At 39.2% G+C, this 288,358-nt stretch overlaps 1 protein-coding gene, 1 non-coding gene and 1 pseudogene across 4 annotated transcripts; 2 read left to right on the top strand and 1 right to left on the bottom strand.

The window, feature by feature from the left end:
* Nucleotides 1-5,289: 5,289 nt before the first annotated feature.
* LOC112429384 (U6 spliceosomal RNA) lies at nucleotides 5,290-5,394 on the top strand. The gene has a single exon (XR_003021579.1). It is a non-coding gene; the product is annotated as a U6 spliceosomal RNA (small nuclear RNA).
* A 30,477-nt stretch (nucleotides 5,395-35,871) lies between these two features.
* LOC105496937 (mRNA turnover protein 4 homolog pseudogene) lies at nucleotides 35,872-36,602 on the top strand (annotated as a pseudogene).
* A 10,340-nt stretch (nucleotides 36,603-46,942) lies between these two features.
* NEXMIF (neurite extension and migration factor) lies at nucleotides 46,943-245,885 on the bottom strand. 3 transcript variants are annotated; one of them, XM_011767574.2, is made up of 4 exons: nucleotides 245,283-245,885; nucleotides 59,696-59,821; nucleotides 54,160-58,534; nucleotides 46,943-53,558 (listed from the first exon to the last, which is right to left on the bottom strand). In XM_011767574.2, exons 2-4 carry the CDS (start codon nucleotides 59,772-59,774, stop codon nucleotides 53,465-53,467), a joined length of 4,548 nt encoding a protein of 1,515 aa, XP_011765876.2. In that variant the 5' UTR covers nucleotides 59,775-59,821; nucleotides 245,283-245,885; the 3' UTR covers nucleotides 46,943-53,464. The 3 variants fall into 3 exon arrangements, with proteins under 3 accessions (XP_011765876.2, XP_011765879.2, XP_011765877.2); XM_011767577.2 differs by having other exon boundaries at nucleotides 54,641-58,534; XM_011767575.3 differs by lacking the exon at nucleotides 245,283-245,885 and adding an exon at nucleotides 240,687-240,776.
* Nucleotides 245,886-288,358: the final 42,473 nt, after the last annotated feature.

The following is a 288,358-nucleotide window of genomic DNA, read 5'->3' as shown; positions in this document are numbered from 1 at the left end:
AGCAATCCCACTGACTGAAATCGGTATGTCAAAGAGATATCTGCACTCCCACGAGCATTGCAGCACTATTCACAATAGCCATGATATAGAATCAACCTAAGTGTTCGTCAATGGATAGATGGATAAAGAAAATGTGGTATGTGCATATAATGGAATAATATTCAGCCTTTAAAAAGAAGAAAATCCTGTCATTTGTGTCAACACAGATGAACATGGAGGACATTATGCAAAGTGAAATAAGCCAGACACAGAAAGACAAATACCATGTGATCTCACTCATATTTGTGGAATATTAAAAACCATGGGTTTTGTTCTGGGTGCAGTGGTTTATGCCTGTAATTCCAGTGCTTTGGGAGGCCAAGGCAGGAGGATCACTTGAGATCAGGATTTCGAGACCAGCCTTGGCAACATAGTGAGACCCCGTCTCTTATTTATTTATTTATTTTTCAAATTAGCTAGGAGTGATGGTACACACCTGTACTCCTAGCTATTTGGGAGGCTGAGTCAAAATGATTGCTTGAGCCCAAGAATTTGAGATTACAGTGAGCTATTATCATGCCACTGCATTCCAGCCTGACTGACAGAGCAAGATTCTATCTGCAAAAGCAGAAAAAGAGGCTTTTATGAAATCAAATTCATCAATCTTTTTCTATTGTAGCTTCATTATTTTACATATTTCATAAATTTTGGTTGAAACATAATGTACAGAAAATTGCACATTATTATACATACTGTAAGTACGATGTAATGAATTTTCACTAACTGTATACTTCCATTAACCAGCACCCAGATCAATGAACAGAACAGGACCAATACCCTGGGTGTCCATTTTGTGCTCCCATGCAGTCACTGTCTGCTCCTTTCCACACATAAGATTCTGTTCATTTTGTATGGCTCCATTTGTTAATATAACATTTTAAAAATTCATTTTACCACATTTTCTTTGTGCAGTCTATTATTGATGGGCATTTATGTTGATTCCATATCTTTGTTATTGTGAATAGTGTTGCAATAAACATACATGTGCATGTGTCTTTACAATAGAATGATTTACATTCCTTTGGGTGTATACTCAGTAATGGGATTGTTGGGTCAATGGTATTTCTGTCTTTAGGTCTTTGAGGAATCGCCACACTGTCTTTCACAATGTCCAAAATAATTTACACTCCCACCAACAGTGTATAAGGAATACTATGCAACTATAAAAAAGAACTAGATCATGTTCTTTGCAGGGACATGGATGGAGCTGGAGGCCATTATTCTTAGAAAACTAGCAAAGGAACAGAAAATCATATGCTGGCATGTTCTCACTTACAGGTGGGAGCTAAATGATGAGAACACATGGACACACAGAGGGGAACAACACTCACTGGGTCCTTTTGGAGGGTGAAAGGTGGGAGGAGGGAGAGGATCAGGAAAAATAACTAATGGGTACTAGGCTTAATACCTGTGTGATGAAATAATCTGTACAACAAACCCCCACAACACAAGTTTACCGATGTAACAAACCTGCACTTCCACCCCTGAACGTAAAATGAAAGTTTTAAAAAATTCATTTTAAGGCAAAGAGTAAGTGCAGGATCCAATATTTTTTTCAGGTAACTATCTAGTTGTCCCAACACTATCTTTTCTCTACTGATATGGCATTCCAACTTTATCATATACCAGTTTCTTTTAGATATTTGAACCTATTTCTGAACTCAGTTTTGTTTCATTGATGTGTCTATTTATTTATTAATGGTTTTAAGATGGGGAATGACATAGTCTATATTTCTAAAAGATCACTCTAGTTACTGTGTGGAGAATGGACTGTGAAGAGGAGGAGTGGCAGAGAGCAAGTATGGAGACCATTTACGAGGATGCTGTAGTAATTTAGGTGAGATAAAATAGTGACTTTGACTAGGGAGGTACAGCATGATAAACAGAAGTGGTCAGATGTCAGGTATGGTTTGGGCATTTAATTCATGTATTAGTACCACACAGCTCTTTTAATTTCTGTGTCTTTATAGTATATTTTAATATCTCATAAGGTCAATCCCTCCTCATTACTCTTTTTTTTAAATAGAACTTTCGGGCTTTTCTTGAATGTCCCTTTTTGCTATATGGACTTTAGAATTAGTTTGTCTCATTTCAAAAATTCTACTGGTGTTTTGATTAGTATCAAATTAAACTTATAGACTAATATAAAGAGAAGAATTAACATATGTATAATATGAGTCATCCTATCCAATAATAGGGTATGTATCAAAGGCTTTGTATCCCTTAAAAGTGTATAGAAGATTTTTTCATACAGATCTTTTATGATTCGCAGGTTTTAATTCTGAGTTTTTTTGTAGTTGATATTTGAAATATTTTCTATTATATTTTGATTTTTGTTTTTAATATCTCAAGCACACAAATGCATTAAAAAATCAAGCATTCATGCTTCTACCATCTAGACTTAATGAATATTAAAATGTTTCATATTTAAAAAATTTTTAAAGAATACAACATTTATGGGTAAAATTAAAGTCCCCGACCCATCTCATCAATCTCTTTCCCTCCCTACAGATAACCTGATATTGGCAAGTATCCCCTCCTACATTAATATGCATCCATAAGCATTATATGGTATTTTCTTGTATACTGCTAAATTTTACAGTATCATACTGTACATGTCATTTTGCAACTTTTTCTATTTACTATTTTGGTTTTGGGCCAGGCATGGTGGCTCACACCTGTAATCCCAGCACTTTGAGAGGCCAAGGTGGGTGGATCACTTGAGGTCAGGAGTTCTAGACCAGCCTGGTCAACACAGTGAAATCCTGTCTCTACTAAAAATACAAAAATTAGCTGGTTATGGTGATGCATGCCTGTTATCCCAGCTAGTCAGGAGGCTGGAGGCTGAGGCACAAGAATTGCTTGAACCTGGGAGGTGGAGGTTGCAGTGGACCAACAACTGCACTCCAGCCTGGGCGACAGAGCGAGACCCTTATCTAAAAATAAAAAAAAAATTTTGTCCTTGAAATTTACCTGTGTTTCTACATGTAGTTTTATCTAACTCACTTTAACTGAACAAGAGAATTACTTTGTATGAATATAACACAATTTTTAAAAACCCATTCCACTATCAAGGGACATTTGGCTAGTTTTCAACTTTTTGGTATTGTAAACTATGTTGTAATGAATATCCTTAAATGCACATCTTCAATATTACCAGATGTTGCCAAATTGCTTTCTGAATAACTTCAACAAACTTACTAATTTATTCCACAGATATTTATTTACTCCAAAATATGTGCCAGCCACTATTCTAGGGGCTATGTATGCAACAGTGTCTCAGTCTGTTTGTACTGCTATAAAAGAATACCTGAGACTGGGTAATTTATAAATAACAGAAATTTATCTTCTCACAGTTCTGGAGTCTGGTAACTCTAAGATCAGGGCACTGGAAATGTTCAATTTTCTGGTGAGGGCTGCTTCCAAGATGGAACTTTGTTGCTGCATTCTCCTTGTTAAGGGAACATGACGTTCTCACATGATGGAAGGCAGAAGGGCAGGTGAGCCAAATGATAAATGAAGAATCTTTTCTAAGGACCTTAACCTAATTTACCTAATTACCTCTCAAGGGTCCCACCTCTTAATACCATCACATTGGCCATTAAGTTTCAGCACCTGGATTTTGGAGGGGACACATTCAAACCAGAGCAAACTGAACAAAGTAGACAAAAATCCCTTCCCTCTGGAGATTGCATTGAAGTTGTGAGGAAACAGATAAAACCCCAAATGCCTAAATAAAATATAGAATATGTTATATGGAGATAAGTTAGAAGAAAAATAAGGCAATGAAACGGAATATAGAGTGTTGTGATTGTTAATTTTTTTTTTTTTTTTTTTGAGACGGAGTTTTACTCTTGTTGCCCAGGCTGGAGTGCAATGGTGCGATCTCGGTTCACTGCAATCTCTGCCTCCCAGGTTCAAGCGATTCTCCTGCCTCAGCCTCCAGAGTAGCTGGGGTTACAGGCATATGCCACCACACCTGGCTAATTTTGTATTTTTTAGTAGAGAGGAGGTTTCTCCATGTTGGTCAGGCTGGTCTCAAACTCCCAACCTCAGGTGATCCGCCCGCCTTGGCCTCCCAAAGTGTTGGGATTACAGGCGTGAGCCACCGCGTTTGGCCCGTGATTGTTATTTTTTTAAGTGTCAACTTGGCTATGCTATACTACCCAGTTATTAAATCAAATACTAATCTAGATGTTGCTGGGAAGGTAATTTATAGATGTGGTTAACATGTACAAATCAGTTGACTTGAAGTAAAGGAGATTACCCTCAATAATGTGGGTGGGCCTCATCCAATCACTTGAAGGCCTTAAGAGCAAAAATGATGTTTCCTGTAAGGGAAGGAATTCTGCCTCAAGACTGTAGCATCATCTCCTGCAGAGTTTCTAGTCTGACGGCCTGCCCTGTGGATTTCAGATTTGCCAGCCCCCACAATTGCATGAGCCAATTTTTAAAGACAACTCACTTATAAGTTTTATAAAGACGAAATTAAAAAGATAAATATAATAAAGATAAAATATAAATCATAAATCTTATTTATGAGAGTTATCTTTAAAATAAGATTCTATTTGTACTATTTTTTCTATTTTTCTGAAGAATGCTGACTGACATAGATTTTGTTACCAAGAGTGGTTCTAGAGGAACAGAATCTTAAGGATGGGTTTTCCGAATTGGTTCTGAAGTTTCCGAAATTGCTTCTCTGATCTGATTAGGTTTAAATGCACTAATGACTACTTACAATAGTAAAGAGGACACTGGGGGAAATGAAATAATCAGACTTTTCAGAAATTACTGAACACCAGCTCTGAACTGACATGAATTCCAGGAGACTCAAAATGGCACTGTGGTCCACCAGTCAGATTAGGGGCTTATGGGGGTCAGTTATTTAATGGAGTTTTAACTCACATCTACCTCATAGTGAACCCAGTAGTTTCCTGAACCCATCCTCTGGTAATTTCCCCAGTTCTGGGATATATAATTGGAATAGACACAATCAGCAACTGGTAGAATCCCCACATTGATTCCCTGGCTTGTGGATTGAGGATTATTATGGTAGAAAAGGTGAAGTGGAAGTCACTAGAACTGCCTCTGCTTAGAAAAATATTAAACCAAAAGCAATACTACATTCTTGGAGGGATTGTAGAGATCAGTGCCACCACCGAGGGCTTGAAAAATGCAAGGGTGATGATTCCCACCATATCCCCATTCAACTTACCTATTTGGCCTCTACAGAAAACACAGGGATTTTTTGCTTGCTTCAGCAACACATATACTATAATTGGAACAATACAGAGAAGATCATCATGACCCCTGTGCAAAGATGACATGCAAATTTGTGAAGTATTTCATATTTTTGAGAAATGATAAATGCTTAAGGTGATGGATATGGTGATTACCATGATTCGATCACTATACAATTTATACATTTATGGAAACATCCATCATGTTGTACCCTATAAATATGTATAATTATTATGTGTCAATTTTTTAAAAAGGTGAATCTTGGAGAATGACAGTGGATTTTCAAAAGCTTAACCAGGTAGTGACTCCAGTTGCAGCTGCTGCACCAGATGTGGTTTCATTGCTTGAACAAATTAATATATCTTCTGGTATCTGCTATGTAGCTATTGATTTGGCAAATGCCTTTTTTCTCTATGTCTGTTAGTAAAGACCACCAGAAGAAATTTGCTTAATCTGGCAAAGCTAGCAATACTTTTCTTATCTCTATCAGTTCTCTACCCTATTTCATAATTTAGTTCACAGGGACATTGCTTGACTTCCCCTTCCACAAGACATCGCACTGATTCATTGCATGGATGACATTATGTTGATTGGACCTAGTGAGCAAGCAATAATAACTACTCTAGACTTATTGGTAATACATTTACACATCAGAGGGTGAGAAATACAATTTTTAAAATAAGATAACTTTCACCTCAGTGAAATTTCTATGGCTCCAGTGATGCGGGTAGAAAGATATCCTTTCTATGGTAAAGATTAAGTTCTTGCATTTGGCCTTTTCTACAACCAGAAAAAAATGCATAACACCTGATGGGCCTCTTTAAACTTTTGAGGCAACATATTTCTCATTTGGCTCATTTACTGAGTGACCTAAAAAGTTACTAGTTTTGAGTGGGGCCCAGAACAAGTGAAGTCTCTGCAACTGGTCCAGGCTGCCATGCAAGCTGCTCTGCCACTTGGGCCATATGTTCCAGAAGATTCAATGGTGCTTGAAGTGTCAGTGGCAGATAGAAATGCTTCTTGGAGCCTTTGGCAGGCCGCTGTAGGTGAATTGCAACACATATTCATAGGAATTTGGATCAAAGCTCTGCCATCTTCTGCAGATAACTACTATCCTTTTGAGAAACAGCTTTTGGCTTGCTACTGGGCCTTAGTAGAGACTGAACAATTAACCTTTGGTCACTATGCTACAATGTGACCTGAGCTGTCCTTCATGAACTGAGTATTATCTGAACCACCAAGCCATAAAGTTGGGCATGCACACCAGCACTCAATCACCAAATGGAAATTGTATATAAAGTTGGGCTTGAGCAGGCCCAGAAGGCACATGTAAGCTACATCAAGAAGTGGCCCAAATGCCTATGGCCCCACTCTTAGTATATTACCTCCTCTCTCCCAACCTGCGCCTATTGCCTCATAGGAGTTCTCTGTGATAAGGTGAATGAAGAAGAGGAAAATGAGCCTGGTTTGCAGATGGTTGTGCATGATATGAAGGCACCACCTGCAAGTGGGCAGCTCTGCCACTAGTAACCCTTTTCTGGGATATCCCAGAAAGACAGTGATGAAGGGAAATCCTCACAGTGGGCAGAACATAGAGCACTGCACATTGTACCTTGTTGTTCATTTTTACTTAGAAGGAGAAATGGCCAGAAGTTTGAGTGTATGTTGATTCATGGATGGTGTCCAGTGTTTTAGATGGATGGTCAAGGACTTGGTAGGAACATGATTGGAAAATTGGTGATGAGGAGGTAAGAGAAAAAGATATGTGGGTAGACCTCTATGAATGGGTTAAAAAAAACAAACCCTGAAGATATTTGTGTCCCATGTGAATGCTAACCAAAGAGCGACCTCAGCAGAGCAAGATTTTTTATAATCAAGTGGATAGGATGACCTGTTCTGTGGATAACAGTCAGTCACCTTCCTCAGCTACTTCTGTCATTGCCCAATGGGCTCATTTACAAAGTGGCCATGGTGGTAGGGATATAAATTATTCATGGGATTAGCAACATGGACTTCATTTCACTAAGGTTGACCTGGCTATACCCACTGCTCAGAGTACTCAACCTGCCAGCAGCAAAGACCATCACTGAGTCATTCCCCAGGGTGATCAGCCAGTTATTGATGTCTGGTTGATTATATTCAACCACTTCTATCATAGAAGGGGCAGCATTTTTTCTTACTGGAATAGAAACTTACTCTAAGTATGGATTTACCTTCCTTGCACACAATGATTTTGCCAAAACTACCATCTGTAGACTTACAGAATGCCTTATCCACTGCCATGTTATTCCACATAACATTGCTTCTGATTAAGGAACTCACTTTATACATGAAGTTGCAGCAGTGGGCCCAAGTTCATTGAATTCACTGGCCTTACCATGTTCCCAGCCATCCTGAAGCAACTGGTTTGGTAGAATAATGTAATGGCCTTTTAAAGACTTGGTTATAGCACTAACTACATGGCACCACCTTGCAGGACTGGGGCATGCTCTGTAGGAGGCTATATATGCTCTAAAGAAGTGTCAAATATAAGGTGCTGTTTCCCCTGTAGACAGGATTCACAGGTCCAGGAATCAAGGGCTGAAAACTGGAGTGGGTATTACTTACTATACCATAGTTATCCACTAGCAAAATTTTTGCTTCCTGTCCCCATGAACTTACGCTATGCTGGTCTTGAGGTCTTAGTTCCAGAGGGTGGAATGCTACCACCAGGAGATATAATAATTCAATTGAACTGTAATTTAAGATTGTTATCCTACTACTTTGGGCTTCTTGTGCCTCTAAGTTAACAGGCAACAAAGGGAGTTACTATACTGCTGGCATGATTGATCTTGATTACCAAGGAAAAAGTTTGCAACTTGTTGGGCTCTTACTTCACAATAGAGGTAAGTAAGTATGAGTATGTCTGGAATACAGTAGACCCATTAGAAGATCTCTTAGTGCTACCAGGCCCTGTGATTAAAGTCAGTGGAAAACTACAGCTGGGCATGGTGGCACACATCTGTAGTCCCAGTTACTCAAGAGGCTGAAGCAGGAGGATTGCTTGAGCCAAGGAATTCAAGGCCAGTCTCGGCTACATAGTGAGACTCCCATCTCTAAAAAGCACTACAATAATTCAACTCAACAGGACTACTAATTGCTCAGAACTCTCCGGAATGAAGGTTTGGGTCACCCTACCCCATTCCACCAGGGAAGGAACCATAAGAAGCTGAAATATTTGCTGAGGGCTAAGGGAATATGGAATGGGTAATGGAAGAAGGTTGTTTTAAATACCAGCTACGAGTTGCAGATGACCAGCTGCAGAAACGAGAATTGTAATTATTATTATTATTAGTAGTAGTACTAGTATTTGAGGTGGAGTTTTTGCTCTTGTTGCCCAGGCTGGAGTGCAATAGCACAGTCTTGGCTCACTGCAACCTCTGCCCCCCGGGTTCAAGGGATTCTCCTGCCTCAGCCTCCTGAGTAGCTGAGATTACAGGCATGCACCTCCACGCTCTGCTAATTTTGTATTTTTAGCAGAGATGGAGTTTCTCCATGTTGGTCAGGCTGGCCTCAAACTCCCGACCTCAGGTGATCTGCCCGCCTTGGCCTCCCAAAGTGCTAGGATTACAGGTGTGGGCCACCGCACCCGGCCAAGAATTGTAATTATTATGAGTAGTTCTTCCTTATAATAAGGAGGAAATATAGTATTTTTCTTTGTCATAAATATGCTTGTTTGTGTGTATATTTATGTCAATTTTCATTTCTTCTCTCTCTTGTCTTATCATATAAAATAAAATGTATTAGTAATAGTTAACCTTACATCACAGTATTTAAGTCGCAGGATATCAAGGAGAAGAATGAACATAACCCAAGGACTTTGCATCCTCTCACGGGGAAAGGGTTAGTGCATTTTCAGTTGTACAGAGTTGTAACAGGAGTTGTATCTTGTTAGGTGGAAGTATGACTTTGTAATTATCTTTATTTGGAGATATGTGTATGGGTGCCTAGCTGGTGAGGGGTGGATTGTTACTGTTCATTTTATATGTCATCTTGGGCCAGGCACGGTGGCTTGTGCCTGTAATCCCAGCACTTTGAGAGGCTGAGGTGAGTGGATCATTTGAGGTCAGGAGTTTGAGACCAGCCTGACCAACATGGTGAACCCCCGTCTCTACTAAAATACAAAAATAAGCCGGGCATGGTGGCAGGTGCCTGTAATCTCAGCTACTCGGGAGGCTGAGACAGGAGAATCCCTTGAACCCAGGAGGCGGAGGTTGCAGTGAGTTGAGACTGCACCACTGCGCTCCAGCCTGGGCAACAGAGCGAGACTCCCTCTTGAAAAAAACAATAAAAACAATAAAAAATATGTCAACTTAGCTAGTTTATAGCACTGTTATTTAATCAAACATTGATTTAGGTGTTTCTATGAAGGCATTTTGTGGTTTACATGTACAATAATTTGATTTGAAGTAGAGCCTATGATGGGCTTCATCCAATGAGTCTCAGGCTGTAAGAGCAAATCCTGAAGTTTTTCTGGCAAAAAAATATGTCAAGACTAAAGTGTCACATTCTGCCAAGTTTCTAGCCTGCTGGTTTGCCCTACAGATTTCCAAGTCAAGATTGCTGCATCAACTCCTGCTGGAGTTTTCAGCCTGCCAGCCTGTCCTACAGAATTCAGACTTGCCAGCCCCCACAACTATGTGAGCCAATTCCTTAAAATATATCTTATATATGTCTTTATATATACTTATAAATATATGTATATTTACATATTTATCTCCTATTGGTCTCTTTCGAGAACGCTGACTGATACAAATGTGGAGGGATAATTTTAAATAGGATGGAGAGGAGAGGTAACTTATGAGTACCATTTATATTCCCACCAATAGTTAATGCTTTTTATTTTTACTGTTTTCAAAAAAGTACTTTATTTTTCAAATTATTTTAAAATAAACTTTTCGTTTTGAGATAATGTAGGTTCACATGCAGTTTATTGATCTTTTCAAAGAGCTAGATTTTGGTTTTGGTTTTTAATTTTTTTGATTTCTCATATTATCTTTATTATTTTCTTCCTTCTGCTTGCTTTGGGTTTGTTTTGCTCTTTTTCTGTTTTATAAATTTCTTTTTTAAAGCTTTAAAAAAACTCAGCAGTAAGAATTTTCAAGTTTCTTCAGGGACAATCTTAGATTATTGTTTTGAGATGTTTCCTGTTTCTTTTTTTTTTTTTTAATTTTTATGGGTACATACTAGGTGTGTATATTTATGGGTTACATGAAATATTTTGATACAAGCATGCAACATGTAATGATTACATCAGGGTAAATGGAGTACCCATCCTCTCAAACATTTATCCTTTGTGTTACAAAAAATCTAATTATAACATCATAGTTATTTATAAATGTACAATTAAATTATTTTCTCTATAGTCACCCTGTTATGCTAGCAAAAACTGGGTTTTATTCATTCTTTGTAACTATTTTTTTGTACACATTAACCACCTCCACTTCCTACCCCATGCCCACTACCCTTCTTAGCCTCTGGTAACCATCCTTCTATTCTCTATCTTCATAAGTTCAATTATTTTAATTTTTAGCTCCCACAAATGAGTGAGAACATGTGATCTTTGTCTTTCTGTGCCTGGCTTATTTTACTTAACATAATAATCTTCATTTCCATCCGTGTTGTTGCAGATGACAGGATCTCATTTTTTTTTATGGGTGAATAGTACTCCATTGTGTATATGTACCACATTTTCTTTATCCATTCATCTGTTGATGAAAACTTAGGTTGCTTACAAATCTTGGCTATTGTAAATAGTGCTGCAATAAATATGGGAGTGCAGATTTTTCCTTGATAAACTGATTTTCTTTCTTTTGGGTATATACCTAGAAGTGGGATTGCCAGATCATATGGTAGCTCTATATTTAGTTTTTTGAGTTCTCCATTAGTAGTTGTACTAATTTACATCCCCACCAATAGTGTGTGAGGGTTCCCTTTTCTCCATCTCCTCATCAGCATATATTATTGCCTGCCTTTTAAATAAAAGTCATTTTACCTAGGGTGAGACAGTATCTCACTGTAGTTTTGATTATCATTTCTCTGATAATCAGTAATGTTCAGCACATTTTCATATACCTGCTTGTCATTTGTAATGTATTCTTTTGAGAAATGTCTATTCAAATCTTTTGCTCAGTTAAAAATTGAATTATTAGACTTTTTTCCTATAGAGTTGTTTAAGCTCCTTATATATTCTGGTTATTAATTCCTTGTCAGATGAGTAGTTTGCAAATATTTTCTCCCTTTCTGTGGGTTGTCTCTTCATTTTGTTGATTGTTTCCTTTGCCATGCAGAAGCTTTTTGACTTGATGTAATCCCATTTGTCCATTTTTGCTTTGGTTGCCTGTGCTTGTGGGGTATTACTCAACAAATTTTTGCCCAGGCCAATGTCCTGGAGATTTTCCCCAATGTTTTCTTGTAGCAGTTTCATAGTTTGAGGTCTTAGATTTAAGTCTTTAATCCATTTTCATTTGATTTTTGTATACAGCAAAAGACAGGGTTCTAGTTTCATTCTTCTGTATGTGGATATCCAGATTTCTCAGCACCATTTATAGTCTTTTCCCTAGTGTGTGTTTTTTGCACCTTTGTTGAAAATGAGTTCACTGCAGGTGTGTGAATTTGTTTCTGGTTTCTGAATTCTGTTGCATTGGTTTATGTGTCTGTTTTTATTCCAGTACCATGCTGTTTTGGCTACTGTAGCTCTGTAGTATAATTTGTAGTCAGGTAATGTAATTCTTCCAGTTTCGTTCTTTTTGTTTAGGATAGCTTTGTCTATTCTGGGTCTTTTGTGGTTTTAAATACATTTTAGTATTGTTTTTTCTATTTCTGTAAAGCAATAGAAAATAGATAAGAATTGCATTAAATCTGTAGATTGCTTTGGGTAGTATGGACATTTTAACAACATTGATTCTTCCAATCTATGAACATGGAATGTCTTTCCATTTTCTTCTATCTTCTTCAATTTTTTACATCAGTGTTTTATAGTTTTCATTGCAGAGATCTTTCACATCTTTGATTAGGTTAATTCCTAAGTACTTAATTTTATTTGTAGCTATTGTAAGTGGGATTACTTTCTTGATTTCCTTTTCAGATTGCTGGCTGTTGGCATATAGAAATGCTACTGATTTTTGTAAGTTGATCTTATGTCCTGCAACTTTACTGAATTTTTAAATTAGTTCCAATAGTTTTTTGTGAAGACTTTAGGTTTTTCCAAATATAAGATTATATCATCAGCAAACAAGGATACTTTGACTTCCTCCTTTCCAACTTGGATGCCCTTTATATCTTATTCTTGTCTGATAACTCTAGCTAGAATTTCCAGTACTATGCTGAATAACAGAGGTAAAAGTGGACATCCTTGTCATGTTCCACATCTTAGAGGAAAGACTTTCAATTTTTCGTGATTCAGTCTGATACTAGCTGTTGGTCTGTAATATACAGCTTTTACTATGTTGAGATATGTTCCTTCTATACACAGTTTTTGAGGGATTTTATCATGAAGGAATATTGAATTTTATCAAATGCTTTTTCAGCATCAATTCAAATGATCATATGGATTTGTTCTTCATTCTGTTGACATGAAGTATCACAGTGATTGATTTACATATGTTGAACCACTCTTGCATCCCTGGGATAAATCTCATTGATCACGATGAATTATCTTTTTAATTTCTTGTTGTATTTGGTTTGCTAGTATTGTGTTGAGAACTTTTGCATCACTGTTCAGCAGAGATATTGGCCTATAGTGTTTTTTTTTTTTTTTTTTTTTTTTTTTTTTTTTTTTTTTGAGACAGGGTCTTGCTCCATCTCTCAGGCTGGAGTGCAGTGGTATGATCTTGGCTCACTGCAACCTCCACCTCCTAAGTTTAAGTGATTCTCATTCCTCAGCCTCCCAAGTAGCTGGGATTACAGACACCTGCCACCACACCCAGCTAATTTTTGTATTATTAATAGAGATAGGATTTCACTGTGTTAGCCAGGTTGGTCTTGAACTCCTAACCTCAAGTAATCTACCTGCTTCAGCTGCCCAAAGTGCTGAAATTACAGGCATGAGCCACCACGTCTGGCCAGATATTGGCCCACAGTTTTCTGCTTTTGATGTGTCTTTGTCAGTTTTGGTATCAGGGTAATACTGTCCTCAGAGAATGAGTGTGAAAGTTTTCCTTCCTCCTCTATTTTCTAGAGTAATTTGAGTAGAATTGGTATTAGTTCTTCTCTAAACATTTGGTAGAATTCAGCAGTGAAGCCATTAGGTCCTGAACTTTTTTTTTTTTTTTTTCTGGGAGAATTTTTATTATGGCTTCAATCTTGTTACTTGTTATTGGTCAGCTCATGTTTTGAATTTTTTCCTGGTTCAATCTTGTTAGGCTGTATGTGTCGAGGAATATATCCATTTCTTTTAGATTTTATAATTTATTGGCATATAGTTGCTTGTAGTAGCCTCTAATGATCCTTTGAATTTCTGTGGTATTGGATGTAATGTCTCCTTTTTCATCTCTGATTTTATTTGCATATTCTCTCTTTTTTTCTTAGTCTGGCTAAAGGTTTGTCTATTTTGTTGAATTTTTTTTAAAAACCAACTTTTTCTATCATTGATCTTTTATTTTTTGTTTCAATTTCATTTATTTCTGCTGTAGTCTTCATTATTATTTTTTTCTGGTAATTTTGGGTTTGGTTTTCTCTTGCTTTTCTAGTTTTTTAAAGATGCATCATTAGATTGCTTATCTGAAGTTTTTGTCTTTTTTTGATTTAGGTACTTATAGGTATAAATTTCCTTCTCAGCACTGCTTTTGCTGTATCCTATCAGTTTTGTATATAGTGTTTCCATTACCATTTGTTTCACAAATTTTTTCAAATTTCTTCTTAATTTCTTCATTGGCCCACTGGTCACTCAGGAGCATATTGTTTAATTTCTACATGTTTGTATAGTTTTCAAAATGTCTGTATTGATTTCTAGTTGTATTACATTGTGGTCAGAAAAGATGCTTAATGTTATTTTATTTTCTGAATTTTTTGAATGCATTAGGAGTTGTTTTGTGCCCTAACATATGGTCTATTCTTGAGAATGATCCATGAGCTGAGGAGAAAAATGTGTATTCTGCAGCTGTTGGATAAAATGTTCTGTAAATATCTGCTAGAACCATTTGGTCTGTAGAGCAGATTAAGTCCAATGTTTCTTTGTTGATTTTCTGTCTGGCAGGTCTGTCCAATGCTGAGGGTAGAGTGTTGAAGCCTCCAGCTATTGTTGTATTTGTGTCTACCTTTCTCTGTAGCTCTAACAATGTTTGCTTCATATTTCTGGGTGCTCCATTGTTGGGTGCATATATATTTACAATAGGTATATCCTCTTTAACAGAAAGATTGAAATAATTAAGAAGAATCAAGCAGAAATTCTGGGCTTGAAAAATGCAATTGATGAAGATTCCAACATGGCCGAACAGGAACAGCTCCAGTCTGCAGCTCCCAGTATGATCGACCCAGAAGACAGGTGATTTCTGCATTTCCAACTGAGGTACCTGGTTCCTCTCACTGGGACTGGTTGGACAGTGGGTGCAGCCCATGGAGGATGAGCTGAAGCGGGGCAGGACGTTGCCTCACCCAGGAAGCACAAGGGGTCAGGGGATTTCCCTTTCCTAGCCAAGGGAAGCCATGACACATTGTACCTGGAAAAACGGGACACTCCCACCCAAATACTGTGTTTTTCCCAAGGTCTTAGCAACCAGCAGACAAGGAGATTCTCTCCCGTGCCCAGCTCAGCAGGTCCCACGCCCATGGAGCCTTGCTCACTGCTAGCACAGCAGTCTGAGATCGAATTGCGAGGTGGCAGCCTGGCTGGAGGAGGCGCATCTGCCATTGCTGAGGCTTCAGTAAGTAAACAAAGCAGACAGGAAGCTCAAACTGGGCAGAAGCCACCACAGCTCAGCAAGGCCTACTGCCTCTAGATTCCACCTCTGTGGGCAGGGCTTAGCTGAACAAAAGGCAGCAGACAACTTCTGCAGACTTAAATGTCCCTATTTGACAGCTTTGAAGAGAGCAGTGGTTCTCCCAACATGGCATTTGAGCTCTAAGAGACAGACTGCCTCCTCAGGAGGGTCCCTGACCCTCGTGTTACATCTCCCAGTAGTGGCCTACAGACACCTCATATAGATGGGTGCCCCTCTGGGACAAAGCTTCCAGAGGAAGGATCAGGTAGCAATATTTGCCCTTCTGAAATATTTGCTGTTCTGCAGCCTCCACTGGTGATACCCAGGCAAACAATATCTGGAGTGCACCTTCAGCAAACTCCAACAGATCTGCAGCTGAGGGACCTGACTGTTAGAAGGAAAACTAACAAGCAGAAAGGAATAGTATCAACATCAACAAAAGGGAGGGACATCTACACCAAAACTCCATCTGTAGGTCACCATCATCAAATACTAAAGATAGATAAAACCACAAAGATAGGGAGAAACCAGAGTGGAAAAGCTGAAAATTCTAAAAACCAGGGCCCCTCTTCTCCTCCAAAGGATTGTAGCTCCTCGCCAGCAACAGAACAAAGCTAGATGGAGAATGACTTTGACAAGTTGACAGAAGTAGGCTTCAGACGGTCAGTAATAACAAACTTCTCCGAACTAAAGGAGCATGTTCAAACCCATCACGAGGAAGCTAAGAACCTGAAAAAAGGTTAGACGAATGGCTAACTAGAGTAAACAGTGTAGAGAGGACCTTAAATGACCTGATGGAGCTGAAAACCATGGCATGAGAAATTCGTGACGCATGCACAAGCTCCAATAACCAATTCGATCGATTGGAAGAAAGGATATCAGGGATTGAAGATCAAATTAATGAAATAAAGTGAGAAGACAAGGTTAGAGAAGGAAGAGTAAAAAGCAACGAACAAAGCCTCCAAGAAATATGGGACTATGTGAAAAGACCAAAACTACGTTTGATTGGTGTACCTGAAAGTGATGGGGAGAATGGAACCAAGCTGGAAAACACTCTACAGGATATTATTCAGGAGAACTTCCCCAACATAGCAAGACAAGTCAACATTCAAATTCAGGAAATACGGAGAACACCACAAAGATACTCCTCGAAAAGAACAACCCCAAGACACATAATAGTCAGATTCACCAAGGTTGAAATGAAGGAAAAAATGTTAAGGGCAACCAGAGAGAAAGGTTGGGTTACCCACAAAGGGAGGCCCATCAGAATAACAGCAGATCTCTCTGCAGAAACCCTACAAGCCAGAAGAGAGTGGGTGCCAATATTCAACATTCTTAAAGAAAAGAATTTTCAACCCAGAATTTCATAGCCAGCCAAACTAAGCTTCATAAGTGAAGGAGAAATAAAATCCTTCACAAACAAGCAAATGCTGAGAGATTTTGTCACCACCAGGCCTGCCTTACAAGAGCTCCTGAAGGAAGCACTAAACATGGAAAGGAACAACCAGTACCAGCCACTGCAAAAACATGCCAAATTGTAAAGACCATCAATGCTAGGAAGAAACTGCATCAATTAATGGGCAAAATAACAAACTAACATTATAATGACAGGATCAAATTCACACACAAAAATATTAACCTTAAATATAAGTGGGCTAAATGCTCCAGTTAAAAGACACAGACTGGCAAATTGGATAGAGTCAAGACGCATCAGTGTGCTATATTCAGGAGACCTATCTCATGTGCAAAGACACACATAGGCTCAAAATAAAGGGATGGAGGAAGATCTACCAAGCAAATGGAAATCAAAAAAAGCAGGGGTTGCAATCCTATTCTCTGATAAAAGAGACTTTAAACCAACAAAGATAAAAAGAGACAAAGAAGGCCATTACATAATGGTAAAGGGATCAATTCAACAAGAAGAGCTAACTATCCTAAATATATATGCACCCAATAAAAGAGCACCCAGATTGATAAAGCAGGTCCTTAGAGACCTACAAAGAGACTTAGACTCCCACACAACAATAATGGGACACTTTAACACCACATTGTCAATATTAGATCAATGAGACAGAAGGTTAACAAGGATATCCAGGACTTGAACTCAGCTCTGGTAACCTAATTCTGCCAGAGGTACAAAGAGGAGCTGGTACCAATCCTTCTGAAACTATTCCAATCAATAGAAAAAGAGGGAATCCTCCCAAACTCATTTTATGAGGCCAATATCATCCTGATACCAAAGCCTGGCAGAGAGACACCCACAAAAAAGAGAATTTTAGACTAATATCCCTGATGAACTTCGATGCGAAAATCCTCAATAAAATACTGGCAAACCGAATCCAGCAGTACATCAAAAAGCTTACCCACCATGGTCAGGTGGGCTTCATCGCTGGGATGCAAGGCTGGTTCAGCATACGCAAATGAATAAACATAATCCATCACATAAACAGAACCAACGACAAAAACCACATGATTATCTCAATAGATGTAGAAAAGGCCTTCGACAAAATTCAACAGCCCTTCATGCTAAAAACTCTCAATAAACTAGGTATTGATGGAATGTATCTCAAAATGATAAGAGCTATTTATGACAAACCCACAGCCAATATCATATTGAATGAGGAAAAACTGGAAGCATTCCCTTTGAAAACTGGCACAAGACAAGGACTCCCTCTCTCACCACTCCTGTTCAACATAGCATTGGAAGTTCTGGCCAGGGCAATCAGGCAAGAGAAAGAAATAAAGGGTATTCAATTAGGAGAAGGGGAATTCAAATTTTCACTGTTTGCAGATGACATTATTGTATATTTAGAAAACCCCATCGTCTCAGCCCCAAATCTCCTTAAGCTGGTAAGCAACTTCAGCAAATTCTCAGGATACAAAATCAATGTGCAAAAATCACAAGCATTGCTATACACCAGTAACAGACAAACAGAGAGTCAAATCATCAGTGAGCTCCCATTAATAATTGCTACAAAGGGAATAAAATATCTAGGAATCCAACTTACAAGGGATGTGAAGGACCTCTTCAAGGAGAACTACAAACCACTGCTCAACAAAATAAAAGAGGACACAAACAAATGGAAGAACATTCCATGCTCATGGATAGGAAGAATCAATATCATGAAAATGGCTGTACTACCCAAGGTAATTTATAGATTCAATGCCATCCCTGTCAAACTACCAATGACTTTCTTGACAGAATTGGAAAAAACTACTTTAAAGTTCATATGGAACCAAAAAAGAGCCCACATTGCCAAGACAATCCCAAGCCAAAAGAACAAAGCTAGAGGCATCATGCTACCTGACTTCAAACTATACTACAAGGCTGCAGTAACCAAAACAGCATGGTACTGGTACCAAAACAGAGATATAGACCAATGCAACAGAATAGAGGCCTCAGAAATAACACCACACATCTACAGCCATCTGATCTTTGACAAACCTGACAAAAACAAGAACTGGGGAAAGGATTCCCTATTTAATAAACGGTGTTGGGAAAACTGGCTAGCCATATGCAGAAAGCTGAAACCGGATCCCTTCCTTACACCTTAGACAAAAATTAATTGAAGATGAATTAAAGACTTAAATGTTAGACCTAAAACCATAAAAACCCTAGAAGAAAACCTAGGCAATACCATTCAGGACGAAGGCATGGGCAAGTACTTCACGTCTAAAACACCAAAAGCAATGGCAACAAAAGCCAAAATAGACAAATGGGATCTAATTAAACGAAAGAGCTTCTGCATGGCAAAAAAAAACTACCATCAGAGTGAACAGGCAACCTACAGAACGGGAGAAAATTTTTGCAATCTACCCATCTGACAAAGGGCTAATACCTAGAATCTACAAAGAACTCAAACAAATTTACAAGAAAAGAAACAAACCCATCAGAAAGTGGGCAAAGGATACGAAGAGACACTTCTCTAAAGAAGACATCTATGCAGCCAACAGACACATGAAAAAATGCTCATCATCACTGGCCATCAGAGAAATGCACATCAAAACCACAATGAGATACCATCTCATGCCAGTTAGAATGGCGATCATTAAAAAGTCAGGAAACAACAGGTGCTGCAGAGGGTGTGGAGAAATAGAAACACTTTTACACTGTTCATGGGAGTGTAAATTAGTTCAACCATTCTGTAATGGTGTGGTGATCCCTCCAGGATCTAGAACTAGAAATACCATTTGACCCAGCAATCCCATTACTGAGTATATACCCAAAGGATTATAAATCATGCTACTATAAAGACACATGATACATATGTTTATTGCGGCACTGCTCGCAATAGCAAAGACTTGGAATCAACCCAAATGTCCATCAATGATAGACTGGATTAAGAAAATGTGGTGCATATACACCATGGAATACTATGTAGCCATGAAAAAAGATGAGTTCATGTCCTTTGCAGGACATGGATGAAGCTGGAAACCATCATTCTCAGCAAACTATCACAAGGACAGAAAACTAAACACCACATGTTCTCACTCATAGGTGGGAACTGAACAATGAGATCACTTGGACACAGGGCGGGGAACATCACATACCGGGGCCTGTCGGGGGTGGAGGACTGGGGAAGGGATAGCATTAGGAGAAATACCTAATGTAAATGACGAGTTGATGGGTGCAGCAAACCAACATGGCACATGTATACCTATTTATCAAACCTGCACATTGTGCACATGTACCCTAGAACTTAAAGTATAATAAAACAAAAGGAAAATGCAATTGACACACAGAAGAATGCATCAGAGTCTTTCTTAATCTTTCTTTATTTTTTCTGTATTTCTTCTAAAAAAGGGACTGTGTCTTTTAATAGCAGAATGGATCAAGCAGAATAAAGAATTAGGGAGCCCGAAGACAGGCTATTTGAAAATACATTGTTAAATTGTTAAAATTAACTTTGTTAATTGTTAAATTGACTTCTTTATCATTGTATGGTGACCTTCTTTGTCTCTTCTTATAGTTTTTGTCTTAACATCTATTTTTTTCTGATGTAAGTATAGTTATTCCTGCTCTTTTTGGTTTCCATTAGCATAAAATGTATTTTTCCACTCCTTTATTTTCAGTCTATGTGTATCTCTGTAGGTGAAGTGTATTTCTTTTTGGTTACAGATAATTGGGTCTTGTTGTTTTATCTATTCAGCCAGTCTAGATCTTTTGATTGGTGCATTTAGTTCATTTATTCAATGCTATTGTTGATAAGTAAGAACTTACTTCTGCCATTTTGTTAATTTTTTTTCTGGTTGTTTTGTGGTCTCTTCCTTCTTTCCTTTCTGCCTGTCTTCCTTTTAGTGAAGCTGATTTTTCTCTGCTGGTGTGTTTTAATTTTTTGCTTTTTATTTTTTGTGTATCTGTTGTACATTTTTTGTTTGAGGTTACCATGAGGCTTCAAATACTATCTTATAACCCAGTATTTTAAGCTGATAACAACTTAACACTGTTTGCATAAACAAACAAAGGAAAAGAAAAACTAATAAAAACTCTACACGTTTTAACTTTGTCCCTCTACCTTTTAACTTTTTGTTGTTTCTATTTATATTTTATTGTACTTTTATGTCTTCAAAAGTTGTAGTTATTATTTTTGATTGGTTCATTGTTTAGTCTTTCTATTTAAGATACAAGCACCACAGTTAGAGTGTTAATCCATTTTTCTGTAGTTATTATTACCAATGAATTTCGTATGTTAGATGACCGTTTATTGGTCATTAAAATTCTTTTATTCCTGATTGAAGTATTCCCTTTAGCATTTCTTGTAGAACAGGTCTGGTGTTGATAAAATCCCTCAGCTTTGTGTGTGTGTGTGTGTGTGTCTGGGAAAGCCTTTATTTCTCCTTCATGGTTAAAGGATATTGTTGCCAGATACACATTCTAGGATAAATGTTTATCCTTTGACACTTTTAATATTTCATGCCACTCTCTCCCGGCCTGTAAGGTTTCCACAGAGAAGTCTGCTAACAGACATATTGGAGCTTCATTGTATGTTATTCTTTTCTTTTCTCTTACTGCTTTTAGGGTCTGTTATTTATCCTTGACCTGTAGGAGTCTGATTATTAAACGTCTTGAAATAGCCTTCTTTGGGTTGAATCTGCTTGGTGTTCTATAATGTTCTTGTACATGGATATTGATATCTTTCTCTAGGTTTGCAACATTGTAATTTTGCCTTTGAATAAATTTTCTACCCCTATCTCTTTCTTACCTTCTCTTTAAGGCCAATATGTCTTAAATTGTTCCTTTTGAGGGTATCTACTAGATGCTGTAGGCATGCTTTATTGTCTTTTATTCTTTTTTTATTTTGTCTCCTCTATGTAATTTCAAATAGCCTGTCTTCAGGCTCACTAATTCTTTTTCCTGCTTGATCCACTCTGCTATTAAAAGACTCTGATGCATTCTTCTGTATGTCAACTGCATTTTTTCAAACCCAGAATTACTGCTTGATTCTTTTTAATTATTTCAATAGTTTTGTTAAATTTATCTGATAGAATTCTGAATTAGTTCTCAGTGTTATCTTGAACTTTGAATTTTCTCAAAACAGGTATTTTGAATTGTCTAGCTGAAAGCTCACATAATTCTATTGCTCCAAACTTGGCCCCTGGTGCCTTAGTTATTTCATTTGGGGAGATCATGTTTTCCTGGATGTCATGATGCTTGTGGATGTTTGTCTGTGTCTAGGCATCAAAGAGTTAGATATTTATTGTATTATTTGCAGTCTGGGTTTGTAAAAGTCTTTCCATGGATTTGAAAGGACTTGGGTATAGTGATGTAAGCCATATCTGCATTAGGGGGCACCTAAGTCTGGTAATGCTGTGGTTCTTGCAGACTTTTAGAGGAATCTCCTTAATGGTCTTGAATAAGATCCAGAAGATCTCTTTGGATTATGAGGCAAAGACTCTTGCTCTCTTCCCTTACTTTCTACCAAACAAACAGCCTCTTTCTCTCTCTTTTCTGAACCACCTGAAGTTGGGAGTGGCATGACACTGGCACCCCTGTGGCCACCACCACTATGACTCTCCTGGGTCACACCTGAAGTCAGCACGGCACTGGGTCTTGCCAAACACCTGCTGTAACAACTACCTAGCTACTGCTTATGTTCATCTATGGCCCTAGGGCTCTACAATCAGCAGGTGGCAAAGCCAGCTAGGGTTGTGTCCTTCCCTTCAAGGTGGTGAGTTCTCCCAGGCCCTGGATATGTCCAGAGGTGCCTTCAGGGAGCCAGGGACTAGAGTCAAAAGCCTTAGAAGTTTACCTGTTGTTCTACTGTACTGCAGCTGAGCTGACACTTAAACCAGGAGTTACAATTTTTCCCACTCTTTTCTTCTTTTTCCACAGGCAAAGATGTCTCTCCCCATGGCCTTTTCCCCCACAAACACACAGGGAGTATTGCAAGGCTACTGCTAATGTTCCCTTAAGGCTCAAGGGCTCTTCAGTCAGTTGTAGTGAATGCTGCCTGGCCTAGGACTCACCCTTCAAGGAAGTGGGCTCCCCTCTGTCCCAGATCAGGTCCAGAAGTGCTGTTCAAGAGCCAAGTCCTAGTACTAGGAATGCCAAGAGCCAGCTTGGTGGTCTATCCCCCTGTGGCCAAGTTGGTACCTAAGGTATAAGACAAAGTTCCCTTTACCTTTCTCTCCACTTTTCTCATGCAGAAGGAGTCTCTACCTGTAGCTACTACAGCTGGGAATGTGTTGAGTCTCACTTGAAGCCATGAAGTCTCAGAGTCTTATCCAAGTCCCATGGCATACTAGTTGGGTATTGCTACTAGTTATTCAGGACCCAATGGCTCTTTAGTCAGTAGGTGATAGGTCCTAATAGGACTGGGTTCTTCCCTTCAAGGAAGTGGGTTCCCTTCTGGCCGAGGGTGTGTCTAGAAATATCGTCTGGGAGTTAGGATCTGTGAAGGAGGCCTCAGGACTCTGACCAGTGCCCTATCCTACTGTGGTTGAGCTGGTATCCAAGATGCATGAAAAAGTTCTATTTACTAGTCTGTCTCCTCTCCTTAAGCAGAAGGAAGGGTGTCTCCTTTGGAGCCCCGAACTATGAAGCCTGGGGTTGAAGGAAGGGTGGCTCAAGTGCTCCCTTAGCTGCCTCGGCTGGCATCTCATTAGGTCATGTGTTCCCTAGTTCACTGACTCTGAGCCCAGTTCTTCACTAGGATTCACCTAGCAGTTGCAGTCCTTGTGGCCTAGACTGACTTTCAAGTTTATTTAGAGCCTCAAAGCATTTTAGCCTGTGGTGGCAAGGCTTGCCAGAACTCAAGTTCCCACCACTGGGTTGGGTGATTCCCTTCTGGCTAAGGCTGCTTTAAATAATCCCTCTGTGGGCGAGTGTCAGCTGGGTTCTGCCCAGTTTTGCCTTCTGCTATGACAGAGCACCACTGAGGTAAATGCAATATTTGGCAATTGCTGCACTCTCCCAAGCACACAGATTCTCTTTTTCCACTGCATGGCTGCTGCCAGGGCATAGGAGATGGGTGGTAGCAGTGATTAAAGACTGTCTCCTACCCTCCTCAGTGCCTCTTTGAGCCATTTGAAGTTAAACCCAAGTACTTTGATTGTCATCTGATTTTTTGGTTGTTATGAAGGTAGTTTTCTTGTGTATAGATAGTTGTTAAATTTGTGTCCTTGAAGGGGGACAATTGGTGTATGCTTCTATTTGACTATCTTGTTCTCTTCCTGTCTATTTTCTAATGTAAGCATTTACTGCTATAAATTTCTCCTCTTATCACTGCTTTAGCTGCATTCCACTTATTTTGATACTTTGTATTTTCATTTTGCACTGAGTTTTATGGATTTTATTTTCCTTCAAGACTTTCTCTTTGACTTGTGAATTATTTAGAAGTGTGTTTAATTTCCTTACATTAAAATATTTTCCTGTTGTCTTTCTATTATTGATTTCTCATTTGATTCCATTAAGGTTAGAGAATATACTCTATGATTTCAATTCTTTAAAATTTGTTGAAATTTGTTTTATGGACCAAAATATAGTCTATCTTGGTGAATGATTCATGAGCACTTAAAAAATATGTATTGTTCTGTTGTCAGGTAAAGTTTCCTATATATGCTAATTAGATTTTGTTGCTAGTTCTACATCCCTGCCGATTTTCTGTGTAGTAGTTCTGTCAATTTCTACAAGTTGAATTGTTGAAATCCCTAATTATAATTGTAGATTTGTCTATTTCCCCTTTTAGCTCTATAAATTTTTGCCTAATACATTTTGAGGCTTGGTTTTGATGTGTATACTTTTGGGATCATTGAGTCTTGTTGGTGAATTGATCTTATTATCATATATAAAGGTTTTCTTTGTCTCTGAAGTCTACTTCATCATTTTTGTATTTACTCCTATTTTTAAAATTAATGCTTGCATGGTATATTTCTTTCCGTCATTTTCTTTTAACATATCTATGCAATTGAATTTGAAATGAGTTACTTGTAACCAGCACATGGTTAGGTTGTGTATGGTTTGTTTGTTTTTGCTTTTTCAGATTTATTTGGACAATATTTGCTTTTTGAGTAGTGTATGTTTAGACTATTTACATTAAAGGTGATTATTGATTTGTTAATGCTTAAGTCTTCCATTTTATTATTTGTTTTCTGTTTGTTTCCACTGTTTCTTGTTCCTCTTAGTCGCTCTTCTTGCTCTACTGGAGGTTACTTGACCAATTTCCAAAATTTTATCTTAATTTATTTACAACATTTTTGGGCATATTAATTTGCATAGCCCTCTTAGTGGTTGCTCTGGGCATTGCAATATACTTATGTGATTTATTACAGCTGTCTGGTAGCAAAGTTTTACCACCTTGAGTAAAATCTGGAAACTTTACTTCCATTTAGGTCTCTGTATTGTACTTGCTTTAAAATATTGTCTGGAGTATCAGATGGATCATTTTTTAATAATCATCATACAAGTTATGGGTTGAATTGTTTCCCCTCTCCAAATGTTGAAATACTAACTTCCAGTACCTCAGAATGTGATCTTATTTGGAAATAGGGTCATTGTAGATGAGGTTATATTGGAGTACGCTGGACCCTTAATTTAATATAATTAGTGTCCTTAGAAGAACGGAAGGGAGACACAGAGACAGAGACACACACAGGGAGAATGACATGTGATATGAAGACAGGGATTTAAGTGCTGTAGTTACAAGCCAAGGAACACCAGAGTCCAGAAAATCATTGGTAGCCAGGAAGAGACATGGAAGGATTCTCCCCTATCCATTTCAAAGGGAATATGACCCTACCAACACCTTGATTTTGAACTTCCAGCATCCAAAACTGTGACATAATAAATTTCTGTTGTTTCAAGATACACAGTCTGTGGTACTTTTGTTATGTCAGTCCTAGGAAGCTAATACAGGTTTTGGCTGCTGGGAAGTGAAGTACCCCACTCTCTATTTCTCTCCTCTGAGACTGTAATGATATGCATATTGTATATTTTATTACTGTCCTTCAGTTCTCTGAAAGTCTGTTTATGAGTTGAGAGTGATTAGGGAAGGGGAAGAGGAAGTTTGAGAAGAGAAGACAAAGTGAGATAATTATTTTGGAGTATGGGAGAAAAAAATTAGTGGAATATAGTGGATTGCTAGGAATGGAGTAGGGCAATATTAATTATGAATTTGGTATTGTGGTCATGAAATTAATGACAGACCATATGCTATACCATGCCTTTTGTACATTATGTCATGTATTATGTATGGGGTGTTTGTGTGTATGTGTGTGTATGTGTGTAACACTTCAGACCCATGTATAACTAAATACTTCAGGACTTAGAGTAATCTATGTTGTTTTTCTTTTAAATAACTCATTTCAATCCAAGTCAACCATAATTTATTAAGATCTGTACTGTTTCTTACATGGCTATTTTATTTCATTTTCCAGGTGAAAGGTAGTAAGAAAATAATTTTTGTAATACCACACTATAATAAATGTTACCAGAGCCTCTTAAAATATGTGTTTCTTGATTCCCCAGACCTAGCTTTTGATTCAGCCTCACAGACCATCTTGGTTAAAGTCAGATCATCTGGTCAAAATGAGTCTTTGCAAAGCTCTTAATTGCTCATTGGTGACACACATGGCTATCATCATAGAAGGTGGGCAGGATGGCTAGATAGTTAGGTGCTATGCTATGTAATTTGACCGCCTTAGCTCAAATTCTGTCTCTGTCATTTATTATCTTTGTGACCCTAGACAGGTTACTTGACCTCTCTATACCTCAGTTTCAACATCTGTAAAATAGAGATAATAACAGGCCCGAACTCATAAGGCATGAGAATTAACTTATATATGTAAAGAACTTAGTATGAAGCTTGTAAAACAGTTTGCTGGTCATATTTATCTCTCAAGGGCCACTTTTTGTGTTTTATTTTATTTTATATATATATATATATTTTGAGACAGAGTCTCACTCTGTTGTCCAGGCTGGAGTTCAGTGGCGTGATCTCGGCTCGCTGCAACCTCTGCTTCCTAGGTTCAAGCAATTCTCCTGCCTCAACCTTCTGAGTAGCTGGGATTACAGGCGTGTGCCACCACGTCCAGTTAATTTTTGTATTTTCAGTAGCGACGGGGTTTCATCATGTTGGCCAGGCTGGTCTCGACCTCCTGACCTCGTGATTCACCTTCCTCGGCCTCCCAAAGTGCTGGGATTACAGGCGTGAGCCACTGCACCCGGCCTTGTGTGTTTCTTGGAGAGCCTCCCACTAAGAATCTCTGACCAGCATCCCTGATGGCAGTGACTATTCTCAGGCTGCCCACTTTTTACTCCCTCCCTCAGCCTCAGTCCATTCCACATAAATGCTCTTTTGGGCTTATTTCACCTATCTTGGGCATTATTACTTTTAAAAGTGATTCCCGTCTAGCTCCCTAACTCCTGGACAACGTCTGTTTCCTGGAAAATCATGCCTTTTAGCTCTGCTGTGGAACAGGCAGTGCAACCATGGCCCTGCACCTCTAGTCCTCCCATGTGCGAATTTTAAATATGAGTCCTCATGTTTTCTGCACCGCAGGGGATAATTGTTTTTGAAATGCTCCACCCTTTGAGTCCCCTCTCACTTGGCTGAGGTGAGAAAAAATATCCCATCTGATCCCCCATGAGAGACAGAGATGGGAAACACTCAGTACACCAACAATTCTCCAAAGAAATCCTCCAACTTTGGCTCTCCAACCTCAACTCCTTAAATACATGGGAGTTGAGTGATGGTCTAATTCTGTTTCATCGTTCTCTTAGCATGTCTTTTTGGGTGACCTGGCACTTCACTTAAGGATATTTGTGGTGGTGGTAATAGTCATTCATGTTCTTCACCACATCTTTCCTCCTTCTTGGCACAGAATGGGATTACACATCTTTGCCTACAATGAAGTCAGATAAAGCCAAGTGACTTGTTTTGTCCAACGAAATGTGAGTGAAAAGATTTTGGCCAGAAACTTTATTTTATTATGTATTTATTTTAGAGCCAAGGTCTTTCTCTGTCACCCAGGCTGGAGTGCAGTGGCATGATCATAGCTCACTGTAACCTAGAACTCCTTAGCCAGAAGCTTTACAAGTCACTGTTGTAGTGGTCATAAAAGTGTTGAAATATATCCTCAGTAAGCCTGGGACTCTAAATGACCAGGATGAGCAGGATGTCCTTGGTGACATGCATTGGTAATGTTGTGTAAATAAGAAATATATTTTTGTGTGCCAACCACTCATATTTTGGGGTTGTTTTTATAGCAGAATCTAGTCCACCCTCACAGGAATATATTTGACATTTATTTGTACTGGTCTTTAGGTTCTCTGTGAAGTTCAAGAAAACTTAAGTGATAACATTTTATGTTATTGTTAAATTATTATTAGTAGTATTTGTTATGATTATAATATTTACATTGGAACTTGTGTGATTGTCATGTGTATGGGATAGTGACTAATCAGAGAGACAAGGAGATAAAAAACCTGATTTCACACTCTAGTTCTAACGCTAATTTTATATAGCTAAGCCTTCTAAATTTTCCTCAAATATAAAACAGAGATATATACCTCCCCTACCTTTTTCACTGAGTTGTCTCAAGGATCAGTGAGATCACGGATAAGAAAGTGCATTGCGTGGAATACTATGTGGCCATAAAAAAGGATGAGTTCATGTTCTTTGTAGGGACATGGATGCAGCTGGAAACCATCATTCTCAGCAAACTATCACAAGCACAGAAAACCAAACACCGCATGTTCTCACTCATAGGTGGGAATTGAACAATGAGAACACTTGGACACAGGAAGGGGAACATCTCACACCGGGGCCTGTCATGGGGTGGGAGGAGTGGGGAGGGATAGCATTAGGAGATATACCTAATGTAAATGACGAGTTAATGGATGCAGCACACCAACACGGCACATGTATACATATGTAACAAACCTGCACGTTGTGCACATGTACCCTAGAACTTAAAGTATAATAAAAAATTTTAAAAAAGAAAGTGCATTGAAAACTCTAAAGCAGACCACAAACATAACATACAAAATTGTGGTTCATATCCCAGCTGTGCATCAGAACATTTAGTCAGACATTATTTCTGCATTTATTTGCAATTATTTGTGTGGTGAAATATATCAATTCCTCATTGGACAGAATAATCTATGGTAGCTTTCTAGTGATCAAAAAGCCTTCCAGGCATATCTGTTCTATGTTCAGCACTATATCACGCCATTGGAGAAATGCTAGAGAAGTCTAAGATGTGGCTCATAGCATCAATAGTGTATTCTTGAAAAATGCTTAGAGTGTGAATGTTAAGCGTTTTTACTACAAAATGATAATCAAATGAGGTAATGCATATGTAAATTATTAGATTTAGCCACTCCATAACACATATATACTTCAAAACATCATGTTGTACACAATAAATGCATACAATTTTATCTGTCAATTAAAAAATAAATGTTTTGACCAAGAGGAATAACAAGATTTTAAAAACTGCAAATGAAACAAAGTCTATAATTCAGGCAGAGTGAGGACCTTGGCAAATTAACCCCCCGCAAAAACAATGATAGGCTGGGCATGGTGGCTCATGCCTGTAATCCCAGTGCTTTGTGAGGCTGAGGAAAAAGGATTTCTTGAGGCCAGGAGGTCGAGGTTATAGTGAGCTATGACTGTGCCACTGCACCCCAGCCTGGGTGACAGAGTGAGATCCCACCTCAAAAAAAGCAGTGATAAACTGGTAAAATTATTAAAACAAGCATTTCAGAACTCTGAACATTAAGCAGAGGGACACAATAAACTGAAAAGCATTTGTTCAAGAAAAACTACTGAATCTCCATAAAAACAGTGGGATCTTTTTAACTTGAGGTTGCTCCCATCCTTCCTCCCCCAACCCCACCTGCCTAATTCTGTGCTGCAGTATTTATGAAGACAATTAGCTTGGCTCCTGTCTGGGGGTGGCGATCTGACTTGGAGCTCTGCTGAAGTCCAAAGGCCCAGGGATATTATTGAAAACAATAGTGACCAGTGTCAAAAAATGAAAGGCTAATGCCATAACTGTCTGAGGCTATGATACTGGTTGAGCAAACTAGAGACCAACCAAAAATGTTAAGTGGAGATCTGGGGAATGAGATAACTTTAGAAGGTTTTTGAAAAGGCTGTCATATTCTTGAGAAATCTGGAAGTCTGTGTGCATGTGCAGGGCTAAGAACACACTAAGCAAAGACCAGAGAGGGCCCTAGTTATCTACTCACACCCAGATGATGGGGAGGCTCCGCATAAGCAGAAAGTAAAAGCCAAAGAAGCTCAATTAACTGGATTAACTTTGAATGCATGCCCCAACCCCAAAATCATCTCAGCAAAAAGTGGAAGCTTTATTCGCTCAAGGTCTTCAAGTACAACCCGTTTAACATTGACCAATATTTGTTGGCCACTAAGCAATGCTGATCTAGGGATGACTCCTAGGAAGCTGTCTTAGTCCATTTGGGCAACTGTGACAAAAATGCCGTAAAACAAAATGCATAACAAAAATGCCACAGACTGAGTAATTTACCAACAACAGAAGTTTATTGTTCACAGTTTCAGAGGCTGGGAAATCCAAGATCAAGTGACTAGCGGATTTGAAGTCTGGTAAGGGCTCACTCTCTGCTTCAAAAATGGCACCTTCTCACTGTGTCCTTTCACAGTGTCCTCACATGGCAGGAAGGCAAAAGGGCTCCTGTAAGCCTCTTTTATAAAAGCACCAATCTCACTCATGAGGATGAAGCCCTCATGACCTAATTAACTCAATGTCCTCATCTCTTAATACTATCATCTTGGGGGTTAGATTTCAGCATATAAATTTTGGGGGCACACAAATATGCAGACCATAGCAGAAGCCAAACTTAAAAATAAAAACAATTAAGAAAAACAACAGATTAGACAATTCAGTGGTTCCACATTGGAGGGAAGACAGGTACTGTATATTTCGTCCAGGCAAATCACTAAATATACAAACAAAAAATAACATTAACAACAAAATCCCCCAGAAGCAACAGCAATCACTGGGAGGGGTGGGGAGAAGAACATAATCGATAGTTGCTACAATATTTTATCTAAAATATATTCAGTTGTCAACAAAAATTTATGAGACATGCAAAGAAATAAGAAAGTGTGGCCCATACATAGAAATAAAAATCTACGAACAGAAACTGTCTCTAAAGGAGACCGTAAGTTGAACTTAGTTAAAAAAGACTTCAAGCATGTTTTTATAAATATGTTCAGAGAAGTAAAGGAAGCCATGCTTTAAAAGTTAAGGGAATTGCACCACTGCACTCCAGTCTGGTGACAGAGTGAGACTCCGTAAAAAAAAAAAAAAAAGTTAAGGGGAAGTATTACTACAATGACTCATAAAACAGAGACTATCAATAAAGAGATGGAAATTGGAAAAAAGAGCCGAATAGAAATTCTGGAATTGAAAAGTCAAATAACTGAATAAAGAAATTCACTAGAGTGGCACAGCAGCAGGTTTGAGCTGAAAGAGGAAATAATCAGTGAACTTGGAGACAGATTAATAGGGATATGCAACCTAAAGAACACAGAGAAAAAAGAACAAAGAAGAATGAACAGAGACTTAGAGAAATTTAGTACACTTTTGTGATGGTTAATATTAGGTGTCAACTTTATTGGACTGAAGGATGCCTAAACAGCTGGTAAAGTATTGTTTCTGGATGTGTCTGTGGGTGTGCTGCCAGAGGAGATTGATATTTGAGTCAGTGGACTGGGAGAGGAAGACCCACTCTCAGTGTGGGTGGGCACCATCCACTCAGCTAGCCAGCATGGCTAGAACAAAGCAGGCAGAAGAAGGTGGGATAAGCTGAGTCTTCTGGCTTATCTTTCTTCCATGCTGGATGCTTCCTTCTGTTCCTCCTGTCCTTAGTCATGAGACTTTAGGTTCTTCAGCCTTTGGACTATTGGTTTGCTGGGGCCTCTTGGGCCTTTGGCCATAGACTGAAGGCTGCATTGTTGGCTTCCCTACTTTTGAGGCTTTTGGACTTGGACTGAGCCACTAGTGGCTTCTTTTTTCCTCAGCTTGCAGACAACCTATCATGGGAATTTGCCTTGTGATCATGTGAGCTAATTCTCTCCATTAAACTTCTTTTCATATATACATATATCCTATTAGTTCTGTCCCTCTGGAGAACCCTAATACACCCGTTAAGCACACTAACATATGCATAATGGGAGCAATGGAAAGAGAGGAGAGAAAAAAAGGAACAGAAAAAAATATTCAAAGGAATAATGGATGAAAACTCCCAAAATATGGCAAAAACATTAATTTACACTTTCAAGAAGCTCAACAAACTCCAAGTAGTGAAACTAAAAGAAGTCCACACCTAGATTCACCACAAAAAAACTGTTGAAAAACAGACAATCTTGAAAGCAACAATACAAAATGACTCACAAAAATATCCTAATAAGAATAGCAGCTGACCTCCCATTAGACACCATGGAGCCAGAAGGCAGTGGGATGATGTTCAAAGTGTTGAAAGAAAAAAAACTAGGCCGGGCGCGGTGGCTCAAGCCTGTAATCCCAGCACTTTGGGAGGCCGAGACGGGCGGATCACAAGGTCAGGAGATCGAGACCATCCTGGCTAACACGGCGAAACCCCGTCTCTACTAAAAACACAAAAAATTAGCTGGGCGAGGTGGCGGCGCCTGTGGTCCCAGCTACTCGGGAGGCTGAGGCAGGAGAATGGCGGGAACCCGGGAGGCGGAGCTTGCAGTGAGCTGAGATCTGGCCACTGCACTCCAGCCTGGGTGACAGAGCGAGACTCCGTCTCAAAAAAAAAAAAAAAAAAAAAAAAAAAAAAAAAAAAAACAAAAAAAAAAAACAGAAAAAAACTGTCCACCAAGAATTATATCTTTCAAAAAGGAAAATGAAATAAAAACTTTCCTAGTTAAACAAAGACTGAGAAAATTCATTGCCATCAGACCTGCCTTACAAGAAATTCCAAAAGAAGTTTTCGGGCTGAAAATACATAAAACCAGATGGTAATTTGAATATGTTATGAAGAAACAAAGAACACAGGTAAAGTAATTCCATAAGTAAATATAATAGACAGAATAAATATATATTTAAATCTTCTCTTAGTTTTTAAAACATTGAATAAAATAATTAAATTGTGTAAAAGAATTTAAAACTGTATTGTTGGGCATATAACATATAAAGATGGCCAGGTGGGGTGACTCATGCCTGTAATCCCAGCACTTTGGGAGGCCAAGGCAGGTGGACCACTTGAGGTCAGGAGCTCGAGACCAGACTGGCCAACATGGTGAAACCTTGTCTCTACTAAAAATACAAAAAATTAGCTGGGCTTGGTGACGGGCACCTGTAATCCCAGCTACTTGGGAGGCTGAGGCACGGGAATTGTTTGAACCCTGGAGGTGGAGGTTGCAGTGAGCCGAGATTGTGCCATTACACTCCAGCCTGGGTAGCAAGAGTGAACTCTGTGTAAAAAAACAAACAACATATAAAGATATAATTTGCATAAAAGCAGTAGTATTGAGAAGAGATGGAAGGGAGCTATTGTGGAGCAGTTTGTATATACTACCAGAGTGAAATTAGGATTAATTCAAAGTAGATTATTTTAAGATGCAAATTATAATCCCAACAACAACCCTAAGAAAACAACTCAAAATATATTAAAAAACAACTACAAAGGAATTAAAATGGTATATTAGAAAATATCTATTCAACAAAAATAGGTAGTGAAGAAAAAGGATAAGATTAATGAAGGCATGAGACATGTATGGAAAAAATAGCCAGATAGCAGACATAAATCCAACTACATAAAGTTACATTAAATAAGTAAATTAAGGAACCCAATGTAAACATAGATTGTCAGATTGAATAAGTGAAATACAGGATGCAACTATTTCCTGCCTACAAGAGATACACTTTAGATTTAAAGCCACAAACAGGTTGAAAGTAAGTGGATGGAAAAATATACACCATGCAAACAGTAACCATAAGAGAGCTGAAATTGCTATTTTAATACCACACAGAATAGGCTTTAAAACAAAAATTGTTACGAGACAGAGACATATTTTGTCTTGATAAAATTGACAATTTGTTTTGAGACAGAATCTCACTCTTTGCTCAGGCTGGAGTGCAGTGGTGTAATCTCAGCTCACTGCAACCTCCACCTCCTGGGTTCAAGCGATCCTCCTGACTCAGCCTCTTGAGTAGTTTGGGACTACAGGCACGTGCCACCACACCCAGCTAATTTTTCTATGTTGTCCAGGCTGATCTCAAATGCCTGACCTCAGGTGATCCGCCCGCCTTGGCCTCCCAAAGGGCTGGGATTACAGACGTAAGCCACCACACCAGGCAAAAATTGACAATTTATAGAAAGATGTAAATATTATAAACATGTTTTTATCTAACAACAAAGCCCTAAAAATACTTAAAACAAAGGTGACAGAATTGAATAAAACAGACAATTTTACAATAATAGTTAGAAACTAAAAAATTAATAGAACTGCTAGATGGTTAATCTGTAAGTATTAAAACAACTTGAAGAACACTATTAATCAATTTGAGTAACTGATATCTACAGAAGACTGCATCCAACCACAGTAAAATTCACATCCTTTCAAAGGTGCACATGAACTATTCCCCAGGGTAGACTATATGCTATACCTATATAAGTCTCAACAACTTAAAAGGATTGAAATCATGCTGAGTATATTCTCTGACCACAAGGAAATTAAATTATAAATCAATAGAAAGGCATTTGCAAAATCCGATATACTTGGAAATTAAACTACATATAGCCAAATAGTCCATGGATCAAAGAAGAAATCACAAAGAAGATTAGAAAGTATTTTGAACTGAATGAAAATGAAAACACAACATATAAAATTTATGGGATGTAGCTAACTTAGTGCTTAGGATAAAATACATAGCTTTAAATATCTGTATTACAAAAGAAGCTCTTAAATCAGTAATCTAATATTTCACCTTCAGAATCCAGAAAAAGAAGAGCAAAATAAACCCATGACAAAGATATGGAGCAGACATAAATAAAATTAGAGCAGGCATAAATAAAATATAAAACAGAAAAACAACTGGGAAAATCAATGAAACAAAAAAAATTGTTCTTTGAAAAGATCAACAAAACTTGAGAAATCTTTGGCTAAACTGACCAAAACAAAAGAGAGAAGATACACATCACCAAAATCAGGAATACAAGAGGGGACATCAGCAATGAACGTACAGACATTAAGAGGATTATAAAGAAATATTGTAAACAAATAATCCAATAAATTAGAAGACTTAGATGAAATGGACAAATTCCCAGAAAGACAGAAATTACCAACACAGACTTTAAAAGAAACAGAAAATCTGAATAGATCTATAACAACTAAAGAAATTGAATATATAATTAAAAATTTCTCATAAAGAAAACCCAGATGTGGGTGGTTTCCCTGGTAATTCAATCAGACATTTAAAGAAGAAATAGTGCCAATATTCCAAAATTGTTCATTATTAAACGTCCCCTGCTATTATTGTATTGCAATCTATCTGCCCCTTTAGATCTATTAAAGTTTGCTTTATATATTTGGGTGCTCCAGTGTTGAATGCATGTAAATTTACAATTGTTATGTCTTCTTGCTGAATTGACCCCCTTATCATTATAAATTGACCTACTTTGTCTCTTTTTATATTCTATGACTTGAAGTCTATTTTATCTGATATAAGTATAGATAATCCTGCTCTTTTTGGTTTCGATTTGCATGGAATATCTTTTTCCATCTCTTTACTTTACGTCCACGTATGTCTTTATAGATGAAGTGAGTTTCTTATATGCAGTATATAGTTGAGTCTTGTTTTTTATCCAACTGCTTCAAAACATTGTTCTGGGCAAATACATTTTAAGTAAGACCTCAAAAGCATAGGCAAAAATGCAAAAATAAACAAATGAGATTATGTCAAGATAAAATAATAGGTTGGTGCCAAAGTAATTGTGGTTTTTGCCATTAATGGCAAACAACTCAATAGCAAAATAACAAATAATCAAATTTAAATATGACTAAAAGATATGAGTAGACAGTTCTCAAAATATACAAATGGCCATTGGGTATATTAAGAATACTCAACATCACTAATCATCAGGGAAATGCAAGTCAAAACTACAATAACATGGATTCAGCGCGATGCCCAAATCCAAGCGCGACAAGAAAGTCTCCTTAACCAAAACTGCCAATAAAGGCTTGGAATTGAAACAAAACCTGATGGAAGAGCTTCGGAAATGTGTGGACACCTACAAGTACCTTTTCATCTTCTCTGTGGCCAACATGAGGAACAGCAAGCTGAAGGACATCCAGAACGCCTGGAAGCACAGCCGGATGTTCTTCGGCAAAAACAAGGCGATGATGGTGGCCTTCGGTCGGAGCTCATCTGGTGAGTACAAAGACAACCTGTACCAGGTCAGCAAAAGGTTGAGGGGTGAGATGGGTTTCCTGTTCACCAACCGCACAAAGGAGGAGGTGAATGAGTGGTTCACAAAATACACAGAAATGGACAACACCCGAGCTGGTAACAAAGCAGCTTTCACTGTGAGCCTGGACCCAGGGCCTCTGGAGCAGTTCCCCCACTCCATGCAGTCACAGCTCAGGCAGCTGGGCCTGCCCACCACCCTCAAGAGAGGTGTGGTGACTCTGCTATCTGACTACGAGGTATGCAAGGAGGGCGACGTGCTGACCCCAGAGCAGGCTCGCGTCCTGAAGCTTTTTGGGTACGAGATGGCTGAATTCAAGGTGACCATCAAACACATGTGGGATTCACAGTTGGGAAGGTTCCAGCACATGGGAGACGACTTGCCAGAGAGCGCATCCGAGTCCGCAGAAAAGTCAGACTCAGAAGACGATGACTGAAAGGGACTCAGGACTGAAGGTCTCCTGAAACCTTCTGGGTCTCACTGGACCATGCAGGACTGCTGCCGCCCCTCTGGAGAGAGCAGCTTTTTATTTGTCTGTAGACAGGGAAAGTGATGGGCACTGACTTCCTCTAAAGAATAAAACTCTGGGCCTGGTGCGGTGGCTCACACCAGTAAAAAAAAAAAAAAAAAAAAAGAAAGAAAGAAAAAAACCCTACAATAATGTAATATCTCACCCCAATTAAAATGGCTTTTATTAAAAAAACGAAAAATGGGTGCAGCACACCAACATGGCACAAGTATACATATGTAACAAACCTGCACGTTATGCACATGTACCCTAGAACTTAAAGTATAATAAAAAAAAACAAAAACAAAAAACAAAAACGAAAAATAACAGATACTGGTGAGGACGTAGAGAAAAGGAACCCTCATAACCCGTTGGTGGGAACATAAATTAGTACAGCCACTATGGAATGCATACCCCCCCCCCCAAAAAAGGAAATCAGTATATTGAAGAGATATCTGTACTCCCATGTTTATTGCAGCACTGCTTACGAAAGCCAAGATATGGAATCAACCTAAGTGTCCATCAACAGAAGAATGAAAAAAGAAAATGTGGTATATATACACAATGGGATATTATTCAGCCATAAAAAAGTGAAATCCTGTCATTTGCAGCAACATTGATGGAACTGTAGTTCATTATGTTAAGCAAAATAAGCCAAGCACAGAAAGACAAATATCACATGTTCTCACTTATCAATGGAAGCTAAAATTAGATCTCATGGAGGTAGAGAGTTGATTGGCAATTACCAGAGGCTGGGAATAGTAGAGGGGAGGGGAAATGAAGTGAGGTGTGTTAATGTGTACAAAAATACAGTTTGATAGAAGGAGTAAGATCTAATGTTCTATAGTACAATTGGGTGTCTATAGTTAACAATAATATATTGTATATTTCAAAAAAGCTAGACAAGAAGAATTGGAATGTTGTCAACATAAAGAAAAGATAAAAGTTCAAGGTGATAGATATTCCAATTACTCTGATTTGATCATGATCATTACAAATTGTATGCATGTATCAAAATATCATGTATACCCCCAAAATATGTATAAGTTATATATCGATACAAAAAGGAAAGAAGACAGTCACTGTGCAGGGAAAAGTTTTGCATATCATATTTCTGAAAAAGAAGTTGCATTTAGAATATAAAAGAACTCTAAAAATTAAATAATGAGACAAATAATCCAATTAAAAATGGGCAAAAAATATTGGAATAGACATGTTTCCAAGGAAGATAAAGGAATGGCTAAGAAGTACATGAAAAGATACTAAATACCAGTATGAGATACCACTCTACAATTACTGGAATGACTGTAATCAGTACAACAGACAAATGTTGATTACAATGTGGAGAAACTGGAACCCTTAATCATTGTTTGTGGGAATGTAAAATATCACAACCACTTTAGAAAACAATGTGGCCGTTTCTTCAAATATTCAACATAGAGGTCCCAATGACCAAGCAGTTCCACTCTTGGTAATCTACCCAAAAGAACTGAAAACATAAGTCCACACAAAAGCTTGTACACAAATGTTCACAGCAGCACTATTTACAATACTCAGAAAGTGGAAACGACCCAATTGTCTCAATTGATGACTGGATAGACAAAATGTGCTATAGCCATACAATGGAATACTATTCAGCCATAAAAAGGAATGGAATACTGATACATGCTATCACATGGATGAAACTCAAAAACATTATGCTAATTGAAGCCAGACACAAAAGACTACATATTATATGATTCCATTTAAATGAAATGTGATGTAAAGGCAAATCTATAGAGACAGAAAGATTAGTGGTTGCTCTTATATGGAGCTGGAAACGGATTCAATGTAAACAGGAATAAGGTATCTTTCTTTTAAAAAAAACTTTTATGTTATGTTCAGGGGTCCATATGCAGGTTTGTTGCATAGGTAAACTTGTGTCATGGGAGTTCGTTGTACAGATTATTTCATCACCCGGGTATTAGTTTTTTTCATGATTCTCTCCCTCCTCCCACCCCCACCCTTCGATAGGCCCCAGTGTGTATTGTTCCCCTCTACATGTCCATGTGTCCTCATCATTTAGTGCCCCCTTATAAGTAAGAACATGCAGTATTTGGTTTCCTGTTCCTGCATTAGTTTGCTAAGGATAATGGCCTCCAGCTCCATCCATGTCCCTGCAAAGGACACGATGTTGTTCTTTTTTATGTCTGCATAGTATCTCATGGTGTATATGTAGCACATTTTCTCTATCTGGTCTACCATTGATAGATATTTAGGTTGATTCTATGTCTTCGCTACTGGAAACAGTGTGGCAATGAATATATGTCTGCATGTGTCTTTATAATGGAATGATTTATATTCCTTTGGGTATATACCTGGTAATAGGATTGTTGGGTCGATAGTATTTCTGTCTTTAGGTCTTCAAGGACTTGCCACACTGTCTTCCATAATGGTTGAATTAATTTACACTCCCACCAACATTATATAGGTGTTTCTTTTTCTCCACAACCTCACCAGGATGTTATTTTTTGGCTTTTTAATAATAGCCATTCTGACTGGTGTGAAATGGTATCTCATTGTGGTTTTAATTTGCATTTCTCTAATGATTAGTGATGTTGAGCTTTTTTTCATATGCATGTAGGCCACATATATATCTTCTTTTGAAAATGAAGAAGATTTTCAAAAATGAAAATGTGAAATGTCTGTTCACGTCCTTTGCTCACTTTTAAATGTTTTTTTTTTTGTAATTTTAAGTTCCTTATAGATGTCAGATAGTAGACCTTTGTCAGATGCATAGTTTGCAAATATTTTCTCGCATTCTGTAGGTTGTCTGTTTACGCTATTGATAGTTTCTTTTGCTGTGCAGAAGCTCTTTAGTTTAATTAGATCCCATTTATCAATTTTTGCTTTTATTGCAATTTCTTCTGGAGTCTTCCTCATGAAATCTTTGCCAGGGTATATGTTCTGAATGGTATTGCTTATGTTGTCTTCTAGGGTTTTTATAGTTTTGGATTTTACGTTTAAGTCTTTAATCCATCTTGAATTAATTCTTGTACACGGTGTAAGGAAGGGGTCCAGTGTCAATCTTCTGCATATAGCTAGCCAGTTTTTCCAGCAGCATTTATTGAATAGGGATTCCTTTCCCCATTGCTCTTTTTTTTTGTCCGGTTTTTTGAAGATCAGACAGTTGTAGGTGTGTAGTCTTATTTCTAGATTCTTTATTCTGTTCTATTGGTCTATGTGTCTGTTTTTGTACCAGTATCATACTGTTTTGGTTTCTGTAGTCCTGTAGTGTAGTTTGAAATCAGGTAGCATGATGCTTCCAGCTTTGCTCTTTTTGCTTAGGATTGCCTTGGCTATTTGGGCTCTGTTTTGGTTCCATATGAATTTTAAAATAGTTTTTTTTTCTCAGTTCTGTGAAGAATCTCAATGTTAGTTTAATAAGAATAGCACTGAATTTATAAACTGTTTTGGGCACAATTGCCATTTTATTTTTTTCAGTTTCTAAAAGCCGAGAAAGTATGGCCTTTTAAAAGATATTGATTCTTCCTCTCCACGAGCATGGAATGCTCTCCATTTGTTTGTGTCATCTCTGATTTCTTTGAGCAGTGGTTTGTAGTTCTCCTTGTGGAGCTCTTTCACCTCCCTAGTTAGCTGTGTTCCTATGTATTTTATTCTTTTTGTGGCAATTGTGAATGGGATTTTGTTCCTGATTTGGCTCTCGGCTTGACTGTTGTTGTACAGAAATGTATAGGAATCTTAGCAATTTTTTCACATTGATTTTGTGTCCTGAAACTTTGCTGAAGTCATGAGCTGAAGAAGCTTTTGGGTTGAGACTGTGGGGTTTTCTAGATGTAGGATCATGTCGTCTGCAAACAGGGATAGTTTGACTTTCTCTTTTTCTATTTGGATGCCCTTATTTCTTTCTCTTGCCTGATTGCCCTGGCCAAGACTTCCAATATCATGTTGAATAGGAGTGATAAGAGGGTGTTCTTGTCTTGTGCCTGTTTTCAAGGGGAATGCTTCCAGCTTTTGCCCATTAAGTATAATCTTGACTGTGGGTTTGTCGTATATGGCTTTGGAATAAGGTATCTTATGGGGGTAATGGAAATGTTGTAAAACTGGATTATGGCAATTGTTAAATAATTTAGTAAATTTTTCAAAAATTATTGAATTTTACACTTAGGTGGCTGAATTTTATGGTATGTAAATTATATCTCAAGGCACGTTCTAAGAATCTATCATTCAGACCTCCATTTTTCAACCATCTAGTCGACAGGACAGAGTATACCATGACTATGAGGTTATGAACAATTTATTCTCCCAATTTTTTATTTTATCCATTATAGAATCATGGGGGAATAACTCACTTCTCAAATAATTCTTTCCAAATAATCAATGCAAAAGAATTTATTTTAAGAAAGGCAAACTCAGGAGGTTGAGGCTGCAGTGAGCCATGATCATGCCACTGTGCTCCATCTTGGGCACCAGAGTGAGACCCTGTCTCTAAAAACAACAACCAAAAAGGCTGGGAGTGGTGGCTCATGCCTGTGATCCCAACACTTTGGGCAGATCACCTGAGGTCAGGAGTTTGAGACCAACCTGACCAACATGGTGAAACCCTGTCTGTACTAAAAATACAAAAATTAGCCAGGTGTGGTGGTGGGCACCTGTAATCCTCGCTACTTGGGAGGTTGAGGCAGGACAATCGCTTGAACCTGGGAGGCGGAGGTTGCAGTGAGCTGAAATCGTGCCACCGCACTCCAGCCTGGGCGACAGCGTGAGACTCTGTCTCAAATAAAAAGAGAAAAAAAAAAGTAAAAGAGGGAAAAAATTTAAAAGTTATTTTTATTATACCATCAATAGGAAAGGCTAAATAGTCACGTCTTCTCCTGATCAACAGGACATATCGGGGAAGAGTTGGTAAGTCAATGCAAAGTTACTGATTTGCAGAAGAGTGGATGCTGCCTGATTTAGTTGATCTATTGTAATTCAACTTTCTCACTTTGGTAGTTTCAATACTTTAAAAATATTTATAAGCCGTTTTAATTTAAACATGTGATAAAAGCTTTTGAGATTTGCAAATCTGTACCTGCTTAACATGAGCTTGTGTGGTGAGAATATAAATTTTCTTTGTTTAATTTTAAGCTCAAAACAGTCAAAAGGAAAGTGTATTTGTTTTTTAAGAACCTGAGGCAAATTTAATTCCCAATGCTCACTTTCCTGTGGGGATCCAGTGATTGAGTTGTTAATTGAGTAACTCTCTTGTAAAATGCAAAATGATGGGTTTATTTCCCTTCTAGAACTTACTAAGGAAATATACAGAAACAGGTGCATATTTCTAAAATTTTAAGCTTCAGAATAGTTTGACATATTCAGTTAGACTGATATAAGTTACTGTGCATTAATGGTTATGTATTTTATGGTTTGAAACAATGCCTGAGCTGGGGAGAGTCTTAAAGTTCTAACTATCAGGGGGTTAAAACTAGGGCCATCGAGATTAAGTCAAAGTCAAAGACAAGTGAGGCTTGTCTGCATTTTATTTAAGGAGTGTGTCCATCAATAGTTCAAATAATCCAAAGTTAGTATAATTCTGACAAAAGACAGAAGGTATTTCTATTTAATGACTAAAGTGATACCAAAATGTGGCAATAGCATAACACAGCTTATCTTTCACATACTTGCCCACTTTGAAATTGATTATGTTCTTCCTGATAATTTTTTTACTTGAACTATTTCAAAAGTTGCATGCATATCAAACTCTCAATATTTTGTATTGTACTATCTTAAATTTGCATAGTTAAAATCCCATAAACTGTGACCAAATTGGAACATGTAAAGCAGTACTCTCTGGTATCATCTCTCTACTCCTTTCCAGCCACACTGGCTGTCTTCTAGTTCCTTGAGTACTAAGTACAGCATGCTTTTCCTACCAAAGGACCTTCACATGTGCTCTTTCTGGGATGTTACCCACTCTCATCCCCAACTTCTTCTTCACCTAGGTAAACCCTACTCATGCTTAGGGTGCCACCCTCAATATCAGGTCAGGTTTCTTCATCAGTGGTTCTCATGAAAGTATATTCCTTCAGAGTTCTTATTTCAGTTTTAAATTATATACTCATAATTGAAGTGCGTTTTTGATTAAGTTTTACAAGGAAAGAGTCAAATTTCCATTTTGCTCTCAGTAGCTAGCATGGTTGCTGACACACAAATGGTGCTTAACAATAATTTGTTGAATGAATTAATTGAATTAATGAACAAATATCCATAGTTGCTTCATTAAAGTATAATTTGGCTACAGCAGCCCAGATAATAAAATGAATCATGGGTTTTATTTATTTTTATTTTTATTTTTTGAGATGGAGTTTCACTCTTGTCTCCCATGCTGGAGTGCAACGGTGTGATCTCGGCTTACTGCAACTTCCACCTCCCAGGTTCAAGCGATTCTCGTGCCTCAGCCTCCTGAGTAGCTGGGATTACAGCCGCACACTGCCACGCCTGGCTAATTTTTGTATTTTTAGTAGAGACAGGGTTTCACCATGTTGGCCAGGCTGATCTCGAACTCCTGACCTCAAGTGATCCACCTGCCTGGGCCTCACAAAGTGCTAGGATTACAAGCGTGAGCCACTGCACCTGGCCCATGGGTTTTAAAAGGGAAGGACCCTTTGATATTATAATAATAAGTAATGTTTATTGAACCTTTTATACATGTACCAGTCACTATTTTAAATGCTTTTTGTGCATTATCTCGTTTAATTCTCCCTCAAATCCTGTGAGATAGGCATCATAATTATTCTCACTTTACTGGTGAGGAAGTTGAGATAGGTCTTATTGTTATCAAGAGGAAAGCTTGGATTCAATCTGGGCAGTCTGACTTCACACTTTATGCTCTTAAATGTTATCTAGCCCAAACCCACCATTTTCCAGATGAGGAAATTGAGGCCCAGAAGGGAAGTGACTTGTTCAAATTCTTAAACCAATTTAATGGCAAAGCCAGGAGTAGAACCCAGGTAATCTGGATTAATAATGTGTAGCTTTAACTAGCTTATTTGGCTACTGATAATAAATTAACTCTAATAATAAATGTTTAATATAATGACTCTTCTAATTTTATCTTTAAAATGTTATCTTTCTCCAAATGAAGATCAGAGGCTCTTTGAGCCAGGAGTTTACTAATTTTCTTAGATGAACACCTAATAAAAGGAGAAGTATTTGGTGAAGAGAGATGGAGTTATTTCTAAGGATGGAGTTATTTCTAAGTGTTTTACTAATAGTAACGTTTGCTAAAAAGTAGCAAATGTTAAGTATGACCTGACTGCTGAACTGGTGCCAAGGCTTTACAAGAAGGTCTTTGATCTTCCCAACAAGCCTATGGGAACAATAGTATTGTTATACCAGGTGGGTTTTTTTTTTTTTTTTTGTGGGGGCTGGTGATTAGAGGCTCTGGGATATAGAGAGATTAAAGTAATTGGTCCCGGCCGGGCGCGGTGGCTCACGCCTGTAATCCCAGCACTTTGGGAGGCCGAGGCGGGTGGATAACGAGGTCAGGAGATTGAGACCATCCTGGCTAGCACGGTGAAACCCCGTCTCTGCTAAAAATACAAAAAATTAACCAGGCGTGGTAACGGGCACCTGTAGTCCCAGCTACTCGGTGAGGCTGAGGCAGGAGAATGGCGTGAACCCGGGAGGCGGAGTTTGCAGTGAGCAGATATAGCGCCACAGCACTCCAGCCTGGGTGACAAAAAAAAAAAAAAAAGTGATTGGTCCCAAATCACATAGCTAGTACGTGATGGATCTAAGCTCACTCTCTACTCTGATTCCAAAATAGGGAGAAGGATGGAAGGTGAGATATAGGCTACTGGCATTTTGTGACATTGTTCCCTCCATAACGATGGATGGAGGTTCTTTTGTTCCAAGGTACTTAAGGACAGCAAATCATTAGTTATTTTATATGTGATTTTTTATCTTAAATTGGCCACTGGGTGTTTTTTAATTTAAACTATTAAATTATACCTGTCTGTTTTGTCTGTGAGCGCCTAGAGGGAAACACATGTGCTTTATATTTCAATTCTTTGTTTTCCTAGCATCTAGCACAATATCTGACACAGAGTGAACTATTTATTGAATAATGGCTATTAATATGAATATTTATCATATTTTTGACATGGTATAGTTAATACAGTTATGCTGGTAAATGAATTTTGAGTTACAGACATGGGATTGTGATAAGACAAACATAAAGGGCTTTGCCAGCTCTGGTGAAACTCTTTGAAGATTATCTGTTGTGCAATCTTGAGGAAGTTTACTGCACCAATCTTTGTCCCAATTTTCTTATATGTAAAATAGGGAAGAAGCTTCCTTTGCAGGGTTGTTGTGAGAAATTATAATTCACGTAAAGTAACCGACACATAGCAGACAATAAATAAATGAGCTATCATCTTGGGTCAGTGAAGGGGAGATAGACTGAGATTCCATTATGAGGTGGGGAAGATGTTTTAGGGAATTCATGCCCCTAATATAGCAGTTTTTAATTTGTGACTTCCACGAAATTCTATGTAAAATTCTGAATATGTTTGTTTTTCTGGGGAGAAGGCCCATTGATTTAATTCATTTCTTAAAGTGGTATGTGGCCTAAAATGTTTAATAACTATAGCTCCAATTACTTTTAAATAGAAACCTGTATTAAAACAGTGCCATAATCACCCCACCCCAAAATTAGGTCCATCAAAACTCAGTTCCAAGACAGATCAAATGCCTTTAGACAAAGGACCTACCATCTTCCCCCTGAGCTCTAGTATGATCTCAACTTTTATCAGGGAAGAACAAAAATGATGTGAAACCACAGGGAAAAGAATGGGACCACTCGCTTACCCCAACTCTGCCACTAATTTTGTGCAAGAAGAATCTTTATCTAAGGCCATATTCACCAGAGTACACCTCTGAATCCTGCAAGGCGTGAAGAATATGCATTTGGAATCTCTATCACATGTGAAACTTCTAGAACCTGAGAGAAATGAAGCTTAGAGCATTAAATAGATCTGATCATAGGGTCTTTAACTGCTCTGCCCCTCATTCCCCATCCTTTCCCATCCCCTTAGCCCTGAAATTCAAAATCTCCTTCACTCTTTAAATTAATGAGTTGGGGGTTTGGTTTCAATGTCTCACGGTCCATGAAGAGAAAAAGACAATACAGTGCATATTAAACAAAGGACTATCTGATTGTCTTTTGGTGTTAAATGATCTTCTGTGATTTGATAACAAATAATTTTTTAAAATACTCCCTACTGAGCACAATAAAAAGTTGGCTACTATAAAGACTCTCATTTCCATTTCCTTTTTCTTGTTAAAAAAAATTTCCAGGTACAGCATGGGCAACATAGTGAAACACCGTCTCTACAAAAAATAGAAAAATTAGCCAGGCGTGGTGGTGCACATCTGTAGTCCCAGCTCCTTGGGAGGCTGAGATGAGAGGATCACTTGACCTGGGAAGTGTAGGTTGCAGTGAGCCAAGATTGTGCCACTGCACTCTAGTCTAGGTGGCAGAGCGAGACACTGTCTTAAAAAAAAAAAAAATTCCAGGTGTGAAATCTAAGTCCAAAAATCACTGAATTAGGAAAATGTTGCAATAATCCAGGTGAAATACCATGAAAGCTTGAATTAAGGCAGTGGTAATGGTGATAAAAAGGCAGGAGAATTGAGAGTGACCAGTTGGATGTGAGGTTGGAAGAGGCATGAGTTGCTGGCTTGGATGGTTGACAGCATCATTCACTGAGCTAGGGCACACTCAGAGGGTAAAGAGCTAGAGCACACTCAGACTTGAATAAATGTCTGAGGATATTGCTGAATGTCCAAGTAGAAACAGCCAGCCTACAACTGAAAATATAAGCCAGGAACATGGGGGAGATTTGTGGACATCTAGGTGGTAGCTGAAGTGGTAGAAGTGGATGAGGTTATCCAGTGAGAAGAGAGACATTTCCTCATGCACATTTTTTAATTTCTTTGAGCAGTGGTGTTCAAAACCAAGGAAGTGACTGTTGGCTCATGTGTGCCTCAATGATGTGGCTACGGTTAGCCAGGACTCTAGGCTCTGATGGGTGACTCAAATGGTTTGGGCAATTGAAAACAAAGTTCAATTTTTCTAGACATAGCAAATACTTTGAAATACTGGGTACTGTAGGGACTGAGTTCAGAAAAGTCCTGAATAAAGGAAACGAGGTCCATGAGTGAGTGGTAAGTAACATGACGTAGGAACTGTAGGGAATTATGGAAAATCTGACATCTTTTGGGTACCAGGCAAATCAGCATTTATTACTTTCAATAAACAGCTTTAACACTTTGAGAGGACTGCATCTCTGCAGATTCCATCTGAATCACAAAACAAAGACACAATTTGTTTTAAGGTCTCTGAAGACTGGACACACTAGAAGATGATTCCTCAATTTGAGGGGCAAAAGAATCCCCTACACAAAACTCTAGCCCAGTGCTTCTCAAACTTTAACATGCACACAAAACACCCAGGGATCTTGTTAAAATTCAGATTCTCATTAAGCAGAATTGGTGTAGGGCTTGGAATTTGGCATTCCTAACAAGTTCCCAGATGATGGTAATGCTGCTGGTCTAGTCAAAGTGTTACTCAAAGTATGATTAGAACCTTCTATGGTAATTTGACATTGATGAGTGGACTTATCTCAAACAGGGTACCAACTTTTTGCAATTCGTTTCTTTCCCCTTATGTTTATCTCAAAATGTAATCTTACATGTTAAACCTAATACTTTTGGGCTTTTATTTTGCATATCTTTTTTCCATTTAACTTTCTTAGAAATTCATTTTTGTTGTGTTTTATAATAGTATTAGTCTGTGATGGATTGCAAAAACTATTGGTCCCTCACCACAGACAGTTTGAGAAACACTGCTCTAGATGATAAAGAACGTTTTATTTGGGACATAGATTTAATTAGAAATGGTTTGATTTCTAATACATATGATTCTAAAGCAGTATTTTAAATTTTTCTTTTTATTTATTTCATAAACAATAACAAAACTCAGCTAGGTAACATTATGACAGTTTCACCGTACATTCAGTCACAAATATTTGAAACCTTCGCAACAAGAACAACAAAACCAGAAGTGTTACAAGAATAATTTACAAGAAAATCTATAAAACAGCAAGAAGCTCACAAATGTTCATTTTCTTTTGCACAAGATCACTACACTCTTTCACAACATGTTTTGTGTTACAAAATTTCCAACAAAAGTGTATTTTTTTTCTTTGTATTGTGGTTTCTAAAACCAGAAACTTTGAAGTAAATATCCTTTTATTAGCACCTAGTGGTGCAGAAAAAGGAAAACTCTCACATACAGACACTTCACAGCACTTTTCTAAGAAAAATATACACTTACAAAATATGTTACAAATTGGCACACTTAAAAATATACAAGATTTTGTAGACGTCTTAAGAGTGATCCTTAAGCTTTATACTTCAATTGATTCTACAGGTTATTTATAAAGCTTAACTCTAAAAGAAAAAAAAAGGCAAATAATTTCCTAACATTTTTAAGTTGCAGTGTCATATGTCAAACAGAAACTTAGATTACATTCATAAAAAGGGCCTCTAACGCTTTTATTTTAAATTTTCTTAAATGCTTAAGGGGCTTGGGGAAGAAGAAAAAAAATGGGAATAATCATTTTCTTTAGCACCATAAATCAGCAACTTACTAAAGAGGTGCATTCAGTTCTATGGAAACTAAGGACTAGTACATTCAAAACTCTGTAGGCAGCAAACTCCAGTCAGTGCTACAGGTATCCCAGTAGAGCATCTTAAGATTTCCACTCTCCTCATGGGGAGTGAAAAACAAAAGGCCTCCTCTAGTTTTCATTCTAAGCCATTTTTTTTGTGCTGTAAATAACCAGTCATCTCTCAAACAGGCAGAATGATTTCAGTATCTCTTTTCTTCTTTTTGAAATGGGATGTCATTCTGAGACTCAGAAACCCCTGAGCTTGTTAGATGGACAGACATCCTTTCCATCTTATGTGGATGAGTGTTTCTTCAGTGTCTTTAGTATCAATTTACCCAGACACTGATTTTGAAAGCCTCATTCACACCGTAAACTTTGTACTAAACCTCTATCTTTTACATTGTCCTTCTCCAATGTCTTACCCCTTAGTTACGATTCTGAAACCAAGAGTACATCTCAAGTATGTAGCTGCAATGGGAGCTCTGCTTCACGACTGTAGCTAATGTTTAATGCTGAGTAAAAAATGTGCCTTAAAGGGTAGCCTGAGTCCTGTCATCAAAATAATCACAAGCTGGTTGAGGACCCTCAAGCTGATGATGGTGTTTCCCAAGTTAAACAGAAAATTTTTTTCTCCCTTATTTGGGTCTTTGAGAAACCTTTACAAAATCCCTGGCCTACATTTTGTTGACGAGATTCCTGTTTGTTACTAAAAGTTTGATTTTGGTACTAAATCTTCTAAATGTAACTATAGGCTTAGTGAATTTTATGATTAGAAAACAAACCAACCTCACATTAGTTTTATTTTATAAAAAGAACATATTTCTGTAGTGATGGGCAGTCATTAAAAAAATCCCTAAATGAAAATGGTAACTCCTTAAATTAGATAATTTCTCAATAATAAAGGAGAAAATAAACATTTCTATTTCTAGCAATAGTTAGGACTAGCTAGTGCTCCATTCTCCTCTTCAGCATAGAAACTTAGCTTTCTTCAATTCTTGGAACTGTTCTGAGAGCATCTGTAAGCTGAAGACATGTTTGATCTACATCACACTGGTCCAGCTTGGTAATAGCAAACATGGCTAAAAGGTCCTTGGATACGGTTTTTCTCCTTTAGGCAGTAAATGCTAATTCAAACCTACTAAAACAGAAATTCACTAGAACTGCAAAACCTCACATAGGACTTAGGATGCTTGCTAGAGTTGTTTATAGCTTTTGAAGCATCCTTTTGCCTCTTTCTTACACACATATACACATACTCCCCTCCCTCGCCCCCTCACACACGCAGATGCTTCCCAGCAAGGAAAAAGTTCAGAGAAGGTGAAAGTTATCACAAAAGCCCAGCTAGCACCAAGGACTTCAGTGAGATGGCTGAAGAAGTGATGATCAAAGTAATGCAGGAGGTTTGAAAACATTAGGAAAAGGTAAGGCCTTGACACATAGTTGCACAGAGTAACAAGAAGTCAGAAGGGAAAGCTGGGAGGAAGCAGCATATGTGAAGAAGCTGGTATAAGAGACCTTGGAGAGGCAGAAAGGATGGTCACTGGTTGAAGCCAATTATCAAAGCCCAAACATGACCCCCAAAGTCTCAATACCCTTCTCCATATAGTATAGCACCTAACCAGGGCAGGAGATGAGACCTATTCTTAACAGATCTTCAGGGAAAAGGAATTTCTAAGTTTCCTCAGTCATGTGATATAATTTGTCCATGTGGGCATGAGTGTGTGTTTAAAATTATATTTGAGGGATGAAGTACCACCTATTAGGTACAATGTACACTATTTGGGTGATGGGTACACTAAAAGCCCAGATTTCACTAAGCAATATATCCATGTAACACAACTGTCCTGTACCTCTAATCCATAAAAATAAAAAAAATTTAATTAAAAATGAGATTTGAAAATAGCCAAAGCAATTAAAGGCAATTAAGAATGGGAAGGTTTCCCTCTGAACTTCCAGAACAAAGCAGCCTGACTAAGATTGTTGAGCCCTGACAATTTGGGCAGGTGGGATATAAGAGCATAAAAGAAAAATTCTAAGACCAAGGTCTGAGATTAAGTAAGAAGAATAAGGCAGGTTACCATTTCCAGGAAAGTAAAGATTAAATGGGACTCTGTTAGGGAGGCATTAATAGGAAACAGCTTCTCAGAGGGGAGAGGTTAGAAGGGAGTGGTAATCAGGAGTTTCAGACCAAGGATAATATATATTTCTGACTTGAGATACCAGTGATAGGGCAAAATACTATTTTTATACTCTACTAAGGCAGCTGGTTATGACAGGAAGAAAAAGAACTGTGAGAGCAGAGACAGGACCAACAAAATGCGAAATGATGAACATCTCAGAACACAATGTACTGAGAGGAATATTAAATGCAAATAAGAGAATAAACATCTTCTGCCTTGGCCTATTGCTCATTTCTCAAACTCTGTTTCTTTTTATGTTTCAGTACAAAGTGACTGGTTATGCGTCACTAATTTATATGTTAAAAGCATATAATACACTGCAGGCCAATTAAAAAGGTGCTTTAAAATAACAATTCTCTTTGGAGAAAGGGATGAACTATGCCCTAGAATTGGCCCTTAATGGGCTCCATAGGAGCAACTGAAAGAATATCCATTCCAAAGGACTTATGATAGCAAGTTCTCACAAGGAAATTATTTCCAACAGTTTCAGGCTGTCCTACCCCACTCACACCCCATTCTCCAAAGCTGAACTGATACCAAAAAAAAAAAAAAAAAAAAAAAAAAAAACCTGGGACAGCTGCTCCTGTATTTACTTTTATAAAAACACATTGTATTAATGGAACATTTTCTTTATTTTTTCATTAACTGCCACCTTTTCATTACATAGAAAGCACTCCACTCCTCTAAGCCAGCAGGTGACTCTGAGGTCTGGAGTCTTGGAGATCACAATACAGGCAGAGTTGGTGATTCCAAGCCAAAATTCAGCTGCAAAACAGAAAAAACAAAAACAAAAACAAAAAAACAAAGACCAGTTTCTAGGGACTGGCCATAGCATTTAGTACAGCTAGCTATCAGAAAAGAGAAACAGAAGAAGATTTTCCAGTTTGGTTATTTTCCCTTTTGGATGGTAGCTATAGGGCAGGAGACATATTTCATCTGGTGCCTTTCCACTAAGTAATTTTCCAGGGCTCACTGCACACAGAACATCAAAGCCTAGGAATGGGCCTGTACCAGCCTCACAGAATGCTCCTCACCCACGCATCCCCACAGACACAAGAGACTGACGCTGGGAACACACAAGATCAAGAACACAGGCTTGTTCATTTTACGACCCAGCTGTAAGGAATAGAGTAGGCTGGTGAAAGGAATCATGGACCGGGAAGTATATATACTTATATACATGACAGGGTTTCCTTCCATTTCTCTCTGACTACTTTCAAATGTTGCTTCTCTGTTTGTGAATACATTTAGGTGGCATTGACTAGGTAGGTTCATATTTTGCTTAAAATTTTCCTTTTGAAACATCTTCCCTTTTTTTGTTAAATCCCCTTTTTCCCTTCCCACTTACTCTCCACCCTCCCACCCCAGCCTATATATTCACAAGTTAATAGGTTAGTAACAATATTAGTAAGAATAGTAACAACGACAACAACTAACAATATTAATAATATTAATCCCCTATATCTGTATAGCACTTTATGATCTACAAAGCGCTCTCACATCCATTATCTCATCTGTGCCATAACGCATCAGTCATCAGATGCACAGGCCTTCAATTGTGCAAATAAAAGAGATCAAATGTTAGAAGTCAAGTGGTGAATTAAGGGGAAGAAAAATTAGTAGTGAGGAATGTTGGAGCTGTGAAATTTTTTTAAAAAGTAGGGGGAGTACTGAATAAAAAATGTGATTTTAAAATTTGTACTTAAAATTGAGATTTAAGTTTAACGTGTGGCATCAAATATTGGTTATCCTCAGACTAAGTATATATGGCCCAAATCAGTTGTTGCCACAAATTGTTCATCTTATCTGATAGTAAATGTAAAAATTTGGTTGAACTGGGATGCCTTAACATTTTCTTTAAATGACATTGGCATTGCAAGATTAAACACTGAAAGAACACTAAAGCCATGATATGAGTGCACTTTTGACAAAACTGGAATAAAACATTTAGGAAACTATTTAAATAAAAGCATTCTATAGACTTCATTTATCATTAGTGTTGATTTTATAGCTATTTTTATAATTTATCCCAGACTATTATAAAATATATAAAACTGAGATATAAAGTATCAGCAATATAACTTTCACTTTAAATAATTTTCAGCTACAGATTTTGCTTTTAGAAAACAAACTTTCAAAGCAGCTGTTTTGTTTCCTTGTAAAACGTTCTGTAAATGCATATACTTGGGTCCCTGATGGACTTAGCTGTTGTGGTCTTCAGATTTTTCCAAAATTTTAACCCTTAGACAATGGAACAAGCAAATCTTTATTTTGCCTTGTTTAGCCTTGTTTCCATACAAGACAGTAGAGTTTAAAATTTTAAAAGAACGTGTGTTTGTGTATACATATATATACACACACACATATATATACATATATATGTTTGGGTGTGTATATATCCATTTAAAAATAATTAATGAGGTTTAAACTGTGGGTGAATCTGTGAGATGAGGTAAGAAAATTTGGCACATTTCAAACACTATCCTTTAATTTTGGTAAATTGTGTAACACAACATATTTTTCCACCATGATCTACAGGTGCTATCCACATAAGTGGGGGTGGTTAACAGCAAGAATCACTGGAATGTTTCTAGTAAATTAACAGGGACAAGTTCCCCAAATACAACCAAATGTTGATATAGAAGTAAAAATATATACAGTACAGTCACTTGTTTGTAGTTTTGGCACAATGTTTTCAATTTTTTCCTTGTGGGTAAATAGTGCATAAACTACTTGTGCAACTGTATGACTTTTTAAGTCTTTTACATAGAACATGAGATTAAAGTTTGCTCCAAAGACGTATTCCCACAATTTAAAATTCTTTTCTTTAAGCACTTACATGTCAACATACATACCACAAGGCATATTTTGAAAGAAATAAAACACAAACATCAAATGTCTTTCTGGAAAATGCGAGTCTCTTCTTCAAACACAGGTAAAACCCAAAAGGTTGTTTCTGCTTTTAGGAGATTGTAGTCGGAATCCCTGCAGAAAAATCAAACAATTTATGCCATCTTAGTTAGTTTTGGTGTATGTCCCACAAAGGGATCATACAAGTTAAATTTGTTAACATCATACTAGATGCCGTATGATGTAGAAAAAGATACAAATAGCACAGGGCACTAGAAAGCCCTCCTAATTGCCGCATGTTCAGATTTTGTTTTCCAAATAATGCTCTCTTGTTTAAATGATCTTGGCTTTTTGTCTACATGACTTTTAAATTCTATTTTTCAAAATCTGTCTTACTGCAAAGACTTTCGCTTCCAAAAATCATTCAAGAGCATATTTTAGTTCTATTTTCTTAATATGTAGTAACTAGTGATGAATAGCAGAAGAAAAAATAGCTTTGTTAGAGCTTATCCCTAGCCAAGCCACAACAAAATTGCCCAATCTTTTGGGTGGCTTAAAGGTATAGGGATTTTCATGCACTTTAAAATTTTCTTTTTAATTTGAAAAAGAAGGGAATGGGACAGTTTCTTTCATGCAAATTTTTGCTTTCAAGAGGGAAAAAATGAGGGACTGCGGGCTTAGTAGGTAGTAGGAGAGCTAAGGGTGCATCATCTCAGCCATATTGGTGCAGTATTACCTCAGTTTTTCAAAAGAAGCTGTCCCAGACTCATCCTTGTGGACCTGTTCTCGCTCCATGTGCTTTCCCTTACATTTCTCATCTCTCAGGGCCTTGGAGCTGGATTTGTGACGATACAGCTTTTTGTGTGTCGGTCCGTTATTGCCTAAAGTGCTCATGTTACTATACTTTTTATCAAAGAAGGTAGAGCGAGAGTCCTCGTTATAACCAGGCATGTTTGCACGACCAGGATCACCTATTGTTGTTTTCCCATTGCTTTTGCTCACACCCTTGATTGACCTGTGATTCTTAGTGGCTCCTGGGGACCCACTGTTGATCTTTTTCTTAGACTCCTGTGGTGTCCCAGCCAATATTTTGAGGGTTTTTAATTTTAGACTATTGGACTCAGAGGAGTAGAATATTTTGGGATCCCCATGGTGCTCCATGGGTTCCCACAGGGGCTCTATGGAGGCCATCATGAATCTCTGCACATCTGCCATACCAGAGGCAATGTTGGACAAGATATAGGAAGGCTCCTGAAACTCCCGTTGGTCATCATCCAGAAGGCTGTTGGTGTTGGTGCCCATGCTCATATCACTCCAGCCTGGGCTGCTCTCCTTCCCCAAGGCCCAATCTCCAGAAAGTCCCTTTTGACTTGGCATCTTCATAGAGGCCATAGGGCCACCATGTTGGATACATTCAGCCAATGTCTTCCCAGTGGAGGATATGGTGTTGGTTTGGCTTCCCCCACGGCCAATGCCAATTTGCATTTTCTCTCCATTGATGGCAGCCATGTATTTCCCTTTCTTTGTGGACTTAGGGACCTGGCGGGAGTTTTTGCTAGGTGGCTTTTCAATCCCCTTGTTGTTGCCTTTGAGGGATTTTTTCCTGGTGTTTTTCTGAGAAGAGCTTTGGTTCATAGCCCCACTCTTGTTGGGAGAACTTTTCTTTCTTGATTTTGACACTTTGTTGTTGGTACTATTTTGACCAGATGGATCATTAAATGTTGACAGGCAAGGGTTTTTTTGGAGCAGGCTGAGAGAATCCTCATCATTGAACATATGAAACTGAAACTGGTGGTTATTTAAAGTAAATCCATCCTCCATTTGGACCTGCCGTGAAAGGGTACTGCAGTCCCACTTGATTTTTTCCACACTGTCCAATGGTCCTGGGACACCCTCTTGGAACCCCTTCAGTGTTCCTAGTGTCTTCATACTCTCACATCTGGTAATTTGAGGGGAAAGACTAGGGGTGTCCGGTGGGGACATCTCTGAAAGGGAAGAGTGACGGAATTTGTCAGGGGTGAAGTTGGATATATCCAGGAGATCAGTGGACTCCTTCAGTGGTGCTATCTCATCAATGCTTTGCTGGATCACCAGCTTAGGGCTGCAATGGGCCAGGAAGTCATCAGTGATATCATCATCGCCATCCTTTTCACAGGACTTCAAGCTTAAGGAGCAATAATTACTTGAGCTGACAGAGAGTGGGGCCATTGAATCAAAGCTAAAGAGCCGACCATCATCCATATTGACTGGCCCCTGTTGGAAAGGAAAGCAGATTTCTCCATTATTAAAGTGACATAATTGGTAAGAGTCATCAGATGGGAGTTGGGTATCTTGCACGGAGTCATACAGGACCTTGTTGCAATTACTGCCACCACTACTGAGGCAGATTGGATTGTATGTTGTAGGTGTGAGGTTATTTTCCATGGAGACTACTTGGGAGGCTCCAAATTCACTGGATTGGGTTGGGGCTATCTCCCTTGAGACTTCAGCCATGAATTCCTGGGTGCCAGGCGTAGCCTTGTTGGGCCACACATTTCCATAGTTGCTTGATTCCATTTTGAAGTTATGAGATGACTGCTGCAGCTCAGAGTCAGAGGATGAGGTGAGCACACAGTCCTGGGTAGGCTGGAGGGGTACAAATGATTTTTCAGTTTGAGTGAGGCTGCCTTCATTTTGCTCTGGAGAATGGTGGGTGAAGTATGAGATACTAGTGTTATTTGACAAGTCAGAAGCATCTAACAATGTCTGCAGATACCCTCCAGGGATAACAGGTATATTAGTGGTAACATTAGCTGATGATAAAGGCATTTCAGAAGAGCAGGTCGTTGGTAGAAAAGTGGAATTCTTAGCAGCCTTTGCCTCATGAAATTCAGATAGATGGCAACTGTTTGAGGTCCCAGGAATAACTTCATTCTTCAAATTAGCCTTGGAGGATTGGTCTTCCAAGAGAGGGCTCATTTGAACAATTGGTTTGCTTTCTTGCCCAGCAGCTTTGACTTTCTTAGATTTTAACCTAGCTTCACTTTTAAATTTGATTTTGTTGAGCACTTTCCTCTCTGGCCCCTTAAACTCTGTGTCTTGGGCTTTGACTTTCACAGAGTCAGGGCCTGTGATGTCATTTAAATGTGATCCATTTGCACAGCTAGGGGCACCCAGAGGTGCTGACTTCAGTGTACCTTTTAGGCCTCCATCTTCTTTACGATTACTAGCTTGCCTCTGATCATTGCATAATGAAATCTGTTTACTACTTGCTGAAATTTCAATGGATGGGATTCTTTGAATCCTGTGCCTGTTGCCAAGTTTAGATTTTCGTTTGCGAGCAGGTGGCAGAAATGACACCTCAAAGCTACCTGGTTCAAAGCTTTGCTTTTGGGAAAAAAGTGTCTTGATGGAGTCCGTGTTGGTGTTTCTCTGCTTCTTCTTTTGCCAGAAGCCTTTCAAGGGTGCCAGTTTGGCGTATTTGTTGAGCTGATTCTCACTCAAATTCACTGTTGTCTCACTGGCATCCACCTTACCCAACTTCACCAGCATGTTCTTCTCACCTTTAAAGCGATTAATGATGATATATTTGATAATAACAGGTGGCTCCTTACGGGTTACTTTTCTTCTCTTTTTGGGACACCATTCATCATCATCTTCCTCTTTGGAACCAACTGGCAGCCATTCCTTCCTCTCATTTACTTTTTCACCCTCTAGTGAGTCAACATCATATAGATAATCTTCACTGTATCTGACTTTTCTCTTGGCTCGCAGCCCATAGTTCTGTTGGGAGGAGGAGCTGCCAGAATTAGTGTCCCGAGCCATATAGCGACTACAGTCCCTGATCTCACCCATAGAATCATATGAGATCTCAATGAAGGAACTATCATCACTGAAATTCCCTGATGTATCCAAGCAATTAGCAAGATGGCCCTGCTTTGGATTCTTAAGTTGCTCTACTTCAGTCCCACTGCATGGTTTATTTAAGGCAGACTTTTCTCCATTATCCTTTCCATCTTTCTTCTCTACACCTTTGTCTTCCTGTCCTTCCTCTTTGCCTTTCTTCTTGTCCAAGTTTTTATCTTCCTCCCCCCAGATGATGCTCACATCAGGGACCTTGAATTGGGAAAAATCACTGCTCTGCTTCAGGGCCCCACTCTTAGACTCTCGCTTGGGGCAGGTAGTAAAGACGCTGGGGAAAAAGTTGAATTGGGCATCTTCCTGCATCAAAAGAGTAGTCTTGTCTCGAACGTTGTCCTGAAAGGACTCATACCGAATTTTCAGGGAGCAGACATCACTGCCTAGTGTTGATTCATCGTCATCAAACATGTAGTTATCCACATCTTCTTCAGAGAATAGGTTGACAGACAGCTCATTCTTGGAACAGAGGTCAAGAAGTTCAATCTTACTTTCACTAATGAAAGTCTCAAAGTAACCCCAATCCTGATTGGAATTTGCAAGCAAAGCTTCTTCTGTATTGCACTTGTCTAACAGTAATGCCTCATAATAGCTTTTCTGAGCTGGATCCTCCAAGTCAATGTCAGGTTTCTCAGTTTCTCGTCTGTCTCCTGCCCTTGATTTATGCAGGGGGAAGCCTAGGAGCTGGTCTGAGAGCAGCTGCTCTCCATATTTCATATTTTCTCCAGCATTAATACACTGAATCCCTATATCAGAGACTGCACACGTTTCATAATCCCTATTTAGATCACCAACTTTCAGACTGATCCCTGGCTCAGGATCTACTGCATCCTTGGATTCCATGAAGCAGCCTAAGCAAGTCCGACTTGGCTGCATGAGGCAGTCCCCATTCAGAGCTGACATGCCTGCAGGCTCCACTATGGCAAATGGAGCTTTCTCACATTCATTGGGAAGTGACCATGTGTTCAGGCCTTTTGCAATGCCAGATGTGAGGGAGATGGCATTCACAGAAGCACTATTGGCAGCATGTTCGGGTGCTTCAATCAGGCCCAACGGAGAGGGTGGGCTCTGCATACAGGACTTCTTAGAGGGTAGAGGCAGGAGACCCCTGGGATACATCAGGGTCTCCTTTTGCGCCACCGGTATAGGCTGGATAGGTGCAGCAGCTTCTAGAGCTGCAAATGACTTCATTGCCACATCCTGGTCCTCTGAGTCTAAGAAAAAGGGAAAGAAATGACAGGAATAAAATTAAGGGTCTTAGACCAGACTCATTAACTTTCTTTCCCTTGATCAGTTTCTGGTACTTGATCTTATTATATAAGCTAAGCCTTCACATCTCTATCTTTACAAATAAAAACTATGACATTAAAGAACAACCCTGATTTTATATTGAACATTCATGCAAGTGAAAAATAATTATTATTTAGGCCAAGTTTCTTCCTCAGAGAAAGGCAAAGCTCTCCTCAGAAATGAGAAAAGAATTGGACTGCTTGATCAATTGGAAAGTCAAGGCTTTTAAGGGGAAAATGCTTAGATGGAACATTAATACTTTTGAGCTACGAGGCTCAGGCCTGTCCCCTAGATCCATGTTCTGGAAGTTCCTAGTGACTCTACAAGTTCCCCTTCCTTCCTTCCTTTTTCCTTTCCTTTCCTTTCCTTTCCTTTCCTTTCCTTTCCTTTCCTTTCCTTTCCTTTCCTTCCTTCTTCCCTTCCCTTCCTTTCCTTTCCTTCTTTCTTCCCTTCCCTTCCTTTCCCTTCCCTTCCCTCCTTCCATCCTTCTTCTCTCTCTCTCTTGTTCTTTTTTTTTGACTGAATCTTGCTCTATTGCCCAGGCTGGAATGCAGCAGTGTGATCTCGGCTCACTGCAATCTCCATCTCCTGGGTTCAAGTGATTCTCATGCCTCAGCCTCCCGAGTAGCTGGGATTACAGGCGCCTGCCACCATACGGGCTAATTTTTTATATTTTTGGTAGATACGGGGTTTTACCATGTTGCCCAGGCTGGTCTCAAACTCCTGACCTCAAATGATCTGCCCACCTCGGCCTCCCAAAGTACTGGGGTTACAGTTATAAGCCACTGCGCCCAGCTACTCTAGAAGTTCTAAGCCTCACATCAGAGCATATTTCTAATTCACTAGGAATTCTGAGGAACTTCATCTGACAGATATGATTTGGGAGGGCAAAGGGGTCAGATTCAATGCCTCTTAGGGACTCTTATAGCCCAGTTAGATATTTGGTGGAATAAAGTTTACAATTAACATTCATTTCAGAGGCATCCTGAGCTCAACCTGTCTCAACTTTATGGGTATTGAAAATCTATAGTAATAACAGAGGACTACCAGGAGAGATATTATATACTATAATTAAATTCCCTTACCATTTTCTTTGACCCCATTAATCAGAGTGTTTTCTCCGCTGGCTGAGGCAACAATAGCCTTATCTTGTTGGTTATCCATGAATGTAACCTCTTATTGTTTCATTCCAAGTCCAAATGCTGTCCAACCTGCACATTTCAAATATATAATATCGGTCATTAAATTTGTTTTATTTTGTGTTTTATAGGTTATTTCAGCTAGAGGGGTCTTAAAAGGCTCACTGGGATTTACCTGTTTCCAGACTGACTTCATCACTGCTATTGTTTTTGTTTCACAATGTTTTTGTTTCACAATTTATACCTACCACATAAAGTCAATTTGGAAACTCACACTCATTCATACATCCTAGATCCTTCTATCACCTCTGGGCCATGATATTATTCATAACTGAAATCCGAGGAAGCAGACAACTTATCCCTTCCTCCAAATAGTAATACATTTAACCTAATCATGGTTGCCTGATTAAGAAGGACACAAAGCAAAGACAAGACTAACCTGAGATAAGGTGTGTTTGTATGTGTGTTTGTGTGTGGCAATTAACTTTATTTTTGTTTGCCTCATTTCTATTTCAAATGATCAGATGCTCTTCAAAAACAAGGCAATTCATACACATACACACATATATATCATATTCAGATTTTCCCTTTCTGTGCCTTAAAATTTGACTGCTAAGGATGAAGGAGGTAGAGAATTCCTTGGTTTCTCAACTTCCAGGACTTTAACTTGGACTTTGACAAGTATTCCTCCACAGCAAGATTTTTAAAAATGTGACTACAAAGAAGATTAGGTTTTCTGAAAAGGCCCCAGCATCGTCTGATATTTTTAGGGCATAGGACATACATCTATCTGTAGCCTTTCATCTCCTGCCCACCTACCTGAGTGGTATCTATATGCAAAATGATAGGAGATGAGATGGGGGTATCTGCCACATGCCACTACAACATCTTGCCCTCCCCCTGTCCCTAGACCTTCTCCCCAGCTGAGTATCTATCCCTTTATTAAAAAGCACATGGTATTGATAGTCAAGCAGCTATTATAAGAATCTCAATTGTATAGTCATTTATCCTAATGCATGCAAAATACTATAAAAAGTAGGTCCAATATTGAGAAACAAGAAGCAGTAACAGTTTCACATGATTCAATCTATAAGATATTTTACCCATCTGGGCCTATTCCCTTATCTATAAGTTTTTTTTTTTTTTTTTTTTTTGAGACGGAGTCTTGCTCTGTCGCCCAGGCTGGAGTGCAGTGGCCGGATCTCAGCTCACTGCAAGCTCTGCCTCCTGGGTTCACACCATTCTCCTGCCTCAGCCTCCTGAGTAGCTGGGACTACAGGCGCCTGCCACCTCGCCCGGCTAGTTTTTTGTATTTTTTAGTAGAGACGGGGTTTCACCGTGTTAGCCAAGATGGTCTCGATCTCCTGACCTCGTGATCCGCCCGTCTCGGCCTCCCAAAGTGCTGGGATTACAGGCTTGAGCCACCGCGCCCGGCCCCCTTATCTATAAAATATAAAGATTGTATTAGGCAGTCTCTCAGTTTTAAAAATGTTAGATGACTCTGGGCTTCCCCTAACACTTATATATTAGAATTGCCACATTTTCTTCTCATTTTATATGAGATCTGATTTGATGCATAGGCAGTAAACAATGGGTGCCAGAGAAAAGAGAAAAAATATGCTTACTTGTATTTACACAGAAAAGGGCTGGAGAGTTTTAAAACATGGAGAGGAGTGGAGAGCAATGTCCAAGTCCCCACCCTTTGTCAAGGAGGGCTCATTTGTAGTAGAATTGAATGAACAGATTGGATATCTGCCTCTGCTTCAAAGAGGACCCTATGAATCAGATGGAATCATACTGCCATCATGGATTACTCTGTACATTTTTGTTTTGGAGTTCAGTAGAGCTTCAGCTATCATTTACTCCTCTTTTGCCCCTCCACTAAGTCCATGTTGGCAGGAACTTGATAAAGTGCAAATTACTTTTAGATTTCAATAATTTAATGTCTTCTTATCCCTTATGTCTATAGTTAACTACAAGCAAGTCCATTTTTATCACCAGGAAGACCAAGGTATGGAAAGACAGACTATGATAGCCAAGGTTGTAAAACAACACAATGACAGATCTATGAAAAAACCCCCAAGTTTCCTGACCAAGAGACTAGGTGTTTTTTCTTAAAACACAAAATACCATCTCCATGATTCTTACCAGTTCCAACCCCTGACTAAAACAGGGCTAGAGAAATACAAGTTTCCACATGTTACTGATCTGTACTTCTATACCCTTTCAGGTAGGAAAATAAAGAACAGCTGCCACAGATAAGCATCGATTATCAGTAAAAATTAATGTACCATGAAATATATATAGGAACAATATATTTAAGTATCAACAATTATCCAATCTTTTTTTTTTTTTTTTTTTTTTTGAGACAGAGTCTCATTCCATCACCCAGGTGGAAGGCAGCGGCCCCTCTAGAGTTCAAGCGATTCTCGTGTATCAGCCTCCTAAGTAACTGGAATTAACAGGCATGCACCAGCATGCCCAGCTAATTTTTGTATTTTTAGTAGAAATGGGATTTCGTCATGTTGGCCAGGCTGGTCTTGAACTCCTGACCTCAAGCGATCCACCTGCCTCGGCCTCCTGAAGTGCTGGATTACAGTCATGAGCAACTGTGTCTAGCCAATTATCCAATCTTTTCAGACAGGACAAGAACACTATGTCAGGGGACATATTAGTGCTGCTGTAACTTTACTCTGGGATGTTATTTCCCTAAGAACACAAATTGCTTCTAATAGAAAAATCTGGCCAAGCACCCAGGATTTATGACTCTGAAGTAAAGGGAATCTTATAGGGTTGAGAATAGAGAGGAGATACACTTTGGCAAGAGATAAAGAAGAGGTAGAGGGGGGACATGGGAGCTTGGATGTATAATTAATTACCTCATAAGTTGGGTTCTATTAGGGTCTAATTTTTTTGAAAAGAGAAAACTGAGTATCACGGATATTAACTCAGTGATTATCAATAATTTGGGCCTTTGTTCTCCAGAATTAGTAGGCTAGACCTTGAGCAGACAATCCTTTAGTCCTTTCCTATGACTTTTCAAATCTCAGCTATAAACAGGACAACTAAAGGTATATATTTTCCTACATACCTATTTACTTATACCTTGGCTGCTTATAAAAATAATTTTGGAGAGGAATTATAATTTCTTACAGTTACAATACAAACAACTCTGGGCTTGCTTTAGTGTTCCCCCACTGATCAGCATTTTAGGACAGTAAATTAGGTGGGGTTTTAAAATCTATTTTGAGCTAAAATTGATTAACACTTTTGGAAGAATGTACAACAAATTGCTCTGCTGATCACAGTAAATTACACAGTGTAATGGCATTAAAATAACATTAGCATGGAGATGGTATTTTGAAGCAAGGAAATGTTCCATTAGACTGGAAAAGCAATCCCTCCTATCTGCCCTTCCCCTCAGTCAGGCTTGAGAAAGGCTCATAGATCCTGTAGGGTGCTATCCTTGTCCCCAGTGGCCTTGAAGTCTAAGGTCTCAGAGTCTAGATGACCCACACCAGCATTTGTGTTGAGGCTGTCCCTGGCTTTTCCCAACTGGGGGAAAAAAAATCAAGGTGAGAAAGTAAGTCATGTTTTTGCCTATGGGCCTGGGGCAATATAGCCTTTGGAGTTTGAGTAGTGCCAATCTCTGGGACACCAATTTAAATCAATTCATCAAAATTATTAGTACTACCGGTGATCACGGTATTGTATCAGGTACAGCATAGAAAAGACAGATAAATGAGGCTAGATCTCTGTTTTCAAGATGCTCCGAGTCTAGAGGGGGAAAGCAAGCTACAGACAAATCGTAAGTATAATCCACTGAAAGAGAGGCAGAAAGTTGCTATGGGAATCCCAAATGGAGGGAAATTACTCCAATTCTAGAATTCTAGAGAGGAGGGAGGTTTGGGAAGGCTTCACTAAAAGCAGCAACATTAAGGTAGACCTTGAAGGATGACCTTTCTGGAGGTGAGGATGGGGAAGTTCAGTGGAGAGAAAAGTATTCCAGGCAGAAGGACCTTCATGAAATGCTACAAGTCTCCCTCCCACTTCAGTCTATCTTCTAAACAACTGCTATAGAATCATAGCAAGTAGACAAGGTACCTTAAAACTGTTTTGCTTTGCAAAACACTTTCCTCAATCAATCCTCACCTTCTCCAGTTGTATCTTCTTTTCATTCTGTTCACTTCCCACTATGTTCCTAAATATTCTAACCCTCTCTGCTCCCTTAATATTAAACCATTTGTTTTTGCTTCTGGGTGCCTTGCACTTGATATTCTCTCTGTTTGGAATCTCTGTCCCCTTTTCCCATTCCTTCCCTTCCTCCCTTTCCCAACTTCCCTTTCACCTCTCTGTCCTCTTCCCTACTCAGTTTTTCCTTGACACATTCCTTGATTACCTACTCCAAACAAAATTAGTCTCTGTCATTCTCTGTATTCTCAAAGAATTTTTATCTCCTCTGTGTTCATCATCTCATACAAGCTTTACTACTTTATATCTGATACCCCCAAAAGACTAAGCACCAACACCCCCAACTCCACAGGGCCTAGCTCACATAGTGCTTATAACATGGTATGTACTTTGTAAAAACTGGTTAAACAATGATGTTGAATGGTAGGAAAAAAGGGGAGAGAATTTAGGGAATAGTGTTTGGCTGAAATAGGTACAAACAAGAAAATATAGTGGAAAGATAAACTGAAGTATACTGTGGAGGCCAACTAAATTGTAATTCAGGAAGATGCTGAAGGGTTTTGAGTAGTGAAGAATATTAGGACCAGTGAAAGTGGGAGAGACAGAGCGTAGGAAGATAGGAAAAAATGTTCAGGTGTGAGATGTCAAAAAGATTAGAATTCAGGAGAAGGAAACAGGAATGGAAAGGAGATGTTAGATGTAAGTATAACTACATAGCTGTGCTGTATAGACCTGGAAGATGATTTAGATGTGACAGGTAAGGGAGTAGTAGTCAGAATATAGAGAGGAGAGAGATCAAAGAGTTAATAGATGATTGTAAAAGGAGAATCATGGATGGTTGGATTCCAGACCAGAGTAGCCTCAGAAATATTGGTGCCAGAATATTCTTGGGAACAAAGCAAGGCCAGTATGAAGACCAGTTATCAGGTACAACATGTCTAATGAAGCTGACCAGGACCTTAGCTGTCACACTGGAAAGAAAGCAACTGACCAGCAAGCTGTTACAGATGGGGAATCTACAGGTTGGCTTAGGGACTGTAATGAAGCAAGGAGATGGCACTACTATAGCAAATAGGCCCACGGACAGTTTTCCAAGCTAGCCCAGCTAGCTCTGTCTAGTCTGATTCTTCCCAGTCTAGCTTTAGTCAGTATAATGGATGACAGAATCAGCAACAGTACAGGGAGCACATTCTAATCCAAAATTCTACTTGGCTAATTCTATTTTCTGATATCTATCAGGATTTTAACACCCTAAGCTAGAAATACAGAGGTATGATGATGTTAAGTACAGGAAACATGCTTAAATGAGCAACCATACAAGTTTTAACAATATTAAGGGTGAGAAAGACATCAAAAAGAGATTACCACAGCTACACTCTATATATCTCAAAAGTATAGTATGGCTCTATTAAATATTTCCACTCTCATGATAAAGATTCCAAAATTCTGGTCGGGAGTAGTGGTTCACACCTGTAATCCTAGCACTTTGGGAGGCCGAGGTGGGCGGATTGCTTGAGCTCAGGAGTTTGAGACCAGCCTGGGCAACATGGGGAAATCCCGTCTCTACAAAAAATACAAAAAAATTAGCCGGGCATGGTGGCATGTGACTGTAGTCTCAGCCATTTGGTGGGCTGAGGCAGGAGGATTGCTTGAACCTGGGAGGTTGAAGCCGCAGCCGCAGTGAGCCAAGATCGTGCCACTGCACTTAAGCCTGGGGGACAAAGTGAGACTCTGTCTTAAAAAAAAAAAAAAAAAAATCCAAAAATTCAACAGATATGCAAAAAAAATTCATATAGAAGAGGGGATACTGTATAATGGACAGAGTACAATCATTAGCTAGGTGTCCTCAGACAAGCTCCCTCCCCTCTCTGCTACTTAGTTTTACTAGCTATACAATAAAGGAGAAAAACTAGATTATATCTAAGGGTTCTTTTAGTTCCTAACACTCTAGAATTCATTTAATTTTTGTCTTTCTTTCCTTCTTTCTTCCTTTTCCTTTCCTTTCTTTCTTTCTTTTTCTTTTCTTTCTTTCTTTTCTTTTCTTTCTTTCCTTCCTTTCTTTCTCTTTCTTTCTTTTCTTTTCTTTTCTCGCTCTTTCTTTTCTTCCCTTCGCTCTCTCTCTCTTTCTCTCTCTCTCTTTTTTTTGAAACAGAGTCTCACTTTGCCACCCAGGCTGGAGTGCAGTGGCATGATCTCAGCTCACTGCAACCTCCGCCTGCCAGGTTCAAGCGATTCTCCTGCCTCAGCCTCTCGAGTAGCTGTAATTACAGGCTACCATATGCCCAGCTATTCCCTCCCTCCCTCCCTTCCCTTCCTCCCTCCCTCCTCCCTCTGTTCTCCCTTCCTTCCCTTCCATCCTTCCTTCCTTTCCAGAGTCTCGCTCAATCCCCCAGGCTGGAGTGCAATGGTGCGATCTTGCTTCACTACAACCTCTGCCTCCCGGGTTCAAGGGGTTCTCCTGCCTCATCCTCCCAAGCTAATTTTTGTATTTTTAGTAGAGGCAGGGTTTCGCCATGTTGGCCAGGCTGGTCTGGAACTCGTGACCTTAGGTGATCCGACTGTGTTGGCCTCCCAAAGTACTAGGATTACAGGCGTGAGCCACCAGGCCCAGTCTATTTTTTCATCTTTAAAAACTGAAATTAATTACATGTACCATAAAAAATTGACATGCAAGAAGAAATTCTGATTTAAGTTTTGTGTGATACTGGGATGAGCCTGAGGGAACTCTTTACTCCCTTCCATCTCATGTCTCTTCCTGTATGCCTCTGATTTTTATACATACATACCCCAGTCTTGTCAGGGATAGCAAGTAGGGTGCTGCTGGTGGTGACAGGGCTCTGTATGTATCATCTGCCTTCATTTTTGGCAGCCACCAATCTAAAAAGGACCCTCTTTGCCATCATGTTCCTAGGCAGAAGTGATAGTGGCTGCATTTTTGTCGTAGCTTGGTGTCTCAACATTTGGGTCTCCCTTCTGCTTCTTTTCTCTCTCTCCCTACCAGTTTTATCTGTACTATTTTTGTGACATCACTCCAAAGAAATTTTCAAGAAGAGTAGGTGCATAAGACCATGAATCAATGAGAAAGCATATACAAATGCATTGTATATATTAAAGCACTATACAAATGCTAGGAAACAATATTCATTAAGACTGGAATTAGGGGTAGAAAGAACAAGCAGAGGCACTAATAGGTTCAAGTCAGGAATAGCCAGCCTCCTCACTAGTCTTAACTTTTAAACCTTGTAACTATAGGTAGCTCAACTTCACTGACACATCTGAGTCCCTTTGCCTTTGTAAAATAATTTTATTTTCAGGACTTTTGCCTGCTTTCTTTCTCAAATCTGAGGAAAGAGTGATAGAAGAGTATAATCACTGTTTGTCAGGTGGAGTATTTCTTTCTAAAGAAAGTCACTTTCTCCTTGACTCTAGACCCATATGGGCAGTATAATGGCATATTAGGAACAGAGCGATCAACCTGGAAGACCCAATTGTGTGTGGAAGATGGCAAGTCTTCTGAAGAACCACGCCACTGTAGCCTGGCCCTTTCTGAGAATGCATTTATATAAGGACTGTATCCTAATCAAAGAGTGCTTTTGTTGCCAGGCAGCACTGAGTTACATTTAATGCTTGAGTGCAATAACTTTAGGCTCAATTATCTTTTGACTTTCTCCATATGATTTCTAATCTCTTTTCTTATTACTAATTTATCCTGTTAACTGCATTTTGAAAAAATGTTATAACATTCTTTTCAGAAATATAATCACTAAACCACAGGGCTGGAAGGATCTTGGAAGATAGTCTCATCCCAAACTCCCCATTTTACAAGTGGGGTAACCAAGTCCCAGAAAGGGGAAACTACTTGTCAGTGTTACATAGTGATTTGGTAACACGGACACATCCTTAGATGTGGGATGTGTATTGCCTTCCGGTCCAGAAATATCCCCATAGCACCGAGTTCCTTACCAAGTGGAATGTAAATTATCAATAAAAATAACCACTAATAAGAGGGCTACTAACTTTTTGTTTGTCTTTATTGGAGGAAATGCTGTCAGAAATAAGAAAGCTGTTCTTACTTATCCCAAGAGGAGAAGTGAAAAGTGGTAGAGATAAAGCCAAAATCCATCTGAGAAGTAGGCACTGCTCTTCCAGCCTCTGGATTCTAGAGCTCTGTATTGTCATCCCAAGGCATACCCGCCCAAGCAACACATTTCTTCCTTACACACACACACACACGCACACACACACACCTGACATTCACGTACACTCAAAAAAATTATGGTGACTTTCTTCTTCCATTGTGGAAGCAAGATGCAATATAAAGGACTGGAAGTTGTAAGATGAACAAAGCTGGGAATTCTTTGGAAGAGCTAAAATAAATTCAGCTATTTAATAATGCCCAGTTAAGACACCATTTGAAATTTTGAGGGGAGAGTAGAGGGACTAGGGATACCATGACAAGTACAAAAGTTTCTTTCTTTCTTTCTTTCTTTTTTTTTGAGATGGAGTCTCGTTCTGTCACCTAGGCTGGAGTGCAGTGGCATGATGTCAGCTCACTGCAACCTCTGCCTCCAGGGTTCAAGTGATTCTCCTGCCTCAGCCTCCTGAGTAGCTGGGACTACAGGCAATCACCACCATGCCCAGCTCATTTTTGTATTTTTAGTAGAGATGGGGTTTCACCATGTTGGCCAGGCTGGTCTCGAACTCCTGACCTCAGATGATCTGCCCACCTCAGCTTCTCAAAGTGTTGGCATTACAGGCGTGAGCCACTGTGCCTGGCCCAACTTTCTTTCTTTTTCTTTTCTTTCTCTTTCTTGAGATGGAGTCTCACTCCATTGCCCAGGCTGGAGTGTAGTGGCACGATCTCAGCTCACTGCAACCTCTGCCACCTGAGTTCAAGCGATTCTCCTGCCTCAGCCTCCCGAGTAATTGAGATTACAGGCGACTGCCACTGCGCCCCACTAATTTTTGTATTTTTAGTAGAGATGGGGTTTCATCATCTTGGCCAGGCTGGTCTTGAACTCCTGACCTTGTGATCCACCCGCCTTGGCCTCCCAAAGTGCTGGGATTACAGGCGTGAGTCACGACACCCAGCCTTCTTTTTCTTCTTCTTTTTATTTTTTTTAATATATAAAAAGTCCCATGATCATAGTTTTCTTTTACTCGTTTCTGACTTCATTCTAACTTCCAAAGCAGAAAACAAGACCATAAAGAGATAAACATCAAATTAATTACTATATTTTAGATCCCCTAAGAATTACAGACATATCTATTCATTTCCCTATAGATCAGCTAATTTTAGGTAAGTACACAAGAACAATGCATAAGTGGTTCCAAGTAAATTGAAGACAATGCATACTCAAATACAAAACATCCCGTTAACAAAAGTGATACTACTGTCCTGGTCCAGGAAACAATCTTGGTCCCACTGTAGTTTTCCCATGAGATACTGAGGTAACTGTTACAGGTAACTGGGAGCCTCAGTTTTACCATCCATAAAATCTCTGGCCTTCCTTCTTAATATCAGGGTAGTTCCCAGGCCATCCTAACATGTGTACTTCAAACAGCGATACCTTTTCTATATTCTAAGCAGTGAAGAATAGCATAGTTCAACACTGAAGAAGGTCTGTGAATCCGGGGCTTAGTTGAGTACTCCACTTCCTTAACTTTCTTGGCTATATGGACAAAATACAAACAACTTGCTGGAAGGCTGGGACTGTCACATGGGTGTGGTTGTACGTTAAGTGTTTTCACATTTATTAAATACCTGTTTTACATGTTAGACTATGCCATGAGGAAAACAGAAGTGAGAAACACAAGCTCTACCCTCAAAGCACTTATAATCTTAGAGAGGTAGGCATGTACTTGGCAAAGCAGGTATCTCTCAGTGGGACAAGTCTTAGATTGGCTCAAATGTTTATTTCTGTATTTTGATTTTATTTTCAAAATATTCTCCTGGCCTTGTTGATCCCCAGATAGGTCTTCTAGATATTGGTTCAAGGTGAATTTCTTTCACCAAGAAAAAAAAAAATCCCTTTGGTTCACAGACTTGGGCCCTACGGGGGGGAAAAAATCCATCTCTGATCACTCCATGAAGTGCAACTTCCCATTTAACTCTGGACTTGCTTTCACTAAGTACACAACTGCTAGGCAATCCATGCCAAGTGGTAAAACTACTGTTTCAGATCCCACCCTCATCACACTCCTTTTGCAGGTATGCTTATAGTGGAGCCCAGTAGTCATGCTCAAACTGATAGATGTCTAGACCTTTTCACAGCTAGAAGACCCATCACTGCCAAAGGTCAAAGGACTCAGGCATCCTCCATCAGTAAGTGAACTCCACTGGGGTAAATTTTAAATTTAAAAAAAATGTATTTATTTATTTTTATTCTTTTTGAGATGGAGTCTCACTCTGTCACCCAGGCTGGAGTGCAGTCATGAGATCTCGGCTCACTGCAACCTCCGCCTCCTGGGTTCCAGCGATTCTCCTGCCTCAGCCTCCTGAGTAGCTGGGATTATAGGCACGCGCCATCACACCCGGATAATTTTTGTATTTTTGTAGAGACGGGGTTTCACCATGTTGGTCAGGCTGGTCTCCAGCTCCTGATCTCGTGATCCGCCTGCCTCGGCCTCCCAAAATGCTGGGATTACAGGCGTGAGCCACCACACCTGGCCTAAATTTTTAATTTTTGTGGGTACATGGTAGTTATTGGCTATTTATATATGGGGAAAATACTTTAAGGTGAGCTTGACCATCTGCACAATACTTTTACAACTGCTGTTGAATAATTTTTATTACTGAAAGGAAAATTTCAATAATTCCACAAAAGCACCCAGGAATCCAAACACACGTGTTAATAAGGCCATGTCCCCCCCGCCCCATTAGAAGCATTTTCTCATATTCATTTTATTTGCTACATGGGACAAGGAATGGGCTATCCAGGAGCAAGGGAAAGGATAGAGGGCTAAGAAGAAGGGTGGAATATCAGAAAAGAAGAGGGGTTGGGCCTAAGAATAAGTATGTTGCCATTCTAGTTAGAATTCTGTAATAGCCTAGCAATCATTTATCACTATTAGCTCTCTATTCTGACCCCTCACAACTCATTACTGTTACCCATACCCAAGGCAGCAAAAAAGTCCTCAGAGCACCATAGTTTGAAATAGTTCACTAGGTAGCACCCAACTCAAGCCAATCCTGGCTGATGCCCAAAGCCATATGCATGGCATTCTGGGGGCGCTGTGCTCATTAAAGTCTGCATAGGAAACACCCTTTTAAAATTTATTTCCATAGTCTTTCTTAGGTAATCATTCTAATGTGGTAAATTGCAGGTATCTCATCTCCATGGAATACAGACTCTTGTCCTGTCCTTCAATATTCTAACTTACCAGAATTACTCTGCCAATTGTAGACCACTGTTCATTTTTTGCTTGGCTCTGATCCTGTATGAGGTTTCTTCCTTACTCTTAATGTCAAATAATGGGTTTCCCACGGTCTTTGGTCTTGATTACCTAGACTCAGGTTATTAGCTCACAGAGTCCCTAATCTCTTTTGTTTATTTCTGACTCTTCCTACATCTTCTTTTCTTTGCCTTTCTGCCACTCAGGATTCACTGTGAAGGGTAGTTTCTTGACTAAAGTGTTCTCTGAGCGGTGGAGGTTAGGAACTTAATGGAGACAATGTTGCTACACTGACAGCCAGAGATGCCCAGTGTCTGATGGGAAGTTTCATGTTCTCTGTTATCTTGACACACTAGGGAAATAACCTTTTAATCCAGTGCAGCATGTTTCATTTATTGTCGTGTTAGCCAGTTCAAAGATGTTATGAAAAACATCCCCAGAGAGACTTAACATTTGAAAAACATCCTGAGTTTGAACTTAATTCAACTATTCCAGAAAGCTAAAACAATGGAAGATGACCTTTTAGGCACTTCATATGCCAGACACTGTTAGGCCAGATAATGTCATGCCAAATTAGAATGTCTGTCTCTTGGGGAAGAGGAGAGTGGGGGGGAAGAAGGGGTTGTGGGTATTATTTTAATTAAAATCATCTTTTAGTGCTAATGATCTAACATAAAAAATTAATCTACAGAGACACAAAGACAGGATTGAGCAGGGGAAACATGATGTCATTAAGATGGCAGGAACAGAATGAATGTTCTAATGAACTTTGATAAGTGATATAGACAAATTGGAACTCATTTAGATGAAAAGTCTAGAACAAGAGAACTCAAAACTGATTTAAAAAAAACTTTTAGATTCAGGGGTACATATGTATATTTGTTACATAGGTAAACTCATACCATGGGGGTTTGTTGTACAGTTTATTTTGTCACCCAGGGACAAAGATTAGTACTTAATCGTTACTTTTTCTGATTCTCTCCCTCCTCCCTCCCTCCACCCTCAAGTAAGCCCCAGTGTCTGTTGTTCCCCTATTTGCATCCATGTATTTGCATCATTTAGCTCCCACTTCTAAGTGAGAACAAGTGGTATTTGGTGTCCTGTTCCTGCATTCGATTGCTAAGGATAATGGCCTCCAGCTCTGTCCGTGTTCCTGCAAAAGACATGACCTCGTTCTTTTTTATGGCTACATAGTATTCCATGGTGTATGTGTACCACATTTTTTTTATCCTATCTGCTACTGATGAGCACTTAGGTTGATCCCATGTCTTTGCTATTGTGAATAGTGTTGCAATGAACATATGTATGCATGTGTCTTTATAACAGAATGATATATATTCCTTTGCATACATATCCAGTAATGGTGATAGGTGACAAAGTGCTAGCAGCCCTCACTCTCAGTGCCTCCTTGGCCTCAGCGTCCACTCTGGCGGCACTTGAGGGGCCCTTCAGCCTGCCGCGGCACCGTGGGGCTCCTCTCTGGGCTGGCTGCGGCCGGAGTCCCCTCCCTCTGCTTGCCCTGAGGTGTGGAGGGAGAGGCGCGGGCGGGAACCGGGGTTGCACGGGCGGGAACCGGGGCTGCATGCTGTGCTCCCAGGCCAGTGTGAGTTCCGGCGGGCGCGGGTGCGGCGGGCCCAGCACATGGAGCGGCCGGCGGGCACCGCTGGCCCAGGGCAGTGAGGGGCTTAGCACCGGGGCCAGCAGCTGCCGCGGTTGTGCCGGTCCCCCAGCAGTGCCGGCTTACCGGCGCTGCACTGAAATTCTCACAGGGTTTGGCTGCCTCCGGGAGGGGCAGGGCTTGGGACCTGCAGCCCGCCCTGTCTGAGCTCCTCCCCCTGCTGTGGGCTACCGGCCTGGCCTGAGCGTCCCGGAGGGGTGCCACCCCCTGCTCTGTGGTGCCATGTCCCATCCACAGCCCAAGTGCTGAAGAGTGCAGGGGCGGATCGGGATGGCGGGCAGCTCCGCCTGCAGCCCTGGTGCAGGATCCACTGGGTGAAGCCAGCTGGGCTACTGAACTGGATGGGGATTTGGAGAACTTTTATATCTAGCCGGAAGATAGTATGTGCACCAATCAGCACTCTGTCTAGCTCAAGGTTTGTAAATACACCAATCAGTACTCTGTGTCTAACTCAAGGTTTGTAAACGCACCAATTGGTACTCTGTATCTAGCTAAGTCTGTATCTAGCTAACTAGCACTCTGACTCTGTGTCTAGCTCAAGGATTGTAAATGCACCAATCAGCACTCTGTGTCTAGCTCAAGGTTTGTGAATACACCAATTGGTACTCTGTATCTAGCTAACCTAGTGGAGACTTCGAGGACTAACACTCTGTGACTCTGTGTCTAGCTCAAGGATTGTAAATGCACCAATCAGCACTCTGTGTCTAGTTCAAGGTTTGTAAATACACCAATTGGTACTCTGTATCTAGCTGTCTCTGTATCTAGCTAATTAGCACTCTGTGACTCTGTATCTAGCTCAAGGATTGTAAATGACCAATCACCACTCTGTCAAATCCGACCAATCAGCTCTCTGTAAAGTGGATCAATCAGCTCTCTGTAAAATGGACCAATCAGCAGGATGTGGGTGGGGCCAGATAAGGGAATAAAAGCAGGCTGCCCGAGCCAGCAGTGGCAACACGCTGGGGTTCCCTTCCACACTGAGGAAGCTTTGTTCTTTCGCTCTTTGCCATAAATCTTGCTGCTGCTCACTTTTTGGGTCCATGCTGCCAGTTATGAGCCGTAACACTCACCTGAAGGTCTGCAGCTTCACTCCTGAAGCCAGCGAGACCATGAGCCCACTGGGAAGAGCAAGTAACTCCAGACGTGCTGCCTTTAAGAGCTGTAACACTCACCACGAAGGTCTGCAACTTCACTCCTGACAGCGAGACCATGAACCCACCAGGAGGAGGAAGCTCCAAACACACATCTGAACGTCTGAAGGAACAAACTCCAGACACACCATCTTTAAGAACTGTAACACTCACTGCGAGGGTCCACGGCTTCATTCTTGAAGTCAGTGAGACCAAGAACCCACCAATTCCAGACGCAATGGGATTATTGACTTGAATGGTAGGTCTGTTTTTAACTCTTTGAGGAATTACCATACTACTTTTCACATTGGTTGAGTTAATTTACCCTCCCACCAACAGTGTATAAGCATTCATTTTTCTCTACAATCTCGCCAATATCTGTTATTTTTTGACTTCTTAATAATAGCTATTCTGACTGGCATGAAATGGCATCTCATTGTGGTCTTAATTTGCACTTCTCTAATGATCAGTGATACTGAGCTTTTTTTCATACGATTGTCTTCTTTTCAAAAGTGTCTGTTCATGTCCTTTTCCCACTTTTTAATGGGGTTGTTTGTTTTTTCTTGTAAATGTGTTGAAGTTCCTTAAAGGATATTAGACCTTTGTTGGATGCATAGTTTGTAAAAATTTTCTCCCATTCTGTAGCTTGTCTGTTTACTCTGTTGATAGTTTCTTTTGCTGTGCAGAAGCTCTTTAGTTTAACTAGGTCCCATATATCAAATTTTGCTTTGTCGTAGTTGCTTTTGGTGTCTTTGTCATGAAATCTTTTCCTGTTCCTATGTTCAAAATGGCACTGCCTAGGTTGTCTTCCAGGGATTTTATAGTTTTGGGTTTTACATTCAAGTCTTTAATTCATCTTTAGTTGATTTTTTTATATGGAGTAAAGAAGGTGTCCAGTTTCAATCTTCTGCCTATAACTAGACAGTTATCCCAGCAACATTTATAGAATAGGGAGTCCTTTACCCATTGCTTGTTTTTACCCACTGTGTTGAAGATTAGATGGCTATAGGTGAGAGGCCTTACTTCTGGACTCCCTTTTCTGTCCCATTGGTCTATGTGTCTGTTTTTGTACCAGTATCATCCTGTTTTGGTTACTATATCCCCGTAGTATAGTTTGAAGTCGGGTAACCTTGGTGTCTCCAGCTTTGCTCCTTTTGCTTAGGATCCCCTGGGCTACTTGGGCTCTTTTTTTGGTTCCATATGAATTTTAAAATAGTTTTTTTCTAGTTCTATGAAGAATGTCCTCGGTAATTTGATATCATTGAATCTATAAATTGCTTTGGGCAATATGGCCATTTTAATGATATTGATTCTTCCTATCCATGAGCATGGACTATTTTTCCATTTGTTTGTGTCATCTCTGATTTCTTTGAGCAGTGTTTTGTAATTCTCAGTGTAGAGATCTTTCACCTCCCTTGTTAGCTGTATTCTTAGGTATTTTATTCTTTTTGTGGCAATTATGAATGGGTTTGTGTTCCTAATTTGGCTCTCAGCTTGGATGTTGTTAGCATATAGGAATGCTAGTGATTTTTGTACATTGATTTTGTATCCTGAGACTTTGCTGAAGTTGTTTATCAGCTGAAGGAGTTTTTGGGCTGAGACTCTGAGGTTTTCTAGATACAGAATCATGTCACTTGCAAATAGGGATAGTTTGACTTCCTCTCTTCCTATTTGGATGCCCTTTATTTCTTTCTCTTGTCTGATTACTCTGGTCAGAACTTCTAATAATATGTTGAATAGAAACAGTGAGGGAGGACATCCTTGTCTTGTGTCAGTTTTCAATGGAAATGCTTCCAGCTTTTGCCCATTCAGTATGATGTTGGCTGTGGGTTTGTAATAGATGGCTCTTATTATTTTGAAGTATGTTCCTTTAATACCAAGTTTATTGAGAATTTTTAACATGAAGGGATGCTGAATTTTAACAAAAGCCTTTTCTGCATCTATTGAGATAATCATGTGGTTTTTGTCTTTAGTTGTGTTTATGTGATGAATCACATTTATTGATTTGCATATGTTGAACCTACCTTGCATCCCAGGGAAAAGTCTAGTTGATCATGGTGTGTTAGCTTTTTGATTGCTCCTGGATTCAGTTTGCAAGTATTGTATTGACAATTTTTATACATCAAGTTCATCAAGGTTATTGGTCCTAAGATTTATTTATTTATTTATTTATTTATTTATTTATTTAAGATGGAGTCTCACTCTGTTGCCCAGGCTGGAGTGCAGTGGCACAATCTTGGCTCACTGCAACCTCCACCTGCCTGGTTCAAGCAATTGTCTTGCCTCAGCCTCCCAAGTAGCTAGGACTACAGGCATGTACCACCACACCCAGCTAATTTTTTATTTTTTTTTTGTATTTTTACTAGAGATGGGGTTTCACTATGTTGGTCAGGCTGGTCGTGAACTCCTGACCTCAAGTGATCCGCCCACCTTGGCCTCCCAAAGTGCTGAGATTACAGGCATGAACCACCATGCCTGGTCCAAAGTTTTATTTTTTGTTGTGTCTCTGCCAGGCTTTTGAATCAGGATGATGCTGGCTTCATAGAATGAGTTAGGGAGGCGTCTCTCCCCCTCAATTTTTTGGAATAGTTTTGGTAGGAATATTACCAGCTCTTCTTTGTACATCTTGAAGAACTTGGCTGTGAATCCGTCTGGTCCTGGGCAATTTTTCAGTTGGTAGGCTATTTATTACTGATTCAGTTTTGGAGCTTGTTACTAATTCCCTGTTCAGAAAATAAATTTCTTCCTGGTTCAGTCTTGGGAGAATGTATGTGTCCAGGAATTTATCCATCTCTTCTAGGTTTTCCAGTTTGTGTCCATAGAGGTATTTGTAGTGGTCTCTCATGGTTGTTTGTATTTCTGTGGTGTCAGTGGTAACATCCTCTTTGTCATTTCTCATTGTGTTTATTTGTATCTTCTCTGTTTTATTATTTATTAGTCTAGCTAGTGGCTTCACTATCTTAATAATTTTTTTCAAAAAACCAACCCCTGTATACATTTCTCTTTTGAATGGTTTTTTGTGTCTTGACCTCCTTCAGCTCTGATTTTGGTTATTTCTTGTCTTCTCCTAGCTTTGTGGTTGGTTTGCTCTTGCTTCTATAGTTCTTTTGGTTGTGATGTAAGGTTGTTAATTTGAGATCTTTCTAACTTTCTGATATGGGTTCTCTGTGGTAGGGGTCCATACCAGTCTTTAGTCCTCGTGGACTCTCCAAAGCCTGGAGACAGCGAGAGTGAGGGCTGCAAGAGAGCAAAGATGGAAACCCACCCCTCCCACTGGGAGCTCTGTCCCAGGGAGCTGCAGAGCTGCTACTGGTTTGACAGGCCCAGCAGAGGGTGGCTGGAGGCCCAGGCTGGGAGGACTCACCCAGTGAGGAAATATAGGATTGAGGACCCACATTAACAGTCTGGCCACTTTTCAATAGGGCTGATGCAGTATGCTGGGGGTCTGCTCCAGTCCCTTGTCACTTCAGATTTTCCAGCACCTGAAGGTATCGACTGTGAAGGCTATGAAACAGCAAAGATGGCGGCCTGTCCCTCTCTCTGGGAGCTCCATCCCAGGTAGGTATGGAATTGTTGCTGGCTTGAACACAGCAGTAGGGGTGGTTGTAGACTTCGGTTGGGAGATTCTGCTGGGAGAAATGGGATCCAGCACCCATGTGAAAAGGCAGTCTGGCTGATTCTTTGTAGAGCTGCTGTACTGTGCCAGTTCACTGTGCTAGTCAGTCAACTGGAACAGCAAAGATGGCTACCTATCCCTCCTTTGAGAGCTCCATCCCAGGGACGCTCAGAACCACTGACAGCTAGAAAACACCAGCAAGCATGGCTGGTGACCCCAGTCAGGAGGTCCCTCCCAGTGAGGAGAAGTGGGGTGAGGGACCCATGTAAAAAAAGCAGTCTGACTGGTTTACCATAGGGTGGCTGCACTGAAGGTAACAACACCAAAGATGGCAGCGTTCCCTCCCCCTGGGAGCTCTGTCTTAAGGAGGTGTAACACTGCTATTGGTGGCTGGTTAAAGTTCCAAGCCAGTGGGTCTTATCCTGCAAGGTTCCATGGAAGTGGGGTCTGCAGACCATCACTGCTCAGCCTCCTGGATTCAGCCCCTTCTCTAGGGGTATGTCTGGGGGTGTCTAACCTCCAGGTTTGCTGGACTTTCAGCCTCTTTTGCTGGGAAGCCCAGATAGCGAAAGCTCCCAGGGCTCCGCATGTGCCTGAGCAGCTGCTCTGCCAAGACTCCACATAGTTCTGTGTGTCACACTGCAGGCCCTGGTGGAGTGGGTTCACTAAGGGATCTCCTGACCCAAGGGTTGCAAAGATCCATGAAAATAGCATGGGTCTTCAGTGTTGCTCACTCACTCACCACTTCCCTGGGTGAGGGAGGTTCCCCTGGCTCCATGTCACTCCTGGCTGGATGGTCATCCTGCCTTGCTTTTCTCCATTCTATGTGGGTTGGATTGTTTCCCTGATAAATCCCAATGCATGTACCTGGATGTTTCAGTTAAAGGTGCTATATCTACTTGCCAGTTCTTCTCTCCATGAAAACAGCACCATTAGCTGCTTCTAGTTGGCCATCTTGGCCAGCCTCCCCGAAACTGATGTTTTGAGAAAATTTAAGAAATGTGCCTTCTGTCTTCAAATACCTAAAGGGCTATCACAAAAGAGTGAAATGAAATGTGTTTAGTTAGACTACAATGGAAAGTAACGTGAGGGAGGAAGACTTCTAGCTCAACATATAGATTGACAGATTTGTCCAAACATGAAATGAGTGCTATGAAAAAGGCATAAGGAAAATAGTAAGTTCCCATCACTAGAAGTACTAAAGCAGTGGCTGGACAAAACTTCAGCAACGTTAAAGAACAGGTTTAAACACTGGATGGAGAAGCTGGACTAGATAATTTTAACTCTATGTGGCAGTAATAAAATCACCTGTACAAATCTTAAACCAATTCAATGAGCTTTAAAAAAGACAAAAGAAGGGGGCAGAGCAAGATGGCCAAATAGGAACAGCTCCAGTCTCCAACTCCCAGCGCCAGCGACACAGAAGTCAGGTGATTTATGCATTTTCAACTGGGTTCATCTCACGAGGGAGTGCGGGACAATCGGTGCTGGTCAGCTGCTGCAGCCCGACCAGGAGAGCTGAAGCAGGGCGAGGCATTGCCTCACCTGGGAAGCGCAAGGGGGAAGGGAATCCCTTTTCCTAGCCAGGGGAACTGAGACACACAACACCTGGAAAATCAGGTAACTCCCACCCCAATACTGCGCTCTACCAAGGATCTTAGCAAACAGGCACACCAGGAGATTATATCCCACACCTGGCCAGGAGGGTCCCATGCCCGCGGAGCCTCCCTCATTGCTAGCACAGCAGTCTGTGATCTCGCGGCAAGACAGCAGCAAGGCTGTGGGAGGGGTGCCCCCCATTGCTGGGGCTTAAGTAGATAAAGCCGCTGGGAAGCTCGAATTGGGTGGAGCTCACAGCAGGGGACAGGGCACAGCTAAACAACAACAACAACAACAACAAAAGCAGCTGAAACCTCTTCAGATGCAAATGACTCGGACAGCTTTGAAGAGAGCAGTGGATCTCCCACCACAGAGGTTGAGATCTGAGAACGGACAGACTGCCTGCTCAAGTGGGACCCTGACCCCTGAGTAGCCTAACTGGGAGACATCCCCCACTAGGGGCAGACCGACACCCCACACCTCACACAGTAGAGTACACCCCTGAGAGGAAGCTTCCAAAGCAAGAATCAGACAGGTGCACTCGCTGTTCAGCAATATTCTATCTTCTGCAGCCTCTGCTGCTGACACCCAGGCAAACAGGGTCTGGAGTGGACCTCAAGCAATCTCCAACAGACCTACAGCTGAGGCTCCTGATGGTTAGAAGGAAAACTAACAAACAGGAAGGACACCCACACCAAAACCCCATCAGTACGTCACCATAATCAAAGACCAGAGGCAGATAAAACCACAAAGATGGGGAAAAAGCAGGGCAGAAAAGCTGGAAATTCAAAAAATGAGAGTGCATTGCCCCCTGCAAAGGAATGCAGCTCATCGCCAGCAATGGATCAAAGCTGGACGGAGAATGACTTTGACAAAATGAGAGAAGAAGGCTCCTGTCCATCAAACTTCTCAGAGCTAAAGGAGGAATTACGTACCCAGCGCAAAGAAACTAAAAATCTTGAAAAAAGAGTGGAAGAATTGATAACTAGAATAATTAATGCAGAGAAGGCCATAAACGAATTGACAGAGATGAAAACCATGACACGAGAAATACATGACAAATGCACAAGCTTCAGTAACCGACTCGATCAACTGGAAGAAAGAGTATCAGCAATTGAGGATCAAATGAATGAAATGAAGCAAGAAGAGAAACCTAAAGAAAAAAGAAGAAATGAGCAAAGTCTGCAAGAAGTATGGGATTATGTAAAAAGACCAAATCTACGACTGATTGGGGTGCCTGAAAGTGAGGGGGAAAATGGAACCAAGTTGGAAAACACTCTTCAGGATATCATCCAGGAGAACTTCCCCAACCTAGTAGGGCAGGCCAACATTCAAATCCAGGAAATACAGAGAACACCACAAAGATACTCCTCGAAAAGAGCAACTCCAAGACACATAATTGCCAGATTCACCAAAGTTGAAATGAAGGAAAAAATCTTAAGGGCAACCAGAGAGAAAGGTCGGGTTACCCACAAAGGGAAGCCCATCAGACTAACAGCAGATCTCTTGGCAGAAACTCTACAAGCCAGAAGAGAGTGGGGGCCAATATTCAACATTCTTAAAGAAAATTATCAACCCAGAATTTCATATCCAGTCAAACTAAGTTTCATAGGAGAAATAAAATCCTTTACAGATAAGCAAATGCTTAGAGATTTTGTCACCACCAGGCCTGCCTTACAAGAGACCCCGAAGGAAGCACTAAACATGGAAAGGAACAACCGGTACCAGCCATTGCAAAAACATGCCAAAATGTAAAGACCATCGAGGCTAGGAAGAAACTGCATCAACTAACGAGCAAAATAACCAGTTAATATCATAATAGCAGGATCAAGTTCACACATAACAATATTAACCTTAAATGTAAATGGACTAAATGCTCCAATTAAAAGACACAGACTGGCACACTGGATAAAGAGTCAAGACCCATCAGTTTGCTGTATTCAGGAGACCCATCTCACATGCAGAGACATACATAGACTCAAAATAAAGGGATGGAGGAAGATCTACCAAGCAAATGGAGAACAAAAAAAAGCAGGGGTTGCAATACTAGTCTCTGATAAAACAGACTTCAAACCATCAAAGATCAAAAGAGACAAAGAAGGCCATTACATAATGGTGAAGGGATCAATTCAACAGGAAGAGCTAACTATCCTAAATATATATGCACCCAATACAGGAGCACCCAGATTCATAAAGCAAGTCCTTAGAGACTTACAAAGAGACTTAGACTCCCATACAATAATAATGGGAGACTTCAACACTCCACTGTCAACATTAGACAGATCAACGAGACAGAAAGTTAACAAGGATATCCAGGAATTGAACTCAGCTCTGCACCAAGCAGACCTAATAGACTCTCCACCCCAAATCAACAGAATATACATTTTTCTCAGCACCACATCACACTTACTCCAAAACTGACCACATAGTTGGAAGTAAAGCACTCTTCAGCAAGTGTAAAATAACAGAAATTATAACAAACTGTCTCTCAGAACACAATGCAATCAAACTAGAACTCAGGACTAAGAAACTCAATCAAAACCACTCAACTACATGGAAACTGAATAACCTGCTCCTGAATGACTACTGGGTACCTAACGAAATGAAGGCAGAAATAAAGATGTTCTTTGAAACCAATGAGAACAAAGATACAACATACCAGAATCTCTGGGACACATTTAAAGCAGTGTGTAGAGGGAAATTTATAGCACTAAATGCCCACAAGAGAAAGCTGGAAAGATCTAAAATTGACACTAACATCACAATTAAAAGAACTAGAGAAGCTAGAGCAAACACATTCAAAAGCTAGCAGAAGGCAAGAAATAACTAAGATCAGAGCAGAACTGAAGGAGACAGAGACACTAAAAACCCTCCAAAAAATCAATGAATCCAGGAGTTGGTTTTTTGAAAAGATCAACAAAATTGATAGACCGCTAGCAAGACTAATAAAGAAGAAAAGAGAGAAGAATCAAATAGATGCAATAAAAAATGATAAAGTGGATATCACCACCGACCCCACAGAAATACAAACTACCATCAGAGAATACTATAAACATCTCTACGCAAATAAACTGGAAAATCTAGAAGAAAAGGATAATTTCCTGGACACTTACACTCTCCCGACTAAACCAGGAAGAAGCTGAATCCCTGAATAGACCAATAACAGGCTCTGAAATTGAGGCAATAATTAATAGCCTACCAACCAAAAAAAGTCCAGGACCAGATGGATTCACAGCTGAATTCTACCAGAGGTACAAGGAGGAGCTGGTACCATTCCTTCTGAAACTATTCCAATCAATAGAAAAAGAGGGAATCCTCCCTAACTCATTTTATGAGGCCAACATCATCCTGATACCAAAGCCTAGCAGAGACACAACAAAAAAAGAGAATTTTAGACCAATATCCCTGATGAACATTGATGCAAAAATCCTCAATAAAATACTGGCAAACCGGATCCAGCAGCACATCAAAAAGCTTATCCACCATGATCAAGTGGGCTTCATCCCTGGGATGCAAGGCTGGTTCAACATTCGCAAATCAATAAACGTAATCCAGCATATAAACAGAACCAAAGACAAAAACCACAGGATTATCTCAATAGATGCAGAAAAGGCCTTTGACAAAATTCAACAGCCCTTCATGCTAAAAACGCTCAATGGATAGGAAGAATCAATATCGTGAAAATGGCCATAGTGCCCAAGGTAATTCATAGATTCAATGCCATCCCCATCAAGCTACCAATGAGTTTCTTCACAGAATTGGAAAAAACTGCTTTAAAGTTCATATGGAACCAAAAAAGAGCCCGCATTGCCAAGACAATCCTAAGTCAAAAGAACAAAGCTGGAGGCATCACACTACCTGACTTCAAACTATACTACAAGGCTACAGTAACCAAAACAGCATAGTACTGGTACCAAAACAGAGATATAGACCAATGGAACAGAACAGAGTCCTCAGAAATAATACCACACATCTACGGCCATCTGATCTTTGACAAACCTGAGAGAAACAAGAAATGGGGAAAGGATTCCCTATTTAATAAATGGTGCTGGGAAAATTGGCTAGCCATAAGTAGAAAGCTGAAACTGGATCCTTTCCTTACTCCTTATACGAAAATTAATTCAAGATGGATTAGAGACTTAAATGTTAGACCTAGTACCATAAAAACCCTAGAAGAAAACCTAGGTAATACCATATAGGACATAGGCATGGTCAAGGACTTCATGTCTAAAATACCAAAAGCAACGGCAACAAAGGCCAAAATTGACAAATGGGATCTAATTAAACTAAAGAGTTTCTGCACAGCAAAAGAAACTACCATCAGAGTGAACAGGCAACCTACAGAATGGGAGAAAATTTTTGCAATCTACTCATCTGACAAAGGGCTAATATCCAGAACCTAGAAAGAACTCAAACAAATTTACAAGAAAAAAACAAATAACCCCATCAAAAAGTGAGCAAAGGATATGAACAGACATTTCTCAAAAGAAGACATTCATACAGCCAACAGACACATGAAAAAATGCTCATCATCACTGGCCATCAGAGAAATGCAAATCAAAACCACAATGAGATACCATCTCACACCAGTTAGAATGGCAATCATTAAAAAGTCAGGAAACAACAGGTGCTGGAGAGGATGTGGAGAAATAGGAACACTTTTACACTGTTGGTGGGACTGTAAACCAGTTCAACCATTATGGAAAACAGTATGGCGATTCCTCAAGGATCTAGAACTAGAAGTACCATATGACCCAGTCATCCCATTACTGGGTATATACCCAAAGGATTATAAATCATGCTTCTATAAAGACACATGCACACGTATGTTTATTGCAGCACTATTCACAATAGCAAAGACTTGGAATCTACCCAAATGTCCATCAGTGAGAGACTGGATTAAGAAAATGTGGCACATATACACCATGGAATACTATGCAGCCATAAAAAAGGATGAGTTTGTGCCCTTTGTAGGGACATGGATGCAGCTGGAAACCATCATTCTCAGCAAACTATCACAAGAACAGAGAACTAAACACTGCATGTTCTCACTCATAGGTGGGAACTGAACAATGAGATCACTTGGACTCGGGAAGGGGAACATCATACACTGGGGCCTATCATGGGGAGGGGGGAGGGGGGAGGGATTGCATTGGGAGTTATACCTGATGTAAATGACGAGTTGATGCTTGCTGAGGAGTTGATGGGTGCAGCACGCCAACATGGCAGAAGTATACATATGTAACAAACCTGCATGTTATGCACATGTACCCCAGAACTTAAAGAATAAAAAAAAAAAAAAAAGACAAAAGAAAACACAGCAAAGCTAATATAACTGCGTCCCACTCAGGCTACCCAGCCATGTGCATGAGAAAAACAGAAGACATTCCTACACTCTGATACAAAGTACAGCATTTAATATGGCCCACAGCAACAAGTAGCATGGCCTTTGTATGGACTCAAGTCATGTTGGGCATGTTTTTATAAAGCACAGAGAGATTTGGCAGGAACAAGAGGCTTAGGACACTGGAGGAATGCTGTAGGTTTTTGAAAATCTTAACTCATCTATAGTTTGTTTTTTTTTTCTCAGCAAAAATCATGATAGTGTCTCCAAAGCAATTAAGATACATGCAAACTGGCCTAGGTAGATGAGGGTTCATGCTCTTAGCACCTTGGCACCACCTCTTTCCCATCAAAACAAAAACAAAACCAAAACACAAGTGTTTCCTTTCAGAAGGCTCTGCCACATATTTCCCGGACTCTGTACAGAATTTGAAAGCTGGATAAAATGACATTCTACTTGTCTGGATTTTATTGCCTGCTGTACTCTTCAATTTCCCTTCTAGCCCAGGTTCGATTACAATCAAGGTATGCAGAAGGCACACAACATGCAATGAACCTGCCACAGTGCCAATTAAGTGCAAACATACCCTGAAAATTAAAAGGAAAATCAAGTGCCAATACTAAGAAAAGAAACTATAAAGAAATAAAGACAAAGAGGCCTTCCAGCGCCACTTAAGCTCCAGAGCAGTGGCTCTGCCGGCGCTGAGAAACGGACCAATTTTGACAAGATGTAGTGCTGCAATGTGTCTGATGGGATATATTCAGTCACGGCATCCGAACTTTGTAAGACGATCTCTGTGGCAAGGCTGGAAGAGCATAAGAATTTGTTCTTAAATTATAGGAATCCACCATTTTCCATTGGAGTTACTGAAAGATGAGGGACTGCAGTACTTCGAGAGATTGTATATGAAAAGGAACTCCCTGACAACCTTGGTACAGTATTATACTATAAAAAATCATTTATAAATGTGGTCCTGATCAATATACACTTTACATACCACCCTAAGATATTCAAACCAGGACTTATATCCCCTGTTGTTATACACAGGTAATATAAATACACACACAGGGGTTTCTCATTGGCTATGAATTTGTTATCCAAATCCCTGCCGCTATGAGGTTGCAGGAGAAATTGTGTAGGGAAGCAAAATATTCACTCTTGTACCACTTATAAAATTAGTACCCGTTCATAAACCCCTCTTCATTTAGTGTGTGCATCTGTCATTACTTGTAATTTGTTTGTATGTTAAGCTTCTGAGGTGATATTTGGATATTATAGTATTCACCAGACCAGTTAAAAAGTAAATGACCAATAATGCCTTTGAGTTATAGGCATTAAAAAGAAAATGATTTGAAAATTAAAGCATTAAGAGAGGAATTTGGGAAGCTTAATGTAAACTTTGAGAGTTTTGAAAACAAAATCTTTAAGATTGCCCTGTGAAAATCAAATGATTTTGAATTGGGCTAGCATACAATGTGTTGGAAAAAGTTTTGCCAGAAGAGCAACATTTAATTTGCTCTATGTTCTAAGAAAAAGCACATAGTTTTCATTATAACCTGAATTGTATTACATATAAGATAAACTATTTAAGTTTTTCAAGGGAATGTCCGAATCAAACTTTTACTTTTTTTGCTTTTTGTGTTTGTTTGAAACGTAGTCTTACTCTGTCTCCAGGCTAGAGTGCAGTGGCACAATCTCGGCTCACTGCAACCTGTGCCTACCAGGTTCAAGCAATTCTTCTGCCTCAGCCTCCTGAGTAGCTGGGACTACAGGCGCGCACCACCACACCCAGCTAATTGTACTTTTAGTAGAGACGGGGTTTCACCATGTTGGCCAGGATGGTCTAGATCTCTTGACCTCATGGTTCGCCTGCCTCAGCCTCCCAAAGTGTTGGAATTACAGGTGTGAGCCACCGCACCCAACCGCAAATCAAGCTTTTTATTCCCATTATTTATTATAAAATTTGGTCTCTGTATTAAATGGATTTACTTTGTATGACCTTTTCTGGTTAACAATTAACCTTATTTGAATTTTGTAGTTGAATTCTAGTTCTTACTCATTTTAGATGATTTATGATATCTTATTACTTTGTGAATTCACCCATTCTTCGTTCCCTTCTCTATATTGGATTTTCCTAAATATCTGGGAAGTATATCTGATTGGCTTCATGTATATGGCATATTTTCCTGGAAAAGTTTTATTTAATATGTGAACAATACCTACAGTGGGCAGAAAGCATAACAAAATTAGTTTATCTTTGCTGTGTCTGGAGATAGAAAGTAAATAGATACGTATGTTTCTTTTTTGTCATTGGCATATTGATAAATATGTTGAGTGCCTACTTACATTTTTGAAATTAGGTTTTTCAGTTTTCCAGCTTGGAGAATCTATACACAGTTATACGAATCCTTTTTGCAAAGTCAGTATTGTGTGATGTGCAACCATACTAGTACTTTTTAACCCTTTAGGCAAGAAGTGGTGTAAGAAATATCTTGTCAAGGATTATAGCCCAGATTTTCCCATGTTTGTTCTTTATGTATAAAGAAAAATTTGTAAGATTACTTATTAACTATCAGTCGTAGCACAATGGGGTAGACTTTGTTCAAAGAATTGACCTTTGCTTATAAAAATTAAGCTTTTGGTCTTGTGGTAGTTTCTCAGCTTCAGTTTTTTATTTATGAAAATAAGAACCTACTATACAGTAAACTGATATTTACAATAGCTTATAGCAATACATTTTAATTCTCTGCAACCCTTTTAATCATCAAAGATTAAATTGTTGCATATGTTAAAAAAATAAAGGCAAAGAGAATAAAAGAACCTGTTTTTAGCCTAGCAATGCAGCTCCAGTCCTGTTATGTAACATTCTATCGTCCCACACATCTGCATACTCTATACTTTTATCAAATCGGTTATGTTTTAGTATATTTATAATCAATATGTCTTATAAAGTTGATTTCATAAATTTATTTAGTGGCATATGGCTGCTCTGGGTTTCTAAGACAACAAATGAACTTTGCCTCAACCACCCAGTATCTCATGACTGGTCGTGATCTTCAAGTCTTGAACTTGGGGACTGACAGTATCAAGGTAGTTTTGGCCTAGGGCATGGCTCCAGCATGAAGGTGGTGGTGGTGGCTAACATCAGAATCGGTTAGTTTGAAATCCCTGATTTCAGCTGTATAAATCTGGGCTGTGGAATAAAAAGTCTTAAATCAATCTTAGGGATATTGTCCAAAAGTAGCTACCTGTTACTGCTAAACATTCTCTCAGTGTCTAGTACAGGGCTTAGTAGTTTAGTTTCTTTCTCTCTACACCTATTTTGGTTCCAAAGGCACATGGTACATAATATAATAATAATAGTGAAAATGATAATAATAGCTAATATTTAACTAGTGCTATCTTCTTTTGGAGCTGGGTAGGGGTGAGGGTGGGGAGAAAAAGAAATTAATCAGTATTGAATGAAATCACTAGGCTGCTTTCTGGTCTCTGTCTTCCACTTAGTAGCTATGTGATGCTGGATAAATCACTGAAACTCTCCAAGCTCCAGTTTCCTTATCTGCCTAATAAAAATAATAGTTACCTCATAGACTTACATGGTTATACAATTTTTACATACAAATAAAATTTAACTCTCACTTTGTGTGTGTGTGTGTGTGTGTGTGTATGTAAAGAAGTACAGTACCTGACTCATAGTGTGTCCACAAAAATGGTAGTTCTTATCTTCTTCTCCCTCCTCACCCTCAGAGTACCCTTTAAAGAATTCCTGATAGGACACACTTAAATTGTGAAGTGGAATCCCCAGGATCTTGTGGTAATTCAAGGAGGGGGACACAGAAACCAGTGCTCAAAGCAACTAAACAGAACTACCTGAATAGGGAGAACATACTTGAATGGGGCAATCTGGTCCTTCCTTCATCTTTTCTGTTGATCTCTAAGACATTTTGTGGTGCCAAAAGCAAGGGGAATGGTAAAGTTCCTACAGCCTATATAGTGTCTGTAAATGTTTACTGAATGGTGACAGAGCTGTGGAACATTGTGGGACATGGTTTAGGATAAATTGAAAAACCGTGCCTTCTGCCATGCAGTCAAGCTCCTCCAGGGCTACAGTGTGGATGGTTTTACATGGCCCTAGTATAATCCTACTTTTTAATCCCACCATCTTCTAGCCTCTCCCACCAGGGCTATCCTGGAAGACCATACTTTGCCTTTCCCCAACATCCTAATAAATTTATTCTATCAAAACTCAAAACAGCCTGAAGTAGAATCCAGAATCCATTCAGGTTTTTAGGTGGACAGGGAGGTCAGAGAAGAGAGGAACCAATATTTTCTGCCCCTGAAAGTTGATGACAAAAGTCTCTGCTACTTTTTCTCTCCAGCCCCTCCTTGGGGAAAGAAAGAAACACCTCAATTTCCATGACCTGCTCCATCTAGTCTCCTTTAACCAATGACAGTTTCAATCTTGGTTATTACTCCATCCAGTTATGCAACAAGGAGAAAGCAGACCTTGATGTGATATCTTTAGAGTCATCTGTTCCTTGCAGAAATGGTGGAAGCAGGACCTTCTGAAAAAAGATATTAGTCATTAAAGCTTTTACTTTAAAGTCCTCAACTTCTTACCTCTTCAGGTATCCACTGTCCTCATGTCTTTCAAATGCTTATCCAGCTTCTTATTCAAATTTTTCAAAAGGCCCCTATTTCTTGGGAAAATAACTGGGGGGTGGGGGGAATCAAGCTACAATTATACTTTTTAGCAAGAAAAAAAGAAATCAGATGGTGATGAAATCTCAGGAGAAAACATAGATTAAAGTCTGCACTTTCTAAATCTGTTACTTAACTAAACACAGCTGTTAAAAATGATGTCTGTGCTACACATGTATATCTATTATTGTGCTAGCATTAGTATTCAGATAGGATGTAGGTAACCTGCCCCATTTTAAAGACATGCTCCCAGGAAAACTTTCTCCCAGAGTTGGGGAGTGGGGGATTCTACAAGGATCCATCCACAAGCTCACCTGGTTACACTATATGTCCACAATATGGGAAGGAAAGATTAACGTTTATTGAGTGATCCTCTACTTAGCACTTTAAATATATTTATTACTTTAACTCAAACAATGGTCTTACAAGATAGTTATTATTATCTCCTTCAATATATAAAGAAACTGAGACTCAGTAAAAGTTAAGTGACTCTTTCAGGCCCACCTGCCTAGCAGGAGGGGAATCAGGATTCAAACCTAACATTGAGTTACTACAAAGCTCATGGTCCTGCTATTCAATCACAGGCTTCTGAGATGCCTGGGCTGAGAGCTAGGGTTCAGTCTTTGGTGGGGCCATCAAGGTGGACTGACTCACCCCAAGACCGGTAGGGCAACCTTCAACTCATTATGAGCTGCTCTATACAATCAAGTTGAACTCTTTTTTATTTATTTTTTATTTTTTATTATTATTATACTTTAAGTTCTAGGGTACATGTATATAACGTGCAGGTTTGTTACATATGTATACTTGTGCCATGTTGCTGTGCTGCACCCATCAACTTGTCAGCACCCATCAACTCATCATTTACATCAGGTATAACTCCCAATGCAATCCCTCCCCCCTCCCCCCTCCCCATGATAGGCCCCGGTGTGTGATGTTCCCCTTCCCGAGTCCAAGTGATCTCATTGTTCAGTTCCCACCTATGAGTGAGAACATGCGGTGTTTGGTTTTCTGTTCTTGTGATAGTTTGCTAAGAATGATGGTTTCCAGCTGCATCCATGTCCCTACAAAGGACACAAACTCATCCTTTTTTTTTTTTTTTTTTTTTTTTTTTTTTTTTTTTGAGACGGAGTCTCGCTCTGTCGCCCAGGCTGGAGTGCAGTGGCCGGATCTCAGCTCACTGCAAGCTCCGCCTCCCGGGTTCGGGCCATTCTCCTGTCTCAGCCTCCTGAGTAGCTGGGACTACAGGCGCCCGCCACCTCGCCCGGCTAGTTTTTTGTATTTTTTAGTAGAGACGGGGTTTCACCGTGTTAGCCAGGATGGTCTCGATCTCCTGACCTAGTGATCCGCCCGTCTCGGCCTCCCAAAGTGCTGGGATTACAGGCTTGAGCCACCGCGCCCGGCCAAACTCATCCTTTTTTATGGCTGCATAGTATTCCATGGTGTATATGTGCCACATTTTCTTAATCCAGTCTGTCACTGATGGACATTTGGGTTGATTCCAAGTCTTTGCTATTGTAAATAGTGCTGCAATAAACATACTTGTGCATGTGTCTTTATAGCAGCATGATTTATAATCCTTACTGTCGGTGGGATTGTAAACTAGTTCAACCATTATGGAAAACAGTATGGCGATTCCTCAAGGATCTAGAACTAGATGTACCATATGACCCAGCCATCCCATTACTGGGTATATACCCAAAGGATTATAAGTTGAACTCTTTACATATAAAACATCCTTTAAAACAAAAGTAATAGCTGGGTGCAGTGGCTCACGCTTGTAATCGCAGCACTTTGGGAGGCCGAGGTGGGTGGATCACCTGAGGTCAGGAGTTTGAGACCAGTCTGGCCATTATGGCAAAACCCCGTCTCTACTAAAAATACAAAAATTATCTGGGCATAGTGGTGGGCACCTGTAATTCCAGCTACTCGGGAGGCTGAGCCAGGAGACTCACTTGATCCCGGGAGGCAGAGGTTGCAGTGAACTGAGATTGTGCCACTGCACTCCAGCCTGGGAGACAGAGTAAGACTCTGTCTCAAAAAAAAAAAAAAAAAAAAAAAAAAAAAAAAAAGAGAGAGAGAGAAGAGGTTGCAGTAGGTTCTGAACTTGACGAACATCTGTAATTGAGAGTTGGCATTTATTTGAGGTACTTTTGTTGGTTCAAACTTACCAAGAGAACATAATAGTGTCTTATCTATGAACAGCTTTTTGCACATCTTAGAAAGTCATACATTTTATTTTTTCCAATGCTACTTCTAACTAAAGTTAAGGAATTTATAAGTGAATATGGTAACAGGACTATAGAGGGCATTAGAGTTTAATAAAACTATCATATCCATCCTACCACTTGAAAATCATTACACTGTGAGAGGAAAATAAATATCATCTCAATTTACAGATGAGAAAACTAAGGACAAGGGAAGTAATAATATAATATTACTTTCCTGGGCTCTGATAGGCTCTAAAGGCCTTGAGTAGTATCCTTTCTTCAATATATTTTAAAGTAAGGGAGTGACATGATCATAGTGGCACTTTAGGAAGATCAGTCAACTCAGGATAAGTCACAAGAGTCAACACTGTAGTGAGAGGAATGTTGGACTAGGAATCAGGGGCTCTGGGTTCAAGTTATGGCTTTATCACCTTAGTATGTGGCCTTGTGAAATAAAGATGAAGATCCCTGTCATTTCTACTTAACAGGGCTGTCGGGGGCTCAGATGAGAGAAATAATGAATGTAAGAGTGCTTAATGTCATCAGCTACTTTGAAAGAAATCAGACCTTTGGAGCCTAGAAGAGTTATAGTCAGTTTTACATAAATATTCTGTGGATCATGCATTCTGTTGTCACTTACGATACATTGTCATATCAACTCAAAACATTCTTTGTGAAGAAATAACACAACAGCTCACCTTAAAATGTGCTTTGTAGCTTTTTGATACTTTAGGTAAGTTACTTTTTAAAATTAGTTGAGAATGAGATGAATGTGATATTGCTGACTATATTACATAGCCTGTTTCCTCTGAACTCTAAGGATCACTAGGGTCCAAAGGAAACAGCTTCATGTAAAGGCCAAGATACCACCAGTAAGAAAGCAGGAATAGTGAGTAGGATGATGAGTCAAAGAATAGAGAGGTGCAGCAAAATATCTCCTAACATCTGCCATTATGGGGTGAGGAATGAAGAAAAAAATATGCACACTCACATTTTGATCTTTTCCCAGTGCCAGTGACAGCTTAATTATCGCTCATTATATACTAAGACAAAAATGTCATTATATGCCTAGATCAAATGAGTCCACTATTATGCTGCCTATGGACTAAGCAGTGTCATTCTGGCCCCTGTTAAAATATTTTTTTAGGGGAGAAAGGAGACTGTTACCCTGACCCACGTTGTTTTTTTCCCCACATCAGCTAGTGGCTAAGCAGACCCAAGTTGTTTTTATTCCTTGCTTCCTGCCTTATTCCTTTCTAGCTCCTTTTCACTTTTGGCTCCAACCATTTTCCAATTTTCTTGTCTCAACCAGTTCTGTACTGTCATTTACCTCTTCTCACAAAATGTTCCAGCATATTTACAACAATTCTGAAATAATTGTACCACACTCAGATATGGCATTCTCATCTCGACCCTATTCCATAATATGTCCAAATTGATGTTTTTGCCAGGATACTGGGCCTTGAAAAAGTATTATTATAAAGACAGAGTTGTAAATAGGATCAAGTAATTAAAGATCCAGAACCCCTATGGAGACTATCTAATGAAAGGCATCTTGCCATTTGCAAAAACAGCACAGAATCAGTTTAGAGCCTGCCATTTTGTTGATGCCTTGAACACTACCAAGATTGCTCTACCAGAGAGGCAGTCTTAGGTTCTTGGAATATGAAGAACTGAGATTAAGGAGTTGGAGATTTCCAGCCAATGGGTATGAAGGGCTGAATATTTTTTAGGTGGGTTAACATCACAAAGTTTGCTGCTACTTCTTACCCCTAATCTCACCCAAGCGGACTAGGGTTCAATCCTGTTGCTTCAGAGTGACAGCTCTACCTACTGACACTAATTAAAACCTGTGCATGATAGGAGACCCATCTCAAGTGCAGAGACACACATAGGCTCAAAATAAAGGGATGAAGGAAGATCTACCAAGCAAATGGAAAACAAAAAAAAGGCAGGGGTTGCAATCCTAGTCTCTGGTAAAACAGACTTTTTTTTCTTAAAAAGAAAAAGGTGTTGTCAATGATGTGGAGAAATTGCAATCCTGGTATTCAGCAGCATATCAAAAAGCTTATCCACCATGATCAAGTGGGCTTCATCCCTGGGATGCAAGGTTGGTTCAACATACACGAATCAATAAACATAATCCATCATATAAACCGATCCAAAGACAAAAACCACATGATTATCTCAATAGATGCAGAAAAGGCCTTTGACAAAATTCAACAGCCCTTCATGCTAAAATCTCTCAATAAATTCGGTATTGATGGGACGTATCTCAAAATAATAGGAGCTATTTATGACAAACCCACAGCCAATATCACACTGAATGAGCAAAACCTGGAAACATTCCCTTTGGAAACTGGCACAAGACAGGGATACACTCTCTCACCACTCCTATTCAACATAGTGTTGGAAGTTCTGGCCAGGGCAATCAGGCAGGAGAAAGAAATAAAGGGTATTCAATTAGGAAAAGAGGAATTCGAATTGTCCCTGTTTGCAGATGACATGATTGTATATTTAGAAAACCCCATTGTCTCAGCCCAAAATCTCCTTAAGCTGATAAGCAACTTCAGCAGTCTCAGGATAGAAAATCAGTGTGCAAAAATCACAAGCTTTCCTATACACCAATAACAGACAAACAGAGAGCCAAATCATGAGTGAACTCCCATTCACGACTGCTTCAAAGAGAATAAAATACCTAGGAATCCAACTTACAAGGGATGTGAAGGACCTCTTCAAGGAGAATTACAAACCACTGCTCAGTGAAATCAAAGAGGACACAAACAAATGGAAGAACATTCCATGCTCATGGATAGGAAGAGTCAATATCGTGAAAATGGCCATACTGTCCAAGGTAATTTATAGATTCAACGCCATCCCCATCAAGCTACCAATGACTTTCTTCACAGAATTGGAAAAAACTACTTTAAAGTTCATATGGGAGGAGGGGAGAGAGGGGAGGGATTGCATTGGGAGTTATACCTGATGTAAATGACGAGTTGATGGGTGCTGACAAGTTGATGGGTGCAGCACGCCAACATGGTACAAGTATACATATGTAACAAACCTGCATGTTATCCACATGTACCCTAGAACTTAAAGTATAATAATAAAAAAAATAAATAAATAAAGTTCATATGGAATAAAAAGCCCACATGCCAAGACAATCATAAGCCAAAAGAACAAAGCTGGAGGCATCATGCTGACTTCAAACTCTACTACAAGGCACAGTAACCAAAACAGCATGGTACTGGTATCAAAACAGAGATATAGACCAATGGAACAGAACAGAGCCCTCAGAAATAATACCATACATCTACAACCATCTGATCTTTGACAAACCTGACAAAAACAAGAAATGGGGAAAGGATTCCCTATTTAATAAATGGTGCTGGGAAAACTGGCTAGCCATATGTAGAAAGCTGAAACTGGATCCCTTCCTTACACCTTACACAAAAATTAATTCAAGATGGATTAAAGACTTAAATGTCAGACCTAAAACCATACAAACCCTAGAGGAAAACCTAGGCAATACCATTCAGGACATAGGCATGGTCAAGGACTTCATGTCTAAAATACCAAAAGCAATGGCAACAAAAGCCAAAATTGACAAATGGGATCTCATTAAACTAAAGAGCTTCTGCACGGCAAAAGAAACTACCATCACAGTGAACAGGCAACCTACAGAATGGGAGAAAATTTTTGCAATATACCCATCTGACAAAGGGCTAATATCCAGAATCTACAAAGAACTTAAACAAATTTACAGGACAAAAATCAAACAACCCCATCAAAAAGTGGGCAAAGGATATGAACAGATCCTTCTCAAAAGAATACATTTATGCAGCCAACAGACACATGAAAATGCTCATAATCACTGGCTATCATAGAAATGCAAATCAAACCCAAAATGAGATAGCATCTCATGCCAGTTAGAATGAAAATCATTAAAAAGTCAGGAAACAATAGATGCTGGAGAGGATGTGGAGAAATAGGAAAGCTTTTACACTGTTAGTGGGAGTGTAAACAAGTTCAACCATTGTGGAAGACAGTGTGGCAATTCCTCAAGGATCTAGAACTAGAAATACCATTTGACCCAGCCATCCCATTACTGGGTATATACCCAAAGGATTATAAATCATGCTGCTATAAAGACACATGTATATGTATGTTTATTGCGGTACTATTCACAATAGCAAAGACTTGGAACCAACCCAAACGTTCATCAATGACTCACTGGATTAAGAAAATGTGGCACATATATACCATGGAATACTATGCAGCCATAAAAAAGGATGAGTTCATGTCCTTTGTAGGGATTGGATGAAGCTAGAAACCATCATTCTGAGCAAACTATCATAAGGGCAGAAAACGAAACACCACATGTTCTCACCCATAGGTGGGAATTGAACAATGAGAACACTTGGACACAGGCTGGGGAACATCACACACCAGGGCCTGTTGTGGGGTTGTGGGAGCAGGGAGGGATAGCATTAGGAGATATACCTAATGTAAATGACGAGTTAATGGGTGTAGCACACCAACATGGCACATGCATACATATGTAACAAACCTGCACGTTGTGCACATGTATTCTAGAACTTAAAGTATATATATAAAAAAAATTAAAGGTTGAAGGTAACTGAAAAAAAAGTAGAATGTTTGTGTGTCTGATACTCATGAACAGGCAGCACAGTGTTTGCAGGTGAATGGCAATAAACAGCTCTCATTGTCAATGCCTCCCATGTGGTATCTTTCATTCATTCTTGGGCTTTTCCAAGTGAAGCTACACCATAATCAAGGTCCATGGGGAAATACAGAGATGAAGATGAATGCGTTAAACTGGAGTCACATCACCCTTAGGAGTGGGCTCACTTTATTCCTAGAAAGTAGGATTATCTTGGCTGGGCGCAGTGGCTCACACCTGTAATCCCAGCACTTTGGGAGGCCCAGGTGGATGGATCACCTGAGGTCAGGAGTTCAAGACCAGCTTGGCCAACATGGTGAAACCCAGTCTCTACTAAAAATACAAAAAATAAGCTGTGCGTGGTGGCAGGCGCCTGTAATCTCAGCTACTTGGGAGGCTGAGGCAGGAGAATTGGTTGAACCTGGGAGGTGGAGGTTGCAGTGAGCCGAGATCGCACCATTGCACTCAAGCCTGGGGAACAAGAGTGAAACTCGGTCTCAAAAAAACAAACAAACAAAAAAAAGTGGGATTATCTTATATAACAATGAATGAGTCGACTTTTCAAGGTTAAAAATATGGCATTTCCCCAGGACCAGTTATACGTTATACTAGTTACTGACCATTTCTCCAACATAACCTTAGCCCAGTTGTATGTAGTCAAGTAAACTGAAACCCAGGCTGCTATTTTAGCAGCTGCTGATGTGGTTGGGTTAAATTCTACACATTAGCAACTACTTAAACAAGCTGGGAAAAATGTTTGCTGCCTTTAAATAAGTGCAAGTTTAAGTTCCAACACTAAGTTGACCTATCCCCTCTAATGATATTAACATTTATCAGTTACCTGCTGTGTGCTAGAAACTTTATGTTGATATACATTTAACCCTTACAAAAACCCTGTGAAGTAGGTAGGAATTAGCATTACTATATTATAAATGAGAAGCTCTAAAGCTTCTCAAGAGAGTTTAAGTAACTTGCTCAGAGTCACACAGCTTTACTATCATTATAGGCCAATATGTTCAGGTCACAATAGACATTTTTGACCCTGTTTAAATTTTTAAAAATTGATATATCATAGTTGTACATACTTTTGGGGTACACGTGATATTTTGATACATGTATACAATGTGTAATGATCAAGTCAGGGTAATTGAGATATCCATCACCTCAAACATTTATATTTTCTTTGTGTTGGGAACATTACAATTTTTCTCTTCTAGATATTTAAAAATAGACAATAAATTACTGTTAAATATAATTTCCCTACTGTACTATCGAATCACACATAGGCAGTTTAAGGAGGGAAGAGATGCATGTGTGCGTCAAAGTGAATAGCAGTTTCCTGAGTAACTAAGAACACACTGCTACTTCAATATTTTTCTCTTGTCTTCCAAGTAATTTCCCCTCAGTTTACAGTCTTTTTTGTGCTGGTGTTTTGCTCAGTTTGTCTTGTGTACTGTTAAAATATGCCCCAACAGACAAATAAAATGGACTCCCTGTGGCTAAAATGAGACACACCAAAAACAGAATCTCATGGCCAGCAGGATTAGGGCTTAGTTAAGTATTTCTGTGTTATTAAGTGCCACAAGCTTTTCCCCCTGTAATTAAAAAGAAACCAGCTCCCAAAAAGCATTACTGAAACAACTACAGCTGGAAAATTTCCCAGCTGACCAAGATAGACTGTCTGATGCCAACCTATTGAATCCACTGACCTCCACCCTCTATCCCAAGCCCCTGCCTTGCAGTCCTGCCACAGCTCTGATTTGACAGAGGACCTGACTTATAAACATTTTTTACTGATAAATAGCTGCAGACCTCGAGCCAGTTTCAACCAGCTTACAAAGACTGTGCACGAACTTTGTGTCCTACAGTTCACCTTTAGATGTAAACAGCCAAATTCTACCTTATTTTAATACTAAAACCTCACCCCAAAGTGAACATGAAATGCATGTTACATACATGTTTATCCACTGTGCATAGTGCCTGATTCCTCTTATAAATATTCACAGAATTTTCCCAACCTAACTCAATTATGTATGTGTGGCTGACCCCAGCTCCCTGTCCCTTCTGTGGGGCTTGTACTTCTGACTTTCCCTGAAGCTGCGCTCCCCAATCTACAGATTGTATTTTCCTCTGAAAAGAAAGTCTCCTTTCCTTCCTCCATGGATCTCACCTTCCTTCCTTCCTTCCTTCTTTCCTTCCTTCCTTCCTTCCTTCCTTCCTTCCTTCCTTCCTTCCTTCCTTCCTTCCTTCCTTCCTTCTTTCCTTCCTTCTTTCCTTCCTCCCTCCCTTCTTTCCTTCCTCCCTCCCTTCTTTCCTTCCTTCTGTTTTTTCTGTCTTTTTTCTTTCTTTCATCTCGCTCTCTTGCCCAGGCTGGTGTGCAGTGGTGCGATTACCTGCTGTGTGCTAGAAACTTTATGTTGATATACATTTAACCCTTACAAAAACCCTATGAAGTAGGTAGGAATTAGCATTACTATATTATAAATGAGAAGTTCTAAAGTTTCTCAGAGAGTTTAAGTAACTTGCTCAGAATCACATAGCTTTACCATCATTATAGGCCAATATGTTCAAATCACAATAGACATTTTTGTCTCACTTTTACATTACATTACATTTTGTCTCACAATAGACATCTTGTCTCACTGCAACCTCCACCTCCCGGGTTCAAGCGATTCTCCTTCCTCAATCTCTGGAGTAGCTAGGATTACAGTTACATGCCACCACACCTGGCTGGGGTTTCACCATGTTGGCCAGGTTGGTTTTTTTTTTTTTTTTTTTGAGACGGAGTCTCACTCTGTCACCCAGGCTGGAGTGCAGTGGCCGGATCTCTGCTCACTGCAAGCTCCGCCTCCCGGGTTTACGGCATTCTCCTGGCTCAGCCTCCCGAGTAGCTGGGACTACAGGCGCTCGCCACCTCGCCTGGCTAGTTTTTTGTATTTTTTTAGTAGAGACGGGGTTTCACTGTGTTAGCCAGGATGGTCTCGATCACCTGACCTCGTGATCCGCCCGTCTCGGCCTCCCAAAGTGCTGGGATTACAGGCTTGAGCCACCGCGCCCGGCCGGCCAGGCTGGTTTTGAACCCTTGACCTCAAGTGATCTGCCCACCTCAGCCTGCCAAAGTGCTGGGATTACAGGCGTGAGCCACCATGCCTGGCTGATCTCATCATCTTTTAACAGTACTTCCTCAATTTCTTTTCAGAGACAACAGAGGCTTTCATTTTAACCCAGTCACATTAATACAAATGCTGGGTACTGCAGCTCTGAGAAAGCCTGGAGAAGATTCTTGCACATTCTTGCTGCTGCAAACAGGTCAAGTTCAGAAGCCATTCACCAATTCATCTCTGGGAACTTTTATTTTAAGCCTATAAGCTAACCATTTAAAGTTAAAAATTTGTTTCCAACAAATAGACATGTTTTTCACTAAAATCACCTATGATGCCAGAGTTCTGACTGACTGAATAAGAAGTAATCTGACCTTCTGGGCCCCAGTGTTCTTATTGTTCTCTTTTCTTTGGCTATATCTTGTTTTCAATCATCCTCTTCCATGACTACCACCACGTCTTACAGTGAAACCTAACAAATGAGTTTCTGGTAGTAGGTGTCTGTCTCTGTTCTAATTCACCCTGCATGCTACTTTTTTTTTTTTTAATATTAATATACTTTAAGTTCTAGGGTACATGTGCATAACGTGCAGGTTTGTTACATATGTATACTTGTGCCATGTTGCTGTGCTGCACCCATCAACTTGTCAGCACCCATCAACTCATCATTTACATCAGGTATAACTCCCAATGCAATCCCTCCCCCCTCCCCCCTCCGGTGTGTGATGTTCCCCTTCCCGAGTCCAAGTGATCTCATTGTTCAGTTCCCACCTATGAGTGAGAACACGCGGTGTTTGGTTTTCTGTTCTTGTGATAGTTTGCTGAGAATGATGGTTTCCAGCTGCATCCAGTCCCTACAAAGGACACAAACTCATCCTTTTTTATGGCTGCATAGTATTCCATGGTGTACATGTGCCACATTTTCTTAATCCAGTCTGTCACTGATGGACATTTGGGTTGATTCCAAGTCTTTGCTATTGTGAATACTGCTGCAATAAACATACGTGTGCATGTGTCTTTATAGCAGCATGATTTATAATCCTTTGGGTGTATAACCAGTAATGGGATGGCTGGGTCATATGGTACATCTAGTTCTAGATCCTTGAGGAATCGCCATACTGTTTTCCATAATAGTTGAACTAGTTTACAATCTCACCAACAGTGTAAAAGTGTTCCTATTTCTCCACATCCTCTCCAGCACCTGCTGTTTCCTGACTTTTTAATGATCGCCATTCTAACTGGTGTGAGATGGTATCTCATTGTGGTTTTGATTTGCATTTCTCTGATGGCCAGTGATGATGAGCATTTTTTCATGTGTCTGTTGGCTGTATGAATGTCTTCTTTTGAGAAATGTCTGTTCATATCCTTTGCCCACTTTTTGATGGGATTGTTTGTTTTTTTCTCGTAAATTTGTTTGAGTTCTTTCTAGGTTCTGGATATTAGCCCTTTGTCAGATGAGTAGATTGCAAAAATGTTCTCCCATTCTGTAGGTTGCCTGTTCACTCTCATGGTAGTTTCTTTTGCTGTGCAGAAGCTCTTTAGTTTAATGAGATCGCATTTGTCAATTTTGGCTTTTGCTGCCATTGCTTTTGGTGTTTGAGACATGAAGTCTTTGCCCATGCCTATGTCCTGAATGGTATTACCTAGGTTTTCCTCTAGGGTTTTTATGGTACTAGGTCTAACATTTACGTCTCTAATCCATCTTGAATTAATTTTCGTATAAGGAGTAAGGAAAGGATCCAGTTTCAGCTTTCTACTTATGGCTAGCCAATTTTCCCAGCACCATTTATTAAATAGGGAATCCTTTCCCCATTTCTTGTTTCTCTCAGGTTTGTCAAAGATCAGATGGCTGTAGATGTGTGGTAATATTTCTGAGGACTCTGTTCTGTTCCATTGGTCTATATCTCTGTTTTGGTACCAGTACCATGCTGTTTTGGTTACTGTAGCCTTGTAGTATAGTTTGAAGTCAGGTAGACAGATGCCTCCAGCTTTGTTCTTTTGACTTAGGATTGTCTTGGCAATGCGGGCTCTTTTTTGGTTCCATATAAACTTTAAAGCAGTTTTTTCCAATTCTGTGAAGAAACTCATTGGTAGCTTGATGGGGATGGCATTGAATCTATAAATAACCTTGGGCAGTATGGCCATTTTCACGATATTGATTCTTCCTATCCATGAGCACGGTATGTTCTTCCATTTGTTTCTGTCCTCTTTTATTTCACTGAGCAGTGGTTTGTAGTTCTCCCTGAAGAGGTCCTTTACATCCCTTGTCAGTTGGATTCCTAGGTATTTTATTCTCTTTGAAGCAATTATGAATGGAAGTTCATTCATGATTTGGCTCGCTGTTTGTCTATTACTGGTGTATAACAATGCTTGTGATTTTTGCACATTGATTTTGTATCCTGAGACTTTGCTGAAGTTGCTTATCAGCTTAAGGAGATTTTGGGCTGAGACAATGGGGTTTTCTAAATATACAATCATGTCATCTGCAAACAGGGACAATTTGACTTCTTCTTTTCCTAACTGAATACCCTTGATTTCTTTCTCTTGCCTGATTGCCCTAGCCAGAACTTCCAACACTATGTTGAATAGGAGTGGTGAGAGAGGGCATCCCTGTCTTGTGCCAGTTTTCAAAGGGAATTTTTCCAGTTTTTGCCCATGCAGTATATTGGCTGTGGGTTTGTCATAAATAGCTCTTATTATTTTGAGGTACGTTCCATCAATACTGAATTTACTGAGAGTTTTTAGCATGAAGGGCTGTTGAATTTTGTCAAAAGCCTTTTCTGCATCAATTGAGATAATCATGTGGTTCTTGTCTTTGGTTCTGTTTATATGCTGGATTATGTTTATTGATTTGCAAATGTTGAACCAGCCTTGCATCCCAGGGATGAAGCCCACTTGATCATGGTGGATAAGCTTTTTGATATGCTGCTGAATCCGGTTTGCCAGTATTTTATTGAGGATTTATGCATCGATGTTCATCAGGGATATTGGTCTGAAATTCTCTTTTTTTGTAGTGTCTCTGCCAGGCTTTGGTATCAGGATGATGTTGGCCTCATAAAATGAGTTAGGGAGGATTCCCTCTTTTTCTATTGATTGGAATAGTTTCAGAAGGAATGGTACCAGCTCCTCCTTGTACCTCTGGTAGAATTCAGCTGTGAATCCATCTGGTCCTGGACTTTTTTTGGTTGGTAGGCTATTAATTATTGCCTCAATTTCAGAGCCTGCTATTGGTCTATTCGGGGATTCAACTTCTTCCTGGTTCAGTCTTGGAAGAGTGTAAGTGTCCAGGAAATTATCCATTTCTTCTAGATTTTCCAGTTTATTTGCGTAGAGGTGTTTATAGTATTCTCTGATGGTAGTTTGTATTTCTGTGGGGTCGGTGGTGATATCCCCTTTATCATTTTTTATTGTGTCTATTTGATTCTTCTCTATTTTCTTCTTTATTAATCTTGCTAGCAGTCTGTCAATTTTGTTGATCTTTTCAAAAAACCAACTCCTGGATTCATTGAATTTTTGGAGGTTTTTTTGTGTCTCGATCTCCTTCAGTTCTGCTCTGATCTTAGTTATTTCTTGCCTTCTGCTAGCTTTTGAATGTGTTTGCTCTTGCTTCTCTAGTTCTTTTAATTGTGACGTTAGAGTGTCAATTTTAGATCTTTCCTGCTTTCTCTTGTGGGCATTTAGTGCTATAAATTTCCCTCTACACACTGCTTTAAATGTGTCCCAGAGATTCTGGTATGTTGTATCTTTGTTCTCATTGGTTTCAAAGAACATCTTTATTTCTGCCTTCATTTCGTTAGGTACCCAGTAGCATTCAGGAGCAGGTTGTTCAGTTTCCATGTAGTTGAGCGGTTTTGATTGAGTTTCTTAGTCCTGAGTTCTAGTTTGATTGCACTGTGTTCTGAGAGACAGTTTGTTATAATTTCTGTTCTTGTACATTTGCTGAGGAGTGCTTTACTTCCAATTATGTGGTCAATTTTGGAGTAAGTGCGATGTGGTGCTGAGAAGAATGTATATTCTGTTGATTTGGGGTGGAGAGTTCTATAGATGTCTATTAGGTCTGCTTGCTGCAGAGATGAGTTCAATTCCTGGATATCCTTGTTAACTTTCTGTCTCGTTGATCTGTCTAATGTTGACAGTGGAGTGTTGAAGTCTCCCATTATTATTGTATGGGAGTCTAAGTCTCTTTGTAAGTCTCTAAGGACTTGCTTTATGAATCTGGGTGCTCCTGTATTGGGTGCATATATATTTAGGATAGTTAGCTCTTCCTGTTGAATTGATCCCTTTACCATTATGTAATGGCCTTCTTTGTCTCTTTTGATCTTTGATGGTTTAAAGTCTGTTTTATCAGAGACTAGTATTGCAACCCCTGCTTTTTTTTGTTCTCCATTTGCTTGGTAAATCTTCCTCCATCCCTTTATTTTGAGCCTATGTATGTCTCTGCATGTGAGATGGGTCTTCTGAATACAGCAGACTGATGGGTCTTGACTCTTTATCCAGTTTGCCAGTCTGTGTCTTTTAATTGGAGCATTTAGTCCATTTACATTTAAGGTTAATATTGTTATGTGTGAACTTGATCCTGCTATTATGATATTAACTGGTTATTTTGCTCGTTAGTTGATGCAGTTTCTTCCTAGCCTCGATGGTCTTTACATTTTGGCATGTTTTTGCAATGGCTGGTACCGGTTGTTCCTTTCCATGTTTAGTGCTTCCTTCAGGGTCTCTTGTAAGGCAGGTCTAGTGGTGACAAAATCTCTAAGCATTTGCTTATCTGTAAAGGATTTTATTTCTCCTTCACTTATGAAGCTTAGTTTGGCTGGATATGAAATTCTGGGTTGAAAATTCTTTTCTTTAAGAATGTTGAATACTGGCCCCCACTCTCTTCTGGCTTGGAGAGTTTCTGCCGAGAGATCTGCTGTTAGCCTGATGGGCTTCCCTTTGTAGGTAACCCGACTTTTCTCTCTGGCTGCCCTTAAGATTTTTTCCTTCATTTCAACTTTGGTGAATCTGGCAATTATGTGTCTTGGAGTTGCTCTTCTCGAGGAGTATCTTTGTGGCGTTCCCTGTATTTCCTGGATTTGAATGTTGGCCTGCCCTACTAGGTTGGGGAAGTTCTCCTGGATGATATCCTGAAGAGTGTTTTCCAACTTGGTTCCATTATCCCCCTCACTTTCAGGCACCCCAATCAGACGTAGATTTGGTCTTTTTACATAATCCCATACTTCTTGCAGGCTTTGTTCATTTCTTTTTCTTCTTTTTTCTTTTGGTTTCTCTTCTCGCTTCATTTCGTTCATTTGATCCTCAATTGCTGATACTCTTTCTTCCAGTTGATCGAGTCGGTTACTGAAGCTTGTGCATTTGTCACGTATTTCTCGTGTCATGGTTTTCATCTCTTTCATTTCGTTTATGACCTTCTCTGCATTAATTACTCTAGCCATCAATTCTTCCACTTTTTTTTTCAAGATTTTTAGTTTCTTTGCGCTGGGTACGCAATTCCTCCTTTAGCTCTGAGAAGTTTGATGGACTGAAGCCTTCTTCTCTCATCTCGTCAAAGTCGTTCTCCTTCCAGCTTTGATCCGTTGCTGGCGATGAGCTGCGCTCCTTTGCCGGGGGAGATGTGCTCTTATTTTTGGAATTTCCAGGTTTTCTGCCCTGCTTTTTCCCCATCTTTGTGGTTTTATCTGCCTCTGGTCTTTGATGATGGTGACGTACTGATGGGGTTTTGGTGTAGGTGTCCTTCCTGTTTGATAGTTTTCCTTCTAACAGTCAGGACCCCCAGCTGTAGGTCTGTTGGAGATTGCCTGAGGTCCACTCCAGACCCTGTTTGCCTGGGTATCAGCAGCAGAGGCTGCAGAAGATAGAATATTGCTGAACAGCGAGTGTATCTGTCTGATTCTTGCTTTGGAAGCTTCCTCTCAGGGGGTACTCCACCCTGTGAGGTGTGGGGTGTCAGACTGCCCCTAGTGGGAGATGTCTTCCAGTTAGGCTACTCAGGGGTCAGGGACCCACTTGAGCAGGCAGTCTTTCCCTTCTCAGATCTCAACCTCTGTGTTGGGAGATCCACTGCTCTCTTCAAAGAGGTCAGACAGAGTTGTTTGCATCTGCAGAGGTTTCTGCTGCTTTAGTTGTTGTTTCACTGTGCCCTGTCCCCAGAGGTGGAGTCTACAGAGACAGGCAGGTTTCCTTGAGCTGCTGTGAGCTCCACCCAGTTCGAGCTTCCCAGCGGCTTTGTTTACCTACTTAAGCCTCAGCAATGGTGGGCGCCTCTCCCCCAGCCTTGCTGCTGCCTTGCGGTTAGATCACAGACTGCTGTGCTAGCAATGAGGGAGGCTCGGTGGGCGTGGGACCCTCCCGGCCAGGTGTGGGATATAATCTGCAGGTGTGCCCGTTTGCTTAAAGCGCAGTATTGGGGTGGGAGTTACCCGATTTTCCAGGTGTTGTGTGTCTCAGTTCCCCTGGTAGGAAAAGGGATTCCCTTCCCCTTTGCGCTTCCCAGGTGAGGCGATGCGTCGCCCTGCTTCAGCTCTCGCTGGTCGGGCTGCAGCAGCTGACCAGCACCGATTGTCCGGCACTCCCTAGTGAGATGAACCCAGTACCTCAGTTGAAAATGCAGAAATCACCGGTCTTCTGTGTCGCTCGCGCTGGGAGTTGGAGACTGGAGCTGTTCCTATTCGGCCATCTTGCTCCGCCCCCCCCGCATGCTGCTTTTTAACACACTACTTTCTCAGCAGTCTCCTGGCTCAAGAACTCAAAATGAGTCACTACTGCTTACCATATACAATCCAGTCTCCTTTGCCAGGCCTTCAGGGACATCTATAATCTGGCTCTATCATATCTCAGCAGTCTTATGTGGCACCATGCACAACACCTGACATGTTCTTTCTAACTCAGAGGCTCCTGACCTTACTTTCCCAACATAGGCAAGATCTCCCTGCCTTCTTCCTCTGTCTTTCTTAAGCTGACCCTTCAAGGTCCAGCCCGTGTTGATCTCCACTTTTCTGGAATGCCTTTTGCTCCACACTATTTGACGCCTGATGCTATTTTGTCTTAGATTGTTTCATTTCTTCTAACAAAAAACTTAATTTTTCTGTTTTGTAGACCCAACCAGAATATGAGTTCCTGGAAAGCAGGCTTTTAGGATTTTATATTTACCACCATATCCTGCCCCTAAGCACATAGCTGGGCTACCATAAGGGATCACTAGATCCTTGCTGCTGGATTCCCTCAAAAATATTTCCTTTGGTGAATATGGGACACAGATTTATATAGCTTATACTTGGAAATGGCTGGGGGGGATGTAGATTCAGTTATCATTTAAGTTTGTTACATTTTACTAATTGCCTTTTATACTTCCTCCGCCAAAGCCAGTCTGCTGTAATTATTCCTGGGCATTCATTTGGGAACGTCACCAAAATACCAAAGGAAAACAAAATCTAACTACATTCAAGTGATGTAATTGCTAGTGGTCTTTGTATCAAACACAGATAAAGGTTAGGTTTTTATCTTTCCTAATGTTAACTTTAATCAGTGTTCAGATGACCTGAACCTAAGCAAACGTGGGTCTTTAAATAGGCCTGGAACTATATATACCACATGATCTAGTGGGAGGCATGGTTCATGGATGTAATAAAAATTGTGTGCCTTTTGACATTTCTTGACTAATCTGATAAAACCACCTTACTGTTGTTGTTGTTTTTTTTTTTTCTTAGAGATGGGGTCTGGCTCTGTCACTCAGGCTGGAGTGCAGTGGCATGAACATGGCTCACTGGGCTTTACCTCCTGGGCTCAAGCAATCTTTCTGCCTCAGTCCCCCCTGGGACTACAGGCATGTGCCACTATGCCTGGCTAATTTTATTTATTTTTTGTTATTTTTGTGGAGATGGGGTTTCGCTATGTTGCCCAGACTAGTCTCTAACTCCTGAGCTCAGGCGATCGGCCCGCCTTGGCCTCCCAAAGTGCTGTGATTACAGGCATGAGCCACTGCGCCTGGCCCCATCTCAACATTTTCACAGCACCTTATAGGCTATAAAATATTTCATATCTGTTATTTTATTTGATCTGTACAACAAAGCTATGAAGCATGTATTATCTCTTTTAGGGAAGATGAAACAAACTCAGTCAGAGGAGTTAAGAAACCTACCAAAGCCTCAAGGCTAGGAAGTGGTAGAAACAAGACTTGAATCCAAGGTGTAGAGAAGTTGGGCAGGGAAAGGAGAGTACAGCACAGTGGGGGCCGTGGGGACTCACCTGAACATGAGCTGTGTGATAGGTACTATCAGATGAGACAAATATGAGTGATTATCCTTACCCTAAAGGTACATAAATGTGTGAGAATATAGGTAAAGTTTGGGCAACTGTTAAGTCCAAAATGAAGTCTTCAGACCTATGGTCCTTCCATTATTCCACACTGCCTCCCACAGTCCTGTTGCTAGGGCCCAGCTCCCACTTACCACATTCTAGCTCTTCTCCTTTTAGCTTTCAGAGGCCAGCTTTTGGCATCGTTACAAAGTAGACTTTGATAAAGTTTCACTGCTCTCCTGAGAAATAGTAAGAGAATGCTGGTTGGAAATGAACATTGAGAGAGGTTGCTACGATCTCCTTTAGAGAGAATTGAATCAGGTTAGTGGCATAAATCGATGAGGGCAGGAGTTTTTTTATTTTTGTCTATTGCCAAATGTACAGTTGGTATGGAACACCAAACCATAAGAAGAATGTTTGAAAGAGAGAGATCAGAGGAAGAGTGGAGGGAGAGGTGAAGGAGGAGAAGAGGGAGAAAGAACAAGAGGGAAGCCTTAGGTGTATGTGAAAGCCTTAGGTGTATGTGAAATTTATACTAAGATTTTCCCTCTTACCAGGGTATGGTGTAGCTTAGTTTAGTGGAGGTCAGTGGTTTTTCAATACTTGATATTCTGGAGGGCAAGACAGGAACTGACTGACTGAATGGCTGACTGAAAATTTGTTAAGTCCTCACAATATAGGGAACCAACCAGATGACACAGACATTTGAAGGGCTGCATGGTAGACAAGAACCTGAGACCTGAACCAAATGGTAGATGAATGACAGTGTTTCCCAGAGGATAAACCCAGAGATTTAAAAGGATGAGGGGAGGGTGGTTTAAGGACTCATACTCTCTCTCTCTCAGGAGCTACATTTACTTTAAACTCCTCGGATTTAGAGTGCCAGAGAGACCGCTAGGAGTTGGCAACTTCTTCTCGGCTAGGCAAAATCCTTATTACCATAAAAGAGAGTTCTGAAACGCTTTCAAACTTGCAAGAGAATTCCCTCTGAGCTCAGGTTTGAAAATTTGGCAACTAACATTAAATGCTAGTGAGCAAGTTAGATTATCTTAATAAAATGTACTTCATATTCAGAGTTGACCAAATCAAGAGGCAGGAGGTTCAGGGTCTTAGGTCCCTGCCATGATTTCAAACTTCCAAAAGAGCCAGCAGACCAGAAAGCCCTAAGTCCTCCCTACTACAGACCCTTCCCTCATATAAGGCCTTCTGTATGGGGCCCTTACTTCCTACTACATCACATTCCAGCATTTCTGTATGGTTACTCACTGCCCCGGTTCTTAGGCTTGGCCTCATTACTCTACAGACCATGTTCTTCCTCCCACCCTCTTTATGTGCTTTCACTGCTAACTCTGGAATACCCTTCCCTCTGCGTTTCACCTAGTGACATTATACTCATTTGTCAAGGTCTACCTTCTCCTTAAAGCCTTTCCTGATTATTAGAGACTTAGCTAATTTCCTTCCTTCTGGAGAGTAAATGCTATCTGGCCAGGGTAAGGGAGGCAGTGTGGTGGAGAATTTAAGACAGCAGTACAGGACTAGAAGAAGATTCAAGTTCTAGGTCTTCTAGTAATCAGAGTAAATGACAGGCAAAGTTATCTAAGCTTCAAGCATTTGTTTTCTATTTTATTTCATCTTCATTATTCATTGCTTGTCTGCTATATGTAAGTTGTTGATGAATCCTATCTAGATCTTGCCATTGAGGATCTTAGAGTCTAATAAATGAGATGTGTATACAAATAATTAGAATAAAAATAGGAAAAATGGTTAAACACCATGAGAGTATCATGGAAAGTTCCTTAAGAGGTCAGAGGAAGTTAAAATTAATCTCTCTGTAGAAAACAGCACCTGAGCTTGGTCTTGGAGCACGAATGAAAATATGTAAGAATAAAATAATAAATAAGAAAGTGTTAGAAAAGTATAGAATGTGATATAAATGCAAGGGCTAGTATTTTAAATGGGGTGAAGTGTAGGAGCTGTTTTTAAAAAAGATAAGGTAGGGAAAGGAGTGATTCAATCCCTCAATTCTAGGCAAAACCTGCCACATACTTTATTTCAAAAGAAGCAATGAGTTGCCTTGATGGCACGGCCACCATTTAATCTCTATCATTTTCTGCTAGCACATTAAAGAGCCTACATTACATTGTACATGAAGTTTTTAGGGCCACCTGGAGCAGAGGGCTTAGAAAAAGTCCCAGATAGGGCTCAATAAAGTCTGGCAACAGAGGGTCAATTTGAGGAGAACCATTGACATGTCTCCAAGATAAAGGGTAGAAGAACATACCAGGAAGACAAATGAGCCAGCACTAGCTTACATGCAGAATAAAGGCAGCTGTCTTAAGCCCCATTCATGAGTTGGGGGAGAGCTATAGCAGCTCTGAGGGTATAAAGCAGACGAAGAGGCTTACAGCAGCTAAAATGCTATTAACATATACTCCATTACCAAAATTCCATCAGGAGGTTTGTTGTCCATCTGTAAGATATGCCCACTTTCTCAAGTTGTTCTCCAGTCTACTTGGTGCCATTACCACCTGAGTTCAGAGAGTACAGGCTACCCTTGGCAAATGCTTTCAGCAGTTTTAGGTATAAGTATGTGCACCTCCTCAGGATGTTCCCCTCCACATCCTAGCATACAATGCCTGAGCTTCCTTTCTATAGTCATTTCCTTCATTCTTAGAGGGCAAATTTTTATAAAATGATCAGGCTGGGCCGGGCATCTAGTGCAGTATTTAGCTCAAAATTATATTTCAATAGTATTTAGGTTCACATACATTCACTTAAATTCAATTCTGACTAAAATTCACTGTTGGTATTAGTTACCACAATTACAGTATAATTAACCATAGTCTTTCACTGGGACTTGCTCAGGGTTTTCTAGGAAGCACCTGTCTATGCCTTCTCCAAAGGCTCAATTCTGCACTTTCCTTGAGAGGATCACATCCTTGCCAAAACTCCACTGTGGGTAGTGAAACAATTTGGCTTATGCAAAAACCCCAAGAAATATATAGCTATAAGAAAGTACAATGTGAAACTGACGAGGGACAGAATGGTAGTGGTGACGAAATTATCTCTAAATCATAGAGAAAAATAAAATCCTAGTGGGATTGTTTACAGCTTCCCCATTCATTGCCCTGGAGAGTTGTCTTAGATATTTCCATTCTTACTGCACTTAATCACACCCCAGAATAGCTCTAGCTCTCTTTACTCATATGTATAATAATCCCTCACATTTGATGTACTGCTTTATACTGTATGTATATGCAATTTTTATATATATACACACATACAATAATTTAATACCTATCTGTGAAAGAAAGAGTTAACCCAGCAGTCTTGAGTTGCTCAAATCGTATACATTTTTAGAAGGGCCCACTTGTGTGACTGGTCCTTGGCCAGCTCCCGGGAACTGAGGTCTTAGAATGTTCTCTATTCTAGTAACTGATAAGGGCATTGTGTATGCCCTGTCAATCATGCTGTAACAGCCTGTCTAGGTATCTTGTGCAAAAAATATGATTTATGGTGAATGCATGCTTTCTTTCCAAGGGATATGAAGTTTCAGTCACTAGTTACCCCTATAAAAATCCTGGAGTTTCAGGCTCAAGTAAGCTTCCCTGGCAGAAAACACTTTGCATATGTTTCTGAACTTCGTTGTTGGAGGATTAAGCACAACTTATGTGACTCTATTGGGAGAAGACTCTTGGAACCTTGCACCTGATATCCTCCAGTCTCTGACTGATGTACCTTTTCCCATTATTGATCCTGCTTTCTATCCTTTTGATATAATAAATTGTAGCCTGATTGTAACAATTTCTGAGTCCTGTGAGTCCTTCTAGCAAATCAGTGAACCTGAGGATGGTATTGGGGGCCACCAGTTCACTGCTTTACAATGTCATTATGAGGATTAGCACCTCCATTTTACATATAAAGAAACTGAGCTTCAGAGAGATCAAATGGCTTGAACTGGAAGTAGAATTCAGTTCTTCTTTCCAAATCCCATGCTTTTTCTACTATACTAAACTGCTCCCTATATAATATTTTTGTGGTTAAGGGGTAGATAAAATGGTATCAGAGGTATCTTTTTAGCTCTGACAGACATTAACTGTATATCTAAAGTCCATATAAAAAAAAGGAGGATGTAAAACTTAAAAAAAAATACAAAATTTATTCACGTTATCTCCACTTATTCCCAATTGCATAGTTCACTTCTATCTTAGGGTGTCCAGGGCTCTACTGACACTCTACAAGAATGCATAGGCAAGGAAAATTACACTTTAAAGAATGATTAGTTCTATTATGCATGCCTTCCCCCAGGCATTCTGCTTAGTCTCTGACAAATAAAAACTGTACACATGGATTTGAGAAAGATTCTGGTTGGGTTTGTTTAGCGGCATTATTAGGGTAAAGATGAAAGGCAAAGTTTATGGCCTTCTCTGACCTGACCTTGCCAACATAGCCTTGCCGTACTCCAAACGCCTAAAGGGCTGGCTTTGTCACTCAACACTCTGCATTCATGTGCGTAGTCTGTCCGACTAAGCCATATGTCCTGGGAATGGTGGAGGAAGACACTGTGCTTAGACAAGGTAATAGACAAAACTTATGAAATAAATCTCCTTTCATGAAATTTGGTGTTTATGAAATATATGTTTTATATATTATAGAGAACACTAAAGCAAATGAATGAGTTAGTCTACAGCCTTGCTTTTATCCCCAACACTAAAATCTCATTCGGTGGGTTTCAAGGCCCTGGGATGAGCTATATTTTTTGTCATGGTGGGCCAGATTTTCCACCGAGCGAGGGAAATGGGCAGACATCTGCCAGTGTAGCAATCAATCTTATCATTGGCAATGGCTTCCTAGAGGGTCTTTCTGCTCAGAGTTTGGAATCAGCAAGTCCAGTTGTACTATAACATGTGGGAGTTTTCATAGATTTATATCACACAGAAAAGAAGATTGTCTGTCTACGCAGAGAATGTTGGGTTGGTTGTACAGTGTAGTGTGGAGGGTGGGTATAGAAGTTGTCTTTTTAAGAGCCAGAAAAATCCCTTGATAAAATGCTTAAAAAAGAGATAAACACACCAAGATTGGTTTTTATCATACATGGAAGGGAATATCTAAAGAGAAAGGAAGAAGAGGCAGATCAATTACTTATAAAGATACTTTCTGGCACAGACTAGCACACAGCATGTCACATCCAGTTAATAAAGCTGGGCTCTGCAAGAAAAAAGGTAGAGCATTCTCCCTCATTAAAAAGCTCCAGTTTTGAGGAACTATTACTATTCTGAATCCAGCACATTCCCCCACACACAATCACACACACCTAGCCAAATAAGCACACGACATTCCTAAACGAAGGATACTCTTTAACTCAGCCTCCACTTACAAACTCAAAAAGGCACATATTTACTAAATGATTCTGACAGGAGAAGGGGAAAACATGTAGAATTTAGAGGCCAAAGAGAAGCAGGTAACTGAAAACAAGGTTGTACACACACACACACACACCCCTATCACTAGTCCCTCCCACGCCCTACATTACATCAACTGTTTTCAGTTAGGCTAAGCCCCTTCCACTGGAGAAAGATAAAGATTGAAGCTATGGGCCGGGCACAGTGGCTCACGCCTGTAATCCAGCACTTTGGGAGGTCGAGGCAGGCGGATCACGAGGTCAGGAGATTGAGAACATCCTGGTTAACACGGTGAAACCCCATCTCTACTAAAAATACAAAAAAAAAAATTAGCCAGGCGTGGTGGCGGGCACCTGTAGTGCCAGCTACTTGGGAGGCTGAGGCAGGAGAATGGCATGAACCCGGGAGACGGAGGTTGTGGTGAGCCAAGATCGCACTGCTGTACTCCAGCCTGGGTGACGGAGCAAGACTCCGTCTCAAAAGAAAAAAGAAAAAAAAAAAAAAAGATTGAAGCTATGGGAATGACAGTGTCCTTTCTCTACTTGATCAATACCTTCTTTGGCTACTGTTAAGATGCACTCTCCATGACCAGTAATAATAAAGCAAGACCTACATAACTAATTAGTTATTACTTTTTGGTCTGGGTTTCAGTTTCCCCAATTGTAAAATGAAGGTAGAAACTGGACCTCCCACCTCAGGTCATATCCTATAATTCCCTGACTCTATTACAAGCCATTGCATGTGTCACATTCCACATGACAGATGCCAAGGATGCCTTCAAGCCTTGCTTCTTACATACAGGCCCACACATACACATGAGGCCTTTTTGACTCTGACAGGCAGGTGAGCCCGGAGGGTTGAGACTTTCTAAATGCAGATAAATAAGCTGAAAATATCACAATGAGTAGATTCTGTTTTCCCCAGCTTACCTCTTTTGGCCAGAGAGCTGTGCTGAGCTGCAAGGGCAAGGTTGAAAAAAACCTGACAATGGTTATGGTGACAATGTTTTGATGATTATTGGTTTCTGCACTGCTGGGAAGACAGAGTACACTCCTCAAACCTTCTTTTAAGCTTTGAACCAGAGCAACTACAGATGATTTCTAAGATAAAGATAAAGCCACCTTTATAATTGAGGTTTGCTGTCCCCTGGTACATACCAAAGGATCTGGATCCGGAGCACCAGAGTCAATCAGGAGTACCAATTGGAACCCAAAATAGTAGTATCTACTGAATGTGCCAGTATTTACTTGGTAAACTGAAATAATGTGGATTTTATGAGGGTGAGAAATTACCCTATAAAATCAGTTCAAACTGGAATCAAGTATTTTCTGTAACTGCTACACCAACAATTAAACAAGTAGATAATAATAAATTACCCACCCACTAAGTTCTGAGGAAAATACTGCATCACTTCAGAGACTAAATATCTTCCTCTCCTGATCAAGGTAAACAGATTGTATTTTTAAGTCAGATTTATTAATGTATGATGCCACCTAATATGAATAGTATTTCATATTCCATTTGGTTTGGTTTGATCATTAATAATTAATCATTCACATTTGTATGATGTTAAACTTATAAAGTCCTTCAATATATTTCATATTATGTATCTTAGGTTGATCTCTGACAACAGCCCTGTGAGCATGAATGGGCAGGTATTATCCTTATTTTATAGATGATGAATATGAGGCCAAGAGAGTAAGGACAATAGATGGCTGGCATTAGAATCCAGAAATCAAGGTCCTATGCTTCTTTTACTTTGCAATGAGGTCAGCAAGGGGGCATAAACATGACATGATGTTGCTTACCCCATTTCAGGTCAAAACCTAAAGTTTACCATTACACAAATTTAGCTGTTAGGATGCTTGCCAACATGAAACCCAAGCCTAACTTCCTGAAGCAGTAGAAAGGTACATGCTAGGAGTCAGAAATCATGTATTTTATTTCCTGAGTGTGGCTAGAATATCCCTTTGCCAAGAAAAGGGAAGGGGGTAGAGTAATATGATTTTCACAGTCTCCCACAATCTCCCAGACTTCTAGCTCTCAGAGTGCCAGCAAGTAACCCGCCATCTAATGGTCATTTGCAGAAACTTCATCTTCCAGGTAGGAGAAGAAGACATCCCACTGATATTCTATTTTCCATCCACATGGAATGTGGTGTGAGAATGATCACGATTTCAGTCCAGCTCAGGAACAGATATCCCACTGCACCATACATACATACTCAACCCAGACTTCTTGGAAAGGAATTGTGTTAAAAGTTAGACCTACCATATGATACAGCAAATGTACTTCTAGGTATTTACCCAAGTGAATTGAAAACTTAACATCCACACAAAAACCTGCTAGTGGATGTTTCTAGCAACTTCATTCATAATTTCTCAAAGCTAAACACAATCAAGATGTCCTTCAACAAGAGAATGGATAAACAAGTATTCTTACAATGGAATACTATTCAGTGATTAAAAGGAACTACTTATATAAAAGGAGCTATTGATTCACACAACATGAATGAGTCTTAAATGCATTTTGCTAGGAGACAGAAGCCATATCCAAAGACTACATATTATATTATTCCATTCATATGACACTCTAGAAAATATAAAACTATAGGGATGGGATACTTATCAGTAGTTTCTGAGTGTTAGGGGTCAGGAAACTGGTTGATAACAAAGGGGATTTACAGAGGAATTTTGAGAGTGATGGAACTCTTCTGTATGGTATTGGGGTGGTGAGCACATGACATTATGCATTTGTCAAAACCTATAGACCTGTAATTTACAAAGAATCAGCCTTAACATATGCAAATTCAAACATCAACCAGATGTCAGAGGATCTCATGATGGAATGCAGACTGTGACAAATTAATCTAACTGTATTACAAATGTGTGACATAAGTGCACTGAGGAAGGGGGTACGAAGCTGATTTAACTTTGAAAAATTGTGTTTTAGCTAGAAACTATAAAAATAAAGACAAATAACCATACATAAACACTGTACTGTAGTTGATAAAGCTGTTGTCATGGTGGTATAGATGAACAATTGTGAGACTGGTTGGGTTTGAACAATTAAGTAAATGGATGGTGGGTAGTGGGAGCTAGGTTTGTCATTGTTATAGGGGGAAGTTACAGATAAAAAGAAAGGAACGCTAGAATGAACCCTGTAGTATTGGATTAGAGTTAGAGACATCAATATAAACTCATGCTTAGCTTAATATATATACATATATATACACACACATACATATATACACACACACACATAACAGATAGACACACAAATGATTATAGATATATATGTATACAAAGGTTAGTACATAAACAAACATATATTACCCAGTTATGTCCACTGAGAAAGTCTGGAAGCAATGATAGCTTTGTAACAATGACCACTCCTAGATCTTGGTTTCTAAATACCATTTTCCAATAAAAGGAACCAGAGTTCTTTGGATTAATGGTTCATTATAGGGCTATGTCAGGGAAAATACAAGATAAGCCTGGACTATCTTGTAGTACCAGAAAATTAGCAAGTGCTAAAAAGATAAAAGGAAGAGGGCATGTGTTTAAAGGGACACAGGAAGCAACCTGAAATAATTCCTAATGGCTACAGCAGGAGCACTTGAGCAACAAAATACATAAGGTAGTATCAGATTAAAACCCAAAGTATAAAATAAATAAATATTAGCCCACATATACAATATAAATAAATGATCAAATAAATGCATAAATGGTGGAGAAAAGACAGATTGTCCTAACAGAAGAATTCTAAATAACGTATGTAGAGATTCCCCTTTCAAGGAGGTAGAGCTTGGGTGTGAGCTGGACTTACTTCCAAAGAATACAGAATGAAAAAGGAAAAAGTAGTTGCTTTACATTGCAAAAACATGGCAAACACAACCTTAACCAAATGACCAAAGTTAAATAGTGATAATTACTAGTGATGTCTTGTTAAAGACTATATATGTGCGCCTTGAAATAACGTGAGGAAAATGGAACGTTACCTCTGTGGGATTCTTCTCCAAAATCTATAACCCCAGTGCAATCATAAGAAAAACATTGAACTACCACAAATTGAGGGACATTCTGCAAAATACCTGACCAATGCTCTTAAAAATCTTACAGTTATGGAAAAGCAGAGAAACTGCCACAGACCAGAGAAGACTAAGGACACATGATTATTAAATGCAATTATTATCTTGGATTGGATTCTGGTATTTTAGAAAAATGATCATTAATGGAAAAACTGGTGAAATATGAATGAAGTCTGGAGTTTAGTTAATAGTAATATACCAGTGTTGGTTTCTTAGTTTTTGTAAATGTACCATAGTAATGTACAGATGATAACATTAGGGGAAACTGGGCAAACGGTATATTGGAACTCTTTGTACTAGCTTTGCAACTTTTCTGTAAGTACAAAAGTCATCCCAAATAAAGTTTAAAAATTAAACCATGTTCACACACACACACATACACACACACACACACATACACACACACACACACAGTTAATAGTTTAAACAGATGTCTGTTAGATTCCTCCTTAATACAACTAGGAAGGAAGAACAGTCTTCTGAAGTCAGAAGGTAACCATTATCTAACTGTGTGACCTTAAACAAGTTCCTTTTTTCAACTTTGGGCTTGAATTTTCCATCTGTACCATGAGGAGTGGAACTAGATGGTGTTCAAATGCCCTTTCAGCTCTACCTAGACTGGGCTTCTTTTTGGCTCTGTGGGAGGTGGGAACAGAGGCCAAAGCTTTTCTTGGGTTTTCTTAACAAAACCAGCTGCTTTACCAAGCTCAAAGTAGAATGTTCCATGTGAATTCCAATCACCAGCAATCCCAGAGAGATGGGTTTAGTAAGAAGCAGGATGGAACTGTGCATGGCATAAGCCTTTTTTCCTGGGAAGTATTCTGTGTTCTCTGGGAAATGAGGGCAAAGTGAAAACCAATCTAAAGGTGGGATTTAAGAAGAAGAGAAAGTGAACCAAAACTTGAATTTCTATGGTCAAGATATGTTACTTCTTGTCAAGCCCTGGCCATCCAGTCACACTGGCTAAGCAAGGGCACATTGCCAGTAAACCCAAGTGCCTTCAAAATGTCACTCTTGGGGGAGTGAGTGCATCAGGAAGAATAGTTAATGGATGCTGGGTTTAATTTCTAGGTAATAGGTTGATCTGTGCAGCAAACCATCATGGCATATGTTTAAATATGTAACAAACCTGCACATCCTGCACATGTACACCAGAACTTGAAATAAAAGGTGATGAAAAAAAAATGCCACTCTTTCTCTTTACCAGATACAGGGAGGTGATAGTCAGGAGTAATGCCTACTTCCCAGAGGATAACTGGGGCCACTCAGGACAATTACATTATTATTACTCCCTACTTTCGAAAGTCTTTAGTTAGGCCAAATCCTTCAAGGAAATAACCTTTGACTTCCTGGAACCAGAATGTGCTTTCTTCAGACCTTGGCATTACTTCAATGGCTTTACAAGAAAGAGATGGCTGAGAAAGATATGCACCCTCACTTTCAAAGACAGTGACTGTGTGTGATAAATATGTATACTCACACACAGTGCACTAACATCCAAAGGGCTAGATCACCATCTTGTAAAAGATTTAAACCACCAAAAGTCTTCCAGCCCATTCCAGCTGTCTACAGCCTAAGGTAAGATTAAAATAACAGAGGTGGAAATAAACCTAAAATTCAATGGAGATTTCCAAACCTTATCAGCCTGCAAGAGTTAATTAAGGAGTGTCTGGCCGGGCGCAGTGGCTCACGCCAGTAATTCCAACACTCTGGGAGGCCAAGGCAGGAGAATCACTTGAGCCCAGTAGTTCGGGACCAGCCTGGGCAACACAAGAAAACCCCATCTCTACAAAAATTGTAAATAAATTAGCTGGGAGTGGTGGCATGCACCTGTAGTCCCAGCTACTTGGGGAGGCTGAGGCAGGAGGATCACTTGAGCCAGAGAGGTTGAGGCTGCAGTAAGCTATGGTCACAGCACCGCACTACAGCTGGGGTGATAGAGTGAAATCCTGTCTCAAAAATTCCAAAAACCAAACCAAACCAAACCAAACCAAACCAAACCAAACCAAACCAAACAAAACAAAACAAAAAAAAAACCAAAAAAAAAAAACACCAAAAACCAAAAAACAAAAAACTAAAACAAAATAATAAAAGTGTGCCTAACTCAGAAAGGCACTCAAGACTATCACTGCAACACCACACCACACTGTGCTTAAACCCAATAGCTGCTTTTATATTGCATTCTTCTCTCAATCAGAACTCATAATAGGTCAAACTATCCATATGGCACACAATCTGAGAAACTCTGGCTTTCCGTAAAGTTCATAGCTTTGATGCCAAAGGGGCTTTTTGCAGAGATTGTTTCTTGGAGAAAAGTATTGTTTTCATCTTTGTATTTAGATAATTCTAATAAAGAGTAAGGTGGACATTTGGGCCTAGCTACTATGCTTTTCTTATCAAGGAGTTTTGGTTTATTTTTTTTCCAGTGCATTTTCTGCCAGCACAGAAGCTCCAATTAGATGGCAATAGAGTATAGGCCTTTTATTTTAATGTGTATATTTCTCCCACAAAGAAACAAAATTATAGTTATGTCTTCTATTAAGATATCCCTATTGACGTTAACTTAAAATATTTATTCTCACTGCCAGTGTCCAGTAATGCAACAGTCACAGGGTAAAGAGAATAATACAGAAAAGGAGAAATCAGAGAGAAAGATACATGGGAGCAAAGGGTAAAGAGAAGTGGAAGTAGAGAAGAAAAAAGGAAAGATGTAAAGAAAACGGAAAATAAAACAGTTGGAGAAAAACCAGAGAAAGAAAAAGGAATAAAGTAAAAAAAAAAAAAAAATGACAGTGAAACAAGGGAGCAATGAAGAAAATTCTCAAATTGGTACTGCTTTATTTTTTATTTTTGTAGAGATGGGGTCTTGCCATGTTGCCTAGGCTGGTCTTGAACCCCTGGCCTCAAGTGATCCTCCCACCTCAGCCTCCCAAAACGCTAGAATTACAGGCATGAGCCATCACACCTGGCCACTAATGCTTTTTAATTTTATTGACTAGTTGTTAAGTCAATAAAACTAAGACTTCCTTTTGAGTGTGAAGTAAATTGGATTTCAGTTGTTATCTGTGTGTAGCAAAGATTTTCACAAAGGCCTCAATAAAGACCTGGTCTCCTTCACAGTGAGTCCCCTGACTCATTCTCAACTATAAGATCTCATTAGAATAGGGAGCGTATGATCCCAATTTGTGCTGGTTTTAGAGCTGCCGGCAAAATAAATAAATATATAAATAAATAAAATTAAAAATTAAAAAAAAGTTTTTCATTTTCCATGGCATTAAAGACCAAGTAGAGTAGCCCTGCGCTATTTACCACACTGGTCAGCAGCACATGCATGTGTGCACATATATACAAACAAATACACACTTCCTCAAATTAAGGGATTTAGCTCAAATAATGAACAATAATGAACTCTCAAAACCAAGTAACAGAACATTTTTCTTTTTGGAGACAGGGTCTTGCTCTGTTGCCCAGACTGGAGTGAACTGGCACGATCATGGCTCACTGCAACCTCAACCTCCTGGGCTCAAGGGATACTCCTGCCTCAGCCTCCCAAAGTGCTGGGATTACAGGCATGAGCCACTGTGCCCATCCAGGAACATTATACATTGATAAAAGAGTTAATTCATCAAGAAGACATAATAATTATGAACACCTCTCTTGTTAAGTACCTAACAAGACAGGCCCAAAATATATGAAGCAAAAACTCATAGAACTGAAGGGAGAAATAGGCATTTCTATGATAATAGCTGGAGACTTCAATACCCCACTTTTAATGATAGACAGAACCACTAAATACAAGATCAATGAGAAAATAGAGAACCTAAACACCAATAAGACCTAACAGACATACAAAGAACACCAAACCCAACAGCAGCAGAATACACATTCTCCGAGACAAGCCATATATGTTAGGCCACAAAATAATTCTCAATAAACGTCAAAAGACTGAAACTATACAAAGTATCCACTAATTTGCATGTAACCTTGGGAAACTCCCTTCTTTCTGGGCTTGTTTCTCCCTCTGTAAAATGAGGGTGCATGTGGGGGGTTTAGTGATCTTGAAGGACCCTTCTATCCTGGTAATCTGAGTCTAAGTGAAACATTTGTTAACTGAAAACAATGCCCTTGTGTGCTGTGAGAACTTTCACAACTGGAAGGCTACTACGAGCTATTTTTTTTTTTTTAATAAAAAGCTTTCTAAAATTCCCCTTCCTATTTTCATTTACTTTAAAAAATTATGCACAGTAAAAATAATTTTTCATTGTACAGTTCTATTAATTTTTACAGACACATGCAATGGGATAATCACTACCACAATCACAATTCAGAACAGTTCCATGATCCCAAAAATTCCCTCAAGCTACCCCTTTGTAGTCAATCCTCCCCTAGTTCTTAAGTAACAACTAACCTGTTTTCTGTCCCTATAGTTTTGTCTTTCCATAATGTATCATCCTTTAATAGCTGTAAAATATACTATTTGTAAAAAATTAAAATTAAAAATATATTCTATCGTATAGATAGGCCATACAATATAATTTATTTAGTGAAGTTATTACTAAATTTTATTTATTTAGTATTGTTTTCTTTTCCCCCACCCCAAACTAATGTTGATAGACTGTTAACTAAAGTCTATAGTTTATATTAAGGCTCACTCTTTGTGTTGAACATTCTATGGGTTTTGAGGAATGTATAATGATATGTATCCACTATTACAGCATCATACAGAATAGTTACACTGCCCTAAAAATGCTCTGTGCTTCACCTACTCATCCCTCTCTCTCTTCCCCCAAACACCTGGTAACCACTGAATTTTTTATTGTCACCATAGTTTTGCCTTTTCCAGAATGTGGTATAGTTGGAATCAGACAGTACGTAGCCTTTCAGATTGGCTTCTTTCATGTAGCAATACGCATTTAAAGTTTCTCCACGTCTTTTTGTGGCTTGATAGCTCATTTCTTTTTAGTGCTGAGTAATATTTTATTGTATGGATGTAACAGTGCATTTATCAATTCACCTATTGGAAGACATCATGGTTGCTTAGAAGTTTGAGCAATTATGAATAATGCTGCTATAAACACTTGTGCAGGTTTTTTGTGGATGCAAGTTTTCAACTCATTTGGATAAATACAAGTAGCATGATTACTGGATCATATGAGAGTATGATAAGCTTTCTAAGAAACTGCCAAACTGCCTTCCAAAATGGCCACACCGAGGAGAGGGCAGAGCAAGATGGTGGATGACATTTCTAGACATAACCTGGGCCAGAAGGGAAAATGCTACCTTGAAAGGAAGAACCCAGTCCTGGTGGCATTCATCAGCTGCTAACCAAAGAGCCCTTGAATTACCCCGGTACTACATCGAAGGTCTTGATGAGTCTCTGAGACTTGCTGGCTTCAGGAGAGACTCAGCACATTCCCAGCTTTGGTGGCTGCAGGGCGAGACTCCTGCCTAAGAAAAGCAAAGGGAAAAGTAAAGGGGACTTTGTCTTGCACCTCAGATACCATCTTGCCCACAGGGGCACAGAGCACCAAGCCAACTATCAGGGTCCCCAATTATAGGCTCTGGCTCTTGGATGACATTTCTGGACCTGCCCTGGGCCAGAGCAGAGCCCACTGCCCCGAAAGGAGAATCAATTCAGGCAGCATTCACCACAAGCTGACTGAAGAGCCCTTGGGCCTTAAGGGAACATTGGCGCTAGTCTGGCAGTACTCCCTGTGGGCCTGTAGTTGTGGCCATGGGGTGAGGCTCCTCTGCCTTTGGAAACGGGAGGGAAGAGTGGGAAGAACTGCATCTTGTGATTTGAGTGCCAGCTCAGCCGCAGTACAATAGAACACCAGGTAGACTTCTAAGGTTTTTGACTCTAGTCCCTGGCACCTGTACAGCACCTTTGGACCTGCCTGGGGCCTGGGGGGAGCTTGCCACCCTGAAGGGAAGGACACAGGCCTGGCTGCTTTTGCCACCTATTGATTGTGGAGTCCTAGGTACTGTGAACATAGGTGGTAGCCAGGGAGTGGTTACAGCAAGCCTTGCGTAAGACCCAGTGTTGTGCTGGCTTCAGATCTGACCCAGCACAGTCCTAGTGGTGGTGGTCACAGAGGGTGCTTGTGTCAGTCCACCCCCAGCTCCAGGTAGCTCAGAACAGAGAGAGAGTCTCTGCTTCGGAGAAAGTAAGGGAAGAGAACAAGAGTTTCTGCTTGGTAATCCAGAGAATTCTTTCAGATTCTTATTCAAGATCACCGAGGCGGTACCTCTATGAGTCTGCAAAAGTCACAGAATTATTGGGCTTGGGGTGTCTCCTAAAGCAGATAGAGCTTAGGAGACAACACCTAAGTCCTTTTGAATATCTCGAAAGCCTTTCCAAGAAGGACAGGTACAAACAAACCCAGACTGCGAAGACTACAATAAATACACAACTCTTCAACATTCACAGATGAACATCTACAAATTTCAAGACCATCCAGGAAAACATAACCACACCAAATGAACTAAATAAGCCACCAGGGACCAATGCTGGAGCAAGAGAGATATGTGACCTTTCACACAGAGAATTCAAAATGGCTGTTTTGAGGAAATGCAAATAAATTCAAGCTAACAGAGAAGAAATTTAGAATTCTATCAGATACATTTAACAGAGATATTAAAATAATTAAAAAGAATAAAGTAGAAATTCTGGAGCTGAAAAATGCAACTGGCATACTGAAGAAGGCATCAGACTCTTTCACAGCAGAATTGATCAAGCAGAAGAAAGAATTAGTGAGCTTGAAGACAGGCTATTTGAAAATACACAGTCAGAGGACACAAAAGAAAAAAGAATGAAAAACAATTAAGCACACTTACAAGATCTAGAAAATAGCCTTAAAAGGAAAAATGTAAGAGTTATTGGCCTTAAAGAGGAGGAAGAGACAGAGATAGAGGTAGAAAGCTTATTCAAAGGGAAAATAATGAGAACTTCCCAAACCTAGAGAAAGATATCAACATTTAAGTGCAAAAAGGTTATGGAAGACCAAGCAGATTTGACCCAAAGAAGACTACCTCAAGGCATTTAATAATCAAAACTGTGGGCCTGGCGTGGTGGCTCACGCCTGTAATCCCAGCACTTTGGGAGACTGAGGTGGGAGGATCACGAGGTCAGGAGACCGAGACCATCCTGGCTAACACGGTGAAACCCGTCTCTACTAAAAACACATACACACACAAAATTAGCCAGGCGTGGTGGCAGGCGTCTGTAGTCCCAGCTACTCAGGAGGCTGTGGCAGGAGAACCGCGTGAACTCGGGAGACGGAGCTTGCAGTGAGCCGAGATTGCGCCACTGCCTTCCAGCCTGGGCGACACAGCGAGACTCCGTCTCAAAAATAAATAAATAAATAAATAAATAAATAAATAAATAAATAAATAAACTGTGAAAGGTCAATGATAAAGAAAGAATCCTAAAAGCAGAAACAGAAAAGAAACAAATAACATACAATGGAGCTCAAATAGTGTGGCAGCAGACTTTTCAATGGAAACCTTACAGGTCAGGAGAGAGTGGCATGACATATTTAAAGTGCTGAAGGAAAAAAACAAAATACAAAAAACACTTTTACCCTAGAATAGTATATCTGGTGAAAATATCCTTCAAACACGAAGGAGAAATAAAGACTTTCCAGACAAACAAAAGCTGAGGAATTTCATCAACACTAGATCTCTCCTACAAGAAATGCTAAAGGGAGTACTTCAATCAGAAAGAAAAGGGTGTTAATGAGCAAGAATAAATCATCTGAAGGTATAAAACTCACTGATAATGGTAAGTACACAGAAAAAGACAGGATATTATAGAACTGTAATCATGGTGTGTAAATTACTCTTAAGTAGAAAGACTAAAAATGAGCAAATAAAAAAAACTACAACAACTTTTGAAGACATGGATAGTACAATAAGATATAAAAGAACAAAAAGTTAAAAACTCGGGAGATGAAGTTAAGGAATAGAGTTTTTATTGGTTTTCTTTTTGATCATTTGTTGGTTTATGCAGTGTTAACTTGTTATCAGCTTAAAATAATGGGTTATAAGATAGTATTTGCAAGCCTCACCGAAGGTGCAAGACAAAGTCTGCATTACTTTTCTTTCCACTTTTCTCAAGTAAAAGGAGTCTCTTCCCATAGCCATCACAGCTGGGAATGTACTGAGTCTTACCTGAAGCCAGCTAGTCTGAGTCTCATCCAAGCCCAGCGGCATAGTACCTGGGTATAACTGCTGGTTATTCAAGGTCCAAGGGCTCTTTGCTGAGCAGGTGATGGGTCATGCCAGCACTGTGTCCTTCCCTTGAAGGCAGCAGGTTTCCTTTTGCCCCAGGTTGTGTTTCAAAATATCATCCAGGTGCCTCATCAATCTGCCTGGTGCCTTATCCTGCTGTCGCTGAGGTGGTATCCAAGATGCTAGACAAAGTCCTTCCCACCCTTCCCTTTCCTCTCTTCAAGTGGACAGAATGGGTCTCTTTTGTAGCCACAAGCTGTGAAATCTGGGGTTGACGGTGGGGTGTTGCAATCAGTTCCTTAACCTCCCAGCTGGTGTCTCAGTAGGTCTTGGGCCCCGGCCCAGTCCACTGGCTCTGAGCCCAGTTCTGCACAACAATTCGCTTAGGTGTTGCAGTCCTTGTGACCTAGACTGCCTTTCAAGTTTATTTAGAGCCCCAGAGCATTTTAGCCTGTGTTGCAGAGGCTTGAGGGAACTCAAGTTCCAACCACTAGGATGTGCGATTCCCCTCTCACTAGGATTAATTTAAATACTCCGTATAATTAAAAAAAAAAAAAAAAGAAAGAAAAAAAGAAAATACTTAAAACTAGAGCAGATAAATTTGTTTTAGCAACATTTTAAATCTTCAGATAGGAGAGTTTTATAGATGGACATACATCATTTTTGACAATAAACTCTTACAACTATGGAAATATTTCCAATTATCTTGTGTCAAAATGCATTTTGTTTTGGAGTTTTTTTCAAAATGTGGATATATATTTTCTCACTTATTGTAAAGTGTTCCCTTTTCCTGGAAGTGAAACATTAAACATGTTTTGGTATTAAAATAAATAAATAAATAAATAAATACTCCCTCTGTGGGTGGGAATCAGCTGAATTCAGCCTGGTTTTGCTTTCTGCTGTGATAGGGCAGCACTGAGTTCAATGGAATGTCTCACGAGCGCTGCGGTCTCCCTCTTTCAAAACCCCATATTCTTCATGCCCCATGGCTGCTGCCAGGGCATACAGGAGGGGTCATATCTGCAATTCAAGACTGTCTTTCTTACCTTTTGCAGTGCCTCTTTCATCAATACGAAGTTAAAACCATGTACTGTGAGTGCTCGCCTGATTTTTGGTCCTTATGAAGGTGCTTTCTGTGTGTGTGTACGTAATTGTTAAATTGGTGTCCTTGTTGCGGGGGATAATTGGTAAAGTCTTTTATTTGGCCATCTCGCTCCACCCCTCCCTTGCCCATTTTTTAATGGGTTATTTGCTTTTTGCATGTTGATTTAAGTTCCTTATAGATTCTGGATTAGACCTTTGTCAGATGCACAGTATGCAAATATTTTCTCCCATTCTGTAGGCTGTCCATTTATTCTGTTGATAGTTTCTTTTGCTGTGCAGAAGTTCTTTAGTTTAATGAGGTCCCACTTGCAAATTTTTTTTTTGTTACAATTGCTTTTGAGGTCTTAGCCATAAATTCTTTGCCAGTGCTGATGCTGATAAAGGTTTTTCCTAGGTTTTCTTCTATGATTTTTGTAGTTTGAGATCTTGAGTTAATTTTTGTATGTGGTAATAGGTAGGGGTCCAGTTTCATTCTTCTGCATATGGCCAGCCAGTTTTCTGAGCATCATTTATTGAATAGGGAGTCTTTTCTCCAAGGGTTATTTTTGTCAGCTTTGTCAAAGATCAGATGGTTATAGGTGTTTGGCTTCATTTCTGGGCTCTCTATTCTGGTCCATTGGTCAATGTGTCTGGTTTTTTTTTTTTTCCTTTATTAGTACCATGCTATTTTGGTTACTGTAGCCTTGTAGCATAGTTTGAAGTTGGGTAAGGTGATGCCTCTGGCTTTGTTCTTTTTGCTTAGGATTGCTTTGGCTGTTCAGTTTTTTTGCCCATTTTTCATTGGGCTGTTTGTTTTCTTATTGTTGAGCTTTAACAGTTCTATATATTTTTTGGATACCAGTCCTTTATAGATATGTGATTTGCAAATTTTTTTCCCACTCTGTGATTTGTTATTTTATTCTCTTAACAGTGTTTTTCTCAGAGCAGGAGTTTTAAATTCAAATGAAGTTCAACTTATCTTTTTTTTCTTTCATGGATCATGCCTTTGATGTTTTATCTAAAAAGTTATTACCTGGCAACAATAGACACTGGGGACTATAAGAGGTGGGATAGAGGGAGTAGGGCAAGGATTGAAAAACTAACTATTGGGTACTATGCTCAGTACCTGGGTGATGGGACAATTGTATCCCAAACCTCAGCATCATGCAACATACCCATGTAACAAACTTGCACATGTACCCTCTGAATCCGAAATAAAAGTTGAAATTATAAAAAATTCAGGAAATCTGACTACTCTATAGCTATTAATTAATAATAATGTTTCAATATTGGTTCCTTAATTGTAACAAACATACCATACTATAAGGGAAACCAGGTGCAGGGTATATAGAAACTCTGTGCTGCCTGCTTATTTTTTTTTTTTTTGTAAATCAAAAACTAATCCAAAAAATAAAATCTCTTTTAAAAAACAAAAGTCATCACCAAGCCCAAGATCACCTAGATTTTCTCCTATGTTTTCTTCTAGTAGGTTAATAGTTTTAATTTTATATTCATAAAAAATAAAATATATTTATAATATTATAATATAATATTATAATATAAAAATATATAATATTTATATATTTTATATTAATAGTTTTAATTTTATATTCTATGATACTTTTTATGTTAGTTTTTGTTAAAGGTGTAAGGTCTGTGTCTCGATTCATTTATTTGTATATGGTTGTCCAATTGTCTCAGTACTATTTGTTGAAAAGTCTATCTTTTTCTTATTGCATTGCCTTTGCAGCTTTGTGGAAGATCAGTTGACTATATTTGTGTATCTATTCTGTTCCATTATCTATTTGTCTATTGCCAGTTCCACAGTGTTTTGATTACTGTAGCTTTATAGTAAGTCTTACAATTGCATAGTGTCAGCCTTCCAATTTTTTTTTCCCCTTCAACATTATGTTGGATATTCTGTATCTTTTACCTGCCCATATAAGCTTTAGAATTACTTTGTTGATATCCACAAAGTAACTTATTGGGATTTTTATTTGGATTGTGTTGAATCTAAAGACTAAGTTGGGAAGAACTGAGTTCTTGACAACATCGAGTCTTTTTATCCATGTACATGAACTATCTCCATTTATTTAGATCTCCTTTGATTTTTTTCATCAGAGTTTTGTGGTTTCCTCATACAGATTTTGTACATATTTTGTTAGATTTATATGTAAGTATTTCCTTTTTTGGATGAGAATGTAAATGGTATTGTTTTTCTTTTCTTTTGTTTTGGTTTTGAGGGTTTCACTCTGTCATCCAAGTTGAAGTGCAGTAGTGCGATCATACCAAAAACTCTTGGACTGAAGCAATCAATACTCCTGCCTCAGCCTCCTGAGTAGCTGGGACTATAGGCATATGCTACAGTGCTCAGCATTTTTTTTTTTTTTTTTTTTGAGACAGAGTCTTGTTTTGTTACCTGGGCTGGAGTGCAGTGGCACCATCTTGGCTCACTGCAACCTCTGTCTCCCAGGTTCAAACGATTCTCCTGCCTCAGCCTCCCAAGTAGCTGGGATTACAGACATGTGCCACCACACCTAGCTAATTTTTGTTTTTTTAGTAGAGACAGGGTTTCATCATGTTGGTCAGGCTGGTCTTGAACTCCTGGCCTCAAGTGATTCTTCCGCCTTGGCTTCACAACGTGCTGGGAATACAGGCGTGAGCCACCATGCCGGCATTCTTTTCCTTGTCTTACTGAATTAGCTAGAACTTTCAGTACAATGCTGAATAGGAGCGGTAGGAGTGGATAGCCTTGTCTCGTTCTCAGTCTTAGTAGGAAAGCATCTAGTTTCTCACCATTCAGTATAATTTTAGCTGTAGGTTTTTTTGTAAATGTCCTTTATCAAATTGAAGAAGTTCCCCTCCATTCTTAAGATTGTTAGGAGTTTTTATTATGAATAGGTGTTGAATTTTGACAAATGCTTTTTCTGCATCTATTGATATGATCGTATGATTTTTTTTTCTGTTAATATGATGGATTACATTAATTGTATTTCAAATGTTGAACCAGCCTTGTAAACCTAGGATAAATTCTACTTGGGGCTGGGTGCAGTGGCTCATACCTGTAATCCCAGCACCTTGGGAGGTCAAGGTGGGCAGATCACTTGAGGTCAGGAGTTTGAGACGAGCCTGGTCAAAATGGTACAACCCTGTCTCTACTAAAACTTCAAAAATTAGCCAGGTGTGGTGGCACAAGACTGTAATCCCAGTTACTTGGGAGGTTGAGGCAAGGGGATCCCTTGAACCCAGGAGTCAGAGGTTGCAGTGAGCCAAGATCGCACCACTGCACTCCAGCCTGGGTGACAAAGTGAGTGAGACTCTGTCTCAAAAAAAATCTACTTGGTGTGATATATAATTGTTTTTGTACATTGTTAGACTTGATTTGATAATATTTTATTGAGGCTTTTTATATCTGTATTAATGAGAGATATTGGTATGTAGTTTCCCTTTCTTGTAATGTCATTGTCTGGCTTTATTAGGGTAATGTTGGTCTTATAAAATAAGTTAGGAAGTATTCTATCTACCTCAATTTTCTGAAAGCGATTACAGAGAATTGGTATAACTTCTTCCTTAAATGTTTGGTAGAATTCACTGGTGATCCAATCTGGGCCTGGTGCTTTCTGTTTTGCAAGGTTAATTGTTGATTCAATTTATTTAACCTACATAGGCTCTATCAGCTTTTACTGATAACATTCCAAAGCTATCTCACCTCTAAACAAAGATGATCCCTTCAACTTAAAATGGAATGGAAAGGAGCTTTTATGGCTAGGGGAGGGAAGTGGTTTTTGCCTGCTATGATTTCAATGTTTTTGTTCCTTCCAAAATGCATGTGTTGGAAACTGAATCTCCAATGTAACAGTGTTGGGAAGTGGGGCCTAATGGAAGGTGTTTTGGTCACTAGGGCTCTAGGCTCTACTCTTATGAATGGATTAGCACTGTTATAAAAACAGCTTGCAGGAGTGGGTCTGCTCTTTTCTGATCTTCTGCCATGTGAAGTCAGTAAGAAGGGCCTCACCAGATAGCAACACCTTGATCTTGGACTTCCCAGCCTCCAGAAGTGTGAAAAATGAATTTCTTTTCCTTCTCAATTACCCAGTCTGGTATTCTGTTATAGCAGCACAGACTAAAACACTGCTTAAAAAAAAAAAAAATAAAAGTCTTAACATTCCCTTGTCACACCCAGACCATTATTTCCATTAGGAATAAAAATAAAAAATAAAAGTCATAGAGCAATTAAAATTGTAGGACCATGTCTTGTGCCCAGATGAAGGCAAAGGCAACTGTCTACTTTAGGGAATATGAGCTGCAATCTGTCAAGCATGGGGCCTGGCTGATCCTGCACTCATAGGAAATCTGAACATGAAATCCCCAGAAAAATTAGAGAACTGTCTTTGCATTGTGTTTCTTTATTCATTTACAAAATCTGCAGAGGAACTGGTCACCTTCAGAACTACAATGTTTAGCTTAAAAGTTTTGATGCACCCAACCAAGAATTTTTTGGCCCAAAAATTGCTAAGCAGAGACTTTAGTTTAGTAGCCTCACTAATAGATGAAGAAACTGAGTCATATGACATGCTAGAGGTTGAATTCATATATCCTGATGCCAAATCCATTGTTCTTTTTAGTTTACTATGATACATACTGCTTCTGCAGCCCCTGCCAACACCCATATCCAGAGTACTTGGGTTTCAAGACAGTCCAGTATCAATCATACTTGCCTCTTATGTGATGTTTAGCACACAGTAGATATTCATTATTTTGCTGAATAATGAGGGTGTTTGGTTTACTGCATGCAAAGGAGCAGATATAAAAGAGCTGAGTAATAAACAGTGGAACCCGGGAAACTCAAAGGACCGTTATTAGTAGAACTGGCTTTTAAATAAGATTACAAAATAGTTCTATGAGAGTAAGATCTACCAAGAGGAAGAAACAAAATATATTAATATGGCTTTGGTATTCTTGAAAAAAGGAAATTTCCACGTGTTTTCTTCTCTAGACAGAGTAAGGTAATGATTGCAAATTATAAGTGGAATCATCCTTGTACTACTGGAAAGTTGCAATCCTTTGTAATTAGAATTTTTTTTTTTTTTTTTTAGAAAATTACAACTGCAGAAAGCTTATCTCAGGGGTAAGAAGCCTTTTTATTTATATTTATTTTAAGTTTTAATAAATGCTAGACTTCAAGGATAAAACATAGGGAGATGCAGGGGTGGGGGCTTTCTAGTGGATTTACCATAAGTAACATTCAACATTGGTATGTAAATTACTGTCTAGCCTAATCTTTTGTCATTCAAGTAGCTCTAACTTTAAAAGCTACACAATGTGGTCTACCATAGGTTTCGCAGAAAAAAGTAAAAGTCGAAGTTATCTAACCTCCAGTTAAGAGTAAGAGCACTGAATTGGGAGTAAGAGCATTAAGAAACCTGGGTTCTGGGCCGGGTGAGGTGGCTCACGCTTGTAATCCCAGCTCTTTGGGAGGCTGAGGCGGGTGGATTGCTTGGGGCTAGGAGTCAGAGACCAGCCTGAGCAACATGGCAAAAACCCTGCCTCTACCAAAAAAAAAAAAAAAAAAAAAAAAAAAAAAAAAAAAAAAAAAAGAAAAGAAATCTGTCTGGGTCCTAGTCCTAGCTCTGACATTGTTATGTCACCTTAAGCAATCCATTTCCCATATGGGCCTCAGTTTTTTCTTGTGTAAAATAATCTTAACAACTTCCAAGAATCATTCTAAATGGAATAATACAAATGAAGGTTACCAACTGCTGTATAAATTGAAAGTGACTTAATGACTAAACAGAGAGCAACCTCATTTGTTTGTTCTAAAGCTCAATTACCAAACTGGAATCAAAGGGCTGTAATGAGGTCCAAGGATTACTCATAATAGCTAGTATTCACTGAGTACCTACAATGCTAGGCACTGAACTTTATATACATTATCTCACTTAATATTTACAATATTTAGTATTAACAGCTATGCAAGGGAAATTACTACTATCCATATTCTACAAGAGAGAAAAATGAGGCATTTGAAAGAATGGGCAACATAGCTAAGAGCCCATAGTAAGTATCAGAAAGAGGACTTCAAAGTCAGATTTGTTTAAACCCTAAAGCTGCATTATTCTACACCTTTTCAGTCCAGATCACAAGGCTTTCTCCAATTGTTTGTATATACAATGAAGTTTAGATCACCTCAGACTGGCAATAAAGGTCTTCTAAGATAAGGCTTACATTGTCTACCTTTCCAATCTCATCTCCAAATCTGACTTCCCCTTCTATTTTCCCTTTCCTTCCAAATACCATCTGTAGGCTATGTGACGTGGAACTGGCTCCTTCCCATAAGAACATAAGAAAACATCCCACTTGAAGTAAAGTTGAAGTCTGCATTTCAAGGTCTCATTGTTGATGGTATTCTCTTATGTCTAACATTAAAACTACAATTCACATATTTAGCATAATCTTACAGACAAACCCAAATCCTCTATCAGCTTAAAATATTCACTTGTAGCTCTATTCCTTAGCTAGTAGCAATTGTCACACAGTCTAGACTGAAGAGACTAGCAGTCAGGAATGAGACTGAGTTTACCTGCTGTGGGCAAAAGTCGATCATTCTGCTAAACAAGCTGGATTTACCTAGCCATCTTTCTAAGCCTGTAGGCTAGTTACATCCTTTGAACCTACATTCCCTAAACTTGGGGAGGAAACCAGTTGCATCATAAAACTAGGTTCCCTCTTTCTGGGCCCCCCACAGCACAGTAACAAGATTCCCTTGTTCCTCACAGTGTCCCAGGATGCTAAACTCCTAAGACACTGTAGACAGGAAATCTCTGTGTTCTTTGCCCTTGCCTTCCAGGCATGGAGAAAACTCTCTAAGTAAGGGGGAGGTGGGTGGATATGATTTATTCCCATCTGAACATAAGAGGAGGAAAAGTCTAGCTTCAAAGAGAATATTTATGTGATTCAATTAATCTTTTCCCCTCTAACCAGGTTACCTGAGTTTCACAATTTGCTGAAAAATATGCTGCTGTGATTTAGTGAAGATTAGACAGAAAGCAGAATTGGACACTGAGAATAATTAGGAAATAGAGTTTCATGCTATCAGTATTTCTAGCATTCAGCTCAGTAAATAGTAACTAACACATCTTGGAAGTTATTTTATTCATTGTTAATCACTAGCAATAACTCATTTGGTACACACAATTTATATATCATATACAAACACCATCCAAACTTAATTGAAACTATACACACATACACATGTATCTCTCCCAACACCAAATTAACATATAGTTTCCCTAGTTTAATGGCCTCTTCTATAAAAAATTTTATTTAAATAAACTTCTTTGTTAGTTCCTTAAAGTAAAATAGATTTTTACCAACTTGTTTGGAATCTTTAATCTTAATCGTGTTTAATATTTTATATTCTTTTTGACAAGTAATCAATTAAGGTACTGTATCCTTTATAAAGATGCCAAATGAGGCTTACTTTCTCTTCATCCAAAGATAATGCAAGAAACTGATCAGATAAATATTACATAGGATAACATGATACCAACAGGAGGAGGGGCAAGCCAGAAAAGATAGTCAGGGCTGCAACAGAGAAAGTCTCAAGAAGAAAAATAGAAGAAAGAAAAGCTAAGTACAAGAAAATCAGAGGAAAGAAGATGATATTAGAGAAGGATATCTGAACAGTAGAAAAGTCTGAGAGAGTTTCAAGAAAAGCTGGCATTTACCCAATTTTACAGGAGTGCAGAGACCTAATATGCTTGTTCAAGGTCATAAGAGAGGCAGAACCAGGGGCATAGACCAAGTCTTTTGATTCAAAACCTCAGTGAAACTGCAGCTTTTTCTCCTAATGTGATTGGTGCTGAACTTGGAAAACCTGCTGTAGTGGAAAAAAGCACAAGTCTAAGAGTAAAATTGACTGCTTTTTATCCCAGAGAATATTGGCCTAGCTATTTACTTTCTTTATACCTTAGTTTCTCCTGTTGTCAAACAGAAATCATAATAATGGGCACAAAATTCCTAAGGAGGATGTGAGGTTAAAGAAAAGAGGTGAGAAAACACTTGAAAAAGAAATATTTTAGTTAATTGAGATTCTTTAAGGAGCTGGAATAAGTAGATGGCATAGCCTTAATTAAACAAAAAGATAGAAAGCAAACAATTTAGAGCCTCCACATTATTCTGCATTAAGTCCAACATTTAAATAAAACAAAAACAAAACATAAGGCAGATATATAAAATAACATGCTACACACAAAAAAGATATACCTATATCCAATATTCAATAAAAGAAAAGGAAATTAAGAAAAAAAAATGCTACAAAAAGGTTAAATAATTGTCCACAGGTCCTTCCTTTAGAGAAGAAGCTTTTTCAAGATTTACCACAGTTGCCACCAAACAGAGACCAGAACAATTCTATGCATTTTAAAATTGTGTTTTGTAAACTTTGACAATGGGTAAAGTTGAAACCAGTGTTCTATTCAAGACAATAAGTATCCTGTGAAAGCATCTAGGTAAGAGCATGTGCATACATGAATACACATACACATTTTCTCTCACAACTAGTGAGCTGGTAGCTACAACAGAACTAGAATCCAGGTTTCTTCACTCAGATTTCAATCCACCAGTATGTGAATTCCATGAAAGCAGAAATTTTCATCTGTATGTATCAATGATGTATTACCAGTATCACCAGTACTCAGTGGTTTTATTGAACACATGCACTCACGTAGCATATATTAAGGACTCAATGAATAAGTTAAAGCTTTTCATGCATTTCTTTCAGTTGTGAGGGTTAAATGAGATAAGGGGTTGGGAAAACATTTTGTTTACTCTAAATGGCAATATATAATATACATGAAAAGGGATAATGAAAATTATAATCACAGAATTTTAGAGCTTGACAGAACTTTAGTATTATAATATCAGTCATGGATACTACTACTTAGAACCAGAATTTCTGAATAGATTTGCAGAAAGATCCACTCATCCCTGTAGCACATTCCAAGAAAATGGACAACAGGTTACCTGTTCTCACTCCAAGGAACTGGTGCTGCCAGGATATTGACATGATATTGTAGTTAATCATCACAACAAGTTGCCAAAGAGGAATTACTATCCCATTTTTTGCACATCTTGAGTCCAGAGAGTTTAATTGGTAGACGCAAGTGGCAAAGCCAAGAATCAGTTAGATCCTCTCATTTTAAAGACAAGTATATGTTTCTACTTTCTAGTTTGTATCCTGAATGATTGTACATTAACAGTGTCTCTGGAAATCATGCTACTGCTTTAAGTCAACAATCACAGTGCTACCGTGGAATCTAAAGTGTTTTAGGGGATCCACAATAGTACTACGGACCTAGACTTAAGTATTCTGAAATACCTTATTGTAGTTCAACACTCAAGACATGTGCCAGATCTCTTGCTATTTCTTGGGGGAAACAAAAGAGAATCATGGTCCCTGTCCCTGGGGAATTTCCAGTTTACATAGGAATGCTATGACTGATGCACATGAAACAATTTGACAACAATATAAGGAAGTATATGTAATTGACACAAGCGAATTAGCTAAAAATATACAACTAAATATATAATTAATGGAAACAATTACAGAATAATGTGAGACTTAATATATAATTGACTTCCAGCTTTTTAACTCCCTGTTGGTTCACAAATGAAACCCCATACATTCTTGCATTGTAATAGAACCTCAGGAAACTTTCCATTTGTTTAATTTCTAAACAAAGTAGGCTGAGCTCTGGGACTAGCTTGGCAATATTCCAGTCACTGCTGTCAGTGAGCTGCTTTGCTATTCCAGACAGACCCCCCCCAGAGGGCACAGAATCTTTGCATTAATGGAATAAATTATGTCAATTTAAATCACTAATCAGTAAGAGTCAATTTAATCAATATTTCTGTAAGAATGTATACTTGTTTGATTTACCCTTAATACATATTCTTCATAACTCAGACAGATGTAGGATTTATTTTTAGAAGATACATAGGTATGTAATTAAAGTAGTGATTTATATTTTACATTATTTAGATTAATTTTACAGCTTCATCAGGAAACTGAATGATGAATTTTTTATTTTATGTATCAAAGCTAATTGAAATAAATCCTTTCAAGATCACTGGAGAATAGCTAGAATTAAGGTCACTATCTTATTTCTGTCAAAGGAATGGATCGTAGGTTTTAAATCTAAGTGACTAGGAGTCATCTTTAAGCTACTCCTTTTCCCCTAAATCTAGTGCAGCTGCCAAGTCTTATCTCTCTTGCATCTTTTTATTAATACGATGCTAGCAATACCCTATGTTATTCCCTCATTGTCACATTTGGGTTAAGGCAAGAACTTTCTAGTTGCTCTCCCTGCCTCCGAAACATTTTCCACACCGCCAGCAGAACTCTCTCTTGAAAAATATCCCTTTCCACATGTCCTCATTCCCCTACTAAAAAACCAGTGGTTCTTACTGCCTACTTGCATTAAGGCACTTCATTATCTGACCCTAGTATATTTTAACATTTTCTACAATTACTTTTTTTTTTTTTTTTTTTGAGACGGAGTCTCGCTCTGTTGCCCAGGCTGGAGTGCAGTGGCGCAATCTTGGCTCACTGCAAGCTCTACCTCCCGGGTTCAAGCCATTCTCCTGCATCAGCCTCCCAAGTAGCTGGGATTACAGGCACATGCCACCACGCCTACCTAATTTTTTGTATCTTTAGTAGAGATGGGGTTTCACCATGTTAGCCAGGATGGTCTCGATCTCCTGACCTCGTGATGCGCCCGCCTCGGCGTCCCAAAGTGCTGGGATTACAGGCGTGAGCCACCGTGCCTGGCCTACAACTACTTTTTAATAGGAATTCTTATTCTCTAACAAACTGATTCACTTACTGTTTCCCCCATATGACACTATTTCCATTTCTGTCTGCATCTTAACACTGCTTATTAACTACATAGGGAATTCCATTCTTTTCCTTAAGCACTAGTCTTCCTTTACTATCTTGTTCAAATCCTATGTTTCTCAAAAAGTTTTCTCCATTAACCTAGCTCACAACAACCTCTTTGTTTCTTTAAACTCCAGAGTACGTGCGACCTTTGAATCTCATATATCTTAGTTACTTTATATTGTTTTCCTTTTTGTGTAAGTTGAGTCTTCCCAAGTGGACAGATCCTCACAAATTTATACTGGGAATATTCCTGTCATCAAAAATAATGCAAAATTATGCTATTTTTATTTACAGCAAAATTATGCGTTAGATTAAATTAACACATCTTTGAATATTAAGAATCTAAGGTAAGTCTCTAAATAAAAAATTGAAGCCCAGTAAATATAAAAAGAGATGAAAATATTGGCTTTTGTAGTTAATTTATTCAACCATTTCCTTTATAGATTTAAAAAGATGAGTTGCTTCTTTTTTAATTCTTAAGTGATTTATTCTATTTAGAATGAACAGCTAATGAATAAGCAAACACTCTCTTTACACTCAGAGATAAAAAGCATTGCTTTTAAAAGTTAGATTAACATTTTAATGGTTTTCAATAATCCTTATGCTTAAGTGCATCCCCTTCACATGGCATGACTTCCTTTAAAATCTCATCAGTAAACATAGATTCCTGAATGAGTTATCCTTAACCCTGAAATTTCTTACTTTTGTATGAAGGGATGACAGGAAAATACCCCTATCACAAGTAACTCCTTTTCTTCAGCAGTTGAGGACTTGGCAGGAAAATGGGTCTGAGATAGTATACCATCTGTCGTGATCTATTAAACTTTTCCAATAACTTAAACCATGTTATAATCTGTGAGCACTAATATATTAAGAAGCATCTTACATGGATTTCTTACACAATGCATTTCAATACACTTGAAAGTCCAATTTGAAATCAGATTTCTCCATTTATACTATTGATTCTTATTCATCTACTTATCCTATTTTGTCTTCGTTTGCACTATGAGAATATGAAAGTTCACTGGTGTGAAATAAAAGGACTTGAGAGATTCAGATTTTTTTTTTTTTTTAAGTAAGGCTTCAAACCTAGACAAAAGACCTATGTGAAATGAATAATTACTATGGGAATAGCAAGCTAAACAGAAATTCAATTCTTGAATTGAATTTGGTAATTTTATGCCGTTGGTCTTTAGCTACTTCAAAGAGCCCGACAAGAATGGAAGGTTACTATAGCATTAATGCCATGGCCTAAGTCTTAAACTGCCAGTTCCTATTGAAGGAGGCTCATTCTACACTAGCCATTGCACAAACTGCACAATCATGACCCGTCTTCCGGAAGACTAAGGCAAGGCAACAAACACTTTCCAAACCATCATTTATGAATAGTGAAAAAAATACACGAAAGTTCTTTAAATACAGTCCATGTACTAAAGGGCCAGGAAGACCTTAATAATCATCTAAACTAATCATCTAAACTAAAGTTTGATCAGATATTAAAGTAACTTTAGTGAAGACTATGATCCTTGCCTCCTGAAAGTAGACTTCTTACCATCTCATTCCATTGCTCGCGTATGTTGAGAAAAACTTTGTTTCCCTATAGCTTCTGCCATAAAATAGAAGTATATTTCCTCTTTTCCTTTAGGGCTTTAAGACAGATAAAGGCAGTAATCATGCCACCTTCCCCTAGTCTTCTCTTCTCTGGGATAAACAGTTCTAGCATCTCTAATCTTCCTACAATTCCATTTTCCTAGTAATAGTCTTATTCTCTTTACTTCTAGGTGATCTTACACAGTAGAAATATTAACTTTCAATCTGCCATGATTCAGTAGCCATAAATTAATAAAATACTTAGGAATACAGCTAACCAAGGCGGTTGAAGATCTATACAACAAAAATTACAAAATATTGCTGAAAGAAGTCAAAGATGACATAAACAAATAAGAAAAAACATTCCATGCTCATGAATAAGAAGACTCAATAATGTTAAAATGGCTATACTGCCCAAAGTAATTTACAGATTCAATGCTATTCCTATGAAATGACCAATGACATTTTTCACAGAATTTAAAAAAACTTACAAAATTTGGAACCAAAAAAGAGCCCAAATAGCCAATGCCATCCTAAGCAAAAATAACAAAGCTGGAGGTATCACACTACCTGATTTCAAACTATAATACAAGGTTACAGTAACCAAAACATGGTACTGCATAAAAACAGACACATAGACCAACGAATCAGGTTAGAGAACCTAGAAATAAAGCCACACACCTACAACCATCTGATCTTCAATAGAGTCAACAAGAACAAGCAATGGGGAAAGGACTCCCTATTCAAAAAATGGTGATGGGTTAACTGGCTAGCCATATGCAGAAGATTAAAACTGGACCTCTTCCTTTCACCATATACAAAAATCAACTCAAGATGGATTAAAGACTTAAATGTAAAACCTAAAACTATAAAAACCCTAGAAGAAAATCCAGAAAATACCATTCTGAACATAAGCCCTGGCAAAGATTTCATGATGAAGACTCCAAAAGGAATTATAACAAAAACAAAAATTGACATGTGGGACCTAATTAAACTGAAGATTTTCTGCATAGCAAAAGAAACTATTAACAAAGTAAACAGACAACTCACAGAATGGGATAAAATATTTGCGAACTATGCATCTGACAAAGGTCTAATATCTAGCATCTATAAGGAACTTAAATCAATGAGCAAAAAACCCCATTAAAAAGTAGGCAAAGAACACGAAGAGACGCTTTTCAAAAGAAGACATACATGTGGCCAAGAAGCATATGAAAAAATGCTCAACATCACTAATGATTAGAGAAATGCAAATCAAAACCACAATGAGATACCCTCTCAAACCAGTCCGAATGGCGATTATCCAAAAGTCAAAAAATAACTGATGCTGCTGGTACTGGTACGAAAACATATATATAGACCAATGGAACAGAACAGAGTCCTCAGAAATAACACCACCCATCTACAGCCATCTGATCTTTGACAAACCTGACAAAAACAAGAAATGGGGAAAGGATTCCCTATTTAATAAATGGTGTTGGGAAAACTGGCTAGCCATATGTGGAAAGCTGAAACTGGATCCCTTCCTTACACTTTATATAAAAATTAATTCAAGATGGATTAAAGACTTAAACGTTAGACCTAAAACCATAAAAATTCTAGAAGAAAACATAGGCAATACCACTCAGGACATAGGCATGGGCAAGGACTTCATGACTAAAACGCCAAAAGCAATGGCAACAAAAGCCAAAATAGACAAATGAGATCTAATGATACTGAAGAGCTTCTGCACAGCAAAAGAAACTACCATCAGAGTGAACAGGCAACCTACAGAATGGACAAAATTTTTGCAATCTACCCATCTGACAAAGGGCTAATATCCAGAATCTAGAAAGAACTGAAACAAATTTACAAGAAAAAAACAACCCCATCAAAAAGTGGGCAAAGGATATGAACAGACAGTTCTCACAAGAAGACATCTATGCAGCCAACAGTCACATGAAAAAATGCTCATTGTCACTGGGTCATCAGAGAAATGCAAATCAAAACCACAATGAGATACCATCTCATGCCAGTTAGAATGAAAATCATTAAAAAGTCAGGAAACAACAGATGCTGGAGAGGATTGAGAGAAATAGGAATGCTTTTACACTGTGGTGGGAGTGTAAATTAGTTCAACCATTCTGGAAGACAGTGTGGCGATCCCTCAGGGATCTAGAACTAGAAATACCATTTGACCCAGCCATCCCATTACTGGGGATATACCCAAAGGATTATAAATCATGCTACTATAAAGACACATGCACACGTATGTTTACTGTGGCACTATTCACAATAGCAAAGACTTGGAACCAACCCAAATGTCCATCAATGATAGACTGGATTAAGAAAATGTGGTGCATATACGCCATGGAATACTATGCAGCCATGAAAAAGGATGAGTTCATGTCCTTTGCAGGGACATGGATGAAGCTGGAAACCATCATTCTCAGCAAACTATCACAAGGACAGAAAACCAAACACTGCATGCTCTCACTCATAGGTGGGAATTGAACAATGAGATCACTTGGACACAGGGTGGGGAACATCACACACCGGGGCCTGTTGGGGGGTGAGGGCTGGAGGAGGGATAGCATTAGGAGAAATATCTAATGTAAATGACCAGTTGATGGGTACAGCAAACCAACATGGCACATATATAGCTATGTATCAAACCTGCACATTGTGCACATGTACCCTAGAACTTAAAGTATAATAATAATAATAATAAAAACCTATGCTGGCAAGGTTGTGGAGAAAAGGGAATGGTTATATATCGTTGGTGGGAATGCAAATTAGTTCAGCCATTGGAAAATCAATCTGATGATTTCTCAAAGAACTTAAAACAGAATTACCATTTGACCCAGCAATCCCACCATTAGGTATGTACCCAAATGAATATTAACTGTTCTACCATTAAGACACATGCATGTGTATGTTCATGACAGCACTATTCACTTAGCAAAGATAAGGAATCAACCTAGGTGCCCATTGACGGTGGACTGGATAAAGAAAAGGTGGTACATGTACATCATGGAATACTATGCATCCATAAAAAAGAATGAAATCATGTCCTTTGCAGCAACATGGATGCAGCTGGTGGCCACTACCTTAAGCAAATTAATGCAGGAACATTTCTGTTCCTAATGTCCTAATGCAAAACCAAATACCACATGTTCTCACTTACAAGTGGGAGCTAAACACATGGACATAAAGAAGGGAACAATGGACACTGGGGCCTACCTGAGGGCATAGGGTGGAAGGAGGGTGAACAATGAAAAACTACCTGTCGAGTACTATGTTCACTACCTGGGTGAACATAGTACATGAAATAATTTGCAACCGAAACCCCAGCAACATGCAATTTACCAGTGTAACAAACCTGTACATGTGTCCCCTCAACCTAAAATAAAACTTTGAAGGAAAAAAATAAGAGATAAGTAAATTTTTTTGCAGAGACAGAGTCTCACCATGTTGTCCAGGTTGATCTCCAGAAAAAAAAAATCTCCCATGCTTTAGTAGAAAACAACTGTGTCTCTTCTGAGATGGACCCTTTCCTGCCAGCTCTTCTTATACCTCTCCCAGTGCTTTCCAACATTATCTTCTTTCTCTCTCTCACCCTTTTTTCTTCTCTATCCTCTAACTACATAACTAACATAACATAACATAACATAACATAACATAACATAACATAACTACATAACTAACATAAAAGTAAAGAACATTTCAATTATTTGTTATACTCACCTTGACTCCTGTTCTATATTTTAAAAATCAGGTGAGTTTGTCCCTGTGGAGGTTTTATGAGGGAAAAAAATCACAAAAACCTGTAACTCAAAGAGGTGGCTTTTTGACTTTTATTTTGTCTCAGATTGAATTTTGGGTTAGTGATTCCTGAAAGGGGAAAAAGTCCTTTGTTTCTGCCATGGGACATTCTTTAGCACTATCAGGTTTTCCATTACTCCTATAGATGAACAATTTTCAGTATCCTATGATACCAGGGGACAGAGAGAAAGTGAATGATAATGACTGCATCAAAACTTAATTCATTAGTTTTCAATCTCCTCCCTTTCCCCCTTTTACCTAAGGAGCAAGATTAACTGGAGGCAAGGACAGAGGAATAATAAAAACAAAAAAGTTAATAAAATTTAAAGGGATTGAAAAGAGTGTGTGTGTGTGTGTGTGTGTGTGTGTGTGTGTGTGTGTGTTTTTCTGAGGCAAAGATTTCTGTCAACCAGCCTGTAATGCCGTGGTTCAATCCTGGCTCACTGCAGCCTCGACCTCTCGTTTAATCAAGCTAATTAACAGGATTGAGCTATGCTCCCACCTCAGGCTACCAAGTAGCTGGGACTACAGGCATGCACCACCACGCCCGGCTAATTTTTGCATTTTTTGTAGAGACAAGGTTTTGCCCTGTAGCTCAGGCAGGTCTGGAACTCTTTGGCTCAAGCGATCCTTCCGCCTTGGCCTCCCAGTGTTGGGATTACAGGAGTGAGCCACTGCACCAGGTCTCAATTGATTTTTTTGAGTGCCAAGATCATTCAATGAGGGAAAGAAGAGTCTTTTCAACAAATGGTGCTGGGAAAACCGAATATCCACATGCAAAAGAATAAAGTTGCACTCCTTCCTCACACCATACTTAAAAATTAACGCAAAGTGAATCAAAGACCTAAAAGGAAGAGCTAAAACTACAAAACCCTCAGAAGAAAACATGGACGTAAATCTTCATGATCTTGGTTAGACAATGGTTTCTTAGATATGACAACAAAAGCACAAGCACCAACTGTATAACTAGACAAATTGAGCTTCAAAATTAAAAACTTTTTCTTTGAAGTTTCAATAAGTTATTTAAGAAAATTATTTCCAAAAGTAAAATATTTTGTGCTGCAAAAGACACCACCAAAAATGGAGAAACAACTCACATAATGTAAGAAGGTATTTGTAAATCATATATCTGATAAGGAACATGTATCTAGAATATACAAAGAATATCTACAACTCAACAATAAAAAAGTCAAGGAAATCAATTAAAAATAGGCAAAGGGTTTGAACAGACATTTCTTCAAAGAAGATACACAAATGGCCAATATGCACACGCAAAGATGTTTCACATCATTGGTCAGCAGGGAAATGCAAATAAAAATGACAATGAGATACCACTTCATACCTACTATGATGGCTATTATAAAAAAGATAATAATGTTGGCGATGATGTAGATAAATTGGTCCCTCTGATTGGTGGGAATGTAAAATGGTGCAACTGCTCTAGAAAAACAGTTTGGTAATTTCTTATAAAGTTAAAGTTACCATGTGACCCAGCAATTCCACTCAGTTGAAAACATATGTCCGCAGAAACACTTATACATGAATGTTCATAACAGCATTTTTCACAATAGCCAAAATGTGTTAAAAATCTAAATGTTCTTCATATTATGAATGAATAAATAATGTAGTATACCCATACAATGGTGTATTATTCCACTGTAAAAAGGAACGAAGTATACACTATAACATAGGTGAACTTTGAAAACATGCCAACTGAAAGAAGCCAGACACAAAAGGCCACATATTGCTACAGATCCATTTATAAAATACGTCCATAATAGGCAAATATATAAAAACAGAAAGTAAATTAGTGGTTACCTAGGATCAGAAATGGTGGGGAGTAACTGCTAATGAGTAATTATTTTCTTTTATCAAGGACAAAATTATTCTAAAATTAGATTGTGGTGATGGTTGTACAGTCCTGAAAATATACTGAAGAACAATGAACTGTATGCCTTAAATGAGTGAATTGTATAGCATGCTAATTATATCTTAATAAAGCTCCTAAAAATAACTAGTCTATACTCTTCAAAAAAGTCAATGCCTTAAAAGACAGACTGAGGAACTATTCTGAGTTAAAGGGCACTAAAACATGGTGACAACTGAATGCTAAACACGATTTGAGCTTTTATTTTCTATAAAAACATAACTGTGACAATTGATGGAATTCCAAATTTCGATTGTAGTACGGTTGTTATGAAAGAGAATTATCTTGTTTTTAGGAAATACACACTGTAGTTTTTGGGACACTATGTATTTGTTCTCAAATGCTTTAGGAAAAAAGAGGAGAGAAAGAGAGAAGCAGAAAGACACAGAGATAAAGATAGATAGATAGATAGATAGATAGATAGATAGATAGATAGATAGATAGGAGAGTAGGGCAAAATGAACACCGTGTAAGACTATGAATGAGAAAATAGATGGGGGAGAGAAGGATAAAGTAAATGTAAAAAAACGTTAACATCTGGAAAATCTGGGGAAGGTGTATACAGGAGTTCATTTTACAATTTATTCTTGCAAATTTTCTGTAAGTCCTAAATTATTTCAAAATTAAAAATTAAAGGAAAACCCACTTATATCAACTGTATACATTTAGAGTTATATTTCAGAGACTATATTTGAATTATCTAGAGAAATATTCAGTCTTCTCGACCAAAGTTTAATTGCTTCCCCTCCAGTTGGTCCTCATACCATTCAAGTCCCAGGGCAAGTTTCTATATTCAGTATGAAAGAAGTGTTCTGTTCAAGATGCAACAGCTCTCCAAGGAACAATAAAAACTAAGATATATGTCTCTTAGAAATTTTGAAATGCACAGTATATTATTATTAACTATAATCACCATGATATGCAATAGATCTCAAAGAGACTTGTATTTCTCTTATCTGAGACTTTGTATCTTTTGACTATCATCTCCCCATTCCCCACAAGTCCCAGTCTGTGTAACCACCATCTACCATCTGATTCCATGAGTTTGATTGTTTTAGATTCCACAAGTGAAAACATGCGGTATTTGTCTTTCTGTGCCCGGCTTCTTTCACTTAGCATAACTCCAGGTTCATCTATGTCACTGCAAATGACAGCAGTTCCTTCTTTTTAAAGACTGAATAGCATTCCATTGTGTATATATACCACATTTTCTTTAGCCATTTATTACTTGATGGACACTTAGGCTGATTCTACAACTTGGCAATGAACATGGAAGTGTAGACATTTCTTTGACAAACTGTCTTCAAATATTTTGGGTAAATACCCAGAAGTGGGATTGATGGATCATATGGTTATTCTGCTTTTAGTTTAGTTTTTTTTTTTTTTTTTTTTTTTTGAGACAGAGTCTCGCTCTGTCACCCAGGCTGGAGTGCAGTGGCACGATCTCGGCTCACTGCAAGCCCTGCCTCCCAGATTCACGCCATTTTCCTGCCTCAGCCTCCCCAGCAGCTGGGACTACAGGAGCCCGCCACTATGCCCCGCTAACTTTTTTGTATTTTTAGTAGAGACAGAGTTTCACAGTGTTAGCCAGGATGGTCTCAATCTCCTGACCTCGTGATCCGCCTGCCTCGGAAAGTGCTGGGATTACAGGTGTGAGTCACCACGCCCAGTCTAGTTTTTTAAGGAATCTCTATTTAGCTTCCCATAATGGCTGTACTAATTTACATTCCTATCAACAGTATACAAGGGTTCCCTTTTCTTCACATCCTCACCAGTACTTGTTAACTTTCATCTTTTGGATAATAGCTATTTTGATAAGTATGAGGTAATATTTCACTGTGGTTTTAATTTGCATTTCCCTAGCAATTAGCAATATTGAGCATTTTTTCATATTTTTTCTGTTGGCCATTTTTACAAGTCCTTTTGAGAACTGTCTATTCAGGTCCCTTGCCCATTAAAAAAATTTTTTACTTAAGTTCAGGGGTACATGTGCAGGTTTATTAAATAGATAAACTCGTGTCATGGGGGTTTGTTGTACAGTTTATTTCATCACCCAGGTATTAAACCTAGTACCCATTAGTTATTTCTCCTGATCCTCTCCCTCCTCCCATTCCCCACCATCTGGTAGGCTTCAGTGTCTGTTGTTCCTCTTTGTGTCCATGTGTTTGCATCATTTAGCTGCCACTTATCAGTGAGAACAAGTAGTCTTTGGTTTTCTGTTCCTGCGTTAGTTTGGTAAGGATAATGGCCTCCAGCAACCATGTTCCTGAAAAGCACATGATCTTGTTTGTTTGTTTGTTTTTTGAGACAGAGTCTTGCTCTTGTCACCCAGGCTGAAGTGCAATGGCATGATCTCAGCTCATTGCAACCTCCACCTCCCAGGCTCAAGTGATTCTCCTGCTTCAACTTCCAGAGTAGCTGGGATTACAGGCACCCACCATCATGCCCGGCTAATTTTTGTATTTTTAGTAGAGATGATGTTTTGCCATGTTGGCCAGGCTGGTCTCGAACACCTGACCTCCTGATCTGCCAGCCTTGGCCTCCCGAAGTGCTGGGATTACAGGTGTGAGCCACCATACCCGGCCATGATCTTGTTCTTTATTATGGCTGCATAGTATTCCATGGTGTATATGTACCACATTTCCTTTATCCTGTCTGCCAATGATAGGCATTTAGGCAAATCCCACGTCTTTGCTATTGTGAACAGTGCTACAATGAAGATAGGTGTACATGTGTATTTATAATAGAATAATTTATATTCCTTTGGGCATATATCCAGTAATGGGATTGCTGGCTGGAATGGTAGTTCTATTTTCAGCTCTTTGAGGAATTGCCACACTGTTTTTTACAATGATTGAATTAATTTACACTCCCACCAACAGTGTATAAATGTTCCTTTTTCTCTACAATTTTGCCAGCATCTGTTATTTTTTGGCTTTTTAGTAATAGCCATTCTGACTAGCATGAAATGGCATCTCACTGTGGTTTTGATTTACATTTCTCTAATTATCAGTGATATTGAGCTTTTTTTCATATGATTGCTGGCCACATGTATGTCTTCTTTTGAAAAGTGTCTGTTCACACACTTTGCCCACTTTTTAATGAGGTTGTTTTCTTCTTGTAAATTTGTCGAAGTTCCTTATAGATTCTGGACATTAGACATTTGTCAGATGCATTGTTTCTTGTCCATTTTTTAATTGGGTCATTTGTTTCCTGGCTACTAAGTTGTCTGAGTTCCTTATATATTTTGGATAATAACCCCTTATCGAATGTATGGCTTACACATATTTTCTCCCAATCTGTAGATTGTTTCTTCACACTGTTAATTGTGACCTTTGCTGTGAAGAAAGTTTTTAGTTTGATACAATCCCCTTTGTCCTTTTTTCTTTTGTTGTCTGCACTTTTGGGGTCAAATCCAAAAAATTACTGCCCAGACCACTGTATTGTAGTTTCCCCCTGTGTTTTATTCTAGTAATTTTATAGTTTCAGGCTTACGTTTAAGTCTTTATTGCATTTTGAGTTGATTTTTACAGCCATGCATGTTTTAAACTAAAGGATATTGGACTAGATGAATTTCTAAGGGTTCCTTTCAATTCTGAAGTGTTATGATTCTAATATTAAATTTATTGTTGGGAGGATTGATTCCTCTTGAAATATACTTAATAATAATACAAATCCCTCTCCAAATATGGTACAGTATAAAATTAGTCAAAGACACAGACCTTGACCTCCAGGGACTTATTTGCCAAGAAAGCTAAGTCACATCTTTGCCACTACAGACTATACCTTCTACTTATCTACCCACTGATTATAAGTAATCACTTTTACGTAAATGCAAATTAATGTCCACTCTATCTTTTCCCCTTCATTGACAAGAACAGCTGAGGCTCAGACAACCTAAATGACCCCCAAGCCTATCAGCACTAAAGCTGAGGTAAATACTAGTTTGCATATTTCATACTCAGTTCTTGTGAAGGGTCAGATCTACCAACCTCTACCAGCAAGTTGCTTGATGAATCAACAAGGGAGTGAAACATGTAACAAGAGAATCTGGCTCCTGAATGGTACAATCAGTCCTGATTTCCACCTCACTACCATCTTCTAATTCCCACGGCTAATGTCAAGCTCCAACAGGTGGGCCCAACTCCATTCCAGTTGTTGGGTCATTTCATCCCCTAGGTAGGGTAAATAAGTATTCTTGGATTGAGAACTCAAAAGCATAGAACCAAAACAGATATATTATTCCTCTGATCTACCATGATGCCTTAGTTTCATTGCCCAGGTTCTTGCCTAGTTGACTCAACTGGACAGGTACTTAAGATAGACTTTCTTATCAAGACTGATTTTGAAACAGGCAATAATATGCTGATAAATGTTTAACAATAAGCCTGATGGGTGGGGAGCTCTTATTTGTTAGCTTTGCTGATTTCCATGGATTAAACAGTTCCACCATGGTCAATTTTAAGCTACCAATCACTAAACATGAACTTGAAATTGGGAAGAGATGTGTACAATTAGTCGTCAAAAGCCAAGGCAAACCAATTCTAGTACACCACTGGATATAGAGCAGAAACAAATCAGAAAAGACCCCTCTTCAACACACCCCATCCCTGTGAGAAAGAAAAGTGATTCCCAAGGTAATTTTGTCTTGTTGCCTTCATGGGTGGCGAGCACAGGAGCCAGATGAAAACAGATGTCCCATAAAATTGGTGCATACAGTTTCTTAATTATGTAGTGGAAAAAATAGCATGTCCATACCACATCAATAAGGCGTTAAGAAGAGAGAAAGCAAACTACAAAGATAATGGAAACAAGGGATGGAGATGGGTCTAAATTACTAGCATCTTTCAGCATGAAGAAGAGAAAGAAGGTGGATGGTTGGGTTTGTAGAGAGAAAAATCATTATTTAATTGGAAAGGCTGTTCATTTGTTTAGGAATAGACAAAAGGAAAAGAGGAGGGAGTATGATGAGCAAATAATCTCCAAGGAGAATTGGAAAAGAAAACAGGGCTTAAACTGCAGTGGAAGGTATTTGGAGTATTATGTTGGAACAGATAATACAGCAGTTGTAGGAATACACACTACATAAAGTTCCAAGTACTACAACACTTCAAAGACTCCAACTCTATTGCTGTGCTACAGCTATCCAGTAAAAGTTAAAATATTCATGCTGATTATCATATAATTAACCATAAAATTGATCAACCTATCCAAGGTTTCAATAAGAAAAAAGTAGAAGTCTAGGTTGGTATTGTCATAAAATGAATGTTACCAACTTGCTGTGCAAACTCAGGTCAATCCCTTGCTTCTTGGCATAGGATGCCTTCTCAAAAATAGCAGACTTCAAGTAATAGTAACATGCTCTATCTTATTGATAAAATAGCCTATGATTGCTTCTGGTTTTAGTGGTCCTTTTGCCTACCAGGCAACTGTGAAACAATACATTAAGTTGAAATCACTCAGGGCAACAAGTCACTGCTTGAAAGTAGTGTTACTTTGAGGTTTTGTCATCCTAGCCTTAAAAAAGAAAAGAAAATTTCATTTTTACCACAGCCTCTGAAATCTTCCCTTATCTAATCTCTTCTTTGGTCATTTGTGCTATGGAATCAGCAGTCAACAATCCTTATTAGGGGCCACATTTGCTGCTTTGCATCTAAAACTAAAGCACTCATGACTGACAACACCTGCACATGCTGGGAATACACCTTGCACAATTATCTAGAAAAGGCAATACATAATAGGTCTAAGCAGGACAAATTAATTTTCCTCCATTCTTCTACACATTCCAAGTTTTTAATTTTTTTTAAATTTTTGTGGGTACATAGTAGGTACGTACGTTTATGGGGTACATGAAATATGTTGATACATGCATGCAATATCAATTATTATTCATAATCACATCATGATAAATGGGGTATCCATCTATTTGAGCATTTATCCTTTGTGTTACAAACAGTCCAATTATACTCTTAGTTATTTTTTAAACGTGCAATTATGTCCATGAGTTCAATCGTTTTGATTATTAGATCCCACAAACAAGTGACAGAACATGCGATGTTTGTATTTCTGTGCTTGGTTGATTTCACTTAACAAAATGACCTCCAATTCCATCTACGTTGTTGCAAATGACAGGATCTCATTCTTCTTTATGGTTGAATAGTACTTCATTGTGTATATGTACCACATTTTCTTTCTCCATTCATCTGTTGATAGACACTTAGGATGCTTCCTAATCTTGGCTATTGTGAACAGTGCTGCAACAAACGTGGGAGTGCAGATATCACGTTGATATACTGATTTTCTTTAGGGTATATACCCAGCAGTGGGATTGCTGGATCATATCATAGCCCTATTTTCATTTTTTTGAGGAACCTCCAAACTGTTCTCCATAGCACTTGTACTAATTTACATTTCCACAACAGTGTAGGAGAGTTCCCTTTTCTCCACATTCTTACCCGCATTTGTTATTGCCTGTCTTTTGGATAAAAGCCATTTTAACTGGGGTGAGATATCTTCTCATTGTACCTTTGATTTGCACTTCTCTCATGATCAATGATGTTGAGCACCTTTTCATATTCCTGTTTGCCATTTATATTTCTTCTTTTTAGAATGTCTGTTCACATCTTTTGTCAGTTTTTAAATCCGATTATTAGATTTTTTTTTTCTATGGAGTTGTTTGAGCTTCTTATATATTCTGGTTATTGATCCCTTGTCAGATGGGTAGTTTGCAAATATTTTCTCCTAATCTGTGAGTTGTCTCTTCACTTTGTTGATTGCTTCCTTTGCTGTGCAGAATCTTTTTAACTTGATGTGATCCCCTTTGTCCACTTTTGCTTTGGTTACTTATGCTTGTGGGGTATTACTCAAGAAATTTTTGCCCAGACCAATGTCCTGGAGAGTTTCTCCAATGTTTTCTTGTAGTAGTTTCATAGTTCGAGGTCTAAGATTTAAGTCTTTAATCCATTTTGATTCATTTTAGTATATGGTGAGAGATGGGGATCAAGTTTCATTCTTCTGCATATGGATATCCAGTTTTCCCAGCACCATTCATTGAAAAGACAGTCCCTTCTCCACTGTATGTTCTTGGCATCTTTGTCAAACACAAGCTCACCATAGGTGTATGGATTTATTTCTGGGTTCTCTATTCTGTTCCATTGATCAATACGTCTGTTTTTATGCCAGTACCTTGCTGTTTTGGTTACCATAGCTCTATAGTATAACTTGAAGAAGTCAGGTAATGTGATTCCTTCAGTTTTGTCCTTTTTGCTCCAGACAGCCTTGGCTATTCTGAGACTTTTGTGGTTCCAAATAAACTTTAGGTTTTAAAAAGATTTCTGTGAAAAATGTCACTGGTATTTTAATAAGGATTGCATTGAATCTACAGATTGCTTTGGGTACTACAAACATTTTAACAATATTGATTCTTCCAATCCATGAACATGGAATATCTTTCCATTTTTTGGTGTCCTCTTCAATTTTTTTGATCACCATTTTGTATTTTTCATTGTAGAGATCTTTCACTTCTTTGGTTAAATTAATTCCTAGGTATTTGATTTTATTTGTGGCTATTACAAAAGAGATTACTTTTTTATTCCTTTTTCAGATTATTCACTCTTGGTAGGTAGAAATGCTACTGATTTTTGCATGTTGATTTGGTATCATCCAACTTTACTGAATTTATTTATCAGTTCTGATAGGTTTTTGGTGGAATCTTTTTTTTCAAATATAAGATTATATCATCTGCAAACAAGGATCCTTTGACTTCTTCCTTTCCAATTTGAATGCCTTTTATATCTTTCTCTAGCTAGGACTTCCACTAGTATGTTAAAGAATAGTGGAGACAGACAGTCAGCATTCTTTTTTTTTTTTTTCCAATCTTGAAGGAAAGACTTTCAGTTTTATCCCATTCATTATAATACTAGCTGTGGTCTGTCATATATGGCTTTTATTTTATCGAGATATGTTCCTTCTATCCTAGTTTTTTGAGAATTTTTATCATGAAGGAATTTTGAATTTTAGCAAATGCTTTTTCAGTATCAACTGAAATGATCATATGGTTTTTGTGCTACATTCCATTCATATGATGTATCATATTGATTTGTGTATGCTGAACCATCCTTGTATCCCTGGGATAAATTCCACTTGGTCACAATGAATGATCGTTCTAATGTATTGTGAATTCAGTTTGCTAGTATTTTAATGAGGACTTTTACAGCAATATTCATCAGAGATATTGGCCTGTAGTTTTCTTTTTTTGTTGTATCTTTGTCTGGTTTGGTTATTACAGTAATGCTGGCCTCATAGAATGAGTTTCCCTCCTCCTCTATTTTTCCAGATAGTTTGAGTAGGATTGGTATTAGTTCCTCTTTAAATACTTGGAATAATCCCCCAGTGAAGCCATCAGTTCCTGGGCTTTACTAAGAGAATTTTTATTATGGTTTTGATCTCATTACTTGTAATTGGTCTGTTCAGGTTTTGAATTTTTTCCTGGTTCAAACATGGTAGGTTGTATGTGTCTCAAAATTTATTTATTTCTTCTAGATTTTCCAGTTTATTAGCATATAGTTGCTGATAGTAGCCACTAGTGATCCTTTACATTTCTGTAAAGGATCTCCATTTTCATCTCTGATTTTATTTATTTGGACCTCCTCTCTTTTTTTATTAGTCTGGCTTACAGTTTGTCAATTTTATCTTCTCAAAACGAAACGAAACAAAACAAAACAAAAACAAAATAAAAAAAAAAACAGGTTTGGTTTCATTGATCTTTTGTATTGTTTTCTTAATTTTCATTTATCTTTGATCATTATTTCTTCCTTCTAATTTTGGGTTTGGTTTGCTCTTGCTTTTTTAGTTCTCTAAGATGCATTGTTAGGTTGTTCATTTGAAGTTGTTTTTCTTTTTTGAGGTAGGCACTTATAGCTATACACTTCCCTCTGAGTACTGTTTTCATTGTGTCCCACATGTTTTGGTATGTTGTGTTTCCATTATCATTTGCTTCAAGAAAATTTTCAATTTCCTTCTTATAATTTCTTCATTGACTCACTGGTCCTTAGGAAAAACATTGTTTAGTTTCCATGTGTTTGTATAGTTTCCAAAATTCCTTTTGTTCTTAATTTCTTGTTTTATTCCATTGTGGTGAGAGAAGATGCTTGAGATTATTTTAATTTTTGAATGCTTTAAGAGTTGTTTTGTGACCTAACATATGGTCTATCCCTGAGAATGATCCATGTGCTGAGAAGAATATGTATTCTGCAGCCTTTGGATGAAATGTTCTGTAAATATCTATTAGGTCCATTCGTTCTATAGTGCAGATTAAGTTCCATGTTTCTTTGTTGATTGTCTGGAAGATCTGCCTAATGCTGAAAGTAGAGTGTTGAAGTCTCCAGCTATTATTGTATTGAGGTCTATTTCTCTCTTTAGCTCTAATAATATTTGCTTTATATATGTGTGTTCCAGTGTTTGTTGCATATATATTTACAATCGTTATATCCTGTCACTGGATTGAACCCTTTATCATTAAATAATGACCTTTTTTGTCTCTTCTTAGAGTGTTTATAGCTATTTCTCTTCTTTTTTGTTTCCATTGGCATGAAATACCTTTTTTCATCCCTTTATTTTCAGTCCATGTGTATCTCTATAGGTGAAATATGTTTCTTGTAGGCAATGGATCATGGGGTCTTGTATTTTCATCCATTCAGCTATTTTATATCTTTTGATTGGACAGTTTAGTCCATTTACATTCACTGGTATTATTCATAAGTAGTGATTTATTTCTGTCATTTGTTTCTTGATTTCTGGTTGTTTTGTGGTCTTCTCTTCCTACTTCCCTTCCATTCCTTTTAGTAAAGGTGATTTTCTCTGGTGGTATGATTTAATTGCTTGCCTTTTATTTTGTGTGTCTCCATTGAATGTTTTTTGATTTGAGGTTACTGAGAGGCTTGCAAATACGATCTTATAACCCATTGTTTTCAACTGATAACAACTTAACACTGATTACATAAACAAACAAACACACAAAAAGAAAACTAATAAGGCCGGGTGCGGTGGCTTATGCCTGTAATCCCAGCACTTTGGGAGGCTGAGGCAGGTGGATCACCTGAGGTCAGGAGTCTGACCAACATGGAGAAACCCCATCTCTACTGAAAATACAAAATTAGCCAGGTGTGGTGGTGCATGCCTGTAATCCCAGCTACTCGGGAGGCTGAGGCAGGAGAATTGCTTGAACCCGGGAGGCGGAGGTTGAGGTGAGCCGAGATCGCACCATTGCACTCCAGCCTGGGCAACAAGAGTGAAACTCCGTCTCAAAAAAAGAAAAAAAAAAAAAAAAAAAGAAAACTAATAAAAGGTCTATGCTTAAACTTCATCCTTTCCACTTTTTAACTTTTTTTGTTTCTCTTTGTGTCCTGTTGTACTATGTCTTGAAAAGTTGTTGTAGTGTAGATATTTTTGATTGGTTCATCATTTCATCTTTCTACTTATAAGGATAGTTAAAATACCATAATTATATTATTATAATATTCTGTGTTTTTCTGTGTACTTATTATTACCAGTGAGTTTTGTACCTTCAGACAACTTCTTTTTGCTCATTGACATCCTTTTCTTTGAGATTGAAGAACTCCCTGTAGCATTTGTTGTAGGACAGGTCTGGTGTTGAAATGCCTCAGCTTTTGTTTCTCTGGGAAAGTCTTTATTTCTCCTTCATGCTTGAAGGATATTTTCACCAGAAATACTCTTCTAGGGTAAAATATGTTTCCTTTAACCCTTTAAATATGTCATGCCACTCTCTCCTGACATGTAAGGTTTCCACCGAAAAGACTGCTGCCACAGGTATTGGAGTTCCACAGTATGTTATTTGTTTCTTTTCTCTTGCTGCTTTTAGGATCCTTTCTTTATCCTTGACCTTTGGGAGTCTGATTATTAGATGCCTTGAGGTAGTCTTCTTTGGCTTAAATCTGCTGAGTATTCTATAACCTTCTTGTACTTGAATGCTGATATATTTCTGTAGGTTTGGGAAGTTCTCTGATATTATCCCTCTGAATAAAATTTCTACCTCTATCTCTTCCTCTATCCCCCATCTAAAGGCAATAGCTCTTAGATTTGCCCTGTTGAGGCTGTTTTCTAGATATTGTAGGTATGCTTCATTGTTTTTCATTCTTTTTTCTTTTGTCTACTGTGTATTGTCAAATGGTCTGTCTTCAAGCTCACTAATTCTTTCTTGTACTTGATCAATTCTGCTAAGTGACTCTGATGCATTCTTCAGTATGTCAATTTCATTTTTCAACTCTAGAATTTCTGCTTGATTCTTTTTTACCTATTTTAATCTCTTTGTTGTTTATCTGGTAGAATTCTGAATTCCTTCTCTATGTTACCTTGAATTTCTTTAAGTTTCCTCAAAACAGCTATTCTGAACTCTCTGTCTGAAAGATCACATATCGCTGTTTCTCTAGGAATTGTCCTGGTGTCTTATTTAGTTCGTTTGATGAGCTCATGTTTTCCTGGATGATCTTGCTGCTTGTAGATGTTCACTGGTGTTGAACGTTGATGAGTTAGGTATTTATTGTAGTCTTCACAGTCTGGGCTTATTTGCTTCTGCTTTTCTTGAGGAGGCTTTACAAGTATTTTAAGAGACTGGACCCCAAGCCCAATATTTCTGTGTTTTTTGCAGACTCATAGAGGTACCACCTTGGTGGTCTTAAATAAAATCTGGAAGAATTTTCTGGATGACCAGAAAGGAACTCTTCATTTTTGTCCTTACTTTCTCACAAACAGTCTCTGTCTCTGAGCTGAGTTGCCTGGAGATGGGGGTATGGTGATGCAAGCGCTCCTGTGGCCACCATCCCTGAGACTGCACTTGTTCATACCTGAAGCCAGCACAACACTGGATCTTACCCAAGGGGTGCTGAAACCACTACCTGGCTACCACCCATGTTTACTCAAGTCCTTGGGCTCTACAACCAGCAGGTGGCAAAGTCAGACTGTTTGGTGTCCTTCCCTTCAGGGTGATAAGTTCCTCCATGCCACAAGCTCATCAGGAGATGTTGTCTGGGTGCCAGGGATTGGAGTTAAAAAAACATCAGAAATTAGCCTGATATTCTATCCTACTAAATAGATAAGTGGCTAAGCTGGTGCTAAAACCATGACATGCGGTCTTTCCCACTCTTTCTTCTTCTTTCCACAGGCAGAGTCCTCTCCCTGTCACCATCACCACCACTTGCCCATGGTGGGGGGAGGAGGAGGGCGGGCTTCTGCCTAGCCACTGTCAATGTTCCCTTAAAGCCTAAGGCCTCTTAAATTGGCTTGTGGTGAATACTGCCAGGCCTGTGACTCACCCTTCAGGGCTATGGTCTGACCCAGGGCAGGTCCATAGCCTAGGCCTGGACTCTGGGAACCCAAGAGCCTGCTTGTTGCTCTACCCCACTTTGGTCAAGCTGGTACCTAAGGTGCAAGACGAAGTCCCCTTTACTTTTCTGTCTGCTTTTCTCATACAGAAGGAGTTGTTTACTGTAGACAACACAGCTTGGAATGTGCTGGATCACATCTGTGGTCAGAACGTCTTAGAACCCAAAGCCCACAGCATACTACTTGGGTATCAGTGCTGGTTATTCAAGTCCCAAGAGGTCTTTAGTTAGCAGGTGATGAATCCTGCCGGGAGTGAGTCCTTCCCTCAAGGCAGCAGTTTCCCTTTTGGACCAAGGTGTATCTAGAAATGTTGTCCAGGACCTAGGCCCTGGAATAAGGGCCTCATGACTCTGCCTGGTACCCTACCCTATTGTGGCTTAGCTGGTATTCAAGATGCAAGACAAAGTCCTCTTTCATCTTTGTTATTCTCCCCTTAAGCAGCAGGAAGGAGACAATTTTGTTGCTGTGAGCTGTGCTGCATGGGGTTGGGGGAGGCATGGGGCAAGCACGCCTTTAGCTGCCCTGGCTGGTGTCTCCCTAGGTCACATGCCACTCTAGTCCTCTGGCTCTGAGCCTAGCCCAGCACTAAGGGCTACCTGGAAATTGCAGTCGCTGTGTCCTAGACTGCCTTTCAAATTTACCTAGGACCCCAGAGCTCTTCTGCCTGTGGTGGTGAGGCTTGCTGAGAGAGTGGAGTTCTGACTGATGGGATGGATGATTGATTCCTCTCTGGCTAGGGCTGCTGCAAATGCCCCCTCTGTGCACAGGTGCTGACTGAGCCCAGCATGGCTTTTTTCTCCACTGTGACAGTGTAGCACTGAATTCAATATAATGTCCCCAGTCACTGCACTCTCCCTCCTGAAAGTGCACAGACACTCTGTGCTGCATGGCTGCTGCTGGGGGATGGGGGAAGGGTGGAACCGTTGATTCAAGACTGTCTCTCTGACCCTCCTCAATACCTCTTTCAACAATATAAAGTCAGGTACTGTGATTGCTCACCTGATTTTCAATTTTTTGTGATAGTGCTTTTCTGTGTGCAGAGAGTTGTTAAAATTTGGTGTTCCTGTGGGGAGTACTAACGTTGCAGGTTTGTATTCTGCCATCTTGTTCTGCCCCTCCTAACAGTTTTATATGCTAGCAAACATAAGGACTGTCTTTTTCATCTTCCTTACACTAACCAGATACTCATTTTGGTTACCCAATAAGTAAGTAAATATTACCTCCTAACAAAAGACCAAATCATAATTTCCCTGTTCCCTGCTTTTGTCACATTTTACAATTCAGCCCCTCCAATAGAAGAGTAATGAACAGCAGAATAAGAATCTCTTCACTATCTTGTCCTGCTCCTCTTTATTCCTGCCATTTCTGCATTGTTTCCAAGATTCTTTGTCATCTACAAAGGCAGAACTGCAAACACCAGAGAAGAGCTGAGGAGACCACTGTGAGTAAAAGAAAACAAGAACAGCAATACAGGTCTGAAAATGAAAGGGTCAGGCTATCAGACAGTAGTCATCAAGGGGGACAATTGTTATATGTAACTATCAGCTCAGATTCTTATAAGAAAGAATAAATCAGGCATCAAAAGGAAAAAAAAACTGAGCTTATGAGAAAGGCACAGTGATTTCTTATTTAAATGGCATAGCACAGTTTCCTGTCTATAAATATGTATGTTTGTATGTATGTGTGTGTGCATACATGTGTGTCTTTTATAAATAAGTGGTGAAAAAGAATGTAGTGCCCATTGTGGATGGAGGAAATAATAAAAATAGGCCTCAAATAGCAAATGCCATGGACTTACAAGCCCTGAACCTGAAGGAAAAACTAGTTTCAGTCCAGAATAAATTGGAATTTGAGCAATTATAAATTTTAATTAAAAGAATAAAATATTGAATCCAGAAAATCCTGATGACTTAATGTAGGTGTATGTGTATGCACAATGTGCTAAACCTGTATATGGGCAAACCTGATCCAAACAATCTGGGTGATAATTCTAACTAACCTGAACTTGGGGAAAGGAAAGGGTTTAGAACCCCCAACTTTTAATTTGAAAACATTTTAAATTGAGCTTTTTACCAAAGAAAAATTCTGATATTACTAGATATTAAGTTAAATAGAAAATTCGTTTGAAGCAACTGAATCAAAGTGGGGTAAATTTACATTAAATTTGATTTTTTAAATCAGGTTTTTAAAGCATACAATAATATCTTTTGATTACCATTTTATTATGCTCCCTGTGAACTTTCCTCTATATTTGAAATGGCCAGCCTCATCAACAAGTTTGCCAATGGGCTTTTCCTTGAATGAGTGCTATTAACAACATATGGCAACAATACATGGATGTCTTTTTAAACTTCAGGAAATGTACATAGCTTTTGCTCTGCTCCAAGGTCCCTTCTTTTTCTTTAAATTGTTGGTTTTTAAGGTTCTGCTTTAACCGCTCAGTCTTGCTGAAACTGAAGATCTCTCCCCATCAAACTGCACCCTACCATCCCCAGGTATAAGGAAAATATGATTCTTATACATCATTTATTATCATCCTTATACATCATTATGGTATAAAGAAAACATGGAATAAGAAAAAAATATATAATGAAAACCTGCGAATATGTGAGTATAAGCCTACTATTTTAATTCCTCTGTCTAGTTTTGTGGTAAATTTCTAGTAACCTGCTCAGTCCTTACTTAGGATATAAATAATTATCCTTTTCTCAAAGGAGTGCTGTAAATTGTCAGTGTGAACTAAGTTCAGTTGCCATTAAAAATAATTACCCTGGGAAAGTAAACATGCATCCCCTACCTTGTTATAATCTCACTTACTGAATCATCACAAATCACTCTTTCCTCTTCTCAGCACCTTGTACCACTTAGAACAGTTAATACATTCTGCTTTCCATTGTTCCTTTATTTATATTTACCTAAAACATTATAAACCAGTAGGTGGAAAAAAGGTGGGAATCCAGTTCATCACTGCATTCCACACAGAGCTTTTCATATTGTAGGTATTCAATGCCTACTTAAAAATGACATTTGGTCCTTTACTAGAGATATGAGAGAAATATCCCAGACCCATACTCTTCCTTAGGTGGTATCACTGGAAGAGCCTTCTAACTACAACTGTAGCATTTTTCATTGCCCAAATTGGGATTTGTAAAAATTTTTATTTTAAGTTTGGGGGTACATGTGAAGGTTTGTTACATAGGTAAACTTGTAACATGGGGGTTTGTTTTACAGATTATTTCATCACACAGGTATTAAGCCCAGTACCTAATAGTTATTTTTTCTGCTCCTCTCCGTCCTCCCACCCTTCACCCTCAAGTAGACCCCAGTGTCTGTTGTTTCCTTCTTTGTGTTCATAAGTTCTTATCTTTTAGCTCCCACTTACAAGTGAGAACACGCGGTATTTGGTTTTCTGTTCCTGCGTTAGTTTGCTAAGAATAATAGCCTCCAGCTACATTCATGTTCCCACAAAAGACATGATCTTGTTCTTTTTATTTCTGCATGGTATTCTGTGGTGTATGCGTATCACATTTTCTTTAACCAATCTGTCATTGATGGACATTCAGACTTATTCCATATCTTCACTATTGTGAAGAGTGCTGCAATGAACATTCAGATGCCTGTCTTTATGGTAGGATGATTTATATTCCTCTGGGTATATACCCAGTCATGGGATCACTGGATTGAATGGCAGTTCTGCTTTCAGCTCTTTGAGGAATCACCATACTGCTTTCCACAATGGTTGAACTAATTTACACACTCACCAATAGTGTATAAGTGTTTCGTTTTCTCCACAACCTTGCCAACATCCATTATTTATTGACTTTTTAATAATAGCCATTCCGTCTGGAGTGAGATGACATCTCATTGTGGTTTTGGTTTGCATATCTCTAATGATCAGTGATTTTGAGCTATTTTTCATATGCTTGTTGGCTGCATGTATGTCTTCTTTTGAGAACTGTCTGTTCATGTCCCTTGCCCACTTTTAAGTGGGGTTGTTTTCCTCTTGTAAATTTGTGTAAGTTCCCTATAGATGCTGATTATAAGACCTTTGTCAGATGCATGGTTTGCAAATATTTTCTCCCATTCTGTAGGTTGTTTCTTTACTCTGTTGATAGTTTCTTTTGCGGTGCAGAAGCCCTTAAGTTTAATTAGATCCCACTTGTCAATTTTTGTATTTGTTGCAATTGCCTTTGGTGTCTTTGTTATGAACTCTCTGCCCATTCCTATGTCCAGGATGGTATTGACTAGGTTGTCTTCCAGGGTTTTTATAGTTTTGGGTTTTACATTTAAGTCTTTAATCCATCTTGAGTTAATTTTTGCACATGGTGTAAGGAACGGGTCCAGTTTCAATGTGGGTGCTTTTTTCTGCATATGACTACCCAGTTATCTCAACACCATTGAATAGGGAGTCTTTTCCCAATTGCTCGTTTTTGTCAGGTTTCTCCAAGATCAGATGGTTGTAGGTGAGAGGCCTCACTTCTGGCCTTTCTATTCTGTTTCATTGTTCTATGTGCCTGTTTTGTACCAGTATCATGCTGTTTTGGTTACTGTAGCCCTGTAGTATAGTCTGAAGTCAGATAATGTGATACCTCCAGGTTTGTTCTTCTTACTTAGTATTTTCTTGGCTATTCAGGCTCTGTTTTTGTTCCATATGATTTTTAAAATAGTTTTTTCTGGTTCTGTGAAGAATGTCATTGATAGTTTGATAGGAATAGAATTGAATCTGTTAAGTTGCTTTGGGCAGTATGGTCATTTTAATGATACTGATTCTTACCAGTTGAGCATGGAATGTTTTTCCGTTTATTTGTGTCCTCTCTGATTTTTTTTGCAGTATTTTGTAATTCTCATTGTAGAGATATTTCACCTCCCTGGATAGCTGTATTCCTAGGTATTTTATTCTTTTGTGGCAATTGTGAATGAAATTGTCTTTCTGATTTGGCTCTCAGTCTGGCTGTTGTTGGTTTATAGGAATGCTAGTGATTCTTGAACATTGATTTTGTATCCTGAAACTTTGTTGAAGTTGTTTATCAGCTGAAGGAGCTTTTGTGCCAAGACTATGGGGTTTTCTTGATATAAAATCATGTTATCTGCAAACAGAGATAGTTTGACTTCGTCTCTTTCAATGTGGGTGCTTTTTATTTCTATTTTTTAAATTATACTTTATGTTCTAGGGTACATGTGCACAATGTGAAGGTTTGTTACATATGTATACATGTGCCATGTTGGTGTGCTGCACCCATTAACTCGTCATTTACATTAGGTATATCTCCTAATGCTATCCCTCCCCCCTACCACCACCCCGTAACAGGACCCGGTGTGTGATGCTCCCCTTCCTGTGTCCAAGTGATCTCATTGTTCAATTCCCACCTATGAGTGAGAACATGCAGTGTTTGGTTTTCTGTCCTTGAGATAGTTTGCTGAGAATGATGGTTTCCAGCTTCATCCATGTCCCTGCAAAGGACATGAACTCATCCTTTTTCATGGCTGCATAGTATTCCATGGTGTATATGTGCCACATTTTCTTAATCCAGTGAGTCATTGATGGACATTTGGGTTGATTCCAGGTCTTTGCTATTATGAATAGTGCCGCAATAAACATATGTGTGCATGTGTCTTTATAGCAGCATGACTTACAATCCTTTGGGTATATACCCAGTAATGGGATGGCTGGGTCAAATGATATTTCTAGTTCTAGATCCTTGAGGAATTGCCACACTGTCTTCCATAATGATTGAACTAGTTTACAGTCCCACCAACAGTGTAAAAGTGTTCCTATTTCTCCACATCCTCTCCAGCACCTGTTGTTTCCTGACTTTTTAATGATTGCCATTCTAACTGGAGTGAGATGGTATCTCATTGTAGTTTTGATTTGCATTTCTCTGATGGCAAGTGATGATGAGCATTTTTTCATGTGTCTGTTGGCTGCATAAATGTCTTCTTTTGAGAAGTGTCTTTTCATATCCTTTGCCCACTTTTTGATGGGGTCGTTTGTTTTTTCCTGTAAATTTGTTTGAGTACTTCGTAGGTTCTGGATATTAGCCCTTTGTCAGATGAATAGATTGCAAAAATTTTCTCCCATTCTGTAGGTTGCCTGTTCACTCTGATGGTAGTTTCTTTTGCTGTGCAGAAGCTCTTTAGTTTAATTAGATCCCATTTGTCAATTTTGGCTTTTGTTGCCATTGCTTTTGGTGTTTTAGACATGAAGTCCTTGCCCATACCTATGTCCTGAATGGTATTGCCTAGATTTTCTTCTAGGGTTTTTATGGATTTAGGTCTAACATTTAAGTCTCTAATCCATCTTGAATTAATTTTTGTATAAGGAGTAAGGAAGGGATCCAGTTTCAGTTTTCTACTTATGGCTAGCCAGTTTTCCCAGCACCATTTATTAAATAGGGAATCCTTTCCACATTTCTTGTTTTTGTCAGGTTTGGCAAAGATCAGATTGTTGTAGATGTGTGGTATTATTTCTGAGGGCTCTGTTGTGTTTCATTGGTCTATATCTCTGTTTTGGTACCAGTACTATGCTGTTTTGGTTACTGTAGCCTTGAAGTATAGTTTGAAGTCAGGTAGCATGATGCCTCCAGCTTTGTTCTTTTGACGTAGGATGGTCTTGGCAATGTGGGCTCTTTTTTGGTTCCACATGAACTTTAAAGTAGGTTTTTCCAATTCTGTGAAGAAAGTCATTGGTAGCTTAATGGGGATGACATTGAATCTATAAATTATCTTGGGCAGTATGGCCATTTTCACGATATTGATTCATCCTATCCATGAACATGGAATGTTCTTCCATTTGTTTATGTCCTCTTTTATTTCAATGAGCAGTGGTTCATAGTTCTCCTTGAAGAGGTGCTTTTCATTTCTTTCTCTTGACTACTGGCTCTGTTGGGACTTCCCATTACTATGCTGAATAGAAGTGGTGAGAAAAGGCATCCTTGTCTTGTGCTGGTTTTTAAGGGGTATGCTTCCATCTTTTCCCCATTCAGCATGATGTTGGCTGTGGGACTGTCATAGATGGCTCTTATTATTTTGAGGTATGTTCCTTCAATACCTAGTTTATTGAGAGTTTTTAACATAAAGGGATGTTGAATTTTATCAAAGGCTTTTTGTGCATCTATTGAGATAATCATGTGGGTTTTGTTTTTAGTTTTGTTTATGTGATGATCACATTTTTTTGATTTGCTTATGTTGAACCAGCCTTGCATCATGGTGATGAAACCTGGTTGATCATGGTGAATTCACTTTTGATGTGCTGCTGGATTCGGTTTGCAAGTATGTTATTGAGAATTTTTGTATCAATGTTCACCAAGGATATTGACCTGAAGTTTTCTTTTTTTGTTGTGTCATTGCCAGGTTTTGAAATCAAGATGATGCTGGCCTCATAGGATGAGTTAGGGAGGAGATCCTCCTCCTCAACTTTTTGGAATAGTTTCTGTGAGAATAGTACCAGCCAAATTACAACCAGTTTGTAATCTGGTTGAATTCTAATGGAATCTGTCAGGTTCTGGGATTTTTTTGGTTGGTAGGCTATTCGTTACTGATTCAATTTTGGAGCTTGTTATTGGTCTGTTCAAGGAATCAAGTTCTTTCTGGCTCAGTCTTGGGAGAGAGTATGTGTCCAGAAATTTATGCATCTCATCTAGGTTTTCTAGTTTGTGTGCACAGAGGTGTTCATAGTAGTTTCTGATGGTTGTTTTTATTTCATTGGGGTCAGTAACATTCCCTTCATCATTTATAATTGTGTTTATTTGTATCTTCTTTTCTTCTTTATTAGTCTAGATAGAGGCCTATCTATCTTATTAAGTTTTTCAAGAAATCAACTTCTGGATTCCCTGATCTTTTTTTTTTTTTTTTTTTTTTTTTTTTATGTCTCAATTTCCTTCAGTTCAGTTCTGACTTTTGTTATTTCTTGTCTTCTGCGAGCTTTGGAGTTGATTTGTTCTTACTTCTCTAATTCTTTCAGTTGTGATGTTAGGTTGTTACTTTGAGATCTTTCTAACTTTTTGATGTGGTCATTTAGTGCTATTAGTTTCCCTCTTAACACTGCCCTAGCTGTGTCCCAGAGATTCTGGCATGTTGTATCTTGATTCTCATTATTTTCAAAGAACTTCTTGACTTCTGCCTTAACTTCATTGTTTGTTTACCCAAAAGTCATTCAGGAGCATGCTGTTTAATTTCCATGTAATTGCATGGTTTTGAGCAATTTTCATCATCTTCATTTCTATTTTTATTGTGCTGTGGTTCCAAGAGTGTGTTTGGTATTAATGTGGTTCTTTTGCAGTTGCTGAGGATTGTTTTATGTCTAATTATGTGGTCAATTTTAGAGTATGTGCCACGTGGCAATGAGCATAATGTATATTCTGTTGTTTGGGGGTAGAGACTTCTGTCAAGGTCTATAAGATCCATTTGGTCCAATGTTGAGTTTAGGTCCTGAATACCTTGCTAATTTTCTGCCTTGATGATCTAATACTGTCAGTGGAGTGTTGAAGTCTCCCACTATTATTGTGTGGGAATCTAAGTCTCTTTTTAGGTTTCTAAGAACTTGCTTTATGAATTTGGGTGCTCCTGTATTGGGTGCATATATACTTGGGATGGTTAGGTTTTCTTGTTGAGTTGAAACCTTTACCATTATGTAATGCCCTTCTTAGTCTTTTTTGATCTTCTTGGTTTGAAATCTGTTTTGTCTGAAATTACGATTGCAACCCTTGTTTTTTCTGTTTTCCATTTCCTTGGTAGATTTTCATGCATCCTTTTATTTTGAGCCTGTAAGTGTCATTATGTGTGAGATGGGTCTCTTAAAGATAGCATACTATTGGGTCTTGCTTTTGTTCATCCAGCTTGCCACTCGCTGCCTTTTAAGTGGGGCATTTAGCCCATTTGCATTCAAGGTTAGTATTGATATGTGTGGATTTGATCCTGTCATTGCACTCTTGGCTGGTTATGATGTTCGCTTGTTTACGTGGTTGCTTTACAATGACACTGATCTGTGTGTTTAAGTGTGTTTTTGTATTAGCTGTTGGCAGCCTTTCCTTTCGATATTTAGTGCTCCTTTCAAGATCTCTTGTAAGGCAGGTCTGGTGTTAATGAATCCCCTCAACATTTGCTTATCTGAAAAAGATCTTATTTCTCCTTCACTTAAGAAGCTTAGTGTAGCTGGAATGAAATTCTTGATTGAAGATTTTTTTCTTTAAGAATGTTAAATATAGGCCCCCACTCTCTTCTGGCTTGTAGGGCTTCAGCTGAGAGGTCTGCTGTTAGACTGATAACCCCTTTGTAGGTGACCTGCCCATTCTCTCTAGCTGCCTTTAACCTTCTTTCTTTCATTTTGACCTTGGAATATCTGATGATTGTGTGTCTTGGGGATGATCTTCTTGTGTAGAATCCTGCAGGAGTTCTCTGTATTTCCTGAATTTCACTGCTGGCCTCTCTAGCAAGGATGGGGAAATTTTCATGGATGATATTCTGAAATATGTTTCCCAACCAACCTGGGATTTCAAATGACCATTGATCATTATACTCTCAAAACTAATGGGTTGTGTTTGGGGTTTTCAATACTTTCTCAATCTTCCAGGTCCCCTTACCCCTTGCACCACTATTTACCACAAAAGAAAAAAGAACAGTTGTTTGCAGTAAACCTCCTCAACTCCCCTGGCGAGCCTCATGAACACCTAATACAGGGGGGCTAGAGAGGAGAGACTGAGGAGATTTCTAGTCCACAGATGACTTGACTGATTTCTCTTTAAGCAGGCTAAGGAGCCTCTGTTACTCATCTAAACCATAATAACAAATCGTCTCTATACTTTTGGCTTTAACTGTACCATAACTGCAAAACATTTTGGAAGAGGTAATGCTAATAATTGTGATCCTTAAGTCCTGCAATCCAGCTCAATAATTCGACAAGCATTTTCAGAGTGCCTCCTATGTACGAGGTGAGAAGGAATACAAACATGAGAGAACTAGGATACTCTCTTAATTGTATCTATTAATACATCCAACACCATTTTTTTTTTCCAACAAAACTAACTAGACACGGATTTTATTTTATTATTATACTTTAAGCTCTAGGGTACATGTGCACAACATGCAGCTTTGTTACATATGTATACATGTGCCATGTTGGTGTGCTGCAGCCATTAACTCATCATTTACATTAGGTATATCTCCTAATGCTATTCCTCCCCGCTACCCCCTCCCACAGTAGGACCCAGTGTGTGATGCTCCCCTTCCTGTGTCCAAGTGATCTCATTGTTCAGTTCCCACCTATGAGTGAGAACATGTGGTATTTGGTTTTCTGCTCTTGTGATAGTTTGCTGAGAATGATGGTTTCCAGCTGCATCCATGTCCCTACAAAGGACACGAGCTCATCCTTTTTTATGGCTGCATGGTATTCCATGGCGTATATGTGCCACATTTTCTTAATCCAGTCTGTCACTGATGGACATTTGGGTTGGTTCCAAGACTTTGCTATTGTGAATAGTGCCGCAATAAACATACGTGTGCATGTGTCTTTATAGCAGCATGACTTATAATCCTTTGGGTATATTCCCAGTAATGGGATGGCTGGGTCATATGGTATTTCTAGTTCTAGATCCTTGAGGAATCGCCACACTGTTTTCCACAATGGTTGAACTAGTTTACAGTCCCACCAACAGTGTAAAAGTGTTCCTATTTCTCCACATCCTCTCCAGCACCTGTTGTTTCCTGATTTTTTAATGATTGCCATTCTAACTGGTGTGAGATGGTATCTCATTGTGGTTTTGATTTGTGTTTCTCTGATGGCGAGTGATGATGAGCATTTTTTCATGTAGACATGGATTTTTTTAACTGGGCTAGGGCTTGGCCTGATTGATTTGTGTTCACATATAGAGCAATCGGCTTAGCTAAATAAATAATATTACTAAACAAACCCAACCAGGGCAGCTATTGGTAAAGAGAATTACTGATCATGTACATATATCACTTCTTAACTATTAGGTGCCCCTAGGCTCCAGGAGACAGAGGCCCTGAATTAGAACTTATTTGAGTATCTACTAGGTGCATGATTCAGTAATACATGTTGAGTGGGAGGAGTGATGTAGAGTATTAGAAGCCATCTTAAATAAGGATGACTCCATCATAGTCTCCCCTGTGGAATAAAAATACCCCACACACCTTGCACTGCCACTATTATACTTGTGTTGTTTGCCCTTTTTAGAAGATAGACAGTCTACTCTGAGGATACACATGGATCAAAAATAAACAAAAATATAGGTGCTGTTTCCAAAAAAACCAAATTCTCAATTGAGACATTGTTCAAATAACTCACATTCTATGTCTTTGTTTGGGGTGGGAGTTAGAAACCCCAACCAAAAGATTCAAACATGTTGGTATACAATAGATATAGATCAAGAACTCAAGGTATATTTGTAGGAGGGTGCAAAGGAGACACTGAGAAAGAGAGAAAGAAAGAAAGAAAGAAAAGAAAGAAAGAAAGAAAGAAAGAAAGAGAGAAAGAAAGAGTGTAGATGCTAAGTACATGGGTTTATATGGCCAGTCAAATAATAACAAGTGAAGCAAGCTCTATTTCTCTCAGTATACTCAGTGCTACTCTAATATACAAACCTATTTGTGATACAATTCAATAATTTAAGTGGACAATGTATAATGGCGACTTTTTTTGAACACTGACAAAAGTTGAGTCTTTCCTCCTACAAGTGAGCCACAACTTATTCGCCTTGAAAATAAACATAAAAATCCAAGGGAATTTAAAAACACTATACATCAAGCCCCCAAACTCTAATTATAACCTCTCTTAAAACATTTCTGATTATCAGCTCCCAAGAAAGGTATAATAGAAATGGAGGCACCAAGCACGTTTCCTTATGCAACTGTCTTCCCACACTAGTAGTAAAGAAGATTCTTTATCAACAGTGATTTAGTTACCCACCTAATGCTTACTTATTGTAAGTATTTCAGAATAACCACTACAAGAATTTTCAAATAGAAACAATTAGCATCCATTGTAATTAATATCTTCTTTTCCAATGCTAGAGGCTCTACTTTGTCAGAAACCACTGGTTCTTCTCCCAACCACCCTCAACTACTACAGCTGCTTGCCAAAGGGCCCAGCTTTAAAGAGTGAAACCATCTTTAATTTTATCTCCTCCTTTTTGTTTAGGGTTTGTTTTAAAACCTTCATCTCCAGGAAGATAGAGCAAATAATAAACATACCTATCACTGTACTGGACTAAATTAAAAGGCCTTTCACCTCACTTAAGGGATCTATTCTAGTCTGTTCTCAGTCCTTCCAAATTCTACTTGAATTTTAAGGCCTTGCATAAATTCCATTCCCACCACAAAACCTTCTCAAGACCACTCTAGCCTATGGATATCCTGTCTATGGACTATTTCACTAACTCTCAATACCCCTTATTTCTCCCTTATCATATACTATTTAGTATTATTACCTGTTTCAAGTGTATCCTGTCTAGAAATCCTGACATATGAGAATGACAGAAGAACTTGAGGGTGCTTGGCCTGGAGGGGAGATGTTTCAAGGACACATTAAGTAAATATATTTTTAAACGATTGAAGCTTTGTCATATAGAAGAATTAAGAATTAACTTTTGTTGCTCGAGAAGATAGAGTTTGAAGGAAGCACATTTTAGGGCTACACGAACAGGTTATAAATATTTATCATGTATTTTACTATGTTCTATGTGCTATATTGGGCACGTACCCACATCTTGTCTCATTTAACTATAATAGGTTTTTCTAACAATGTAACTGATTAACAATGGACTAGTGTGTCTTACAAAGTAATAAGCTCCTTTCATCAGAACCGCTGGAGGCAACGATCCTGTGCTGGGTGAGGGGGATCGAACTAGAATATTCATAATGTCCCATTTCAATGCTGATGATATATGGGGTGTGGCCATTAAGTAATGACATAAATTCATCTTCAGAAAAAAAACACATTAATATCTGTGCAGGACCCAACCTGTACATGGTTTGGGGCTGCTATCTGCCTCATAAAGCAAAGTGAAGGGTTTATTTTCTGAAACAACAAAGTCATTTTCTCTTCTGAAAAAGCCTCCTACATACTTGGCTTTGCAATTTTCCAGGAGTAAGAGGGCAAAGATTGAGACCTCATAAGTCTGAGTTTTCAGTTGAGGTCAAGAGAGAAGATGAATTGAAACCAGAAAATTCAGACTGGGAAGTAGGTACCTCTAGAACTCATCACTGTTAACTCAGCCTGGGCTTCACGAGTCATAGAAGTGGATTCCTTGATAATAAAGTAAATATAGTTTCTCCTAAAAAAGAAAACAAACCCAAGTACATGCATACATATAAGTGTTCTACTTTAAAGACTTTAACTTAGAAAATGTGAACTTAGTTCCAAATGACATAGCTGCTCCACTGTCAAAGGAAAAAGGACTGTCATTTCAAAGTAGATTCTAAGCAACATACTGGAGGCTCTGGAGATGATCTCGAAAACACTTTTAAGTAACATCAGTTTTGTGAAAATAATGTAAGTTTCCTAAAGTAGCCAATTTGGAAAGGGACAGCATGAATTTTCATATGTAACTACTGATTTTTTAAAGCAAATATTTCTTACTTTGTAATCGCAGCCCATATATCTTGTTTCTCTACCTCCATTATAAGGGCCTGTTGGCAAGGACATTTTCAAGTGACAGCATGCAGTCTTTTAACACCTTCTTCATTGTTTTAAAAGATATCCATGTCAACTCAAGGCTGTAAGTTAATTAATGATAGTAATAATATTAAATTAAATTTTGAGTACATACTATGTCAGACACTTGCTGAGCATATATTTTCATTTCACTCATTTCATCAAATGACTATTTAGTCAAGTAAATGGTCAGACAATCCAGTTAGAAGCTTGACTGTCTCCTCCCCCTTCTTCCAACTGAATTGATCAATTCTAAGGCAGAATTATTTATTTGCCTTATAATCACTGACATACAGCTCATGTCTGGTCTAGACTGCTTGTTTACCAATTTTCTTCTGTATTCCCATAGACAAAAAATCCCTCCTGTTGAATAATATTCAAAGGTTATGATTATTCTCTATGCCTGATTTTTCTCCCTAGTCAAAAAATGTGTCCTTGTTTATTTAAAAAATGAAAATTACTTTTAGCAAAACTACTAGTTGAGCAAGTGATTAACACAAATGACCTACTCCTCCATGATAAACAAATGAATTTCAAGCTAGCTGGCAAGGAAGCCAGATGGTTAATATTGAACCTGTATTTGAATTATATTCTCAAAACACCATGGATTTAAAACACATTAATAATTGTATTAGTTTTCTATGGCTGCTGTAATAAATTACAACAAAGTCAGTGGCATAAAACAACAGTAATTTATTCTCTCACAGTCAGAGAGGCCAGAATGTAAAATCAAAGTGTCAGCCTCCTCTAGAGGCTCTGCAAAGGCACTTTGTCCAAATAAGGTAACATTCACGGGTTCCAGGGATTAGGACACTGACAGACCTTTTAGAGGGCCACTATTCAGCCCACTACAATAATTAATACTTAAAACATAAAAACACTTATTAGAATCTCCTATAAAGATCAAAATAGCTGAGAAATTAAAAGTAGGTCTTGGTAAAAAAAAAAAAAAAAAAAAAAAAAAAAAGGATATTAAAAGAGCAGCTTGTGTCCCTCCAAAGTAAATATGCTGAAATCTAATCCCCAACGTGATGGTATTTGAAGGTGGGGTCCTTTGGGAGGTGATTAGGACATGAGAGTGGACCACTCATGATTGAGATTAGTGCCTTCATAAAAGAAACCCCAGAGAGTTCCCTCATTTCTTCTACCACATGAAGAAACAGCAAGAAGGCATAGTCTGTGAATCAGGAAGCAAGCCTTCACCAGACACTGAATCTACTGATTTCTTGATCTTGGACTTGCCAGCCTCCAGAATTGTGAAAAATAAATTTCTGTTGTTTCTAAGCCACCCAATCTGTGGTGATTCATTATAGCAGCCCAAACTGATGGAGAGAGGGCACAAATTTCATCTCTTCAGCCACATCTGCCTATAAAGATGGTACACCTTGGTCTTCAAGTATGTCTGTTCGAGATGGCTGACTAGAAGCATCCAGTACTTGCCTCCTCCATAAAGATGAACCAAAATAGTATTAGAATCACACTTGGAATTGATCATCCAAGAGACAACACCAGAATTCAACAGAGAAGAGACAGGAAATACCTAAGGCAAGGAAGGAGAGGGAAGAAAGGCACTCTGCTCAGCCAGATTGGCTGGGAGCCCAGAGAGGCTCTCCAGTGCAGGGAAAGGGTAGGTGAGAAACCCTCAGCAGTCCACATTCCCACTGCAGACTCCTGCAATCTCAGCCTTCAAAGAGCCCATCAACCCTCTCAGGTCTTGAGACTAACATAGGGATCTGCCTGGAGACTGCATGATGGCATGCTCCAGAGAGGCAGATCACACTGAGTCCCACACAGCCTCCAACTCCTAAGAAGCTGAAGCATGTCTCCATTCTGAAAGGCCAGGCCCCACCAGGCTGCATCCTGCACTGGAGCCCAGAAGCCCTTGCATCTCCACATTCCTGGAGCTGAATTCACATCACCCCTCTGTAGCCACCACCACTGCTGTCTGGTGCCTCCAGAGCAGAACCATAAGCCATTGGCAGTGACCCTGCTGCAGGGCACATTTTCCCACTCCCTGAACACAGAGTTCTTTGTCTGCAGTCACTGCCACTGCTGGCTGATGCTGCCAGGGCTGAATTGTGAACTACTGGTAGTGACACTGAGGACAGGCTACCCTGCCTACAGCTACCATCTGAGACCAAGGCATGTGCTCCACAGCTTCCTGCCTATTACTGCTACCAATGAAAGCAACTTTGCCCACTCCAGCAGTAGGGCCACAGCACAGTCACTGCTGTTCCCATCCAAGCATTCCACTGGAAACTTTGGAATCACCCTGGCTCTGTCAACATAGCCAGTGCCCACACATATGATTGAGGGATTGAGAAAAGGACCACCTGGTCCAGCTCTGTCGCACTCCCAGTGCCTAAGCATGCCACCTGGAGACCTGGGGATTTCACTGTCTCATCTACCACCATCAGCACTTGAGCATTTCTCCCAGGGGCCTGAGGACAGACCCACCCAACCTACCACAACTACCACAGCTGGCACCCACCTGCATGTGTGACTTGCAGGCCTGGGACTGGCCCACCTAGCCTTCCACAGCCACTGCCAACAGCAGCACAAACCATTTTGGAGCCAAAGAGCTGTCCTGCCACTGCTACTGCCATCACTCTTTCCAAGCCCACTGCCCAGGGACCCGAGGACCTACCTAGCCCACCACTACCACTTCTGGCACCTGAGCCACAAGGAGGTCCAACCATTGGGCTGCCAGGACCAACTAATATTGTTGCCAGCATATATTACCCTGAGGCCCAATGACAGGTATGCTAGGCCTACCATTACCACAATGGGCTAGAGGACATTCCTACCTGGCATCCCAGTGCCCAGCAAAACTTCATCACAGCCTTCACTAACAACCACACCCTAAGCTACTGAGGAAATCACAAACACTACTGATGCTGTTTACAACCGAAGAAATCATATAGAGAATACACTATTGCACATACCCAGAATCAAAGCCAAGGTGCCCTACCCAGCCAACACAACAGATCTTCAGGAAAATCCAAAATTTTGGAAGAAGCAACTGGTACACCAGATGTGCAGATATCAATGGAGACACAAGAAACACGAAAAAGCAAGGAAATATGACGCCTCCAAATACAAACAATTATTCTCCAGCAAAAGATCCCAATAAAAAAGAAATTTATGAAATCCCAGAAAAATTATTAAAAACGTTGATATTAAAAAACTCAGTGAGATTCAAGAGAACCTTATAAACAACACAAAAAAATCAGAAAAACAATTCAGTATATGAATGAGAAATAAATCAAAGAGATATTATTAAGAAAAGAACCATACAGAAATCCTGGAACTGAAGAATTCACTGAATGAAAAAAAATACATTTCAAAGCTTCAACAATAGACTAGATCAAGCAGAAGAAAAAATTTCAGGACTTGAAGACAGGTCTTTTGAAATCACCCAGTCAGACAAATTTTTTTTAAGAAAGAATTTTAAAAAATGAACAAAACATACATGACATAAAGGAGACCATAAATTGACCAAATACTTGAACTTCAGTGTTCCAAAAGGTGAATAGAAGAACAAAGAGGGTAGAAAACCTATTGAACAAAATAATAGCTGAAAACATCTCAAGTCTAGCAGGAGATTTAGACATCCAGACACAGGAAGCTCAGAGATCTCCAAGTACATATTGTCTAAAAAGGTCTTATCCACAGCGTATTATAGTCAAATTGCTAAAAGTGAAAGACAAAGAGAGAATTTTGAAAAACAGCAAGAGAAAAGCATCTAGTTACTTATAAGGGAACCCCTAATAGACTAACAGTTGGTTTCTCAGCAGAAACCTAACAGGCCAGAAGAGAATAGGATGACATCTTCAAAGTGCTTAAAGAAAATAATAATAATAATAATAACTACCAGCCAAGGATACTCTACCCAGCAAAGTTAACATTTATAAACAAAAGATAAAATCTTTCCCGGACAAGCAAAAGCTGAGGGAATTCATCAGCATAAGACCAATCCCACAAGAAATGTTTGCTTCCTACACCTGGAAGCAAAAGGACAATATCTACTATCACAAAAAGATACAAAAGTATAAAACTACTAGTAGAGCAAACAGACAAACAAGGACAAGAAAGGACTCAAATGTTATGACTACAGAAAATCACCAAACCATAATGAATAAACAATAAGACAGAAAGAAAGACACAAAAGATATACAAACAAGAAACTAAGTAAAATGATAGGAATAAGCCCTCACATATTAATAATAATCTTGAATGTAAACAAATGAGACACTCCACTTAAAAGATATAGATTGGCTGAGTGGATTTAAAAAAAATGACCGATGTATAGAATGCCTATAAGAACTCATTTCACCTATAAAGACACATATAGATTGAAAGTAAAGGGATGAAAAAAAGATATTTCATGCAAATTGAAATTAAAAAAATGAGCAAGGGTAGCCATATTTAAATGAGACAAAAGATACTTTAACTTGAAAACAATAAAAACAAACAAAGAAGGTCAATATATAATGATAAAGAGATCGATTCAGCAAGAGAATATAACAATTCCAAATGCATATGCACCTAACACCAGGCCACTCAGATATGTAAAGCAAATGTTATAAGATCTAAAGGGAGAGATAGACTCCAATACGATAATAGTTGGGAACTTCAACACTCTGCTCACAGCATAAGACAGATCATCTAAACAGAAAATTAATAAAGAAACATTGGATTTAAATTGTACTTTAGACCAAATGGACCTAACAGACATTTACAGAACATTTCATCCAACAGCTACAGAATACACATTATTCTCATCAGCACATGGAACATTCTCCAAGATATACCATATGCCACACAACAAATCTCAACAGTTTTTAAAAAATCAAAATCATATCAAGATCACAATGGTCTGAAACTAAATCAATAACAAGAGGAACTTTGGAAACTACAAACACATGGAAATTAAACAACATGCTCCTGAATGACCACTGGATTAAAGAAAACATTAAGGAAAAAAATGTTTTAAAAATTTCCTGAAACAAATGGAAATGGAAACACAAGATACCAAAACTTACAGGACACACAAAAGCACTGCTAAGAGGGAAGTTTATAGCAATAAGCACCTAGATCAAAAAAGCGGGAAGATTTCAAATAAACAGTCTAATGATGCACCCCAAGTACTAGAAAAGCAAGAACAAATCAAACTCAAAATTAGTAGTAGGAAAGAAATAATAAAGATCAGAGCAGAACTAAATGAAATAGAGACTAAAAAAATTACAAAGGATCAACAAAATGAAAAGATTTTTCAAAAAAGATAAAACTGATAAACTGCTAGTAAAATGGTTCCATTTTCTAGAGTATATACCCTGGTTCTTTGTCACAGTTGAGAAAGAATTCAAGACATGGACATGCACAAGGAGTGGGTTTAGGAGCAGAAAGTTTAATAGAAAAAGAAGAAAGAGAAAAAAGCCTCCTGATGCTGAAAAAGTGGGTTGCCCAAAAGAGGATCTCTGGTTTGTGGCGGAACATAATCAGTTTTGTACAGAGGCTTGAGGAGGCAGTGATTGATTTACACAGGGCTCAGGGGATTGGGTTGACCAGGTGTACCATTTACATAGCTTGCAAAAAGACTGGCCCTCTGACCCTAGTCTTTTATTATGCAAATTCAGCTTCCACCTGGTGGAGGCCATGATGCCTGTACACACGGTTTTACCTGGAGGCTGCCATGATACCTATAAATGTACTGACAAGGAAAAGAGGACAGGAGATGCCACATTGAATGCACCTGACTTCCAGTACAGCTGCCAGCATTTACATATAAAAGCTCCTAGTTTGCATATCTATGCCTGACTTCTCAGGCTGCTTCCTGTTAGAGAAGAAAGGGTTTGGGGGCTGCTTTTTATTAAAGAAAAATTCCACTGGGAGTTTTCACCCTTTCTAGCTGCCTAAAAATAATTTCTTAATAACTCCTGTATTACTAGTTAGGCTAACCCAAAAAAAGAGAGAGAAGACTCAAATAAAATCAGAAATAGAAAAGGAGATATTACAACTGATAGCACAGAAATATAAAAGATCATCAGAGCCTATTAAAAACAAACTATACATTAACAAACTGGAAGACCTAGAGGAAAAAAATAAATTCCTGGACCCATACAACTTACCAAGATTGAATCAGGAAGAAGTAGAAAACCTTCACAGACTAATAACAAATAATGAGATTTAATCAGTAATAAAGTCTCTCAACAAAGATAAGCCCAGGACCAGATGACTTCACTCTTGAATTCTACCAAATTTAAAAAGAATTAACATCACTTCTCCTCAAACTATTCGAAAAAATTGAAGCAAATGGATTTCTACCTAATTCATTCTATGAGGCACCATTGCCCTAATACCAAAACTAGACAAGGATACAACAACAACAAAAACTACAGGCCAATATCCCTGATGAACACAGATGCAAAACTCCTTAACTACATACTAGCAAATCAAATCCAACAGCACATGAAAAAGATAATACACCATGATCAAATGGGATCTATCCCAGGGATGCAAGGATGGTTCAACATATACAAAACAATAAACATGATACATCAAGTCAACAGAATGAAGGACAACAATAATATGATAATCTCAATAGGCACAGTAAATATATTTGATAAAATTCAACATCTCTTTATGATAACAACACTCAGAAACTGGGCATAGAAGGAACATACCTCAACATACTAAAGACTATATGTAACAAGCCTACAGCTAATGATATGGGGAAAAGCTGGAAGCCTTTCCTCTAAGAACTGGAACAAGAAAAGGATGCCCACTTTCACCACTTACCACTTGGCTAGGTCTTTCTGTACCTAGCCAAAGCAATCAGGCAAGAGAAAGAAATAAAAGGCATTCACATTGGAAAAGAGGAAGTCAAACTATCCATCTTTGCAGACAACATGATCTTGTATCTAGAAAAACCTAAAGACTTCACCAAAAACTCTTAGTAAAGTTGCAGAATACAAAATGAACACACAAAAATCAATAGTATTTCTACACACAAATAATCAACTAGCTGAGAAGAAATCAAGAAGGCAATCCCATGTACAATAGTTACAAAAAAGAGTTACAAAAATAAAATACCTAGTATTATATTTAACCAAGGAGGTAAATGACCTCTATAAAGAAAACTACAAAACACTGATGAAAGAAATGAAACAGAAAACAAACAAATAAAAATACATCCCATACTCATGGATAAGAAAAATTAATATTTTTACAGTGACCATACTGCACAAAGCAATGTAAAAAATAATTGCAATCCCTATCAAAATATCAATGTCATTTTTCACTGAAATAGAAAAAAACCCTAAAATTTATATGGAACTCAAAGTAGTCCAAATAGTCAAAAGAATCCTGAACAAAAGGTACAAAAATGGAGGCATCACACTATCTGACTTCAAAATATATTACAAAGCTGTAGTACCCAAAACAGCATGGTATTGGAATAAAAACAGACACACAGATAAATGAAATAGAACAGAGAACCCAGAAACAAAGCCCATATTTACACTCAACTGATTTTCTATGAAGGCACAAAGAACATACATTGGGGAAAAATACTCTCTTCAATACATGTTGCTGGGAAAAATGGATATTCATATGCAGAAGAAAGAAACTGGATCCCTATCTTGCACCATACACAAAAATCAACTCAAGATACATTAAAAACATAAACATAAGACCCCAAACTATAAAACTACTAGAAGAAGACACATGGGAAATCCTTCAGGACACTGGTTTAGGAAAAGAATTTATGACTAAGACCTCAAAAGCATACACAAAAAACAAAAAGGGACAAATTGACTATATTAAATTTAAAAGCTTCTGCAAAGCAAAGGAAACAATCAACAGAGAGAAGAGACAACTTGTTAAATGGGGGAGAAGATATTTGCAAACTAGTCATCCAACAAGGGACTAATATTCAAAATGTACAAGGAAATCAAACAATTCAACAGTAAAAAAAAAAAAAATACATTAAAAAGACATTTCTCATAAGATGACATACAAATGGCCAACAAGTATTTTTTAAAAGCTCAACATTGCTAATCATTGGGAAATGCAAATCAAAATCACAATGAAATATTGTCTTGCCCAGTGAGAATGGTTATTATTAAAAAGACAGGAAATACCAAGTGCTGGCGAGCTTGCAGAGAGAAGGAAACCCTTATGCACCATTGATGGGAATGTAAATTAGCATAGTCATTATGGAAAACAGCATGGAGATTTCTAAAAAATCTAAAGGTAGAACTACTATATCCAGTTACCCCACTAGTGGGTATTTATCCAAAGGAAAGAAAATCAGTATATCAAAGGGATACCTGAAACCCCATGTTTATTGCAGTACTATTGACAATTGCAAAGATATGGAATAATCAATGGACAAATGGATAAAGACAATGTGGTATATAAACACAATGGAATACTACTTGGCCTTAACAAAGAATGAAATAATGCCATTTTAAGTAACATGAGTAACATGGATGGAACTGGAAGTCATTATGTTAAGTGAAATAAGCCAGATACAGAAAGACAAATATTGCATGGTGTGTGCAGAATGGCACTCGACCTCCTTCACGACCCCATTGTCAGATAATTGCCATGATTTGATATAGTTGGTGGTTGCTGGAATATCCCACTCACAAGGCTTGTCTTTATTTGACATGACTGGGAACTATTCAGTGCTACCAGCCTTTTCTCCAGTGGCATTTGCCGAAAACAATCAGTGGCAATTGTGTATTATCATGGCTGTCTGAGGCAATGTATAATAGATGGGGCCAACAATAGGCTAACCAAATAGCTTAAAGCTGAGGAATGAAATTTCTATAGGGCGATTTGAAAAACTCACATATTCCTGGAATTCTACATGACCACCTGCATGTGTAGAGCTGTGTTGTTGTTTGAGGCTGGGTGCATGCTCAGGAAATGCCTGAAAAAGGCCTAAGCTCTCACCTGTGACTGACCTTGAGATTCTAAGCAAGTGGGAAGTGAAGGCTAAGGCAAAGCTGTCAACTACCTGTCTGAGCATTGAGGGCATGCCTCCGACATGCACACAGAGTCCCTTCACAAAGACTGGGAGATTTATTGGTTCTAGGTGCTTAAAGAAATATCTGTCCATTCATTAGCTGACCACTAACCTAACCAAGCAAAGATTTCAGTGGACACATATGACAAAGAATACAGACTTTACAGAATTAGTTCAGGAAAGTCACTAAATAAACTACAAGAGCAACAAAAAGCCCTGGGGAGATAGGAAAAGAATCTGATTTGCAGATATGCTACATTGTATTATTCGAAATGTCTAGTTTTCAACAAAACACCTTTATGAAACTGCAAAAAACAAGAAAGTATGGCCCAAACACTGAAAAAAAGCAATCAATAGAAACTGTTCCTGAGGAAGCCCAAATAGTGAACTTACTAGACAAACACTTTAAACCAGTTATTATAAATATGTTCCTGAATGGAAAGAAACCATGTCTAAAGAACTAAAAGTAGGAAAACAATGTCTCACCAAATAGAGACTATTAATAAAGACACATAAGTTGTAAAAACAAAGCAGAAATTCTAGACTCAAAAGTATAAAACATATGAAAAATTCACTAGAGGAGCAAGACTGCACATTTCAGCAGGTAGAAGCAAGCATCAGTGAACTTGAAGATATATTGAGATTAACCAGTCTAAGGAACACAGACAATGAAAAAAAACAAAGAGAGCCTAAGAGAACTGTGGGAACCATCTAGTGCCCCAACATACAAATGATGATATGCCCAGAAGGGGAGGAGAGAGAAAAAGGACCAAAAGAATACAGTAATGCACGGCGTAATGTTTCAGTGAACAATAGACCACATATACCACAGTGGCCACATAAGATTATAATGGAGGGGAGAGGGCAGAGCAAGATGGCTGAATAGAAGGCTCTACTGATCATCCCTCTATCCTACAGGAACACCAAAATTGACAACTACCTACACACAAAAAAGCATCTTCATAAGAGCTGAAAATCAGGTGAGCCCCCACAGTACCTGTTTTAACTTAGTATTTCTGAAAGAGGCACTAAAGAGGGTAGGAAAGACAGTCTTGAACCACTGACAAGACCCCTCCCCCATTCCCCCAGCAGTGGCTGTGTGGCATGGTGAGAGAATCTCTGTGCTTGGGAGAAGGAGAATGAAGCAATTGTGAGACTGCATTAAACTCAGTGCTGCCTTGTCCCAGTGGAAAGCAAAACTGCACTGAATGCAGCTGACACCTACCCATGGAGAACACATATAGAGTAGCCCTAACTAGAAGGGAATCCCGTTTCCCAGCAGTTGGAATGTGAGTTCTGGCAAGCCTTGCCATCATGTACTCAAGTGCTCTGGGCTCTAAGTAAATTTGAAAGGTGGTCTAGGACACAAGAACTGCAACTTCTAGGCGAGTATTTGTGCTGAGCTGGGCTTGCAGCTAGTGGACTTGGAGGGCATGTAACATACACGAGCCAGGGCAGTGAAGGGAGTGCTTGTACCACCACTACCCAAATCCCAGGCTGCACAGATCGTGGCTCCAAAAGAGACCCCTTCCTTTCTCTTCAGAAGAGGAGAGGGAAGAGTAAAGAAGACTTCGTCTTGCATCTTGGTTCCCTGCTCAGCCAAAACAGAATAGGGCACTGGTCAGAGTCTTAGGGTCCCCATTCCAGGCGCTAGCTCCTGGACAACATTTCTAGACACACTCTGAAACAGAAGGGAACCCATTGCCTTCAAGGGAAGGACCTGGTCCTGGAAGGACCCATCATCTGCTGACTAAAGAGCACTTGGGCCCTGAATAACCAGTAGCGATACTCAGGTATCGCTGTGGGCCTTGGGTAACACTCTGAGATGTGCTGGCTTTGGGTGAGACCCAGAACATTCTCAGTTGTAGTGGCTATAGTGAGAGACTCCTTCTGCTTGAGAAAAGCAGAGGGAAAAGTAAAGGGAATTTTGCACTTTAGGTACCAACTCAGCCACAGGGGTGTAGAGCACCAACCGGGCTCTTAGGGTCCCTGATTCTAAGCCCTAGCTCTTAGATGGCATTTCTGGACCTGCCCTGGGCCAAAGGGAGGCTGACTTCCATGAAGAATGAGTCCCAGGCCTGGCAGCATTCGCCACAAGCTGATTGAAGAGCCCCTGGGCTTCAAGTGAACATTGGCAGTAGCCTGGCAGTACTCCCTGTGGGCCTGTGCTAGTGGAAGCCATGGAGTCTCTTCTGCCTGTGAAAAGAGTAGAGTGGAACAGTGGGAAGGACTGTGTCTCCTGATTTGAGTGCCAGCTCAGCTGCAATACAACAGAACACCAGGTAGATTTCTAGGCTTTTTGACTCTAGTTCCTGGCCTGGATGGCATCTCAAGAGCTGCCTGGGACCTAGAGAAACTTGCTGCCCTGAAGGGAAGAACAAAATTGTCACTTGATTTGCCACCTGCTGACTGTAGAGCTCTGCAACCTTAAGAAAACACAGGCAGTAGCCAGGTAGTGTTACAGGGGACCTTGGGTGAGACCCAGTGCTGTACTGGCTTCAGGTCTGACCCAGTGGAGTCCCAGTGGTGGTGGCCACAGAGGTACTTGTGTCACCTAACCCCAAGCTCCAGGCAGCTCAGCACAGAAAGAGAGAGACTCCATTTGTTTGGAAGAAAGTAAGGGAAGAAAACAAGAGTCTCTCTGTCTGGTCATCCAGATAATTTTTGTGGATTCTTATCCAAGACCAGCAAGGTGGTACCTCTATGAGACTACAGGAATCACAGCCCCCTGTGGGTTTGGGGAGCCCCCTGATGCAGATACAGCATGGATCACAATACCCAAGTCCTTTTTAATACCTGGAAAGCTTTCCCAAGAAGGATGGGTACAAATAAACGCAGACTATGAAGATTACAATACATACTTAATTCTTCAGTTACTAGACATGGTTGAATGTCCACAAGCTTAAAATCCATCCAGGAGAAACATGAAATCACCAAGCAAACTAAATTAGGCACGAGGGACCAATCCCGGAGAAACAGATATGTGAACATTCAGACAGAGAGTTCAAAATAGCTGTTTTGAGAAAACTCAAAGATAACACAAAGAAGAAATGCAGCAGTCTATCAGATAAGATTAACAAAGAGATTGAAATAATTAAAAATCAAGCAGAAATTCTGGAGCTGAAAAATGCAATGGATACACTGAAGAATGCATCAGTCTTTTAATAGAAGAATTGATCAAGCAGAAGAAAGAATTAGTAAGAATGAAGACAGGTTATTTGAAAATACACAGTAAGAGTAGACAAAAGAAAAAATAGAAAAGAATGATGCACGCCTATAAAATCTAGAAAATAGTCTCAAAAGGGGAAATCTAAGAGTAATTGGCCTTAAAGAGAAGGTAGAGAAAGAGGTGAGGTAGAAAATTTATTCAGAGATAATAACAGAGAACCTGCCTGCCCAAACCAGAGAAAGATATCACCATCCAAGTATGAGAAGGTTATAGGACACCCAACAGATTTTACCAAAAGAATACCTCAAAGTATTTAGTCATCAAACTTCCAAAGGTCAGGGATAAAGAAAGGATCCTAAAAGCAGCAAGAGAAAAGAAACAACACACAATAAAGCTCCATTACATCTTGTAGCAGACTTTTTGGTAGAATCCTTACAGGCCAGGAGAAAGTGGCATGAAATATTTAAAGTGATGACAGAAAATAACTTTTACCCTAAAATAGTATATCCCATGAAAATAGCCTTCATACATGAAAGAAATAAAGACTTTCCCACACAAACAAAAGCTAAGAGATTTCATCAATACCTGTACTACAAGAAATGCTAAAGGGAGTGCTTCAACCAGAAAGAAAATGACATTAATGAGCAATAAATAATCACTCACTTGAAGGTAAAAAAACTCACTGGTAATAGTTAGTACACTGAAAAGCTAGAATATTATAACACCGTAACTGTGATGTGTAAACTACTCTAAGTAGAAAGGCTAAACAATGAGCCAATCAAAAATAGTAACTACAACAACTTTTCAAGACATAATACAACAAGATATAAATAGAAACAACAAAAAGTTAAAAAGCATGGGGATGAAGTTAAGGGGTACAGTGTTTATTAGTTTACATTTTGCTTGCTTGTTTGTTTATGGAAACAATGCTAAGTTGTTGTCAGCTTAAAAAGCCTCATGGTAACCTCAAATCAAGTAACATAGAATTGATAACACAAAAAATAAAAAGAAAGGAAATAAATCATACCACCTAAGAAAATTACCTTCACCAAAAGCAAGACAGGAAGAAAAGAAGGAAGAAAGAGAAGGCCACAAAACAACCAGCAGATAAATAAAAAAATAGTAGAGTAAGTTCCTACTTATTGATAATAAAATTGACTGTAAATGGACTAATCTCTCCAGTCAGAAGACAAAGAGTGTTTGAATAAATTTTTTAAAAGGCCCAATGATCTGTGGCCTACAAGAAACATACTTCATCTATAAAGATGCAGATAGACTGAAAATAATAGTAAAAGGTATTACATGCTAATGGAAGCCAAAAAAACATTAGAAATAGCTATACTTATATCAGAGAAAATAGATTTCCAAACAGAATGTATAATGAGAGATGAAGAAAGTCACTATAAAATTATAAAGGGTCAATTCAACAAGAGGATATACCAATTTTAAATATATATGCACTCAATACTAGAGCACCCAGATATATAAAGGAAATATTATTATAGCTAAAGAGAGAGACAGACTCCAATACAATAAAAATCTAGAAACTTCAACAACTCACTTTCAGCATTGGACATATCTCCCAAACAAAAATTGAACAAAGAAACATCTGACTTATTCTGCACAATAGACCAAATGGATCTAACACATATTTACAGAACATTTCATCCAATGGCTGCAGAATATATATTCTTTTCTTCAGCACATGAATATCATTCTCAAAGAGACCATATGTTAGGTCACAAAACGAGTCTTAAAACACTCAAAAAATTGAAATAATATCAAGCATATTCTCCACCAAAATGGAATAAAACTAGAAATAAATAATAAAAATTTTGGAAACTATATGAACACATGGAAATTAAACAACATGCTCCTGAATGACCAATGGTCAATGAATAAATTAAGAAAAAATTCATATAGAGAGTGAAACAAATGAGTATGGAAATACAATATACAAAAACCAATGAGATATAGCCAAAGCAGCGCTAAGAGGGAAGTTTATAGCTATAAGTGTGTACATCAAAAAAGAAGAACAACTTCAAATAAACAACCTAAAGATGCATCTTAATGAACTAGAAAAGAGCAAATCAAACCCAAAATTAGTAGAAGAAAAGAAATAACAAAGATCAGAGCAGAAACAAATGAAACTGAAATAAAGAAAACAATAACAAAAGATCAACAAAACCAAAACCCGGTTATTTGAAAAGATAAAGGAAACTGACAAACCTTCAGTTAGAATAACTCAGAAAAAGAGAACGCACAAATAAACAAAATCAGAGATTAAAAAGGAGACATGAAAACTGATATTACAGAAATTCAAATGATCATTAGTGGCTACCATGAGCAACTGTATGCCAATAAAGAAAAATCTAGACGAAATTGGTAAATTGCTAGATACATACAACCTACAAGGATTGAGCTATGAAGAATGAAAAAACCTGAACAGATCAATAACAAGTAATGAAGGGACTGACTAGGCATGTGGCATGACCCACAGAGAATGAGGAAAAGCAGGGTGGTGTGACCGCCCACCTGGGAGCCACATAGGGCAAGGGAAGCTCCCACCTCCAGCAAAGGGAGGCAGTGAGTGATCGTGCTACCCTGCCCAGGAAACCATGCTTTTTTCCATGGATCTGTGCAACCTGTGGATCAGGAGATTCCACCCATGAGCCCACGCTACCAGGGCCTTGTGTCCCAAGCACAGAGCTGTGCAGATTCTCAGCTGTCACTCAGCTGGAGACTACCTAAGACTACCGAGTTCATGGGGACAAGGCAGCCATCATCACTGTGGCTGCCTGCTACCTATAACTGAGCTCCTGAGGGGAGGCATGGCAGCTATCACTGAAGTTCCAGTCTGTGGTTTTTATCCCTGCTGGTGCAGGGGAGACAGCAGGGTTTGGACCCAAGAGGAATTCCCCAAAGCACAACGACTGTAGCAGATTTTGGCCAGACTGCATCTTTTATTTTTATTTTTTTGAGACAGTCTTGCTGGAGTGCAATGGTGTGATCTCGGCTCACTGCAACCTCTGCCTCTTGGGTTCGAGATTCTCCTACCTCAGCCTCCCAAGTAGCTAGGATTACAGGTGCCTGCCACTACGCATGGCTAATTTTTGTATTTTTAGTAGAGAGGGGGTTTTACCATGTTGGCCAGGCTAGCCTCAAACTCCTGACCTCAAGCAATCCACCTCCCTCAGCCTCCCAAAGTGCTGGGATTACAGGCATGAGCCACTGCGCTCAGCCCTGACTGCCTCTTTAGGCCAGGCCCTGACCCATCCCTCCTCACTGGGTGGGGACTCCCTGCCAGAATTTCAGCAACACCAGCCAGGGGTTTAGGGACAGAACTCTGATCTCCCTGGGACTGAGCCCCTGCGGGGAGGGGTGGCCAGAGTCTCCATGCATCAGCAGAATTAGTCTTTCCCACTGCTGGCTCTGAGGAATCTGGGTAGTCCAGACAAGGAGGATTCCCGCCAGTGCAGTGCACCCTCTACACCAAGGGGCAGCCAGAGTGCTTCATTAATCAGGTCCTGGATCCTGTACCTCCTGACTGGGTGAGACACCCCAACAGGGGTTGCCAGACACCTTATACAAGAGCATTCCTGCTGGCATCAGGTTGGCGCCCCTCTGGGACAGAGATCTCTGAGGAAGGAGCAGGCAGCCATCTTTGCTGTTCTGTAGCCTCCACCTCCCGGAGCAGGAGGGACCCGGATAAATAGAGACTGGAGTGGACCCCCAGCAAACCAAAGCAGCCCTACGAAAGAGGGGTCTGACTGTTAAAAGAAAAAAACAAACAGAAAGTAAGAACAACAACAGCATCAATAAAAAAGGCCCCACAAAATTCCCATCCGAAGGTCAGCAGCCTCAAAGATTGAAGCTAGATAAACTAATGGAGATGAGAAAGAATCAACAAAAAAATGCTGAAAACTCAAAAAGCCAGAGTGCCTTTTCTTCAAATGATTGCAGTACCTCCCCAGCAAGGGCACAGAACTGGGCAGAGGCTGAGATGGATGAACTGACAGAAGTAGGCTTCGGAAGGTAGGTAATAACAAACTTTGCTGAGCTAAAAAAGGATGTTCTAACCCAAAGCAAAGATGCTAAGAACCATGATAAAACATAATAGGAGCTGTTAACCAGAATAACCAGTTTAGAGAGGAACATAAATAACTTGATAGAGCTGAAAACACAACATGAGAACTTCACAATGAAACCACAAGTATCAGTAACTGAATAGACCAAGTAGAGGAAAGAATTTCAGAGCTTGAAGACTATCTTGATGAAATAAGACAGGCAGGCAAGATTAGAGAAAACAGAATTAAAAGGAACGAACAAAACCTCTGAGAACTATGGGATTATGTAAAAAGACTGAACTTACAACTAACTGGGGCACCTGACAGAGACAGAGACAGAATGGAAATAAGTTGGAAAATATACTACAGAATATCATCCAGGAGAACTTCCGCAACCTAACAAGACAGGCAAACATTCAAACTCAGGAAACCCAGAGAACCCCAATAAGATACTCCATGAGAAGATCAACCCCAAGACACTTAGTCATCCGATTGTCCAAGTTCAAAATGAAAACAAAATGTTAAGGGCAGTCAGAGAGAAAGACCAGGTCACCTATAAAGGGAAGCCTATCAGACTAAGAGTGGATCTCTCAGCAGAAACCCTATAAGCCAGAAGAGATTGGGAGCTGATATTCAACATTCTTAAAGAAAAGAATTTCCAACCCAGAATTTCATATCTGATCAAACTAAGCTTTATAAGCGAAGAAGAAATAAAGTCCTTTTCAGACAAGAAAATGCTGAGGGAATTCATCACCACCAGATCTGCCTTGCAAGAGCTCCTGAATGAAGCACTAAATATGAAAAGGAAAAACCATTACCAGCCACTGCAAAAACACACTGAATTACAAAGACCAATGACACTATGAAGTAACTATATCAACAAGTCTGCAAAATAACCAGCTAACATCATGATGAAAGGATCAAATTCACACATAACAATATTAACCTTAAATGTAAATGGACTAAATGCCCCAATTAAAAGACAGAATGGTAAGCTGGGTAGTCAAGACCCATCGGTTTGCTGTATTCAAGAGGCCCATTTCACATGCAAAGACATATAGGCTCAAAATAAAGGGATCGAAGAAAATTTATCCAGCCAATGGAAAGCAGAAAAGACATGGATGACAATCCTAGTTTCTGACAAAACAGCATTTAAACCAACAAAGATAAAAAAAAAAAAAAAAAAAAGACAAAGAGGGACATTACATAATTGTGAAGGGGTCAGTTCGACAAGAAGAGTTAACTATTGTAAAAATATATGCACCCAGATTCATAAAACAAGTTCTTAGAGACCTACAAAGAGACTTACACGCCCACACAATAATAGTGGGAGACTTTAAAACCCCATTGTCAATATTATACAGACCATTGAGACAGAAAATTAACAAAAATTTTCAGGACTTGAACTCAGCTCATCAAGTAGACCTGATACATATCTACAGAAATCTTCACCAAAACACAACAGAACATACACTCTTCCCTGTGCCACATGGCACCTACTCTAAAATTGATCACATAAATGGAAGTAAACAATTCCTCAGCAAACGCAAAAGAACTGATATAATAACAAACAGTCGCTCAGACCACAGCGCAATCAAATTAGAACTCAAGATTAAGAAACTCACTCAAAGCCACACAACTACATAAAAATTGAACAACCTGCTCATGAATGACTACTGGGTACATAAAGAAATTATACATAAAGAAATTAAGGCAGAAATCAAAAAGTTCTTTGAAATCAATGAGAACAGACAGACAACATATCAAAATCTCTGGAACACAGCTAAAGCAGTGTTAAAAGGGAAATTTATGGCACTAAATGTCCATATCAAAAAGCTAGAAAGGGCCAGGCACAGTGGCTCATGCCTGTAATCCCAGCAATTTGGGAGGCTGAAGTGGGTGGATCACTTGAGGTCAGGGGTTTGAGACCAGCCTGGCTAACATGGTGAGACCCGGTCTCTACTAAAAATACAAAAATTAGCCGGGTGTGGTGGCATGTGCTTGTAAGTCCCAGCTACTCGGGAGGCTGAGGCATGAGAATCACTTGAACCCAGGAGGCAGAGGTTGCAGTGAGCCGAGTTCATGCCACTGGACTCCAGCCTAGGTGACAGAGAGGAACTCCATCTCAAAAAAAAAAAGGCTCCAATCAGCACAACATCACAACTAAAAGAACTAGAGAACCAAGAGCAAACAAACTTCAAAGCTAGCAAAAGACAAAAAATAACCAAGATCAGAGTGAACTGAAGGAGACAGAGATGCAAAAAGCTGTTCAAAAAATCAATGAATCCAGGGGCTGGTTTCTTGAAAAAATGTTCTTGAAAAAATTAATAAAATAAATAGACCTCTAGCTAGACTAATAAGAAGAGAGAAAAGAATCAAATGGACACAATAAAAAATGATAAAGAGATATCACCACTGACCCCACAGAAATACAAAGAACCATCAGAGAATACTATTTAATACTATTTAATATAAACACCTCTATGCAAATAAAAAATCTAGACTAAATGGATAAAATCCTGGACAAACACACCCTCCCAAGACTGAACCAGGAAGAAGTTGAATCCCTGAAGAGACCAATAACAAGTTCTGAAATTGAGGTAGTAATAAATAAAAGCCCAGGACAAGATGAATTTAGAGCTGAATTCTACCAAAGGTACAAAGTGGAGCTGATGCCATTTCTTCTGAAACTATTCTAAACAATTGAAAAGGAGGGACTTCTCCATAACTCATTTTATGAGGCCAGCATCATCTTGATACCAAAATCTGGCAGAGATTCAACAAAAAAAGAAAACTTCAGGCCAGTATCTCTGATGAACAACAATGTAAAAATCCTCAGTAAAATACTGGCAAACCAAATCCAACAGCACATCAGAAAGCTTATTCACCACAATCAAGTCAGTTTTCATCTCTTAGATGCAAGGCTAGTTCAACATAAGCAAATCAATAAACATAATTAATCACATAAACAGAACTAAAGACAAAAACCACATGATTATCTCAATAGATGCAGAAAACGCCTCCAATAAAATCAAACATCCCTTCATGTTAAAAACTCTCAATAAACTAGGTGTTGAAGGAACATACATCAATATAATAAGAGCCATTCATGAAAGCTGGAAGCATTCCGTTTGAAAACTGGCACAAGATGAGGATGTCCTTTCTCATCACTCCTATTCAATATAGTATTGGAAGTTCTGGCCAGGGCAATCAGGCAAGAGAAAGAAATACAGGGTATTTAGATAGGAAGAGAGCACGTCAAACTGTCTCTGTTTGCAAAGGACATGGTTCTATATCTAGAAAACCCCTTCGTCTCAGCCCCAAAGCTTCTTAAGCTAATAAGCAACTTCAGCAAAGTCTCAGTGAGATGGTTTGACTGTGTCCCCACCCAAACCTCCTCTTGAATGTAGCTCTCATAATCCCCACGTGGGAGGCACCCAGTTGGAGGTAACTGAATCATGGGGGCAGGATTTTCCCATGCTGTTCTTATAATAGTGGATAAGTCTCAAGAGATCTGATGGTTTTATAAAGGGCAGGTCCACTACACATGTGCTCTTGCCTGCTGCCATGTAAGATGTGCTTTTACTCCTCCTTCACCTTCCACTATGATTGTGAGGCCTTCCCAGCCATGGGGAACTGTGAGTCCATTAAACCTTTTTACTTTATAAATTACCCAGTCTCAGGTATTTCTTTCTTTTTTTTTTTTTTTTTTTTCTGAGATGGAGTTTTGTTCTTGTTGCCCAGGCTGGAGTGCAGTGGCATGATCTTCACTCAGTGAAACCTCAGCCTCCTGGATTCAAGCAATTCTCATGCCTCAGGCTCCTGAGTAGCTGGGATTATAGGCACCCACCACCACCTCCAGCTAATTTTTATTGTTTTAGTAGAGACTGGGTTTCACCATGTTGGCCAGACTGGTCTCAAAGTCCTGACATCAGGTGATCTGCCCACCTTGGCCTCCCAAAGTGCTGGGATTACAGGCATGAGCAACCACACCCAGCCATCAGGTATTTCTTCATAGCAGTAAGAAAATGGACTAATACAGTCAAATGGTACCAATAGAGTGGGGTACTGCCATTAAGATACCTGAAAATGTGGAAGCAACTTTTGTACTGGGTAATAAGTAGAGGTTGGAACAGTTTGGAGTGCTCATAAAAAGGTAGTAAGATGTGGGAAAGTTTGGAACTTCCTAGAGATTGTTCAATGGCTTTGACCAAAATGCTGACAGTGATATGGACAATAAGATCCAGGCTGAGGTGGTCTTAGATGAAGACGAGGAATTTGTTGGGAACTGGAGCGAAAGTGACTGTTGTTATGCTTTAGCAAAGAGATAGGTGGCATTTGGCTCCTGCCCTAGAGATCTGTGGAACTTTGAACTTGAGAGAGATCACTTAGGGCATCTGGCAGAAGAAATTTCTAACCTGCAAAACATTCAAAAGGAAGGAGAACATAAAAGTTTGAAAAACTTGCAGCCTGCCAATGCAATAGAAAAGAGAAATCCATTTTCTAGGAAGAAACTCAAGCCTGCTGCAGAAATTTGCATAAGTAACAAGGAGCTGAATGTTAATCACCAAGACAACAGGGAAAACATCTCCAGGCCATGTCAGAGACCTTCATGGCAGACCCTCCCATCACAGGCTTGGGGGCCTAGAAGGGAAAAATGGTTTCCTAGGTCAGGTCCAGGGCCCCTCTGTTATGTGCAGCCTAGGGACTTGGAGACCGGCATCCTAGCCTCTCTAGCCATGGCTAAAGTACAGTTGGGCTGTGGCTTCAGAGGGTGCAAGCCCCAAACCTTGGCAGCTTCCATGTGTTGTTGAGCCTGTGGGTGCACAGAAGTTCAAGGATTGAAGTTTGGGAACCTCTGCCTAGATTTCAGTGGATGTATGGAAATGCCTGGATGTCCAGGCAGAAGTTTGCAGCAGGGGTGAGGCCCTCATGGAGAACCTCTGCTAGAGCAGTGTGGAAGGTAAATGTGGGGTGGAAGCCCCCACACAGTGTCCTCACTGGGGAACTGCCTAGTGGAGCTGTGAGAAGAGGGCCACTCTACTCCAGAACCCAGAATGGTAGATCCACCGACAGCTTGCACCATGTTACTGGAAATGCCACAGAAACTCAAAGCTAACCCATGAAAGCAGCCGGGAGGGGGCTATATGCTTCCAAGCCACAGGGATGGAGCTGCCCAAGGCCGTGGGATCCCACTGCTTGCATCAGTGTGACCTGGATGTGAGACATAGTGTCAAAGGAGATCATATTGGAACTTTAAGGTTTAATGACAGCCTTATTGGATTTTGGACTTCCATGGAGCCTGCAGCCCCTTTGTTTTGGCAAATTTCTCCCATTTGGAAGGGGTGTATTTGTCCAATGCCTGAACACCCATTGTATCTAGGAAGTAACTAACTTGCTTCTGCTTTTACAGGCTCATAGGTGGAAGGGACTTGTCTCAGATGAGACTTTGGGCTGTGAATTTTTAGTTAATGTTGGAATGAGTTAAGACTTTGGGGGACTGTTGGGAAGGCATTACTGGTTTCAAAATGTGAGAACATGAGATTTGGAAGGGGCCAAGGGTGGAATTATATGGTTTGGCTGTGTCCCCACCCCAAATCTCATCTTGAATTGTAGCTCCCATAATCACCATATGTGGTGGGAGGGATCTGGTGGACGTAATCAAATCATGGGAGCAGGTTTTTACCATGCTATTCTCATGATAGTGAGTAAGTCTCAAATGGTCTGTTGGTTTTATAAAGGGCAGTTCCCCTGAACAAGTGCTCTGGTGTGCTGCCATGTCAGATGTGCCTTTGCTCCTCCTTCACCTTCCGCCATGATTGTGAGGCCTCCTTACCCATGTGAAACTGTAAGTCCACTAAACCTCCTTGCTTTATAAACTACTCAGTCTCAGGTGTGTCCTTATAGCAGCATGATAAAGGACTAATACAGTCAGAATATAAAACCAATGTTCAAGAATGACAAGCATTCCTATACACCAACAATAGACAAAGGGAGAAACAAATCATAAATGAACTCTCAATTACAATTGCTACAAAGAGAATAGAATACCTAGGAATACAGCTAACAAGGGAAGTGAAGGACCTCTTCAAGGAGAAATACAAACCACTGCTCAAAGAAATCAGAAAGGACATGAACAAATGAAAAAACATTTCATGCTCATGGATAGGAAGAATCAGTATCATGAAAATGGCCACAAGTAATTTGTAGATTCCACGCTATTACCATCACACTACCATTGACATTCTTCACAAAAGCAGAAAAAACTACTTTAAAATTTGTATGGAACCAAAAAAGAATCTGTATAGCCATGAAAATCCTAAGCAAAAAGAACAAATCTGGAGGCATCACATCATGCCACCCAACTTCAAATTATACTACAAGGCTACAGTAACCAAAACAACATGGTACTGGTACAAAAACAGACATATAGACCAATGAAACAGAACAGAGACCTCAGAAATAAGACCACACCTCTACAACCATCTGATCTTCAACAAACTTGACAAAAACAAGCAATGAGGAAAGGAGTCCCTATTCAATAAATGGTGCTAAGATAACTGGCTAGCCATATGCAGAAGATTGAAATTGGACCCCTTCCTTACACCATATACAAAATATACTGAAGATGGACTAAAGACTTAATTGTAAAACCCAAAATTATATAAACCCTGAAAGACAACCCAAGCAATACCATTCAGGACATAGACACAGGCAAGGATTTAATGACAAAGACATCAAAAGCAACGGCAACAAAAGTAAAAATTTACAAGTGTGATCTAATTAAACTAAAGAGCTTCTGCACAGCAAAAGAAACTATAATCACAGTGAAGAGACAACCTATAGAATGGGAGAAATTTTTGCAATCTCTCCATCTGACAAAGATCTAATATACAGAGTCTACAAGGAACTTAAACAAATTTATAAGAAACAAAAAATCCTGTTAAAAAGTGGGCAAAGAACATGGACACTTCTTAAAAGAAGACACTCACATGGCCAACAGACATACGAAAAAAAGCTCAATAGCAGTGATCATTAGAGAAATGCAAATCAAAACCACAACAAGATACCCTCTTATGCCAGTCAGAATGGTGATTATTAAAAAGTCAAGAAATAACAGATACTGGTGAGGCTGTGCAGAAATAGGAACACTTTTACACTGTTGGTGGTAATGTAAATTAGTTCAACCATTGTGGAAGACAGTGTGGCAATTCCTCAAAGACCTGGAAACCAGAAATACCATTTGACCCAGCAATCTCGTTACTGGGTATATACCCAAAGGAATATAAATCATTCCATTATAAAGATACATGCAGGCATATGTTAATTGCATCACTATTCACAATAGCAAAGACATGGAATCAACCCAAATGCCCATCAGTGATAGACTGGAAAAAGAAAATGTGGTACATATACACCATGAAATACTATGCAGCCATAAAAAGGAACAAGATTATGTTCTTTGCAGCGACATGGATAGAGCTGGAAGCCATTATCCTAAGCAAACTAACACAGGAACAGAAAACCAAACACCACATGTTCTCACTTACAAGTTGGAGCTGAACAATGAGACCACACGGACACAGGGAGGGGAACAACACGCACTGGGGCCTGTTGGGGTTGGGGGAGGAAGAGTATCAGGATAAATAGCTAATGCATATGGGGCTTAATACCTAGGTGATGGGTTGATTGGTGCAGCAAACCACCATGGCACACATTTACCTATGTAACAAACCTCCAGTCCTTCACATGTATCCCAGAGCTTAAAATAAAATAAAATTAAATTAAAATTTAAAAATAAAACAAATAATGAGTTCAAAGCCATAATAAAAAGTCTCCCAGCAAAGCCAAGCCAATGACTCTGACGGCTTCACTGCTGAGTTCTACCAAACATTTAAAGAAGAACTAATACCAATACTACTCTAACTATTCTAATCAATAGAGGAGAAAAAAATACTTCCAATCTCATTCTACAAGGCCAGTATTACCCTGATACCAAAACCAGACAATGACACATCTAAAAAAACTATAAAACAATATGACTGATGAATATTGATGCAAAAATCCTCAACAATATAGTAGCAAAATTCAACAACACATTCAAAAGATCATTTATTATAACTGAGATTTATCCCAGGAATGAAAGGATGGTTCAACATATGCAAATCAATCAATATCATACATTGTATCAATAGAATAAAGGACAAAAATCATGTGATCATTTCCATGGATGCTGAAAAAGCATTTAACAAAATTCAACATACCTTCATGATAAAAACCCTCAAAAAACTGGGGATAGAAGGAACATACCTCGACATAATAAAAGCCATCTATGACAGACCAAAAGTTAGTATCATACTGAATGAGGAAAAATGGAAAGCATTTCCTCTAAGATCTGGAACATGACAAGGATGCCCACTATCACCACTATATTCAACATATTACTGGAAGTCCTAGCTAGAGCAATCAGACAAAAGACGGAACTAAAGGGCATCCAAATTGGAAATGAAGAAGTCAAATTATCCTTATTTTCAGATGATATGATCTTATATTTGGAAAAACTAACGACTCCACAAAAAACAATTAGAGCTGAAAAACAAATTCAGTAAAGTTGCAGGATATGCTATCAACATACAGACATCAGTAGTATTTTTATATGCCAACAGCAATCTGAAAATGAAATAAAGAAAATAATTCCATTTACAATAGCTATAAATAAAATTAAATACCTAGGAATTAGCTTAACCAAACAAGTGAAATACCTGTGCAATGAAAACTATACAACATTGGCACAAAAAATTGAATAGGACACCAAAAAATGGAAAGATATATCCATGTTAATGGACTGCAAGAATCAAAAATGTTAAAATGTCCATACTACCGAAATAAATCTACAGATCCAATGCAATCCCTATCAAAATACCAATGACATTATTCACAGAAATAGAAAAAAAAAAACAATCCCAAAGTTTATCTGGAACCACAACAGACCCAGAATAGTCAAAGCTACCCTGAGCAAAAAGAACAAATCTGAAGGAATCACATTATATTAATTTCCCAAATTATACTATAGAGCTATAGTAACCAAAAGAGCATTGTATTGTCATAAAAAACAGATACATATATCAGTGGAACAGAATAGAGAACCTTGAGAAAATCCATACATCCACAGTGAACTCATTTTTGACAAGGGTGCCAAGAATACACATTGGAGAAAGGAGAGTCCCCTCAATAAACGGTGCTGGGAAACTGGATATCCATATACAGAAAAAGGAAAATTGATCCCACTATCTCTCATCATATAGAAAAATCAAATCAAAATGGATTAACAACTGAAATCTAAGACCTCAAGCTATGAATATACTAAAAGAAAACCTTGAGGAAACTCTCCAGGACATCAGTCTGTGCAAGGATTTCCAGAGTAATACCCCACAAGCACTGGCAACCAAAGCAAAAATGGACAAATGGAGTCACATCAAGCTAAAAAGCTTCTGCACAGCAAAGGAAACAATCAACAAAGTGAAGGGGCAACCCACAGAATAGGAGAAAATATTTGCAAATACCCATCTGACAAGGGATTAATAACCAGAATATATAAGGAGCTCAATCGACTTTACAGGAAGAAATCTAATAATCTGAATAAAAAATGGGCCATTGATCTGAACAGACATTTCTCAAAACAAGACATACAAATGGCAAACAGGTACAATGGCTCAACATCATCAATCATCAGAGAAATGCAAATCAAACTACAATGAGATATCATCTCATGCCAGTAAAAGTAGCTTTTATCTAAAAGACAGGCAATAACAAATGCTGGTGAGAATATGGAGAAAAGGGAATCCTCCTACACTGTTGGTGGGAATGTATTATATATTAGTACAATCGCTATGCAGAACAGTTTGTAGGTTCCTCAAAAAACTAAAGATAGAGCTACCACACAATCTAGCAATCCCACTGCTGGGTATATACCCAAAAGAAAGGAAACCAGTACACTGAAGAGATATTGGTACTCCTATGTTTATTGCAGCACTATTCACAATAGCCAGGATTTGGACACAACCTACCTGTCCATGAATAGATGAATAGATACAGAAAATGTACTGGGGGAACCAGTCCCCAATATTTCATCATAGGTTATTTTTTATTTTCCCTAAGTGTCAGCCAGTCTGAGAAATAAACAGAAAGAGTACAAAGAGAGAAATTTTACAGCTGAGCCTCTGGGGGTGTCATCACATATTGGTAGGACCATGATGGCGACCTCGAGCCACAAAACCAACAAGTTTTCATTAAGGATTTTGAAAGGGGAGGGGATGTACAAACAGGGAGTAGGTTACATAGATCACATGCTTCCAAGTGCAATATAAGATCACAAGGCAGAGGCAAAAATTAGAAGTAACGATGAGGGTCTGTGTCCCACTGTGCACACATTGTCTTGATAAACATCTTTTTTAAAATTTTTTTTTAATTATTTTTTTTAAATTTATTATTATTATACTTTAAGTTGTAGGGTACATGTGCCTAACATGCAGGTTTGTTACATATGTATACTTGTGCCATGTTGGTGTGCTGCACCCATCAACTCGTCCTTTACATCAGGTATAACTCCCAGTGCAATCCCTCCCCCCTGCCCCCTCCCCATGATAGGCCCCTGTGTGTGATGTTCCCCTTCTTGAGTCCAAGTGATCTCATTGTTCAGTTCCCACCTATGAGTGAGAACATGCGGTGTTTGGTTTTCTGTTCTTGTGATAGTTTGCTGAGAATGATGGTTTCCAGCTGTATCCATGTCCCTACAAAGGACACAAACTCATCCTTTTTGATGGCTGCATAGTATTCCATGGTGTATATGTGCCACATTTTCTTAATCCAATCTGTCACTGATGGACATTTGGGTTGATTCCAAGTCTTTGCTATTGTGAATAGTGCTGCAATAAACATACGTGTGCATGTGTCTTTATAGCAGCATAATTTATAATCCTTTGGGTATATACCCAGTAATGGGATGGCTGGGTCGTATGGTACATCTAGTTCTAGATCCTTGAGGAATCGCCATACTGTTTTCCATAATGGTTGAACTAGTTTACAATCCCACCAACAGTGTAAAAGTGTTCCTATTTCTCCACATCCTCTCCAGCACCTGTTGTTTCCTGACTTTTTAATGATCGCCATTCTAACTGGTGTGAGATGGTATCTCATTGTGGTTTTGATTTGCATTTCTCTGATGGCCAGTGATGATGAGCATTTTTTCATGTGTCTGTTGGCTGTATGAATGTCTTCTTTTGAGAAATGTCTGTTCATATCCTTTGCCCACTTTTTGATGGGGTTGTTTGTTTTTTTCTTGTCAATTTGTTTGAGTTCTTTGTAGGTTCTGGATATTAGCCCTTTGTCAGATGAGTAGATTGCAAAAATTTTCTCCCATTCTGTAGGTTGCCTGTTCACTCTGATGGTAGTTTCTTTTGCTGTGCAGAAGCTCTTTAGTTTAATGAGATCCCATTTGTCAATTTTGGCTTTTGCTGCCGTTGCTTTTGGTGTTTTAGACATGAAGTCTTTGCCCATGCCTATGTCCTGAATGGTACCACCTAGGTTATCCTCTAGGATTTTTATGGTATTAGGTCTAACATTTAAGTCTCTAATCCATCTTGAATTAATTTTCGTATAAGGAGTAAGGAAAGGATCCAGTTTCAGCTTTCTACTTATGGCTAGCCAATTTTCCCAGCACCATTTATTAAATAGGGAATCCTTTCCCCATTTCTTGTTTCTCTCAGGTTTTTCAAAGATCAGATGGCTGTAGATGTGTGGTATTATTTCTGAGGACTCTGTTCTGTTCCATTGGTCTATATCTCTGTTTTGGTACCAGTACCATGCTGTTTTGGTTACTGTAGCCTTGTAGTATAGTTTGAAGTCAGGTAGTGTGATGTCTCCAGCTTTGTTCTTTTGACTTAGGATTGTCTTGGAGATGCGGGCTCTTTTTTGGTTCCATATGAACTTTAAAGCAGTTTTTTCCAATTCTGTGAAGAAACTCATTGGTAGCTTGATGGGGATGGCATTGAATCTATAAATAACCTTGGGCAGTATGGCCATTTTCACGATATTGATTGTTCCTATCCATGAGCATGGTATGTTCTTCCATTTGTTTGTGTCCTCTTTGATTTCACTGAGCAGTGGTTTGTACTTCTCCTTGAAGAGGTCCTTTACATCCCTTGTAAGTTGGATTCCTAGGTATTTTATTCTCTTTGAAGCAATTGTGAATGGAAGTTCATTCCTGATTTGGCTCTCTGTTTGTCTGTTACTGATGTATAAGAATGCTTGTGATTTTTGCACATTAATTTTGTATCCTGAGACTTTGCTGAAGTTGCTTATCAGCTTAAGGAGATTTTGGGCTGAGACAATGGGGTTTTCTAAATATACAATCATGTTATCTGCAAACAGGGACAGTTTGAGTTCTTCTTTTCCTAACTGAATACCCTTGATTTCTTTCTCTTGCCTAATTGCCCTAGCCAGAACTTCCAACACTATGTTGAATAGGAGTGGTGAGAGAGGGCATCCCTGTCTTGTGCCAGTTTTCAAAGGGAATTTTTCCAGTTTTTGCCCATTCAGTATGATATTGGCTGTGGGTTTGTCATAAATAGCTCTTATGATTTTGAGGTACGTTCCATCAATACCGAATTTATTGAGCGTTTTTAGCATGAAGGGCTGTTGAATTTTGTCAAAAGCCTTTTCTGCATCTATTGAGATAATCATGTGGTTCTTGTCTTTGGTTCTGTTTATATGCTGGATTATGTTTATTGATTTGCTAATGTTGAACCAGCCTTGCATCCCAGGGATGAAGCCCACTTGATCATGGTGGATAAGCTTTTTGATGTGCTGCTGAATCCAGTTTGCCAGTATTTTATTGAGGATTTTTGCATCGATGTTCATCAGGGATACTGGTCTAAAATTCTCTTTTTTTGTTGTGTCTCTGCCAGGCTTTGGTATCAGGATGATGTTGGCCTCATAAAATGAGTTAGGGAGGATTCCCTCTTTTTCTATTGATTGGAATAGTTTCAGAAGGAATGGTACCAACTCCTCCTTGTACCTCTGGTAGAATTCAGCTGTGAATCCATCTGGTCCTGGACTTTTTTTGGTTGGTAGGCTATTAATTATTGCCTCAATTTCAGAGCCTACTATTGGTCTATTCAGGGATTCAACTTCTTCCTGGTTTAGTCTTGGAAGAGTGTAAGTGTCCAGGAAATTATCCATTTCTTCTAGATTTTCCAGTTTATTTGCGTAGAGGTGTTTATAGTATTCTCTGATGGTAGTTTGTATTTCTGTGGGGTCGGTGGTGATATCCCCTTTATCATTTTGAATTGCGTCGATTTGATTCTTCTCTCTTTTCTTCTTTATTAGTCTTGCTAGTGGTCTGTCAATTTTGTTGATCTTTTCAAAAAACCAACTCCTGGATTCATTGATTTTTTGGAGAGTTTTTTGTGTCTCTATCTCCTTCAGTTCTGCTCTGATCTTAGTTATTTCTTGCCTTCTGCTAGCTTTCGAATGTGTTTGCTCTTGCTTCTCTAGTTCTTTTAATTGCGATGTTAGAGTGTCAATTTTAGATATTTCCTGCTTTCTCTTGTGGGCATTTAGTGCTATAAATTTCCCTCTACACACTGCTTTAAATGTGTCCCAGAGATTCTGGTATGTTGTATCTTTGTTCTCACTGGTTTCAAAGAACATCTTTATTTCTGCCTTCATTTCATTATGTACCCAGTAGTCATTCAGGAGCAGGTTGTTCAGTTTCCATGTAGTTGAGCGGTTTTGATTGAGTTTCTTAGTCCTGAGTTCTAGTTTGATTGCACTGTGGTCTGAGAGACAGTTTGTTATAATTTCTGTTCTTGTACATTTGCTGAGGAGTGCTTTACTTCCAATTACGTGGTCGATTTTGGAGTGAGTACGATGTGGTGCTGAGAAGAATGTATATTCTGTTGATTTGGGGTGGAGAGTTCTATAGATGTCTATTAGGTCTGCTTGCTGCAGAGATGAGTTCAATTCCTGGATATCCTTGTTAACTTTCTGTCTCGTTGATCTGTCTAATGTTGACAGTGGAGTGTTGAAGTCTCCCATTATTATTGTATGGGAGTCTAAGTCTCTTTGTAAGTCTCTAAGGACTTGCTTTATGAATCTGGGTGCTCCTGTATTGGGTGCATATATATTTAGGATAGTTAGCTCTTCCTGTTGAATTGATCCCTTTACCATTATGTAATGGCCTTCTTTGTCTCTTTTGATCTTTGATGGTTTAAAGTCTGTTTTATCAGAGACTAGTATTGCAACCCCCGCTTTTTTTTGTTCTCCATTTGCTTGGTAAATCTTCCTCCATCCCTTTATTTTGAGCCTATGTATGTCTCTGCGTGTGAGATGGGTCTCCTGAATACAGCAGACTGATGGGTCTTGACTCTTGACCCAGTTTGCCAGTCTGTGTCTTTTAATTGGAGCATTTAGGCCATTTACATTTAAGGTTAAGATTGTTATGTGTGAACTTGATCCTGCCATTATGATATTAACTGGTTATTTTGCTCGTTAGTTGATGCAGTTTCTTCCTAGCCTCGATGGTCTTTACATTTTGGCATGTTTGTGCAATGGCTGGTACCGGTTGTTCCTTTCCATGTTTAGTGCTTCCTTCAGGGTCTCTTGTAAGGCAGGCCTAGTGGTGACAAAATCTCTAAGCATTTGCTTATCTGTAAAGGATTTTATTTCTCCTTCACTTATGAAACTTAGTTTGGCTGGATATGAAATTCTGGGTTTAAAATTCTTTTCTTTAAGAATGTTGAATATTGGCCCCCACTCTCTTCTGGCTTGGAGAGTTTCTGCCGAGAGATCTGCTGTTAGTCTGATGGGCTTCCCTTTGTGGGTAACCCGACCTTTCTCTCTGGCTGCCCTTAAGATTTTTTCCTTCATTTCAACTTTGGTGAATCTGGCAATTATGTGTCTTGGAGTTGCTCTTCTCGAGGAGTATCTTTGTGGCGTTCTCTGTATTTCCTGGATTTGAATGTTGGCCTGCCCTACTAGGTTGGGGAAGTTCTCCTGGATGATATCCTGAAGAGTGTTTTCCAACTTGGTTCCATTTTCCCCCTCACTTTCAGGCACCCCAATCAGACGTAGATTTGGTCTTTTTACATAATCCCATACTTCTTGCAGGCTTTGTTCATTTCTTTTTCTTCTTTGTTCTTTTGGTTTCTCTTCTCGCTTCATTTCATTCATTTGATCCTCAATTGCTGATACTCTTTCTTCCAGTTGATCGAGTCGGTTACTGAAGCTTGTGCATTTGTCACGTATTTCTCGTGTCATGGTCTTCATCTCTTTCATTTCGTTTATGACCTTCTCTGCATTAATTACTCTAGCCATCAATTCTTCCACTTTTTTTTCAAGATTTTTAGTTTCTTTGCGCTGGGTACGTAATTCTTCCTTTAGCTCTGAGAAATTTGATGGACTGAAGCCTTCTTCTCTCATCTCATCAAAGTCATTCTCCGTCCAGCTTTGATCCGTTGCTGGCGATGAGCTGCGCTCCTTTGCCGGGGGAGATGTGCTCTTATTTTTGGAATTTCCAGGTTTTCTGCCCTGCTTTTTCCCCATCTTTGTGGTTTTGTCTGCCTCTGGTCTTGATGATGGTGATGTACTGATGGGGTTTTGGTGTAGGTGTCCTTCCTGTTTGATAGTTTTCCTTCTAACAGTCAGGACCCTCAGCTGTAGGTCTGTTGGAGATTGCTTGAGGTCCACTCCAGACCCCGTTTGCCTGGCTATCAGCAGCAGAGGCTGCAGAAGATAGAATATTTCTGAACAGCGAGTGTACCCGTCTGATTCTTGCTTTGGAAGCTTCCTCTCAGGGGTGTACTCCACCCTGTGAGGTGTGGGGTGTCAGACTGCCCCTAGTGGGGGATGTCTCCCAGTTAGGCTACTCAGGGGTCAGGGACCCACTTGAGCAGGGAGTCTGTCCCTTCTCAGATCTCAACCTCCGTGTTGGGAGATCCACTGCTCTCTTCAAAGCTGTCAGACAGAGTCGTTTGCGTCTGCAGAGGTTTCGGCTGTGTTTGTTATTGCCCTGTCCCCAGAGGTGGAGTCTACAGAGACAGGCAGGTTTCCTTGAGCTGCTGTGAGCTCCACCCAGTTCGAGCTTCCCAGCAGCTTTGTTTACCTACTTAAGCCTCAGCAATGGCGGGCGCCCCTTCCCCAGCCTCACTGCTGCCTTGCCGGTAGATCACAGACTGCTGCCCTAGCAATGAGGGAGGCTCCGTGGGTGTGGGACCCTCCCGGCCAGGTGTGGGATATGATCTCCTGGTGTGCCTGTTTGCTTAAAGCGCAGTATTGGGGTGGGAGTTACCCGATTTTCCAGGTGTTGTATGTCTCAGTTCCCCTGGCTAGGAAAAGGGATTCCCTTCCCCCTTGCGCTCCCCAGGTGAGGCAATGCCTCGCCCTGCTTCAGCTCTCGCTGGTCGGGCTGCAGCAGCTGACCAGCACCGATCGTCCGGCACTCCCCAGTGAGATGAACCCAGTACCTCAGTTGAAAATGCAGAAATCACCGGTCTTCTGTGTCGCTCGCGCTGGGAGTTGGAGACTGGAGCTGTTCCTATTCGGCCATCTTGCTCCGCCCCCCTGATAAACATCTTAACAGGAAACAGGGTTCGAGAGCAGACAACTGGTCTGCCTGGAATCTACCAGGCTGGAATTTCCCAAATCCTAGTAAGCCTGAGGGCACTGTAGGGGACCAGGGCGTATATTCCAGTCCTGTCTCAACAGCAGAAGACAGACACTCCCAGAGCAGCTGTCTATAGACCTACCCCCAGGAATGCATTCCTTCCCCAGGGTTACTCCATCCTGGGAAAAGAATTCAGTGATATTTCTCCACTCACACATCCATCTATAGGCTTTCTGTGAGGAGAAAAATATGGTTCTATTCTGCCCAACCTCACAGGCAGTCCGACTTTATGGTTATCTTCCCTTTTCCCCTGAAAATCGCTGTTATTCTGTTCTTTTTCAGGGTGCACTGATTTCATATTGTTCAAACACCCATGTTTTACAATCAGATTTCATATTGTTCAAACACACATGTTTTACAAACAATCTGTACAGTTAACACAATCACCACAGGGTCCTGAGGTCACATACATCCTCAGCTTACGAAGATAATGTGATTAAGAGATTAAAGACAGGCATAAGAAATTATAAGAGTATTAACTGGGGAAGTGATAAATGTCCATGAAATCTTCACAATTTATGTTCAGAGACTGCAGTAAAGACAGGCATAAGAAATTATAAAAGTATTAATTTTGGGAACTGATAAATGTCCATGAAATCTTCACAATTTATGTTCTTCTGCTACAGCTTCAGCTGGTCCCTCCGTTCGGGGTCCCTGACTTCCCACAACAAAAATGTGTTACATTTACATAATGGAGTGCTACTCGGCCATAAAAAAGAATGAGATCCTGTCATTTGCAACAGCATGGATGGAACTGGAGGTCATTCTATTAAATGAAATAAACCAGGCACAGAAAGACAAACTTCACATGCTGTCACTTACTTGTGGAAGCTAAAAATCAAAATAACTTAACACATGGAGATAGACAGTAGAAGGATGGTTATCAGAGAATGTTAAAGGTAGTGTGTGGGTGGGGTGTGGTGGGGGAAAATGAGGACAGTTAATGGTTATGAAAAATCAGAAAGAATGAATAAGACCTAGTATTTGCTAGCACATCAGACTGACTATAATAAAATGTAATTTACTACAGTCACTTAGTAAATATAGTAAATATTGTGACTGTAGTAAAACATAATTTACTACAGTCACAATATTTACTATATTTAAATATACATAATTATACATTTTAAAAATAACTAAAAGAGTATAATTAAATTATAACACAAAGGATAAATGCTTGAGGTGATAGCTAGCCCATTTACCCTGATGTGGTTATTACCCATTGCATTCCTGTATCAAAATACCTCATGTAACCAATAAACATATACACCTACTATGTATCAACAAAAATTTAAAAATAAACAAATTTTTTAAAAGATTATAATGGAGTAGAAAAATACCCATCACCTAGTGACACACTAGCTGCCATAATGCTGTAGTGCAATGGATTATTTTTTATCTGTTTAGATATGTTTGCATACACGAATACCAGTGTGTTACAATTTTCTACAGTATCCAGTACAGTAACATGCTGTGAGGTTTGTAGCCTAGGAGCAATAGGCTATACCATACAGCCTAAGCATGTAGTAGGCTATATCATCTACATTTGTGTAAGTACACTCTATGATGTTGGTACAAGGGTTAAATTTCCTAAGAACACATTTCTCAGAAAGTATCCCTGTTTTTAAGTGATGTGTGGCTGTATTGAATAATAGCCAAACTTTCAAACTTTGATGACAAACATTAATCTACACATCCAAGGAGCTCAACGAACTCCAAGTAGGACAGATTCAAAGAGATCCACATCTGAACACGTTATATCTATGATGAATTCATCTGGAATTATTTTATTTATATGACAATATAAGAATTAGAGAAAAGAGGTTAGTGAGAATAAAGCAAAGAGAAAAATAAGGGGGAAAAGTTAATACATTTGGACAATTAGTCATCATTTAAAGATCAAGACTGTGGTATTTAATAAATGAGAACACCTGGAAGCAAATTTCAGGAAAGGTGTACAAAGCATACATACATAGTAAAGATTGCCCCCATTTCAAGAATGTACTGACATTTGGAATGGGGGTCTGATATTGAGCTATTGCTGAACACTGGTCTTAACATTTATAGGCCACATAATTGAACTATTCGCTTTTCAGAATGTTTTCCTTTGTGGATTATTTGATATAATTATTTGATTTTTTTTTTAACCTCACTATGACTTTCCATAGTCTCTTGACATATATAGGTGAACCTCAGTTAAAAAAATCATAATAAAACACTCTGAAACTTGATAGAAAATATTTTAAAATCACCTAATGCTTGGGATTATTTGTACTACTGCTTTTCTCCATTGTCATGGATAACGGGGAAATGATCATACATGGACACTCAAACACATTCTCTAATTAACATGCCAATGACACATCCCCAACATTATGTATGCATGTATAAACTCATGAGTACTCACCATTGAACTGTATCACATTTGCTAATGGCTGGTCAGGCTACCATACCTCCTGACCTTTAGGAACTTAAATGCATCTATTTCCAGTGGCATAGTTTTTATGTAAGTCACTCTATAATTAGAGGACTACTCATTTCCACATCACCTTACCTTACACTAATTGTGGATAAACACTCTCTACTCCCCAGTGGAGAAACTCCACACAAACTCAGAGGGTTGAGCAAAGAAGGAGAGGTGGAAATCAAGCATAACTTCCACAGACAGACTGAACTACCCTCTTTCACCAGCAATGGAAGTCATAGCTCAGTATTATGCCACTCATGAATTTCGTGTGACTTCATGATGATGGCCTAAGAGAAGAGGGAAGGAGGAAACTGGGGCCAGTTTTCCAGGACTTTACCAACACTTGTCCTTGGTTATAACATTTGGTAACTCCCAGAGCCCCACTCCTACATTACAAACCTTACAATTCTGTGCACCACAAGTAGAGGCTTTACAAGGGTTCACAATTACTTTAGGGCCACAATGAATGCAAGCAATTGTTATCCCAGTCTTGGTTTCTACTCAAATACCAGCATTTTGGTAAAGCCTAATGGAATGGGCATCATTTGTTATCTCTAATGTCAAAGTTGAAGATTAATCACCATTAGTCAATGGAAATTAGGAGTAGAAAAGAAATTATTTATCATACAAAATGAAAGGGGCTTGAATTGGAGCCCAAATACAAAACTGCAAACACATACCCAGATGCTCAGACATTCCTTCTGCACATCAAATGGCTGTACTTCTTCCCATACACACTGCTCTCTCCTTAGATCCCTCACATTCCCAATATCAGTGACTGGGTTTGTCACAGTATCCTTTGACACATAAGAAGTATGACAGTTGGAGAAGAGCCTAAACAACCATCATGGACACCATCCCTCATCCTTCATCTCAGCTCCACCTATCTAAAAGAAAGAACCCATGCCATCCTCAAACCCCAAAAGCGCTTCTGTAGACAGCTTCGAGGCACTTCTCACCAGATGTATGGCCTAAAACTGACAGTAACCCCTGCTGCTCACTCCTCAAGTAAGAATTGAGGCCTATAAAGTTTGGAAATTGCTAAAGAGAAGAAAGGTAGAGACAAAAAGACACACTCAGGTGAGCGTTAGCAGATGTTTCTGTGTTTTCAGGCATGTCTGCTGTACCTACAACCTTTAGGGAGCCTGGTACCCCAAGTGAATCTCCCCTCAAGTTCACCGTAAAGCACAATCATTTCTTCACAGCACAGTGATACTCTTAAGGTACTCTGAGGGCTTTCCTACATTTACTTAAATGGATACATTCCAACACACGTACACACGCACGCGTGTGCGCACACACACACACACACAGAGAGAGAGAGAGAGAGAGCGCAAGTACAGGGGAAAAAGGGCAGAGACTAAATACAAATAACTTATCTGGGACCCCATCTTCTTCACTTAAACCAGTGTTTCTCAATCTAGGTACTGTTGACATCTTGGGTCAGGTACTTCTTTTTGTATGTGTGGTGTAGGGAAGGGCTGCCCTATGAATTTTAGGAGGTTTGGAAGCATCTGTGGCCTCTACTCATTAGAAGCCAGTAGCATCCCCCAACCCAGTTGTGACTAAAAATGTCTCCAGGCATTGCCAAATGTCCTAAATGACAAAATTCTCTACTTTGAGAACCATGGCCTTAGACCAAAAACATTCCCACAGCCTTGCTCCAATCAGCACGTAAATCACCACATTACAAAAATAGATGCAGAATTAACCAGTTACACTTAGCAGTCCTTTTAGTACACAGTCAAGGAGGAGGTTATAGGTTTTCACGACTAGAAGTCCCTCTGAGCAACAGGAAAGGGCCTCTGCCGCCTAGTACTGAGTCTTTTCTGTGATGGTCTAATCTAAGATTGTCGTGGCTTCCTTTTCAACATAGTCTCCCATGTAGTGTTCAAACACCAAGTGACCCAGTTGGGCCCCTCCATGTGTGATTTCCTGCCAAACAATTTTGCACATTTCCTCTCTCAGCAAATTTTCATATTTGCTAAGAAAATTCCTATTCAGAATAGCAAAGACTTGGAACCAACCCAAATATCCATCAATGATAGACTGGATAAAGAAAACGTGGCACATATATACCATGGAATGCTATGCAGCCATACAAAGGATGAGTTCATGTTCCTTGCAGGGACATGGATGAAGCTGGAAACCATGATTCTCAGAAAACTAACACAGGAACAGAAAACCAAACACTGCATGTTCTCACTCCTAAGTGGGAGCTGAACAATGAGAAAACATGGACACAGGGAGGGGAACATCACATACCGGGGCCTGTCGGTGGGTGGGGGGCTACAGGAGGGATAGCATTAGGAGAAATATCTAATGTAGATGACGGGTTGATGGGTGCAGCAAACCACCATGGCACGTGTATACCTATGTAACAAACCTGCACCCTCTGCACAGGTATCCCAGAATCTAAAGTACAATAAACAAAACAAAACAAACAAACAAAAAGAATGATGTCAAACATTTTCATGTTTTAGCAAACATATTATTTTCACACAAACAAATGGATGCAGACATACACTTTTACCCACCTAAACAAATAGTCCATTGTTCCCAAATTTATATATAAAAAAGAAAATTCCTATATATACTCAGTTTCCAAAAAATAGCAGGAAAAAATTTGGCCATGGAACTGATGGTGAATGAAGTGTAGTGAAACAAATTCATCTAGAAACTTTATTGGTTCTGCCCTTAGCTAGCTATATGGCATTGAGCTAGAATGGGGTAATAATCCATGCCATGCTTATATAGTGAGGTGTGGAGAGGATCACTCAAGATAATGGATGTGAAAATACCTTGAAAATTATAAGCACTATAAAATTATAAAGTGCTTATTATTTCCATTAATGCCCAGATCTGCAAAATTGAGAGGCAGAAATAAGCTGTGAGGGACAGGATGCAATATTTAATTTCCAAGGCCAAAGTAGAATGGTAGAAACAAATGGAATGGAATGGGAAAGCAATGTATTGTGCTTTGAAAATGAAAACCACAGTGAGATGAATGAACACCAAGTACCGATATCAGGTACTAAAAGGTTTTCTTTTGTTGGGGCATAGATGTGGCAAGACCAAATGGGGATGGAAAGCAAAATTATAATGAAAATATTGTTTGATTTAAAAGCCTCAGGTCTTCTAAATTTCAGTAATATTGTTTCTCAAACCTTGGAACACTATTTATTTATTTATTTATTTATTTATTTATTTTAATCCTTGTTAAAATCAGATTGAGAAATGTAACACTCTAAGGATTTTGGAATCAGAATGGACCATAAAGAAAGTATGAGTCACTAAGGTGGTTTCTAAGTGTACACATGGTTGCATGGTATACAAATACAATCCAGAATAGTAAATCCATCTTCCCAGAGCACTGATAAAATTCTTCCTGAGGTGGCATATCTAGTTATGGGCCCAAAAAAGCCATTAAAAAGAGAGAGCTAATAAGGACTTTGAAAGTGATAAAAATTCATTAAAGGAATGAGTTAAAAGATCTACACTGGTAGATCTGTTGTACACTGAGGTATACACTGTGTACATCTCAGAGACAGCTTAATAATAACAGAAAGAGCAATAAGAGTGGTTCGGTGAATAGCCATAATCAAAGACATACTGCTCTTGAGTCTGCTTTAGTTTTCTTCTCTTTGTCTGATGTTTCAGGTCCTTCCTAACCTAATCCCAACCTAATCTCTTTCTCTCTCTCTCTCATTCTCTCTCTCTCTCTCTCTCTCTCTCTCTCTCTCTCCCCCCCCCCCCCACCAAATCTGTACTTAGTTTTTCTTCTCCCTGCAGCTCAGTACAACACACATGCCAGTTCTTGTCCCATGAGCCTCTATCCTCATTTTGGTTGCATTTCCAATAACTCTGATCCTGTTCTAGGACTTTGATCCTAGACCTAAATGTCTCTCTCAACCAACTACAGGAGAGATATGCATTCAATGTAAGGAAGACATTCCTAATAGAGAAAGTATGAGTCTTTATAGACAGTATTAAAGTATGAGTCTTTATAGACAGTATACTTTATAGACAGTATTAAAACTGAATACCTATATACCTTTATTAATGAGGTACAACTTTATTTTGAGGAAAAATCATAAACTAGAAGAGAATGAGGGCCAGAAAAGGCCAAGAAAACCCAATAGCTCTATTTTAAGGCACTTGGAAATTGACAACTGGTCTGAAAAAATATTAAGGTACCCAGGCACAGGCACTCTAAAGAGTCCTAGACAAAAATAAAAAACTTAAAAAGAGAAACTCCAATATTAAATAATGCAGGTGTGCCCTAAAAGGCATTATAAATTATGTACATATCATCAAATACACTCTTAAATCCTAAGTAGACATTTTTAATATTTTTGCAAAAATACTCAACAGAACCCACAGTCACATGGGGTAAATACACCCTCCATGGCTACACTTGAGCATTTCCAAACTCGGAAACTAAATCTCCAACTCTTTCAGGCCATATGTCAGAGGGACAATGCCTAAATACTGAATGGCCAAGTGTGAAAACACAAGAGATGGTGAGAACTGTGGCCACAGTCATCATTTGAAACTTTGACCCCGCTCAACAGACCAGGGAGTGGCACACGGGAGGGGATCAAGCAGAACAGTGACAAGGCTCCACACTGTCACTGCATCTTGCAGTAGACATGCTGCCACTGCTGCAAAGTAAATAAGGGGAGAAAAAAATCCCTTTCTGAAAACAGACCTAGAGTGGGTGTGTGGCTTTGATCTGACAGTCTCATTTTACTTCAGTGCTTTTGGAGAGGATGGAGAGGAGAAAAGGGAGCGAGGAGGAGGTGAGAGAAAAAACAGAGCCATTTTTGTAATTAAATTTCAGAATCTTTTCATTATGCAGTTTCAATTCATTGAAAGTTTTTTTCCTTCCAGCCCCGCTCCTTCCTTAAAACTCTTGCTCCATTTACTACCCTCTCTTGTGTGAACACACACACATACATATGCACACACACAGTGTTGCCCTTGATAAGAATCAAAGCAGGCAGAGCAGCTCCGCCTTAGTACTGGCCTTTGTAACCAGGGATGTAAACAATATTCAGGAGGGTTTTTTTTTTTTTTTTTTTTTTTTTTTTAGCCTTCAGAACAGTTTAACAAAATGATGCAGTTCCACATTTACTAGAGAAAAGCCTAAAGGAAACTAAAATGCTTAATAGGTACACAAATATTGTGTTTCTGCTACAATCAATAAATAATGCCAAAGTGAAAGAATGGCAGTGCATAGCAACATACTGAATGATGCTGTTTCTGGTAATCTTCCAGTGAAAGCCTTTGTGAAGTTTTATGCTGCTAATCACATTAAATTGACCTCTGAGGGCCAGGATATAATGTCCTGTTATTATTGTTGTATTTGTTTGTTTTGCTATTTAATGGCTCCCATTTTTAAGTTTAACTTAAATTAGGGGATGGTTCAAAAGAAACCAACCAACTCAAGGTCTGAGTTGATGAATCCATTTAGGAAAGAGTATGAGATCTGGACACAGATGCTTAGGCCTCTGGCCAAGGAGAAATTATTGCTGTGGAACATGAGACTGGAGAGGCCAGGGCTTCAGTTTTGAATTAATCAAGCTATGTTCTCTAGACATCTGATTCAGTCTCTTCTACTTCTCCAATATGGCTCCTTTCCACTCACCTTTTCACAGCTCAACCTGGAGGGAAGTCATAAAGAATACAGTAGAGAAATGTGGGGGATGTTCTCAAGCTGGGCTACTACAAAATATTTCCACAGGGTCAGCAACTCTGGCATTTACAAGGAGACATTTTAAGAAAAGTTTTACCAAGTCCTAAATATATATAGATTTTTCTCTCAGAAATTCTATGAAGCAAAATTCATTGACTTGGCCACAGGCAATAAAGCCTAATTAGTTCTGTAAGGTTGTTTAATATTTAAGCCTATCATCAGACAGCCCTACAGACCCAAAGAAATATTCTCAATTCAAAGCCTCAAGGCAGAGGGACAAAAGCTAAACACAAGATGGAAAGAAATCAATTTCTCTTTAACCTGGGCACCAGGGGAAAACAAAAACCTGACAAGGGAAAAGAGAAATTTGTTACAGGGCTTCCAGGACTTTACAGGGCTCTGGGGAACTAACCAAAGATCTTACACAGGTCTAATAAAACATCTAAATTTTTCTTTCTAGGTACTCAGGTCACTTTACAGATATTATTTTCCTCATTCTCCCCACAGCCTGGTAAAGCAGGAGAGTCACGTATTTTATACCCATAAACCCTAATACAGTCTTAGAGGCTTTGCCCTCCTGTCAGTCTGAAAGGTTTCACTACTGAGTTACAGATACATATATACATATTATCTAAACAGAGTTGAAATGCTACCTCTAATTCAATCTCTTCATCAAAGCTCAGATCCACAGAACAATGATCAACTTTGCATTCATTTTCCAACATCAGCCACCTCATTTGAATGACACTATTTTAATGACAATAAATGTTGCATGGGCACCATGAAGTGAGAAACAACACCCTGCATTAATACCCCATCTGCCTGCCATCTCCCTAAGATCCCAAGGCATGTTTCAAAGGAGCATAGGAGAATTTACCCTAATTAAAACCACAGGGGGAATGGAACGTCAGAGGCAGAAATTTACTTTCTTTCTACGAATTAGAGTATTTTTGAGGCATCAGATTAGTCTGTCCACCAGACTTGCTGAGGAGGAAAGGATGGAGAGAGAGAGAGACAGAGACAGAGACAGACACACACACACACACACACACACACACAGAGAGAGAGAGAGAGAGAGAGAGAGAGAGAGAGAGAGAGAATATGTATGTATAGAAAAATAAATGGGCAAGGATGGGGAGCTAGACAGTAGTTTTTAAAAATAAGGATACTGACTTAGGTCTTAAGGAATTAAAGTACTAGAAAATAGACTGATTTCTGTCCCTAAAATTTTGTTTCCTCCGACATGCCTACACCGTATGACTGCTCTTCCAGTAGAACCAGAAAATATATTTTTAAAAGCTTTGGAAGAAGTGACACCAAACAGTTAAAAGATGAAGAAACAAGAGTCTAAGTAATCCATAAAGCAGATGACTTCAGATAACAGAAAATTGAAGGTGTCTTAAATTATCATTCAAGAAGCTAAGGTACAAGGAGGAAAATGACCTTGTTTTGTTTCTTTCTAGTTTACGGTCTGTCTTTGCCACCTACTTCTTAGTCCTCATCCTGCAGAGCAAGTGGAGAGCTGAAAACCTAAAAAAAAGTTTTCTTGTTTTTCATCCTCACCTTTTCTAAAGACTCAAAGGGTTCTTCTGATGAGGGAGGTAAGACCTGTACAGATTATCTCATCCGTGGCCTTAAAGTCACAGCTAAACAAATCATTTTATTTTGTGTGCAATGTTAAAATTATTATATTTAACCTTGTGTACTCAACAAATATAGGAGAGAAAGAAGAGATAAAAGAGAAGATGAGGCGATTCAGCACCCAAGATGGAGATGGAAAAACTCTATTTAGGCAAGTTGTAAGATTTAAAAAATATTTAGCACACATGTACACACAGTGCATGGATGATGTGGAAGGTTTTTCTGAAAGTCTAATCTTGGACTCATAAGACGCTCTGCAGAAATTATAGCATCCTAAATTTATGCAAAGCTGCCCAACCACCAGGACCAGACAGGGCCATTTGGACCTGGAGTCATGACCTGGCTCTCCCATTAACTTAGATACCCCATCTAGGGAAGAGTATGTTAATCCAATTTACAATGAATAATCCTTTTGTGGGTGAGGGAGAATTAAAAAGTTCAAGTTTCCAAAACAGTTGACTTTTTGAAAAGTTAAGCAAAATAGACAAACCATTAGCCAGACTAACTGAGATAAAAAGAGCCAGGCTATGGTGGCTTATGCCTGTAATCCCAGAACTTTGGGAGGCTGAGGCAGGCAGATCGCTTGAGTCCAGGAGTTCAAGACCAGCCTGGGCAACATAGTGAAACCCCTTCTCTACTAAAAGTACGAAAAAAAAATAGCTGGGCATGGTGGCACACGCCTGTAGTCCCACTGACTTAGCAGGCTGAGGGAGAGGATCACTTGAGCCTGGGAGGCGGAGGCTGCAGTGAGCCAATCACAGCACTGTACTCCAGCCTAGGCGACAGAGCAAGATTCTGTCAAAAAATAAAATAAAATAAAAAGAGAGAAGATCCAAAGAGATACAATCAGAACTGAAAAAGAAGACATTACAACTGATACTGCAGAAATCCAAAGGATCATTAGTAGCTACTATGAGCAACTATTATCAATCCTACTCAGACTATTTCAAAAAATAAAGGAGGAAGGAATACTTCCAAACTTATTCTATGAGGTCAGTAATGCCCTGATACTGAAACCAGACAAAAACACATCAAAAAAAGAAAACTACAGGCCAATATCTCTGATAAATATTGATTCAGAAATCCTCAACAAAATATCAGCAAACCAAATTCAACAATACATTGGAAAGATCATTTATCATGACCAAGTGGGATTTATCCCTGGGATGCAAGGATGGTCCAACATTCACAAATCAATCAATGTGATACCTCATATCAACAAAATAAAGGATAAAAAATATGATCATATCAATTGATGCTGAAAAACATTTGATAAAATTCAACATTCTTTCATAATAAAAACCCTCAAAGAAGGAACATACCTCAACATAATAAAAGTCATCTATGACAGATGCACAGCTAGTATACTGAATTGGGAGAAACAGAAAGGCTTTCCTCTAAGATCTGGAACACAACAAGGATGCCCACTGTCATCACTGTTATTCAACATAGTAATGGTAGCCCTAGCTAGAGCAATCAGACAGGAGAAAGATAGAAAGGGCATCCAAATTGCAAAGGAAGAAGTCAAATTATCCTTGTTTGCATATGATATGATCTTATATTTGGAAAAACCAAAAGAAAACTTTTAGAACTAGTAAACAAATTCGGTGATGTTGCAGGAGACAAAATCAACATACAAAAACCTATAGCATTTCTATATGCCAACAGTGAACAATCTGAAAAAGAAATCAAAAAGTAGCTCTAATTACAACAGCCACAAATAAAATTAAATACCAAGGAATTAACCAAATAAGTGAAAGTTCTCTACAATGAAAAATATAAAGCACTGATAAGAGAAATTGAAATGGACACCAAAAAATGGAAAGATAATCCATGTTTGTGGGTTGGAAGAATCAATAGTATTAAAATGTCCATACTACTCAAACAATCTACAGATTCAATGCAATCTCTATCAAAATATCAATGACATTATTCACAGAAATAGAAAAAAATCCTAAAATGTATATGGAACCATGAAAGACCCAGAATAGCCAAAACCATCCTAAGCAAAAAGAGCAAAACTGGAGGAATCACATTACCTGACTTCAAATTATACTACAGAGCTATAGTAACTAAAAGAGCATGGTACTGGCATTAAAAAAACAGGTGCGTAGACCAATAGAACAGAATAAAAAACCCAGAAACAATTCCACACACCTACAGTGAACTCATTTTCCACAAAGTTGCCAAGAACATACACCGGGGAAAAGAAATCTCTTCAATAAATGGTGCTGGGGAAACTGGATATCAATATTCAGAAGAATCAAACTAGACCCCTAACTCTTGCCATACCCAAAAATCAAATCAAAATGGCTTAAAGACTTAAATCTAAGACCTCAAACTATGAAACCATTACACGAAAACATTGGTGAAACTGTCTAGGACATTGGTCTGGGTAAAAATATCTTGAATAATACCCCACAAGCATAGGCAACCCAAGCAAAAATGGACAAATGAGATCACATCAAGTTAAAAAGCTTCTTCACAGCAAAGGAAATGATCAACAAAGTGAAGCAACAACCCACAGAATAGAAGAAAATATTTGCAAACTACCCTTTTGACAAGGGATTGATAACCACAGTATATAAGAGGTTCAAACAACCCTATAGGAAAAAGTCTAATAATCCAATTTAAAAACTGGCAAAAGATCTGAATAGGTATTTCTCAAAAGACGACATACAAGTAGCAAACAGCCAATGAAAAGGTGCTCAACATCACTGATAATCTGAGAAATGTAAATCAAAACTATAACGAGATACCTGCTCACCCCAGTTTAAAGGGCTTATATCAAAAAGACAGGCAATAACAAATGCTGGAAAGGATGGGGAGAAAAGGGAACCCTTACACATTGTTGGAGAGAGTATAAATTCGTACTACCACTACGGAGAACGTTTAGACGTTCCTGAATAGAGCTATGATGTGATCTAGCAATCCCACTGCTGATCATATACCCAAAACACAGGAAATCAATATATCTTAGAGATATTTGCATTCCCATGTTTGTTGCAGCACTGTTTATAATAGCTAAGACTTGGAAGCAACCTAAGTGTCCATCAACAAATAAATGGATAAAAAAGTGGTATTTACACAATTGAGTACTATTCAGCCATAAAAAATAATGAGATTCAATCATTTGCAACAACATAGATGGAATTGGAAGTCATTATGTTAAGTGAAATAATCCAGGCACAGAAAGACAAACATCACATGCTCTTACTTATTTGTGGGATTTAAAAATGAAAACAACTGAAGTCATGAAGACAGAGAGTAGAAGGATAGTTACCAGAGGCTGGGAAGGGTAGTGGGTAGGGTTGTGAAGCGGGGGAAGGGGGGTTGTGGTTACTGTGTGAAAAAAAAAAACAAACACACACATAGTCAGAATGAATGAATAAGGCCTAGAAATGAATTTGAATGGTAAAAAAGTTCAAGTTTCCGAAGGACTTAGTTTTTCTCCAGTAAAAGGAATCTTATCCGCTCAATTCATATTCCTCATTCAATTCACCCCAGAACTTTTAGGTGGCAAAGAAACAAAGTACATAGGTTCAAATAAGTAAAAGCCTGCCCCATTTCCCCTTTTTCCATAGCAGATTCAACTACTTAGTCATGCTTCCTAGGTTCTTCTATCAACTCTTCATCTCAGAGATCCAGAAAATATTAATGCTAAGATTCAATATAAAGCAGTAAGCCCTCCTCCTCAACAACCATCACTCTCCAAGTAAGGTTAGCGTCTGTTCGCACTTACTCCTCCCCATCCTTGTCACCAAAGTTGAAAAGCTCTCAGTCACTTTGCTGCCTTCTTCCTTTTCTAGATACCATATTTCCCCTTCCTCAACCCTGAAATTCAACATTTGCTAACTAAACTTCAGACCACTTTCTCCATCCCACTCTGGCCAGTAGGTAGTACCACAGATATCTGGCTGTTTCTTTTCAGCTGATGACTCCTTAAAGGCAGGAGGCTCTTTGGGTATGGAAACCATTCATCCCAGAAAGTTGTGACTTGAAATACTCTGTACATACCACAATTTCTGATTTGCACGAACTGGTTTTAAGATTCAAAGAGTGGTCAGGTAGTAAGACAGAAAAGTTTTCTAGCTCTTTGTTTTCGCTCCTGCTGAGTGATATAAAGGAATACATGAAAAGTCTCCCACTAATTCTTTACCCTAGGTGTGAATGAACAGAGACAGCCCAGGAATAAAAACTGGTGCCATCTGCCAAATCTAGTGCAGTCTCTGCAACCTCCAAAGTAGAAGAGCAGAGACTGGGCAATAGAGTGTGTATGTGTGACAGGATATTACTGTATAAATTATTTGGGGATTATACACTGTTTGGGATTAGCTACACCTCAGCACTTTTCCATTAGAGTTTGATAAGTGGTGAAAAAGACACAAAGCTAGCTGTCTAATATCCGTAGCAAGCAAGGACAATTAGAAAACATTCATTTTTGTTCTGTCGACACTTCTATTCCCAAAGCTAGCCATATGCTTTCTAAGTTCTGGCTTGATCACCCAATTGATATCTACTAGCATACAAAAATGATTTTGATTTCTAGAAACATTTCTTAAGTGTTTGCATTTCAGACTTACCTTTCATATCTCATATTATATTGGGAGGCTAAGTTCAGCTAAAGAAAAACCGTATTGGCAATTCTGATTAATGGTTGAGGGTCTGACAAACAAAAATCAGCCTACACAGTTAAAGTTTAAACCAAATGTTAAGGTTACTGGAGTAAGAGTCAAGAAAACCCAGTCTGTCTAACTCATATGGTGACTTTGGATAAGGCACCTTCTCTGAGCTTTGGCTTTCTGGGCATACCACTAACTGCCCTACCTACCTCACAAATGGGATAGGAGAGTCAAACTAATAGTTTCCTAAATACCTTTGAAAAATAGTAAGCTTTGCACAAAATGGAAACATATATTTCTCCTCTAATTTCTAGGGGTCTTCATTCTAATACAGGGATTATTTTTTCATTCAGTGACACAGCCTGGGTACTATTTACTATCATACATAGTTTCCAGTAGAAGAACTACCTTTGGTTTCCCTTAAATTTTATAATTGTTGTGGAGGGTAAGGAGAGTGAAAGGAGGTATTTCAGGTAACTGACAAAAATGGAATGTTTCCAGAAGAAAGCTGTTAGATGAGTAAGGGATCAATAAATCTGTCACATGACGAATGTGTAAAGGAGTAAGTGGGAAATGTTTAGTCTGGAGAACACTAGAGGGGGTAACGGTGGATTTTTTATAAATCTGAAGGGCTGTCACATGCTGGAGAGATTAAGTTTTTCATGGCAGAAGGCAAAACAAAAATCAATCTCAAAAGAAAAAAAAATTAAACCATATGGTGAAGGTATGTCAAAGGGACACAGGAATCAACCAAAAAAACTCCCAATGGCCAAAGCTGAAACAATTTGAGAAACAAAATAAAGTAGTATTGGACTATAATCCAAAGTTTAAAATAAATATACATGATATACATGTGTCCATACTTATATAAATAAATAATCGAACAAATAAATATATGAGCAGGAATAGATACATCTCCAGTGCACAAGAATTCCAGATAATGTAGGTGGATACTCCATCCTCAAGGAGGTGACACGTAACTCCCCAGTCTTAAAGTGCTAACTGCCCAAAGTGATTCTTTCCAGAGAGTACATTATGGAAATGAGAAAAATGTAACTTTACCCTGATAAACACTACCTCAGCCAGATAATTACAGTCAACATCAACAGTGTTAAGTCATGTTGATAGCATGTATCCTTAATACAACGTAATGATAAGGGCACTTTATTCCTGTGGTCTTCTTCAAAACACATTACCCCAGTCTAATCATGAGAAAAACATCAGGTGACTCCCAATTAAGGGACATTCTACAGAATATGTCATCACGAATCCTCAAAGCTATCAAGGTCATCAAAAACAAGGAAAGCCTGAGAAACTGTCACAGTCAAGAGGAGCCTAAGGAGACATGATAGCTAAATGTCATATGGTATCCTGGATGGGATCTCGGAATAGAAAAAGGACATTAGAAGAAAACTGAAGAAACATATAGACTTTAGTTAATTATAATATATCAATATCAGTTCATTAATTGTGAGAAATGTACTACACTCTTGGAATATGTTAATAATACGAGAAGATGGTGTGGCGTATGTGGGAATTTTCTGTATTATCATTAAAATAATTCTGTAAATGTAAAACTGTTCTAAAATAAACTGTTCTATTTTTTTAAAAATAGGAAAACTCCTAATGATTCCACAAAAGGCTGTTATAACTAGTTACAAATTCAGCAAAGTTGCAGGATACAAAATCAGCATGCAAAAATTAGTTGCATTTCTATAAACTAACAAGAAACAATCAGAAAAGGAAATGAAGAAATCAATTCCATTTACAGTACCATCACAAAGAATACTTAGGAATAAACTTAATCAAGGAGAAGAAAGACTTGTACACAGAAAAGTACAAAATGTTGATGAAAGAAATTAAATAAGACACTAATAAATGGAAAGACATCCTGTGTTCATGGATTGGAAGACTTAATGTTAAGATGTAAATATCACCAAAGAGACCTTACAAATTTAATGCAATCCCTATCAAAAACCCAGTGATGACAAACCCACAGCTAACATCATACTCATCTATGAAAAGTTGAAATACTTTCCTCGACAATCAGGAACAAGACAAGGTTGCCCACTCTCACTACTTCTTTTCAACATAGTATTGGAAGTTCTAGCCAGAAAAATTAGGCAAAAGAAAGAAATAAAAGGCATCAAATAGGAAAGAAAGAAGTTAAATTGTCTCTCTTTGCTGATGACATGATCTTATATATACAAAACCCTAAGGATCACCCCCCCAAAAAACCTGTTAGAACTGATCAATGAATTCAGTGAAGCTGCAGGACACAAAATCAACATACAAAAACCAGTTATATTTCTATACACTAATAATGGACTACCCAAAAAAGAATTTAAGGAAGCAATTCTGTTTACGATAGCATTAAAAACAATAAAATAAGTTAAGAATAAATCTAACCAAGGAGGTGAAAGATCCATACATGAAAAACTATAAAACACTGATGAAACAAATGGAAGAAAACACAAATAAATAGGAAGATATCCCATGTTCATGGATTAGAAGAATTAATGTTAAAATGTCCACACTACCCAAAGTGATCTACAGATTTAATGCAATCCCTACCAAAATGCCAATGACATTTTTCACAGAAATAGAAAAATACAATCCTAAAACTCACATGGAACCACAAAAGACCCTGAATAGCCAGAGTAATCTTGGGGGGAAAGAACAAAGCACAGGCAGCAAAAGAAAAAACAGATAAATTGGAGTATATCAAAATCTAAGACTTCTGTGCATTGAATAACATTATTGTGAAATAACATTGTAAAAGGGCAATGTAGAAAATGAAAGAAAATACTTGCAAATCATATATCTGGTAAAGTATTAATATCCAGAATATATAAAGAGCTCCTATAACTCAATAACAAAAAAACTAACACCCTAAGTTTTAAAATGAGCAAAGGATTCAAACAGATATTTCTCCAAAGAAGATATATGAATGGCAAATAAGCACATGAGCAGATACTCAACACCTCTAGTTATTAGGAAAATGTATATCAAAACCACAATAAGATACCACCTCACACCCATTAGGATGGCTACTATTGAAAAAACAGGGCCGGGCGCAGTGGCTCACACCTGTAATCCCAGCACTTTGGGAGGCCGAGGCAGGTGGATCACGAGGTCAGGAGATCAAGTCCATCCTGGCCAACATGGTGAAAACCCTGTCTCTACTAAAATACAAAAAATTAGCCAGGCATGGTGGTGCATGCCTGTAGTCCCAGTTACTCGGGAGGCTGAGGCAGGGGAATCGCTTCAACCCACGAGGTGGAGGTTGCAGTGGGCCGAGATCGTGCCACTGCACTCCAGCCTGGCGACAGAGTGAGACTCCATCTCAAAAAAAAAATAAAATAAAAAGAAAAAAGAAAAAGAAAAAAACAGAAAACAACAAATGTTGGTGAGGATCTGAAAAAATGGAAACCCTTGTGCACTACTGGTGGGAATGTAAAATTGTGCAACCACTAAGGAAAGCAGTGTGGAAATTCTTCATAAAATTAAAAATAGTCATCATATGACCCAACAATCCCACTTCTGGGTATATACTCAAAATTATTGAAGGCAGGGTCTTGAAGAGATATTTGTACACCCATTGTCATTCACAATAGCCAAATGGTGAAAGGAAATCAAGTGTCCATTGATGGATGAATGGATAAACAAAATGTGGTATATATGCACAATAGAATATTATTCAGCCTAAAAAAGAAGTAAATTCTGACACATGCTACAACATGGATGAACCTGAAGAAAATTATGGTGAAGAACATTACATGAAATAAGTCAGTTGCAAAAAGACAAATAAATACTGTATGATTCCATTTACATGAGGTACCTAGAGTCATCAAATCCATAGGGATAGAAAGTAGAATGCTGGCTGCCAGGGGCTGGAGAGAGGGGAAAATAGGGAGCTGTTGTTGAATGGGTACAGAGTTTCAGTATCACAAGATTCTGGAGATGGATGGTGGTGATGGTTGCATAACAATATGAATGAATTTAATTTACACAACTGTACACTTAAAAGTGGTTAAGATGGTAAATTTTATGTGTATTTTACTGCAATAAAAATAGCAAAAGAAAATATACAGAATGGGCTGTCTGGCATGGATTGCCTTTAGAGGTAGCTGACTGTCTATGGATATTTCTAGGCAAGGTAATCTAACAAAATTAATTAATGTTTCAGATAAGGATGGGTTAGATGATCTCCTAGGTTGTTTCCTGGAGGTAGAAAACAATTGCAGCTAAGATGTCAATGTGAGGTTTAATGATAAATATACAAATAGCCAGGATGGTAGTGCTTCTAAATTTTGTTGTAATTTGTTGCACAAAGCACCTGTGAGGCACAACTTTCACCACTTGTTTTCTCCTCACAGTTAGAAATGGTGCAGTTGCTGGTTTACTTCATCCCATTATACATCTTTCAGTTCCAGAGAATTCTGCTGAACAAAGTGTTACATGTACAATTTACTACTCGCAGAGGCATATACTGTTTTATGTCTTGCCATAGAAATAGTCCTGTGCACATATATCTCCCTAATAAAATATAGTTTTCCTCAAATGGGGGCTGTTTTACTAACCCACCCCTCCATTGTTACTCCTACCCCTTCCTTTCTCCCAGCTATGATAGCATTTCACATTTAGTAGGCACTTCTTAAGTACATTTTATCTACAAATGACTTACAGCTCCAAATAAATGGAGAGAGCTCCTTTAATACCCCTCCCAAAAATTGAAGTCCTGTCTCAAATCTCAAGGCAGTTCCAAATCACCATACATGCCTTTAATATATTTTAAAGACCACTGCAAAAAGTATCATTCAGGACATTTTTGAAATTTAATCATGGATGAGTCAAATTTATAGCTCAGAAATGTCACAGGGGAAACCAAGTGAAGGGATGCAAACTGGCTCCCAGTGGGATGAGTTTTAATCCCAGCTCAAAGGCTAACTTTCTATTTGGCCAAAATTTGCCTTATATTCTGACTCAAAAATAGGGAAGAGGAGCTAACTAGATCAGTAGTTTCCAACCTGAGGACCCTGGTCATCTTAACAAAAAAGGTAATAAATGGGATCCTCAAACCATTTTCAATATTTCATAACTTTAAAGAAAATGGAGAGGTTTTTCATACACCTGTCAGTTAGCTAAATGTTTTTACTTTTCCCTGGAATTATAGCAACCAAGCAGAATAACCTTGGCTATCCATGCTGATCAGCTCTGATGCATGTATGTGTATGTACATATACTACACTTTTATGTATGCATATGTATAGGAACACAGAAAAGCTATTATTTAATAACTGCAGTTTTCAGGAGAAAAAACAACTCTTCAAAGTTGGGTCTTACAAAAAAAAGGTAACAGAAGGATTTGGGAGGGTACAAAAAGACTGGGAAGTGCCTATCTAGCTTATCTGTGGCTGAGGTCCCTTGCAGCTCTTCTGGGCTCACGTATCTCCTTGCCCCTCTTGTCTTTTCCAGTGAGGACTGCAATCTTCACTTACCTGAGACACTGGAAACAAATGAATAGTGGACTTCTTGGCCTGCCACCCTCCTGGGGTCTGAGGACAGTTGTGAGCTTTCTGTGGTGCCCCCCCTCCGCTTACCCCTTTCACCCATGCATTTGCATTCAGACCTGTTTAGGTGGGGGCCTTTGGATAGGTAAAAAATGGCAAGATTTCCCATAGCCCAACTGGTCAGCATGCAGGCAAATTCTTTGGAGGTTAGATTGCAGTAAGTGCCACTTCACATTTCCCAAAGCCTGTGTGATAGGTGTGGCAGGCTCAGACTCCCCACAGAGAAGTTGTCTGCCCAGTTTGAAGGGTAAATGCTACTGCAGTGCCTAAGGCCACTCCTTATTAAAGGCAGCTTTAGCTCAGCTGCCTTTGCAGGAAGGAGGGAAAATAGGTGTGGAAAGGAGCTCCCCTGAATTGAAACTTGAATCTGCAGGTAAACACAGCTGGGACTTGTTCCAACATTGGCTTCTACAACCTGGAAGCAAGAGCACCCTATGGCCTAGGAAATACCTGTTCACTGAGGCTTCACTGCCTATTTCTAAACATTAATCAACTGCAGAAATCATTAAGAAGAAAATCTTTTGGCAGTAGAGAAGGTTTCTTTATGGAGTAATTTGTTCAATTATTTCAATTCAAAACCTTGAACATTCCCAGTCCTGGAGTCCTCACTGATTTTCAGGCATACACATACACACACACACAACCCAGACCTGAGCGAGTTTGAGTCAGAGACACAGCTGGCCACTAATGTGACTTGTGGCTTTCTAGCCCTGTGAGAAAGAATAGAGCCTGAAATTGAAAAATTGAAACTGTCAAGCACTTCAGAACAACTACTGCAAATTGGTATTTGGCCAATGCAAAGAGAATCAAAGGCGGCAAGGGCAAGCTAGCAACGAATTAAACTGATTAAAGCAGAAGTACAGTGAGCTTCAGCGGGCTAAGGCCCAGCTTTCAAGACCAAAGACCAAGAATAAGGGTGTTTTCATTTTGTATTTGTTAATCTCAGCATCATACTTTTTTTGCTGTGTGACTTTGAGCGAGCAGCTTAATCTCTCATTGCTTCACTGTTTCAAACATGTTGGATTGACTAGAATAAACCATCACCTTCCTTTCTCCCAGCAGGCCTTCATAGTTAAATGCACTTTTGCGCTATTACAATTAAACAATGCAACCAAAACTGTAGACAACAATTCTAATCGGTGTGTGTGTGTGTGTGTGTGTGTATGTGTGTGTGTGTGTGTGTGTGTGTGAAGTGGTGTGGCTTTGTTGGAAATGGATGTCTTGCCTCTCACAGTAAGTGCTGAAGTTTTAATGACTGTTACTGTCTTTGTGCTCAGGCTCTGGAAAAATTGAGCACCCCACCTCACTCCATGGACTGGAGAAACTACCACAGTCTTTTCCTCAGGGTCAACTTCCATGACCCAGGTAGCTCCAGAATTGGCTCCCTTTGGGCCCCAAGGGCAACACTTGCCCTTGCCTTGTAAGTGGAGGGGAGTATATTAGAGTGACCCTTGGTCACATCCTAAGCCATTTAAGAGAGTAATGAAACTTCTCTCAATGAAAACTTTAGTAAAAGGAATCCTAGAAATGTCTACTTAGATCTTATTGTTACTGTTGTTTTGTTTTAGAAGAAAAAGATCTAGCCAAAGGACAGGAACAAACTTGCTGGAAAATATACCACACCATTGTTTTCCTCTCTACACAAGTCCCTGCCTATACCATTTTAAACGGCTAAACAGCAAATATGTGCCTTAAAAATATTTACCATCAAGATTTCAATGTAGAAGTCTGCTTTCTGAAAAAAAAAAGTTCATTATGACATTATAAAGTTAAGCGGAAAAAAGCAAGATAAAGTACAATCAGAGAAACAAAAATTGTACAAGAAAAAAGATCAGAAGTTCAAAATAGGAAAATGGACAATTCTTGATATCTTCATTTTTCTACTCTTCTGTATTTCCCACGCTTTATTAAAATGGATAATTTTTATGATGAAAAATTGCAGTTCTAGGTTTCCTTTCCCTCTCTCCCTCTCTCTCTCCCCGCCCCTCTCTCTTTTTTCCTTGGAAAGGTTTCAAGTACAAGACAGGGAGCCAGAAATCTCGAGTACAATATTCAATGAATGTGTGTCCTTGTTAAGTCATTTTCCTTCTCTGGGCCTCTGTTTTACTACATGGAATGGGGTAACAGACAGGCAAGGAAGTGTCCCTAGAGACCCTTCCAATTTTGCTCTTCAGTATTTTATAGGCAGAACAACTAGGCTAGCCCAGCTGCCTAGAACCTTTGCAAATCAAGTCTACAGTAGGACACTAAGCTCTCTGGTCCTAAGAGCCATCAATTGGTTGGATTTTCCAATTTTCCTGTAGTGTGATTATATATTATTTTTATCATAAAAATATCATGAAAAAGTAATGTACATGTCATCAGCTCCAGGGTACAGTTTGAGTAGAAAAGGGTAATGTAAAAAAGAAAATAGAATAAATTCCAAAACAAGATGTTGAGTAAAAACAAAGCAAAACAAAAAAACTTGTTGCAGAATGACGCATACATTAAGGTATTACATAAATTTTAAAAACACACAGACAAGTTCTATATATTATTTATGGGACGAGGGGAGAGGAGAGGCATATTTCATGCAAAAGTATAAAACAAAATGGAAGAATACATACCAAGCTTATCTTAGTGCTTGCTTCTGAAAATGAATGGAGAGGAATGTGACTGAAAATAGGGGACAGAATTTAACTTGTCTGTAATGTTTTATTTCTCCGAGTAGAGATCCAAGTGTGTTTCTTATAATATTCCCAGTCTTTTCAATACTTTTATAATTATTCAAAATAAAGACAAAGGTCGGGCACAGTGGCTCACACCTGTAATCCTAGCACTCTGGGAGGCCAAAGCGGTCAGATCACTTGAGATCAGGAGTTCGAGACCAGCCTGGCCAACATGGTAGAACCCCATCTCTACCAAAAATACAAAGATTTGCCAGGCATCATGGCGGGTGCCTGTAATCCCAGCAACTTGGGAGGTTGAGGCATGAGAATTGCTTGAACTCAGGAGTTGGAGGCTGCAATGATCCGAGACTGTGCCACTGCACTCCACTCTGGGCAACAGAGCGAGACCCCATCTGTCTCAAAACCAAAAACAAAAATAAAGACCGAAATAATTTCTAAAAACAAAAGGTTGAATTATTTCTTTTCTCTATTTTTCAATATTTGTGAAATGTTCATGGATTATTTTGATAAATGATAAATGAATTTATTCTTAAAAATGAGAGAGGGGCCGGGCATGGTGGCTCACGCCTGTAGTCCCAGCGCTTTGGGAGGCTGAGGCAGGCGGATCACCTGAGGTCAGGAGTTGAGACCAGTCTCAACATGGAGAAACCCGGTCTCTACTAAAAATACAAAATTAGCCAGGCCGTGGTGGTGCATGCCTGTAATCCCAGCTACTTGGGAGGCTGAGGCGGGAGAATTGCTTGAACCTGGGAGGCGGAGGTTGTGGTGAGCTGAGATCGCGCCATTGCACTTAAGCCTGGGCAACAAGAGCGAAACTCCGTCTCAAAACACAAAAATCAAAAAACAAAAACAAACAACAACAACAACAACAACAACAAGAGAAATAGGGAAAAAAAAAAAAAAAAAAAGGCTGGTCAGGGTGGCTCATGCCTGTAATCCCAGCACTTTGGGAGGCTGATGCGGAAGGATTGTTTGAGCCTAGGAATTTAAGACCAGCCTGGGCAAGATGACAAGACTCCGTCTCTAAACAATGTTTTTTTTTTTTTTAATTAGCCAGGCATGGTGGCATATGCCTGTAATGCCAGCTACTTGGGAGGCTGAGACAGGAGGATCCCATGAACCCAGGAATTCAAGGCTGCAGTAAACTGTGTTTGTGGCATTGTACTCGAGCTTGGGTGACAGAGCAAGACCCCATCTCTTAAAAAAAAAAAAAAAGAAAAGAGAAATGAAAGAAGGGGTAAGAGGCTGTGGACTGGGATAAGATAGAGGCTCTGGGTGCCTAGGGACCTTTTTGTTCCAGGGAAACGAACAAAATCCTGTTCTAGACCATAAGCCAGGAATTTAACAAGTGGACCTACTACAAGATACGGGTTCCTGGGTGTCCCAGACTTTACCCTCCACCATGTGTTTTTAAGCTCTTCTCTGTTTCATTTATTTTCTCCGGACAGAAACTTCCAGTGAGTCTCCTCCAACTGCCTAGCCTTTCAGGGACAAATTTTCCATCTTGGCTTCCAAGGCGGCTGTTATAACACCACAAATCACCTTCTGCCATCCCTTCTTGAGCCAAATTCCTACTGGTTTCCAGGAATCATATGGGGAATATGGTTCTCTGAATTTATTCCCTCACAGTACTTAGCTTGCGTTTCTTAAGCTAAATGTCTTACTACAAAAGCGGAACTTGCTGAAAATAAAGCTTCTCATTTTTCCCCTGTTGCCCTCTCCCATGATAAATCCCTGTCACAGTCATAAATGCCATGCTTATCCTCCAACTCCAAAGAAATCTCAGGCATCCTAGCTTCTTTTCTGCATACTAATTGATCATTGAATGTATTTGCTTTCATCAACTCACTGTCTGATTTCTACCATCATACCTTTGGCCGATCCTTTTTCCCTAGCCCTAATCTATAGACCCTCCTTGCTTTTTCAGGGCACCTTATAATATGATGTTTTTGAATGGCTCTTCTCACCTTGACCCCCTGCCATACCCAGGAGGCACAGCCTCTCTTTCCTGATGTAACTGAAGTTCTGGTTCCAGACTTTACTCTCTAAGAGTAGCAATGACTTTGCATCTAGCCACACAATACACCAGGAAAACAGCTGCAGTCAAACAAGATATGAATCCCGAGGAACGTCAAGGGAAAAGTTGAAGGGCCTGCTGATAAGTGACAGGAGGTAGTTTGGGAAGGTGGTCAGGTGAGGGGAGAGTGTTAAATGAAATGGATAAGTAAAGCCTTTGCGTGTTCTGAAGCAAGAGCACCACTCCCCCTTACCTCACTGTTCAAAGAGATCACTGATAGGGCAAGCTAAGAGAAGGGATCATGGCCTGGGCCTGTAATCATCACTCTGTACCTGATAGAGAGTGTAGTTGTGTGCAACTCACTTTAAAGTGTCTGAGACTTAATTCCTCCACCTGGAAAACGTTGCCACCATAGAAACTGTTACTGTGGGAAACGACCTTAGAGATCATCATCTCTAGACTAAGCCTCCATTTCACAATTTGAAAATTCTGAGGCCCAGGGAGAGAGAGAAGCTTGTCCTAAATGACCATCAATATTTACCTTTCCTAAGTCCATGAAGATGTTTGTGAGGCCAAATGAAATAAAACATAGGAGTCCCTTGAGTCCTTTAGAAGAAAGAAGCTATAGGATGATAAGGTATTATTATTGGCAGCCTAAATGCCCATGGTCCCTTAACATCAATCTGTCTCCTGAATCAAGAAACACCAGTATATGATTTTACTTCCTCAGAACCACTGAACAAACAACTGTCTCCCTCAGCTGGCCATCTCAACAACCAATGGAAATGGCAGCTCTGACTTATCTCAGGCTGTCTCACCTCAGGCTGTCTCAGCCTGACCCATCTCCGGCTGTCTCAGTTGCTTGAGCACTTCCTCTACCTGAGGATCTGGAAACAGGTTGCTTCCCTCTGCAAACATCCTCCTCTGGGCCCCTCGTGGTCACTACTACCTTATACCATGTGACACGTGGTATTTCAGTGCCATAAGTAGATGACATGGAACAGGGTCTCCTAGAGGGTTATTGGGAGTGGGGCCAGAGCCATATAGATCAGAGAAAGGCTGAGATAACCCAAGAGGACAGTCCAAAAGGCAAAGTAAAGAGCATACCTAGGAGCACACTTTTCCTTTCAGTGCATATTATGCCAAAATAGGCTTTCATTTCAAAGTGTAATCTGAGAGTGCTCTTGTATAGTATATGGCCTGGTTGTTTGAGGCAGGCCTGTGGATTCTTCAGTCTAATAAACTATAAACTGAATTTTAAGAAAACAAAAGGAATTCCATTCCTGGTGTTAACTACATCCACTCTGGCCTTCCCTTAACCAATGGTACTCAGTGCTGGAAGATACTGAAGTCATATCTAAGGTTATAATATTAAAGGTGAAAATCAAAGGGAAGAGATTAATTCACTTACCTGCTTTTCATCTTTCAGTGATTGTCTAGAAGTATCCTGGCCTTAACGAATCATGAATCATGGGAGTCAGCAATGTCACGGCATCCCCACTTTATTTGGACAATAAACAAATGGGTTTTTCTGTTCATTCAGGTGCTAAATCCACATAAGTGTAGCTACCAAAGCATTATTGAATTAGGGCAAAAAATGCACGTGCGTGTGCACACATGCACACACACACACACACACACAAACACACACCACCCCCCCCCGCCCCACAGTGGCTGATACAGTTTGGCTCTGTGTCTCCACCAAATCTCATCTTGAATTATACTCCCATAATTCCCACATGTTGTGGGAGGGACTCGGTGGGAGATAATTTGAATCATGGGGGCAGTTTCCCCCATACTGTTGTTGTGGTAGTGAATAAGTTTCGTGAGATCTGATGGTTTTATCAAGGGTTTCCACTTTTGAATCTCCCTCATTTTGTCTTGCCACTGCCATGTAAGAAGTGCCTTTCACCTCCCGCCATGATTCTGAGGCCTCCCCAGCCATGTGGATCTGTAAGTTCAATTAAACAACTTTTTCTTCCCATTCTTGGGTATGTCTTTATCAGCAGCATTAAAATGGACCAATTCAGTAAACTGGTACCAGTAGAGTGGGGTGTTGCTGGAAAGATACCTGAAAATGTGGAAGTGACTTTGTAACTGGATATCAGGCAGAGGTTGGAACAGTTTGGAGGGCTCAGAAAAAGGAAAATGTAGGAAAGTTCGGAACCTCCTAGAGACTTGTTGAATGGCTTTGACAAAAATGCTGATAGTGATATGAACAATAAGGTCCAGGCTGAGGTGGTCTCAGATGGAGATGAGGAACTTGTTAGGAACTGGAGCAAAGGTGACTCTTGTTATGTTTTAGCAAAGAGACTGGCAGCATTTTGCCCCTGCCCTAGAGATTTGTGGAACTTTGAACTTGAGCAAAATTATTTAGGGTATCTGGTGGAATAAATTTCTAAGCAGCAAGGCACTCAAAAGGTGACTTGGGTGCTGTTAAAAGCATTCCCTTTTAAAAGGGAAACAGAGCAAAAACGTTCAGAAAATTTGTAGTCTGACGATGCTGTAGAAAAGAAAACCCCACTTTTTGAGGAGAAATTCAAGCTAGCTGCAGAAATTTGCATAAGTAACAAGGAGCCAAATGTTAATCCCCAAGACAATGGGGAAAATGTCTCCAGGGTATATCACAGGTCTTCCTGGCAGCCCCTCCCATCACATACCCAGGAGCCGAAGAGGAAAAAACGGTTTTGTGGGCTGGGCCCAAGGTCCCCATGCTGTGTGCAGCCTAGGGACTTGGTGCCTTGTGTCCCAGCTGCTCCAACTGTTGCTAAAAGGGACCAAGGTACAGCTCGGCCCATGGTTTCAGAGGGTGCAAGCCCCAAACCTTGGCAGCTTCCACATGGTGTTGAGCCTGTGGGTACACAGGTGTCAAGAATTGAGGTTTGGGAACCTCCACCTAGATTTCAGAAGATGCATGAAAATGCCTGGATGCCCAGGCAAAAGTTTGCTGCAGGGTCGGAGCCCTCATGGAGAACCTCTGCTAGGGCAGTGAAGAAGAAAAATGTGGGGTTAGAGCTCCCACACAGAGTCCCTACTGGGGCACTGCCTAGTGGAGCTGTGAGAAGAGGCCCACCATCCTCCAGACTCAGAATGGTAGATCCACCAAAATCTTGCACTGTGTGCCAGGAAAAGCCACAGACACTTAGCAATAGCCCATGAAAGCAGCCAGGAGGGGTGCTATACCTTGCAAAGCCACAGAGGTGGAGCTGCCCAAGACTATGGGAACCTACCTCTTATGTCCGCATGACCTGGATGTGAGATATGGAGTCAAAGGAGATCATTTTGGAGCTTTAGAATTTGACTGCTATGCTGGATTTTGGACTAGCATGGGCCCTGTAACCTCTTTGTTTTGGCCAATTTCTCCCATTGGGACAGATGTATTTACCCAATACCTGTACCCCCATTGTATCTGGGAAGTAACTAGCTTGCTTTTGATTTTACAAGCTCATAGGTGGAAGGGACTTGCCTTGTCTCAGATGAGACTTTGGACTGTGCACTTCTGGGTTAATACTGAAATGAGTTAAGACTTTGGGAGACTGTTGGGAAGGCATGATTGGTTTTGAAATGTTAGGACATAAGATTTGCAGGGGTCAGGGGTGGAATGTTATGGTTTGGGCTCTGTGTGCCCACCCAAATCTCATCTTGAATAGTATTCCCATTATTCCCTCATGCTGTGGGAGGGACCTTGTGAGAAATAATTTGAATCATGGGGGCTGTTTCCCCCGTACTGTTGTGGTGGTAGTGAATATGTCTCACGAGATCTGATGGTTTTATCAAGGGTTTCTGCTTTTGCATCTCCCTCATTTTCTCTTGCTGCAACCATGTAAGAAGTGCCTTTCACCTCCCACCATGATTCTGAGGCCTCCCCAGCCATATGGAACTGTAAGTCCAATTAAACCTCTTTTTCTTCCTGGATATGACTTTATCAGCAGCGTGAAAACAAACTAATACAGTGGCTTATAGGAAAATGGTAAGATCAATGGCAAGAAAAGCTGATCCAGATTCTCTTCCTAAATTTGTATAACAGTATCCCGACCCTTTGGCCCCTCAGCACAACTAGTGACCACTGTCTTCAAAAGTAAGTGGCAGCTGGATGCGGTGGCTCACACCTGTAATCCCAGCACTTTGGGAGGCCAAGGTAGGCAGATTGCCTGAGGCCAGGAGTTCAAGACCAGCCTTGACAACATGGTGAAATCCTGTCTCTACTAAAACTACAAAAATTAGCCAGGGGTGGTGGCAGGTGCCTGTAATCCCAGCTGCTCAGGAGGCTGAGGCAGGAGAATCACTTGAACCCGGGAAGCGGAGGTTGCAGTGAGCTGAGATCGTGCCACTGCACAGAGCAAGACTCCTTCTCAAAAAAAAAAAAAAAAAAAAAAAAAGTAAGTGGCATATTTGGAGCCTTCTTAAGAGACAAAGTGACAAATTGGGATTTGGGTTGCTCCCATGATACCTCATCTCCATATCTGTGAGTAGTAGACCAGCAACACTCACCTCCTCCCCACATATACACATACTGGAAGGATCTGGGTGAGCCATAGTCTAGGGTTTTAAAACCAACACCTTGGCTTTGGGTTATAAAGCATGTTTATTTTCTCTTTACAGCCTAACTCTGAAACTGCTTCTTTCTCAAATGAGTGTGTATTTTTGTTTCATTTTAAGTCAAACCACATAGATCTGAAAAATCCCATTATAGCCCTGGCTCAGTTCCCTTTTCTTTCACCTATTTAGCCAAGTGGATTTGACAGTGTTATGAAATATCTTAACATGCCAAAGCCACAGCTTTGCACATATAGGTCTTGCTAAGGGAAAAGGCCGTGTGACCTATATACCATACATACCATACATATTCAATAGATACTAGGTACTCCTCTTCCCTTGCCAAGAGACACAGTACACAGGCAGTCCATAAATACAAGCACATTAGGATGTCTACACACATACAGCCAGTAAGGGAAAATATAACGAACTGCCCCAAGGGGAAACCGAAAACACTGAATCTACATTGAGTACACCCCCACTAATCTAAGCAAAGAGAGACTTGAGAAGGCAACAGTTATTTCAGTGTACAAAGAAGCTGTGTAACAGGGTCCACTAACTCTTTGGGACTTGGACAAAAAGTGCCAACAAGCCAACACAGAACTCAGTGAAGGACAGAGCTCTTACATAAATGCTCCCCACCTGGCTGAGCATGCTGGAGTCTCAAGGATTAGAACATTAAGGCCATCAAGATGCCAAATAAACCCTAGATCCTATAAACTAAATGAATACCCTTTTCACAACTCGCTCTTTTCTGTTAATGTTTCCTCAATCAGTGGTTACCTCAGTCATGGAGGTTGAGTGTGTTGCTACAAATAAGCAAATTAACTGCCATCTAATAGGGAAGACTTTCCCTCTACTCAAATGGAGTGGTACTAGGATCTGCAGCATGCCACTCCATGTCTTTTACAATGGCTGAGAGGAAAAAACTTGGTTAATACTATGGATACTAACTCTGCCCTAGTGGATCCATATTAACCAGATGAGTTCTCTGTGTCCATATTTCTCTAGACAGAACTCACAGCACCTCAGGTTTTGGAACCAAACCCTAACCATGGACCTCAGATCCAATAACTAGATCTTTGTCTTATTCCATCTGTGCCATAGTAACCCCAAACCCCAATTTCTGTAGTGCCAAGCTCCTTTACTGCTCCCTCCCCCAACCTCAGTCTTCCTAGAGCAGTGATAGAAATGCTCTACATATATGTTATCCAGTATGGTAGCCACTAATCATACATGGCTATCAAGCACTTGAAATGTGGCCAAATTCCAACCCCTAACAAGCAATAATGAGAAGTCCTGCCCTCCAACCGTCAACAAGCAAGAGTGGGAAACCCAGACTTCTACTTCCATCTGGCAGTAACAAGACAGCAACTCCCTTCCCCAGGAGTTGGAGCTCCTGGAGCTAGAGCAGTGCCAGAGAAAGCCAGATAAAACAGAAAATTTAAATAAGATCCAAAGTCTCATAACATAGCACAAAATGGCCATATTTCTATAAAAATCACTTATACCAATGACCAGAAAGATCTCAAACTAAATGAAAAAAGGCAACCAATAGGTGGCAAAACCAGGATGAAAGAGATATTAGAATTATCTGACAAAAGATTTGAAACAAGCCATCACAAAAATATTTCAGTAAGTAATTAGAAACACTCTTGAAACAAATGAAAAATAGAAAGTCTCATAAAAGAAGAGGATATATAGATAAACCAAGTAGAAATTTCAGAAATGACAAATGTAATAACCAAAACATAAAAACTCAATGTGTGGTCTCTCACAGAATGAAGAAGATGGAGAAAAGAATCACTTAACTTGAAGATATAATGATAGAAACTATCTAGTCTGAACAACAGAGAAAAAATAGACTGAGAAAAATGAACAGGCCTCGGGGACCTGTAGAACTACAAAAACAAGATCTAAGTTTTCTGTCATCAGAAGAAACCATGAAGAACAGAAGACAGGAAAGAAACATTATTTGAAGGAATAATACTTGAAAACTTCCAAAACTTGGCAAAAGACATAAACCTGCAGACATAAGAAGCTTAGCATATACCAAACCAGATGAACCCAAAGAAATCTATGCCAAGGCACATCATAGTCAAACTTCTAAAGACTAAAGAAAAAAAAAAAAAACACCTTAAAAGTAGCAATAGAGAAATGACACCTTAACTACAAGTGTAAAACAATTCAAATGAAAGCACATTTCTCATCAGAACCCATGAAGACCAGGAAGTAATGGCACAACATTTTTCAAATGCTTTCAGGAAACAACAACAACAACCTGTCAACCAGGATTTCTACATCAGGTGGAAATATCCTTCAGGAATGAATGAGAAATCAAGAAATTCTCAGAAGAAGGAAAACTAAGATAATTTGTTGCTAGCAAACCTGCATTAGAAGAATAACTAAAGAAAGATCTCTAACAGAAAAAAATATATAAAAGAAGGAATCTAGAAACCTCAGAAAGAAACAAATAACAACAGAAAGAGTAAAAGCGTAAATAGAATTGATTTTGCTTCTCCCATTGGGTTTCTCAATTATGTTTGAGGGTTGAAGCAAAAAATTGTAGCATTGTCTAATGTAGTTCTAAATATATGTAGAGAAAGTAAGGCAATTATAAGTGGGGAATATTAAAGGAACTTAAAGAGGGGTAAGGTTTCTATAATTTACTCAAACAGGTAAAATGTTGATACTAGTAGATTATAATAAGTTATATACTTACAGACACTTTGGAAAATAGATTTTCAGTTTCTGGAAAAACTGCAAAGTTAGTTTTTAGTTTAAAAAACTAAACATACATATACCATACAATGCAGCAATTGCACTCCTGGGAGCTTTTCCCAGAGAAATGAAAAATTATGTTCACACAAAAACTCTGGGCCAGGTGCAGTGGCTCATGCCTGTAATCCCAGCACTGTAATTCCAACTCTGTAATCAGAGGCTAAGGCAGGTGAATCACCTGAGGTCAGGAGTTTAAGACCAGCCTGGCCAACATGGTGAAACCTGTCTCTACTAAAACTACAAAAATTAGAAAAATTAGCCAGGCATGGTGGCATGCACCTGTAGTCCCAGCTACTCAGGAGGCTGAGGTAGGAGAACTACTTGAACCTGGGAGGTGGAGATTGCAGTGGGCTGAGATCGTGCCACTGCACTCTAGCCTGGGCGACAGAGAAAGTCTCTGTCCCACTCCAAAAAAAAAAAAAAAAAAAACCCAACCAACCAACCAAACACACACAAAAAACACCTGTATGCTAATGTTCATAGCAGCTTTATTTGTAATAACCAAAAATTCCAGACAACCAAAATTTCTCCTTACAGGTGAATGATTAAATAAACTGTGATACACTCATACCATGTAATACTGTTCAACAGTAGAAAGAAATGAATTGCTTATGCTCAAAACAACTGGAATAGATCTCAGGGCATTCTGCCGAGTGAAAAAGCCAACCCCCAAAAGTCACATACTCAATGATTTCATTTATATAAAAATCTTGAAATGATAAAACTTTAGATATGGAAAATATAGTGGTGAGTGCAAGGAGTTTGATATGGCAAAGGAGTGGGGGTGAATGTGACTACAAAGACTATAAAGGTGTAGCACAAAAGAGATCTCTAGCGGTGATGAAATAATATTTTATCTTGATTGTGATGGTGGATACACAAATATACATGTGTGCTGGCTGGGCACGGTGGCTTACACCTGTAATTCAAACAATCTAGGAGGCCAAGGCAGGAGGATTTCTTGAGTCCAGGAGTTCAAGACCAGCCTGGGCAACACAGTAAAACCGTTTCTACAAAAATAAAAATAAATAAAAAACACAAATATACACATGTGATAAAGTGATACAGAACTACACACAACTATTATGCAAAATGTAACGACTGGGGAATTGAGAGAAGGATACACAGGGCCTCTCTGTCCTTGCAACTTCCCGTGAATCTATAATTATTCCAAAATAAAAAGTAACAACAAAAAGTCAAGTCACTGTGGTAGGCAGAATAATGGCCTTCCAAAGATGTCCACATCCTACTCCTAGAACCTGTGAATGTTAGGTTACATGGCACAAGAGGAATTAAAATTGCAGATAGAATTATGGTTGAAAATCAACAAATCTTGGGATGGAAAGATTATCCTAGATTATCCATCCAGGTAGACCAAATATAAATATAGGGGTCATTATAAACAGAAGAGGGAGGTAGAAGAGTGAGAGTCAGAGAAGGAAATGTAATGATGGAAGCAAGATTTAAGCGATGCAGTGTGAGGAAACAATCTCCCATCTCTGGCTTTGAATATGTAAAGGGACCATGAGCTAAAAAATTCCAGCAGCCCCTAGAAGCCAGAAAAGCAAGGAAATGGAGTCTCCACCCAGAGCCCCCAGAAAGAAATACAGCCCTGCCTACACCTTGATTATAGCCTAGCAAATGCCTAGTTCAGACACTTAATCTCTGACCTTCAAAGCTGTAGAAATATAAATTTGTTGTTTTAAACCACTAAGATTTTGGAAATTTGTTACAGCAACCATAGTAGAAAACTGATAAAGCTACCAAATAGGGGTTAAAAACCAACTCACTCAAAGATGGAAAGCTGGCTTTTTGCAGAGTACATTCAATTCACTAGTCAGAATCAACAACTCCATACTATAATTTTAAGGCAATAGTCAATACATCATGGCTAATGATATTTGCAATTCCACATCACCAATGATAGCAGTGATAGAAATGCTGCCTCAGAATCGCAGGGAAACAATCACATTATTCCCTATTAAATGGGGCCTGCTAAACTAATGCAGGGATAAGAACAGAAGCATTTGTGCCATAGGGGCTGGACATCTTGTCTCAACCCAGCTAGAGATATTTACCAAGAAACTCCCTGCGGTTTGAATATCTGTCTCCTCCAAAACTCATTTTGAAATTTAATCCCTGATGTGGCAGTATTGAGAGGTGGAGCCCTTAAAAGGTGACTGTATTCATGGATTAATGGATTAATAGGTTAATGGATAAATGGGTTATCATGGGAGTGGGACTGGTGGCTTTATAAGAAGAGGAAGAGAGACCTGAGCTAGCACATTCAGTCCCCTTGCCATGTGGTGCCATGGTACTACTTCAGGACCCTAAAGAGAATTCATCAGCAAGAAGGCCCTCACCAGATGCAGCCCCTCTACCTTGAACTTTTTAGCCTCCATAACTTTAAGAAATAAATTTCTTTTCTTTATAAATTACTCAGTTTCAGACATTCCATTATAAGCAACAGGAAACAGACTAAGACATTTACCAAGGGGTAGAACGTAGAAACAACAGAAGAATGCATTGAATTAGGAAAATAGTAGGGTAAATTCATGCAGATGGTAAAACGACCCAGCCAGGAGCAAAGGTAATTCCCTATGAGACAGAAAAATCATTTTATTCTTTTATCTGTCCCCAGTATCTCAGGGCTTAGCACAAAGTAGATGTTCAATAAGTGTTTGCTGAATTGAATCAGCAATTATTATTAATGGACCCCTCCAGTCTTAGGGTTCTATTAACCCACATGCTCTGCAGTATTCTAAACTACCAAGACAAGAAGCAATAAACATTTATTCATGAATCTGAATACCACTTGATATGATTTGGATTTGTGTCCCTGCCCAAATCCCATGTCGAATTGTAATCCCCAATGTTAGAAGACAGGTCTGGTGGGAAGTAGTTGAGTCATGGGGGTCAGATTTCCCCCTTGCTGTTCTCATGATACTGAGTGAGTTCTCACGAGCTCTGGTTGTTTAAAAGTGTGTAGCACCGCCTCCTTTGCTCTCTTCCTCCTGCTGCGGCCATGTAAGACATGCCTGCTTCCACTTCTGCCATAATTGAAAGTTTCCTGAAGCATCCCCAGCCAGGCTTCTTGTACAGCCTGTGGGACCATGAGCCAATTAAACCTCTTTACTTTGTAAATTACCCAGTTTCAGGTATTTCTTTAGAGCAGTATGAGAACAGACTAATATACCACCTATTACTACCATCCCAACTGCAAGGCACAGATGTGGCATATATTCGTGTTTGCAGAGCTTAAGGAGCTTTGCCTTTAATATATGATGTTAGATATCCAGGATGAAATACATTAATTCTCTCCAAGATGTCTAATACTCCAAAAGGCTCATGTGACTCAAGGTCCCCATGAAGGTATCTAGACACCATCTCCCTCTCTGACTCCATCACCATACCTAATGATTGAGGCTAGAAAGAGTTCCCCGTATTTGCCAGACCCTTGGCTAAGAGAAATACATAGAGTGAGAGAAACAGATGAAACAGAGAGAGGTAGGGGCAGATGAAATGTGAGTGAGCTTTTATGGAATATATTTTCTATATTAGTGATGAACTTGTGTGGGGGATGTGTGAAAGCTGAACAGGCATTTTGAAGAATCAGAGAGTTGACAAGTCAATAATTTGGGGAAACTAGTCTTGACTTGTTTTTGGTGAGAATGGTAATGTAAAAGTGAGTGCTAAGTGGCTCTTCTTCATAATAAAAAATGCCTGTGAAGGCTAATCAGAAAAATGCTTGTACAGTAGCTGAGGGCTGTGGACCATAAATACATTAATGACATGTTATTTGAGAGAGACATTGAATGGCTTCCATTTCAAGCTACCATGACCATGACAGTCATACAACGAGCATTCTGTAACAACTAGGGAAAGGCTAGTACAGAGGTTTAAACCCACAATATATGGCTGAACTTCCTGAAAATGTATACAAGTGTTATATGCGTAAATATGCACTTTTCTGAAGAAAGTATCCTTGGCATTCACTGAATTTTCACAGGGGTACGTGCCAAGGTTAGGGACCATTGGCTAGATGGTGATGGCCCACTTTTTCTACTCCCCTACTTAGTAAAACAGTACATCTTCAGGATGTGTTCCAGTTATTCAAAGCACGTTCCTATTCAAGCAATTTGCTGAGATCTTGTCTCTGGGTTAATAAATCACAGGCATGCCTGGAATAACATGACAAATATTGGGGAGGAAGGCATAAAGAATTTAGTGGCACAACAAAATTTGGATTACTCACCTAGGCAGGAAAGAAAAAATAGCTATTGACATTTTGACTCAAACAAAAAAATTCATTTGTGGATTTCACTTTTCGGGTCACCCCCTGCCACTCTACCAGGCTCTGGACAATCTCCAAACACTAGATATGAGCTGAAATATACTAAAGAAATGTGGACTCATTCTAACATTGAACTAAATGAAGCTCAATTAAGAAGAGGAAGCTTGAAAATGTTTGCAGAAGCAACTCTAAATGGCTCCATTTTTTTTTTCTTGTCTGCATTATTTCTTTTTCCATGGCAGGCCAGATTTGGCCTGTGGGCCATAGTTTCTTTTAACTCCTGCCGTAGATCGATGAAAGCCAGTCATGGATACTGAGAGGACTGGGAGGTAGTTGAAAAGATCATCGTGTCCATTATGGATAAGTCAAATTGAAAAAGAGTCATGACCACATGCAAACTATTTGAAACAGAAAGTTGCCTGTGCACTTCTCAAACCTATTCTGAAAAGAATTAACATTTCTCTTGGTGCTATGCCCTTGTATCTCACAAATGCCATGGTCAGGATGTTGCGTCTAAACCTGTTTCTCCTGATAAACTTTAAATTTTTTAATTCTTACCAGTCTTTCATGAAAGTTAGAGCAGCCATTTTCCAGCATGCAGACATCACCTCTTTATGTGCATGTGTATGTGCAAATGCAAACAGGCATTTTGGAGAGATGCCTTTGGAGCCAATAATCCAATTCTGTTGAGCCCAAAGTCTGAATCATTTCAGGGGTTCTTCTCCAAAAGATCTCTTAGCTAGGAAAAAGATAGGTTGAGCTGGGTTAGGGGACTATAACGTCTCCAAAGCTCATTATCCCCTCAAATTTTACAATCACTTCCCCAAATTGAGAATCATGGTTTCTTTCAAAGGTGGCTTATAGTAAGGTGATCACAAAATTCTTTTCCAAACTGGGACATTTTTGAGGATAAAATAAGTATGCTGGAGCAACAGGCACAAACCACAACATATGGTCACTCTACTTATAGTCCTCCATAGAGGAAATGTTTTAACTTCCCCCAAATAAAATTAATCTCTACACCTGTTCTTGACAGAGGATGACTTGGCACTACTTTAGCACTCAGGCCCAAGGTATAATTTATCTTGGTCTCAAACCTCTAAACCCCTTCAGAGTAAGCATCAGGAGGAACTTCTTGTTTAAGCTAGTGGTATAACACTTAAAATGGGCTACTGAGGGTGAGAAGCTGAAAAAAATTTTAATGGGGCTTGGGGGTGCTAGAGAAAACAGCAGATAATTGTTTACATCAAAATTATCACACTGGGGATAAATAAGATGACATATTGAAGTGCTCTTTGGAAAAGTAATAATTGTGTGCATAGTATTAATAGTTGGTCATGAAGACTTCAGCTTCTTTTCCACCAGAGAAGATGGTAGGGAAAGAAATCAAATCATAGCACTTACCTAAAGAAAAATACCAAAATGAGCACATTACCTAGCAGAGGCCTGTGAATAACTGTGGGCAGTGAGGGACTAAAGGGAACAGAGACAATGAAGGTCCTCACGCCTACGTGTAGCTGGCCCATAAAAGACCCTATCATCACTAAAAGGCAGCTTTCCCCAACCCTCCACTTTCCCGGCTGATGACACCTCAGACCAGATTTCCTCAAGGTTGTGATGTACTTACAAACAGAGCCACTGTTGTTTGAGAAGAGAGGAATGTTCACCTCTGACTAAAAATACATTTTCTGGGCAAGAGAAAAGGTGTGAACTTAAAGGTAGCTCCAAGTGATGCAATCTTGTTTGGTGCTCTGTTTTTTTTCTGTTTTTGTTTTTCTAATTCGTATGGGTACGTAGTAGGTGTACATATTCTTTGTTTTGTTTTCAAGCAGCCCTGGAGAAGTGGCATAGAGAACATAACAAGTGCTTTGTGTCTGACCCTATGACCTTGGGTTTGAAAAGGTGCTCTGGTGGAGAAACTGTCCATTAGGAAGCTGGTGGCCAACTTTTCAGAGGAAGTAAAAGAAAAAAAATGAAAAGAAAAAATGAATAATGTCCAAACCTAAAATCTCTTAAGATGGGAAAAACAAGGAAGCCAAATGACCTACTCCTTAGTGAATCATTCCCCTTCCCTTTCATCCACTTTGGCCCTTTTCTCCTTTTGCTTACTCCTACCAGGAACACTTATATATGTACCATCAGATAAAAGCTTAAAGGTAATGTAACAGTTGAATGCCAATTAGAATCTATTTTTCTCCCCTTACTAAGGGATATACAGAAGAAAAAAATATTATTTAGAACTGGATTTAGGAACAGAGAAACTGCAACCAATGTTTCTCTGGATAGGCCAGTCCTTCTCCTATGCAAATACACTATGATGGTCTGTGAAACCAGGACCTCCATAGTGACTGTGTCCAGGATCCATGAGCACATCTTTGTGTGCTCCAACCCTTAGCACTTTTCTCATTTTTCTCCCACCTCCTAAACACAGGCAACGCCACCGCACCTTTAGTTCTCTCTGGTCACCGGGTAGCTTAGAAGTAATCAGAAGATTGTGGAAAAAAGAAAAAGAGGGAAAAGAGACAGACTTGAAGTAAAACAGAAAGTGGCAGTATTGCAGTTGTTTGACTTTGGCAACAGAGTGTTACAGGTGTGCGTGTGTGTGTGTGTGTGTGTGTGTGTGTGTGAAAAAGCACTGAAGCATCAAAGATTTATTCACTGAACAGGTTGATTTATTTAACAGATTTGACATATGTCAAATTCTGCCATGTACTTACATAATTGTTACCAATTTATCAGAGCTGTTATTTAGGCAAATATTTGCTTTAAAAGTATTTTACTTTAAATGACTTTCTCTAGTTTACTGCACAATCAATCCGTGGTTCATTTAAATTATGTTATGTTAACAATAGCTATTTGGTGAAGGTCTCTCAAATCTAATCTTCCCGGAGCCATTTCATCTCTACTCAAACTCTATCCCTCTTTTTTCCTAGTAATAAATTTCTGGCTAAAATCACACCATAGGGAAAACTTTAAATATATATACATTGTCTTTTTATGTCATGATATTTTACACTTAAGATTTACAAAAAAAAAAAAAAAGCAGTTTATCAGTATATTGTTAAAATCACAGATCTGAATACTGCTAACCTTAAAAACTGTAAGGAAAAAAGGATGTGTTTTTGTATGAGTTTATGTCTGGGGGGCCAGTTGGGAGAGCCAGGTAGAGAATTCATCAGAATAAGAGAAAGTAAATAGAGAAATTTTAAATCTTACAATTTTGTTCAATCACCCTACCCCATGTGCACCAAAAAATTACATTTTTAAACTAGCATGCATGCAATCTATCTAGATTTTTGGGGAGGTAAAATATTGGAAAGTATTTCTAAGAAACAAAAACAAAAATGTCTAATCACTAGCCACCAGGGCTAGTTTCAGTTCCTCTATTGTAAATACGCTATTTGCAAAAACAAGGAGCTCATTTTCACCTCCCAGGTAAAGCAGTATGGGGACTATGAAAGACATGGAGGAAGAAAGAGAAATACCACCACCACACAAGTAAATTTTTGACCTAGTAAGCAAATACGTTTTTGTTGTTACTGCTGGGTAAAATGTACGTCTTCCAGAAATTAGACACTGTAATAAAAATGTACCAGCCCAAATTTAAATTGCTCACTAGACAGATGGTTAATTATATTCACAGCCACATATTTCACTGGGATAGAGTTTCAGACACTCAGCCAGTTTTATTTGATTAGCCGGTTTCCCAGTTAATATGTAAAATGACAGTTACTTAGGACTTTTTTGTTCCCTTCTAAAAATATTTTTTCAATAAGTGTAAATTCTCCTCAGCCATAAGAACGTCACTGCTGTAAATAAAACGTTTGGTCATATGTTACCTCATGTGTAAAAGATGTAAGGGAGATTCACCCCCCCCCCCCCCAAAAACACAAATGGTTGTAAGGAGTTCAGAGAAGACCATTGCAGCACCTTTTCTCACCAAGCAAAATATTCCAGGAACTCCTCCACCAAAAACAACCAAGGATATATTCAAATCCCGGGATTAAAGTGCTTTAGACATTTTTTAAAAACAGCCCTGCCAGCCCTACAACACAAATCATGTCTTTTCAGATAACTGTCTAGAAAATGCAACATTAGAAAAAGGCCACATAGCTAAATGTAGTGCTGTGCACAGCATTCAACAATACGCTGGGAGCCAAAATCCAGAAGCAAAATATGAGACCCACTTATTCCAAAATGCAACCAGAAGCTTGATAAAAATCAAGAGTGCTGTTGTCGAAATGGGGATGCCAATTTTTTTTTTTTAACTTCGAAAAAGAAAACCTTGCGCGGGTGATTCGGTCCCTCACGAATCAGACAGACAGAAGCAGTCATGCTGAAATCGCTGAATTCCTCAGCGGAACGGCGCCAACTCAGCAGCGCGGTTTCCACACTTTCCCGGAGCGGGACTCCGCTCCCCGCGCCGGCTCACGGCCTTCCCGCCCTACAGGGTGTACAAGACGCGAGCCGACGTGTGCTGCGGGGCGCGGCAGAAGAGAAGCGCCAGAAGCCACACAGAAAAGCTTCAATTCGACCGCCACCGAGAGCGCGAAGGGGCCACAAGCCAATTTCCGCAAAGGAGACGAGCTGGGCGAGGCTCGGTCTGGCCCCCAACTTAAACCTGTCCGCAGCCTCAGCCAAGGGTCGCATGTCCTGGGGGCGCTCTGTGGTAGCCACGGCCGCCCGGCTTCGCACCTTTGCGGCTTTGGTCCGAGCGCCCAGCCTCGGCCGCCGCGTGGGTTTTCCCGCTCTCGCCGAAGCGTGCCATGCCCATGCCCCATTCCCTGGCCAGGCTCTACCCTGCACCAATCCGAAAGGAGGCGGCACTCTGCCGGGCGGTGTGCGTGTAAGCGCGGCGGCTCGGGTCCGCTCGCTTCCCCTCCCCCCGCAACCCCCTTCCTACGGCGCAAGCACAGAGGCCTTTCCTAGATTGCAGTGCCTGTCAGGGCGAGCTGGGATCTCTCGCCCTAGCGGCCTCGCTCCCTCGTACACAGACACACACATTTGCACACACACGTCCTCCCTTCCGTTTTCCCTTCTTTCTCTTCTCGCTAGACTTACCCCAATTCGTTCCACCCCCCGCCGCCGCCACCCCGAGCCAGCCGGGGAGCCGGCGAGAAGGCCAGGGAGCTGTATGGCAGCGCTCATACTCACCTCACAGGCCGACTCCCGAGGCGCACGTCGCTGGCGGGCTCAGGCAGCAGGCGCTGTAGCTAGCGCGGTCGCAGTCAAGGCTGGGCTGTCGCCGTCGCCGCAGCTGTTCAAGCTGCCTTCGCCGCCACCGCCGCTGCTACTGCTACTGCTGCCGCCGCCGCCGCCGCCTCTGCCTTAGCTCCATGCGCTGGGCCCGCCAGGTGGACGCGCCTCTCTCCTCGCTCGCTCCCTCAGGCTCTGCCGCCGCCGCGCTAGATGGAGTCAGAGCTGTCGGGCTCTGGCCCTGAAACTCAGAGCTTCAGCGGCTGCCCGGCTGCTCCAAGGGTCCGTGCTTCGCCTGTACTATCGCTAGCCCCGGCTGGAGCTACCTAGCGAGCGGGCTGCGCGCTCGGCGCCTGGAGCCCGCTCTGTGCGGTGGCTGCGGCCGTCCGCGAGAGGGAGAGAGGAGGGCGGCTGCTACTGTCGCTATAGCTGTTAAAGCTATTGCTAAATGCTGCTACTGCCGCTAATGCTACTGCTGTGGCGGCGGCGGCGGCGGTGGCGGCGGCGGCGGCTGCTGCTGCTGCTGCTGCTGCTGCTGCTGATGCTACTGGTTTTCCTTCCCAGGTTCTTCCCCTGCCTCGTCCCCCCTCCTCCCCCTTCCTCCTCCTCCTTCTCCTACTCCTCCTCCTCCTTCTCCTCCTCCTCCCTCTTCTCCTCCCTCTGCCGCTTTTCTCAGAGCCTCTGCAGGCACTGCCTGGTCCCTTCTTCTCCCGGAGCTGTCTCTGCCCATTCAGAAAGGTGCACAGAGTGGGGCCGCCTCTGCTGCCACCATCGCTATTGCCCCTGCCATTGTTTCCTCCAACACGGCTGTTCTTGCTGGACGCTTTCCCCCCTCTACCCTTCTTCCCCACCACAGGCCTCCCTTTCCCTTTCCCTTTCCCTCCCGCTCTCCTTACCCTCTCTACGGTCCCTTCCTTCTGTGCCCCCCCAACTCTGTCCGTCTGTCCCTCCCTCCCCTCGGGCGCCCGGGAGCGCGCGCTGCGCGGCCACCTGTCATAAAGGGCGCGCACCCCCCTTCCCCATTCCCACCCCGCCCCCCACTCGCGTTCCTGCTGCCCTTCCAGTCCACCACGCCACTGGTGCGTTCTTCCCCTGGCAGACACGCAACTGGACACCACTCTCCCACGTCTTTTAGGGCAGTTGTGTGTGCGGAGAGGGGAACTCTGAAGTTTGGGGAAGAATATTTGAATGGTTTCATCCACCAAACATCTAACCATTCAACCTTTACCTAGTCTTAACTTCAGGGCCTGGGCCCCCGGGAAGGTGGGTCCTGTTTGAAGGGTTGGATGAAGGCAGACAATTGGGGAGGGATGTTTGGGGAATAAAGGAAAGAAGGGAAGCTGAATATGGCCAGGAAGGAAAACAGATCTGCCTGATGGCTGTCATTTAAAAATCTCTTTGGTGGTCATTTTCCTTCAGACGTCCTCGAAACTCAACAGGAAACAGCAAAACGATTGGAGAGCAACTCAGGAGGGACCATTTAGTACTTCTGGAGTCCTGGGTGCAAGGTTGGGGCCTGAGCCTCGGGAGTTGTCACCACTAGGAGCCAAGGCAAGAGATGAAAAGGTTGGTACTAGAACAGAAGGGGTAAAAGTAGCTACTTTGTGTGCACTTGCTCCAACATCATTGCCAAAGCACAGCTTCTCCAGTCAGGCAGGGCCCAATTTCAGAGTTCTTTGCTGCCACAGCTACAGCCTCATTTTGCTACCAGGGCTCAGGCTTTGAGATCTGATGTGTGCAACTTCTCACCATCACCTGTCACACAACCCCTCCCCAGAAACATCACAGAAGTGGGGGTGGGGGTATATTTTCTTTTCCCTGGCAAAGTACAGGAGACAAATGTTTCCGATATCCCATTGACAATAATGTCTGTGTCACTTTACCAAGTTTGAGGAGCTCTACCATGGGTCTTTCATTCCTGGACCATAAAGTGTCTGTATGGCTTTTACAACTCCTCATCTCTGTGCCTTTCTGTCACCCCACTTGCTTGAAACACTCTTATTTCTCCCTCTCATTTTATATCTATGAAACTCATCCATAAATAATAGCTCATCCTGAAATAATTATACTTATTGAGTCCTTACTATGTGCCAGACACTGTGCTAAGCAATTTACATGAATTATTTAATCTTCACAGCAAACACAATTTTACTATCTCCATTTTACAAATGAGAAAATCGAGTCACAAGGAAGTTAGGTATGTGTCCTGAGGATAGGGATGATATTTATCTTGCATTTGTGAGACACTGTGCAAATATATTTGCATCTTTCAGGCACTGGAATAAATAAGAAGACAAGTAAAATTTGGCCTCTGCTCTCAAAAGCAAAAACAAACAAACAAACAAAAAAGATTAAACACGTAAAATGCCACCCATCTATTGGCTGGATCCCAATGTCCAGAATGAACTGCTCTTTTTCCGCTGTCAGAAAGCACGTTGGTTTCACCTGTATTAACTACATATGCTATTCTTCCTTTATAAAGTTAGTTGCTTATTAGGTACCACTTATAATTTTTGTCAATGCCCTCCAGCCAAAAACTACCAGAAACACAACTGTAGTTGAACAATTTGGGTTTACTACTTGTTAGAGTGAGGGAGAACACACACCATGGGTGTTATGGGCTGATTTGCATTTCCCCCAAAATTCATATGTTGAAGCTCTGACTATTCCCAGTACCCCAGAATGTGACCGTGTTTGGAGATCTGGCCTTTGCAGAGGAGACTAAGTTAAAATAAGGCATTGAGGATGGGCCCTAATCTAATATGACTGAGGTCCTTATAGGAAGAGAAAATTGGGACACAGATAACACAAAAAGGCCACCTGCAAGCCAAGGAGATGGTGATCTCAGGAGAAACGAGACCTACTAAAGCCTTGATCATGGACTTTTAACCTCCAGAACTGTGAGAAAATAAATCTCAGTTGTTTTAATCACTCAGTCTGTAATATTTTGCTATGGCAGCCAGAGCAAACTAATAAAACAGGAAACCATAGGGTGTCTCAGACAAAAGGTGGTAGAAAGGACTTATTATAGGATTTGGGTTTTGGTTGGGTAATTGGGGGAGGGTTTAAGAAAGTGGGAATTAATTCTACATTGAATGCTCTCAGAAAGCAAAGGCAATTCTATGACTGGGCATCTTAATAAATCTTATCTATTGGGAGGTAAAGTGGAGATAAGGCTTTTGTGGGTTTTTTATCTGTGCTTAGACAAAATTATGAAGGGGACTTGTTTTGTTTCATTTTGTCATGTTCTCAGTGTAACACTGTCCAATGTCAGTATTTTGTGAGAGTGTTTTTGTCCATCAGGAGACCAGCCATGGCCTACCTGTGAGTGCCAGGTCATCTTCCAGATGGCTTTTCTTCTTCTTTAACACAGGTGTGTGACTACTTAACACTGTCCATTAGTTGTGTGGCTTTGGGCAAGTTACTTTACTTGTCTGTGCTTCAGTTTCCTCATTTATATTAATAATTGAGAAAAAATTGTGTTAACCATAGGGTTGTTGTGGGAACTAAATGAAGGAATAAATATAATGTCCTCAGAACAGTGCTTGGCACATAGGCAGTCTTCACTGAATGTGAGTTATTATCCATGTCTGTTTTCTCCAACAAACCATACAGCTTAAATTGCATATTATTATAGTTATATATTGGTACTTTTTCCTTTGCTAGACCATGAGCTCCTTGAAGGCAGGAACAACGTGTACTGGCATGGTGATAATAGCTAACTTTTACTGAATGTTTTCAAAGGGCCAGGCACAGATATTAATTGTAGTTACTCCATGAAAACTTTTGAGGGCCCATCCCTACCTTTAGACTAGCCTGGGCATCCTCTTTGTGCTCCCATACATTTGTGTTTACCATAATCATTACACTTAGTATATGATACTGACACTGTCTGCTTATGTGTTTTCTTCCCTTTCTAGACTGTTCATTTATGAAGAGTAGAGCAGATACTTTCAACTTTGATGTCCATGTCTGAGCACAGTGCCCAGAACAACAGAGGCACTCAATATAAAAACACTGATCGGATTTTCAGTACATTCTTTGCTTTTTCTAGAGTGGAACTCAAGTCAGGCCTATCTTAGCCTCCATCATCCCTTTCCCTGGGGTTTTATTGTCTAAAAACGTAACAGAGAATCTCAAATAGAGTGGTCCTCCCTGTAAGGCAGATCTAAAGAAGAGAATCACTGTGAGACTTCAGTGCAAGAAGGTGCCATTTGGAAATAATGGTCTCTGCTATTTAACAGTGAATGGTAGCATATCCATTAGACCAAAGTGGGGTAATGAAGTAGGAGACCAGAACCTATAATCTTGGGTGTTAACCTTAATTCAGCCATAAACAAACTGTATGATGTTTAGAAAATTACCAAACCTCTCTGAACCATAGTTTTTCCATAGGGGGTATGGAGAACATAATCTCTCCACTGGCTGATAGATTAAGATTAAAGAGAATTTACTGGAGTTTCTCTTTGGGAAAACATTTCATTCCTCCATTACTTCCATGTTACATGCCTGCAAGATTCTCAGCCTCTGGAACTGGTATCACAAAATGGCTACATTCTTTCAGATGCCAGCCAAAAGCTAAGGGTGTTGTGGTTTTGGCCTGCCGTATTACCTCCCTGTCGGCTCCACAACTCAGCCTGCTCCCAGTGAAGGGAGCTACAGTGTCTGTATCTTTCTGGGGCATAAGAGATGTTGACATTCTGGAGATGGACCCAGAAAGTTTCTTTCTATCATGCTGAGGCCAGACATGGGATGTCTTTCAGCCCAAATGTATGTTTTTAGCCCAGAAGGATAAAAGAAGGTGAATGACAGAAATAACATTATTATGGTATCATATGTATATACAAAAACTAGCATATTACTTATGAAAGAAACTACCATATTACTTTTCATATAATGTACCACTATTGTGCCCAGATACTGTATAGTAATTACACTAATGGCCTTTGGCTGGGACTTTATGGTCCCTTTCCCTGGTGAATTTCAAAGAATGGCCCAAAGGAACTGAAGGGGGGTTACAGAACTGAGAGGTCAATGAATCAAAACCAGCATCGGCTGTTCCTCTTGTTTGAGGGGCAGCACCCAGGGCTCCATTTAAATACAGTGGAACTGACAAGCTGGCTCAATAATTCTGTTTTGTCCTAAACAGTATTAGAAAACTATAGCTCTCCTGACAATAGACAGATGTCTCATTTTTTCCCCTTACAGCAGCCCTTGGAGGGGCAAGGGGATCCCTATTCTATGAGTTATTCAGCTAGTGTTTGATTTAGGCCCTGGAGAAGAAAACAGAGACAATTAAAGACACTTTTTTTTTTTTTTTTTTTTTTTTTTTGCCTCAAAGGACTTAAAAGTCTAGAAGGGGAAATGGAAACACAGGAAGGCAACACTCTCAGGTTGTGCAGATTCAGGACTGAAAGAGAGGTGAGAAAAAGGGCTTTAGGGTACCAAAGGAGTTTGGGGGTCCCTAAGCATGCCCGGGAAGAGAAGTATGTCTATACTAGGCAGTAAGGAGAAGAGCATATCGAGCATGAGGAAGAGCATGAGCTGAGGAAGTGCTGAGGCAGGATGATAAGCAACGTATTTGGGAGTCGGTTGACATGTACAGCATGTCTGGAGCCAAGGGCTTGTTCAGTGGAGCAAGCAAGATTTGGAGGGGTTGGATGGGGCCACACATGAAAGGCTTGGGAACTCTAGGGTATATTAACCTTAAATTCTCACTCCCTACTTTATAAATGTGGAAGAGGTCATGGTCACACGGTGGATAGGTAGATATCTGAGGAAGTTACCCTTGGAGTTCAGACGATAGGCAATATTGAACATTTATGATTTATGATATACTTTCACACACATTATGTCTTCTGTTCATGACAATTTATTCAAACAAAGTGCCCTATAGCAGATATTCCCTTTCCTCCTACTTTCTTGAAGCCTTATAACAAACAAACAAACATAACCTGTTGATTGCACTCGTTGTCCTATGGAGGTGGATCTGAGTTGTTGAGAGAGGAGGTAAATAGTAGGGCTCACACATAGAGCCCAGATGAGCAAAGTGCTGGTTCCCAGAGTGTCTGGGGTGTCCTGCCCCCATTTGTCCAACATACTCAGGTGCCTTGGCTGCTGTGTTCAAAGCTAGCCTAGACAAGGACAGCTCCTGCCACTTGAGTACTCCTCTTGGGGTGAGCCTTTGAAACATGCTAGGACAGGGTTGAGTGACTCAAAGTTAGGGAACTGAGATCTGGAGAAAACCACTTCCATCTTTAGTTGCCAACAGCCATTGGAGAAGCCCCAGATGAAGCCAGTTCAAACAGCTCAACACACAAGGACTTGTTACACAGTTCTAGCCACAAGCCAAAGATGTTTGTGGCTTTGGCAGCACTGAGCAAGGTGGGAGCTGTGGTGGGTGTAGTAAGGAAATGTGTCCAGCCTTAGGACAGGACCATGGACAGAGATCAGCAGGCATCTTTAACTGGTTCCCACAGTGAAGTGCAGCCCTCCATCATGCAGCTGCATGCCTGGGTGACACTGCAGTATATGGAGTGTGTGATGTGGGTTTTGGGCTTCTCAGAGTTGAATACCACCAGAGCACCCTGTACAGTGTGAGCTCTCTCTGTCAAGCACAGACTTACAGGCCTTATTCACTTTGGGAAGTATTAGTAGTGCCAAATGTGCACTGTTGAAAATTTTAATGTAGTCTCATGGTTTCAGGAAGAGGCACAGACTAAGCTCACTTAGCTCCGGAATCATCTGGTCCAGGGTTTCTTGGACATGGTAATCTCTGCTCCCTTAAGAAAATGACCTCAAAGAACTCCTGTTCATGTGAAATCCAGTATCTCAGAGTATACCTCACTCCCCCATCCTCAACAAGCCAGGTAAAGGGGAGGAGGATTGAGCTCTATTATAGTAGAAAAACACTAGAAGTGGAATTAAATACTATGGGGCTCTACCCTTTACTAATGTGATCCTGGGTGCAGTGGCTCATGCCTGAGATCTCAGCACTTTGAGAGGCTGAGGTAGAAGGATCGCTTGAGGCCAGAGGTTTGAGACCAGACTGGGCAGCATAGTGAGACCCCATATCATAAAAATAAAAAATAAATAAATCCATAGTATTCTAATCTGTAAAAAAAAAGGGGCCAATGATAATAATTTCTATCTTACAGAGAACATGTGAGCAGTTCATGAGTTAAGGTGTATGAAAACACCTGCAAAAGGCTTATATATAGAGGTATATAATAAATGTGTCTATTCATGCATATATTCCAGAAGCTCCTAAGATCTCCCATCCTGCAAGAAGGCTTTCTTAATTCATTGATGGAGGTATGTTTCCTTCTATCAATACTAGCGGTTCCTATGATATTCTCCTTTTACCCTGTTAAATAACTGCTGTTCCTGCTGATGTTGACAGTGATGGTGATAGTGATAGTATAATGTGGATAACAATGACTGGCTGAGACCATAGAATACATAATATGGGTAAAAGAGAGTGAGAGAAGAAGAGTACTTTAGGAAGGAAACAGAAGCTCTGGTTTGTTTGGAGGTCTGATCTTCCCTGAACTAACCTCTTTGGGTCCATCTACATAGGCATTCATGCCAAATCCCTAAAAACATTGCACCAAAGATTCTTCAGCAAAAGGCATCCTAAGAAGCTTCTACCTTGAATTGGGGGGTGTGTTTCAAAAGTGAATGCATAACAAGCCAAGAAAAGAGATGTTTCCATTCATCTAAAACAAATGCTTCCTGAGCATCTTTCTTGGCTACATACAAACCAATCCATTGGCATCTAGAAAATTTAGAGACAACATACATCCAGTGTGACTGTCTGTTCAGAAGAGTCCATGTGTGTCTTCAACTTTGCTAAATAACACATGGACACTCTCTATTTTATATCCCCATGTCTTTTCTCAGGATGTTCCCCCCGCATGGAAAGCTCTATGTGTGCCTCCATAATCAAGATCCTTCTCTTCCTTTAAGGTCTAGTTGAAATGTCATAGTCTTTCTAAGGTCTTTCTTTAATCCCCCTGTGTTATTTTCCCAGGACTGCTGCAACAAATTACTACAAACTTGGTGGCTTAAAACAACATAAATGTATTATTTCAAAGTTTTAGAGGCCAGAAGTCTGAAATCAAGGTGTCAGCAGGGCCATACTCCTTCCAAGGGCTCTATAGGAGAATCCTGCCTTACCTCTTCCAGATTCTGGTGGTTTCTGGCATTTCTTGGCTTGTGGAAGCATAACTACAATCTCTACCTCAATCTTCGCATGACGTTCTTCCCTCTGTCTCTGTATTTCTCATCTTGTTATGTAGGCACTTGTCATTGGATTTAGGTCCTACTGTGTTAATCTAGGATAATTTCATCTCAATATCTCTCACTTAATTACACTGACAAGACATCTTTTCAAATAAGGTTATATCCACGGATAGCAGAGGTTGGGACTTGGACACTTCTTTTTGGGAGTCACCATTCAACCCACTACATCCATCCAGATTAAATTAATATATCCTTCTCTTGATATTACACAGCACATACTTTTGTTCATAAGAGCACAGCTTTATTCTCCCTTCTATATTATACGTGTGTGAATACAAGTCTTTCTCTCTGACCAGAGGACAAGCTGTTCAGGAGCAAGAACTATGTCTTATTCATTTCTGTGAAACTTATTGCTTATCCCAGTGCTTAACATATAGAAGGTGTTCAATTAATTATTGTCAAAATATTTGAATGGCTGATTTACCTTCCAATTCCAGGACAGAGGGAAATGGCTGTGAAAGGTAGGCTGGAAGCAACAATGTACTACCTAACCATCAGAGTTATGATTTAGAATAAGTGCCTGCCCCTGGGAAAGTATCACTTACCCTATTAACAGGAGGCAATTGTAACTGCCTATAGTATTATATTCCAAGCAGCAGTGGTTTCTTGAGAACCCCAAATCAAGCCATCATGTCTTCCAAGCTTATTTACTGATTTACTCAAGTGTCTATAATTCATTTAACTGAGCCCCTATATGCCAAACACTAGGCTAGGCATAAATAGATACATAAATCCATAAGGAATAGATATTGTCATTTACAAGCTAAGGTTATCCAAAAGGAAAAAGCATATACACATGACAATTATGGGGCCAGATATGATCATCTGCCAGTAGGCGCAACTGATGGACTACTGGATAAGTTAGAATAAGTTAGAAAGCCTATTGGCTCAATAGAACTTAGAACCATGAACTTGGCCAGGAAAGCCTGCCATGTTTCTCTTCTGAAACATCCATGTTCTTTGGGTTTCCTGTGATACAACACTAATTACTCAGAGCACATATTCTCTGCCCATTTCATGGATCAGAATAAAACATGCCTCTTTACCAAATTCTATCACTAACACTTCCTGCACAAGAGCAACCCAACTCTTTATTCTATACTGAAATCCTGAGAAGTTAAGGCAGATTTCCAGGAGGTTTGTTTGCATAATGTCTCCCTGATACATATACCACCCCACTCCAAACCCTAGAAAATACTGTGAAGAGAACTTTGTAACTGACAATTAGGGTTCCATATGCTGAAATTAAGATGCCTGAATAAAGGAGAATGACAGACTGCCTGAAACTCTCAGACTAAAGTGAGGGAGGTTGGAGTGAGGAAGGGAGAATTGAAGGATATATGTCCCCATTTGGGGCCCAGAGACAGAAAGATAAAAAGGTAAGAACAGGCTGAGTAGGCAGGTGCAGAGAAATAGTCTTGCCTACATATCATCCTACATAAACTGATGAAAAGCCATCATGGGGTTGAAGGGATGGAGTGGGAAGTCCCAGAACCAAACTAGGTGGTGAGGGGTTGCAGCCCAGTGGCTAAAAACTATGGCTAAAAAATTAACTCAAGCTTCCCTGTGGGGATGTGGTTTTAGCCCATGAGACTTACAACATTACCAAAGCACACGTGTATGATGCTTTACAGTTTATAAAATTATTACTCTCATATAGCCTTTAAAGGTTAGAAAGAATGGCTAAATCCACACCCTCAAGTGATGCTGGGATTCCATGTTAACCATTTCATTTCCTCCTCATACAATCTTAGTGAGATACATGTGTGGATAAAATTATCATTAGTATACTAACCATTTAACAGAGGAGAAAGCAAGGCAAGAGGGGCAAGTGACTTGGCCTCAGTCACAAAGTTGGTAAGTGATGGAGTTAAGCCTTTACTGGAAATACTAAACTACTTGCTGTCTTCAGAAGCTGTATGTTTTCTCATGCCTCTGTTCCTTTGCACAAGTTCTTTGTTCTGACTAGAATGTCCTTTCCTCCTCTGGTGATCTGTCCCTCACCTGCCAAGGCCTCGTTTGAATGCCACATCCTCACTGAAGTCTTCCTTGACTTCCTACCCTCCCAAGAAGAATGAGTGGCTATTTCTTCTGGTCTCTTATGCCTCTTGCATAAGTCTCCATTAAAGCACTTATCTTTGTGTATTACATGTACTTGGCCATGTGTCTGCTCCACATTGGACTGAGAATTTCTAGCTCTTGGAGGGTAGGGATCTTGCTGCCTTCTCTTTATCTTTTCATTCTTCAGGTAGTGCCAGGCACTTACATTTGAAGAATCAAATGTCTTAATAAATGAATGAGCTGGAGATTTCATGCACACTCTTACACCAGCTATGGCCCCAAAGATGCGTGCTCCTAAGACATGTCTTCAGAGAACAGTGGGGTCTTTCTTGAGACTGGCTTGGTCCACATATTTATCAAAATCTGGATGAGGTTAGGTCAGTTGCCAGGCTTCTCATCCATTATGAGATGAACCTGACCAGGACCACTATCTCTGCAAGAGGTTCATTCAGTTCTAGGATTGTTGTGACCCTGAAGAAACCTGAAGATGCCCTCATGTCCCCCTGACTGAACTCAGATGGTTCTAGAGTGGAGAGACATTTGCAAGATAAACAAGAAGAGAAAAAAAAAAGAGAGTAGAGAAGAATGGAAAAAGGAAATGAGGAGGGAGAGATGGGAAGGCGAGAAAGAGCTAAAAGGGAGGGGACAGCAGAAAAAGGCAGACATGCCACCTTAAATCAGATGGGAGACATTGTAGGAGTTGGAAGATGACAGCTAATTGGTATCATTTTCATGTAAAATCATATCACTGAGTTTCCACAGGCATATAGCTGATGCTTATGGTCACACACTCTGACCCATATGATATCAAAAACAAACATCTTTCCACAAGAATGGTAGCAAGGTGTAGTAGACACAGGGTCTGGTATGAGGCAGATGTGGATTCAAAACCTGAGTGGTGTGCCTTTGATCAAAGAACAACTCTCTGAGGCTTATTTTCCTTTCCTGTCAAATGAAAATAATATTTACCTTGTAAGGTTATCTATCTTATGAAGATTAGTGGTACTGTACATAAAGTGTTTAGTAAATAGGCAGTCAACAAATGATAGCTACTATTATTACTGTGCTCGGAATGCTGCATAGTTAATAAAAACGGACTTTGGAGTCAGATTTCATTTGAATTCTATTTCTGCTATTTACTAGTTAGGTTTCATACCCAGCTTCTGAGAAATTAGCTCCCCTACCCTTAGAATTGTTACCTAGGCAGTGTAGTGTAAGAGCATGATCTCTAAAGTTTTAACCCTGGCTCTTTCATTTACTGTGTGACGATGAATAAGTTATCCGACATTTCTGAGCCTGTTTCCCCAACTGTAAAGTGGGAGGATAATAATAGTATCAGTTCCCTAGAGTTGTTGTGAAGATTAAATGAGTTATTTTATACTTAAAACTATAATGCTTAAATGTGTATCTGGAAGATGGTAAGACCTCAATAAAAATCAGCTCTTTCAGTATCCTGAAATACTTTCCAAATTCATTGTTTCATTTATTTCTTACAATAACCTGTAAAATGTATATTCTCATTCTCATTTTATAGATGAGGAAACTGAGGCTTAGACTTGTTCAAGTTCATATAGGTAGCAATTGACAGGGCCAGAATAAAAGGTGTTTGCTCAATAACTATATGCAATATCTCTCTCTTCTTCTCCTCTTTAAACCCGATACCTAGACTATTTCTCAGTGCTTTTCCTTGAATGTCATGCAATGTGTCAGGTGTGTCAGGAACTCATTCTAAAAATGCAGTATAGCCTCATTCTCAGCAAACATGCTAGATGGGCTTTGAATTGCCTACTTGTTCTTCTGAACACTTGCTTCTGAACACTCAGCTACATATCACCTCCTATGAAAGCCAGATCCATCATTCCCTGCTTTGCAGGTCACTTAACATTGCCTTTTCTCGGAATCAGAGTTCTTCCTTTGCACATTTGGTCATTCTGGCAAAATGCTTTTCCCCTTTGTCTGACTTAATTAGCTAGAATTTAAAGCTCTAAGATATTAATTCCCACAAACACATTTTTGACCCAGCAAAGTTGGCTAAAAACACATTTCTGTAAAGAGAATCCTAATTCTCTAATTCTCTATTGACTTTCATTGTAAAGTTGCAGGCGTGTTCCCATGGAAACTGTCCCCACAACACGCTGAATCAAAAGCTTTTGGTGAAGAAGGGTCGTCTATTCTGTGCTGGAAAGGATTGGGCAAGACTGGGCAGTGTATGAAATAATGTATATGAAAACAAAGTGCTATATAAATTGAAGATAGTACTAATAGAAGCAGCAGGACAAGGATCCACTCTTGGTCCCACAGCCATGCTTGCCTACTTTCATCATCTGGAAGGTATTAGAAGTCACCCTACCTTAGATCTTTGCAAACTGCACTCCACACCCCCTCCCCACACCTATCATCAGCTCTCCCTATCACCCTTTGTTGATTTAAAAAAAAAACCTCCATAGCACTAAACACCACCTAGCATATCAATTATTTTACATATTTATTGTTCATTTTTGGCCCTTTCGTCCATTAAAATGTAAGCAACATGAGAATATGAATTTTGTTTGTTTTTCACAACTGTATCCTCATCACTTGGAACAATGCCTAATATATCGTAGATGCTCAGTAAATACTTGTAGAATGAATGAAGGAATGAATGAATGGAGGTTGTTTGCTCTGCCTGTAAAACTCATTTCTCTGCCTCAACCTCCTCCACCTGGTTAACCCCTTCACAGCCTCTGGAATGCAGCTGAAATACGACTTCCTCAAGGACACTTTCCTGTTACCCTAGCCTTGGTTGGATCCTCCTATCATATCTTGTAACAGCAGCCTATACGTTTTTCCTATAGAGCACAATTAAATAATAAGTCATGCAATTTCTTGTTGTCTACCCCCTTCAAGACAGAAGCTCCACGAGGGCAGGGATTGCATTGGGCTCACAGTGCCTAGAATAGGGCCTGGCACATGACAAGTGCTTAGTAAATAAGGTATGAATTGACGAATAAAGATTGTGTCAGTTATGAGATGGAGCTCAGGCGGGAGGGTGGTCTGAGCTTGAGCACATACTGGTTAGCATAAGATTCAGACATGTTTAGAGGACTGATAGGATGGTCTTTTAAGGGATCTATTTAGATGAAGGATTGAGAAGCCTTCTGGGAAAGAATCCAGTTAGAAAAAGAAAAAAAAAAAAAAAAGAGTGGAGGCTCACAAGGTTGGATCAACAGCAGTACAGCAGTGAAAAGCATGAAAGAGAAAGATAAAACTCAACAGGGCACTGGTTGCAGTGCCTATTACTCAGCTTTTTCTTGGCCCAGATCTTGGGTCACTCAAGCCTGAGTTTTAAAGACAGTGTGACCGGAGGAAAAACAAGGAAATCTCTTCTACCAAAAAGAGCAGATATAAGAAATATGAGGCAGACCTGCTTTGGGAGCTTTCTTGTTAAATATAGCCTAAAAATGAAGGCATAGCCTGGCTCAAAGAAGACCCACGATGCAGACAATAAAACCCTCAACATTAGTTCCCGGTGGCAGCACCATCTTTGGTGGTGGTGACAGTGGCCAGGGCAGTGGCAGCAGCATCTCTGGAAAACCAGAGGCTGGCACCTAAGAACTACAGGGAAGAAGAAAATGGAAGACAAACTTCAGCTGAGAGAGCTGTGCTTGTGAACATGTTTCCTAGCAAATGCTTGGAAAGAATTAGATTATGGTATTCTAATCTTTGTCCAGCAATTTACTTTGTAGAATAGAACTTCGCCAACTCTAATATATTCTCTCTCCTTCTGTAATCAAAAGGATCACCTAGCCTCAGTGCCATGGTCACTGCAGCAATTTTCATCAACATGCACATCTGTCTTTCTCTCCATACTTCCAATTGGTTATGTTACTTTTAGTTAAATATAACAGATTTATTGAGATGTAATTTGCCTACCAAACAAGACACCATTTTAAAGTATATAATTCAATGCTTTTTAGTACATGCACAGTTTCACAACGATTACTACAATCAATTTTAGAACACTGTCATCACCCCCAAAAGAAACAAAAAACCCAGTACCCACTAGCGGTAACTTTCCATTTATTCCCAACATTCCCTCTCCAAGCCTAGGCAACTAATAATTTACTTTCTGAATCTATAGATTTGTCTATTCTGGATATATCATATAAATGGATTATACATGATTGTGACTGTCTTCTTTTATTACTTGCCATAATGCTTTCAAGGTTCATCCATGTTGTACCATGTATCAGAACTTCACTCCTTTTTACTAATGAATAATATTCCATTGTACAGATATACTGCATTTTATTTATTCATCATTTGGTGGACATTTGGGCCCTGTGCACTTCTTAGCTGCTATAAATAATGCTGCTATAAACACTGGCATACAAGTTTTTGTTTTTCAGTTCTCTTGTGTATATACCTGGGAGTGGAATTTCTGGGTCATACAGAAACTCTATTTTACACTTTGGGAGTAACTGTCAGACTGTTTTCCATAGAAGCTTCACCATTTTACATTCTTAACAGTAATGTATTAGGATTCTAGTTTCTCCACATACTCATCAACACTTGTTGTTATCTGTTTTCTTTTCTTTTTTTTTTAACTTTTATTTTAGGTTGAGGGGTACATGTGCAGGCTTGTTCTATACGTAAATTTCATGTCATGGGGATTGGTGTACAGATACTTCATCATCCAGGTAATAACCATAATACCAAATAGGTAGTTTATTGATCCTCTCTCTCCTCTCACCCTCCACCCTTAAGTAGACCCTGATGTCCATTGTTTCCTTCTTTGTGTCCATGTGTACTCAATGTTTAGCTCACAGTTATAAGTGAGATCATGTGGTATTTGGTTTTCTATTCCTGTGTTAATTCACTTGGGATAATGGCCTCCAGCTCCATCTATGTTGCTGCAAAGGATATAATATCATGGTATAGGTGCCACATTTTCTTTATCAAGTCTACTGGAACTAATGTTGAGGGCTTTTAGGATTATGGGCATTTAGGTTGATTTCATGAATTTGCTATTGTGAATAGTGCTGCAATGAACATATGCTTGTGTGTGTCTTTATGGAGAATATTTATATTCCTTTGGGTATATACCCAATAATGGGATTGCTGAGTTGAATGATATTTCTGTTTTAAGTTCTTTGGGAAATTGCCAAACTGCTTTCCACAATGGCTGAACTAATTTACATTCCCACCAGCATTGTATAAGCAACCTAGCCAGCATCTGTTATTTTTCAACTTTTTATTAATAGCCATTCTGACTGGTGTGAGATGGTATCTCATTGTGGTTTTGATCTGCAGTTCTTTAATAATTAGTGATGTTGAACATTATTTCATATGCATGTTAGCTGTGTGTATGTCTTCTTTTGGAAAGTGTTTGTTCATGTCCTTTGCCTATCTTTTAATGTGGTTGTTTGGTCTTTGCCTGCAAATTTAAGTTCATTACAGATTCTGGATAGGATATTAGACCTTTGTCACATGCATAGTTTGCAAATATTTTCTTCCATTCTGTAGGTTGTCTGTTTAATCTGTTGATAGTTTCTTTTGCTATGCAGAAATTCTTTAGTTTAACTAGATCCCATTTGTCAAATTTTGTTTTTGTTGCAATTGCTTTTGGCATCTTCCACATGAAATCTTTGCCAGATCCTACGTCAAGAATGGTATTTCCTAGGTCATATTCCAGGGTTTTTATACTTGTAGGTTTTACATTTAAGTCTTTAATCCATCTTTAGTTTATTTCTTTGTGTGGTGTGAGAAAGAGATCCAGCTTCAATCCTTTGCATATGGCTAGCCAGTTATCTCAGCACGATTTATTGAATAGAGCATCCTTTCCCCATTGTCTGGTTTTGTCTGCTGTGTCAAAGATCAGATGGTTGTAGGTGTGTGGCTTTATTTCTGGGTTCTCTATTCGGTTTCATTGGTCTGTGTGTCTGTTTTTGTACCAGTATCATTCTGTTTTGGTAACTACAGCATTGTAGTATAGTTTGAAGTTAGATAATGTGATACCTCCAGCTTCATTCTTTTTACTTAGGATTGCCTGGGCTATTCTGGCTCTTTTTTGGTTCCATATCAATTTTAAAATAGATTTTTCTAATTCTTTGAAGAATGTCATTGATAGTTTCATAGGAATAGCATTTAATCTGTAAATTTCTTTGGGCAGCATGGCAGTTTTTAATATACTGATTCTTCCTATCCATAAGCATGGAATGTTTTTCCATTTGTTTGTATCATCTCTGATTTCTTTGAGCAGTGTTTTGTAATTCTTGTTGTAGTTATCTTTCACCTCCCTGGTTAGCAGTATTCTTTTTGTGGCTATTGTGAATAGGATTGCATTCTTGATTTGGCTCTCAGGTTGCACGTTGTTGATGTATAGGAATGCTACTAATTTTCGTACATTCATTATTGTATTCAGAATCTTGTTGAAGTTGTTTTTCAGATCTCGGACTTCTTGGGCAGAAACTATGGGGTTTTCTAGTTATAGAATTATATCATCTGCAAACAGGGATAGTTTTAATTCCTTTCTTTCTATTTGGATGCCATTATTTATTTCTTTTGCCTGGTTGCTTTGGCTAGAACTTCCATTACTATGTGGAATAAGAATAGTGAAAGTGGGCATCCTTGTCTTGTTCCCATTCTCAAGGGCAATGCTTCCAGCTTTTTCCCATTTGGTATGAAGTTGGCTGTGGGTTTGTCATAAATGGCTCTTATTATTTTGAGTTATGTTCCTTCAATGCATAGTTTGTTGAGGGTTTTAACAAGAAAAGATGTTGTAATTTATCAGAAGCCTTTTCCGCATCTATAGAGATGATCATGTGTTTTTTTGTTTTTTGTTCTGTTTATGTGGTGAACAATATATATTGATTTCCATATGTTGAACCAACCTTGCATCCCAGGGATAAAGCCTACTTAATCATGGTGGATTATCTCTTTGATGTGCTACTGGATTTGGATTTGGTTTGCTAGTATTTCATTGAGGATTTTTTCATCTACGTTCATCAAGGATATCCGCCTGAAGTTTTCTTTTTTTTGTTTGTTTGTTTTGTTTTTGTGCATCTCTGCCAGACTTTGATATCAAGATGATGCTGGCCTCATAGAATGAGTTAGGGAAGAGTCCCTCCTCCTCAATTTTTGGGAATAGTTTCAGCAGGAATGGTTCCAATTCTTCTTTATATATCTAGTAGAATTTGGCTCTGAATCTATCTAGTCCAGGGCTTTTTTTCTGGTTTGTAGGGTTTTTATTCCGATTCAATTTTGGAACTTGTTACTGGTCTATTCAAGGCTTCAGTATCTACCTTGTTCAATCTTAGGATGTTGTATGTTTCCAGGAATTTAACCATTTCTTCTAGATGTTTTAGTTTGTGTGCATAGAGATGTTCATAATAGTCTCCAAGAGTTTGTTGTATTTCTGTAGGGTCGGTGGTAATGTCCCCTTTGTTGTTTCTGATTGTGTTTATTTGGAGCTTCTCTCTTTGGTGTTATTAGTCTAGCTATCCATCTATCAATCTTATTTATTCTTTCAAAAAACAAACTCCTGGATTCATTGATCTCTTGTATGATTGTTTGCATTTCAGTTTCCTTCAGTTAAGCTCTGATTCTGGTTATTTCCTGTCTTCTGCTAGCTTTGTGGTTGATTTGCTATTATTTCTCTAGTTCCTCTAGGTATGATGTTAGGTTGTCAATTTGAAATCTTTCTAACTTTTTGATGTAGGTATTTAGCACTATAAACTTCCCTCTTAACAGTGCCTTAGCTGTGTCCTAGAGATTCTGGTATGAAGCCTCATTGTTCTCATTAGTTTCAAAGAATTTCTTGATTTTTGCCTTAATTTCCTTGTTTACCCAAAAGTCATTTGTTAGTAGATAGTTTAATTTCCATGTAATTGTATGGTGTTGTGTGATTTTTCTTAGTATTGATTTCTATTTTTTTAAAAATACACTGAGCAATTTATTTTTATTTATTTTTTATTATTATACTTTAAGTTCTAGGGTACATGTGCACAACATGCAGGTTTGTTAAATATGTATACATGTGCCATGTTGGTTTCTATTTGTATTGCACTGTGGTTGGAGAGTATGCTTGGTATGATTTTGATTTTTTTGAAATTTTCTGAGGATTTTTTAAAATGGCTGATTGTGTAGTTGATTTTAGAGTATGTGGCATGTGCAGATAAGAAGGATGTATATTCTGTTGTTTTGTGTGGAGAGATCTATAGATGTCTATTGGGCCCATTTGGTCAAATGTTGAGTTCAGGTCCCAAATAGCTTTGGTAGTTTTTCTGCTGTGATGATCTAATACTGTCAACGGAGTGTTGAAGCCTTCTAATATTATTATGTGGTTATCTAAGTCTCTTTGTAGTTCTCTACGAACTTGTTTTATGAATCTGGGTGCTCCTGTGTTGGGTGCATATATATTTAGGGTATTTAGGTCTTCTTGTTGAATTGAGCCCTTAACTGTTATGTAATGCCCTTCTTTGTCTTTTTTGATGGTTGTTGGTTTTAAGTCTGCTTTTTTTCCGAAATTAGAATAATGAACCCTGCTTTTTTCTGTTTTCCATTTGCTTGGTGGATTTTTCTCCATCCCTTTACTTTGAGGCTGTAGGTTTCACTGTGTGTGAGATGGGCCTCTTGAAGACAGCATATCATTGGGTTTTGTTTCTTTATCCAACTTGCCACTCTGTTACTTGGGCATTTAGTCAATTTATATTCAAGGCTAGTATTAATATTGATAAATATGAATTTAATCCTGACATCATATTGTTAGCTGGTTATTACGCAGACTTGTTTGTGTGGTTGCTTTATATTTTCCTCATCTGTGTGGGCTGATGTTCCTTCAATCTTTGAAGTTGTCCTTTGGATGGGTTTTTTTCTTTTAATTTCTTTGATGCCCTTGAGTGTTTGATTGCCATATAAACTGGGTTCAGTCAACTGGCTTTGATTTTAGTGTGCTCCTGGATCTTGGAGGAGCCCCCTTCAATTACTGTCTGCATGCCCATGTTTCTTTTGTTGGGTGTTCTGGTCCACAGTGCTCCTTTTGGTAGGACCTGCTGTTAGCAGACACACTATATCCTTGCCAAGGCAGTGCTGATTTGCTGCCTGAGTGCTTCCTGCAGGGGGACATGGGCTTGTGCCTGCTTGCAGAGTTCAGACAGAAGGGGAAACGTTGGACTGGAAGCTCTTTTAGGTGTGGTCCATCTGGTTACAAGAGGCAGGAGTAGGTTGAGTTGCCTGAGATGTCACCTGAGTGTTTCCAGGAAAACAGGAGGTAGTGCCCCTCAGCAAATTCAGGCAGAGGTAGGACCTCTAGGCCGGAATCTCTAACAGGCATGCCTCACCTGGCTATGAGAAGCAAGGGTGGGTGGAGTCACCCACCCTGCTGTCCAGGTGTTTCCCAGGACAACAGGAGGCTGTGCCCACCAGCTACATTCAGATAGAATTGAGACTGCTGGGCTGGAAGCACTAGCCAGCATTTCCTTCCTGTCTACCAGCAGTGGGGATGGATGGGGTCATCTGCCCTGCTGTCTGGGTGTTAACCAGGATAACAGGAGGCGGAGCATACTAGCTGGCTTTAGGCAGGAGAGAGATCGCTGGGCTAAAAGGTCTAGCAGGCATTACCTGTCTGGCTACCAGTGGTGGGGGTGAGTGACAGCACATGCCCTGCTGTCCAGGTGCTTCCTGTGACAGCAGGAGGCTGCATCCACCAGCTGAGTTCACAGACAAGTGGGAGTGCTGGGACAGAAGCTTTAGCAGGCATTGCATGCCTAGCTACCGGTGGCGGAGTTGGGTGGGGTCACCCACTGTGGCATTTGGGTGCATCCCAAGACAACAAGAATTGCTAGATGAGTTCAGGCAGAAGTGGAACCACTGGGTCAGAAGCTGGTGCTGAGCCCCATCTGGTGAGGGGGTATGGAACAATCTTTCTGTTCCCAGCACTGCAAGTGCAGCTTCTACTGGGGCTATGGCACTGGTGCTGGTCTGCTCCAGGGTCCAAGGATTATAGAGCTCCCCCTGAACTCAGGAGTTGCCCCTGCAAAATGTCTATTTGGCTCTCTGGCTCAGTCTAGAAGTGCAGTGGCGAGAGGTGCAGGGGATGAGGGAAATTTTCCCATTCTCAGTCTTGCACAGGTCCCTGTGGTGAGCATGAATCCCCAGGGGTATGTCACTCACTCACCCTTTCACGTGTTGGAGAGGTTCTCCTGGCCCCATGCTGAGCCCAGAAAGGCTGGTGCCAAGCTTTACTCCTCTCTGCTCTCTGTGTCCCCCTGCTGCCTTGATGGATCCCAATGTGGTGTCTGAGATGATTGTCCTGCAGTGTCAGTGTTCACTAGCCCTATTGTTTCCTCTCTATGAGAGCAGTGCACAGGAACTGCTTCTAGTCTGCCATCTTGGCCCCTCCCCTCTGCCTTTTTTTATTATAGACATCCTAGTGGGTGTGAAATGGTACATCACTGTGGTTCTAATTTTCATTTCCCTAGTGGATAACGATGTTGAGCATCTTTTTATGTATTTATTGGCTATTTGTATATATTCTTTGGAAAAATGTTTATTCAGATTCTTTTTGCATTTTAATTGACTTATGTCTTCTTATTGTTGAGCTGTAAGAGTTCTTATACATTCTACATTAAATTCTTTTGGCAAAAATGTAATTTCCCAATATTTTCTCCTATTCTTTAGGTTCTCATTTTACTTTCTTGACAACACACAAAAGACCTTAATTTTTATGAAGTCCAATTTATCTATTTCTGCTTTCTCCCCTTGTGCTATTGATGTCACATCTCAGAAACTATTGTCTAATCCAAGGTCATGAAGATTTATTTATATGTTTTCTTTTAAGAGTTTTACAGCTTTAGCACTTACATGTAAGTCTATGATCAATTTGACTTAATGTTTTTACGTCGGGTGAGGTAGGCATCCAGCCACATTATTTTGCAGATGACTATCCAGTTGTCCCAGTACCACGTGTTGAGAACACGACTTGTTCCTCCATCAGATTGTCCTGGTACTCTTATTGAAAAGCAAATGACTCTCAATTACATTCCACTGATTTATATTTTTATTTTAAAACCAGTACCACACTGTCTTGATTACTGCATCTTTGTAGTAAATTTTGAAATCAGGAAGTGTGCATCCTCCAACATTTTTCTTTTCAAGAATGTTTTGGATGCTTGAATTTTCTTATAAATTTTATGATCAGTTCAATTTATGTAATGAATTCAGTTGGAATTTTGATGGGGTCTATAGATCAATTTGAGGAGTATTGCCACCTTAGCAATCCCATGATCCATGAACATGGGATGTATTTTCATTTATTTAAGTCTTCTTTCATATTTTATAACAATTTTAGAATATAAGTTTCACAATTCTTTTGTTAAATTTCTTCCTAAATATTTTACTATTTTTGGTGCTAATATAAATGGAGTTGTTTAATTTCATTTTTGGACTTCTCATTGCCAGCATGTAAAAATACCAGTGATTTTTTTCTTTTTGATATTGTATCCTATGATGTTGTTGAATTTGTTCATTAGCTCTAATAGTGGTTTTTATTGGGGGAGGGTATTCTTTTTTTCATTAGATACAGGGTCTCATTCTGTTACCCAGGCTGGAGTGCAGTGGCACAATCATAGCTCACTGCAGCCTTGAACTCCTGGGCTGAAGTTATCCTCCCACCTTGACCTCCCAAAGTGTTAGGATTACAGGCGTGGGCTACCACACCATGGCCTTAGGTGTGGATTCTTTTGGGCTTCTGGAATGTAAGATCATGTCATCTGTGAACAGAGGTAGTGTTACTTCTTGCTTTCCAATTTGGATGCTTTTATTTATTTTTCTTGCTTAATTGGTATGGCTAGAACTTCCATTACAATGTTGAATAGAAGTGATGAAAGCAAACATCTTTGTTTTGTTCCTGATCTCATGGGAAAAACTTTCACAGTTGTACCATTGAGTATGATGATAGCTGTGGGTTTTTCATATGTGGCCTTTATTAATGTTGAAGAAGTTGCCTTCTATTCCTAGTTTATTGAGTATTTTTATGGAGAGATGGTGTTGGATTTTTGTCAAATGCCTTCCCTTCATCAACTGAGATGAAATAAAAACTCCAGAAATAGAAGAAAATGTTTTTTCAAAGAAAAGAAAAAGAGACACTACTTGCTCTAAGAGCAAGCACAACAGCCTAGGTCACTCTTTCAGCAGACACATTCTTGCTTTGAGATCTTCTATCACTTACACATAAAAGAAAAATAAGAAAAGTTTTTTAAAAAGCAGAAAAAGGTATAATCAGTATGGGGGAATATTAAGCACACTAATGACCCTGGTACTTTAGCTACTATAAGTAGAATTCCATTCTCCCAAAATGAAGGCAAAGTCTATATGACACAAGCATTTCTAAATTAATACCAATAGTCCATTTCTTACAATGAAATTGTAAAACAATGGCTTATAAAGCTGAAGTCTGTGTGTGAGAATTTCATCTTGGCATAACCTTAAGTTAGAAAGACAGTGATCTCTGCTTTTCAAAACTTACTCAGTCTCCTCCTAAATCTGAGTTAAACTCTGGGAGAATAGGGAGATGACTTCAGTATTTGAGAGATCTTAGAAAGGTCTCTGTATACTTCTCACTAGGCCCTGATCATTTTAGAGGAATGAGACTAAACTTTGATACCTCAACATCTAACACAGTTCCTAGCCTAGAAAGAAGGCACTTATTTGATAACTACCTGGGAATCAATGTATGTGCATTGAATGCTTTCTGAGACTCATGTGGTATATAAATGGTAGTTCCTAATTACCTAGAGGAAAACATCTTGGAAAAGTGTTCTCAGCAGATCAGATCAACAGGTCTCAAAGGTTTACAAAGTACTTTCACACTGGAGCATGTAGCTCTGTCTTTCTCTGGGAGATTTTTCAACAGTTGATTCTAGTCAAAGCTGAAAGACAGAATCTGACATAAATGTCCACAAGCATCTTGACATAACACTAACTGGAACATATTTCCAAACCAAATAAATATGCCAATATGCTCTCTCTACCCAGCTATTGTACAGGCACTTCAAACTGAACTTTTTACCTTCCATGCAATGCCATTCTGTTCCGTGGAAATCTGAGTCACCCTTGCATCTCTCATCTCCCTCATCCAAGTCTACTTTATGTAAAATATCTCGCATGAATATACCCTTCTCCCTTTTGTTCCTACTTCCTCTACTCTAGGTCAAACCCTCATTCTCTACCATTGTAGAAGCCTCACCAGTTTCTCTACTTTCAGTCTTGTTGACTCTATTTAATCTTTCATAGCACAGCTGTTGTGATCTTTAAAAAATACAAAACTGATCCTATTATTCTCTTGCTAAGAAAACATTAATGGCATCTCAAAATCTACAGGGAAAGCATCTTCTCTGATCCATTCTTTCAGCCTCATCTCCTTCCACTTAATTTCCACACATGTGCCCTCTAATCACACTAACCTTCTTAAAATATCCTGAATAGGCCATACTCAGTCATACACTTACATCTTTGCACATTTTATTCTCTTTGCTTGGAATGTGTTTCTACACTCTCTGACTGGTAAGCTCCTATTTATCCATTAGTCTAATTCATAAGTCAGTTCCTTTGTGAAGATATCTCTGACTTCCTAAGGCAGGGGTAGTCAATTTGTGCTCTACGTTCTGTATATTGTACTATTATTGCTTTCATTTAAACATCTCTGGCTCCCCCAGTAAACTTAAGGTTAGGGACTAGTTCTGGGGTGGAATAATCTTTATATCCCCAACCCCTTGCAAAGCACTTGATACAAAGCAGGCATTCTGAAAATATTTGTCAATGATCAATCCTTCAACAATACAGTCTTGCTATTGAGCTTGTCAGCAAAGTGACACTGCAAATGAATAGAAACCTTATAAACACATGGATTCAGATACCCACAGTGATGGATCTTGGCTTTAATACAAGACACCTTCTTGTACAGATAAAGGGGAAATGTTTTCTCCCATTAGACAAATTCATTTTGAGTTGAGAAGAATTTTAAAATATATAAAATATAATATTAGTCTTTCTCTTCAAATGTACAAATAAATGGGAAACTAAAGATGAAATCTCACTTCTTTAAGTAAAATACTTTTAGCTTTTTGATGAAAAGGGATTTGATTTTTATTTAAAATTATGGTTACTACACATATACTTATCAGTAAATAAACACTTCAAAAGTTCATATTCATGTCTTTTTAAAATAATTATATATGTTTTAGCAAAGGAAAACTTTCCAGAATAAGTTGGTCATTTTTGTTAACATAAAATACCTTCATTCTCTTTTTAAATACAGTCTGGTGAAAAATAACTCACCAATATTCATGACTAGCCAACTGAATAGTAAATGACATGTCTCCCATGACCTCACAAGTATCTACTTCAATTAGCTCTGGCAAATTTTAAGAAACCATTACTTAGTTTCCTTACGTAGATGCAAAATTAATCTGAAGAGTAAAAAAGTGAGTCATTGCTTTAAATTGTACTATTATGTACCTTCTAAAATGAAGCCTAAATCTACTGCTGAGTTGAATAACCTGCATTAAGGCTACAGCAAACAAGAAGAAAGCACTTTTCCAAGAAAAATGTCAGGGATGTAGTTAATAATCTGAGATGGAGGGTCGGTCTCAATGACCTCTAATTTCCCTTTCAATGCCAATATTTTATGGTTCTATGAAATCAAGTCTTCCTAACCTGTGATTTGAATATATTTACTTTAAATAAAACCTGCCTTACCATGAAGCACATTTGTTAATCAAATCACATTTTCAATGCCTTTCATTACAAAACCAGAAATGGCTTCTCTAATAGGAAGAATTGGGACCAAATGACAGACAAATTTTAAAACACACACTTAATAATGCAGGAACTCATTTAGAATGACAGAGTTACAGGGGAAAAACAGGTCATTTTCTGATAAAGTATTAATAACAATTCTCAGTACAAATCAAAAAGTACAAAGAGTACCCTGTGTTGGAAAAATGAGCATGAGATCAGAAACTAAGTATCTCTAGTAAATATCCTTTTGGAACAAAAAACTATTGGTCTCTTTTTACGTAATCAAGGATTTTTGAACTGTTTATAATTTAAAGCTACAATCCCTTTTAATACAATGAGGATGAAGTTTTCCTTAAAAATTATTCCTTATGATTTCTTTCAGGGCCAATTTCCCCGCATGGTGGCTTTCCCTCAGGTATAGAAAACCTCAAACAAGGCTTTGAGAGGAATATAACATAGTTAGTGAAGGTTACTGGCTCTGTTATCAGTTAGTCTTGGGGATTCAGATCACTCATGACCTTAGACAAGCTCCTTAAAGTAACCGAAACTGTTTCACCAGCTATAAAATGGATTGTAATAAGGATTACATGAAACAACTTTTTTCAAATAATGTGATAAATAATTGTTATTATTAAGGTGAACACCAAAAATGATCATTAACATTTGGACTACTTGAAATTGTTACCAGGTAGAGCTCTTTCAATTAAAAATATTCATTAAAAAAACTTTTCCATATAACTTTGTTTCTTGTTCTTACATAAAGAGATAAACGGAAAGGGACAGAGATTTTATTTTTATTATACTTTAAGTTCTGGGATACATGTGCAGAACGTGCAGGTGTGTTACATAGGTATACATGTGCCATAAGTATACATGTATAATGGTATACATTTGCTGCACCCGTCAACCTGTCATCTATGTTTTAAGCCCCGCATGCATTAGGTCTTGTCCTAATGCTCTCTCTTCTCTTGCCCTCCACCCTCCAACAGGCCCTGGGGTGTGATGTTCCCCTCCCTGTGTCCATGTATTCTCAGTGTTCAACTCCCACTTATGAGTGAGAACATGCGGTGTTTGGTTTTCTGTTCTTTGTTAGTTTTCTGAGAATGGTGGTTTCCAGCTTCATCCATGTCCCGGCAAAGGATGTGAACTCATTCTTTTTTATGGCTGCATAGTATTCCATGGCGTATATGAAGGGCAGAGACTTTTAAAGGTCACAAATGTCATCCAATGAGGGTTGCTAGAGATTTTAGCTTTCCACTTAGACTTACAAACTTAATTTTACTCTATGATTTTTTACTATAGGAGGGGGCAATATGGCCTTCCCATTTCACTTAACAAAAATAGGAAAAACAATGAAAATCATTGGTTTAAGTCATAACAAATAAAAGCTGATTAGTTCACAGAAAAAGTGGTTATTAATCCAGTGTTTATTATGTGCAAAGGCCAAGGCAAATTCACCCCAAAGAGGACTCAAATGAGAAAAATGTTCTGTTTGCCCTCAAGGAGCTTATAGTGCAGTAATCTGTGAGATTAAAAAAAAAAAAAAACACAACTTTAGTGCAAGGCCTAATGTGCTGAGTGCAAATAGATTAGCACAAAGTGTGATCAGTTTTTCCTAATGTCTTGAAACATTTTCTGGATGTAGCAAAGATTCTTTAGTCATTTAAAATATTAATCCATATATCTTAACTAAAGATTCAGAATCTTTCTACCTCTTACTCATTTGCAACAAAAACAGCTCAGCTCTATCTTTAGTTTTCCATGCAAATTGGGAAGGGCAGAATGTCCTCACATAAGGTAAGGTCTCACTTTTTGTTATGGTTTTAACTGGTTTCCCACAACGTTCTATTGTTTCGTATTATTATTTCTACAGAGAGCCAAATGGGCTGTCAATTTTCTGTCTGCCTCTTTGAATGAAACTGGGCAGATTAACAGGTTTCTAGCTCTCTAAATCAGGAGTCCCCAACTCCCAGGCCACAGAAGGGTACAGATGTGTGGCTTGTTAGAAACTGGGCCATGCAGCAGGAAGTGAGCAGTGGGAGAGTGAGCTCTGCCTCCTGTTAGATTAGTGGTGGCATTAGATTCTCACAGGAGCAAGAACCCTATTGTGAATTGCACATGTGAGTCATGTAGGTTGCACACTTCTTATGAGAATCTAATGTCTGATGATCTGAGGTGAAACAGTTTCATCCTGAATCCATTCCCCCAATCCCACGCCACCGTCCATGGAAAAATTGTCTTCCATGAAACCAGTCCCTGGTGCCAAAAACGTTGGAGACCACTGCTCTAAGTGATGTAATCATGGTGGTGATTTGTGGTGGTAAGGACAAGGACAGTATTGGAAACCTGGGTTCGAGTATTGGTTCTATCACTAACAAGCTATGTGACCTTAAAAGACGTTTTCCTCTCTATGCCTTCATTTTCTCATCTATCCCATTTTTTTTGGTGTGATGAGAACATTTAAGATCTATGTTCTTTGCAATTATTAAGTATGCATCATTAACTATAGTCACCATGCAGTACATTAGATCTCTAGAACTTATTTATCCTGTTAAATTAAAATTTTGCACCGTTTGACCAACATCTCCCCATTCCCTCGCTCCCCCAGCTCCTGGGAACTATCATTCTACTCTCTGCTTGTATGAGTTCTGCTTTTTTAGATTCCACATATAACTGAGATCATGCAGTATTTGTCTTTCTGTGCCTGGCTTATTTCACGTTGCATAATGTCCTCCAGGTTCATCCATGTTGTTGCAAATGACAGAATTTATTTTTAAGGTTGAATAATGTTTCATTATACACACACACACACACACACACAATTGATGGACACTTAGGTTGATTCCATATCTTGGCTATTGTGAATAATGTTGCAATGAATGTGGGAGTGCAGATATCTCTTCAACATACTGATTTCATTTCCTTTGGCTATAATCCCGTGAGTGGGATTGCTGGATCATGTGGTAATTCCATTTTTAAGTTTTTGAGGAACCTTCATACCACTGTCAATAATGGCTGTATTAATTTACATTCCTACCAAAAGCATGCAAGTGTTTCCTTTTCTCTACATCCTCACCAACACTTGTTATAGTTCATCTTTTTGACAATAGCCATCCTAACAGGTATGAGGTGATAGTTTATTGTGTTTTCTTTTAAATTTAATTTCATTTTATCTTATGTTCTGGGATACATGTGCAGGACATACAGGTTTGTTACATAGGTAAACATGTGCCAAGGTGGTTTGCCGCACCTTTCAACCCATCACCTAGGTATTAAGCCTGGCATGCATTAGCTATTTATCCTGATGCTCTCCATCTCCCTGGCCCCCATGACAGGCCCCAGTGTGTGTTGTTTCCCTCCCTGTGTCCATGCTCATTGTGATTTTAATTTGCACTTCCTTTGATGATTAGTGACGTTGACCATTTTTTCATATACCTGTTGCCATTTATATGTCTTCTTTTGAGAAATATATATGCAGGTCCTTTTCCCATTTTTAAATTGGCCTGTTTTCTTCCTATTGAGTTCTTTGTGTGCCTCACAAATTTTAGATATTAACCCCTTATCAGATGTATGTATGTATGTATAGTTTGTAAATATTGTTGGGGTCTGTTGTTATCCAAATTGATTGTATTCTTTAACAAATTGGGATTGTGATTATGCTAAAGGAAGCTTGCAGATTCTTAGCTAAAGACTTTTAGTTATATCATCTGGATGAAATATTCAAGGTTCTTGTAATCACCTCTTCTAACCTCACTCTCTTTTTACAAAATGATAAAATTTCCACTAGCTTAGAGGTTGGGTTTGGGGATAGCATAGTACAGGAGGGAGCAAGAAGATGGTGATGATAAATAGTGTTGAAGAGTCTAGGGAATTTAGGAAGTAAATTGATATAGTCCAGCTTTCTCATTTTACAGTTTAGGAAACAGAGCCTGACAATGGAGGTAAATTAAGATAAGAATAACAACAGCTAGCATTTACAAGTTGCCTACTGTGTGCCAGGCACTGTCCTAAGTGCTTGACATGCATTATCTCATTTAATACCCACAATAATACTCTAGAGTAGGTACTATAATACCCATTTTACAGATGAGAAAACTGGAACACAGGGAGGTTAACTTGCTCAAGGTCACATAATTAGAGGTCACACAATTTAAACTTTTAAATATGACATTTAAGACCTTCCATGATCTGATACCAGCCTATCTCTCAGTCTTGTTTCTTACAATTCATATTCATGTATCTTGCATTCAAGAAAACGGTTTGCTTAATATGCCACATGCTTTCCTCATGTGTTGTCTTGGGTGTGATACCTTCTGTTTCTTCTCTTGCTATCTCTACAAGTCCAAATGTTGCCCATTCTTTAAGATCCAGTTCAAATGTCATTCAGTTCACTTAGAAGAATCTTCAGCCTCCTCTGTGCATCTGAAGCTCTTCAAACTGACCTTCTGCCCAGGAAGGGCTTTTATTCTGGTTTAGCTAGAGAGAGGGGATGGTAAGAGAACCTAAGCTTGTCATAAGGATGTAATGAGAAAATGGATATAAAAGGGCTTTTGAACTGTAGAGCACTGTAATGGTCATCATTGCATTTGGAGTATCTCTTTACTTTTCCAGGTTTGGGAAAACAGTGTCTTTTCAGGGTATGCCTATTTTTAGGAGGGCAAAGTTCCATTTCTGATCTATATTTTTGAAAATGTCAAAAGTTGAATAAGAAAAAGGGCAAGTAATAAAAGGTAACATGGACAAATACAAATACTGACTTTTATTAGGTGATGAGAATGTGGACAATTATGGTATTACATTTCTGTTGCTTTTATAATAGAGGAACATGAAAAGATGAGAAAAGCAAGGATAGTTGCTTGTAATTAATTGTGTATGCTCATAGCTTTTGTTTGATTTGCAAAATCTGTGTTCATTTAAAAGCCCTAAGAGCAGGCTTATGCTCTTTACTGATAGAGTGATAAGGCCATAGTGCTATAAAATGAAGGGTGGCTACAGGCCCAGGTTTTATTTATGTCTATGTGTGCATGTATAAAACCCACCTCCATGCTAAAGGATGACACTCAAAAGCCTTTAAAGAGACAGTGACATCTGCTATGGGGGAGTCACACTTGGGACAACTTGATTGACCATTTTTGGCATATGCTGGTCTAAATACCTCATCTATTGGCTAACAATCTTTTCTGAATTAGGTCCAACTCTCAGCAGGCACATTTCCATCTGGTTAAGTTTAGAACTCAAGCTGTTTCTAAAAACGACCTTACAACAATACTAGCCTAGGCAAAAGGTTCTTACGTATATCACCCCTGTCCTTCTCTAAAATACATTTTCATTTTTCTTTGTTTTAAACCAGGGGTGAGTGACATGGTTGTTGGGGCTCTTGGAGCCTGGATTTTGATGAAGAGCAAGACTGTTTTTTTTGTTTGTTTGTTTTGTTTTTTGTGTTTTTTTTTTTTTTTTTGACACAAAAGGAGATAGGGAGAAAGAAAATGTGTACTCCTGCAAAAAAAAAAAAAAAAAAAAAAAGACTGGAGTGCTTGCATGGTAAAACAGGAAGCTGATATGTTGGTATGTTGGGTGCCTGCATTCTTTCAGTGGAGGGAGATAACCCTGATAAACAGCTGCTCAGTGCAGACAGAACCTTCTGCTACATGGATCTCTCATTGTTTCTACATCATGCACTAGGCTTTGGGACAGTGCCTCATATTATCAAGTCTCACAGATGATTAGAAGACAGATGACAATAAGCAAAGCTTTGTGGTGTATAACATGTATCAGCAGGACAGTAAGTCAAAGGCCTGAGGGCTTTGTCTTGTAATTACCTCAGTAATAATGCTGTTGACCTTTCCTTACCATCCTCTGCTTCTCACTTCTGGGTGTAAGTTCCCATAGGAGAGTTGACTGGTTTAGGGGTAGAAAGTGAAGGGAGAATTAGAGGATTGAGAGATATTGTTAATATTTCTTCAGAATGTGTTTACAGCCCTGATATTAACATAGAAGCCGGAGGTAGAGCCTCTCATATCCAGGTGCTCTGTGATTCTGTCATAGGGCTGGGGTTTAGTGGGTGTTTCCTAGTTGTTAAAACTTTCTGTAAAAATACTTTTCACGTAATTCCTAGTCTGGATCAACTTCAGAAAGCAATGTTTGGGATGGTATCAGAAGTCTAGGGGTGTTCAGTTTTTTTCAGTTAAACATTTTTAATTTTGAAATAAGTTAAGACTGATAAGAAGTTGCAAAACAGTAGAGAGTTCCTGTGTACCCCTCATCCAGATTTCCCCAGTAGAAACATCTTATGTAACCATAGAACATTATGAAAACCAGGAAATTAACATTGGTACAATGCTATTAGCCAAACTATAGACCTGATTCAGATGTTATCAAGTTTTATATGCATTCAATTTTGGAGGTATTTCAAATGAAATTTCATCACATGTAACTACCACCACCATCAGGATACAAAACTGTTCCATTACCAGAAAGAAGCTTCCTCATGCCACCCTTTTATTAAAAATCAGTCACACTAGGGGTGTTTAAGATTAACTAACTTTAAACCTATCTGAAGTGGCCCCTAACAGGAAATACTTTCCTGAAGCCTTTCTTCCAGCTTAAACCATCATGTCTGACCTCCAGAGGAACACTATTTTTGTATTAAATCTCTGGCATGAGTGTGAACAATTTCCTCATTGCTTGGTTTCCCATAGCACAGCTGTAAAAGGTTGAAATTTTTTAAAGACTTGAAAAAATGTGAATGAAGAACACAAAGAAAACAAAGAAGTACAAGACACACACAAGAAAACCAAGCTTCCGAAGAACTTTTTTCCAATTCCACACTAGTTAACTGGCTTACAGGACTCTTAAGCCATGTCCCATGCCTTATTCTGTCTCCTTAGCTACTTGTGCTTTAGCCCCCGGGTACTGGCCAATACCACTTCCTAGGCATCTTGACTTACCCATTCTCCAAGTCTCCATATGGCAGGTATCAATGTATTTCCTATTACTTATAAGATAGCTATTCCTTCCTTTTGCTTCTTCCATCAAGTAACCACACCCCTAACCCTAAATGGCCATCCACTCAGTGATGACTTCCTGTATGACATTTTATCCATAATTGATTAGTGACTGACACAACTAATATTCTCATCTTTTAGGTGAGACTCTGACAGTAGTAATATAGTAATATAGTAGTTACATAAAGTCTTGTTAAGGTCTTTTCATTAGACTCCCGTAAAGTAACCGCTTAGCCTTGTTATCATAGGTTTATCTCTAAGAGGGTCTCTATAAATCTGAACTCATCAGAGAAAGGGACTATATTAGTTTTTTAGGGCAATGTAATAAATCATCACAAACTTACCTGCTGAAAAAAAAAAACCACTCATTTATTACCTCACAGTTCTATGGAAGTTGAGGAATGCTATAGCTGCATTTCGCTGCTCAGGGTTTCACTGAACTAAAATCAGGGTGTTGGCTGGGTTGCATTCCTTTCTGGAAACTCTAAGGAATAATTTAATTCGAACCTCATTCAGGTTGTTGGAGAATTTATTTCCTTCCAGCTGTAGGACAGAGGTCCCTATTTTTCTGCTGTTTGTTGGCTAGGGAATGCAATGCTCTCAGCTCCAGAGGCTACCCCTCTCCATTGGCAGTTCACACTAGGGGTGTTTGCTTTATTCCAGGCCTGATGGAGCACCTCTCTCTGACTTACTCTTCTGCTCCCAGTTGGAGAAAACTCTATTTCTAAAGCACTTATGTGATTAGGACAGGTCCACTAGATAATCTCTCTGTCTTAAAATCAGCTGTGCTACATGATATAACCTAATCACAGGAGTAAAATGCATCATCTTCACAGCCTTGGGGATTATTCAGGGAATGCACACCAGGGAAAGGGAAATACTGGGGGATGCGACACCATATATTTTGCCTACAACATGAAACATTGTTTTTCCTTTTTAAGCAAATCCCTTCAGTGATTGCTTCTCCATCCAGAATAAAGGCTGGATGAAAAATAGCATAGGTTCTCAATTGATGTGCCAAGAACAGGTAACAAGTAAGACCGGTTATTGATTCCTTCAACTATTAGGAAGATGAGTCAGAGCCTATGGTGACATGAGCCCCTAAGCCCAATGGACTCAAGTTGTGAGCTACCTTGGTCACATATCCCAGAAATCTGTGCAAATATTAGAACTTTCTATCTATGCTTGATATGAAAAAGTTCAGGAACATAACTTTAGTGCTTCAGGAAAATCAAAACAAGCTATTCAGGACAATGTGAAATGTGCTCAGAACTCAGATCTGATGTCTTTCTATTCTGACAAGGTCACTGTGATATTTGAATGTGCAAAGTGCTATTTAGAATATATACAGACATGCTACCCAAAATTTGTGTGTGGAATGGGCATTATATTTTCATTGAAATGGATTTTTCTCTATATGATTTGAAAGAAAAATGCATAAAACAATATTTATAAATCTGTGTTGATGGGCACACATAATGTATAAAATGTAATTTGTGATAACAACATAAATGGGAAGGGAGGAAACTTGTATAGAAGGAGAGTTCTTGTGTATGATTGAAGCAAAGTTGGTATTAATTCAAACTAGATCATTATAAGTTTAAGATATTGATTGTAACCACTTAAGAAAATAACTAAAAATATACAGAAAAGGAAAAGAGAAAGTACAATACAAAAATGTCAACTGAACACAAAGGAAGGCAGTTATGTTGAAATTGAGGAATAAAAAGCATGTAAGACATACAGGAAACAAATAGCAAAATGGCTGAATTGAAGTCTTCCTTATCAGTATTTTAAAAGTAAGGAAACTCTTCAGTTAAAAGGCAGAGATTGGTAGATGAATGAAGAAATATGATCCAACTATTCGCTGTCCATAAGACACTCACTCCCCATCATTTTCACCCAAAGCCTGAAAAATCGTCTCAGTGTTTGCAGTCTTAATCTCCTACAAACTATTTCCCCAAATCAGAGTAATCATTCTAAAATAATTCTCATATAAAAAATCTCCTTCAGTGGCTTTCTGATGCTTAAAATAAATAAAATCCAAGTACTGTACCATGGCTTATAGGACTTGCCAAAGATTTGCCCCTAGTTCTCAATATTCACCTCCATCTTTCTCACTCTACGCTCCAACCATAAACTCAACTGCTTGCTCTTTTCCACTCTAATTTTCATTTTTTGGGCTTTGTGTGTGTTATAATTCCTTCCCCATGAGCAATTCTTACTCATGCTTCAGTTAACTGTCTCTTCCAGAAAGCCTTCTCTGACCAATGCCCACTGCTCCTCACTCCTGAACTTTGACTACCCTGATTTCATAATATTGAAATTTCCTGTATTTTTGTCCATATCTCCCCATTGAATGTAATTATTATTGGCTATTCTGCTGCCTAATGGCCTCTTTGTTTTTATTACTGTTAAGGAAGCCACAAGAACTGTTGTACTAGTAGCTAAGTTCCCCACTGGCTGCTCTACACTTGAGTTCATTGTAGACACTTGGGTTCTGAGTAAGTTTTGTTTGAAAACAGCCAACATAATTGTTTCTTTCTAAAAGGCAAGAATCTGCCTGGCTTCTTTTAGCTGCACCTTGTTATCTGCCTCTCTAATAAGTAATATATTCTCCTCACTCCCCTGCAAATGTTATGTCTATCTTATCTGGCACTGTAATTTCCCATTACCTACAATAGGATCAGATATTTCATAAGTACTTAATTGATACTTTTGAATATCTAAAAATTTGCAGTGTTATCCAGCCATGATTATTTACTGATGAGCTGCTTGATTCCAGAAGGAAAAAGAGTGAAAAAGGAGTCTATGAATGCAAACCTTTAGACTAATATTAATAACTCAGGTGAGATGGGTGGAATCTGGGCATCATCCTATTAAGGAGGAAATTGGAATGCTGAGTGATAAGGTGGAAGAATTAACCTGAATGAAGTCCATAGGTAAGCCTCATCCCTATCTGTGGGAAAAATTGGAGATATGGGTAAAGTATAATTCAGCATATCACAAGTCAAGTTCTACTAACACATGTGTTAGGACCAGGAAACACTGAGAAGGAGACACTGTTGAAGATTCTATACTTTAATAATTACAAACAGAAAAACACATGCTCTTTAGAGACCCATATATGCCTAATGACTTTCATAGTACTCCCTCAAAATGTGTGTTTTAAGCCTTTTAACCTTCCCCAAAAAACACGAAGTAGCAAGGATTATCCATTTGCTTGGCATAGTATCGCCTTGACCAATAAAAGCCCAGTGTTGATGAGCAAGAACTTCTAGACTGGTACTCCAATTTTTCTGACCCAAACTTTATTGAACATTTACTGAATGATACCAAGCATATTCAGTGCAAATATTGTGCTGGGTGGTGCTGTGGGGGAATAATTCAGTAAGAAAATTTCTTAAGAAGGTTACAGTAAAGTAAAGAGTGACACAAATACTTATGTCCACAAGTCTAAAGTGTGAAGGAAGTATACAGTCAGGAAAGATGAATTTAAACTGGGGTTGGATTTGGGAAATATGAGTTTTGTGAAGGGTATAGGATTTTAGTTGAACCTTCTTTGAAGAACGGATAAATCTTTCAGGTATGGGGGAGTAGAGCACTCTATGCAAAAGTAATAACTTAAACAAGGGGTCAGAGGTAAAAGTAAAAAAAAATGGGTGATGGTGATAAAATAATGTACATGTAAGATTTGTGCTTTCAAATCTGAAATGGAAGATGATACTGGGCACTCTAAACTGGGGCTTATTTTGGAGGATCTTGGATGCCAGGCTGAACAGTTAGGATTTTATTAAGAAGTGAGCTCAAGCTTAGATATGTGTTTTTAGGAAGATAACTCTGATGGCCCTGGGGACATGGGGAGGGAATGGACTAGAAAAGAATAGACTGGAAAAGGAATGGGGAAGGAATGGCTTGCACATGAAAATTTTCCATTTGCAAGTAATAAATGGGCCTGGTGATTTCAAGTAATAAGAGCCTAAACTAGGGAGGTGCAATGAGAATGAAGCAAACTGGAGATATCTCAGGAGCAAACGTCTGTTTGAATGAATTAGCAAGAGTAAACTAATGGACTTTGACAAAATGTTGCTTTTTGAGGGATTCTGAAGATATCAGTAGGAGACTAGGACAACAGAGTGACTTTAATCAAGATAAAAAAGAAGAGAAGGAGCTGTCTTGTGAATTATTCACATATCTGATACAAAGTGTTCCTTTGTGAGTTCAAGATATGTTCTAAGTTGGCCTTCAGGCCATCAGTGGCGGAAAAGTAGATGCTAGAGTTTAAAATAAAGCAAGCTTCACGCTAGAGTAAGTCAGGCATTTCTTAGGTTTCTCTTGAACCTTTCATCTTAGAGTTGCACACAGAGCTTTTTCCTACAAAGGTCAAATATCATTTTAGAACGGCTTCTTAGTTCAATTTATGATAGTAAAAGCCAGATGACATTTTAAACTTGCAAAAAGTAATAGAGAGAACAAGCTGGAAATAGAATTATAGGAAAGAACAAGTAATCCTGAGCCTTATTTGTTCACTGGAGGTAGGGAGGCCAGAAGAATTAAAAGGTAAGAAGCTCTACAAGCAACCACACGCTGAGAGTCTATTCACCAAACACACATTTACCGAATCCCATGAGCAAGGGCCTTACTAGATACTGTTGGAGCTACAAACGTGAACGAATGGTTCTTGCTTTCCAGAAGCTTACAGTTTAGTGTGCCATAGACAAGAAGAAAAAAAACACACACACACACACAATGATTACAAGCCTGGGTAACTAACTGGAAGGGTGGCTGGGGCCATAATAGAAGTAAGGGGGGGAAAAAGCGCATTTCTTTTTATATTGGACCACCTGCTTTTTTTTTTTTTTTTTTTTTTTGGTTTATTTTTGGTCAGAATCTATGGTTTATTACATGTGTTAAACATTACACTTTGATTATTGTAACAGCCCTTAAAGCGTGTAAAGGAGTGGAAATGGAGCATTTTGGATGGGAAAATAGAAGATAACTTTATTCTTAAGTCTAGCTGTGGCATTTAATTTTTATATTAAGGAGCTCAATATGTTTTCACATACATTCTCACTCTGTTATATAATTCCTGTGAAGCACAGGGAGACAGAAATTATCCAGAGTATGCAGCAAGTCATCTCTCCAGGGTCCCTCAACAACAATCAATGGCAGAGCCAGGACTTGAATGTAGGTTTCCTAACTCCCACATTAAACCCCAATAGTTTAAACTCCACTCCTTCCCAAGATAATACCTTTTTAAAAAGTTAAGTAAAATCCTCTACATTAGGAACTGTCAACTCTAATTTGTTTATAACTTTTCTTTCTTTTTTTTTTTTTTTTAATGGAGTCTCGCTCTGTCGCCCAGGCTGGAGTGCATTGGTGCAATCTCAGCTCTCGGCTCACTGCAATTTCCACCTCCCGGGTTCAAGCAATTCTCCTGTCTCAGCCTCCCGACTGTCTGGGACTACAGGCACACGCCACTACACCTGGCTAATTTTTTTGTATTTTTAGTAGAGACGAGGTTTCACCATATTGGTCAGGCTGGTCTCAAACTCCTGACCTCAGGTGATCTGTCCACCTCGGCCTCCCAAAGTGCTGGGATTACAGGCATGAGCCACCGCGCCCAGCCTGTAGCATTTTTATTCATTCCAAATCTTAGTTCCTGGAAACATTAAAAAGACATTGCATTGGAATTTACTAGAGATGGGTTCTTGAGCCTTGGAAGACTTTACGAAGACTGTAGACTGACTTCCCAATAAGCTCGACCATTAACAAGGACTTTTAAAAGAAGTCTGAAGTGTGTGATATTCCCTGTAAATTCATCAAAGGGTGGGTCAAAAAGTAACCTTGGTATCGGCTTTCCTTTAAAAATTGGAGCCCATTTTATACAGGGAAGTATTACATCCAGATGCCTTTGTTAATATTCCTATAAGATTAGTCATTCAAGCAACAAAGTGAGCTCCTATTACATCCTGGGCATGGCATAAATTAGAATTTTACCCTTTCTTATAATAACTGGACCAGGATACCTATAAAAAGAAAGTAATTGGGAACCTATATATGGGTTACTAGACATTGACCCTTTCTTTAGGCTGTAAATTCTTGAATGTGGTGTGTGGATAATTACAATTCATTTATGTGTGTGTCTGTGTGTGCATATATGTATACACTTATATATATATATACCTATAAAAGTACATTTGAAATGTAGTTTGTTGAAAAGGGATTTTACTGCTATGACCCGGGTGGAAAAAGACCCTGAACTCAATGAAGCTGTACCTCTTCTTGAAAATCTGAAAGTCCCAGTAAGAAAGATCAATAGGGTTACTAGGAGGATACAGTATAACTTTTCCAGTGGTTTTCTCCTATTCTTAAAAGAGGTGGGGGCACACTCTATATCTTAAGATAAAAGCCTAGAATTAGCCTTAAATTACCAAAAACTTCTTTATTATGAATAATCTAAATCATTCCTGCTACTGTAATTGAAGCACGTTTACTCTTTTTCTATGTTAATATAAGGAGGCTGTGTAAGAGTATGAGAATACAGGACTCAGAATAGGGAGTCCTGGTTTCTCCAAGCTCTGTCATTGATTTATTGATTCACTTACTCATTTAGATACGCACACCTCAAATAGATATTGAGTCTCTACATAGTGTTAGTTACCGTGGATGCAGTGAACATTATTATTTAGGAATCAACCTAAATGCCCATTAAAAATAGACTTTAGATAAATCATCTCTCTTCTTGAGCCTGAAATTTCTCATCTATAACAAAAAGTATGGGTATTTATCTTTAAAAACATTTCTAATCTTTTTAATTTTTTAAAATTTTTGTGGATGCATAATAGGTGTATATATTTATGGGGCACAGAGATATTCTGATACAGACGTGCAATGCATAATAGTCACATCAGGGCAAATGGGGTATCCATCCCCTCAAGCATTTGTCCTTTGTGTTATGAACAATCCAATTATACTCTTCATTATTTTAAAATTACAATTAAATTATTTTTTTACTATACTCACCCTGTTGTGCTAGCAAATACTAGGTCTTATTCATTTTTCTAAGTATGTTTTGTACCCACTAACCATTTCCACTTCCACCCCTACCCCCACAATACCCTTTACATCCTATGGTAGCCATCCTTCTACTCTCTATCTCCATGATTCAATCATTTTAATTTTTAGCTCCCACAAATAAGTGGGAACATGTGAAGTTTGTCATTCTGTGTCTGGCCTATTTCATTTAATATAATGACCCCCTGTCCATCTATGTTGTTACAAATGACAGGATCTCATTATTTCTATGGCTCAATAGTACTACATTATGTACATGTACTACATTTTCTTTACCCAATAATCTGTTGATGGACACTTAGGTTGCTTCCATATCGTGGCTATTGTGAATAGTACTGCAATACCTATTCACAATAGCAGAAACATGGAATCAACCTAAATGCCTATTAACAGTAGAATGGATAAAGAAAATGTTGTGCATATACATCATAGAATACTATGTGGCCATAAAAAATAATGAGATCTTGTCTTTTGCAGCAACATGGATGAAGCTGGGGATCCTTATCCTAAGTGAACTAATGCAAAAACATAAAACCAAATACCACATGTTCTCACTTATAAGTGGGACCTAAACAGTGAAAGCACACGGACATAAGGAGGGGAACAACAGCCACAAGGGCCTAATTGAGGGTGGAGAGTGGCAGAAGGGAGAGGATAAAAGACTGCCTATCAGGAACTATGCTTATTACCGGGGTGATGAAAAAATCTCTACACCAAACCCCAATTACATGCACTTTACCTGTATAAAAAACCTGCACATGTACTCCTAAACCTAAAATAAAAGTTGAAAAAAGAAAATAAATTGTAGAGTAATGCTGCTAAAAAAAAAAAAAAAAAAAGTGCTATAACAAACATGGGAGTGTAGACATGTTTTTAGTATATTGATTTCCTTTCTTTTGGATATATACCTAGTAGTAGGATTGCTGGATTATATAATAGATCACTTTTTAATTTTCTGAGGAACTTCCAAACTGTTCTCCGTAGTGGTTGTAATAATTTACATTCCCATTAACAGTATACAAGGGTTCCCTTTTCTCTATATACTTGCTAGCATTTGTTGTTGCATGTCTTCCGGGTGAAAACTACTTTAACTGCGGAGAGATGATGTCTCACTGTAGAACTGATTTGCAGTTCTCTGATGATCAGTGATGTTGAACACCTTTTCACGTACCTGTTTGCCATTTGTATGTCTTCTTTTGATAAATGTATATTCGGATCTTTTGCCCTTTTTGAAAAATTGAATCATTAGTTGTTTTTTTTTTCCAGTGGAGTTGATTGAGCTTCTTATATATTCTGGTTATTAATTCCTTGCTAGATGGGTAGTTTGAAATATTTACTCCCATTCTGTCAGTTGTGTCTTCATTTTGTTGATTGTTTCCTTTGCTGTGCAGAAGGTTTTTAACTTCATGTGATCCCATTTGTCCATTTTTGCTTTGGTTGTCTTTACTTGTCGGGTATTGCTCAAGAAATATTTGCCAAATCCAAAGTCCTGGAGAGTTTTCCTAATGGTTTCTTTTAGTAGTTTCATAGATTGAGGTCTTAGAGTTAAGTCTTTAATTCATTTTGTGTGTTTATTTATTTATTTTTTTTTATTTTAAAGCATCTACAGGGACTTTTTTTTTTCAGTAGATTTTTGGGGAAAAGGTGGTGTTTGGTTACATGAATAAGTTCTTTAGTGGTGATTTTTGAGATTTCGGTGCATCTGTCACCCAAGCAGTGTACACTTTACCCAAAGTGTAGTCTTTTATCCCTCACTCCCTTCCCACCCTTTCTCCTGAGTCTCCAAAGTCCATTGTATCATTCTTATGCCTTTGTGTCCTCATAGCTTAGCTCCCACTTTGTTTTGTTTTGAAACAGAGACTTGCTCTGTTGCCCAGGCTGGAGTGCAGTGGCATGATCTCAGCTCACCACAACCTCTGCCTCTCAGGTTCAAGCGATTCTCCTGCCTCAGCCTCCCGAGTAGCTGAGAATACAGGTGCCCACCACCACGCCCAGCTAATTTTTGTATTTTTAGTAGAGATGGGGTCTTGCCATGTTGGCTAGGCTGATCTTGAACTCCTAACCTCAAGTGATCCACCTGCCTCAGCCTCCCAAAGTACTAAGATTACAGGCATGAGCCACCACACCCAGCCTTAGTTCCCACTTATAAATGAGAACATATGATGTTTGGTTTTCCATTCCTGAGTTACTTCACTTAGAATAATAGTCTCCAATTCTATACAGGTTGCTGTGAATGCCATCATTTCATTGTTTTTTTTATGGCTGAGTAGTATTCCATGGTGTGTGTGTATACACACACCATGGCATTTGGGCTGGTTCCATATTTTTGCAATTGCAAATTGTGCTACTATAAACATGCCTGTGCAAGTATTCTTTATGTATAATGACTTCTTTTTCCTCTGGGTAGATACCTAGTAGTGGGATTGCTGGATCGAATGGTAGATCTACTTTAGTTCTTTAAGGAATCTCCACACTATTTTCCATAGTGGTTGTACTAGTTTACATTCCCACCAACAGTATAAAATTGTCCCCTTTTCACCACATCCATGCCAACATCTATTATTTTTTGATTTTTTTTTTTTATTATGGGATTCTTGCAGAAGTAAGGTAGTATTGCCTTGTGGTTTTGATTTGCATTTCCCTGATAATTAGTGATGTTGAGCATTTTTCCATATGCTTGCTGGCCATTTGTCTATCTTCTTTTAAGAATTGTCTATGCATGTCCTTAGCCCACTTTTTGATGGGATTGTTTGTCTTTTTCTTGCTAATTTGTTTAAGTTCTTTGTAGATTCTGGGCATTAGTCCTTTATTAGATGTATAGATTGTGAAGATTTTCTTCCACTCTGTGGGTTATCTGTTAACTCTGCTGATTATTTCTTTTGCTGTGCAGAAGCTTTTTAGTTTAATTAATTCTCATATATTTATCTTTGTTTTGGTTGCATTTACCTTGGGTTCTTAGTCATAAAGTCTTTGCTTAAGCCAATGTCTAGAAGGGTTCTTCAGATGTTATCCTCTATAATTTTTATAATTTCAGGTCTTAGATTTAAGTCTTTGATCCATCTTGAATTGACTTTTGTACAAGGTGAAAGATGAGGATCCAGTTTCATTCTTCTACATGGGGCTTGCCAATTATCCCAGCACCAAGTGTTGAATAGGGTGTCCTTTCCCTACTTTGTTTTATTTATTTATATTTATTTATTTATTTATTTATTTATTTATTTATTTATTTTTGTGAGATGGAATCTCACTCTGTCACCAGGCTGGAGTGCAGTGGTGCAATCTCGGCTCACTGCAACCTCCGCCTCCTGGGTTCAAGTGATTCTCCTGCCTCAGCCTCCTAAGTAGCTGGGACTACAGGCGCACACCACCATGTCTGGCTAATTTTTAAATTTTTTTAAGTAGAGATGAGGTTTCACCATGTTGGCTAGGATGGTCTCAATCTCTTGAACTCGTGATCTGCCTGTCTCAGCCTCCCAAAGTGCTGGGGTTGCAGGCGTGAGCCACCATGCCCGGCCTCCCTACTTTGCTTCAGTTTGCTTTGTCGAAGATCAGCTGGCTGTAAGTATTTGACTTTATTTCTGGGTTCTTTATTCTAGTCCTTTGGTCTATGTGCCTATTTTTATACCAGTACTACACTGTTTTTGTGACTATGGCCTAATAGTATAGTTTGAAATCAGGTAATGTGATGGCTCCAGATTTGTTCTTTTTGCTTAGTCTTGCTTTGTCTATGCAGGCTCTTTTTTGGTTTCATATGAATTTTAGGATTGTTTCTTCTAGTTCTGTGAAGAATGATCGTGGTATTTTGATGGG

Source organism: Macaca nemestrina, chromosome X (assembly GCF_043159975.1).
Source record: "Macaca nemestrina isolate mMacNem1 chromosome X, mMacNem.hap1, whole genome shotgun sequence".
Classification (NCBI taxonomy): Eukaryota; Metazoa; Chordata; class Mammalia; order Primates; family Cercopithecidae; genus Macaca; species Macaca nemestrina.
The sequence above is the reverse complement of the archived record's forward strand: the minus strand, read 5'-3'. Positions and strand labels throughout refer to the sequence as shown.

Excerpts from the sequence above, each read along its gene's own strand:
- NEXMIF (XM_011767574.2), bottom strand. The coding sequence starts at position 59,774 with ATGGATAACCAACAAGATAAGGCTATTGTTGCCTCAGCCAGCGGAGAA. Across the intron at positions 58,535-59,695 it reads TAATGGGGTCAAAGAAAATG|ACTCAGAGGACCAGGATGTG; the intron begins GTAAGGGAATTT and ends CCTTTTTCTTAG. Across the intron at positions 53,559-54,159 it reads GCTTCTTTTGAAAAACTGAG|GGATTCCGACTACAATCTCC; the intron begins GTAATACTGCAC and ends ATTTTTCTGCAG.